General features: G+C 41.8%; 2 protein-coding genes and 2 long non-coding RNA genes across 8 annotated transcripts; all 4 read right to left on the bottom strand.

Annotated features, from left to right (window-relative positions):
• Positions 1-2,546: 2,546 nt before the first annotated feature.
• LOC120760555 (uncharacterized) lies at positions 2,547-11,949 on the bottom strand. 2 transcript variants are annotated; one of them, XR_005703393.2, is made up of 3 exons: positions 11,651-11,949; positions 8,673-8,793; positions 2,547-2,685 (listed from the first exon to the last, which is right to left on the bottom strand). It is a non-coding gene; the product is annotated as an uncharacterized LOC120760555 (long non-coding RNA). The 2 variants fall into 2 exon arrangements; XR_005703394.2 differs by lacking the exon at positions 11,651-11,949 and adding an exon at positions 11,506-11,590.
• Positions 11,950-17,608: 5,659 nt separating this feature from the next.
• On the bottom strand, positions 17,609-20,938 carry LOC120760669 (uncharacterized). The gene is made up of 3 exons (XR_005703440.2): positions 20,677-20,938; positions 18,729-18,921; positions 17,609-18,244 (listed from the first exon to the last, which is right to left on the bottom strand). It is a non-coding gene; the product is annotated as an uncharacterized LOC120760669 (long non-coding RNA).
• A 1,398-nt stretch (positions 20,939-22,336) lies between these two features.
• Positions 22,337-71,625, bottom strand: MMP17 (matrix metallopeptidase 17). The gene is made up of 10 exons (XM_040081234.2): positions 71,546-71,625; positions 43,279-43,411; positions 41,460-41,586; positions 35,520-35,803; positions 32,442-32,618; positions 32,224-32,323; positions 30,582-30,664; positions 26,936-27,088; positions 24,433-24,690; positions 22,337-23,287 (listed from the first exon to the last, which is right to left on the bottom strand). The coding sequence occupies exons 2-10, from the start codon at positions 43,316-43,318 to the stop codon at positions 22,962-22,964; spliced, it is 1,548 nt and encodes a 515-aa protein (XP_039937168.2). The 5' UTR covers positions 43,319-43,411; positions 71,546-71,625; the 3' UTR covers positions 22,337-22,961.
• A 28,181-nt stretch (positions 71,626-99,806) lies between these two features.
• On the bottom strand, positions 99,807-136,727 carry SFSWAP (splicing factor SWAP). 4 transcript variants are annotated; one of them, XM_040080496.2, is made up of 19 exons: positions 136,340-136,727; positions 133,703-133,872; positions 133,045-133,182; positions 131,493-131,578; positions 128,708-128,933; positions 128,148-128,269; positions 127,484-127,619; positions 125,258-125,495; positions 124,862-124,993; positions 124,416-124,509; positions 122,040-122,214; positions 119,910-120,143; positions 118,189-118,379; positions 110,299-110,564; positions 106,047-106,202; positions 105,077-105,202; positions 102,190-102,360; positions 101,543-101,615; positions 99,807-100,222 (listed from the first exon to the last, which is right to left on the bottom strand). In XM_040080496.2, the coding sequence occupies exons 1-19, from the start codon at positions 136,591-136,593 to the stop codon at positions 100,157-100,159; spliced, it is 3,054 nt and encodes a 1,017-aa protein (XP_039936430.1). In that variant the 5' UTR covers positions 136,594-136,727; the 3' UTR covers positions 99,807-100,156. The 4 variants fall into 4 exon arrangements, with proteins under 4 accessions (XP_039936430.1, XP_039936427.1, XP_039936429.1 ...); XM_040080493.2 differs by lacking the exon at positions 106,047-106,202; XM_040080495.2 differs by lacking the exon at positions 106,047-106,202 and having other exon boundaries at positions 133,750-133,872; positions 134,265-136,483.
• Between the last annotated feature and the right edge of the window lie 151,631 nt (positions 136,728-288,358).

Genomic DNA, 288,358 nt, shown 5'->3' on the forward strand with positions numbered 1-288,358 from the left:
TGATGGAGCTAGGCCTGTCACAAAAACCAAAATGGGCTCAACAGCACACAACATAGCTGCAGACTTCCTGCTCAAAGGACCCATTCAATACACAAAACTCTAAGCTCTAACATGGGTCACAAATGCACTGAAAAGGTAGAAAGGTCAGGATCAGGAAGATTCATCTTCCTCATTTTGAGGGACACCTCCTCAACATAGACCCAGCGCTCATTTTAGGACACAAACTACACATGCTCCAGAGCCTTTTTGGCAAGGAGCATACAAAGGGAGGAATGGGAGCTGACGGGGAGGAAGATGCATTGGGATCTGGGGTGTTCAACAGGTCTCTAAATACAAGGCTTTGATACGACCTGTGAATGTCACAGTGCATAGGATGGAAAGAGGCTGTATACTGCCTGGCCATCATAAACATACGGTTGGTAACTTTTCTGTAAGGAAAACCAAAGCAGAGTAACCCGTAACAACAGTCTTGCAAAACTACTTAGGGATAGAGGCTTCAGAGCCCAAGAACTAAACCAAAAAGCAATGAGAAAAACCACACACCAGGAGGGAGACTGAGAGCACGCGTCAAGGCCTTTTCAAAACAAAAGAGTGGATTGCACAGAAATTCCTCCACTGCAGAGGTACCACGACCTACTTATGAGAGTGGATCGCTGCACCCGTGGGCTACAAACTTTCCCTACAACAAAAGGAACAGCACAAGTGGTAAAAATAAGATGACAACACATCACCCCCCAGTACAGGTTTATAAAAAACAGGTTCAGACCGTGCCCCCCGTGGCATCACAAAACAGCATCTTAGCATAAAAACTTTAGGGATGCTGTGGCAGTGACATACGCCCTGGCACACCCAAAGTTCAGGGGGGAGAGGATGAATAAAAAGACTCAAATGGATGGAGGAAAGAAAGGAATGACAAAAGAGGAAGGAATGGGCTTCAGGGTATACCCCCTAGCCCTATGAACAATCAGATTCTAACAGAAGAGGTATGACATATGGGCTTTACCATAGGAAATGATGGAGGGACTCCCCTTCTCACAAACCCCATATGCCACTGGGAATGGAGGCCAAGCACAGGCAGGGACACAATATCCATAGGCAATTGTAAAAAAAAACAGTAGCTCTTAAGAGGCTCTCTGACTCAAACCTCACCCTTACATACGTACAAAAACGTGCACCTCAGGAAGCCGGATGGTAGCTTTGAATTAAATCTCGACATGTTTCACATACACCTACACTCAAAAGGCCCTCCAAGGTCTTGCAAACAATTCACACCACAGTGGGAACTCCAGATAAAGGGCTCAACACATAGGACCACACTCAGAGGGCCATGACCACCCCCCCTAGTCAGCTGTCAGCTTCACACGCTGCAAGACCCACACACACTTCTTCCAAACAAATGACCACTCAGGATCCACACACCCATCAAGGAACTTTCAGAAACCAACCAAACACAGCTCAAGGACAGGGAAAAAAATACAAAGGGAGGACTACTGGGAGGTAAAATACAGATTCATAACAAGTTAAAACCATGTTCAGGACTTACACTAGAAGGAAAAGGCACATGGCTTGGGGGGAAAAAAAGGTCGCGTCCTTGGCACGTTTTTGGATTGGGGGGGTTCACTAAATACAACTGGAAGGAATAGAGGGGAGTTGACAAGTGCCATGACCCAAGGCAAGAAAGGAGTTGCAGCACTTGTTTGTACCAGACACCTTAGACTGAATATTTTTTGAAGACCACACAGCGGTCATGTCGTGGTAGGGACAGCAGGAGGCAGCAAAGCTTTAAAAAAGGAAAGGAGAAATGCGGGGAAATGCCCCACACTTACCCCTTCTAAACGCAGAAAACTAATTTCAACTCCATGCACATGTTAATCAGGGTCATTGCAAAGGAATTTTACCAAAAGACCATTGGGGGGGGGGGGGCAAAACAGGCCTGGTGCTTGTTTTTCCAAAGCCTTACACCCACAGGCCAGGGCTTGGCCCTAGCCTCTGCAAAACTCAGTGCCTGATCTGCACTCAGTTCTTACACAATGATTCCTGCTTCATGAAACAGGAGCATTTCAGTTTTAAAATGGCCACAGGCTTGAAACCATACTCCTGTTCAAACAGCCCTGAAGAGGAAGGGGGGCAGGGAGGGAGGAAGGAACCCAGGACTGCATTCAGCTACATCTCCACACCAGGGCTGCAAAAGAGGCAGCACACATGCCAGGGCCTGAGGGACAAAAGCTGGCCATGGATGGCCCTGCAAAGCTGCTACAAGGGAAACAATGGACAGCATCCTGTATCATAAATGAAATGCAACAAAAGGAAGGCGGGGAGAAGGGGGAAGGGGACCCTCCACCTGCTCAACTCAGAGGCCACAAGGAGAGGCACTCCTCACAGCCTGTCTAGGACACCACAATCAGACAGAGAATTTTTTTTTTTACTGACTCAAAGGAGGCAGATGGGGTGATCCAGGCATTCCATAACTCTGCATCTCTCACCTACTGGACGTGCTGATGGATCTTAGCAAAAAGGCGAGCCGTGACATATGGGAAATAAAAAGACACATACCCATCAGGAGACTCGGAGGAGGAAGCCGTAGGAAACCGATGGGCTGACAAGCTCCAAAAGATCCACGGTGGCCCAGAAGCTCAAACATTCTCCCCTTCCTTCAAGGAATGGCATCACAGGCAGGCAAACTCTCTTTTGCACACAATGAAAAAAAAAGTGGGGTTAGACACAGGAAAAACAACGGTCTTTGCTTTAAAAAGGATGGTAAGCTGTAGATGCAAAAAGCTCTGGCCTTACACTTCCTAAAACAACCCCATCCAGGGACTCGCTGGAGCTCCCCACGACACCCACAAGCCTCCCTCCAAATGCCTGCTGCTCTGGCTCTCTTCACCCTGGCAAAGCAAACTATGGAACAGGCTTAGACAGCTGCTAAAACCAGGAACACAGGGACAACTGGCCAGGGAACTAGAGGCAGGCCTTGGCCTACACGTGCCTTCTGGACGTGCCGGGTGCATTGTACCAAAAGGCTGCCAGTGACAAAGTTAAAACACCTTCTGGTCCTAGCATGTCGGGCCACAGGGTGGAGAGGCATGGCCAGACCTTTCGGCACCAAACACATGACGGATCAAAGTAGTTCTGCAACAAATAAGCCAAGCTAGGGGATCATACAAGCCATACACAGAGGTACAGGTACTCGTGGCACGAGAAAAATTCTACAAGGACTTGGGATAGCTCTAGGAAAAAGACACTACCTGCCTAGCCCCTGACATCCCCAGAGTTACAGCCAGGGGCACAGGAGGAAGGGAGAAATCAAGAAACACCTTTGCAAGGGGCTTCTAGAAAGTAAGGGGCCGTGCGTACGGCTCTTGCCCCTGGCTTCGGCAAGGACAAGGGCTACACCCAGGGGACAGATGGAAGGATCTCCCTTGCAACAAAGGCTTGTAGTTCCTTACCCTTATATTAGCCAGCCTATTAGGGGGGGGAGAAGCAAGGGATGTCTCTTTCAAACCACAGCTAACCACTGTACTGTCTCTTCTCAAATCTCTTCCACAGCAACCTCAGCTGCCACACGTGCTACATTGGCACCTTGCTCTTCAGCATCTCCAGCCACAACGTGGGGTCCTACTCGAGGCACTGCAAAGAACCACCGCTCCTGCTCAAGTGCCCTGCACCTGTCCAAGCGTGGCGGACCGCGGAAATAGGCGTCGCCACGTCTGCACCCGCCACCCTCGGCGCCAGGCCTCAGAAGCCCCGCAGACTGGGACGCCTCTGCTGAAAGGACAAGGGTGGTAAGCTGTGACTGCCGCTCCGCAGGAGTGGGCGGCATGACAAAACCTTCAAAAACGTAGCCTTGAAAAACACAACACACCGACACCAATACTCCATTCAAAACCAACCTCATCGACAGACAAACAAACACAAAAGAAAGAAAAAAATAAACTTTATCCCTTCTCACGCACCCCTTACAAAGATAGGCAACACAAGGATTAAAAACCACCTCCAAACCGCTCCATAGAAAATACATAGAAAACATGAAAAAACCTGAAACAAAAAAAAAGGGGAAACCTCCAGCAGCCACCCACACTGGCCCCAATTCAAACAGAAACACCTCCCAAGGATGCACAACGATGAAAGACATACTGCCGTCCAACAAACCAAACAAAGAAAACCCTAGCGTATCGTAGACAACAATCTAAGGACAAATAGGACAAAACCTGAAAAAATGAAACGCATCCTACCTCAAACACCACGTGCTCACCAGAATAAAAAAAATAAAACAACAAAAACTCTCATGCGCCTCACGCAACAGCCCGTTGCACCTTGCTAAACCTTAGAAAACATTCTTTGAAACAGAACACACCACCAAAAAAAAATTTTATATATAATTAAAAAAATCTCACCAGCAAAACTCAATTCAGTAACAACCTGATCGACATGCAAACTAAGAAACACAACAATGAAGTAAATCAATAAATAAATTTTATCCCTTCTCACATACCACTTACAATCAAAATAAAGAGACACAACGACAACAAATGAATGACATCACACCACCTCAAACACAAGAAAACACAACACAACGTACCAAACTGAATAAAAGGGACCGCTCCGTGAATAAAAACCTCTTACGCTTTAAGCAACGGCCCTTTACACTGTTATAAACCTCAGAAAACAGCCTTGACAAACACCTGACACCACCAAAAAAAATTCAACAAAAAACTCAAAACCGACCTGACCGACATGGAACTTAAGAAAGGCAACGGGACGTACGCAAATAAACCCTATCCTTTCTCACACGCTGCTTGCAAACAAAATAAAGCAACACCCTTACTAAAGAACACAAAAAAGAGAAAACTTCCCATTTAAAAAACATCACACTCCAGCGGCCAACGGGGATAGCCTCCCCCATGCAGCCCTAAAAAAGAGCTCCTAAAGCATCCATGCCAATAAAATACACACTGCAATCCAACAAAACAAAGAAATAAACACATCTCCTATCACAAACAAGAATACTATTCTAAATATTAGAAAACACGGCCAAATAAATGACAGGACACAACCTCAAACCCAATAAAACAAACGCGACAGACTCAGCACAATAAAAGGGATCACCGAATAAAGAACCACCTCTCCTAGACATCAACACGTAGACCGTGCCACAGCAGTAAACCTTAGAAAATACGGCCCTTAAAAACAGAATACGCCACCAAAAAAAAAATCCAACACCAAAACAACCACAAAACCCACCTCCTTAAAAACAGAATACGCCACCAAAAAAAAAATCCAACACCAAAACAACCACAAAACCCACCTCCTTAAAAACAGAATACGCCACCAAAAAAAAATCCAACACCAAAACAACCACAAAACCCACCTCATTCACGTGGAACACGAGAAACACGACATGAAAGAAATAAATCCCATCTCACTAAACATTTAAAACCACCTTCAAACCACTCAAGGGAAAAATTTAGACATTTAGAAAAAAGCCATCTAACACGACACGCAAGCCTCCACCGGCCAGCAACGCTGGCCCCGCTAGAAACAAACAGCTAGCCACCAAATTCTCCACAAGGATAAAATAGACACTGAAATCCAACAAGCCAAAGAAAGTAACCCCTATCACACGATAAACATCACGCTACCTCAAACCCACTAACACAAATGCTACATGCTCACCACGAGAAAAACGATCCATAAACACCTCTCCTACACCTCAAGTGACAGCCCCCTGCAGCACAGTAAACCTTAGAAAACACATCCTCTAAAAACACAACACCCCACCAAAAAACCAGAAAGTTAACACCACCAAAACTCAACTCAAAACCAACCGGATCAACAGGAAACATAAGAAATGCAACATGAAATAAACAAATAAATGAATAAGCCATCCCTTATCACACACCATCCACACAACATCATTTCAAAACCACCCTAACACCCCTCAACAAAACAAAAAAACAATTAAAAAAAAAAAAAAAAACAAAAAACACCACCACACAAACACCCACAACACACTGCATCTAACAAAACACCCTAGCTTCCACCAGACAGCCACACTGGGGCCCTACCCCATCTCAATGCTCACATCCAAGAAACAAAAACAAAATCACAACAACACATGCCAGACGCCTATTCAAAATAAGACTGAAATCCACTCCACCTCCAATACAAACACACCCACCCATCAAGTGATCCTCACTTTAGAAAAAAAAAAAAATTGGACACAAGAAACAACATCAAAACACAACATACACCACCAAACAAGATCCTAGGGAATAGAAACCTTTCCCATGCTGGACAAGCTGGCCTTTCTTGCAATTTCAGCCCTCCAAGGAAAGGAAGCGGCAACAACGGGCATGAGCCCCACCTGAAACCCATCCCGTGGCAAAGGTACGTACGCTCCCCTTCTATTTACTCCCTGAGAACAACAAAAAAATAAACCAAAGCTCTCAAACAACGACAAAAGACAGCTTGACATCTTTTTATACAGACAATAACACAAGAGGTCTTCCTTCTCTCCAGTCAAGCCACTTGGATCCTCAAAACCTCATTTTTTCTTTCCAGGGCCATTGGGGAGGGAGGAATGACACAAAAATGCAAAGGAAAACACTCCCAAAAACCCACCCTTGCTGCTGCTGCTACCTGGCACAAAGGTTTGCGGCTTAGCACCTCCTTGAAGCCGTGCTAGGCGTGCAAGTGCATCCAGGGGCCCCCCCAGAACACTGGATATCGTCTCACAGCTATTCTGTGACACGTGCCGTGGACACCCAAAAAGCCCCTCTCCTCCGGCAGCCCCACGCCAAAGGGAGCGGCCCTGGCACCGGCCACCCCTTCATCACCCACACGCTTCTCACCTGCCTCTGCTCTGGACCCGGGCTCTGACACCTCATGGTCGTGCTGAGGCCTCACACCAGGCAGCTGGGAGGGCAGGGGCACGGCGGACCTGCTGCTCATGCCAGGGACAGCTCCTTGCCTACACCTGACACACTGGGCCACCAGCCTTCCCTTGCTAGCCACAAGAACCCCGCTTCCCCTGCATGTGCCCGAGGCTGAAATGGGGAGGCCACCTCCAAAAGGACACAGGCCTCAGGTTCACAACTCCAAAAATTCCCCAAACATCATTTCCCTTCATTTGCAATTCTGCCTTTGCCATCGTGAAGACCTTGACTTTCTCTGCAACGATTTCAAACATCCCTTGACTGGGATGTTCATGAGCTGGCCTGCTGTGCTGTGCCTAGGGCTTAGTGGACAAGCCCGGCCTAAATCCAAACCCCCCGCAAGTCTTGGGAAATACACACACGCTTTACAAATACTCCCCTTCCTTCAACACCCCCGCACACATGCGCACCCTCCTTTTTTGCCCACACCGTCTCCCCGCCACAAATCCCACATCTCACAAAACCAAACACAAATCCAATACCAGCGTTCGCTTCCAAAGGAAAATTATTGACACGTCGGCCGACATCTGTAGGGCCTCGGGGACCCTGCCGCTTGTGAGCCCAAAGCTGATTTGAAAAGGGGCTGCAAGGAGCGGCTGCCTGAGGGGCTCCCTGGGAAGCTCTCCTGATCGGGGGTGTGCAGCTTCTCTAGCCTGTTTCGCTGCAGGGACAACGTGTTCGTGGATGCCTGGGAGCTGTAGCATGTGGGACTATGGAGGTGTCCGGAACGTGGGACATGTGGACGGCACAACCTCTGCTGCAGCTGCAAGGCACCTGTTCTGGGACACTCACAGTGGGTCTCACAATGCCAAAGCCTTTTCCTACCTGGGGTGGCGTGGCGTGGGGGAGCTTTTGCCTTCACACATTCTTTTACACATCACAGTGATGCTGGGCCCTGGTGCTTTTGGAGGGGGGAGACACCAGGCACTCTCGTGCAAAGTACACAGCCTTTCCTACCTTCATTCTTCCCCCTTTCATCTCTTCTGCTGTAGGTCTGCTTGGGACAGGACTGACTGGAGCACTTGTGCTCCACAGACATAAGCTGTTCCTGGCCTGGCACCTCTGGCCAGGGGGGATAGGGAGGCACCCGGGGGCTTTGGCATCATTTCAACTCCCGTGGACGGAGGCCACTGAAAAACTCTTGGCGGGAAAGCTGCCTCACCTTTCAAACCTGCTTACGTGATGCGAGTGTGGGATAGGGCCGGGGACCTGGGCTGCATAGAACACGGAAAAGGACGGGTCCCCTTCAGCTTGCAAAAACCCGGGGCGGGAAGAACCGACGGGTGTCCTTTGTGCTCTTGGCAGATGGAGGAACACATTTCAAGAGGAAAATCTACAGGGAACTGGCCAGCAACTTGCTGAGACTTACTTATTGCACAAACACACCGTTTTTCACCAAGGTCTATCACTTAGGCAACATCAAGCTCTCCTTTTCAAAGCATGCACAACTCCTAACACCGGGCCACACGCATGCTGCAGAAAGGGAAGGGAAGCAGGCTTACAGGGCTGGCAAAAGCGGGCAGACGCCTCACTACCACATCCAACTGGAACGCCCAAATGCCCCCTACTAAGGGGGGCAGGGGAAGCAGACTTTATTGGCCCACCAGAAAGGGCCGCTCTTCATCTCTAAGACCTCGTGCACCAGGAAACACATTTCTGACAGATGAAATTTAAAACACAAACCATCGGCTGCTGAGACAAGTTCGGCATCTTGGCAGGAGATTGCTTAAAACGCACCGTCCTGGAGGCTTAGACTGGCACCACCGAGTCAGACTTCAGCGACAGCAACGGCTTCTGGCTAGCGCTCACGGCTCACCGGGCACACGTCACCTCCAACGTCGACATCCAGCTTCACCTCCTGAAAGGAAACACAAACAAGGCTGTCATAGACAAATCATGCACACCACCCTGACAAATACATACACCCTCCCATCTCTAATAGTTCTCTGACTTCCTCCTCCCTCACCAGTGCAGCCTTAGCCTTAAACATCAAACACCACAAACAAAAAAAAACCACCAAACAAACTCCGAGCAAATGGAACTCTCTCTTAGCAACAGCAGGCTTCCAGAGCTTAACCCTTCTCTAAAAAAGTAAAAAAAGACAGACGAAACAAAAACCAACAGCATCGAATCAGGACCAAAAGTAAAAAAACAGATTAAAACAGAGCGTTAAAAAATGAGTGGTTCTATGCTTACTTAAGCCATGAAAATAAACTCTACGTTTACATCATGCCTTTCAATCATAAGAAAGAGAGGCATTTTAAAAAAGAATGGTTTTCATGGGTGTGTAAATTGAAGCAAAAAGGTTGATGAGAAACCAAGTCATAGCCTATAAAATGCTGAAACAGAGAGAAAGAGGAGAAGCCCCCTGCGACGGTAAAAAACGAAAAAGACATCTCTGGACCTTAAAGTAAAAAATACCTTCCTTTAAAGTGATGCACCTTTAAAAACGAACACCTCGGGATGCTACAGTCTAAAACCCATCACCCATAAGCGGCTTAAAAAACTCCTCCTAACAAAGTCACAAAAGCAAGCTTATCCAAGCGCTTCTTTTGAAAACACTTGAAAACCCACAAAAAAACTCTGCTAAGTGAGCCTTAAAATCCACAACGCTAAAAAATACTCTTCCCCTAATAAATGACAAAAAGACTAGGCTCAAACAATAAAAGGGACTAAAAACGACAAGTTTGGGCTCTTGATGCTCTTTTGGAAAAAAGTCTTCTTCACATCCCCCATCAAACAAGGTTCAAATCCTTCCTGCTTCTCAAGTAAACCTTCCAAAAAATAAAACTCAATTCAAAAACCAAAGGCAGGCAAAGACACAAATTGGCAACGCTCAACCCGGCGCCGCCAACACCAACGCCCTCATTTGCAACACAAAACAGACAAAAGACTGCCTTCCAACCGACCGGGGCTGGGCGCCCACCGGGGACCGCTCCGGCACCGCCCCGACCACCAGCACGAGCACCCGATAAGCACTCCAGGAGAAAGGGACACGACACAGCCATTTTTATCTCTGACCACAAACTCTTTCCTCAAGTCCACAGAAATCAAAACTGGCTGCGTCAAAAGCCCCAGGGAGCGAAAAACGAGCCTGACAAGGCACAAAAAAAACCCCACTGCTACATCCCTCACACCAAGCACAATAAAATCAAGCCTCGGCAAGAAAATACCACTAAAGCCAAGCGCACGGCTTCCTTTCCTGCAGCCCGCCCTGGGAAAAACCTGCCTACCCCTACATCTGAAAGACAACAGGGTGCAACAGCCAACACACAAGGGAATAGGGTCTAAAGAAATCTCAGAGCAAAAAAAAAAAAAAATAGATATATATATACACACACACATTAATAAATTCAACACCAAAACTCAATTCAAAACCGAAAACATCGACCTGGAACCTAAGGAACGCAGGATTAAGAAAGAAATAAACCCGATCCCTTAGCACACAACATCGACAAACAAAACAAAGCCACACGTTTCTTCAAAACCACCTGAAAACCGCTCGGCACAAAAAAAAAAAAAATTTGGAAAAATTAAAAAAAAAAAAAAAAAAAAAAAAAAAAAAAAAAGGGCAGCGAACAAGCACCCCAGCCTTCACCACACAGCCAGGCTGCTCCCCGTGAAATCCTAAAGCTCCCAAAACATTCCACAACCAGAAAATACACACTGCAATCCAACAAAACGAACAAAGAAACCCCTAGCCTACGAGAAACAAGGATACAATTCCAAAGATCACAAAATCCGAACACATCAACGACATCGCGCCACCTCAAAACCACCAAAAACAAACGCCACGAAGTCACCACCATCAAAGCCGCTACTGAATAAAGAAAAACCTCTCCACATACCTCAAGCGACAGGCACTTACACGGCGGCAAATCGGACAAAACAACCTTGCCGAAACGGCGCCTCTTTCGAAAAATTCCGAACGCCGCTCCTCCACCAGACAGGAGGGACGGGGGAGCCGAGCACTTTCCACCCTCGGTCACGACTCGCTCCGCCCTGCCCTTTCAGTCCCGGGGACACCACGCCACCGAACACACCGGCGCTGCCCGGCTGGCCCCGGCTCCCCTGCCCCCCGCAAAGGGACCGCGACTCCCGGGGGCAGAGCCGCCCCGCCTCCCTCCTCCACACAGCGCCGGGGAACCGACGAGCCATGAGCACCATGCGTACATACTGAGCATTCAGCGCCGGCTTGCCGCTCTTCCTACGCACCGCGGCAAAGAGAAAACCACCCCCCACCACCCTTCCCAGCGCCGGGAAACCCGCCCGAAAAGAGCCATGGGCACCACGTACCCACGGCGCCGGCCTACCTCGCTTCCTTCTCGCCAACACCACGCCAACACGAGCCGCCGCACCGCCGCGCCGCCAGTCCCCAAAGGCATCCTCACTGCCGGCGCCAGACCCGCCCCCCCCCCCGCCAACCTTCCCCGCCCGTGCGCCATGCGGCCGGGGCAACCCGTAGCTCCTGCCGCACATTCACCGCCGCGGCGCCGCGCTTTAGCGCTAAAATGGCAACTGGAAAAACACCCCCCCCGCCCTCTTCCCAGCGCGCGGAAACCCACCCGACCTCGCCCTGCGCCTGCACGACCGGGGAGCCCCGCCGCTGCCCGGCCTCTGTCCCCGGAACGCACGCGGCTGCCGGGACACGCACGGACCTCCTCCGGAATAACGAAACGAAAACACGCCCTCCCCACGAACCCACGATCACTCACCCGCGATGCTGCTGCTGCCTCACACAAAGCTCTGGACCTTCGGCCCGCGCCCGCTGCCTGCTCCAGCCCGGCCGCGGAGCCTCTTCGGGTGCTGAGACCATCCGGGAGCCGGTCGCCTTCAAAAAGGCGCCCTATGCTCCGAAGGCTCAACAACACCCTCAGTGATCGCTCTTTTAAGAGAGTTGCAGGGGCAGCTGAGCCACGAGGCTCTCCGTGCGCCTGCAGACACGGCCGCTCCATCGGCTCGGCGCTGCTGCTTCTCCACGGCGAGGTCTCTTCAGGCGGCGCACACCGCTGCGCGCTCCTGGAACCCCCACCCGACTGACCTCCCACACTCCCTTTTCACAGCGAACGAGGTGGCGGGCTTTGACTCTCGGACCAATGGAGTGAATGAATTTCAAAACGACCAATCGGAGCAAGGATCCAAAACGGACCAATGGGGAAACGGCAAAACGACCAACCGCAGAATGCCCCGAGCTCACAGCCTGGACTCAGGGAGCGGCACAGAATGGAGGCAAAAAAGAACGGGCCCAAAAATACCCGCCCAAAATTCCTCCAAAAGAAATGCCCCAAAAGACCCCCAAGCGCAACTACCACAACCCTGCCACTCGCCACGTTCAAACCAAAAAAGTCTTCATGCTAGGCTATATTTTAAATTTTAGTCTTTATTATATTTATATTTATCATTATCGTTTCTGTTTTATATCTGTACCTATGTATATTATAGATATCATAATACACACAGCATGTAATAATAGAGATTGTATTTATTTATATTGCTGATATTATTTTTCATATTTTATACTGCTATTTTTATTAATTATACTTTCCTATTTTTGTATTGATTTTTAAAATTTTCTGTTTGTTTATATGGTAAACGATGTTTTAAACTATACAAATTCATTAACCTGACACATCAATTAGAATTAAATGAGCCTGCTTTTCTAAAGGGTAAAGATTTCATTCTCATTATTCTCAGCATTCTCAGCAACTGCTTTTTAGCTTCACTCAGAACAAGAGGTTTGGGAGAAGATTTTCACAGTTTGCCTGCCAAAAACAAAAAACAAAAACAAAACAAAACAAAACAAAAACAAAAAAAAACCAAAACACCCCCCCAAAAAAAACAAACAAACAAAAACAAACAAAAAAAACAAACAAAAAAAAAAAAAAAAAACCACCAAGGCAAAGATTATTAGGATCCCCCAAAAGAAAAACCAGCACAACAGGGTGAACTCTTTGTTTTTTCCCAGCACGGAGATGGCCACAGGAATAAACATTTCTGCATTCCTCCAGAACTTCTGTGGGATCCAAATTCTCCCTTCCCCTCATCACACAAACATCTGTCACCTCTGAGCTGTTCCTTCTGGAAAAAACACCACGAATATTGAGCCAAAGATATCCTGGGCTGCAGCGGTTCTAGCAGGTGAACCCCAGCCCACAAATACTCCGTATTTTATTCTCTCTGCTGCGCTGAAGAGCATTAAAAAAAACGCTCCCAGCAACAGCAAAGATGGAAAAGAGGAAGAATTCCTCCCTACTCTTCCCAGGGATTCTTCTTCCCAGGAAAGGCTGGAGCAGAAGGGGACAGGTGGCTCTAAGAGCTCCCAATTAGGACTGTAGCTGTTAATTACATTTGTGCCCCTCTCCTGCAACAGCTATGACAGCAGTGCCCTGACTGCTCCTGGCACTTGGGGCCTTTTCCATGACTCTTTTCAGCTGGAAAATGCTTCCTGAGCCATTCAGGATTCCTTAAAAGTCATTTAGAATTCCTCAAAAGCCACTTAAGAATTCCTCGGCCGTTTAGAATTCCTTAAAAGCCATTCGGAATTCCTTAAAAGTAGTTTAAAACCCCCGAGCCGGGGTTTTAAAACCTCCGAGCCCGGAGTGCACACTCCGAGCCATCTAGAATTCCTTGAAGGCCATTCAGAACTTCTGAGCCCATCAGTATTCGTTGAAAGCCATTCAGAATTCCATAGAAGTAATTCAGAATTCCTTAAAAGAAAAGCCACTTAAGAATTCCTGAGCCTTTTACAATCCCATAAAAGCCTTATAGAATTCCTTGAAAGTCATTTAAAATCCCTGAGCCATGTAAGTGCCCAAACTGACATGGCAGGGCCAAAAAAATGACACAGCAGGCACAGGCAAAAATGGCACATCAGAGACAAACAGTGACCTGTGAGAGCCCAAAAATGGCATGTCAGTGCCCAAAAATGACATTTTAGAGCCCAAAAATGGCATGACACAGCCAAGAACATCAGAGCCCAACCAGAGCCCAAAGGAGAAAAAGCCACCATCAGGAGGTGTCCCCTGAGTGTCCACTCCCCTGAGTGCTCTCTACCCCGAGTGCTCTCTCTCCCCCCCCCCGAGTACTCTCCCCCCCCCGAGTGCCCACTCCCCGGAGTGTGCACTCCCCGGAGTGGACACTCCCCGGAGTGTGCACTCCCCGGAGTGTGCACTCCCCGGAGTGGACACTCCCCGGAGTGTGCACTCCCCGGAGTGTGCACTCCCCGGAGTGGACACTCCCCGGAGTGGACACTCCCCGGAGTGTGCACTCCCCGGAGTGGACACTCCCCGGAGTGGACACTCCCCGGAGTGTGCACTCCCCGGAGTGTGCACTCCCCGGAGTGGACACTCCCCGGAGTGTGCACTCCCCGGAGTGGACACTCCCCGGAGTGGACACTCCCCGGAGTGTGCACTCCCCGGAGTGGACACTCCCCGGAGTGGACACTCCCCGGAGTGTGCACTCCCCGGAGTGTGCACTCCCCGGAGTGGGCACTCCCCGGAGTGTGCACTCCCCGGAGTGGGCACTCCCCGGAGTGAGCACTCCCCGGAGTGGACACTCCCCGGAGTGGGCACTCCCCGGAGTGGACACTCCCCGGAGTGCGCACTCCCCGGAGTGTGCACTCCCCGGAGTGGGCACTCCCCGGAGTGTGCACTCCCCGGAGTGCGCACTCCCCGGAGTGCGCACTCCCCGCCGTGCCCTGGCTCGCACCGCCGCGCCTCTGGAATAACGAAACGAAAACACGCCCTCCCCACGAACCCACGATCACTCACCCGCGGTGCTGCTGCTGCCTCACACAAAGCTCTGGACCTACGGCCCACACTCCCTTTTCACAGCGAACGAGGTGGGGGGCTTTGACACTCGGACCAATGGGGTGAATGAATTTCAAAACGACCAATCGGAGCAAGGATCCAAAATGGACCAATGGGGAAACGGGAAAACGACCAACCGCGGAATGCCCCGAGCTCACAGCCCGGACTCGGAGACGGGCAGAGAACGGAGGCAAAAAAGAGCCTGCCCAAAAATACCCGCCCAAAAATCCTCTCAAAGAAATGCCCCAAAAGACCCCCAAGCGCAACTACCACAACCCTGCCACTCACGAAATTCAAACCAAAAAAGCCTTCATGCTAGGCTGTATTTTAATTTTTTAGTATTTATTATGTTTATATTTATATTTATCATTACCATTTCTGTTTTATATACATATCTAAGTATATTATAAATATTATAATACACATAGCGTGTCATAATACAGATTGTATTTACTTACATTGCTGATTTTTTTCATATTTTACATTTCTCTTTTTATTAATTATACTTTCCTATTTTTGTATTGATTTTTAAAATTTTCTGTTTGTTTGTATGTTAAACAATATTTTAAACTATACCAATTCATTAACCTAACACATCAGAAAAACAATTAATTAGAATCAAATTAGCCTGCTTTTCTAAAGGGTAAAGATTCCATTCTCATTAATATAATTCCTGTGTTTTTTTCAGGGAGGGAGGGTTGTTTGTGTGAGGTTTTGTTATGCTTTTGGGTTTTTTGTTTGCTTTGTTTTGGATTTCTTTGTTACTAAACAATGAGGTTTGGAGAGTTACAGATTAAAAAATCTATTTTCTTTTATTGCTGCCTCTGAAATACACCCCGACATCAAGTTACTGCTGCTAACACTGTACATGGGTAGAATGAGACCTGTTAGGGGATAAAAAGGAAAAAACAGCTCTGCGGCGTTTACAGCTTTTTCCGTTCAGGTTCTTCAACTGAGGAGAAAATACAGAGGTTTTGCTTTCACTCCCGATTATAGCCAGACCTTCAGGGGCCATGGACGTAATTTTCCAACTACTTGGTTGCCAACAGCCAACCTGCCACATACTCAGGGTAAGAAAGGGTAAGGGGGGGGGGGGGGGGGGGTGGGGAAGGAACATAGAAAACATGAAAAAAATAGAAATAAAATGTAAATTTAAAAATAAAATAAAAATAACACAAAATAAAAAACAAAGTAAAAGAAAAATAAACGAAATAAAATTGTATTAAAAAAATAACATAAAAATAAAAACAAAAAATACAAAATAAAAAATAAAATAACATCAAAATAAAAATTAAATCATGTTTTTTGAATTCAAAGTCATTAAAATAATGAAAAAATAAGAAAAAGTAAAAGAAAAAATATAAATACTAAAGAAATAAAATATAAAACTTTTTTAAAAATACAAAGCAAACAATAAAATAACAACAAAGAAAACCTCAATAAAATAACATAGAATGAACAAAAATTACAAAAAATAAAATATAAAATTAAAAAAAAAAAAAATACAGCTCACCCCTCCTGCCACTGCCCAACACAGCTCCGGAACTATGCAGGGATAGGGAAAACAAACCCAATGCCTCCTAGAAAATAAGGTTTTTAGACAATTCCCAGTTTTGCTTGGAAAGAAATTCTATTTTAGCTGGTTTTTGCCAGGCTGAGCTGAGCCTCTTAAGGAGCCGGGAGCGGATTTGGGCCCGAAGCGGCGCCGAAGGCGGGAGCAGCCACTGCCGGGAGCGCCGCGGGCACGGCGGCGAGCGGCGCTCTCCGCACGCGGTGCTGCCCTCCTGCGGGCAGCGCCTGGTACTGCAGCTCCGGCGGCGGGCGGGGCCCCGGGGAGCGATTGCGCCGCAGAGAACGAATCACCTGTACGCTACAAATAAACATGTTAGAGGTGCACAAACCAGAGATACCTTTTCGCTGAAGGGTTCGGTGGCTGGAGGCCGGGCAATGCCAGTCCAGCACCTCCTGTACAACGTGGCCACCGTGGGTCTGCAGCCTCAGGCACGCACCAGTCAGCAGCTAGGAGGGCACGGGCACACACTCCTGCAGGACAGCACTGCTGCCTCCTCAGTGGCACAGCGACCTGCTGGAGGAGGTGGCAAGCTGACAACAAGCCCAGGTTCTGGCAAATGGATTGCTGCAAGCAGATCCCTGAATGCACTGGGTGCCTGGATGGGGTTTGTGTACCTGGTTGGGTCTGCAAGACTAAGTGACAAGGGAATCAGCAGCTCCTTTTAGGGATTTTTTTTGTTTTGTTTTTCTTTTTTTTAATGCAACTTTTGAATCTTTCCTCTTGATATGGGAGAATAGATGCCACATTTGATTTCTGCTTAGTCTGGTTGCAATGACAGCCCTAGATCATGTGTTAAGATATGTCAAAAACATAAGTATTTTATGCTGTAATACACAGTATTACTGAAACTAACAATATTATTTGCATATTTATAACAAGGTATAATGAAATCCCTATAATAAAACCAAAAGTTATGCTATAGGTTTATTTACAGGGAGTCCAGCAAAGAAGTATAAATACTTCTACATTTAAGGTGTGTTTTCCAGGCTTCCCTCACTACAGCCCATCTACCACATCTTGGAGGTAAATGTTACAGTGAGCTGAAATTGCTCTCTAAACATCTTTTCCATCACTGGCCACAGGAGGTCGAAATGATGGGAGCAGGAAGATGTATCCCAACCAAGTCACAGAGGAAGTCTCATAAGGCAGAGTGCTGAATCCACAGCTCACAAGGCCCAAATCAGCATTTAACCACAAAACCATCCTGCCCCAGCTCCACAGTTTGTTCTCAACCCAACCACTTCTGCTGTACTCAGCCAGCACTTCCTCCCTGACCCAAACACCAGCTCCCTGCCAGCTTGCACCCACCTCCCACTTGTGTGTGCTTGAATTTGGGGCCAGCTGGCGGCTGCTGTGATGGACTCAGGATGGAGAGCACCTTATCAGTGAGCTGTGCCTGTCAGGAGAGTAGGGGGATGCAGTTCTGCAGCAACAGTCTTTAGGTGCAAGCCGCTGCAAAGGGAAGTGACAATTGAGCTGATGTTTAAGGACCAACACACCCAGCCAGGAGAGTAACACACCGCTCGGGCTATTTATAATCCCTGATTCTCGAGTCTTAAAATAACACTGCTTTTATTTTTATATTTTTAGGCACGCTGGCATGTTTAAGCAACTCCATTCACAGGCTCCAACATCAAACACATCACAGGCGGTATCGGAAATGACACTCGGGACTCTCTACCTCTCCATGGAAAGCAGAGGTGAATTTCCCTCTCCCCACCACCCCTATCCCCTTGGCAAAGGTGGCTAAGCCTATTTCCGTCTATTTACATACACACTGCCTCTTCCAAAAGCACAAAGGAGGGGGGGATGCAGGTTCTGTCTGCAAACACCCAAGGAAAGCAGAGCAGCAGAGGTATTCCAGGCTGCCACACGTGTGCTGCTCTCACCAACAGGCACCACGGAGCTTCTGACGGAATTCATGGCTCCTATAAGAAAGCAATATTGTTTGTATTTTCCTTAAAAAACAAAGGTCAATATACAGAACTAGTCAAACAAACCAGGACTGCAGGTCTGAAAGGAGCTCTCCCTCCAGCTGCAGCACGGCCCTAGCTATTTGTTCTCTGCTCCCTGGTGCCACAATGTACCTTGGCTGGCATTTCTTAATGACTGGAGTACCCATGTGCACTTTCTAGAACAATTATAAAATATTCAGGGCAGGAGAAAAAAAATTCTTTGCACAGCCAAGGCTCCAGCAGACTGCATAGGTGTCGAATGGTAAATTGTTAGGTGTTTTAATTGCAGACTACCCTGGAACTCCTTATTAACGTAGGAAAAAACCCCAGAACCTATTGTTACCCATCATTAAAGGGATTATTATGGGACTGCAAAAGCATGGATAGCCCCAGCCAGACCACCTGTCTTTTGGCAATGGTGGCTGCCATGGGGAGGAACATTAAACAGAGGCCCAACCTTAAGGTGCTTCAGCCGAGAAGTTCAGAGGGGTGGCCCCAACCCAGCACCCAGCTTTCATCCCCTCCGTGGCTCGAGCCCTCCACTTATCTTCTGGGATGTCTGGGAATCAGAATCCACATCGGGTGCAAAGGAAGGCCGCCTCACTCTCTAGGAAAGACCTGCCGTCACCGGGCTGTTGTCTCTTTATCAGCTACAACAAAGAAAACCAAACATCAAAGCATGATCTTCCCAGCACATCAGCCAAAAACCTGCAATCCTGGTGCTCACCCTCGCTTAAGAATGCCCAGGTCCTTGGGCAGCTCGCTTTGGCTTTGCACACAGGCTGACACCTGCAGAGCCAAAGTCTTTGTGGTGTTCTTGATGCTGAGCCCAGCCACCATGGCCTCCACCAAGGGTGTGAGTGTCACCACTTGCAGCAGGACAGGGATCCTGGGGTGGGCATCCCACACTGAACCGCAATCCAGTGGACTCTGCCCCCACCCCCCACTGTCACTTACTGCCTAGCCCTACCCTTAGGGTTTCTGCCTGCCCCATCAGGTGTTCTGGCACTGGCCTGCGTTAGCTTTGCTGCCCGCACCTGCTCTCAGGGAAACAGGAGGGTTGTTAGGGCTGATATACCTGTATTCTAACAACTCTCCTAGCCTGTACTCCTTATTGCCACTATACTTTCTGGCCCTTGAGTCCTTTACGTCTCAAGTCCTCCCTCAGCCTCTGTGTGTTGCTGTCAAGTGCCCCTGCTGGACCCTAACTTCTTTACAGCCCTACACCTTGCAACTAGGGATGTTCCTGGCACAGGGATCCCAGGCTTGGCTGGGAATCCTCTGGTGCACCCTAACCCTGTGAACTCTCAAAGACTCAAAGAAAGCCGAAGATGTGAAGCTTGCTAGAACACTGAGATAGGTCGGAATTGCCCTGCCTGGCGAAGACTCTGGTGATGTTGAGGAGAAGCCCTCCCTTTACTTCCGAGGGGTCTGTCCCACTAGGGCCCTCTCCTCTAAGCTAATTTGAAATTGCCTCCTGGCACTGAAAAGGGTTTTCCCCTTCTCATGACCCCTGTCCCCAACACTTAGCTTTCAGAAGATGAGCGGACAAAGTCCACCCTCGACAGAAAAGAACGCGTCGCCACTGTGGACGTCGAGACGTTCTGTGTCTGCTTCGGTGCTGCCATATGCAAACCTGAAATTGAGACCTGAGCAATAACAACTGCTTCTGTCCACCAGTCATCGCTCACCTCACTCCACTGACCTTTCCACTAAGAAACATAACCTTAAATAAATAGGCCATATCCCTTAGCATACACTATCTACAAACAAAACAAAACTACACAATAAATTGTTAAAAACCACCTCAAAACCACTAAAGAGAAGAAAACCTTATAAATGATATCTAACAAAATACCCAAACCTCCACCGGCCAAGTCAGCCTTACCTTAAACCAATATAAATGGCAAATAAATGTATTCTCCCCTTCAATTAAATCCCCAACAGTAACAGAAAAGGAGGCGTCTTCCTCAAATTAAATCCCTCAAATTATGGGAAAAGAGACATTTTTACCTCTATGCAAACACTTTAAAAGTAGCAACAACAGAGCTTCTACCCCACTTTGAACCTTAACATGATGAAAATGGGGGTTACCTTCAATTCAAGCCCCTAATACAACAGTATTTTCCCCTTTCCATTTAAAACAGAACGCAGGGATTCCCTGTCAACTGATACCCTTCACACCCTGGAAAAGCCAAGTTTTCCTTCAATCAATACCTTTAAAATCCCTGGTGAAGGGAGATTCCCCCCAGTTTAAACACAAACAATAACAGAAGTTTCTCCCCTCAATTTAAACTTCTTTTGTCCTTATAACCCCTATTCTTTCTTTTGTTTTTTTTCTGGGGGCACCAGAGAGGGATTGGCAAGATGAAATTGAAGAGGGAAAGGAGATAAGTCCCCCCTACCAAGTCACACCAGCTCACACGTTCAGCTGCTGCTGCTGCATGGCACAAAGGTTTCTCCCTCAGCACCTCCATTAAGCAATGCTCCGCATCCAAGTGCATCCAGCTGTTCCCCTAGACCCTGTGAGAGGATCACACAACTGTTCCATGAGACACCTCTCAAAGCCCACCACAAACCTCTCTCCTCCAGCAGCTCCACACCAAAACAAGCTGATGCTCCCGTCTTAAAGCAGCTGCTAGCAGGAGCTGCCCCCTCATCACCCTAACAGCTCACACCGGCAGCTGATGCCACTCTAAGTGGCAGAGGGGACTTGCTTCTCATTCCCTAGACAGCTTGTTGGCTGCACCTGACACCTTGGGGCACCGGGATTCCTTGCTGGGGATAAGGACCCCTCTTCTCCTGCACAGGCCCAAGGCTGAAACTGGGATTCCACCTCCAAAATTTCATACGCCTAAAGTTCAGAACTCCAAAGCAAATTCACCAGCCATTGTTAGCTTTCATGGAAATTTTTTCCTTTGCCGTCATTACTAGCTTGTCTTTCTGCACAAGTGTTTCAAAGATTCATTGAGAGTTCAGGAGCTGTGTTGGCTTGTTTATGATTTAGCTGACAAGCCCAGGCTAAATTCCCAACACCCAGAATTACAGGGAAATATGCAGAATACTCCCTTTCCCTGCACATCCCCAGAGCAGATTTACTCCATCCTTTCTTCCCAACAGCACCTCTCTCATGTGCTATAAGACATGTAAGTGCATCTGCTGTGCTTGTGAAAAGCCTTGGGGGGCCCTCAAATGGACACCGCTTCTTGCGGTGTTGCCTTCAAACCCGCCCCCCCCCCCCACCGTCCTGAAAACAGCCGCAACCTGTGAATGCTTGGGATTATTTAAAAAGGCAAGCAGCAGAGGGAAACTCACGATGACCCCCTTTTCTCTCAGAATGCAACTGTGCACTTTTTTGCCTTTCCTGTTGTGCCACAGAGGGCTTGGTGTTACACCCTGACACCGGAACAGCCTCGGGTCCTGCAGTGACACTGTCTGCTGCCATGTGTCCCCAAGAAGCTGGCCCTGGCAGGACAGCAAAAGACATTTGTGCAGAGGCAGGGCAGTGAAGAAGAGTATGTGGCAGTGGCCTCTCCCCATGTAACACCCCTTGACAACAGCAGACTCAAGCACCCCGGCTTCTTTGACATCTCATCCAAGTTCTCACTCACCATTATCAAGGACTCTCAAATGCCCAAATCATACCACAGAAGATTGATAAACAGTGAGGAATAAACCCAAACAGGAACATCCTATTGCAGTGCTTGACCTTGGCTTCTGCCACACCAATCTCCTGTCAAAGACATCAAAAGGAGTTTGAGCTGACCGTGCAGCGTCTTCCCTGCTGCAGCCCATCCTCTGCAGCACAGCCAGGTATGGCAGAGACACAAACAAACGCAGTACATCTTGATTCCTCCCAAAATATAAGCCAACCCGACACAGGAATTCTAAGACCAGGAGTTTGTGTGCACAGATTAGTCTAGGGCAGTGGCTGTAACTGCATCTCATCTGGCTGCCATGCTACTCATCCAGAGGTGAGGCTGCTAAGAGCATCAGCAGCCAGTACCTTGCTGCAGGTGATAGGCTTGATCTGACACATGACTAGTAGATCTCTGTGTACGCGGTCAAGGTTTATTAGAGGAATTGTTAATTTACAATTACTCGTATACAAAGATAAGCTGCAGTGCCTTCTGAAAGGCAAAGGTGTTTCTGACCCATAGAAACTGATACAGATTACCCAGATGCCAGTGACTACAGCAGGCTTGACAGTAAAACAACGATCACAGTTAATCTTAGTGTTGTCACCATTTCTTCTACCTAGTACATCCAATGGGATGTGTACTTTGTTTCAGCACATAACTACTACCTCCTGCTGGCTGCCTTTCTGTTGCTGTCTATCTCAGCAGCATCTCTTCTTTCCCCACTCCATCCCAGGAGCTCTCCCCTCGTTTGCTGTGTTTAAACATCCAGAGCAACACATCTTTATGGAGCTTTTCTAAATTCAGCATGAGGCTGCTCTCATCTTTAACTGGATGGGGGAATAAGAACTCAACCCTGTTATTAGACCTTTAAACAAAAATGAAAAAAAAAAGAAAACTCCAAAACAAGATCACTGTTCATTTCTCATGGAGAATTCAAACCCTTCACTGGCATGTTCCTAGGAATGTTTCTTTTTCTGCTTGCAACAGTTAGCAATCATGGAGCAGTATTCCGAAGCACCGTGGTGTTGTCCCGGTGGTGCGATGAGCTGTCATAGGGCTGCACAGACCAGTGCTGCTGTCCACACAGCCAGCACGAGGCTGGCTGTCAGTCTAGGTATGGCATGGGGGCGCAGAGATGGGGTGCCCGAGGTGCAGGAGCAGACCTCATAGCCATTCTTTGAGCGGCTCTCGTCGTGCTGCCCCAGCCTGGAGCGCGCCCCAGTCCTCCTGTTCCCGGCTGCCTCGGGGGCGTCAGCCTGCATGTCACTGCACACCAGCCAGTCCCTGGCGATGGACTGTGGGTACCCGGGCTGCACCTCCAGCTCGCTGTCCAGCACCTTCCAGTACTCCTTGCCCTTGAAGAAGTAACTTGCGCCTGCAAAGAGACCAAAACCCAAACACAAGGTCAGTGGCGGTGGGTGCTGTCCCAGAGGAAGGTCAAAAGAGCACTTGGAACAGCAGAGGAACGTTCCCACCCCAGCTGAACCCCAGGGACTGGAGGCACATGACATATCACTGCTTGTTGTCAATATCTGCTCTTGCTGCAGGAGGGATCCTCCAGAGGGTAAGTTAATGCTGTGCCTGGCCAGGATTTCTGTGCTGAGTTCTAGAGCAGATGTACCTCCTGGTACTGTGGGTGTGTAGGGTCAAGGCCCTGTGAACCCACCGCTGGACACACCATACACAACTCTCCTTCTTGTAACAGGGCATGGTAAAGCTGGAGATTATCCATCAATGACCTGGGGTACGTGCTGCTGACCATGGGCTCATGAAAAATAACACGAGCCCTGGGTAACCAGGGCCCTGGGAACCTTCTGCTCTCAGGTGCGGGTTTTCCACTCTGAAGTGGGAGGTTGTGAATTCTCTAAGCAGGCCCCATGCTCAGGAGGACTCCTACCTATGGGAATGTCACTCTCAATAGCTTTGGAAATTTAGCTTGAAAAGTCTGGAAGTGGTCTTCCCCTCTGCCTGGTTTAACGACTGCTAATCAGGTCACCAGTAAATAAACCCTGGAAGTACCACTTCGTTGTGAGTCAATAGCTGATTGTAAATATCTCCTGTGACAAAATCTTTGTGGTCTTTTCAGGGGCAAGAAACCACGGAGAAATCTCATTCTCAGAAAATAAATTGCAACTCTGGGAAAACATCTTTAAAAGTACTTTCTGTCTGCATCCTCATACATCCAGCTAAAAATCCAGTGACAACAAAACCGGTGAGGAGCAAATTGGCCCATTCTAGGATAAAAATCACTGCAAAACAGCATCAACTGTGTTCTTTTAATAGAGAGCAATAATTATGTCCCCACAGCATTTTTGTGGCCTGTTTAAAATTTCAAAGTCTTCTAGTGAGTAGTGTGGGGAACTCTGGCTGGAATCACACCTCTCTCTTCAGCTTCCAGTCACCAGGAACATCCCATCAGGGGCTCAGCGTTTATGTTGGCAGGCAGGGTAGAAGGGGCTACAGTTCGATAGAGCATTGATTTACTTTGCTGTGCTTATTTAAACTGCCATATGGACTCACCATCTGACCACCTCATGGCATCATCTAAGGGGCTGGGTATTCCCTTCCACAGGATGGCCTCTGAAGGATACCCAGAATCCATCCTCCGCTCCTGATCATCGTAGCGCCAGTAGAGATTGTCCTTAAAGAAATAGGTCTTGTCATTGTGAGCCCAGGAGAAAGCAGCGTCGATTCCTCCCAGGGGCAAGCCAAAGTCTGAAATGGGCCGTGGGTACCCTTCCTCCACGTTGTTGTCTTTGAAGACCCAGTATCTGTCTCCTGTGGAAAGGAAACAAGCACAGGATAAAATCACATCTGTTTCACAGCCTAAACCAGTATTTCCCCACAGATGAGCTGAGCTAATGTTTTACCTACTGTTGTGACAATGCTTTGAGGCTGAGCTCTGAGCATTTAAGGGTGGGAATAGGAGGGGGTCAGCCCATAGGGGAACCTCTGGCTTTGAATAGCTGCTTTTTTGTGTCAGGCTGTCCATGGACACAGCCCCGCTTTGCTGCTGAAAGCATGACTGTCCCAGGACATGAGCACACTGACAGCGTCAGTACAGCTGTCACTTTTATGTGTTTGATGGAGGCATTTGGTTTTCTGCCCCTTGTATTTCTGCCTGATATCCAAAGAAACAAAGTTACAGGCAGCTTCTGCGTGCAAACTGGGCACTTTCTGTGGGTTAATTTGGCTCCTGAGAAGCCAAGTGCAGTCCACTTGGGAAGAGAACTCACCACTTTCTAGAGCCAGGTGGATAAAGAGAGAGACCTGTGGATTATGAAGATGTACAGGGACTGGATAAATCCCATATGAGCAGCTCACTGCTCTTCAAGGGTCTTACACAGCCACCTCTTGGTCTGACCTTGAGCACTAGGGAACATCAATGTGGGGATTTTTTGCAATAAAAAAGAAGCATGATGGGACTGGGCCCTGGTCTGTGTGAGAACAAGCAAACAAACCCAGATGTCTCAGTTTCTTCATAATTCTCTAACCACTGTGACAGTCTTTCTTCTTTTACAAGATCTATTTGGGAACCTGAAGTGTCTGTTTAGGTATTGCACGGCGTATTTTAAGGATCAGACCTTTTCCTCCCTGGGTTTTCTAGAATATCTGAAGAGGCCATTAAATGCATTCCTATGTATCAGCAGCAGGACCTTACAGGCCAAGGTAATTTGTGGTTTTTTGTTTCTGTCCAAGGATCAATGAAACAGCTCTGGAGGGAGAGAATGAGTCGTATTTTATAGCTGGAAAGATTCTGATTTAATGTTGGGAGCTAGGCAGGACTAACACACACAGAGAATGCATGTCTTGGAACAAGATGCCAGCTGTGGCACCTCTGGAATTCCAGCCTCCTGAGCAGCTGGGAGGAGCCCCTGGACCTGAGCTCCTGGTTGGTTGTTCATCCCCAGCAGGGAGAGAAGGGAGGGAATGAGGGCTGCTGTGGTCTGCAGACCTGACTGGGAGGGTCTAGAGCCAGGCATAAAAGGTGGCATGCTCCAGCTGGCCCCATTCCCTCTGGAAAAGCAGGGCAGGGCAGGCTGCCTGAGGCAGCTGAACGCACATGGCAGAGCTTTCCACATGCTGTTCCACGGGGAGATGCAGGGCTTGGTGTGGCTCTGCGGGGCTCAGCGTGCCTGCAGTCCAGGAGGGCTTCATCTGCACTTGGAATGGCCTTCTGCAAGCTTAGGGGCTTGTGTGGGGGCATGAGCCATCCCTCTGTCCCGAGCGGGGGAAATGAAACCAAATTATTGCTTCCAGAAGTGCTTGATTCAGCAATTCTGAAACCAATAATTGCACCATGTTTCAAGCAGAATGGTCAGGAGACAAAAAGCAATTTCCACACAGGAAGAATGGAGGGCTGGGGTGTATTTAGTACTTCAAGTGCACAACCTCGGTGAATCAAGAGTCAGTGCCTGCCAGGATCTTGGGTGACATTGAGAGCATGGGTGGCGTATAACCAGCACGGGTAAATGGTCTGTGGGGGACTCGGACATTTGTATAGAAACAAAGAGCTAAATTGTTCCTCCAACACGTCTGGGAAAAAAAAAAAAAAAAAAAGCTTTCAAGTTTTTAAATAAAAAGAGAGCATTATACCACTTTTTTTAAGGAAAAAAAAATACACAGCAACAGAAGTATAATTATTAAAACTGAAAGTCTTCAGTTTCACTTTTATTTCCTCTCTGACTTATTTTTTTCTCAGCAACAAATACTAAAAGAGAAAAGGTCAAAGGAGGAGCACACCACCTGTGAGTGTGTGTAGGGGTGGTTCCTGCTTGTGTTTCATTTTTGAAAAACTCAGATTTTCGTTACATTTGGCTGAACTTTATCTTCAATGACATTTCTCTCATTTTCTGTGGAACATGACCATTGCCTTTTGCTTGCCTTCCCTGCCAGTTTGTTTCTCCTGGCCTTGCTCTTGGACGACAGGTTTCAGACTGGCCCTCGAGGTGCTTAACATGTGGCACTGGCATCTCCTGCCTAGCACCACGTTCTATACATCCAGAATTGTGTTTGCTCTCACCTTTAAAGAAGACAATCTTGTGGTCGCTGGTTCTCTCGTAGACTGCGTCCAAGCTGTCCAGGTTGAGTGGCAAGCCCCGCCAGAAACGGTGAATCTGAGCCGGCTGGAGGGAGACCAAGTGCTTATTGCGAGTCAGTCTCCAGAAGTACTTGCCTGGAGGGACAGACTGGACATTACTGAACCACACTCAACCCATCTTCGCTGGAGGGTAACTGCCGGGTGGGCGGCAGTAGCAGGAAGCAAAGCACGTGAGATGGGAGCTATGATTTTAGAGCCATCCTGCTTTCCAGCAGCAGCTGCGACTGCTTTCTATTTCTGGCAATCATTAGAAGAACCCCCTTTTTTTTTTTTTTTTTTAAATTAAAATAATCCTCTGGGCGTTGTACTGGAGTTGTTAGGCTCCTGGCCCACAGTGTGAGGCTGTGCCGCTGAGACAGGGCAGGAGAGAGCAGCCTTTTATCTCCTCCCTCCCTCTCTGCATGGGACCTCCTGCGAGCTAGTGGGACCAGGCACAAACAAGAGCATCCAAAAACCATCCCTGTTCCTCCTCTCCTGGAGCAGCTACAGCTTCCTGCACACAGGATGTCCAGCTGCTTTCATGTTTGGAAATGTCTAGGATGTTACAATTAAACACAGAAATACCAGAGGGTTTGTTTTTTGATGAAGGAATGGAATGAGAAAAAAAAGGAGGAGGAAAACATCTGAGTAGATCTGGAAGAGTTGAGGTGGGGAAGGAAGCACAGTTAAGGACTTTGGTACCATTTAGAGGTGCAGGATAATAAGCAGAGACTGCAGTCCTGTGGAACTTGCAGGACGAATGTATTGGTGGTGCCAGCAAACACACGACAACACCTGCAGCAGCACTGCCCCAGCTAGGAAAAGTGCATTTGGGGGGATTTCTGAAATATTTTAGACAATGTAAAAGGAAACAGATTTATCCGTTGTGGGAAGGATGGCAAATTCTTCCTGATAAAAGAGCCTTATATGGGATTTCCTGAGGCACCTTAATCGTTTCAGGGACAACTCCAAAGCCAAGTCTGTGTTGGCTCTGGGATTCTCACTCGCACAACATTTCGTGCTGTGTTTTCTCCAGAGAGCTCCACAGAGTGATGTGAGCCAGAGCAAGATGTTTAGGAGGCAACTCTCAACTTTCTCTTGCATTTGTTATTGCCTGTTAGAAATTATTGCACATTATTTGCATCTGGTCTTGCACAAATTTCTGAGGAGAGATAAGCAATAGAAACCAAAGATGCATCTTCAGATTTGTATAGCCCACACACTCTGCTCTGTCTCCAGAGCTGGCAGATCATGACGCCAGCTTTTAAAATTTCATGAAAATTGGATCTTAGCCTAATAATGCAGGACGCAAAACTGTAACGCTTTAACATCTGCAGAGAGGGAGTTTTATTCTAATTATAAGGATTTATATCATATTCTTTTTCTTCTGCTCCAGTTTGCGTATTTGCTCTATCTTACTGAAACATAAATGAATAATACATTCCAATATGGTAGGAAATTGCCATAATTACAGTTGCTTTTTAAGAATATAAAAAAACCCGAGCATTCAAATTTGGTGGCCATTTTACATCAGTGGAAACATATGTAATTGAATAAAGATGATCTCTGCATCTGTAATTAGCAAGGCACTAGACAAGGTCAGATTTTCACTTTTTCAGCAAGAAATACAGCTCAGCTTAATTCCTTCTTTAGCAGATCAGTATCTGAACTTTGAAGTGCCCTAGACTCATCGGAGACATAAAGGGAAGCCTCAATACTTTTGACATTCCATCCCTTTGCAAGTGATGGCCTCAGTGGGTGAGCAGCTGCAGCAGGGAAACCTTAAATCTGTCCCTAAAGTCAGGAATAGTCTGAGCTGTTAGTTACTTTGGTTGGGTTTTTATAAGCTATCAGGAAGAAGAAAGAAAATAAAGCACTTAAGTAGCAAGGAATTCTGAATGTGACGGTCCCAGTCTGCCTGGGCTCATGATTTGTCACAGCCCAGGCTGCTCACCAAAGTGCTGCTGTTGCATGGAGGGTCATCAGCCAAAGCCAGATCCATGGAGGAACTGATGCCATTATCATGCACAAATAATTTAAAAAAACAAAACCCCCACCCCATATTTGTTTAAAAAGCTCAGTTTAAACCCTCCTCTGAGCTGGCAAACTAAACACGATGAAAGACAAGTGTGAGGTCCTGCTGCACCAAGATGTGGATGATGGGTTGAGGCAACCGCTTTCTTTAATTCCAGGTAATTTTGATGCCAACTGTCTTCCACGCTGTCCAGACTTTGGCTGCCTTTGGCAAGACCGCTGCACACACCATGCAGACACGCACACATGGGCCAAAGGCGTTTAAAACCTTGGGAGTCTGTGGTGAAGCACCTACATCAAAGCAAGCAGTGATTCCAAAAAGCAGAGAATCCACCGTTGCCTTCAATACAACAAGCCTGTGAGGTCTGGGGAGCTCCAGTCCTGGTGCCTTCTCAGTGGCTTCTTTCCATCTAGGGAACCAGCAGGACCAGATCAGAACAAAATGCCTCTCGAGGGATAAAGCTCAGCACTACAGATCATTTAAATCCTGCCCCACAGGTGACATCCCCGCTCCTTGGGGTGCAGGATGGGCAACAATGGGGTCTGCAAGGAAATTGCTGGGGTCTGGAGGCAGACATGCAGCTGGCATCCAGTGACCCTGTGCTCTTTACATCTGCTTTTTGGCCTGCAATAAATGTATCCAAAAATAGACACTGAGATGGATTTCTCCTTACTTCATCAATTTTTCCCCTCTGAGAACAGACAGCCATTTATCCTGACATCAGTTCATGTCTCTGAGTTTCCCTTTTTTACTGGGGCTTTTTGGAGCTGGCATCTGAACAAATAGTGCTGTGGAACAGTCTCAGTATTGTGTTTCCCTCAGAGCACAGGCAACACCAAATTCTCTGGAACCCTTTTGCTGTTTTTGCCTGTGACCCAAGGCTCACACTGTGATACTCAGATGCTGGGACGCTGCTGCTCATTCCTGGGGCAAATTCTTCTGCTTCCGCGGTGGATGGCTTTTGGGAGGCCAAATGGTGGCCAGGGATGCAAAAAAATGCCCATGGGCATTTTTGCAACTTGGAAAGATGAGAAAGCAAGCCCAGAGAGTCCAGCCTAAACAGACTCTCCTCAGCTGAAAAGGCACTGATAGGATCCTCATCAACAGCTGGGCACCCTGGGAACACACAGCCAGCAAGTGTTTGCTGGCAGAAAATCAGATGGTCCTCAATTGTGTACGCGCTGTCTTTGAGAGATGCATGGCAAGCATCATTAGAGAGGGCGACGCGTGGGAAGGAAGGAAGGCTGGAAGTATCCAGGAAGAAAGCAGTGGAGTGCTGTTGCTGCTCTGCTCATCCTTGGTTTGACCTCAGTTTTGACTCTGGTAGTACAAATACCAGATTTTAGCTCTTCATCTGGACAGTCCAGTGTGATGGATCAGAGTAAAAACTGATGTGCTGGATTGTCACCAGTCCGGCCACACAGTTATGTGAGGTGCCTCCCTGGGTCTGTGGGAGCAGCCCAGAAACCCCACATCTCATCCTTACCAACCACCCCAGCCTGTCCACACCAAAACCACCACAGAGTGACACAGGCACAGACCCATGGCACTCACCTTTGAAGAAGAAAGCCTCTCCCCGGATCTGGGCCACTGCATCGAAGTGTGTTTTACACCTGTTGGGCACATCCCGCCTGAGCCTGTGGAGAGATGCTCAGGTGAGCAGGGCCAGGCAGGCAGTGAGGGGCTATGTCCCCCCAATGCCTCCTATCCCACAGACTGAATCACCCCTCCTCCTGGAGAAGACTACAGGCTGTGCCCATCTGTCACTCATGATGCTGAAGCCCAGCCACATCCACGGGGATTTCCAAGGCAAACCTCAGCCTGGAGACAGCTTGGGCTGACAACCCTGAGCGACCAGGTGCCATTGCTGGGAGTCAAGCGAGGACATGCTCTAAATCCACCAGCTCATGTAGCTGGTGAGGGCTGAGCTGGCTTCCCACTCCCAGTGGCACAGTGTGGCTTGGCCAGCTGCCCCAGTGCAGCAGGACCTGGAAAACAGCCAAGCAGCCTCTCACTCCAGCAGCTCAGGGTGCTGCGGCTCCAGGGCTGAGCTCCAAAGTGCCAGTGAGAGGTGACAGAGCTGCAAAGCAGAAAGTAGCTGAGCCTAAACAGAGGGACCTAGAGGATAGGTACCCAGTATCCAGTAAAAGATACCTGGTGAAAGCCACCTGGCAAGTGGCAGCTGACATACTGAGCTGCTTTAACAAGGCGCATCGGGAAGGCACAGAGTACGAAGGTCTGACAGCCACAAAGCCCACATAAGAAATGATGACTGACGAAGGAACAAGGAGTGGATGCTGGGAACATGCACAGAAAAGCTGCTGTGGGTGACAGGGAAGCATAAATCTATTCTGCTGATAGAAAAAAATTGTACTGGGCTCCTAGCACCAGCTTCACTGGCCTCTTTGGCCGTAAAATGACAGATGTGGAGGCAAACCCCACCCACCCTCCCAGCATACAAGGTAGGAACAAGGGGATGGCAGATGCAAGTTTCCTGCTGCTCCCGCTGCTGGTGTGAGATGGTGGCATTCCACACCAGCAGGGAGAAAGACTCTCATGTTTCCAGGTCTGAACATGGCTATAAGGAGCCTGGTGGACAAGTGCCTTTAGAAGCTACATGTGGAAACGTAACTAATGGCATTCAGCATGCTCAAACAAAAGGAGCATGAGGTGAAGGTGACCTGCTCCGTCTCTGCTCCTCTTACCTGGGGTGCCCATGGTGTCTGGCAAAAATGTGTGTGACCATCACCTCCTGCTGTTTTTGTTCAGTGTCCCCTCTTCTCTTAACTGCCCTGATGCCCTGATCAACGTTTAATGAGGCCATGGTTGTTTGATGACACTCAGTGTAAGCAGTCCTTTGCTAATGCTAACCTGCATTCGAGTCAGGCCATCAGTCCAACTTGTTCCAATATTCACTCCCTCAGGTACATTAGGCAGTTGCTCACTGTGGAATGATTTAGGTAAGTTATGCTTATGCAATTCAGGATACTGCTGAGGAAGTTTGATTAAAATTCCAACAAGGATGAATTTACCTAAGGATGATGGTGACAACTTTCCACTAATATGAGTAAAAAAATTGAGTTTTTACAAAATATCCAGAGAAATATACCAAAGCTGGAGTGAGCAGGCAAGATACTGATGAAGCAGGCCTTCACTACTACACATTGTTTGCAGGAATGGAAGAAATTTGACTTACGGGACAGTGGAGCGGTTCTCTGGCAGCTCTGGCAGGATTGGATGGTCATCTGTTTTGCTTAGTTCAGACTTGGCTGTGGGGGACACTGATTCCCTGACTCCTGTGTAGAAAAGAAGCAGTAATGAGGAACACCGTCCTCCCCACCAGCTCCACTCGCCTCAAAAAACAGCTATTCCAGTGTGTCCTGCCATGGCAGGAACAGCCGGACGCAAACTCACCATAGAGTTGCCAGATCCGGACTTTGTCCTCGTAAGGCAGGTCATACTTCAGAGGATCGCCCACTGGACCTTGGTAGTAGGGTCTCATGATAGACTCTATGGCAGAGATGTGGGTCAGGCCAATGGCATGGCCGAACTCATGGACAGCTACAGCAAATAGGTCCATCCCATGAGTGTCTGGAGATAAGGACAACATTGAAATAAAAGTCACTAAGTGCTGATTGTAATTGAGGGATTTGGGTAGGCTGCAAGGGCTGTAAGAGAAAGAGTAGAGTTATGCTAGATAAATTGCAAAGAAGAGCTTTGGAATAGGTAAAGTTTGAAAAAGACATTTTTTTCCAGTTGGAGACTGGAATGTATCATATGAAAATGTTTGGAAGCAACCCAGACTTCAGCCTACACCAGCCTGGATATCACACCTCTTATTGCCAGATCACTATGGCCACCTGAGAAAGAGCTGGACAAAGGGCTGAAACAGCAACGACATCACAACCATCTGCTGAGCGGCACTGCAGAAGCTGGGCCAGAGTAGTCACTCCCTACATCTCATGCCTCCTGCAGCTGCTGACACAGCTTTTGCATTGACCAGAATACTAGATTTCTGCAGCCACCAGCCAGGCGCTCATCACATCCTGTGATGATGAGCCAAGTCATGTGCCACGGAGGCAGGGACTGCCCGTCCACGGCGCTCTGCAGGGCTTTCCCTGCCTGGCCTGGCATGCTGCTGCCCTGGCCAAATCATCCCTCCACCTTCCTCTATGCACACAAACACCGGAATGTTCATCTGTTTATTGGCCACCAACCTGCTCATCTCACTGCTGCCCTGACACAAGTAGGTGACCATGTCCAACTTGTTTTCAGAGGATTTACCATCTTCTCCTGTTACACACCTTGTGCTGAGAGGGCTGCCTGCAGCTCTTGTGTCTGTTGCCTTTAGCAAACACTTTGATCCTCACACACCACAATGGGCATTAGGGAGACACTGTGGAACATCAATACCTCCTTTAATGACTTTTTTCCTTCAGTCTGGACTATCTCCACTACATTGTCTTTCCCCAAATTTTCTTGTTGTCAATCCAATCCCCAGTGCCTCACACCACACCCATATACAGAACAATCCTATCCTCTCCAGAGCCTGAGACACTCATGTAAGGGGTTAATGCTCATTTCCAAACATACGCCACTGCTACCAAAGCAAAGGAGGAGCTGTTCCCAGGAGCTGTACAGGACTGAGCCTGCTTGGTGCATTTCCACCACTCAGCTCCAGACAGGCTGGGCCACATGTCCGTGCAATTTCTGCCCCTCTCTGCAGAGTAATGTCCTGCAGAGCAGTACCAGAGAGCAGCAGTGATTTTAAGTTGGTTCTTATAAAGATCTCAACGTCAAGTACTGCAATAAAGAGGCAGCGAGGTTGGAAAGATCCCTGCAGAGCTCAGGGGAGTGTCACGTTCCCTTAGAATGATTGGAGATGAAGGAGCTGGCTTCTTTACCATCTGAGATGGCTACTTTTTTGCACAAAAGTAGCCATGGCTGATCCTGCCCCATCCTTAGGGCTCCTCACCAACCGTGGGGTGTTAGAGCAGGGGGATAGCCTTGCTGAATTTAACCTTTTCCTTTTTGACTATTATTTACAGTGCCTGTAACCAGGCGAGAGTTTTATAACCTGTACTGTTTTCTCTGGCACTAGGAGAGAACAAGACATATTCTTTTTGATATTTTAATGCCAGACTGATAACCTTGGGGATATTTCTATATCGCCTACCACGAAGTTGTTTTTGAATCAGTAGAGAGAACAAAATAAATACAAGATGAAGCTTGGATAGCTCCAAGATCTTCAAAATAAAGGGCAGTTCTTTGCTGGCAGGCTCATCCCCTCATCCCTCGATGGTGCTGGGAGGGGCACTCCCTGCGGGAATGCTGCCTCTGAGCTCACTCCTTCACAGGAGTTTGTTTCACACTGAGCACGACCAACCACTAGCTGCAGAACTGACTCCACCACTAGCGCATTTGCTGTGGCAAGCTACTGACCACAGCACTTGCCTCTGCCCTGTATGTCTGCAGATCAAAACTGCTACTTTAATGTTCCTTCCGGATAAGAGCCATCAGTTAGGGCTGCACACCAGCATGAAACAAGGAGCTGGTGCAATTCTGAAGGATCAGCCTGTCCAGACCTTTAACCTTCACCTCAAGACCTCGTCCAGCACCCCTGGTGAGCACTCCTGTGCACAAACACTCAGGGGGATGAATGGAAGTCAACCGATGGGCAAGAAGAAGGTATTAGCTTGTTTCAGAGACGACAGCTAGCTTTCAACAAAGTCATTAAACTGAGGCAGCAGGATCCCACTAGGAGGCTGGTGGAGGAGGTGGCGTGACAAGTAAATTAGCAGCTGGTGGCTGCAGAGAAGATATTCTGTCAAAACACGCCTTACACGAAGGCTGGGGACCTGATCCCCACAGACGGTTTTGGAACTGAGGAACACTTGCTTCTGATACTCCCTCTGCCTATTAAAACGCTGCTTTAGCTAGATGAAATGAAGATAAAAAAACAATAGAACTGCAACTTGTAACCATCTTGATGTCAGGTAATAGACAGGAGACGGAAGGAAAAAACTAGGCTTTTTTCCCAGCACAACACAGAGCCCTTTATAGGTAGGTCAGCTAATAGTACACTTTAAGAATAGGAAACTAGGACACGTGGAAGTGAAGGCACCCAAAAATGTTGAAGTCAGAGAATGCAGTCCCCATCCAAGAGCTCCAGCAGCCACATACCCAACCTGCAACCTTCCGGGTCTCAGAAGAGATGGGGATGGCAGTTGGGTGATGGGGAGCTCTGCAATTGCTGGCAGGATAAGGAGAAACATGGAGGTGCCATTGAGGCTTCCAGGAACCTAAGAGTGTCCTCAACACTGCCTGGGTTGATTTTGCTAGCAAGGCTGAGAGAGGAATCAGAAGAAGATTGCAAGGATCCTGAAGCCTGGGGTAAAGATGTGACAGAAGCTAAACCACTCCAGCTACCAGAGCAGAAGTGGGAAATTGTGAGCCCTTGTGCTTGGCTGCAGCTCTCCCACCCTGACCTACCTGATGATCGGAAGGTCCAATATTCGTCATCATCAAAATGAGTGTCCCCTGCTGTGTGATGGTCTCCAGGGAAGAAAGCATGTGCCACTGTCCCACCAGGCCCATCAAAGGGATAGCCATCATTGTGATCTGCCTTGGAGAAGTCTATCTGGATGTCAGCATTGTTTCCTGCCACTTCATGGAAATTCAGCGGGGTGATGTCACTCCAGACCTTCAGGGCATAGTACATCAGGGCTCGGACAGTGTCATGGCCCAGCTGGGACTCTTTTGGGAAAGCGCGAACTCTGGAATAAAGAGGGCAAAAAAGAGGACGCATCAGTAACATGAAAGATCTCCAAGAGTCACCAGAACTGGTTCTGCCGGTGCCTGGTGCATCAGAGTGAGGCCTTCAGAGCTTTTTGTGGTTTTGGGCTGAGCTGGAGTGGAAGAAAAGTCACTGTCTCTTGTATAACCCAACTCTGAAAAAGAATTCCAAATACTGTTGATTTAATAGAGAAGATAAAAAGACAAAGATGCAACAAGGCACCTTGGCTTCTAAAGGAATATATCTAGATACTATTTTGTTGACAATTTTGACAAAAATATACATGCTTTCCAAGCAAATATACTGTTGACTAACTATTGACAAAAGCTTGATCTGATAGATAACTTCTGGCCAGCTCTAGCCCAGTAATAACAGGTACTTTATTTTTTGTGCATCAGCACACCAGCCAAAGTATTTCCATGGTTTGACAAATTTTTAAAGGCTAAAGCAACAATTATGATCACGTCACTTACCCTCCTGCATAATACGGCTGTGACAGCATTATTCAGTACCACACCACTTCCCATCACCAACATGCTGTGATGACCTAACTAAACTTCAAGAGGTAATTGCAGGCATCAGAAGAGGGTGTCACACCACTCAAGCTCTTCCCGAGCAGCAGTCTGAGTGCTGGCAGGCATCATGGGTGTGAAAAGAGGAGTAGGAACGACTCGCTTACGGAGGATGGGAACACATCTCACACCCTCAAGAGACAGGCAGCCCAAAGTAGGCACCACCTTTGGGCCAGGGCAAAACTAGTCAGGGTCAAATCTTGGACAGAGCAAAAAAGGATTCATGAGAATAAGCAGAAATCTCAGTAATAGTTCCTCCAAAGCAGTTAGGAAACTCATCCTAGTGATGGTGGGAATGAGTGGGTGAATCAGGCAAAACACATCACAGCCAAACGAGCAAAAACCATCCATACCTTTGCCTTTGCTATCCCCTGACTTTTCGGGCAAAGAAAAACCTTATTGACTAATCTAAATGGGTTACGTGCATGTGACACCAGATGATTGTAGGACTTCAAAGAAAACACATTTGTAAAGGAGACAGCGCAGAAGTACAAACAGTATGAACATGGGATTAGAAAAGACAATTTTCAGGCAATTCTTAATTTATAGAAGAGACTGTGTCTGGAAGTAATCCTTTACAGTACAGAGAAAAAGGCCACCTGGATTCCAGATATTCATTAACTAGCTGTCTGCATCTTTTGTAACTCTCCCTGGGACTTAGGTAAACTCTTTACTGCTTTAACTTCTACTGAGTAAGTCATTATACGTGTAACATACACCATATTTAGCCCAGGAGTTATGATCTTTCTCCAGGATCATGGTGCCTAAGGTACAGAGTCACATTTGGGGACCCTATCTGCTCTTTCCTCCTCAAACCATGAGAGCTGTTTTCCTTTTCTTTCCAGCTGTAGAATGAGGATAATAAATCAGATCTCCCCTGTACAAGGATGGTGGATAAAAAGCCCTGTCTAAAGAAATAAATATTATTAATATTCATCTTCAGATCTGACTCTAGAAACATTAGATTAAGACAGAAACAGTACTAATGCCCTATTTTACTTCTTATAAAATGTCCTACACCTCTGAGCTGTCCCACATTTTATTAATATGCTGCAGGTGTAAGTGAAAAGTCCCTTATCCTTTAGTCATTATCACTGTAATTTTTCAAGAGAATCCCATCAGGGTTTTTCAATTCAGCACCTGATTTGATTTCAGGAGCTCTGCTAATTGTTTTCAATGAGATTAGGAAAAGACTATTATGCTGATAGGATGTTTGTTTACCTTGCATCACCCAATTCCACTGAAAAGGAGCATGCAGATAAATAAACTTCTTCTTACCTTAATTTATTAATATTAGTAGTAGTAGTAGTAATAAATAGTGCTTAGATTTCCAGTGGAGAGAAACACTCCTCCTTCTTGGATGTAAATCCCTTCTGAGAAGCCTCTTACAGAACTGGGATCTTGGGCAAAAGTCTGATGTGAGTAATTGGAGAGAGATCTCTGCTTCAGACAGCTTCTGCCAGCCAGAGGGAGGGTGATGAAGACTGGACTGCTCAGTCCCTCCAGCCACCCCACCAACACCGCCCTAAGCTGTAGGGTCAGTCACATCTCTCTGCAAATCACACTCTGGGACATCTGGAGGAGTATCCATCCCTGTGGGGCTGCAGGAAGGACCATCAGCGAACAACTGGAACTTGCAGCTGCTGAGCAGGATGTGGTGTTGAGGGGCACAACTGGATTCCAAGGAGAAAATCTCCCCTCTGTGTTTAGAGCTCAGCCAGGCAGCAGCATTGCCGTGCAGACAAATGAATGCTGACTCTCACACAGCGCTGCCAGTCCTTCACGTGTCCTGAGTCACTTCCTTTGCTTGACCCATCCCAAACAGACTTTGTATCTAGGATGGCTAATAAGTAGAGACTAGAGAGGACTGATCTGCCCCTGTCTGCCATTGAGAGGCACCCACACCTATTTTAATTCCTGGGTTCCTTATTGGTTTTTGTCCTCCCAAAGCCAAAAGTGGGAGAGTATCAGTGATGGATGAGAAATCAATAGCTCATTAAAGTACTCTTTCGCTTTCCCAGGCCTGAAACCACAGACAAATAAAATAAATTCAGAGAACTACCAAACATGACAGGATAAGGACTGCTTGATAAACCCACCCTGATTTTTCTTGGAAGGGCAATGAAGAGGGGATAGTTGAAATGGTAGACGCTTGCTGCCTTGGCAAAGATGCTTTTCCAGCTGCCCAAAGCCATCCATGGCACAGCAGCCCTGATCCTGTGCTACCCTGGCAGTGCTGCAATATTGCATCGTCTGCAGGAGGAAAGCCACATGTGTTTGGACCCTCTATCACCCCTCTCCTAGACTATCACCCCCAAATGTTCAGTTCTTTCATTCTCCTGCCCTTTAATACACACAGAACACTGGTCACCCCTGAGGCACTGTGCCGCCAACACACCTGCCTGCTCTCTGCTTCAGCTCCATGGGGATTTTCCTAGGAGGGTCCCAGTTGCCTGTGATGGGGGCATTACAATAACCTATGGCAGCTTGACACTGAGAGGTGACAGTCTGCCCCCCTTGGGTACCTGTCAGCCCCAGACATGGGGGACAAAGCAGTCTGCCCTTTGGATGGGTGGTCCCCATGGCAGGACGCCACAGATTAAAGGAGGAAAGCAGGACAGTCAGGACCATTGTGGGGGTGGGAACTCAGAACTGGGGGTTGCAGACCCTTTCTCTTGACTGCCACCCGTCCATGCCTGAGTAAATCCACACCTGGTCTCAGGCAATGGCACCTCTCTTCGGGGGATGGCCCAGGACACCCACAGCAATGGTGGACACTGACTGACTGGAGTCACTGCTACTCTGCCAGTAGAGTCTGCTCCTGCTCTGGCAGCCCATGGTCTGAGCATCAGTGTCAAAGACTGCAGCTCTGATGCGATGACACAAATGAGTAGTCCTTAACCACAGACAGATGAAAGTCAGCTCAGTTCAGCACTCAAAGGAAAAAAAAAAAGGGAAATTTTAAAAGCTGAGCTTCCATGGCTTCCTCCATGGCTTCCTCTGCCCCAGGGAGCTCCAAGTGTGCAGAGACAGGGCATGGCCCTGCTGCTGCACTTCCTAGGACTGCGGGGAGACAGCAAGCACTGGGAAGAAATGGAGATGGCCAGCTATGAACTCCCCTTCTGTGAGGTGTTACCAGAAGCAATAAAGCAAAATCAGCAAGTGAAAAATAAGGCTGCAAACATGAGGCGGAAGTGGCCGCAGTCAGCTCCAGTGCTGATGCCAGCAGAGGGCATCCACAGCATGCCACTTTCTCAGCAGCTGCCTTGCAGGGAAAATAAAATAATAACAAAAACAATCCCGTGAAAAGAAAATTTATATGCTGCAATATCCTGGAAATTCTACATGGAGATGAGACACAGAAAACCATCTATTTTTGATGCTGTAATGGGATGCTACAAGGCTGTACCAGGATGCTATGAGGCTGTATTGTAAGCTGTGCAGGATGCAGCCTGTATTGTTTTGCTCCCTGAGCCCTCCAGTCCCACAGGTTGGTTGTCCTCAAAGGTAAAAAGAAGAAACCTGGATGACCTGTATACCTTTAAAATTTTGTTTGCCCAAAACAGCCTTCTCAACCAGTGAATGAGCCTATTTCAAGGCCCTCCTTCCCCACAGCTCTGCTTGCCTGTTTATTTCAGCCTTGTAATTGCTCAGGTTTTTCTTCAACTTTTAAATCCATGTCAGAGTAGCATTTAGTTTTGTTTTTCTCTTTAAAAATCTTCAAACAATGTGTAAAAGGTAACCCAGTAAAACTTTTACGTCTCTATTGGCTGATTTTCATGGCAATTTCCAAAGAAGCCAGTTTAATCTCAAGTGCTGGATGTAAATACTACATTGGAGTTTCTATAATGCTATAGTGTTCAGCTGTCTACAACCCACAGTTGTAAAATACAGCCCTTTCTTGGACAAAAGCCAAAATTTTGGAAAGGATCAAAGAATAAAAAGCAGGAATTACTTTGTCAGGAGATGGATTTTTTTTTTATGCCTTACATTTAATATTGTCTCAGACCTAAACCCCTTTTTATGGGAACCCTTGCTGCAGCATCACAGGTTCCAAGAGAATAGGAATGAAGTTTATTCCTCTTTCCCCAACAAGTCAGGGCTGGGCAGAGGGGAGACAGGTTGAGTTTTAGTAACACAGGTCACTTCACGACATGAAGCCATCTATGAACGAAAATTTTTTCTTACTGAAGTTGAATTATGTTTATCTTTTCTCAAAATAAAGTGTCAAAGGAATCTGCTGGAACATAGACCAAATCTCTTTTAAGGCCATCCTTTCAACATGCGTTGACAGCAACAGCCAAGCTGAGATTTGTTACTGCAGTGGGAAGAGGACTCTCTCTACAGGCCATGCCAGGATCAAAGAGAGACTTATTATTAATAAGAAGAGCTCTCCATCAGAGCCACATGTGTTTTGAGAACAGTGCACCTCATGCTGCACACTATTCTTAGAGGAAAAATCACTGCAGGACATGGTATTTGAGGGAGGAAAAATGAGTCCCAAAAAGCACAAAATCTTGGTGGGACAGGGATCAGTTTGCTTGCCAACCCTAATCTGCAGTATATTTCTGAAAGCTGGACCTGAACTTCCGTGTATCACATGTGCAGAGGGTCCCACATGTGTCACTTCCTGACACTGAGGGAAACATATGAGCCTGTGGCAAAATTAGGAGAAAAAAAGTGACTTCATTACCCAGAAAATGTTCCTACCCTTGGACTTCGGTGGGGCAAGAGAAGAAGCTCCAGGCCTGGCAGCTGCCTGAGAAAGCACAGAGTTCTAATGCACTCAAGAAAAAAGATGCTCTAACAACCATTGCAACTCAGCAAAAATCTCCCAGCTAATTCACCAGCCAAATCTGCACCATTCTCAGGGACTGCCAAGTGGGTCCAAGAAGTCACTGCTGAGACTGTCAGGAGAAGAGTTAAAATAAATAGTCTGTGGGGTCCTGGAAACACAGAGGGACATGCTTTAACCATCACCCTGAAACTCATCTCAAAGCCATAGTTAACAAAGGTGACTGGTCTTTTGCTGCAAGATTTCAGCAGAGATGGATGAATTATTACCTCCATGACAAGTTCCTTTTGCTCCACTTGGTGACAGCCTGGGCAAATCGCTTCCTCCGGGTCTCTTCAATGGTGAGGTCAGGCAGAGAGCAGCGAGGGGTCTTCATCAGCTCCAGGGTGGCTTCATCTAGGTTAGAGAAAAAAACAAGAAATCATGGGAATGATGGGTTAAGAAATCCCAGGGGGACAAAGAGATGCAAAATGAAGCGCTGAGAATGAACCAGAAGAGCAAAAGTTGATACTCAGGAGCCCACTGGGGCTAGGCACCAGCCCCGGCATGTCGTGGTGACACCCACAGAACTCTGAGCCTCCTACATCCCACTGCTGCTCCCACCACTGGACAGCAATTCCTGCTGGAAGCCCACCTGTGGCCAGCTTTGATTATTTTTTAAAACATATTTTTTAAAATACTCTGTTCCGTTCTCTCTGGATGAGTTTCCCAGTATTCCTCTGTCAAGAAGAAACATTCACATGTAAATAAACCCATCTGTGTTCAGCTAGGAGCTCGTTTGAAGAATGCCCACATTCCTTCTTATATTTTTTTTTTTAAACGAATGGAAGCTTGAAGTGTCTCTTCTCACCAGCTGAACTGCAGAAAAGTTGTTTCATTCACTCATTTCCCTGCTGACTTTACCTCTTAAACTCTCTTTTCATGAACAAACCCAGAACCATGACCTGCTCAGGGCAGCCATTCCTCTCACCCCAGCCCATTTTGAACACCCCGTCCGAAAATGCAATTTGAATGGCCACTCTTGTTCTGGGGTCACCTGCAGCTTGTGATGCAGTGGAAGAGAAACTATTGCATGTGCTCAGTTAAGACTAGAGAAAGGGAGTCCCAGTGTTTAGATGCAGCCACGGCTTCAGGAGAACAACAGAGGGATGCTGGGGTGTTGGGATGGATAGAGACCCACCTGCTAATTAGCTGCTTCTCCTTAATTGTGTCCCAAGCAGCAGCAGCACGCTGGACCCATAGTGGGAGGGTCATGGAGGGAAGGAAAGCAGAGAGGAGCCCTTCTGCAGGCCGGGATAATGCTGGCTTTCTCCTTCCCTCAATGAAGGCATTGAGAGGAATGACCCCAACCATGCTGGTGCCCTCTGCTGCTTCAGCCTGCCCTTGGACTGCTCCCTCCCAGGCAGATATGCCTGGCACACAGATGCCACTGCCAGCCCGTGCTGGCCAACGAAGCTCCTGGAGCAGATGATGGGCTCCTGGCTGGCTGGGCATGACTGGGGAGTACCTGGAGCTGCTGTGGATCAGTGAAATCCCAGGAAAGCCCCAAGGAGCATCCTGACTCTTATGCACTGTGGGCAGGGCAAACAGAGTTGGGGTGATGTAACACCATCCTTCTCCCTTTCCTGCCTGTGCCCCAGCGGCAAAGAACCCTAAATATCTACGTATACAAATTGGGAGGCTTAATCAGGATTTTTGTTCAATTCAATTTGATGCTGCAAGTAAGGCTTTGAACAGGACAACTTCCTCCCTTTTTTCCTTTGTCTTTTTAAATTCTTTTTGTTAGTTTATGTTTTTTTGGAACACATCAAGAGCTATTTCAAGCACACTGAGAACCCCAACGGTCTGTGGGTCTGTTGAAATAATTGCTTGCCACAGGTTCTTGAAAACATGAGACAACAGAGCACCTGAGCCATGTAATTACTCTTACAGCTGCAAACTGGGCCATATGCTCCACCCATGTGATCTTGTGGAGCTTTTCCTCACGCTGCTCCAGAACACAATACTACGTCCCTTCTCCCCCATGGACCTACAAGAAGATATCCCTGCCTTGCTCTGCACCGAGAGGAGGGGTCATGAACCACTGACCTAGGACTCCCGTGGCCTCAAGCCCCCCGAACCTCTGCATGGCAGTGATGGCCTTGGTGAGCTCCTCCTGCGTCTGCAGCTGCCCTGTGACAGGATCCGGAGGAGGCAGATACCCAAATTTTGTCAGCCAGTCCTGTGAAACAAGGTGAAGGGAAAATGAGAAAAGAAAAGGAAGGAAATATAGACACAAGGAAAGACACTGAAGGTCTTCTCTCTTCAATGCACCCTGATGGTTTGAGGGCATTAGCTTAATGGTTGGACTTGATGATCTCAAGGGTCTTTTCCAACTAAAATGATTCTATGGAGGTGTCTTGTTTCACTTTGACCTTCACAACACCAGGATTTTGTTTGGAAATAGACTCAGCCATGAAGTCTCTGAGCCCACTTTGTGCCACACAGTCATCCAAGACCTGAGGCAGATGACCTCAAAACTGACACAAAACTGAGACCTCCTCTCCAGCATTTCCACACTCCCTGGTTTAATCATCTTCCTGCCAGTTGCCATAAAGTATTTACAGCCAGATGTGGGTCTCTCTCTACCACCAGAAAGCAACAGGGATGTGTGGAACCCCTGGACATCCCTCTTTCCCAAAGCCTGGGCAAGCACAGCCATGTGCCATTGATCCCCTTGCCACAGGCATCTCATCAAACCCAAACCCACTGTTCAACTGGAATTTGTCTCTCAAAGAACAATATAACTTTACAAAGGTTTTTCTCTTTCTCTCTTCAGGCTAAAACTGATGGAAAAAATGCTATAAATCTCTTTCTTACAACTGCTTTTTAAATGTCTCATGAATTACCTTTCTAAATCCTTTCTTACCTTCCCTCTCTCTCCCTCCCTTCCCTTGGCAGAAGGATGAACAAGGAATAATAATACCAGATGCAGGGGATGCCATAAACACCTGCCCTCTATTTTCTTTATCTGTATCAAACATTGATCTGTCGAGCCTCTTGAAGACATATTGATCCAAACTTCCACTGCAGTCAATACACCACAAATTTATGGTAGCCAGATTAGTGCCACTAGCCAGTAGCTGCTTATTGCTACATTCTGAATTTCTCATAGTTTGGTGTCACCTGCAGCTGCCACACTGAATGCCCCAGGACCCCCAGCACCTCTCTGCAAAGTCCAATTAAACAGATTCACACTTACAGAGCTTTATGACAGATCTCCCTAGGCTTGGTGTGATTCTCCTTTGGGGAACATAGCCTGCTGCGCTGGGTTTCTTATCGGAAACTGACCTCTCTCCCCATCCTCCTTCACAGCTGCCTTATTTCAGTGGGATGGTGTGCTCGGGAACCAGCTTATCTGGCCACTTCTTGCTGCTTAATGCAACTCCGTCAGCCATCACCTTGCTGGGAATGTGTGAGCATCGTCACAGCCCTTCCTTGCCATCGGGCTGATGGTCAGGGCCAGAGCCATCCCCTCTTCTCCCCAGCTACTATTTGTCTCTTTTCATAGCCAAGCCATTTGTGACAGAAATTAGAGATACAATTCATCTTTGATTCTTCGTGAGAAATTGGCTGTGATGTGGAGATCAGCAGCTGGCCCATCAATTGCTGAGGATGGTGGAGTTTAAAGTGGTTTCTTCCCTGGCCATGGAGACAGTGTCATTTATCTTCTAATGACAGTGGAGACCCTGCCAAACCGGAGACAGACACAACTCGGCTGTCCTTGGGGGCTCCCGGGGATGGAGGAGGCAGCAAAAGGCTGGGGAAAGAAACAGCAGAGGGATATCCGACAAAAGTTGTGCGGGTCTTCTTCCCTTCCTAACCCAAAGGGACAGAGAAAGCACAAATACAAATGGACACCACAAAGCAAAGCAGGGGCTCTCTTCATAAAAGATTGAATGAGTGGTCGGAGATCATGAATCCTTCACCTGATCTATCTTACAAGCACCGATTTCCCTTCATGTGATTTTTCATCTAGACCATCAAGTTTATCCTGCTTTATTCATATCCTCCTTAGTTTTATAGATCTCTCATTCAGCTCTTTTCCATGTAAGGGTTCTGGCTCGTCTCCTATCTCCTTGTAAGCAAAGCTGATTCATGACATTGAACTTTAACATTCCACCTTCGCTATGGCAGAAAATTTCATGAGATCAAAGCTGGCTTGGAGATGACAAAGAACAGCAGAACTTGTCTGGCTAATTATCTGTGTGCCCCATGAAAGCTTCTCAGATATTTTCTTGTCCTCAATAACGACAAAGGCTAAACTTACATACTTCCATACATAAGAATATGAAAACATTTTCCATTGAGATAACTTCAACACATCCCCTTCTTATTTCCACCTTAATAAAAAAAGCATCTTTTTTGCCAGCTCTCATTAGCTTAAAATGTTTAAATGAAATAGTGATTTCAGCTGAATGCTAAAATTCTATGCGTATTTCTTGCCTGAGCTGGCACGATAAAAACTTTTCCTTAAAAGTGTATATTGTGCTAAATAAATTGACCTAATCTCATGAGAAGATTCAGCTTCAACAACTACTTCAAAAGTAAAAAAATTGCTTCATCACAAAAACCAGATTAAACCAATGTCTAAACATCTTCTGGCTCTGAGAAGAGCTGGGAACAAATCGGGCTGCACTACATGACCCATGCCACACACCATGGTAGGTACCTTGGTCTGGGACTCACATGATCCCGGCTCAATTTTTTTGTGGAAGTCACCACAAGCAAAGATGGATCTGAGAACCAAGTCCAAAATGAATCTTCTGATCCAGTTCCACCACTGAGCAATACAGAATGAAAGGCTCTGCACTGGCTCAGGTCCAGGAAAAAAACCAACAAAAAACCCAAAAAACCAAAACCAAAACCCCACCAACAAACAAACAAAAAACAAAACAAAACCAAAACAACAACAACAACAACAAAATCACAAAACCAACCAACAAACAAAAAAAGCAAAAAGGAAAACTGTATGCCTGGCAGAAAGGTCCAAAACCACCCACTCATCTGCCCCTCCTCTCTGCCAGCTAAACACAGATGTCAGAAAGACACCTGGTGCAGCTCAGCGCAGAGCAGCAGCACACACATCGCCTACAAACCACAGCTGGGATATTTATGGGCAAAACAGTGCCCCTTCTGGGGGCTGGAGGGCCCCCTTGCCCCATTCCAGATAGTAAGACTTGAACCGTGTCCTCAGCACGGTGGGAAAAAGCCATTGCAACTGTCTCAGGACAGTGGCACTAGGAAAAGTGAAAAAAAAAAAAGAAAAAAATTTTTTTTTTTTTTCCATTTCTCCCTGCCTCTACAATCTTCAAATGGTTTTATTTTACCATCCTACCATGGGCAGTACTCAATAAAAGATTTACAAAGTCTTAAGCCAGCTGCTCCAAAGCACTTCGCAAAGGGACCCTGTTAGCAATGCCACAGTGTTGTTCCTTCACATAGCAGCTTCACACGTGTTTTTGGAGACAGATTACTCACTTGGCTAGCTAAAAATAAACTGTATTTTTTTTTTTTTTTCCTCATCTAGGTTCTGACCCATAATGGGGGAAAGCCTGCTTCTTGCTTTAAAAAAATGTTTAACAAAATCCAAAATTACAGATTATTTCTAATCCTTCTTCTTTGGAGAAGGACAAAGTTAAGAAAAATGCTAATGTAGTCCTCCCCTCTGCAAACAAGCTCTGCTTCAGTTTTGGACTTTTTTTGCTCCTAAAACCACTTGAATGAAAACCAAGGAGCAGCCAGGGACTGGAGCTTTCTAGAGTCAAGTGATCACCCACAGCAAAGCGTTGGCTCCTGCAGTAGCGAGACCTCTGGTATTACTTAGGCAGTGACAATTTTTGGATTAAAATGGCAATTTCATTTCTTTCATCTCTCCATTTTCTTTGTATCAATATCCTTTTTTCCTAGAACTTACTTACCTGCTTCATTTTAAAATAGACGTAGATATTGCCCCCCTTTTATGGAAGATTTATGAGCTCTGTAGGTCTGCTTTTACAAATATTAATATTATATAAAATGATGGGCTTATTCAACTGCCACAGGCAAAGGAAAGACTCAGTCAGCAAGTTTTCTTCCTGATGATTTCTTTTTAAGGGTGTAGGTTGGCATTTACAAGAAGACAAACTAGTTCAGGATAATAAGGAGAGGATAAACAGGATAAACAGCAAAACAGAAATCAGGATAAGCAGGAAAATTATACTAAAGCTGACTCCACTCTTCTGCCTGCTTTTGTAGTATTAAAATGACCATCTATCTAAAGCTTAGGCACAAACAATCAGGGTATTTTTTCTCTTGCAGAAAAGCAGCATTAATCCTGTAGAGGTTGTAACATTCCCTTTGCTCAGGGATGGAGATTGTTATCCTCCATGTACCCAGCCTGTTGCCAAGCCAAGAGAAGAGCAGAGCCTTACCACAGTCCCTGGCTCCTTGGCAGATTCATGGACCAGCCCCTGAGCTTTGCCCCACTATCCCAGACAGTCTCCATACCCATCCCATCGAAACTGAATGAAGAAACTGGGGTTAAATTGAGGACTCTGCTGGCAGGGGTACAAGCAGCATCCCCAGTGCCCTGCCTGAGGGTGTTGGTGGTGATACCCGTGGGCTCTTCTCCCTGGTCCGCGTAATGGCCACCAACATTTCTCCAGGCACCTCCTTGCAGCCAGTGACTAACACACCTCCAGAGACAATCTGGATGTGCAACATGCGCTGCGAAGATCCTAGGATTTTCCAATGTCCAAATCTTTGGGGCAGTCCAAGGCTTGAGTAGAAGCAAGTTGTTTTCCATTGAAAAGATCCCTTTCATTAGTAGTCTTTGAAAAGCTCTACCAAACTGCACCTTTTCTCAATAATCAAGTGACAAGTTGCTTTTATTCATTTAAAAAGGCTGGGAGGTTAAACCCTTACCCTGACCTGAAACTGGCCCTTGGCTTTCTGGCAGGGGCACCACGGTCCCTACCCACCATGCCCCATGCCCTGGGCTGCAGCAGGAGCACAAATCACCCCACCACCCTTCTCCACGGCTTGTCTCCTGCTTCCATGCTGGATAACTGCACAGAAACAGGCCTTGTTTTGGTGGAGCTGCCCAGGGGCAAGAGGCTTTTGAAAGCTCCCTTTCCTGCTGGAAGTCCCATTATGCCCTGCAGCCATACACCCAAGGGAAGAAAATCCAAACATACTATTCAACAAAATTAATGACCCAGATTAGTAAAATAAAGCAACAACTCGAACATCTGGAACTAATTTCCAAATTACACTTTGCTTTATCTCTGCAGCTACCATTAAATAGGGTGAAAGATTTTAAAATAATAATAATAATAATAAAAAATCCCCAACACCACAAGCTAGATTAAAGGAAATTGCTTTGAGCTGTTTGAGGTTTTATTTCAAGTTATCGAAGGTTGACAATACTAAAAATTTTACAGCCATTTTCTTGAGATCAAAAGACCCCAAGAACAACACCCGTTAATTAGAGCATCACATATGGTGCTGTAATACTCAGAGGAGCATGTTCCTACAATGGAACGGCCTCCAGGCCCCACAGAGCCAGCACTTCCCTTCCAAAGGTTGCCACGCACCTCTCTAATGAGCTATCGCATGCATGCAATCAGCTGATTAATTCATTAGGAGAAGAAAACTGCAGTTTGGATTACAACCAGGATTTTGGCTGATGCCACTGCTGAACTGTGGGACTGGTTTCATTAGCTGCCACCAGAGGAGTTGCTTGAATCCAAACAGCTCTTTAATTTGAGCAAATGTTGTGCACAGAATCCAGGGTGGAAGTTAATGCAGCTGCTAATGACTTCCTCTCCCTAACCCTTGCTTTAAATGTTCCATTGGTGGAACATACAGCAAATGGATGCCAGTTGCGCTGCCTGTGGGTCCTGTCAGACATGGTAAGGTCTAGATTGTAACTTAATGCTCATTTGAACAGCTCTGCTCACTTTTCCACTCTCCGGGGCATTGGGGGGAGGACGTCCTTTTCCCAGCAAGGTAGGCACAGAAGAGGGCTGTAGTGATTTGGAGACAAGCTTCATCCACCATGCAAGAGATGTTACACAACGTGTAAGGAACTCTTTGCTTGGATGGATACCCAGGGCCTTCCCGGAAACACAGACTCAATCAAGAGATGTTGCAGAAGCAAAAGGAAATTCTCTGCAGACCACAGAAACAGCCTTATCAACCCCTTTGAACTGAAGATCAAAGAACCAATTCCCACCCATAGAAGGCAGCAGAGAAGTGCAGCACAGCACAGTGTTTACTACAGATGGCTTGGATTTCTTTTCAGAGTGCCAAAGAGTGACAAAACATATAAAGAAGATACAGTTTATGCTGCATTTTCAACATAAATGTGTATTTTTCTTGGTGGAGATTTAATACACCAGGGCTTTAGGGAGTCCTTCAATCACTGGATTTTTTCCAGCACATCCTAAAAATTTCTGCTTGAAGTAAATGAACAACACAAAACCAAAACAAAACAAGACAAACAAACAAACAAACAAACCCCAAAAAACACCAAACAAACAAACCCCCCAAACCTGCGTGTAACTGGAATTCCACATGAACATCAAAAAGCAGTTTCAACAGTAACAGTTATGGTGAAGCATCCTTTGTCAACACTGAGTTATCTAGGAAGGAAAAGAAGAAATGCCTGGTGTATAATGGTCTCTTGATTATTGTATAATAGTCCCTCTGATTGTAAGTTAGGTAAATGACCAAATTAGCATCCTTTTATCTTGCTACAGAAACAGCTCTAAACCATGTAACCCTTGGCTGGGTTTATGAAAATAGCCCTGCTACACTGTGCAGGTGCAGTTGGAGGCTGCTTGTGGCAGGCACAGGAGGCTCTCACCTGGCAGTGCCATGTCTCAGTGACGGATGCCTGTGGTCAGATCCTATGCTGAACAGCAACCTTAGGACCTTGGCTCTCCCCAAGTACCCTCATCACAACTTACCACAAAGGAAAATGCCAGAACTTGCATGGAAAATAAAACCACAATGAGTACTAGTCCTCTGGCGGACACAGAGGGCAGTAACGTTACTGGAGGGGAGCTAAACAACCCCTGTGCTCTATACCACTGAGAAGCACAATAAGTAACTACCATTGCAACATATGGCTCATAAATACTGGAATCAGTTTGGATGTGCTTTCAAACCCACTTTAGAGCATGTGTGCTGCTGGTGCCAAGGCTGTGCCTGGCTTTGCATCCTTCAGTGTGGTAGCTGTTGGATTAATTCAAAGGCTTGGTCCAGCTCCATTTATACAGGACGAATCATGAGTATGGTACTGATTGGTGTAATCAGCAGGATGTAATCCAGGTAGGATGGACACTGGCTAAGCAGAGTAGAGGAAAACTCCACTCCAGTGTTAAGAGATAGAGCAACAGGAATCTACAAGACCTGTCACCACTCTTGAAGCGGCCGCAAATGATGATCTGTGATGTTTACAGCTCACACAAAACCCCAGGCCAGGCAGTTCTGGATGCTGGCTTCTTCTGTGCTGGAGACCAGCAGCCAGCATGTGCCCAGACCCGGGAACTCCTTTCCCCTGGCATCCCCCCTTCTGTACCAGCATCACCCACTCTTGCGCTCTGAGCAGGTATGACAGGATCAAATCTAATCTGCTGTGACAAGGCTAAATCAAATGTTACCAGATCCAGTTATGACAGCATTTGTAAGCCCAGAACTTCTCTCGCCATGTGCCCAGCTGCAATCCACATACAGCCAGGGAAGAGGTTACCCTGCCTGACATGGCACAATAAATCACAGTGAGTGATTGCTTCATCCATGAAATCACATCCTCTCTGTATGACAAAAAGTGAAAGCCAGGACTTTGTAAATTCAGGATTTTCTGGGCAAAGGACAGAACGACCCGTGTTTTCTTGGAGGATTTTGTACAAGGGTCATCAGAGTCCAAAGCTGCCTGGGGACTGCTGTGCACAGAGCCAGCTGGACAGTGCTCCTCAGGAAACATCTGCTGGAGATGGACTGAGGGAACAGAATGTGCCTCGACCTTCCTTTCCCCATGCTCCTCCACCTTGTCCCATACAGCAGGGAGGGCAGCTGCTGTGGCCCATGTCCAAGGGAATTCCAGCACCAGGAGGCTCCCTGAGCCCTCTCAGTCACTGGAGTGTTGACCCCTGCTCTGTACACAGTGGGGAGGCTCTGTCAGCACACAGATGTTTGGACTTTTACTTAAAATCTCCAAGCCTCCCAAGTATCTGACACAGGGCTACTGACATCACCCAAAAAGACTGTGCAGGGACTAGCCCTCAGGTGAAAATACCAGGAACTCTGCAGAAGTACTTCAGGAGCAACCCCACAGGCTGCATGACCTGCAAGAAGTTACTCACGGATAGAAATAAGAGCCCTGCATCACCACAGTGTGTTGAACAATTTTCAAAATATGACCAATAAAATCTTTAATTACTAAAACAAACGAACTGAAATTAATAATTTAACCTGTTATGACCAGTCCAGACCATTTTCCTGTGGCTACCAGATGATTCTACTTTCAGTGAGAAAGTAGAATCTTGACCATAACCTGGGACCAAAGTTGCTTGCAGAAAATAACCATAACGGAGCAGAGACGAAACAAATCCTCAGATTACGCTCCTCCCCAGAGGGATTCAAATTATACAGTGCCTGACTTTGGCAAATGAGCTGAAACATTCAATACACAACTTGCTTTTGCTAGTACTTCCCTCGCCCCAAATGCTAATTTAAGGAATAATAAATCTGCCCATCTGTAAACAGTGTTATTTCATTAGGTATTACAAGTCCTGCCAAACTATGCAGCACCAGTCGTGTATGTACCAGACCGCTATAGCTGGGCAAACTGCAACAGCCATTCCTGCATGAGAGTTAGAGCCAAGGACGCAGGCCCCAGCCCCTCGCTCCTCACCAAGGACCTGGGAATCCCTCCAGTTGTGAAAGTGTCTGTTCTGGCAGTCAGGTAAAAGGATGCCACTTGACTGCCCCAGCACTGCTGGTCTTCCGAACCCATCCTTGGCTTGGTTTGACTTTTGTATCACAACCCCTATAGCACAAACAGTAAAGGAGGATGAATGTTTTTATTTTGCTGAATCTTTGCGACGAGTACCTCTGTAAGGGCTATGTGTGTTGGTGGTGACGACAGGATGAGGCAGATGGCTGTAGTTATGGCCAGCCACTACTCTGTGCTGGCAAGATGTATGCAAAAATTCAAACCCTGGTCCTCTCCCAAGATCCACTCCAGCAGGAACAATTCTAGACTATCTTTTGATACCAATCAAACCCATTAAATGGAGAGAACTCACATTCCTACATGAGCAGAATACAAAATGCAGAGAAACTCCTAGAAGAGAGCATCCTGCACAGCAGAGCAGAAATCCATCTGGTAAATTGGATACACTTAATTGCTAGGTTTGCTTTGCCCTTTGTCTTTTTTTTTTTTTTTTTTTTTAAAGGACCATATATTTTTACTTCTACAGCTTCATGACACAAGGTCTGTCAACACATTTGATTGAAAATGTCAGTGGCCATCTGTATCACGTCACAAGCAGACTCCTTCTCCTTACGACATGAGGAACAGCTCTTCATCAGGAGCAGAGACATGCCCTGGCATGTTGAGTGGGCCACTGCTCTCCTTGGCTATATCTATCAAGTACCAGTTGCTAACTATATGGAAGCCAACTGTCCAGACCTGCTGTCTCCTGCCCTAAATACCACAAGAGCAATCTCATCTCCTACTAAACCTTGTTCAGAAACACAATCAGCATCACCCTGCCACCGCAGAGTCTATAGGTACTTCCAGTTCGACTACACAAACTGCCCACAATTTGCTGACGTACCTATTTCCAAAGGGTTGAGGACCCATGTGTGGCGATGGCTGCAGCACCCTGGGGCTCAAGGACTTGGAATGGTGATACTACAACAGAAAGACCAGCAAAATCTGCCAGAAAGGTTGAAGGCAACATCATGTGCATGTCCTTGGAGGCACACCAAGGCAAAGCACCAGGTTCTGCTGACTGCATAGGGTTTTGCCTTGACCACCAACAACCTTGTTCAGAAATGCAGGTAATTAGTGTCTTCCCCCTAAAGAGCAGGGTGAATCCCGTCCTTCCTGCTTTGCTTGCAAAAAGAAGGATGCTGCTGTGCTCAAATGGTAGCTGGCAGAGGAGAGCCATAAAAATATCAGTAAGTGTTCCTCTCCTCTTTAACTCAGGAATGAGACAATTTGATATTTACAGGCACCTGCCACTTTCTACAACTCCAGCCCTGCCTTTTAGAAGATGTTTTGGGGCATAGCCAGCAAGGGTACCACAGAGAGCTTTCAAACAGCTTTAAGCAGGTTAGATTATGAGACCTGTCTAGCTGTGATAATCAATTAGCTTTGTTTTGTTCAGTGTTTGTTATTTTGTTGTTTGTTTTTTTTTTCCTGCATGCTACAGCCACTGGTGTTGACCTTATCCTTTATTTTCTTCCATACCCCACAGGAGCAGGACATTGTGTTTTCCGTTACAGGTACAGGATACTCCAGAGTAGTGTTTAGGGAGGTTTTTGGTCCAGCTTCTTTCAACAGCCACTGCTCATCAACTACATGCCTGCGGGGAGAGCTGCCTATCCTAAGGAAATTACTCGCAGTCTAGCCTCCTGCAGTTCAGTGTCTGAGCTCTACATCATGCCAAGAAATAGACAAGGAGAAAAGATTTACTGCTTCTTGTAATGGGATGTCTGAAATGCTTAGTGCACCCTCAGAAGGCTCTGAGCACCTTGACACCTGAAATAGGAACACACTAATGAAGGGATATGAAAAAAAAAAAGCTTACTGAGCAAATTGAAGACTTTGTCTTTCTGCCTTGTCATATGAGGTCCCACTCGCCAAGCCCAGAAATCGGGGAAAAGGGGGAAAATGGGACCACTGTCCCCAGGGCACCAGCCAGGGCCCTACACAGTGCAGATCTACAGCATCTTTAGCAACAGCAGGAGACAAACTCAGACAGGGGGAGGATTCAGGGGCTGCTACTCAGCCTAATAAGTTAGTTGAGATGCTGAAGCAGCTACATAAAGAAGACAGAGTTACGTATCATTTTAATTATGCATATAATGGCTTTATCTTTTTGTTACCTTATTTCATTATTGAAAACCTTTTCCCCACATATACATTTTAATTCACAAATCCAGTCACCAACAGAACAATTTATAAATAATTTAATGCACAACAAGGCACCGATTCTTCCAAAAGCAGCAGTCTTGGAATGAGGCCACTGAAAACTCTCTCAGCATCTGATACTTTAATGCCGTACCACCAGTACTGCACCCAGAGGGCAGCAATATACAGCTCCTCCAAGCTGTACAGGTTCATTTAGTAGCTGCAGCTGAGGAGCTTGTGCAAGAAAAACATCTCTTGATGATCATCAAAATACAAGAAAAGCCTTTTGCATGCACCAAGGCAAGGAGAGCCTGCCACTGACTTTGTAACACCAGTTTGTGAGCTGCACAGAGAGAAAGGAAAGAAACTTCCAGCTGCAGAGTCCTCTCTACCCTGGAGACCCATAACCAGCTACACAGATTGGGCTGGGCAGGAACATTGTCCTCTCAAAGCTCTCTGGCACCAAAACACTTAGGATAGAGAAGGTGTTACAGCATGGCAAACGACACCAACCAAAGAAGTCGTTCTTGAGCACTGAGAACAGCTGCTGAATACCAGCATCCCTGCAAAATAAGCCCAGGAGAGCTGAAGCGGGACCCTCACCTCCCAGCTGTTCCTGGAGGAAACACTGCTAGCTATCCTCAACCACAATCAGCGTTTGCTTAACAGACACATTTTTCTAATTATGTTTGTCAGCTTTGCTAATTACACAAGATATGAAGCACAACACCTTAATTTTTCATGTATCTGCCTCTGTTTTTTTCCTTCCAATAGAATGAAATTGAAAACATATTCATCCATACAGCCTCTACCTCAGTGGAAGTCAGACTTTCACCACAGGTATCCATGCAGCCGGGCTTTTACATTTCACTTTTTCATTGCATTTATTCCCCCCAGTGAAGCTGCATTAAAAATGTAATACTTAAAACAACAGATACCTGGAGATGGAACACTATGCTGTGTTTTGTTGGGTTATTTTCCTCTCTCTTGGTCCTGCTACAGTGAGCATTTGTGTCTAAAGGCCAGTGAGGTCACTGGGACAAGCAGGTGCTTAAGCAGGTGCTTAAGTTTTATGCATGTGAATAAATTAGCTGTTATCAAAGAGAATGCATATTTTACTGACTGCTGAATCAGTGCTTTCAAGCTACCAAATTGGATCAGCTCAATTGCTACCACAGAGAACCTTTTTGCTCTAGGCGCTGTGAGCAGGCTCTGCCCCTACCTGCTGAAAACCTCCTGGCCCCCCAAAACAAAGCACCGGCTGGTTTTGCCAAGGATATCCCAAATCACAGCCCCCATCTTTCCAGCCCCCATCTTTCCAGCCCCATTTCTACCCAACTAGCACGTGCTGCTGCAGGCTGGGCTAACTCCTGGTTTTGGAATCCTCAGGACTTTCAGGCAAAGGGTCCCATGGGTGGCAAGCATCACTCTCTCCTCCTCTCCCTGCTTTTATCTGGTGTGGGAGCAAACAGGAGCAAACAACCTCTGCAAAGGGGCTTCATCTTTGCTGGTAGGAAACCGTGAAGGTTAGAAGGCAGTGAGGGAAATTTGTGCTGTCAAAATCAAAGCAGCAATAATTAAACAGGCTTTTCTTATGTCCCAGGGAGGTGGTTGCCAGAGCAGTAGTTGTGAGCAGGGACACTAGGGACAGCACACGTGTAACAGGAAATCTCATCCCACTCCACAGTACTCCATCCCAGCCTCGGGGCTGTGGCTGGTGCCCAGAGCAGGCTGCTGAGCTCTGTTCCACTCCTAAATACTAGTGCAGTCTGAGAACCCTCACCCTGCTGTTCAAAGTTCATCTTCACCCTGCGACTCTAAACTCACCCTTTGTTTCTTCAAACCTAAAAAAATATCCCAGAAAGAAGAAGAGAGGGAAGAAAAGGAGCAGCTTGTAGAGCACTTCTCAGTCTGATGTGCAAAAGCCAATTACCCAAAACAGAGGTGAATCAATGGAAAAGGCCCTTGGGTGTGGGGAAAGGCAGCAGCTGGCCTTTCCCACAGCCTGGATCGATGCTGCTCTGCGCTGGCATCTGCTCACCAGATTTCTATTTGTTCCAGTGATGGGTTGCCAAGGTGTTAGTCAAATCATTCAAATTGCTCGCAGAGTGAAAGATACTCAAGATTCAAAATTACACCTTGACCCACTTGGGTCATTTTGCAGCAATTATCACCGATTTCTGCAATGGAAGATTGTAAGAGTTCAAAGGAGGAGAAAAAAAAGTCTTGTCCTTTCCTTTCTTCACCTCGCATACAAATGAAAAACAAAAGTGATCTTCTTGCTCTTGACATAACCATGCTTTAAAGAGCTTCACAAACAACCATTTCCTCATTTGAGCTCACACAGAAGACATATGATTGCTTTTAAATATGACTTCTCCTTGGCAGTGCACAACCTGTTCTCTATCTGTAACACTTTAAGAAGCCAACAAGTGGTTATTTGCAAAACTGATGGTAGGAGATGGATGTAATCTATCTTAAACCTCAGCAAAATTGCCTAATTTCATGAGGTTTGAACATACGGCTGAATTAATCAAGTCACACAGATTATGAAATGTGAAATATAGCCCCTCGAGCTCTCCACCTGCATGGGAATGATTTGGAAAACGCCCAACCATTATCAAGAAACAGCGAGAGGAAAAAAAAAAAAAGAGAATAGTTTCCAACATACAATGATTTCCAAAGCAGTGATGCTTTCCCTATCAGAGCTTCTCTGTCTCATGACTTCACCTCAGCTTGGCTTTCTGTCATTGCCATGCTCTGCTCTTCCAGTAATGAAGCCCCCCAAAATTGGGAGTGATGTCTTGGGGCCCTGGACCCACTCACTTCTGCCTCTTTTGCAGTGAAGCTGGATCCAACCTTTTCTTTCCCGATGCTTTTGGCTACCTTCTGCCTTTCCCTGCTGCCTTCTGCGCAGGTACTTGCACCACAGGTTCTGGTCTCCAGGAAAGCAGGCCCTGTGCTGTTTGGAAACAACTTCACCCGTTACAGGAAAAATAAATCCAGGAAAAGGCATTTACTTCAACATCAAAATTACGCATTCCTCTGAGTTACTTGATCTTGTTTGTGAGGTCTTGCTATTCAGTAATTTGGAAACTTTATTGCTTCATTTTTCCCTTTTTTAAAATGGCTGATATCTGTTTTAACGGAGAATGAGGAAAAATTATCCATTCCCAGCCAAAACTGATTGGAGCTGGCTGTGGCTTCCACCTTTTGCTAAAGATAGGGCATCACACACTGAATGTGCCTTCCGGTGTTGATCACTGGATTGGGTCAGGGACACCAGCAGAGCAAGGCCATCTTGTACTGGTGTTATTGAGGGAAGCGCTCACTGTAACTGGAGGCACTGTTTTTGAGGGTGCAGACAGCAACGTCTCTCCTAGGGACACCTCTCAAGTGTCTGCACTCAGAAGGGATTTTCAACAGTGACAAATACAGCACACATGGAGCTGGATTGAGCATTTCCTTGCTCCTGGGACAGGCAGCATCTGCCAGGTGCCAGTGGCTGTGCGAATCCAGGGAAGGTTGGATGTGGCAGGAATACAAACTGAGGCTGAAGATAAGAAGAAAAATGGTCCTGGGGGAAGTACAATGACCTCCCTAGCAGTGTCAGGAAAATTTTCTCAAAGGGAAGAAGTCATTTCTACACTCGCCTATCAGGAATGTCACCTGCCTGGTGACAGTTTCTTCATGCAGGCCTGACAGGGCTGCTTCTACTGGGGTCGAGGCCAGCTCCCTTCTCTGGGTGGCAACAGCCAGCTTTTCCTGACACAGGCTTAGCCACTGGTCCAGGCACCCCTGACTCTGCCCCTGCCTTGCTGATGGGCACAGCAAATCGAGCCATGCCAGGAAAAACTACCTGGCTCCTGAAGTAACCCCCAGTGCTCACTCCTCTATAAAATCCTAAGATTTTGCTAGAGGCGGAAGGCTACTGCAAGCGTGTCGCAATGGGTGGGAAGCCAAAGACCTGAGCAGGTAAAGGACTTTCTTAAACTCTATGAACAGTCAATGCATGTGCATTGGTTAACACAAATACTTAAATATACATTCACTCAATGCAATTTAGTACATTGCAAATAACACTCCACCACATCTCAATCAGGGCACCAATTACTTTCCAATGCTGTCAGCAGCTCCCCAAGGTCCTGAATTAGCAGCTCCAGCACAGGGGGTATGGCCCAGCAGGGTGTTCGAGTGCTGTGGCCAAGCACTCTCATGAGGGGCTTTTGCGCTGCAATTGCCTTAGAATAAGGGGAAAGGTTCAAATAAGTGCGCACTCATCACCTGTCAATGGAATGTTACCATCAAGGATCTTATTGGGACAGTCAGTCAGACCTCCTCTCCTCTCTTAGGCAAAATGGCACAGATACCTGAATGAAAAAGAGTGGAGTGAGAAATGAAGGAGGCCAATCCAAACCTGGGTGTCACCAAGGAATGCTGAGACGAAAAATGAACAAATGAACTCATGCATGAACTCACCCCACCAAGGTGAGCTTTACATTTAGCATGACTGAATCAAGATGTGTTCAAGCTAAAACAACTTTCTGCATTCTTTCTTAATTATGAAGAGGAGGTGGTACCCCCAGGAAGGGCAGCCATGCCCAGTGGAGGTGAACTAGAGATGTGCAGCAGCATCAGGCTGCTGCTGAACCTCCTCCTTCAGTGGGATCACCAGGATACCCTGTGCAAGTGGAAAGTGTTCTCCAGCCATCACTCCACAAACTGGCTGGTTTTGGTTCTCTCATCCGCTCAGAACTGTCCCTGAAGACAAGGACAGCGCCAGGGAAGTCCTGCGAGAGCCTCTCAGCCAGGGCATGTCTGTGCATGCCATGCTGGGCACCCGCCTTCCCCCTTTCCTTCCCCCTCCCCGGCGCAGGGCTGGCATACTACCAGGGAAATTAAGCAGGCAATTTCTAAAGCTGAGAGAAAAGCAGCCATCTGGACCCTAACAGCCAGGTTGCTTAATGACCAAAAGGAATTTTCAAGTGAAGCCACAGAAATGCAATAGTGAATAAAAGAAACTAACGGCTCCAATGCATCCAGAGGTTTCTGTAAGAGACAAACTTTCAGGGACCTCTGAATACTGGGTAATGCCCAGTCCCGTCTAATTAAAAGATGAAGCAGAAGATGGCTGGAGCAGCGGGAAGCAGGAAGCAGCAGGGTGGGCTGGGGCTGAAATTCAAGGTTCTCTGTGCCACAAACAGCCAGGACAGCTGCCCGTGATGGCAGGAACAGCCCTCCTGCCCAGGCACCTACTGCTGCACCTCTGGGGATGGCATTTACGTCACCAAGTCTCCCAGGAGACTTTGTATCTTAATTCATGGCACATTCTCCTACACAAAACGATCACTGCTCGTATGACAAAGTGAAAGCACAGGTGGCTTCCCCAGGTCACAGCTCCAAAGTTCATAATGCAAACCTGGCACCCTTGCCCTCACCCTTTCACACCCACCATCAGCAACAGACACCACCTCCCCTTTCTGCTCTTTCTCACAGGAAAACCATCATCACTCATAATTCAATTTGTGAGTATTTTCACAGTGTATGGCTTCCTGCTCTCCCACATTTCATAACCTCCTTTGCGTGCTTGCAGGCAGCACTCCCCTTCTCCTGGGGCTGGTAAGCAGGTTTCTTCTGAAGCTCTTCCGGGTCATTGAACTACTTTGTTAATGTAGCTTATTTCCCATCAGTTGAGGGCAGAGTGCCGGGGACATAATTTATTTTCCATGTTTATTTATGTCAGGAGAGTCCTTAAAGGAATTGTTTGCAGCTGCCTTGGTTGCTGCTTGTGCTGAGGTTACTGCTTGCCCTGCTGCATTGCCAGCAAATTAGGCTTGGGGAAACTGGAGTCCACCAGCTTCCCCCCACTGTTTTGATGTTATGGAAACAACTAATTTCCCTCATGCTTCTTAATTAGGAGCAGGATCACCCTTTTCACTGGTCAATACGCCCTTATGCCCTATGAAAATAAGGTAAGTTGAGAACCAGCAGTGGTTCCTCAGCTAAGCAGCTCTTTCTGCACATTCACCAAAGATAGGCCAGTTCTGGTCACCACCTTTTAGGATGGTTTGAGCATGTCCTGTCTGGACGGTGATAATACAGTGAGAGCAGAAAGTGCTGTTGCTCCCACAGTGGAGTGCCCCAGGAATGCATTCCTCCTGTAGAACAATGTGGGCAGAGACTTAAAGCCCTTGAAAAATTGAAGTATTTGGATTTTCTCAACAGAGCAATTTCCCCTGCCCTCATCCTCATAGCGGAACCACCTGGGTCATGTTTTACTCCAGCTGCCACCGACTTTACTACAACAATTCCTCCAGGCTCAGTCATGGCTGCAGCAGTCACTTTTTTTTTTTTTTCCGCCCCCCCCCCCCCCCCCCCCCCCCCCCCCCCCCCCCAACAATCTATGGTCAGTTTGCAAACTGAGATGTCCTCCTCTGCACCAACCCATACTCGGCTCCCCACCAGTCCAGCTTCATCACCAACAGATGCCAGTGAGACCCTGAAACCTTCCCCAGGTTGTCCAAGCCAATACCCCACCCCACTCCCAGCTGCTACCCAGCAACTTCCAGTTCTTTGGAACATCCCAAGGTGCTGTGCTGGAGACTTGGCTGCCAATCAGTTTGCCCTTCAGGGTTTCAAGGCTATCTTGGGGAGGGAGAGCATGCTCTATGGATTTTCTCCGGTTGTTGTTCTGGCAACCATCCAGGTAAAGAAACATTTGTTATTCTGTAACAGATCCCTGCAGAGGTTGTTCATGCACCCTACCTGCTGCACAGCAGAGCTGGCAATTTTGCCAGAAACTCTACTTTGAAGGGGTTTGCAATGTTAATTAAACTTCTGCAGTTGTATCTCTTGGCTCTGAATAAGAGCCAAGCCTCTCTGGGCATGAGAGCTCAGCTCCATGTCCCCGTCCAAGCTTGGCTCTGAACAAGTCTGGCTCCCAACACTGAATTCCCTTAACACAGCATCAGAATTATATTATTGTTCCTCCACAAAAGGAAATGAATCCAGAACTGTCAGGGTTCAGACACAGTATTAGTCTACATAACCTACAGGCTGAGAGACGATGACAGAGCAACAGAAAAAAAAAAAGCAGATGTCCTTGTCCAAAGAACTGATTCCTCTAAATACACAAGCAGAAACGAGTATCTGTGATCACACAGACAGGCATGATGCAGGAGGGCCAGCAAGTCACCACAAGGACTCTGGATGAATTCCACTCAATTCCACATTCTGGCTCCCTTTCACCTCTGATGATGCACAGTCCCTTCCTGGGCTGGCACTCGTGACCTGCCCAACACAGATGGGCTTTTATAGACACTGCTTTCCAGGAAAGCATGGAAGTGAGAGGAGCTGCCAAGTCTGGAAAATGCAGGAGACAGGTTGGTTTTAACAGGTAAAATTCTTTAGGCATTTAAATAGCCAGCTTTTAAAAGATATTTTTAGGTTGTTAATAAATTAAATAGAAGAGAAAAATAATAGAAGAGAAAAGATAAGGAGAACTTGAACTCTGGAGAGCTGTGGGAATGGGACTCCTGGGCAGCAGGGCCAGATCTACTGCCAGGGCTGCTCCGCAGCAGCAATGGGAGATGGGCATGTGGCTCACCACAGGGCCTGGAAACCAGAACAGAGGATGGAAAACAGACTGATGGTGCTGGGCTGATGTTTCCTACACCCAGCACAGCACCATTTCTGCCAACTCTTACAAAGAAGCTTGGGAGTGAGGTGGGTGGCAGTCAGAAGCCACTTGACACCTGCAGGTTTGCTCCAGAGCTGTTGTTCATCACCACCCTTTGCAGTCAGAGCTGCTGCTTATGACTCAGGGCTGGGGTCTGTGAAGGCAAGAGCCAGCACACTGGCCTCTGATATCCCCTGGGCACATTCACCCACTGGCATTTTCAGAAGACGATCAAAGCAGTGTGATGTCTTCTCAAGAACAGCAGCAGAGCTGTTGCAATTGGGATCTGTGCCTGCCCTGCAGCTACAGGGGACACCTGGCAGGCTCAGTGCTTGTTCAAGAAGGAAGTTTGTACTGCTGTTGATAAAGGTGTTTGCTACGAGGGAAATGGGAATTACTGCAGAACAACAGCAAGGAGGTGCAGAGGCACTTGGGGAATTTTACCCATTTTAAGTGCAGACAACTGTCACCACACAGGGATTCAGCCACCAAAGGTGTGCACAAGGTGCAGGATTTGAGACCTGGTTTCCCCTGCCGCTGGGGGCTCAGTTAACAGCATCCCCTACTGTGTCAAAACCATTGACAGAAGTGACAAAGGCTCCCGGGCTGCAGCTGGAGGGGGCACGGTGCAGCCCCAGGGGAGCACCCAGCACTTCTCTCTGCTCCCACGGGTGGGCTTCTAACCACCTCTCCCAGCCCAGCACCAGTATCTTTTCTCGGATATTTTCCCAGTTTCCACAAGAGGGCACCGGCACGACACCGACGAGAGGCTCCTATGCCCCGAGAGCGGCGCCGCCCGGTGCCGTCCCCGCCGCGGCGGGAGCGGCTGGAGCCGGGGCCGGGCTCTCGCCCAGGGTTTTGTCTGCAGGAGGAAAGCGGTTGATGCACCTCTCCCAGGAGATCTCGACTCTGGAGCCGTGAGTCACCACGACGTCGGCTATTGCAGAAATAAACTCCTTTTGCTCAAAAAAGCGATTTTCTGGAATAGCTCTGCCAATACCACGGGGCTGCAGGGAGGGAACAGGCATTCCTCGGGGGTTGCGAAGAGGCTCCCATAGGCACCTGTTTTCTCCAACCTCCACAGCCCCGTGCACAGACCAGGCAGGGAACATGAACCCTCAGGAGCTATTCCTCTGGGGAAAGAACTTTGTCTGAAAGCTGTGCTGAGCTCCTGGCAAACCCTGATGCATGGAAAGACTTTGCTGGGAAGAGATAAAGCAGTGAAAGTAACCCCCTGTTCCCTCCCCCAGTAATAGAAGTGTGAATGAGAAACTTTCACAAAAGCTAGTTAACTCCAGTCTGGACTGGATGCCCTTCACAAAGGAAGCTTTTGACTCTGAGACCTGGAGCTCAGAGCTCTTCACCTTCCAGGGAGTGATGAAGATGCTTGTTCAGGAACTACACCTCACGCCACAGAATCTGACAGACTGGGAACTTGATGCTGCGGACTTTAGGCAGAGAAAGAAAATTTCAGTATCTTCTTGGGTGAGTTTTTAACCCAGGTGGGCATGTTGAAGGCTGCTCAAATCAGTGTTGGCCTCTTCACTGCCCATACAGGACTCTGGGAGCATGACAGTTTATTTTCTCTAGATTATCTTGATCTTTCTGGACACTGAGTGTGTACCAAAGCATGAGGTGTATCAGAAATGCCAAATCAGCAACAGATTGTCTGACAGGCCGGTCGTTCTGTCATGAAATGTGACATGCATCTCGCCCAGGAGGAAAGACAGAATTGCTGTACACTTCAGTGCTGGCTGAGGCCAGGCAAGATTCCTCATTTCAGAGTCTCATTGATCAGACCTGGAGGATACATTACTGCAGCATAAAAAAATTGTGGCAAAAGTCCCAAACCACCTACCTCTCTTTAGCCGTGCCTTCATATAAAACATATTGCCGTTTCACAGGTGTGTCTGTGAGGAATTTCCCTTTTGTGAACCCAATTTCCTCTAACCTTCGAGCAAAAATGCATCTCTGATGTGAAAGATGCAAAGGTAGAGACAGCATGGCTCAGTACAGAGCAACCGGGAATTTGCCAAGCAGCATCAAAATGGAGAACAAACAAGAAAAATAAAAGCCAGCTTAATGCAGAGAGTTTATCAAAGGAGAAAAATGCTTTTGAGCATAATCACTGATTGTCCTACTGTGGCAGATGTGCCAGAGGGACACCGTGAGCATGACAGAGGGACAGAAATGACAAAGTAAACACAAGCAACAAACCTAAGAGCTGGTGGGAGCTCTCATGCTCCCCCACCACAAGCCTCATCAAAGACAGCCTTGATCAAGCACCAGCCAGAACATGACTAATGTGGAATGGATGTAGTATCTCCAGAGGAGATGGCATGTGGTGGACTCAGGAAAAACATGAGAGACTGTTGTTTTTTTCTCAGTGACAAATGAGACCTGACACCCTTTCCCAAAGACCAAATACCTCTACTCCAGTGCTGCTGGTAATTAGATCTGGAGTCATGGTGGGATTGTCTCTAGCAGTCATGATATCATTTTGCTCCTTGCGCTTTTGTTGGGAACCTGTAACTAAAGTTCCCAGTAGCTACAGAAAGACCAAAGGAGCATTTTCTTGTGTTACATCTTTAATCCCAGCAGTCATCCAAGTTTTTGGTAATTACAGCTGTGGAGGAGCCCAGCAGAGTCCCCCAGAAGCTTAGAGAAGTCACGGTTTCCATTTTGAGGAAAACACAACTACACTATCAGCAGTAGCACTTCTGCATGACAGCATCTCACTGAGAAAAGCAAATCTTCATGAAGGGTCGACTGATACGTAGACAGTCAAGAAAAAGCACTATAATTAGAACTTGCAGTGTTTTGGAAAGTCTACAGCTGCCAACCAAGTGGATGCTTGCTCAGAAGAGTGTTTCCAGGTTTTCCTCTCAAAAGAGATCCTGTGGGAACCCTTTCCTCACACACTGGTCTTTTTCATCTTTTTATCCCATTTGGGCCCCTTCCAGGGTTCAGCTGCTCCCTTGGTCCTAACACTGTCCTCTGGCCTTGGAGAGTGAAATCCCTCAAGTCTGCAAAACAGCCCCTGAAGTTCCTGTTGATCTCTTTGCCGTCTGTCATCTCCAGCCAGAGGCATTTGGTGGAAAGTGAAAAAATCCAGAGCCAGGTGGTTTTGGATGTGGGCCCTGGGGAAGATACGTGGGGTTAAATGCCCCCACCATGGTACATGACAGGCAACCTCCACAAACAAAGACAAATGTGTAGGTAAAGCAGTCCACTTATCTCCCACTTCTGTTTCGAATGAGGAAGACTTTTGTCCTGTATCCTTAAAGAAGGATGTGTGTAGCAGGCTGTGTAGAACACACTTGGATTTCAGAGCAAACTCAGGTTGTAACAGCAGCACCAGAGCTGTTGGATGATTTTGGGCAGCTGGGAGCTGAATCACAGAGCTGCCAGTTGGGGTTTGTTAAATGACAGGACAATATAATCTAAACACGTACATCACCTTTGAGCAAGGGCCTTGTGACACAAGTAAAATTGCTTTCACTCACTTGAAAGACCAATATTGTCAGGATGAAATAGTATGTGAGTCGGTGTGAAGAACTCTGATTGACCGCTGACCATCAGAAACAGGCAGAAACTCCCTCTTGTAAAAACAATATGAAAAAAAATCCTGAATATACTGCCACTTTGCAAGTCACTGTATTTCAGCTGTTGACACCAGGAACTGTAGGTCATCTCTAGATTTCTTGGAAGAACAATTTTCTGTGCACATGGTGTATTCTGATGCAGGAAGCTCCTCAGATTTAATTTGGTTCTTTCTATTAAATCATTATGAGTAATTAAAAAGCCAGACTTCCATCTGAAGACCACACTCCTCTGTGAATGTCGGCATTTACTCCATGTCAGGTCTTTCCTCACAGCAACCCATTGTCAAAGGCAGTTTCTCATTCCGATCTAAAACCCTCTGGTCCTTCAGCAGCTCCTTCCCCTCTCCCCTGCATGTCTGCTTTGTTTTGCTCTGGATTTAACTTTGCATATGTGGTTTGTGTGGGTTTTTTTAATTTAACATCAAATCTCTTAATTCTCTGACCCAGAAAACAGAGACAATCCTCATAAAAATCTGGGACAAAGAAGATGCAGCTGGCACGTGTGCAGCAGCAAGAGATTCAGAAACTACCAAATGTACCCATTTTAAGTGACTTTGATTAAAGAAAGAATTTTGAGAACTGCTGCTGTCAGATCTCAGGTTACTTTGAAAGCAAATCCTAAGCTTTCAAGTGGTGCCCTAGTCTGAGCAAGACGCTTTAAGAAGTGACAATGTGGTGGCCCGTGCCCATCATCAGCAGAGATGTGATGGCTTTTCCCTTTCATGTTGTCACCTCCACAGGGCCAGCCGGGACACGAGACTCATACAGGGAACACAGCTGCTCCCACAGCGTCCAGAAATAAAGGTTCCCTCAAACACAGCATGACCTTTCCCGGAGCCACAGAGCCCCATTCCTACAGCACTTTTGCCAATGAGCAAATAATGAGAAATTAGTGCATGGCCCTGATGATGAATCACAGTGAGGGGCCACTGGCAGTTATGAATCTGCCAGGACAAACAGGGTGTCACAGACAGCCAAGTCCTCCAGTCTCATGACTACCTCACCTATGTCACACCCATGTCACTCCCTGTCCTCTGCACAGCCAACACACATGGTCCCACTGGTGAGTCACACCCAACACCAAACCCTGGACAATGCTGGGCAGGGATGGGAATGCATTGCATTTAGTGCTGCCTCTTTGCACACTTAATTTAATGAGGAGGAATAATGAAATATCCAGGCTGAGACACACAGGCGGCAATCTCCCTTTGCCCCGGGAGATTTTAGGGGCAGAAGGAGAGGATAGAGGTACAGCCCCACAACTTGCTGCCACCAGGGAAGGGGCGGCCTGCTAGTCAGGAACTTCTACCCGCAACACAGCACCAGGGATGAAGAGTGAGGCCAGTGCAGGAGCGCACTGCTCCACCCCCAGCACCAACTGTGGGGACAGCAGGGTTTCACCCACTGGCTCTGAACACTTCCCAAAGACAGAATTTCATTAAAGCGGGTAATTTGGCCTGACTACTCTGGTTAGTTCCCGTGCCTGGGAGCACAATAGCAGCCAAGCCCAGGAAGAAATTGCATTACTGTACATGAAGGTCTCAAATCTGAAAGGGAAGGAGCGGTTCACACCAACCAGGGCTTTAATACCAGATTAAATGCTTTCACAGCAGCCTGGCTGTTTGAAAGCTTCCAGACAGCCTTTTGTCAATTTAGTTTGCATTGTACTTTGGCTTCAAGAGGTACTTTAAAATGTAAGCAACTTTATTTTATTATTATTTTTTTAATACGGTAGCTTAGCTTTCTTGAAGGGAACTCATGGACCTGGGATGGGCACTGCTCCATATGGGAAGGCATGAAGTGTTTTAATGGCAGAGGGGCCAAGCAAAGCTCCTCTCTCCAAGGCTGTTCAGGGACTCTATTAAGCATTCCCTCCTTAAACACTCGCCATTTTAGAAGGCTGAATGAAGCTTCAATGGGAATCATCAATTTTTAGTTTCCCCATTAGAAGAAACAAAAGAAGTAGGGTACTTTCTCCTGATACAGGGAACAGCCTACACTTGTACAAGGATTTTATTTTAAGAGGCTGATTACCCCAAGCCTTGAACCAGGAGCTAAGCCATGTCTCAGGGACATGCCTCACTGGGTACTTAAGTGAAGAAGTTTAGGGGAGTTCTTGTCTGACTCTGGGCAGGTGGGAGCAGGAGGGCAGCTGGACCAGGATGTGGCACGTGGGCAGCCAGCAGCGATGGCAGCAGCATGGTCCTACCCTACTCAGGACTGGGAAAGCACCTCAGAAACAGCAAGGTTGAGTCTTGGGCTGGTTTCTATTCTGAAATTTGGCACTTGGGAGATGCAGGGTACACAGTTATAGGAAACTGCTGTCCCTCCTGTCCCTCTGCTCCGTGAAGTGGGGACACAGAGGAACCTCTGTCTCTCCTCTGGCCCACCACAGCCCAGCCGGGAGGAAGGATGGGGGATGTGTCGGGGAGACACAGCCTCAAAGGGCTCTGTGCCACCTCGCTCTGCCCACAAATGCATCCTTGTCATTCAAATGAGAAGGAGCCACAATGGGGGGGGGTGTGGGTGGGGGGGGGAGGGGGGGGGCGGCCCGCTGCCCTAAACAAAGAGCCACTTGGGATAAAGGCAGAGAGGGAGGAGGGTCCCTGGTTTCCACCGATGAATGCAAATGCCTCCAACCCCTGGGAGCAACTTCTCTGGGAACAGCACAGACAGGGCTTTGTGAGCAGGACGCTGTGCATAGCAAGCCCCCAGGAATGCCCAGCAATCCTCAGCTGGAGAAATGCCCCGGAGGCATACACAGACGTTTCCTCTCACCCCTGGCCACAAAGTCAAGAAAAAGCCGCTCACAGTCTTCTTTTTTTCACCCATGCTCTTGTAACCAAACTAAAACTTTCCTGGCACTCCTGCATCCCTCAGCCGCTGATGCCAGAGCCCTTGTCCACACAAGATGATCTCAGTGATGCCACCACCACCACGCCACCACTGTCAACTCCTGTCTGGCAACCTCTGTGCCAGGCAAAGCATCCCCCTTGGGGCAAGCTTGCCCAGCCTCAGGCATCAGTCCCTCCCCAAGGTTTTGCTCTTCATAACCATGTCTCCTCAACAGCAGCAACGCAGCCCAGTGGGCAGGAGCTGCCTGCAGGAACAGCTGGCTCCCTTATAAACCAACCAGTCTCCAGGTCAACACCTTCGGTGTTCAGAGTCCACATGCCAGCTGTTCTGAAAAGCACAGCTTGAAGGTAGACCTCCCCCACGACCTGGTACAAAGCCCAGTGAAGAGAGAGCTATCATTACCAAGTCACTACTAGAGTATAGGAAGTTTTGCTGCACCCCTGAGACGTCCAAGCTCAACAGCCATAAAAAGATGCAATTTGTGAATGCTGTGGTGAGGAGGGGTTGGGAGTTTACTGTAAAGGCAGGAGTACAAAATGCAAAGTCATAAATCTCAAAAGCAGTGTACTAAAATTCAATGGAATCACTCAAGTCAAGCTCTCTTCTCTCTGCTATTTTATGTTCTCTTTGTCAGGGCAGCTAATGGAGAACAATAAAAACATTAATAATCAAGTTAAATTTATAAACTGGGCAGGATATTCCACTAGTAATGAAATCTGGAGAATCATTCCATGTTATATTGCTTTGGGCAGCATGCTAACAAGCACTGCCTTTGAATTATAGCCCTCTTCCATTTTTCCATTTTACTGAACTTTAATTTGGCCCAGCACCACTGTTTCATTTAAAACAAACTTCAGGCAGGAGTGGAGCAGAGGACAGAGCTCAGAGGCACAGTCCAGCTCCCCACTGAAAATCTCTAGGTTGCAAGGGGCGAGCATTTTGGAAATAAAAGCTCTGTTGACATTGTGCTATTTACTGTACAGAATTGCTGGATATAATTTTCCAAGGTCAGCAGAACTTTCATTGCCATGGTGTCATGCTTCCTAGATTTCAAATATTTGATTGAAATGCCTCACAGTTCTTTAATTTCATAGTTGCTTTTTAAAGTGGATGTCAAATAATTCCTGAGCTCTCACCTCCCAGAGAGTGGTAGTTTTCTAACAAAACCTCTGAAAATATTTGGTTCTCTGCTTCCTGCTGCTCAGTAGAGGGCATAAGCATAAACCTGATTTACATTCAACGCCTTTGAAAACCCACCAATGCTGTCTCAAGCTGGAGAGATTCTTTGCCCCAGCAAGCACATCCACAGGAGGGAGACAGTACCCTGACACCAATCATAAATCCTTAATGTCAGTTTCCCAGCCTAAGTTAAGTCTTGGTTTAATGTAACTCCCCTCTCTTGCAGTTCACTTCTGCTCTATTACCATCATCCCCAGCACCTTCCGCTTTGCCAGACAGCCCCAGCTCTTCAGCAGGGTTTGGAGAGAGTGCTCAAATCTACTCCAGGACTAAAAAGGTACCTTAATGCCTGAAAGTTGCCATCACTAACTAATAAGCCCCTAGAGTATTAACATTTGCCCTGTAAAAGTTGAGTGCAGCATATTCAGTAGTGAGGGTAAAAGCAGGTCAAAGACAAAGTTTGAGTTTAATTGATTGGGTCAGAATACATCAATTCATGTGCTGTTTGCATTAAATATTAATTCCAGCTTTAACATCTGGTTACAGGGGAAAGTGAATGCAATATAATGATGCAGGTATACTTTATATTCACCACATTTTCTATTCTCCTAGGAACAGATGGGGAACGATAGGCTTTGTCCTCCCTGGCAGGTGTCTGAGCCGGAGCCTGTGAGCCGAAGCACAAGCTTGGAGCCAGGGTGGAGAAGGCAGCGTCCTGACGCACTGCTCCGAGCGAGCCCTACTCATTAGATAACCCTGCTGTGCTGCAAACCCTTCCTCCCTCCCACCTTCACAGTGGTGCACTGGCAGCATTTTGAAATTCACCGAGTTTCAGGGAATTTCTCCAAACTGGCAGGTCCAGCCCCAGGACTGGGGCCATCCACACCCAGCCACACCTGGCTTTTTGACACCCAGGTTTGACATAGTCACAGGGCGTCTCTGAGATACAGCTGGTATAAGCTACAAGAAACTTTTCCTCCTCCAGGAGAAAACCCTGAATTTCTTCCCTCTCAGAGGGGTGAAGCTGTTTAGACCTGCTGGCACCATGACCTGGCAGAGACATGACCTCTCCGTGCCTGCTAAAACCTGTTATATCCCTGCAGACTAAGCAGGCACCTGTGAGGGGAGAAGCAGGACTACAGGGATGCCCACACTGTGCAGACCCCTGCCATGAAGGCAACCCTCCACCTGCTGCAGACACAGAGTAGCCCTTAACACATCCCCGAGGCACGTCTCAGTCCCACGGGATCGCTCTGACTCCAAACGTGCCGTTTTACCCTGCTTGCTGTTGGAGTTTGTGTGGCTCCGCGGCAGGCAGGGAGCCCTGGAGACAGGCCAGCCCTTTCCTAGCGCCTGAGAAATCACCATCCATGTGTGAAAGCTGGTGAGGCCATTGCCCCACGAAGCAGGGCTGGGGGAAAGTTGTGTCACCAGGCTGGGGTACAGGAGAGGTACCATGCACTGGGGGGGGATGCACTGGATGCTAGGGAGGGGGGAACTGGATGCTAGGGAGGGGGCTTCCAAGGGGCTCGGTGCAGAGGGTATGGGGTGGGGAGAACTGGGTGCGGGGGGGAGGGGGGTAAACAGACCCTTCCATCTGCGCGGGGAGGCACCAGCTGCAACGAGCGGCACCACGTAGCGACTGCTGGAGGGGACACCGACTGTAAAAGGGCCTGATCAGCGGGAGCAGGATGGAGGACGCTGGTGGCAAAGGGGGTACCGGGCAGCGGGGCGCGCCAGGGAGCGTTTCCAGCCGCCGAAGCTCGGCCAGCGCCGCGTGGGCCGCGGAAGGTGGGAGAGTACCCGGCGAGGCGGGTGGCAGGGAAAGGGGGTGCAGAGAGGAGCCGGGGGCCGCGGGTAACTCACAACTCCGCGGGTGATGTCCTCCGCCGTGGGGGTCGGCGCCGCGGGCGCTTCTTGCCACGCCAGCCACAGAGCGAGCACGAGGAGCATTTCCCGGCGGCGGGCGCGGTGCCGGGCGGCGGGGCTCAGCATCCCCCCGCTCTTCGCGGCGCCCGGCCCCAGCCCCGGCCCCGCGATGGGCTCCGCCGGGCTCCGCGCCGCATCCGCGCTCCCGTCCCGGGTGCGGCCGCTGCCGGGGAGGGAAGGAGGCAGGGAAGGAGGAAGAGAGGCGGGGGGCTCCACTCGGTTCCGCGCTGCTCCGCCGAGGATGAAGGAAAGGGGGATTCCGTTCCGCTCTGCTTCGCTGCCGGGGAGACTCCGCCGCCGGGTGCACCGTCACATCGCCCCGCTTCCGCAGCCTGCGGAGCGGCAAAGTTGTTGCAGGCGCTGGTGCGGAGCAGAGCGCGGCTCGACAGCAGCAGCTGCTGCCGGGAGCCACCGCGGCTCCGGCGCTGCTGCCATGCACCCTTCCGCGGCCGGCCGGCGGAGGCGGATGATGATGATGAGGAGGAGGAGGCGGATGATGAGGAGGAGGAGGAAGGGATGCTAATGAGAGAGGCGGTGTCAGGGCTCCGCCGGTGAGGGGGCGGCTCGCAAGCGCGCTCTGCCCGCGGCGCAGCGCCGAGCGCCGGTAGCGATCCCTCTGCTCCGCGTGGGCAGGAGAGGGTCAGTCCCCTCCCGTTTTGGTGTCTGTGTCTGGCTGAAATCCCTCAAGGTTCCGACGCTGTTTTTTATCTAAACGTCAACATTTCTGTAAGTACCAGCTTCATCTTCGAGTTTTTAAGGGGCTATGGAAAAGACCGCGTGGTAGTAGCATCCCCGACTGACTCCCGTCTCAGCGAGACAAATGTCTGGCTTGTCCCCATAAACAGCATGATGGGATCCTATGGCCTCTGCAGCGAGTCCTCTCTCGAGAGCTGTGAATCTGCCACATGCTCCGACAGGCCAGATGGCAAGGGAGACCCTGACAGCTCTAGCTCCTGCTAGTTCAGGATGAACCTGTACTTCCTACTCAGCATCTGCCTTCCCAGTTCCTACTGGCATGTTAATACATTCAACAGCTTTGCAAATGATTTTTAAATTTGGGGGTTTATTTTGGGTTTGTTTGTTTGTTTTGTGTGTGTGTTTTTAAAATAAAATTCGAGTTTCTGTTTTAAAAAAAATAATAAGTGGAGATAATGAAGAATGGACAGAGATGAAAAATTGCTACTAGGTGCTGCTCAGGCAAAATTGTAATGGTCATTGATATGACATCTTCTGCACAAATAGATTAATCCAGCAATGAACTGTAGCTGCCTCTGGAGATATTTAATATCAGACAGAACTGGAGAAAACCAGTGGATAAGGGAAGAAGAAATCTTTGTCCATAAGAATTGGTTAAAGAAAATTGGCAGGGAAACCTCACTTCCAGGGGGTGAGTTTGCTCTACCCTGTGTCCCTGCGAGCTGGACTAAAGTTACTGCTCCAGCACCAGAGAAATCAGAGGGAAAACACCTGAATTATACAGTTCAGAGCCTCACCAACAGCTGCCTGTTATAGCTTGAGAACTGTTGTCTCGAGAGCCTTGCTCCATACTAAAACGAAGTTCAGCTTCTTAAACAGACCAGCAAAGCCCAGCCTTTCTGGTTCCACAGGCACAGAGAGAGGGTTTCCAAACTGTGGGGCTGATAGCTCCCACTCACAATGTCACCAAAACTGTGGGAAAGACAAAAACTCTCCAGCAACATTTTTAGTGTTAGAGAAATAAGGTATTACTTTAGTCTGGCCAGGATGTGCAACAGAAATAATTTCATCCATACATTATCCGGGTTGTGAAGAGAAAATCATTCCATCACGCATGATCTTTACTAGATTTTTCACATACTTATACAGTCAAAACCCAGAGAAATTAATTGGTTCAGTGTTCATTGGTCCCAAGTTACACAGTTCTTACTAACTGGTTTCCTACTGGTTATTGATGCCTTTGCCTTCAATCTCTCCTTCTTTCTTCTCTTATCTCTTTTTTCCCAGAACAGGTGTCTTTGTCCATGCCAGGGATGATGTTTGGAGTGGATGTTCGTTAATGGTCATTATCTTTTGTGCATCTTCTGTGCTATTCCCAGTCTTGTTGAAATGTTAAGGTCATCAGGCCTTGACTGGTGAAACAGTCCTTTGAAAAGAAACTTCCATTTCTTTCCCCCTGGGCAAAGGCGAACAAAACACTTGACTAAAATTATATTTAAAATGTTGAACTTGGTATCATTTCCAACAACCATTTAAATTCACCGTGGAAGGACGTTCACGGCCACTTTTCTGTACATCCCCCTCCAGCGTGCAGGACTCGCTCCAAGCTGTGCATCATCTGCTGCCTCCTCCCTTCCATCCCGCAGCTGCTGCTGCTCTCGAAGGACAGCTCTTTCTCACTTTCAATAACCGTCACACTAGCCCATAGGCCCTAACTAGGGCTGTTATTTGTTCTGCTCTGAACAGAAAGCAGCAGCCACTGACCACCCCTCAACTTTTTCCGAGTTTTCCAACAAAGAAGCATTCTTCCAGGCAGTCAACCCCGTCTGAGATTGCTTGGCAACACCACACGTAGTAGTTTCCTGATAAGCAGCTCTGGAATGTCTTCTTATTAGGAATAATTTCTTTTGACAGTTGACATGACTGTGGGCAGATCAGAGCCATCCTCGGGAGGAAGGCAGAGGGAGCACAGCCGGGCAGGACTGGGAGGAGTGCGCAGCGATGTGTCAGAATCCCCGAGTTTGGGACAAACTTGCAGCCCTCCCCTCGGGATGAGCAGTTTCTGTGCTGGCAGTCTTGGCAGGATGAAAACTGACAGCACAAGTTCACTGACATGTCATGGGCTAGAGTTTATCACTGACAAAGGCTTCAGCAGCACCTTAAAATGCTTTCCAGGGATTTTGGGTCCTCTGAGAACTGCTCAGCACAGACTCAGCACACTGCCCCTCTGCAGGGCATAGTTTGTCTGGCAGACAGGCCCTTGTGCTGGGCAGCCTGGAGCTCCAGGGCTTGGCCCTATCCCACATCCACAGTTCTCCCTCTCCTGTGCTGGCTACATCAGGCTGTAGCAGGGGGGTTACCCCAGCTGCCTTCGTTGCAGTCCTGAAAGATGCTGCACAATCCACACTGACCTTTCCTCCCGTTTTTCAAAAGTGAGCAATAAAGAATGAGCGTCCATCATGGGCAGCCGTTGAGCTGATGAACAAAGATAAAGGTTTGAGCCTACTCCAGCTAAAAGTTTTGCTCTTAATTTCAAGAGGTCAAGATTTTAGGGCACTTGCTATGATTTTATATTCCCTTCCTAGGTCATCCTCTCCCAGCAGCACATCAGGGACAAAAATCTTCACAGTTTCTGTCAGAGAAGGTGTTTTAAGCAAATTGACAGCAGACCAAATGGAAGATGTTGGTCCATGTCAAATGTGCTTTAATCTTTTTAGATTCCTTCCTGTGGCACTAAATGTAAGAGCATACTCATTTTCACCAAATGCAGAATGTGCTAAACTTGTATATTGACAGAGAATATTTTTTCCACAGTTGTTTCTCACCCCACAAAAGCCTCAGAGTTTTTAGGGGGCCAAATGTCACTGAATTTCCCGACCTCTGTAGATCTCAATGCGCTGTTTCCCTGGCTGCTGAGGTATTAGTTATTATCACCTGTGCTGTGTGAGCACATCAATCTGAGTTGCACCACGAGAACCTGCAATGTGAATGATTACTTTCACTGGATGAGTAGGTGCTTTGTCCATACTCTGTTGAAAGTAATTCCCGACATATTTATAAACTTTTTTAGCAAGCACTTACAAGAGACAAGATGGCAGATTTCTGCCATAAATTACAAGACCAAAAGAGTCCACACCCATGTCAGATGCAAAGAGCCCAGAGAAAATCTTTAGTAGTTTAATTTTACTGCATGAGTCTTCCTCCTTTAATAAAACACAGCTTGATGATCAAGGCCCAAAGAAATATCAGAGAGGCTCTAAGCCCTGTATTTGTATATATGTAGTATATGTACTCAAATTTAAGCACATGAATAATCACACTAAGTTCACTTTACCATAATGAATGTAGTCGAAGAGCAGCTCTTCCAGGGAAAGTGGAAGCCCAGAATAATGAGGCAGATCGTGTGGATGCCATCAGCTCTTTACAGCTACAGAGAGCAGACCTGGGCAGTAAAAAGGAACTGGTTATAACAAACTGAAATGTGAATACTTTTTCCTCTATTTTCTTTTCAGTAAACAAAAATGCCCCGCTTCAATGGCACAGGTTTAACTCTGTGCTCATGTCATAAGAACTGTGTGAGGGTAGATGGAGTTTTCCTGCCATTCGTTAGTGAGTTGTTGAGTAGAATTTATTTAAGGAAGAAACAGAGTAATTGTTTTAATTCTGTTAATTCTGTTAATACTTCATTTATTGCAAATGAATGACTCAGTTAAAGCAGCATTTCAACACATTTTAACAAAAAATTACTTCACATAACAATAAAATAGAGATAAGTGCAAGAAGCTGTAAGTCAGGACAAGCAAATGGACACCCAGAGCAGAGAGCTATTTGTGGTGATGCTTATGGTCTGTTTTAGCACAAAACTTCTGTGCTAAACAAGAAACGTTAGTAAAGCTGATTTGCAAGTTCGTATTTCCCTGATCTGCCCATTATTGTCAGTGTTTGGAAAAATCTGTAAACAAGTCTTGTTTTCCATCTTCTTCTCTTTATTCTAGCTTTATGATGCACCCAACACGATGTCATCTCAGTCTGCTGCAGGAATCCCTTGGCACTTCAGGAACATTGGTGGCACTCCAACAACACCCACAGACTCAGCTCCAGGCCACGTTGTTACTGAGCAGACATCAGCACAGACCGTCTGGAACAACACTGGCCACTTCTACCTCCCTGCTGCATTATGTTCTTCTCACAGAACAGCGATTAAGGCATTAACACCCATGAATTATAAAACAATACAAAAGAAGCTCATGTTCTGCAAGCTTAGCTTTGCTGCAGTGTCCCCAATACAGAAAAACCTCCATCAGGATCTTGTAATAATGAGCCAGGCAGAAGGATCAGTCAGAACTGCCATGTTAATGCAAACCAAAGTGTAATTTTCTCTTCACTAGCAGCAGTCTTATCCTTGTTCCCATCACTTTTCAGTAACAGTCCATGAAAGGATGTTGATGTCTTGTTTAAGCAATGATGAGAAGTTCAGAGGTTAATTAACGAGAAGTAGAACACAGTCACTTTACTGAGAAAAATCCAAGAAAAAGAAAAACAACCTAGCAATTTTTAAAGCTATAAGGTATCATTAGATTGCCATTCCCAGCGGAAAACAGTACTAATTTAACACTACTTAGACACTACAGACTATCCTTTGGCCAGGGAGAACCACAAGCCCTCTGACCTGTTTTTTATAAAGCTTTAATATGTCCTTGTGCTTTCTGTCAGCCAGAAAGACACCAAATTTTGTGGCCTACCTCAAAAGCCAGCCATCTGTTATATGGACACACACTGTGTGCCCTACAGAGGCAGATACCCACTTTAGCAATGTCAGAATGGCACATCAGTTAAATCTGGCCATATATCATCTTTCAGCTTGTGACATGTTGATTGACAACCTATCTAGAGGCCTGGCTCAGACAACTGGGGGATTTTGCTAGCAAGGTCAGGAAAGCTTCTCCTGCAATGCAATTTCCATCATGGAGCCCTTGGGGACACGTTTACAGACCTCCCCTGCACTGTGTGCTGTGGGAACCTCCTGCAAACAGAACACCTCTGACCTTGGCTCCTTGCTCTGCTGTTCCTGCTTTACCTCCAAAGTCTTCCTCTGCCCAGCCCTTCTTACATATATCCTACCAGTTCTGTGAAGTCCCTCTTAAATGGTTTTTGACCATACCCTGCTCTCCACTGAGTTCAAGTTTTTTTGGAGGGCAACAACTCTTTAGGGTGCTGAGGACCCTGGGTTTGAGCTCTGGATAAATTCTGGTGTCCTTCACCTTCCAGTCTGTGAATCTCTCTGAGCCAAGGATTACTTGGTGTTAACAGGGAGCAACAAGAAGACATTTTATGGGAAAGTACTTCAAACTGACCATACGCAGCTTTCTTAGGGAAAATGTTACCAGAAAAGGGGTAGAAATCATTAAAGAAGATGGGAAGCAGAAAGGAGATTAAAACAGATGTGAGATAAATGTTATGGAAAACTGTAAAGATAGTAAAATATTTAACCAAATTGCCTGGAAAGGCTGTGGGATCCCTACCACTAGATCAAGAGGCTCTCAGGACCAGCTCGGGAAAATCTGGTACAGGAGGATGAAGAAGAGTCTCCTGATGGCTCTCCTAATCTTGTTTTACATTTAATTTCTTCTGTTCCTCATCTGACCTGGATCTTCTTGCCTTTAAGATCTTCATGAAGAAGTTCAAAGGGTAAGGAAAATCAGCCATTAGCCTAAAGCCATTGTTGCACTCATACAGATACAGTCCAAGCTGCTTCCCCCATATAATGGGATTTTGGAGCCAGAGTTTACAAATTCAACTTTTTCTTCAGTAGGCAAACAACCTTTAATATATGTTTGAGCCATAAGTCTGGATTCAGAGCTAAACACTTACCAAATTACATGTCCAGGTGTTTTTCCCAGACCAGCTGCTTACAAAGCCCTCTTGGCAACCATGGAACCTGTTTTGAAACATCAGCAAAACCCAGGGACATTTTGGAGCTAGTGTTGCAAATTCAGGGGCTTTTTCTTGCTATGAACAATTCATGTATTGGAAATACAGTGCCCACAAAGTTAATGTGGCCCTTAGCGGAGCTAAGCACAGCCTAAGGACAACTGCCAGTGCTGCTCAGCTTCTCTGCTAATGCCCTAATGGGAAAACCCTGCATTTCTCAAGCAAAGATATTTCAATGCCTCAAATCCAGACAAATCATTACCTGTAAGACTTCTTGCTCCACAACTTTTTCTAGAACTTCTAGAAAGCAAATTTACAAGCAAAGGAAAGTTTCACACCCTTGGTCAGTCCTGCCTGCTTTAAGCGTGAAGGAAGAATATCAGTTAATAAGGCTGAAAGCTGTTCTTGGTGGCAAAACTCATTTTGCCTTTGCAGCTATTCTCTCCCATGGCAGTTTCCACTAAGCTTGAAGGTTAAGTGGATTTTCTTGGAAGAGGAAGGATTCACTGCTGGAAATTTGAGACTAAGTCCTGGAAAGAACATTATTCCCTTACTTTGCTCTCCTGTGGACTAATGAATGTGAGGGATGAAAGCTCCATTTGGACTGGAAGGTTTATGCTTCTGTATGTCAAAGCCATGTGAAATAAACAGCACAATTTGTGGAGCAACCATGGGAACTTAATTATGACTCCTCTCTACTCCATGGATCTTAAGCAGCTACTGGTGTCATGTTGCTTTGGATGCTGAAGCTGCAGCAGGCAGAATGGCAGGACAAGAGAAAAAAGAAAATAAACCTCTGAATGGTTTTCCCAAGAACATGCAGTAGCACGGTGCTTTGGAAGTAAATTGCTCATGGACCTTCTGGCTTGAAGCTACCAGTAAATATCCCTGTTTGCAATGATGTCCAGTTATATACAGTACAAAATCTCACTGCTCTATTAAAGGTCTTACTGAAAAGTTTCCCTGTTTTACAGAAAAGCTCTTATTTGCTCCTTGTACCCTAAGAACAGCAGATTACCACAGCTCCTGTCACTCACAGCACACCTCAGCTCAGCTTTGTGTCTGCATCACAGACTAAAGTGCATCGTATACATTAAAAGCTGTTACATAAACTGATCTTTTATTATGGACGTAATAAAATACCCTCTGCCACAGAGCAGCAGATGATGAACTCCATCATGATCCCTGAACTTCCAGCCCCAGTTGCACAGGTAGGGCAAGAGCATACAAACTCTGAGACACTGAGCACATTTATATTTCACTTTTTTTTAATTTTTCAAAATTGAGCTTTATCACTTTTCTTCTAAAGTTTAGCTTTCAAAATTATTTCATTTGGGAGAGGAAAGAAGCACCTCCCAAGCAGGGGAAGGCTGGAGAGGTCAGCACCTGGGGCATCAGCTGTGATGGGACCCCATCCATCAGGTGCAGAGCAACCAGCAGCGGAGGCAGATGGGAAAAAGGTTGAATATCTCAAAAGCAAAGACCAATTCAAGAGCCACTTCATGTCCAGCACTGCTGAAAGATAGGAAATGCTTCCGAGGACATCTCAGCCCTAGTGTTCCAGTTGGTGTAGGGCTGTGCCAGCTCTTTCCTGGGGTAATTGTTCCCAGTGAGAGTCCCAAGCTGGGGTTAACCTGCTAGGTCTGATCCTGAAAATGACAGATTGAATGAAATCTTGTGTTTTGAGCTAAAATGCATAAAAGGAGCTGAGGAAAATGAACTATGGGAGTAAGTGATAAGGTGAGAAATCTGCTCAGCAAAACCAACTGCCTAGGGGCTTCCTGCACATGAAAGGACTTGAAATGGGGCCATAGTGATGGAGAAACAGTGGAGTTCCAGGAGAAATCCCAGAGAAACCTTGATTAAACTTGGACTAGTTAAAAAAGCAATGGGAAAAGTGGCACAGAGAGCTTTGTGCACTGGGCCCGCTGTCCCCTCCCAGGGTCCTGCTGCTCCCATGGGGGTTGTGTGTGCGTAAACATGTGAAAGGCCTGTGCTAGGATTGGACTGCTGTGATCTCTAAAAATGCTCAGGAACTGCTTGAAACCTACTGGAAAGCTCCTGTCTCCATTTTGCATGCAGTTGTGCAGTGTGTGCCTGTCTGTGTTACAAAGGTTAAATGCACCTGTGGAAACTGGTGCCAGGTGTGTGCCAGTTTTTGTGCAGTTGTGTGGGAGGAGACATCTAGGCCTATTCTTCCTGCTGCTGTCTGCAGTATCCTCAGGCTGGTGGCAAGGCTGGGCCCTGGGCTGTGGGAAACTGCCAGTCCGGTGGCTGTGGGAAGGGGCCCCCCTGGCTGGGCTGTCCCAGTTCCTGCTGAGCAGGGGCTATGCCTTTCTTTCCCATGTGCAAAGTCAGTGATGCCAATGCATCCAGCTGCTGTTTGGGTTTCCCACAGGATGCATGCTGAGTCTTCAACGCGGTGTTCACATCACAATAATCTGAGCAAGAGGTGTTCAGGGGTCTTGGAACTGCAGCTCAGACATGCTGGGGCTGCATTTTCCTGTCTGCAGAGTAGGCAGGGAGTCAAATGTCAGTACTTGTAAGTCTCCCTTGGCAAGCATCCAGACCTTTCGGCACATGGATACCCACCTGTTCATCCCAAAGCTGGACACTGCAGTCCCCATGCTTAGGAAGGAGGAGGTGACCTGAAGTTTCCAGGATGCTGGAAGTACCTGGACAGTCACTCTAGGCTTCTTGGCTCTGTAAGCAGCTCAAATCTAGCTGACGTGCCTGAGCGTTTTGTAAAGGTTTGTCCTGCAAGGCATGTGCCTTGGACTTTGAGGAGCAAACCCCTGCCATGGGAAAGGCAGTTCCAAGGAAGTGAGGGATGGCAGGCACATCATGCTGGTACTTGGCCCTTCACCACCCGCTCAGCATCCTTCTGTGTCCCATTGAAACCAGTCCCCAGCTGCCCTGACCATCACTTTAAGTCTACCAGAGGTTCATGAGGATGGGAACAAGCCTTGATGGAGCATGGGATGCTGGAGCATGGAATGCCAGATCCTGGAGGATTGTGCAGCAAATGTCCAAACCCCCAGTCGACAGCAGCACTGCCTCCCCAGGCAGGGGCTGTGCAGAGCTCAGCATGTTCTAAGAAGCCTCAGCTTTGTGTGGAATACCGGGCTAGAGGTCTGAGGATCACGTCTTCCGACAGCTCATCCTCCTGCAGGGGGGAGATCGAGGTGAACGCAAGGAAAGGCGCCTGATCCCCATTATAATGCTAATCTCCTCCAACTCCCAGTAGGAGCCGAATAGCATCCTGTTAATGAAATTATAACCATGGCTCACACGGTGCATTTCTGCTGAACGCATCTGAAATCTCTTTCCCTCAGAGGCTACATAACCAACGCCTGGGAGTTATCTTGCTGCTGTTATAGAGGCAACACGATTAGAGGGCTGAAGCTAATTTAAATCCTGTTGAATGCTATTGTAATGCAGTGAGTAAAGCTGGTATGTGACATATTGAGACATCCTTAGAGTGGGCACATCAGGCTGATCCCAAAAAGTTTAAGGGCTACATTCAGAGATTTCAACATAAATTGCAAATCCTTTGTGAGCAGGTTCTCTTTGATGAGACTTTCAGGTGCTTAAGGTGCAAGTCTCATCTAATCGTGTGATAGCTCCAGGACTCTTAGCTGGCCCCTTACTGAAGTACCTTCTTCTATTTTCAGTTATCCTGAGCATCTTCCAGGTACTGCAACTTCCAATGTGAGCAATGGTTGTGGAGCTGTGGGAAACAATTGTGCTGAACTTGAGCACAGGCAGGGAAGCAGAAGTGGAGCTTAACAGTATTGGTCAGTTGTGCTGGGTGTTCTTCTAGTCTGCTTTTTGAGCTTGGTACAGATTTGGGGTGATTGTATGGATTTTTAAGAGCTGGGTTTTGTACATCTGAAAAAAATGTGTCAGCCTCTGCCCTGTCAAATAGCAATGCAGCTCCCGTGCACAGGCAGGACATCATCCTGGGAGTTACACAGAGGCCCTCATGATGCAGGGCAACCCTGGCAGCCTAGGTAGTGGCAAGCAAACCAAACACAGGGCCGAGAGAATTTGTCTTGACCTTTGCAAGCTGCCTCAGCAATTGCCCAGAGCTCCAGTAATTGCCACCTTGCAGAGCCTGAGCAAACAACTCTCCAGTGCAGCAGGGAGTGGAATCGGTCCCTATCCCAGCATGACAGCAGACTGCAGCATCCAGCTGCTCTCCTAAGCCTGACATTGGGAGTAGTGTTCCTGACAGGCATTTTATCACTGTTCCAGTGATATGGAGCAGGATTGAATTGTGCCTTTTCTCCTGTGTTCTCCAGCACACCTGAGGGCAGATCACAGTGAAGTAGCAGAGCAGAGGGCTCCTGATTTTATGGCCCCCCAGACAGCCACAGAGCACTTTGTCCCAGTTCAAGTCAGCCCCATCTCTGGCTCTTGGCCATGCCTAGCATGGATTTCACATCCCACTCCATTCTCTCTCCTCACCTGATGCTGTCAGGATGTTCTCCTAAGGCCAGCAGGCAGCATTACACTGGTTTCAGCTCCTTTGTGGGAGCTTTGTCCCGATGTCACTGCCCCTGATCCAGCCACATCATGATTTTCTTCTCATAACTTAGCATCTGACCCCACAAAAATATAAGTATGGGGAGGGGAAGAGAAAACAGAAATGTCTATGAGGAGCGGTAAGGAAGGGATCCCAAACTCTGTGAGAAGATCATCTGTCACCTGTGTTTATGGCAGTAGAAGAACAAGCTACATCTTTATCAGGGTAAAGCAGCTCAGGTCTTTGCACTACCACAGGTGTCCTGTAGCCTTTGCAGCCCCAGACTTGTCTTGGCTGCCCACTCAGCAGGGTCAGCCCTGGGAGTGTCTGTGTTCCCCTGAGCCAGATGTTCCCTGCCTGGGACCATTGCTTGCTGAACACAAGACTCCTCCAAACTGAGGTATCAGCTCAGGGTTTTGTGGCAGAGCTGGAAACTGAGTTCTGATCTTTAGAGGCTCTCCACTGCTCTTCATCTTGGCCATCAACATCACCCTGCTCTCTGAGACTTGCTGGCGACAAATGTACCTGCTGTGACTAGAAATAAATAGTGAAGTATTTTAGTAGGGGAGGTAACATTTCCAAAATGAACTCATCCTTTCCATTCGTGTCCTAGCAGCACAGGCTGTCACAGCTTTATTTTTAAATGGCCTTTCCCTTTATCACCAGAAAAAATTCTTCCTATTGACTTGACCAGCACTAGCAAAGACAAGTGGAATATATATATTCTTTCCTACCCACTGAACATGGTCATTGATAATCTGAGCATGTTAAAACGAAAAGGAACAAGACATGTAAGGTATTTAGCTTGAGGGGAGCAAAGGGGAAAGGGTGAAAACCAACCTTGTTGAAGGTAGAATTAGATGTTTAAAATAGAAGTGAAGTGAGTACCTGTGTTAGGCATGTGGTACCTGCCTCCATCTCTCCGAACACAACTGCAGCACGATGACTCTTGACTGAGAGTACATGGACTGGTGGAGTTAACAGCAGTCTGAGAAGCATGGTAACATGTTCACACCGGTGAAACCGGGAGATTCAGAGTCAAAAAAAACAGCAAAAGCAGCTTGCACAGTTCCGTCAGGTCACTGGGAAAACTCTTTGTAGCCACTTTGAAAACCATGAGCCAAGATATCAGTCATTCAGGACTTCAAGGATAAATTCAAGGCCAGGGGAAGGCAATGCAGTTTTAATAAGCAATGACTTATTTTGGTCAGGTTAGAATCAATAAACAACCATTAGCTATGCAAAGGCAGATTTGTATAAGCAGCATTTGAGGGTCAGGTTATGACAGGACTGTCTCAAGTGAAGGTGAAGGGAGGACCAGCCCCGAATGCAGAAGTTCTCAGCCTGATGCTGATGTCAAGGTGCTTGAGACAAACAAATTCACCTGAAGCCCCTGCTCTGAAGTGTGCTGGAAATGATCCTACAGTGTCCTACATTTGGGAAGCAATTCTGTTAACTTTAGTAGCTCTCCTTTTCCAAGGAGAGGGGGAAGAAAACCCCAGAGAAAGAGCTGGAGCATGCCGCAAACAGAGGCAAGAGTGTTTGAGTAGGTGAGAGAGGACAAGCACACTGTTCTTTCCATCCTGAGTGTTTTATAGGGGTGAAATGTGTTTGTATAATGCACCCAAGGCTGGGCAGCACTTACATCAGTCTCTGGTAACAACTAGGAGGGATTAGGAACTTTCTGCAGGGCCCAGAAGACAGGTGAGTCCTCCCCAGTATCAGTCACCACCAGTCTCCTCCTAATTGTGTTTATGTGGGAAAAATCAAAAGCAGGGGCTAAGGTTGTGCCTTAGAATGATTTCTAACACGGCAAATTCCAATTTTAATAATGAACTTCATCTACAGGGAAGAAAAAAAGAAAAAACAAGTGCCAAAACACACCAATCCATCAGTCAAAATTGTCTTTGTGTCTCTCTCATTCACACAGCACTAGAGATTTATAGCAGGACAGAAAATATCATGTGGAGGTTTTTTTTGTGTGGTTTTTTTTTTTTTTTTTAATAGTATTTTAACTATACTACAAAATGCGAGTCTAATTAATCCCTGAAACTGGTGACATTACACTTGAGATGAGCCTGCCTGCTAAGTCTGAGGAGGTGGGAATGCAAAGAATAAAAATATCCATATTCTTCAATTTGATTCCAATTCAGCCAAAGACCCAGCAAACACTGTGGTCTAAAAGTTGCTTATTAGAGATAAGTCTTCATTTAAAAGTTAATTATAACTACTGAAAAACATAGGGGCTGAAGATGTTAGAAGTGAACTTTAATGAAGGTTTAATCACTAGAATGACTGTGAAGTTCTTTGTCTGCATGACCTCTGCAGCAGCAGGGACATCTCTCCATCTCTGGTTACCACAGCCGAGACATTAGAAAGAGAGTAGAACGTGACAAGGAACATCCAGTTTTGGAAGTCCTCAGCAGAAAGGTCTTTGTACAAAACCACCCACAATGCAGAATGGAACCAGCTGTGTTTCACACGTGGGATGATCGCTGCTCTGTCGTGAGTGGGTTTTAAACATAGAAAGCCAAAGCATCCCTATTTCTGACAGCTGTGAGCCAAGGTCCATTTGGCCTCTAATGACAGTTGGGTGCAACAGTGCCTGCACCTTATCTTTAAAAATGTGTGTTATTGGCCTACAACAAAGAAAAAAAAAAATAGATATAGATATAGATATAGATATAGATATAGATATAGATATAGATATAGATATAGATATATTCCTTATTTCATTAGTAAGAAAAAAGTTTTATTTTTCTTAGATCCATCCTGCCCTGGAGCAGTCTGTGGCTCTGTGATTCCTGCCCCATCAGCTCTGTTTTGCCAAGAAGTCTCTCTGTCCCCAGTTCAGCTGGCTCTGCCTTATCTCTTGCCGAGGAGCAGACAGGCTCAGGACTGTGCAGAGCTTGGGGGTTCTTATGGGATGAGTACAGAATGCCATAGGACTGCTGCTACTTCCCAGGCCCACAGCCAACTCTGTGTCTGAGAGCAAGTCTGACCTTGACCCTGCCTCCTGCTCCCAGAGAGAGTTCCTTTCCCTCTGGGCACCGCTCTTCCAGAAGGAGACTGGGAGGTGTTTTAGTGCATTTTCTATCTGCCACCCCAAAACAGAGCACACTCGTGTTTCTTTCAGAGTTCATTTTTTCAAGGATTTCAGCTTATCCATCACAGGTTATGTAGCGAGCAGCAGTCAGCTGGGCCCCTGTGCCTCCACAGTCCTGTGCCTCCACAGTCCTGTGCCTGTGGATGCTGCCCAGCCCCACAGGTCCAGCCACCTCCCAGCACAGCTTCAGCACCCAGCTACATCTGGAAGACACCTACTTACCTGCTCTGCCAGCTAAGCTGCCTTTGACTGTCACTACCCCAATCAGGTACCCCTAATGATTTTAAAAACATGTTTATATGATGGCAAGAAATACCAGTAACCCAAACACTGATGTAGCCTGTTTTTGTCCCAGTCTTGAGACTCCTGCTTGGAGCAGATGCCTCATTAAGCCATTTAATTCTCAGCTTCATGGCAAGGCACTGAAATGAGAGGAAATATAAAATCAACAAGGCAGCTGCAAACTAGCTTCATGTTCTTTCTCAAATTAGATAGAGATTCACGAGGCTTTACACTAATGCGCTGAGAGAAAAGGAGTACAGGCTTCATGCACCTCGCTTGGGTGTAAGGGAAGCAAATACCAGCAATCAGGACACAGATGATAAAATGTCTGGCAGAAGTTATTCCAAGACCCAACAGTGTTAATATCAAACAAGGCACTTCAACTCATGTGGTGTTTCCAGTCCAGGCCAAAACCGTGAGCCCAGAGGCAAAGAAGCAGATCCGTAACAGGACAGTGGCATCTGCTCCCTCCAGACAGTGCAGGATCCAGGTTGGTTCTTGTTCCACCATGAGGCTTTCAGCCCTTAGGCACTGGTGTCCCTATGCTCTGAAGCTACTGTGCTGGCAGGCTGCTCCTGTGCCTCTGCCTCTGCCTCCCTGTCCCCTGTACATCAGCACAGGGCTCAGGGCAGTGTCCCCAGGGACATGATCAGACCCATGTTTCTTCCCCTCCCCTTGCCCCAGCACCCAGCTGATGGCTCCAGTCATGCTCAAAAACCACTGACACAGCTGATTTCACTGTGCCAGTACCACTCACTCATAGTCACCACTCGGTTCCCTTAACTCCCATCTCTTGGGTATTTCATGCAAGACAAAAAGCAGCTGAGCATTAATCCTGTGGCTGCTGGACTGTGATACTGAGCCCTCCACCTTCCATGTGCCCTCCCCCTCTTCTCCTCCTCTCTCCAAATGTGTTTTCCCTTGGGGGTCCCAGGGTCCCATCCAGGCCCTGCCAGCAGCATTGCTGCCTGGTGGGAGCAGGAGCAGCTCAGGGTGTGCTGGGCACATTAACGAGGTCGGGTTGCTGAACTGCAAGTCTGAGTCAGTGGGCTGTCAGCCCTGGCAGTGGCACAGCAGCTGATGAGAGTCCCCTCATGCTACAAAACACACCCTCTCTGGGAGGTGAAGCTTCCGGAACAGGGTCCCCAGGTAAGTGGTCAAAGCACCCAGCCTGAGTTCAGGAAGCATTTGGACAATGTCCTTAGGTACATGGCGGGGATTTTAGAATGGCCTGTGTAAGCTCAGGAGTAGGTCTCAATGATCCTGATGGGTCCCTTCCAACTCAGATGTTCTCTGATTCTCTGTGCTTTCCAGCACATAAGGAAAATTGACAAGCTTTTTACTTCAAAATGCAGTGCACTCTGATGAAAATGGATGTACCTTAAGAAAGACTTGCCACCTTGCATTCTATCTGCAGCCTCACTAAGTCATAAAACTTGCTGCTATATATTTTTCTTTACCAGGCAGGGAACCTTGGCTGCCATTCAGGAATGTGACTGGGGTATAACGGTAGCATCCAGCCCCAAACAGACCTGGACTGTACTCACTGGTACAAAAACAGCCCTTAAAGGGCTTGACTGAGACCAGACTGTACTGTAGCAGTTACAGGGCAGCTACTAAGAGAGAATCCTGACCCTAAAAACTTTAATCAGGCAGCAGGCAGGAGACAGGAGTTATTTTTGCTCTGGTTTATTGGTGTGGAAGCTGTTTGACAAAGGATGACATCAATTGCATAAACCTTGGGCTGAGCCAAGAGAGGAGCCTGAGGAATGATGTCGATTTACTGCCATACCTGCGATTTTCTGCAGTGTGAGTGGGTCAGGGCCACTGGCCACGCTGCAGGTGGAGACACTTGTTAAACATGGGGACATCTGTTACATGAGCATCCAGGATTGGGATGTTATTTCAGCACTGTTTTGCTCATGTCAAAGCTACCAACCTGCTCATGCTCTGCACATCTCTAACTGAAAATAACAGAGCAGATTTCACCTCACCGGTGTCTCTCCACAGAGCCAGCCTCTGTGCCCCCAGTGGATGATAGTAGCTGCCGTGCCGTCGTCATTCCCATGCAGTAAAGCATGTTGGAAGCTGTTCCCTCCTGTTTGTTCTCCAACATAGATCATTGCTCCTTCCAGCGCTGCAAGAACCAGACCAAAAGAAAAGCCAGGGGTTTCCCAGCAGAGGTGTTTCATAAATTTACCACTCTGCTGTGAGGAGACGCAGGCACAAACTGGCATGGAGGGCTCTCAAAGGCTCCAGGGCTTCCCGTTGCTAGTGTACAACAGATCCCCAGCAAGAAGAGGCCACCCCAGTTAGCAACAGGGAAAGCACAGAACATTGGGCATGTTCAGTGCCAGCCAGGGCCGAGGGCACAGCAAAAGCTTCTCTTCACTTACTTCTCTGATTTATCAGAGAAAGAAGGGCTGTGTTGCTGGTTTTGTACATCTGAGGTACTGTCAGCTTTAAGCCAACAAGATACAGTGCAAGAATTATTTTGAGCAATTTAAAGTTAGTTTTTGTTGCTTTTTTCTTTAACTTTCCAGCAGCAATCCATTTTCATTTTGCACATTCAATAGTGCAGGCATAGAGCGCTCTTAGGCAAAGTACAGGCAAGAATTCAAATAAAGGAAAAAAAAAAACCAAACCAAAACAATCTGGGTTTTTGTCCAGTCTTTCAATTAACTTTGTTGGCAATCTGTAACAAAGAATTCATAAAAATCTTGAGGCACTTTTTACAAGCAAGATGGAAAGTATTTTTTTTTCTTGCAGGAAATTTCCTTTTCTTTCTCTGAAGCAAAAGAAAACACATCAATAAAGAACGAATTTCCAAAAACTTTCTTTGACTTACAGGCAACCTGAAATTATACAGCCTAATTCACTTCAAGCACTCCTGTCTCAGCCGTGCAAGTATGCCATTCCTAGAGGCAAATATTGCCTTTCTGAAGGACAATCCATTAGGGACCAGCACAGTTCCCCTCCCTGCCTTCACACACTGGGCTATACTGCACATCCACTCGGTGTCCTTGCCCCCTTGCCATTCCAAGTCCCTTAGCTCAGCTCTGACTGCTGGCATGAGCAGCAGTTGCCTATGAGCATCACCTTCCCTTGATGTCTCTCCTACACACCCAAAATCTCATAATACAGAAAGAAACCCAACTGTTCCTGCTGCAAAATACCTGCAGAAAAAGAGCTAGGAACTTTGCTCCCTCCCTGCCGTCAGTGTCTCTCTCTCTGGGCCTCAACATAAATGTTGTGATGGATGTTACAGGGGAGCTCACAGAGGCTGCAGCCACACCACCACCAGTCTCCACTCTCCAAGCATTTCAGCCTCATGAAAACATTCATTTCAGTGAATCCCTGAAGTCCTGGAGGGGATTTTGTTACTGAGAAAGAGTCAGATATCATCTCCTTTACAAGAAAAGGAAGTGTCTTAAAAAGGCACTTGAACTGCTCAGGTTGCCTCCAGCAGCCAGGAATGTGCCGGGTGTCCCAGGTCACAGCAAGCACCGAGAGGGGCACTGGTTTTGTCTCTGGCTTTGCTCAGACAGAAGCATTTGGAGAATGCTTAAGCCACTGAATCACGCTCCTGTCCTGGCACACTGCTCTCAGATCATCAGCCTATGTGAATTTACCAGCAGCTAGAGAAGTATTTGTACGGGGGGGTGGGTGGATTTCTCCAGAGTCACTTGTGTGTTATCTCTCCCAGAAAAATTTTGTATATTGCTTCAATTCTAAAGACACATTGAAAGATGTGAAGGTCACCAGATCTGCTGTTAATATCACACGTGTGGAGATGAAGGTGACAGCCATTTGTCACTCACTGAAAGCTGTCAGGAATGTGACAGAACAACAGGATCCTGAGAACATCAGATTCTGAACACTGGCACCTACTGATAGCTTTTTGTCAATGGAGGAGAGGGAAACCCAAAACTTTGTTTTGGACCTGGTAAATAGATGCCCCTGGAGTGTTCCAGTATGATCTGCAAGAGTAAAATAAGCACAGACTCCTGGATTTACACAAATTATGTATATAAAGGGTTTTGTCAGAAAACAGTTAAATTTTTAGAAGAGTAAGAACAGGCAGGCAGTGAGCTTTTGAAGGTTGTAACAATGGTATAAAGTGCTATAGGGATAGTCATAACTAACTTTATTTTCCTGTTTATATGTATCCACTCTTGCACCCATGAAAATTTATACAGGCTTTTCCCTAGCAATGCTTTTTTCTCCTTTGACATCTCATGTTTCCCTATTCCTGATCCCACTGTCCCTGCAATTTTCCTCATCGCTGCACCCATCTGTGTTCGCTGTTAAAAATTCTTCCCTCCTTTTGATCTCTTTCCCTGTCTGCTCTGGGCTGTCCTAGCAAGTGTAGGATTTTCCCTTCAAGAAGGTTATAGAACTGGTACCTCCTTAGTGCTACTTGATCAACAAAATTCAAACTGAGTAGCCAAGAACAGAGCTTGGACACACAAATTCATTGCTCAAAAGGTGTCTCAAGCACACGACCACCTCCTTCTATAACGAGTTAGGGCCAGCACCTCCCAGTATATCAGCTTTCTGGATGTTAACAGGCTTCTTATGACTCAAGAGTCTGCAAAAACAGCACTGTTGCTCATGTTGACTTTCCTGGTGGCCCCATAGCTTGGGGTACAAGCAGAGATATAGTGCTGATGTTCATAAAAATGGCTAAACACTGAGCCATATTCCAACAAGCTCCAGCACTAACCAGTTTACTACCAAGGAGACGGAGATTCCATCATACCATCCATATGCAGCTGTGTCTCTCCAGAGAAAGCCATGGAAATAGCTTTTGTGTTCCTCAGTGAGTAGCTCAGAATAAAAAGAAAACCGCATGTTTAAAGCCCAGCACGCTGATTATCAAATTCATTGCTGGTTTGAGAGAACACAAGTTGAACAGAATTAATGAATTGTGCCAGCTGCAAAACTTCTGGCAGGTGGAGTAGAAAAACAGCAGCCCGGGAGGCTGGGAATGTTCTTTACCACTTTTGAGGGAGATGTTTCTATAATGAATATATTTAGGTGATGAAAAAACTCTGTGCAAAGATGATCTTGCTTTTTCTTCTATCTTCCTTTGAAATAATTATTTCAAACACAACAGCTCCTCAGAAGATCAAGAGGTAGGATCATAAAAATATCCCAGCACAGACTGATTGCTGCTGAAGGACGAATGATTACTAAGGGTCAGCTTTTTTTTTTTTTTTTTTATTAAATAGACACTATTTACAGCCCAGAAAACTCCATGTTTCAAGATCTGAGATGTCATTTTTAGCTATGCATTCATCTTTTTGGTTCACATCAACCACAATCATCTGTTAAGTCAATAGTTATCTTCCCTACCAATCTCTGAGGTGTCCTGAATGATCCCATCAGTCAAGGAAGCCTTCAGCATGCACGGTGTTGGGGAGAAGAAAAGCACACACCGATCAGAAGGAATCAGGCAGGAAAAGTTTCATCATCCATCATCACTGAGCTTGTTTTGTGAAACAAAGTATAAACTTCTTTATCTATGTGAAGCTATTTAAGATGCAGAGCCAAAGAAAACTGCTGTGCCATATTATGTGCATTTGCTGTTCAGATTTCAACAGACAAGAATTTAATCTATTTAAAAATAAGCCCAAAGGCAATTTTAGTGTTGGATACAGCTGAAAATTGGGTAAGCTAAGCTCTAGAAAAAGTAAGAGAAACCTTACACAGAATCTCTGGCACTGGGAAACTTCAGTCCACATCTGCACTAAGTGCAGGAAGTGCATTTCTTATCAAATGCTGTGTTAGCAGAATGTTGTGATCACACAACGGGTGCAGACACCTCGATGTAGGATTGTACTTACATTCCAGTGCAGTCCACAGTTTTTAATTTTATTGCACAGTAAAACAAATATATGGCCTCAGAGTTGAGAGTAGCAATCTGCAACCATACATTACACCCCAGCATCACACTCTACAATCTCTCTTGATCTCGGTCTAAGCTTTTCTTTCTTGTCACCTCTGAGCTATGCTTTGTCTCAGAAACAACACACTGGCCTTAAGCCCTTGTTTCTGCACCAATGAACAAAGAGAAGAAATTAAATTACCTTGATTTTTCTTACATAGAACTAAAGTGATCCATACATCACATAAGGACACAGCTGGAGAGCTGAGATCTGAACACACTCACACCCAGAGCCAGCCCAGTGATCTGGCTATGCCATGGCTTTACTTCCAGAGTTCTAAAATACTCAGTTTCATTTTTCTTACTTTCAGTTGCCCTGCTTGGCATGTTTATGAGCTGTTATAAGGAATAACACTTCAACCTCCTGGTCAGGAAACGTGCAATCTGAGAGGACAGTGACAGATGACAAGCATATTTTGTGAACAGTTGCTAATTATCCAAATAAACTAACACAGAGGTAGAATGTTCAATGCAATTAATACAAGTGCCCAAGGCCTAATGCTGTGCACTTGGACAGAGTTTAATTAGTGAAACAGCAACATTTTTGTACAAATCCTGACAATTAAAGCCAGCAGCTAATAACATTTACAATGCTAGGCTAAACTATGGCCAGATAAAAATTGTAATGAACATAGATTAAAACTTAAACTATAACACAGATTTCTAAAGGCACTTGCAAATCTCTCTGACCAGCAACATTGGTGGACAGCAGAGCTGTGTGCTGACATAGTTCAGGTTATATGTTGGTTGTGGGAGGATTGCTTTGTTATTTTTCTTTTTGCTTTAACTCAGAAAGCTGAAATACTTCTAAATTTTCTAGCAGTGAACACAGAAGCAACAGCACACCAATAAACAACCCTTCTTTGTGCCTTTACTTGTAATTTCTGCATTCCTGTTTTCACCTGTGGCCTCACAAGAATCCTTCCAGCCAGGAGCAGCACACTCACAAGGACACACTGACTTCATGTCTTCCATCATCCATGGAGAATGTAGGCTTGAAGGACACAGACAGCTGAACTCCTCGCTCTCTGCAAGCCAACAAGGCAGTGACAGTCTGCAGGAATGGGAGGTGGGGGGAACCACTCACAGGACTCTCCAGTTCTCCACAGCAGCAACTCCCTTGAGCCTGCAGGTGGGAATCTGTGTCCCCCTCCAATCAAGCTTTTTTTATGAACATGGGTCAATAAAGATAACAGTAGATTCTGAAATTTGGAGCTCTTCTTTCTCACCAAGTTTTGTAATGAAAACTCCAAGCAATATAATTTATAATACCACATAGAAAAGGCAAATCCATCCACTTTTTCTGCAGCAGCAGAGAGCTTTTGCCTTCCCTTTGGTGAGGGTAAGCATTTCTGCAGAACATCTTTCAGTGCTACTCCAAGGGAATGAGATGATTATTTTTGCTGACAGCACCAGCCCCCTCCCTGGTTTCTCACTCCATGCAGCATGTCATGAGCTTCACATGTAAAAATAAAAATGAACATTTTTACAGCAAGAAATGAGCCTGTTATGGTTTCTGTTGATAGGGAGAATCAAAAGGGCAGACTGGCACCATGCTACAAATTAGCTGCTTAATATATTAATTTCCTCCTTTTTGAGTTTTCATGGGCACCTCGAGACACTGCAGATGCTCATCCTTTAGACAGCCCAATTAAAAAGAAAGTTAGAGTCAGTGATTCAGTGTTTCAATACAGCACTGTTTATAGCATTTTTCCTTGTTATTTCAGGACATCAATGGTTGATAAAAAAAAAAGAAAAAAACCACAATCAATTTGATTTGCTAGTTATGGGTCTCACTTCCTCTCCATTTGCAGGGTGCTGACTTTCTTGAGAGAAAAACCTTCATATCACAATATGTCACAATTTCTTCCTAAAATCAGGGTTCCAGGTAGCTGTGGTTACAGTTGCACTTGAACCAGACCTATGCACTTTAAGATTTAACCCATAGCTGTCCCTCCTCTCTTAAAATAATTAAAATCTCCTGAATCTTTCACGTGTCAGCACTGCTTTCTGAAAGTGGTCCTGAAGTTATTTGTCCCATGAATCAGTAAGAGTTCCTTGCCAGTGTGAAGAGCAGATGTGCCAGAGCACTGCAGCAAAGAGGCAATATCTTGTACTATTTATCTTCACAGTAGGACAGTACCACATCCTCTCCTCCCCAGCCCTGGGCAGGCATCATCCCCAATGGGCCATACTTAACCTTTATTTTCATGCTGCTTTGACTGGTAAATAAGGAACGCTTCCATTTTTTTCCTGCCATTGTCTGAAGCCATGCCTAACAAACTCACATATGGAACTCAGATTACAGTTGCCTTCCAGCAAGCAGCCACCTCTACACAACATCATTTGACACGTTGAGAAATCATCCAGAATGCTTTCCAGAGAGTCCAGCTACGTGCTGAACACTGAAATACCCCTCTAAGAAGGTGGAGAAAAGAAAGTGTGATTCACATGTCATTATTATTTATTGCCAGATCATTCACAGTCCTGGGCTCTGTGGTATGGACAGAAGGATTTGGAAGGCTTTTTTAAAGACACCATTTTGAAAGAGCCCAATGCAAAGATCAGGCATTTTCAAGGAGGTTCTGCACAACCTCCCCATTTCTGCTGAGGCAATAGACAGTGTATGGAGAGATTTTTGTAACAGAGTGAACAAGATTTTGGCTGAACTCAAACTATGTGATATAGGTAGAACAGTAACTATGTAAGAACAAGTAATGGGAAGTTGTTTCTTAAGGTAACAGGTCATTTATAGAAGACTGTTGAGAAGACGCTTTTGTGCTGCTGACAATGCCCAAATGAAATCAGAGACTCTTCAGTGACTTCACAGAAACTGCAGATAGAACCTACATTGCTGAAGCTTTTATTAAGGTATAAAACTTAGCAAAGGGCTAAAGGTTTTAAAACTTTGGTCTTGAAAGTTCTAGTGTTCAGGTGATGAAAGACCTTGAAGAACTGCATTTTGAATGAGCTTTCTGTTCAGAGTTAGAACTAAGCTTTGAGGCACTCATTAGAAACACAGAAATTCAGGATAGGGTACTAGTTTAAATGGAACAAGCTGGACCAGTCATAAGTGAGTCAGTAGCCAAGCAAAATGCACATACCACAAGTAAAAATGTACTTAGAGGCCTCTGGGGACTTGCTGCCTTCATCCATCAGAGCTCCACTCACCAACAGAACAACAAATCAGAGACTGTATGGAGATAACTTGGCCATCAGCGTGTTAAAGGACCAAGAATGTATTTCCTTCAGCATCAAATCAATTGGTGGCTGCCCAAACTTGTTGCTTTTTCCAGACTTGGCAAGATGTTTTTGAGAATCTTCAGCAAGGTGAAATGGGAAGGGACAAATTCAATGCATGATAAACAGAGCCAAGTGCATTACCTTGAGGTACAGCTACAGAACACCGGCAAACAGGACCCATGCAGACAGGCCACTTATGGAAGGAAATTTTCCACAATATAAATCTTATTTATGGATAAATAGTACTATTTGCTGTATGCATATTCTTGAAGCATAAAGGCAAAGAATATTCTTTCTTTATAAAATAGTTCATATCTTGTGTTTGCTTGTGGCTTGAATAAGACCATCACATTAGTGTTCTTCTGCAGTCACAAGGGAATACCGAGGTTAGCAAGATACAAAGCCTAAATTTAAGGGACATTTCAGCACACTGGATGCAGTTAAGAAAGCAAATTGAAACTGTGCAGCTGGGGAATCTAAGTATTGCCCTGTCTCCTGGTGAGCAGCCAGTCCAGAGAGGAGGTTTCTCACCCATGCACATTGCCAATAGCTGTTTCTATTTCTGTCTCTCTGTGAGATGTCACCACTTACCCATAGCAAGACTAAACTTCTTGCTTCAACTAGGAACATAGACAATTGAACCAACCCCCTGCCTACTAAATGGCATTCAAATGATTTGCCCTTGCCAAAAAAGGACCTAATAACTCAGATGTTACAGAAAGCGTATTCCTACCTTTCCTAAATCAGAACCTCTGCCTTAGACTGGGAGGATTGTCAGGAAGAGGAAGCAAGGGTAATGACTCTGAAGGCCAGTAGTTCCATGATTTCTGTAAAGAAAGTCTGATTGCATACTGCCTATTATCCACAGCTCCATGTAAATTAGTCATTATCCTGGGAAGAAAACACAGAATTACTTCTGCCTCTGAAGGTATAAGACTTCATTTGCTGGCAAAGTTGCACTGGCCTTATAATCCAGCAAATTTTCACTGTCACAGTATGACAACAACAGCTTTTCAGCACTCCTTATTGTGCCCAAGCTCAAAAAACTCACGGTGTTATCAAAATCATTAGGTTGTCAGACTTGAGTGAGTGACTTTTTGCCAGTGAAGAAACACTGGACAACCTCCATCAGATTTGCCAGCATAGCTCACTCATTTTTACTGTATTCTCTTAAATTCAACACGTAATATCGCTCTTTGTCTGCTTTGTCTCCCTATCTACAACACTTTAAAACAGAAATAGCTTTAGGAAAGGATGAAAGATGTGTTTAATTTTTGCCAAGTGTGATACCATTAAAGTCATTAGCCAATATTGGTTCCAACAGGAGATTATGAACAGTGGGAATTTAATGTGCTCCTTCTGCAGAATTAATAGATACATGTCTCAGTGTTTCTGTGTGCAGTGACAGCTTGAGGCTGTCAATTTATACCATTTCCTGATTAAAAAATGTCAGGCAAGCTTACACCTATTTCAGAAGTACAAATAGAAGACGCAACTGAAGACAAATTGTTACGCGATGTACAAAGGTTTAAAGTATAGGAAATTTTCTGCAGTGGGATATGTGGATTCAGGGAGTGTTTTAACTGGATCACAAAGCTGCAGTGCTCAGCTAAGAGATTTCCCAGATCACACTGGATATTATTTTTAAATATAACTTTTATGAAGGGGAATGAGTTCAATAAAAGGTACTTAACTTACTGGTTTTGTCCAGACAATTTCTATTGCCTGTTGTGGTAAGACACAGGGCATTCAGCTTGGGACTTAACACATCTCTGCAAAGCTAGCCCAAAGATGTGGGGACAGCTTCACCGAGGATACGCAAGCGGAGGCAAACAGACCCTCAGTGGACAGTGACAGCAGCCAGTGACTTGGACTCAAGCAACAAGGGTCATGGAGCATGAGGTCCCTGGAGGACAGAGCTGGCAGCTCAGCACAGCCAGGCAGGCGGCAGGGACCTCTCCAGCCTGGGCACAGAGCTGTGAACCCGGGAATTGCCCCTGGGATCACTGGCTGAACACATTTGTATTTAAATCACAAATGGAAAAAAATAATTGGAAAACCAAAACTAGTTGCTGACAACTCAAGAGCTGCCACAGTGCTTTCCTCATGGCTACTCAGAGCCCACTTTCCTCCAGCTGAAGTGCTCCTGATTTTTCAACTCCCTCTTGCAGTAATCTTGAGTATTTCTCACCAGAAAAAAAATTCTGGCAATACAGCCAGGTGACCCAGGGCCCTTTTGGGCCCATTGGTACATGGAAACATGGCAGGGAATTGAGTACCTACAGTTTTGTGGATGGAAGTTGGGCTGTGAGGTGCCATCTGATCCAGAACCAGACCCGTGGTCCCCCACATGCTACGGGATTGCACTGGCAAGTCCATACCTGGAAAACAGACATTTGAAAATTTCCCAATTTGAAGTTTTTAAGGCACTTTTCTGATACTGGTCACACATTCTCCTGATTATACCAGACACCTGGTATTGCACTCACTGTATCACAAGCTCCATGCTGTATTTACAAGTAGTAACAACACAGCCAGTGCCTGTAAGAGACCAAAAAGAGCAGCATCGATTACCAAATGTGAAATTATTCTGGTAAAGCAGTTCAAGCCCTTTTAAAATGCTAAAAATGTCTATTCTGGCTGGAAAGAGAAAAAAAAAAATAGCATAATGAAAACACGACTGCTTTTTAGAGAATACAGCTCCCCATGACAGAGTGCTAAATGCAAACAAACCTCAAAAAAACCCAAAGACTGTATAAAAACGCAGTTTAATCTAATTTTTTCTGGAGCTAAACACTCCATGTCCCTACATATCACAAAAGGGAGTAAGGAAAAGCAAAAAGAGAGGACTGGAAGACTTGTTCATAGGAAGAGAAAATATTTTAAGTAGTCATTAAAGCAACAAACTTCCCAAAGAGAATAAATCAGCACAGCAGCAGCCAAACAAGCTGCCCAGTCTGTTTTATCAAAGAGCTGGGGTTTTTTATCCTATAACTTGAAAAACAACTGACTTCCAAGCCGCCAATTATTTAACCATGGTGGGACTTTTAACTCCATTTAGGAGAGAAAAATATAGGTGCTGTAAATTCCAATGCTGCACAACAATCTATAACAGCTGTCTTGAAATCTACTTTATACCCTTTTTTATCTGTCTCTACTAGTACTGTTTCACCAACTGGTGCAGAGGAAATAGTGCCTCTAGGGTACTGGTTGAAAGTTATTTTTGTCCTAGTCAAACACAGCAAATAACTTTGAAATAATTAGGTTAAGTAGTGAATAACATAATTCTACATGACCATTTAGATGACTCTGTTTCACCACGTTACGTGCAGATTGGAATTTCTTTGCATCAGACCCAGCACTTCATATTGTTTGTATGAGTGTGAATTCTGCTAATTATTAATCAAAAATTGAAAAGAAACCTATCAATTACCATTTCCAATGGTTTAAATACCGTGCTTGCATCCCAAGGGAGCAAGTGGCATGCAAGGGAACATTTTGACAATCATGTTTCTTAAAGTTTAAATTATATCAATACCGTTTCTCCTCCCCTTGCTTTGAACAAGATTTTTGCATTGGGGTTTTTATCTGTGTCATTCTATAGAAATAATGTACCAACTGGTCTGTGAGGAAGTGTGAACTTTAATTCCTCTAATCCATTTCCAACCTCCACCTACTCTTCAACAAATCTGAGAAAATCAGGACCATCAGTCATTAAACCCACCATCTTTCTGACTACAGATCAGAGACTTTTTCAGGGATCAGTAAAAGCCATGATCCCATTCTTTATGGAATTAGGTAATTGCCAATAAGGACACCTTTTGAATATAATCATTACAAAGCCCTCTCATTATCAAAGCAGGCTTTGGTAAAAATCCACACACTTTTTGTACTCATTTTAAGAGCATTTAAATTAAACCATTAAAATAGTCTCAGTGTGGAACAAAGAATGCATAATAAATAAATGTGCAATTTTACTGAGGCCACAAGCTTTCTGAAAAAAGTTAATAGGTCTATTTCAGTAAAATACAAGTTGATAAGTATCTGTTTCAAAGATGTTAAATCAGAAAAATGCTGGATTTCTGTACAGGATGACTGATGAATGTCCAAAAATATCCTCTTTTCTGTACCTAAGTAGAGAGAACAAGGTACATTAAGACAATGGGGCTACTGATCATTAGTTACTGACTTCAAAGGGTCGACCCTTCACATGAAGGCTCATCTTTCTAACTCATGAACAGAAAATCACATTCCTTGTTCAAAAACTGTCTACTACTGACATCCAAGTATTCTTCTGAGATCATCCTGTGCATGAAGGAAGACTAACAGTGTTTCTCAGCTTAAGGTGGTCAGCAGGCAAGACAGTTGTCAAATTAAAATGCAGAAAATAATAAACAAAAAACCCACTAATTTGTAACAAAACCCAACGGCAAACAATTAAGAACTCCACAAAAACTCTGGCTAATGAAAGATGTTTCCGTCTTTATTATTGTGTAATACTTTTCACAGAAACATAGTATTTACAAATATACACATATAGACTGCTGATCATAAAATGTTATTGAAGAATTAGTCAAAAAAAATCAATTTACAAAACCCAAAAACTTTTCAAAGATATTCTGGCTGAAAAAAATTAATGAAATTTCAAGGAGATGCTTCTGTACAGAAAGATAGGTTTTAGCTTCTGGAGTTCTGGTAAATTAGGCGAATTGTGAACCAAGTGACCCAAGCTCAGCTGTACATTTGAGATGAGGCAGTTCTTTTCCAATTGTTCTTTTCACACGATTTCTTGATGGTCAGTTCCAACAGGTCTCAGGAGGCACTAGTTTGGATGTTTTTGGAAGCTGCAAGCATTGCTCTCACTTTGGCCATAAGATCCTGTAGAAAATAAAAGATAAATGATCAGACACGTCTGAGCTTTGAATAGAGCTAAAACACATGACTGCAAAAACCTGCATGAAAAGGTTACTGGGTATTCCGGTCACAAGGGACACCTGGAGTCATGACCATCAAATGTTTAGTTCCTAGGTTAAATGAGTCTAATAATTAGGAGAAAGTTCCTATGACAGCAACTGAAGCCTGGTTTTACCAAAATGCAACACAGTGCTCTGCATAAATATTTCAAGCAGTTTCTATACAACAAAGTACAGAAACCACATCAATTGAAAAGGAAAAAACAATGACTATATCTTCAAAGAAATCCTGTAATGAATACACAATTTCTAACCACTGGAGGTTTAAAATACGAAAAAGAAAAATAGGGAAAAGAGAAAAACAGAAATGGTAAGAAAAGAACGTAACAATTACTCTAAAACAGAAAGGGTTTTTTCTTGCTTTGTAAATCTGAACCAAAAATTTACACAGCAGAGGTATTTTCTCATATGACAGAGTGACTGTGAAACCAAACAGGCTCTCAGTCGTGTCTGAGCATCCAGTTGGAACAGCATTACAAAAAGAAACAAAATTTCATGTAAACCGCATTGAATAACTGGATTGCAAAAAATGATGACAAATAAAAAGCGGTGTATCCGTAATGCATCAGAGTTATTTAAACATTTGTTCACAAATGCAACACAAAAAAATTCCTTAGTACTTTTAAAGCATTTTGCATCTTAAGTTCTCAAAACACCCCAGAGGGGAATTTAGCATCATAATTCCTTCTGCTTTACAGATGGAAGGATCTGAATGAGAAAATACACTGAACTTGCTTAGGGTCAGCCAGCACAAAGGCAGCGCAACAATCTAATAATTCATTAAATTCCATTTTTGGGAGCTCTTAATATAAAGAGATGCTAAACTTATCTGTGTTGGGAAATACCTTGCAGATTCATGTACATTTCATTCCTACTTTTTACAAATAGCCACCAAGAACTGTATTTTGATGCAGTAATCATTCCTTCTCTTACAGCTGCACTTCAAACAAGCAGTCTCATATTAAAGTAGGAAATGCTATGTCATTAGCAACATTTAACCCAAAAATACATAAACCGATGACCTAACCTGGCTTGATTAAAATTGAAAGGACAGTACCCAAGAAGCAACAAAATTGTTGTTCCCATAAGCAACAGATTAAGAAAGACAGTGAACATGTCTCTACATCATATGTGAAGTTTAGAACGGCCCAAGGTGGTAAGAGAAGAAAACAGTATGTTGGACATAGTTAACTACGCAACATACTCTGAATTTGCCTATTTGTACCTGAGTGATTTTACTCTGCACTGATGAAACAATTGCTGAAGAGATTTGGCCATCTTTTTCCTGAGAAACTCCCCTAAAAAATAAAAGTAGAAATTTATAGTAAAAATTTGGAAAATGCATTTCACTTACCATCTTGATTTGGGTTTTATTGTACATGTCTCTCATATGTTAGCCAACAGTTCTCTCAGTAAGCTAGAGGATGTTAGTCAGGGTCAGAAAAACCACTTGTACAACTGCTAAGATAAATCTGAACAGCAGAGAATTTTTAACAGGATTGCTCTATATTCTAGAAATAATTTAATCATGAATCTTGACACATGTTAAAATTCAAACCACGCTATTAAAGCTCTACTTCAGAGTTATCCCATTTCATGAAAGCTTCCAATTTCCAACTTAGAAATAGGTTGCAGAATTTTCTGCACCAGTTGTCCTGTTAAGAGTAGGTCGAGATGTTTACTCCAGAAAGCAAAACAGATCCAACACCTTCATCAGATGGATACAGATAGTGCTCTGCTCCCAGTGACTTTTACTTTTGATAAGCACACATTGCACACACACAGAGGTCCTCACCCTATGACTCTGATCACAGACACTCTGACAGTCAAGAGACAGCAGCACTGCAGTACAACAGTAACAGAGCATGGTACCTGGAGCGTTCCTGGCTGGATTCCCTGCTCTCCACAGGAGAGACACTAGTTGAATGTACAGAATTTTTGTGTGTGGATGGTTTGCCTGGTGACACAGATGGTGAGGGAGACCTAGCTCTGGATTTAGTACGTGATCTAGACCGCCTCTTCTTCTTCTTTTCATGGGGACTTCTGTGAGAAGAAAATATTTTATTGAAGAATATTTCAAACAATATTACACTAGCTAAGTTGAAGTTACTTCTCACACTTCTGAAAGCTTATGTACCCTCTTCCACAGGATGTTTCTTTTGCATTCAGCACGCACTAGTCTTACCCAATACAGCACGTTTACGGTTGTAGAAAATACTTTCTCAGAAGCTCTTTTTAACAATTAAATTAGGCAAATACTGGCTCCTGAGGTTCTCACCTGGAATGCTGCTTCATGGGCACACAGCAATTACTGGCCAGTGTTTGACCATTTGCAGGACAACAACAAAAAGCCTTTCACTGAAGATTTGCAGAATAACTTTGCTAGAGGGAAGTTTCTTCCCAAACAACATCACACCCATAGAATGCAATAAGAAATATAAGAGTTTATATCCCTGACAATTTCCTAGCTCATAAAATAAACAAAACATGGAATTATGTCTATGTAAAATATCTACAAGGCAAATCTACTGTTTGTTTGGTTTTTAAAAGAAAAAAACTTTCTTTGTGATCCAGCCTGCAATGCAACAAACCATGGGATCAAAATTTTAAATGAGTTGTATTGCACTCAGACTAATCTGGACCTAGCAGTGTACTTAAGTGCAAACTCTTACTAACCTGGATATTAGACCCACAAATGTCTGTCAGTATGAAAGTTGAAACAAAGGACTTATAGGTACTCGATGTGTTCATTACTGACAGAAGGGAACAGAGACAGTCACCTCATAGGCAATATTAACCTCAAAGAGAATTCAATTAGTAATATATTAAAGATGGAACTACCAAATTTTTTTTTACCTGGTTATGAACTTATGTCTGTAGGATTTACATACTAGTATTGATATTACTATAATTAGAATAACTAGAGTGATGCCCTAATTAGAGGTAGGCAATACCACATTGTAGACATCCCTCTCTAGAATGCACTCCTGGAAGGCTATTCAGAAGAATGTGGTTGAAGCTTCTAGAACATCTTAAAACATTAAAACTTCTAGCCGCATTTTAAATATCACATTATTCATTCCTTTACTTTGATTGTTCATGGGATTTTTCCACTTTAAAGGGCGCTATTCTGTAACACATTGAATTTCAATATAAACAGCATACAACTCTGATGCTTAGAGTTTACCCCACATTTTTTATATAGAATTTAACATAAAAGACTTAAAATTGCAGAACTTCCTCGCACTTCTCTTGCATAAATAATGAATAAGTGGCAGACAAAAAACCCCACAGCCTCTAACATTGTCATGACTATACAAAACCATCAGCTACAAAGTCAGTTATTCCTTGATTAGCTACGCACTTTAATTGCTTAGTTTCTTAAAACATCATTATGAAACCAAGTGTGAACAGATTTCATATTTAAATCTTGAAAATCTTGGCAAATATTTGTCATGCAAGAAAAGTATTTTACTCTAAGTTTTTTCACTGTTTTTCATCTCAGATTATGAAGAACAAATAGAACAGCTGAATGTTGAAGAATCTTTTCCATAATTGAACATGGAAACTGGTCCATCACATTTTTGCTTGAAAATTTAACATGTCAGGGCTGAAACAGTTTTTTACTTAATTTCTGCAATGGGAGCTGCAAAATATCCTTATCAACACTCCTCCTTCAGTCAACATCTTCTGTACTTACTGCCATATTTTATTGTGCCACTTCTGCTTTGCTGTTTGAGGCATAAGAGTTTAAAATTTTGACCTATATAAGCAATATTATTCACAGAGGAATGTAGTTTGTTTCAAAATTGCCATTATAATTTACAACTTGGAGTGGCACAATTTTAAAAATACTTTATAGTTTAAAATGCTGAATGGTGAAGCAGCAGACACACCAACACAACATTAAAAAAAGCATGGGGATGTGAAAAACTACTCATTTATAGGAAAACAAACATTTTAAGCTTCCATATCTTTTCTGCTTAACCAAATTCGCATGAATTCCATAGAAGCCTCTATTATCTTCGTTTGACAAATGTTAAAAACTCAGCTGAGGTATAAATCAGTTGAAATATACTTAGGAAATTCTCAATTATACCTACCACACATTAATTAAATACAGGCTATCAAGAGATGTTGTCTTAAGAAACAATAGAATTTTTTTAATTAACGTGATCTCTTTCTTTCTTATTCCACAAAACATATGGAGAAAGTTGAATACTAAATGCCATCTTGATTATAATAGTTTAAGAGACTATACACAGGGTGCTCTCAAAATGACACCTCGATTCATACCTCACGTTCCAGTCTGCCAGTAAAATAACTGCAAAATACCTGTTTGCTAAATCAGAGTTGCCCATATTTATGCTTGACATGATGCGATGTCAAGCAACTTGACATCACAGTTGCACTATGACCTGTACAGAAGTTATACAGCTTGCACAAGCACAGCATAAGAAAACGACCCAACAAGAGGGAAATATGAAACTCCCAGTGAAATCTGAACTCTCATGGCCAGCAGACAGCAGTGTATTAACATCCACCAATTTCAATGGACAGCTGCTGTTCAAACATATGCAAAATCAGGGAAGAACAACAAGTGCATCCATTTTTTTTCCCCTGAAAAAAATATTTTCCCATCAAGATAAATCTCCAGGATATACAAAGGTTAAGTTCTAGCTAAGGAGTCTACAAGACATCAGGCATTAAGTCTTGATAGGATGCCAGGACCGCGTTGCCCAGTACCAGGAGCCCTTACTTGGAGCGGGGCCGTTTCCTGCTGTTGCCAGGACTATTGCTGATGCGATATGCTGTGGGAACGCTTCTCTCGTCTCTCCGCCGTTCTGGTGTGTGAGCCCTTCTCCTGGGCGACCTTGATCGTGACCTGAGCAGAGAAAATACATTCAAAAGTTTACTTTTTGTTACTTATTTCAAAACTTTTACTTTAGTGGAATTGTACTTCACCAAATACAAACACAACATTTTCCAAACACCTATTTTACACCAACATGGTGCATTTAGGCTCCAAGACTTGTCAGCTACCTAAAAATTTCTTGCCTATCCAAGACATTTGAGATGAAATTTTCCATTGCTTTTCACTCCCAAGAGGGAGCTAAGAAAAGGGATTACTTTTTGGTCTTGTCTGCTATGACAACTTCTGTATTATTTGATGGAATAATTTTCTTTTAGTCCAGCTGCCTTTTGTGGCAACATAGTTTACTAAACTTGGTATGCAGAAATACAATTTGCGTGTAGCCTAGGATTTGCAGGCCTGACCTAGTCTTCCCAAATTAGTGGTAGAACTGCTACCTCAGAGAGACAAATACACGTTCTTGATGCAGTGCTTATCTGACAAGTCCAGGAAATGTACTGGATGGTGCAGAATAATCCTAGCACAGCCAATATTTTCACCAGTGTAAGTGACCCAACAACCCATTATCAGTGCTGTTTGGCACTACACTTTTTTTCCTAGATAAGTGAGAAGGAGATCAAGAAGGGAAAATAGAAAGCATGCCCAGTTAAGATCAGAGATCTTCAGGTTCATACAATATAGATAATATATACACACCTACAAAGTCCTGAGCCATTTCTGTTACACCTACAACAAAAAAAACCCAACTGAAAAGAAAGTATCACAATGGCAAATAACTGTTGCAAATTAACTGCTTTGACCAAAAACGAACGAAAAAAAAACGAACAGATTATAAAACTTGGGTTTAGTCAGACACTTTGATATTTTACCAGGATTTCCCTCAAAAGAGCTCCAGCAGTCAAATCTTTTCATTGCCCAAGCTGCCTGATAATTTTTCCACTCTGTTGCTGTTGCCACTGATGAGCTGTTCAGACTCTGCTCCATGCTCAGTGTCGCTGTGGATGCTGTGAGTCTGTGATATGGAGGCACACACTTCACATTCAAACTAAAATGTCCTAATTTTGATATTAACTAGAATCCTGAAAAGACTTAGTCTTTAACCAAAAAGCTGAACCTTAGTGAAACATGCCTGTATGGGCCAGCCTAAAAGAAGTCCAAACAATCAGAAAGTAAAAAACATTAGCTTCATTTTTATGAACTGATATTTATTGTTCTACAGCATTTTTCCAATCACCAAATATTAAGAATTTTGGCCATTTGCTTCAAGCGATTAAAAAACAGCTAATCAGTTCTACTGCAATATATAAATTATAACTTTCATTAGACTGCAATTCCAGAAGGCACTTTATTCCTTTATGACTTATGCTTAGAAAGGTCCCAAAAGTTCAAAGGGTTATGAAGCTTGGAATGTCTCATTACAAAACTGGAATTAAAATTACGTGACTAGACACTGCCTCAGCACTAATAAAAACAATTTCAGAGGTGAAAAAAACCCACCTCCAAACAATCTTTTTTAGCAAAGAACAGCTACTGCCAGGTCTACTAAATTCCTAATAGAGAGGCAAAAATTATCACACAAACTCTCACACAGGTGCATCCTAACCAAACTTACTGCAGAGTAACCTGTTAATAAAATATACCACTAATTACTGCTAATAATCCACTAACTGGATAAATTATGTGCCTTAGTACTACTCTATTACTAAACAGTATAAAGTAAAGCAGCAATACTGAAAAGAAGCTTAGACTTTCCATCTCTAGCTCAAAATGAACATCCAAACTTCTCCCAATCAAATGACTAAGTCATTTGGTACAAAACAAGTGCTTCTGCTTCCCTCTGTCTCCTCTCACACTCACAAACAAGTAGATTTATCTATGGATAGGAAATAGAGATTGAGGTGAACATCACTGATCTTTACAGTTAAGCACTCGAGCTGGAAGAGCCTATTGCCCACCCCAAGTCTGACACCCAGCACCACTGCCAGAAACAGCTCAGACCCAATTCTTTAACAGTGCTTTGAAGTCCACGAGAAATAAAAACAGTGATTCAGCACTTACTGCATTTACTACTAACATATCAAAAACTTTTTTTCCCAAGACAGATTTATTAAATATGCCCCATCTTTTATATTAAGTACTTACTTGTAGTAACTAATTATCTCTCTGGGACTGACAGGTCTGTTCTGCAGTACCTTACAGAACTTTGGGACACTGTTTACTACGTACATGGCTTGTTTAATCTGTTGTGTAGGTCTAGAATTAAAATTGTATGATACCAGGAGCTTTATAGGAGTAATTTTGTTCCAGAAAATAACACACATTTATACAGAGAGCTGCTGTTAGCACACCACATGACACACTTAAGCCAATATTATCTGGGTTCTCTATATAGCTATGGTTTTTAAAACCTGTTTCTGTAAAACAGGTTTGGTTGTTAACCAGAGATATGAATATGCAAAACATGCTCTGAATCAACTTCATGTGGAATAGAATTTTTCAACTTTATTACTGTTGAAGATGCGTAAGAAAATATAAAAAATGCAACAGTATCAAAATTGTATCTTATCACCAAAGACTACTCTTAAAGGCAGCAGAGGCTCTAAAACTCTAACCATGCAAAAATAAATGATAAGCAAGTGATGTAAAATGATAATACAGAGAAGTACACCGCAAAGTTCATTTGCGGGATTTCTAAGAACAATATGCATTTTGGAAAAAAAATAGTAAGATAACACACCAAAAAAGAAGAGCTTGCAAAGTATCCTGAACATTCCTTGAATAAAGAACAAAGAATGCTACTGCAAATTTTCATGTTTATCTACACTTCCCACATTTTATTCCCCAGTAACTTGTCACAATAAGTTATATGGTAAAGGTGATTTTTAATCTACATTTTGAACAGATTTAAGAAACAGAAATAAGGCAACAATATACCATTAGACTGGGGCATTCAAATAGTGCACAGACACTCAAAATAGGGCTGTTCCAAAGAAATTTAGCATCACTGCCCACAAAGTAGCGACTGTCTCTAAGTGCCATCCACTTAATACAAGATGAACACATTAACATTCACAAACAGTTTACACTTTATTTCAGGAGGGTATGGCTCTTTACGTAACTATCCACTCAGCTGGAAGCTGTAATATCCAGTGCTTTGGGAAGCTAGGAAAAAACACTGTTCTAGGTGAAGCTGAAGAATACTGTTCTAGGGAACTGATGAGCAAAGAGACGTGAAACATGCCAAGCTTTGAATGAAGCAACGCAATGCACTGAAATGATTCTATCTGAAACAACGCTAATAATAATAATAATAATAATAATAATAATAATAATAATAATAATAATAATAAACAACCCAGTACTACCTTCTAGCTAGGCAACAACACTTGCCCTTTTTTGGCAATTACAAAGGCAAGGTACTATTTTTGCCTAAATATTTGAGAATCAAAACACATCAGTATCTGTCAGGGTTATGAATCAGCCTCTTGCTCTTGATTATTCTACAATTTTTCTGTTTCAGAAGCAAGAGTTCTAACTTTGCAAATACAGTATGGCAAGGCATAGCAAGCACCTTCAATAAAGCACGCCTTCAATCCACCATTTCTTGTACAAAGGCCTGTTCGGCTTTAACTTTTGGGGAGCTAAACCATGGAAAATGTTTTCAGTGCAGAATCTGGTGCCGTTTTTCTGCATAATTTTAAAATTCAGCCAGCCAGTATCAAGCTTATTGGACTTCTGAGGTTTTAAAATGCAACAGCTCATCAAGGAAATATCTAATCAGATTTAATCAGGTGTTGTGGTGATTCATGATTTTCACGCCGTTATGTGCTTGTCATTTGATTTGTGCCAGGAGGCAAACTCAAGACAGCGAACACAGATTAGCTCCTGTAAATTAGCTATGCTTGATGACTTTTGGTCATGACACCGCATGTCATGACAACTTAGCATCAAAGGTCGTCAAATAAGCAGAGTGTCAGACCCATTGTTTCAGTCCAAATTGAGCTCATTTAATTCCTGGCAACTCTGAATAGCAGAGATTTCTGCAGCAAAGTATTGTTCTTAAACTCAAAAATCAAGTATAAACCAGTAAGTTGTACCACGTTAACACTCCTGTTACTGCAGTTAAGACATTTCATTAAACAAAAAAGCACAAGAAAACTGAAAGTTTTGGCACACTGTCATCAAGTGCTAGAAGCTCTTTGCAGGCATGAGCCATAGGCAGAGACACAAAGAGGAAGTAGTGTATGGTTTTACATACATCACATACTTCTACAGCTGTGGCAGTATTTATATGCATAATTTGCTTAAACTACAAGCTATTTACTACACTGTTCTGTAGCCTGATTTACAGAACGTACCCTCAAAGCCCTTCCTACTGACCACAGTAGCGTCACTGCAGTAAAGCATTCAGATAAGACAAATTTTACAGACAGTAAACTTTGAAGGTGCCTAGGCCCAAATATCTTTGATGGAATTAACAGTATCAGTAAAATATAATATACATCATCTTATTGCTGGATAATTTGTATAGTGTATTTATTTAATCTCATTAATAATTAAATACAGAGTTAACAGCACTGGGCTACATTCTTATATGGCCTCTCTTTCATCTCTGTTTTCACTCTTCTTGGATTCCTGTCATATTTCTACTGCATTTCATCCATCATATTTTTTCACCTGTCACTCAACTGCTTTGTTTTCTTCTAAGCTTTGCTGCTCAACCACATAGCTCTCTACTTCTATTTCTTATCTGAATATTGCCTAAGTTACTTTGCTCCAGTAACAGCCACAGATTTATTAGAAAGTTCTCTTCCTGCTATCACCACATTCCTACATATTATCACTAGATATTTCAAAGAACATCAGGAAAAAGCATTTACTGTTAAAAGTTTTGCACTAGTAATCAGAAATTAATGACTCATTATTTCACTAAAATTATTTTCAAAAGACCTGCCACATTTGATCTGTATGTGCTACATACTGCCTTCAAGGTGACTGTAACCTTTGCAATGAGTATAAAACCACCTATGTAATGGAGGAAGTGCAAAGTTGTTTTACATGTTAACCCACACAGAATGCTAAAGGATATGTTTGGTTTCCAAACCCACCTTGAATGCCTGACAGTCCTATAGGCAGTGGGAAGTGAGTGTTTTGCTTTTGAATGTGATCTAGACCTGGACTTAGATGATGAATGATACTTGAATGGTGATCGAGATCTTGACCGAGATCTTTTCTTGTGTTTTTTCCTTTTCTTTTCCTTTTCTTCATCCCTAGGAGGATCCCTGCTTCTGCTTGAAGGCCTTTCTGTTTGTTTAACTTCTAAGGTGGGTAAAGTTCTGACTGCAGTCACAGGACATGGTATACTACTGACACTCTGAAATCAAAGATAAACAAAGAACAGTGTTCAGTTTCCAAAGTTAGTCACAGTTACTGCTGCACTGAGATTACATACATAAAGTGTGCAAAAGTAAGGCTGACGTCGTCAAACACAGGCATCCAGCAAAATTTATTAGAGACCTATACAGTTCCCCAAAGATACACACACAAGTTGGTATATGCATGCTAAGATTGTCAGCTTAACCAGGAGATAGTCCTGAAGTTTTCATCTTTAGTTCTTAGAAGAAATGGGTACTATCGGGCATCTTTTATCCTATTTACATGATTTACTTAAAACCTGGAAATACAATCAGGAAATACTGACATTCAAAGCTAAGTTTTAGTATCACTTTCCTCCGTGAACTGCGCTGTTTGGACGACAACTTCAAGAAAAACAGCAAAATGAACCAGTGCTGGTAGAAATTATGTCTGAACTTTGCAAAATAAATGCTTTAAATGTAAAGGATTGGGAAGATCCCAAAATTTATTACACAAGACAGAAAGGTCACAAAGAACAGATCCATGCACAGGTAATGTTCAGTGAATAATTCCACATGAAGGAGATTCAGCAAAATCATACCACAACATTTTCAAATTATCAGCTTGAGTTCCAGAGAATTCTGCCCAATGCCTTCTTTAGAACAATTCAAGTCAGGCACTATAGATAAGCTCCTCATTTTAAAGCCTGTCATTCCTCCAGCTGCCATTTCAAGGCAACTGGAGAAATCAGTTTCCCTATCATAATTTCTGCTCCACCTCCTCTGACACTTTCACTGTTTGATACCAGGATACTTATCATGACAGGAATAAAAATTAATACATTAAAACCTGAAATAACCAAATTAGAAACAGGTGATATTTTCCTTTCTTTTCACCCTTCTCCTACCGTGAATACATAAAGACAGTAACTGATCACATTTGAATAATCAGAAAGGCAGCTCTGTGTCAAGTTAGAGACATGATACTTTTTCATGTTTTAACTGAATCTGCTATCTGCTATCACAATATTTTAAAAACCTTCAACAAAGCAGTACTAAAGTAGCTTGCTTCAAAGACTACAGACATTTTACAGCATGATCATTTGAGTGACTGGTTTGCCAGAGGCCCATTTCCAATTTCACAAATTCCACGTCTAACTGCAGACACCTCACAGACACTGCATCTCCAGTTTCCTAAGAGGCCACCAGAGTTGACTTTTGTTCCTTTGACAACATTATTCATCTCTTTATACAGTATCCGAGCCTTTGCTTTGAACACTACTGAATATGGAATAGCCCAGTCTGCCTTGAAGTACACACCTCTAATAGCCTGAAACGAAAAAGTTGTAGGCAAAGTAGTGTTACGAGGAAAACAAGAGGGAGATGAAAAACCCAATGGTTTTCACTGCTCAGGTTCGTTCGGCCACATAAAACACAAACTCTCCTATCACTGTCAAGAAGGAAGTTAATAAATGAATGACACTTTTAGCTCACGCGTCGAGATTCTCTTAGCCACCTAAACAAAGAACCACACAATGTTAAGCCCAACCATGTTTCCACCAAAAGCATCCACTGCTGACACTGGGCTCTCCTTGACTTTCGAGAAGCTGACACTAAGGAGTCACAGCGCTGTCCAGTTCTCTGGGAAGCACAAATGCAGGCTGGCAGCCTGGAGGACTGAAACACCACTGCTTCAGGCTACTGATGAATCCCATCTGGAGAGCCACAGAGAAGTAACTTTAGCTACCCCCAGGTGAAACATGCAGGTTCTTTAATGAAATACAACAGGTAACACACAGGGGGAAGTCACCCATCCGTCCACCACCGTGCCCAGGTGCTCTGGTGACAGATGTCATGTCCTTATGACAATCACCTGAAATAAATGGGCCATTTCCCTCAGTGGCAACTCCAGTTGCCTTTAAGAAAAACAGCACCAGCAAAATGACATGATTCACCACTACAGCTGAACACAGAGCTCAGTGAAAGCAGTCAGCAAATTACTAGGCCACAAATAAAATTTCTAGGTGTATAAATATTTGGAAACAAATAAACTGTCTTGGAAAGTAAGGTAATGGGAACTGAAATTGGAGGCATGAATGCAGAAAATAATAATTAGAAACAATAAATTAAAAAAAAAAAATCACAGTAAGCACACTGGGAGATTCCAAAGCACTCTTCTTCAACTGATAAGGCTCTGTCAATACGCAAGCCAGTAGAACAGTTTTGGGAAGCATGGAAACAAACCTGTTACCTGATGAATTTTATTATGCATCTCAAGGGATGAGAGATTTACATTGTCTGAGAGCTCTTCTAAAAAGTTAAACCGCAAACATTCAGATAGCATTCACTGAATCTCACCTCTTTGTCTGTTTTGGGTAACAGCACATTTTTTGGCCTTTACTAAATGCTACACTGTCAGACAAATTCTCTGGCAGAGCTGTTCTTCAGCATTTTATTTGCATGATTGAAGCAAATCTAATGCCAAAACATGATTCAACAACTCTTGTTTAGCAGGAATGGATTAGGAAAGAGCTCTGTAAATAGGGAGAATTTATAGCCATATGAGAACAGAAATGAGTACTTCATTTAATTTGCATATTTGCAGTATTCATAAGCCCAGAATACACATTAGTTATTCTGGGCTTACGCTACTTACTAAATACACAAAGTCAAAATTAGAAATTAACCAGAACGTGCTTATTGGAACAGAACAAAACACTAGCACTGTGTCTGGCTCAAACAAAATCAAATGGCGAAGGACATTATCAACAATATTACAAACAGCTTACAGTGCTTTTACAGCAATTGGAATCCTGTGTTAGATTAAAACTGCAAAGAGTAAAGAATGTTAGAATGGTAAAGAGTTAATCAACAATTCTTTTACTTCACTAAAACACAAAAATACTTCAGATTCTTTTCTACCACTGTATCTTTTTTACTCCAGGTTTCCCAAAGTGGTGAAGTATTCAATGACTGAGAATTAATAAGCAACTATCTACCAGCAATGGAAGTGTATTATTTGCGTATTCATCACTCTGTGGAACAAAACAAGCAGTTACTTCTAATTAGAAGTTTTTCAGTCCTAGTATTCATAAACTGGCCCAAAACATTAATTTTAAGAGATAAGATCCTACAGAATTTGTTCTATAGGGACTCAAAGACTCAACAACTCCATCAGGGTTACTCTGCTGCACAGCTATTAACAGTACACTGACCACAGTAAGGTCTTCAAAAACAGACAAAATTTTGACAGGGCCAACTGCAAAGAAATCAGTGGCTGCAAATCTGTCTGCTGTGTGGATCAATACGCCTTTTTACTTTGAGCGCTCTGAAGACTAAAGATTAATCATAAACATTCTTACCTCCTCACCTATCTTAATTAAAATATCAGTTCCTGATTTACTTTTTCCCCCCCTGTTAAATAAGGACTAAAGTATTTATGCTATAAGGAATTACAACTCTCATGTAGTTTTTGATAGCAGGGTTATTGCAATCAAAAAACATGTTACAAATGCCAGCAAGTTATCCACCCTCTAAATTAGTATGTGACACACTGCCACATTAGCCTGTGACATTTGTGTTTTTCCTTTATCTTGCTTTTTCAAAAGGAAGTTAAATTTACAAACCCAACCTCCCCTCCCATGTTAACCAGATGATGTAGATACCTATAGTCTAAAAAAAATAGTAAAGAAATAAGTAAATGGCTCCAAAATAGTCTAAAGAATTTTCCCTTTAAATACTTACGGGATGGTTTTTATCAGACAATTACACTTTGCTCAAAAATTAACAAAGAAAATATGCAAACATAAAATGATGCTATACATTATTATTAGTCCAAAGAGACATGCAGGAATATCTACAGTCCATTGCTAAAAAAGTAGGACAAACTACAGCAGTGTGAAAGACATACACTACAGCTGTTGATAACCCTGTTATGTTTGATAAAACTAGAAGAGCATCTCATTTTTAAAACATAGTACACTCCTATTTCACTTGTAAATAAGTATACTTTCCACAAGAAAAAAATAATTGTTACATACAGGACAAAAGTAAGGACAAGCCATCTAATGAAACAAATGACAAGACAGGGCTTCAAAATCTGGGAAGATGAAAGAGCCAAAAGAAGGGAAGTTTTGCTTTGTGCCACAGAATCTTTATATTCAGTGGCATAACAGCAGATGACATTCAGGACAAGCCATTAAAAGCGCATCACTTTTAAATCATGTGCTTGTCTGGTTTTGCAACATAAAGACTGGATTTCTCTTCTGTTTAAATCAGATACTAAGGTTTATACAGGTAACAGTTTGGGTATAACCAAATGGCTTTTACATGCCGATCAAACCACTAGCACCACTAAAACATTTTTGACAAGGAGTAAAATACAACATTTGCAGAGTAATTCATGCCAAGTCCCACTGCTGAAGATACATAACCGTATTTCGAAATATCTGAATTAATTTAAATAATTCTGGAATGAGATTTGCATTTCAGATCATGGAGTAAAAAAGGCAGTTCAGTGAAGCACTCCATATAACCTGGCGTATTCCAGCACAGCACAGAAGAACTGCAGTTCTTAAAACTACTGTTTGCTGCTCCAGGACAAGGAACCTACACTCACTGCAGAATGAAGGCAACTTCTCAGTGACACTGATAGATGTGCCAAAGAGTCTATACAAAGTCTATGTCTACCAAGAGTCTATATGAATGTATACATGTAAACAGAAGTGAAACATCATTCAGTTGCAGTTAGTCCATATCCTGAACAAGGCACAGGCTTCACTGGGCAGCAGCATCGCCGGAAGCTCACCGGTTTTGGAAACTGAGATAAGCTCCATGCCTTCCAAGTACTCGTTTGAGGAAATAATATGCAAAACTGTACTGTTGTAATGCATGCAAGAATGGTAAGGAGCCATTTGTGAAAAGGTGTGCTGCTTCATCGCTCAAGTTTTTTCAGTCTTTTGTTTCTCTTGCTTGATTTCACTTTAAAGAAAAACAGGAAGCTGTATAAAATAAATAATTCAGCTATGGAAAACACAGAACTGACTATTTCTAAGATTCAGCTGAAGCCAAAACAGCTTAGAAGTGCTCTGTTCTGTGGTATTGACTGTCCTTCACCTACAGTTAGCAGACTCGACTTCATTCACGGATGTAATGTACATTCAGCATCAGCAATCCTTTCAAGAAATACAAGGCATCAGGAAAATCTGACAGAGGTCACAAAAGCTTTGTGCATTTAATGTATTTCTGCACATTGTGATAAGCAGGTTTTCAGCACAAACATACGCTATATGTACACATAAACAGCATTACTGCTTGTTATACACTCACTAGATTGGGGCAATGTAATGGAGACTATGCATCATCCACAGATATTCTCAACTCCTCTTCATGCTTTATTTATACAATCATTATTTAATTTTACATTTATACATTTTTACATTTATACAATCAGTCATTAGCCCATTTTTGAGAAAAATTTTAAGCTACAAAAATAATGTCACTACATTAACTCTGACCAGTGTATATCAGTCTTTGTTTCCTTGCCTCCTCATTGGATGCTCCTACCACCAAACCAAGAAATGAAATACATTTAGTGACATTTTTGGTGGACACAAATATTTAATTTTTTTCTTTACTTTCTGATTAATTAGTTTTCCGATTTAATTACCCCCAACTAGTTCCACTGACCAAACTACAAAATTAATTTTATTATCTTTCTCTCTCAACTTTTTAACATACTTTATTTTTATTACAGCCACTGTAGATATCTCCTGTTACTCTTGCTACTTTTGCAATCAGTATTTTTAAATGCATCTTTAATCTGAAACATGACTGAAAAAGCTTAAAAAAAACCCAAACCAGTGCTACATACTTATTTTACAAGCTGATTTAGACATCATAATGCAGCATACTGGGTTCTCAGGATATAGAGAACAGAGGTTAACAAAGCTGCAATATGATTTCACTCATCTTTCTCTAATACAATTTCTTGATTCAAATCGGCTGTTAAAAATAGGCAAAACAGGCAAAGGAGAGTAAAAGGCAGATTATTTGGAATGAATGGAAATGGATGCTTTTTTGAATATGGCAAATGGAACAACAGCTTGAAAAGCATTCATGTTTCAAAACATGCTTTTATCTCCCAAAGTCTACATGTATGTATCTATATACGTGTGTCACTAAGCAAACCACACTTAGCAGGAATATTGCTTCCAAAGACATGATGGCATTTTTGAGTGTTCATTAAAACAGTACAAGCACTCCCAATACAATAGACAATTTTAGTTTTGAAAAGCAAAGTCACATCAGAAAACATTTAAATATATATTTGAAATTCTAAATAAACCTTTTAATAATGAAAGGACCTCCAAACCATTTCTATTGGTAAGAAACAGTGAAACCGGTTACTTAAAAATTCTCAAATACACTGGAATTCTTTGTGTAAGAAAAAATAGATGCCTCCTCTAAAACTGTACTTCTGTGGAAGAAGAAAAAGGAGTTTCTAGAAAATCAGTTTACTGAGAAGTGGGATAGGGTATGGTTTTTTGTTGAGAAGTTCACTAGCAAGCTCAACTTTAGTAAGTTCAGATGTGAGTGAGAATATTCATCTGCTCTTCTGAAAAAGAGTCAGCTGTCACTGGTTATTTCAGGCATTCTCTTAAAGAAAAATATCAAAGGAACCTTAGCTTAGAAATATCTCTGTCCTTGACAAATTCCCTAGAGAAAAAGAGCAGAACTGCAAATGTGGGGAGTTTTGCATTGTCATCATCTCTTTGCATTCACCCTTCAATACATAACTGAAAAGAGAAGTCCTGAACACTGGTGTCAGGGAAAATTTGTTAGCAGTGGCAATGAAAAACCCAAACAGGATCTCTTTGGGGATGTTACCACACTTAATTCACATATCTGACACTCTTTGCTGATATGAATCACCTAAACCGCAGGTATGTCTCTTCCAACTGTTCTCTTTAAAGTCTTTCGAGGGGTAATCCATTATTTATTTGGAAAATCAAAAACTGAGCAATTAACTACTTGCTGGGTACTGGAATTCTTTCTGAGGGAAAGGAAACAGTGGAAAGCCAAGTCATTCTTTCTTGTAGCCAGTCTGTCACAATCAATATCTTAAACTTTCCATCAGTATCCAGAGATTACATTTTGCTTGACTAGTGCAACCAAGAGTGATTTTACTGGCTTTTCTGAAAGCAATGTATTCCAAACTCAGGACACCAAGATTCTACTTCCCAACAATATTTGTACTTGTAATGTACAGCAAAACCATCAACATACACATCAAATAAGAAACTATCACACTTAAGTAAGCCATCCCAATACTCTTGTAAGGTGAGTGTTCCAACACTTGGATCATGAGTACAGAGTTAACACATGGAAGCTCCTTTTCCTTTCTGTACCTGTCTAACTGACCTAAGAATTGTGCAGCCTACTTCTCTAACAGTTCTTTAATGACAGATGAGAGACATATATAAGATAATAGAAAAAGATTAACAGCATCTAAAATTCAAATTTCTCCCCATTTAGAAAAGCTTCTATCTCTTCAGTCAAGTTCATAACACAATGTCATATTCACATTCTAGAGCTAAGTCTTCTGCCAGCTTTAGGAGAAAGAGAAATTTATTTCTTGCTCACCTCACTACTGAAGGAATTCTCTTCCATTTTTTCAGTTTCTGCCTCTGCCAGAGGGTTTTTCAGGGTCTGCAAGAACAAGGCAGCTTTCCTTTTGCGTTCTGCTTGTAACTGCTTCTCCTTTGATTCTTTGGAGGCCTGTGCAAGCTTCTCCCTTGCTGCAGCTGCTAATCTATCCTCCAGTTTCTGCTTTGCTAAGAAAGACAATTAAGCATTAAGTTTAGAGTGAACTAAAGGCTTCCTTAAAACAAACACCCCTTCCATCACAAACAAGCAAACACCCCCTCCAGCCATTCTCAAGCCTTTCCAATATAGCCATTTAATGACATGATAAGGACATCAGCTTGAAATTAAGAAATTCCAAGCATCTTAATTCATAGATACATCATTTGCTAAATGTACAGCAAATGTAAAGCAGTACAGGTGAAGTAAAAATTTCTAACTTAAAATGACAAGAAAATCCAATCCTGATTATTCAGGATACTTGTCCTTTTCTATTTATAAAAGCTACCTAAAGAAAGTAGCTCTGTAAATTCAGAAACATTTTCTTTCAAGGCTTAAAGTCATGTAAACTCTCCAGTTTGCTCTTTCCACTGATGAGATCTTCAGTTTCCAGCATTATTTAAATGTTATTTTTTTTATAGAAAGAGTTGCTCCAGAATTTTTCAGAAACTGTTTCATCATTGTTAGAACCAGCAGACTGTTGTGCGTGATTACATGTTGTATGTGATTACATAGAGAGAATAAGGCAACTGATTTAATTATGCACCTAACAGCTACTTTGTGTAATGCTTTCCATCTTACACTTTCATTTTTATGTTCTGTATGTGTACAAAACAACTGGATTTTTTTGTTCAGTTTCACAGGTTTTTCAACACACAGTTTTTTCTAAGTGTGCTTTACACTTCATTTTTATTATCATACAAAATGCTTCATATTTGGTTTAGATATGTAATGCCATAGCATACTTTGTGCTACTGCAGTTTACAAAGCAATTGCTACTTAGAAACAAAACCCCACCATTTTGAAAGTGAAAAACTAAATTCCTGTGGCATACTCATAGTTGTGAGAAATACTGAATTTTTAAGCTGGTATATACTGACAGAACATTCGCTTTAATAAGCACACTCTGCTGCGAAACAGCCTTGGGGAGGAACGGGTGAAACTGGATACTTTAAAAACATAATTTCATTCAAATTCATACAGCATGCCCTTCTGCCCTTATGCACATTAACACAGTAACAGGAAAAACCCATACAAAGATTTAATGGTATTGCAGTATAAGAGCAAGAAAACATCAACAAGGCGATATGAGTCTATATGGGAGTGCTATATAAATGAAAAATAGCTTGAAGCAATTCACTGTTCGCTGAAGAAAATGACAAACAGGTATGTCCTTGCTGGGCTTTGTTAACGCAATCTGGAAACTACAAAGGCAGTACTTTACTGGAAGGCTGTAATGGAAAACCAAAATAAAATTCAGAAAGATCAGGCATTAGCAAAGCACTCAACCACCCCAGTATATTAGAAGTCTCATTTTGTCTGAGCAATCAGTGAAGATTTCATTCTTAAAAATAAGGAGGGAACACTGGGAAAAGAATTCTGATTCTTGTTAACATGACACAGAAAATATTCAAAACACCTAAAATGTCACACATGTCAGTTTTGCAGTTTCTGTGAAGAACTCAGTCCTTTAATATTGTTTTCAGCACCACATGGAATACCTTGTTTAGCTTCCAACTCCTCCTGTGTAAGCTGAGGCTTTTTCTCTTCAGGAGCAGTACAAGGAATGGTAATTGCTGGAGTATGGTTTGATGCACTGTTAGTACTCTCTTGGCCTTCCTTTCCCTCCTCTTCCTCCTCATCACTGTCATCATCTAATTTAACTCGATTTTTCTCCAAAGGAAGAAGGTCGTTTTCTTTGGCCTTGATTGCAAAGCTTATTGGAGCAAAGGATGCTGTGAATGAATGGGTAAGATTTCACACCATCATTAGACTACAGTAGAAGGCAGGTTCCATTTTTCCATTTCCTGACTTGACCCATTACTCCTGCAGACTACACCACAAAAAAAGGGCACTTGCATTGTCCTATTATGCTAATTATTTTGGTGAAAAGGACAACATAATCCTTTTTTTCTCTCTTTCCCTGTTTTTAAACAAACATTAGAAACTTCATTTGCTGTGTAAAGTTCTCAAAAAAAAAAAAAAAAAAAAAAAAAAAAAAAAAAAAAAAAAAAAAAAAAAACCAACCAAAAAAACAACACAAAAACACACCAGCATTAATCTCCAACCCGCTTATCCAAAATGACACTTCTAAGAAAAAAGAGTGTAAGAATGGAATTTCTCACTACCTAGTACCATACGGTCTGCTGCGATACTTCTCTTCCTCAGGATGCCTTTTGCATATATGTCCTATGAGATTGCAATTTGGGAAATTTAAATACAGTAATTAAATTACATACCAAGGTTTATAAAAGATCAGCTTTGATTCTGGTAATCCTGGGGTAAGGAAATCCAAGAGAGGAGGTAACAGCGATTTTCCAACTGTTTCATGGGATAAAACAAATACTAAAATGGGATTTTATTTCCTCGGAGGCAGAAGAAAATCTAGTATGGATGTTATGTCTGTCTTGGAGGCAAGTACTGTATTCAGGTTATAATAAAGTGCGATTTGCACCACACTAAAGGAAATGAAGAAGTTTATAGGAATCAGATTGCCATGAAATGACTCATTGGTTATAGTCCATTATGTAAATTTGAGCAGATTACTATTAAAGTATGGGCTCCAGTTTGCCACTTACTAATAGCAGAACAACAGAAACAATGTATAATTCTTGGTGTACATTGCATCTCTTAATAAGGTATCTTTGAAGGCAGGGAAGATTGTCCCTTCTTCAGGGAAGCTATTCAGGCTGCCCAGAGAAGAAACTGCAGAGTCTGGAGAGTCAGACAGACACAGCAAAGAGCCCAGTGTTTGCTGGCTGTGGAGGAAATGGGACTGCAGTGAGAAGCGGGAAGAGAGAATTCCAAGGAACCACAGGGAGTAGATAAACTTATCAGTAATTAAGTAAGTCACTATGCAGGCAGGCAGGAAGTTTCCGTCCATGGAAGCAGAGTTAAAGACTGCTTTTTCTGTTTGGGTTTGTTGGTTTTTTTTTTTTTTTTTTTCCCCCGGTGGCTTTTGATTCTAGTTAAAAGATGCACATTTTTAGTTTTTACTGAAAATAAGAATTTTTAACATATCTTTTCTTGACAGGCCAATAAATCAGCTCTCAGATATAAACAATCATTTCTCCAACTCAGTACACTAACAGTGTGCTAGCGGGCTTTGAGTGACTTCCAGAGATATTTCCATTCTGTCCCTCTGCTGTTATGACTGCAGGAGTGAAAACATTTCATTTAGACATGGAAGGGGTCTTTTGCCCCAGCATGACTAATATCCAACACGGGAAGAATCGAGCAACTAGCCTAGAGTACTTCCTCTATGTATATCCTTTCAAATAAGGCCACTGCTTTTCTTCAGAATGAATGATTTTTCTCCTGCACAAAGCTTGTAACTGTCAAGTTGAAAACAACAAAAATAAGATTTTACTGGTATCACTGATGAAAGCCTTCAACTTTGCACCAAACTGAAGTAAAACAATTTATTGTGTCAGACTGTAAATACCTGATAGTCTGATAAGAAAGAAATATGAAAGCAATCAAATTACTTATTGCAGACATTTTTGATGCCTTCAGTGAAAATATATTTTTCGCATGATGAAATTCTTTTCCCTACTTTCCCCTGCCTTCTTTTTTTTCTTTATGTAGACGTTATCGAATATTTTTATGCCCAATAAATCATGTTACCATACCTTTCACCAGTTTACCATCACTGATAGCTTTAGGAGGAGGAACATCCTTTTTAGTTCCTGGAACTCCCTTAGCACTTGGCTCAGATGCATCTTCAGGTGCATGTTCATCTGCAAATGTCTCACTCGGTGTATCATTGGCAGTGTCTGCTGGAACATCTTCAGAGGAAGATACTCCCTTTTCAAAAGAAATGAGCAGAATTACTAACAGGATACTTATGAAATCATTAGTACAATGTCTGTGGAGCTGCAATTTTGTCAGCCATTTGAAAAATCACATTATCCGCTAATCACACAAGAGCTAATTTTATATCACTCAGCACTCATGACCATAATTCTGCCTCATGTAAACCCACAGGCCATAAAACCTACAGACCTACAGTAAGAACATGTTCTTCAGCTAATAGTCTTTTGCCAAAATCTGCTTTAAATTTTTAAAATTAGACCCTAAAAGCATGTATGTACTTCTTTTGTATATTTATTTAGATCTTGACTTCCAGAGTCCCAAACCAAATACATGAAGTCAATTCCCAGGGAGAGGGTGAAAGCTTATGACACTTTTTCCTCATGACCAACTGCACATAAATTCTTTGCAGAATCAGATTTCACAGGGATCAACACAGGCTAATGTTTGATTTGTTCCAACATTCTGCTGAAGAACACTGGGCCTGGCAGTGTTTTTTGATACAACAGATGTGCTGATATTTTCAAGAAAGTAAAGAAATACTGGTTCTACCATTACATGACTGTATCATCCAGCATGATCTCTGAACCCACAGCAAAAAAAAAAGATCAAGAAAGATATTACAGAACATTCAAAGTATTTACACAGTGAGCCGTGTGATAACAATAAGTAATTTAACATAGTCAATTAAGAGTTTGGTTGCTCTGGCTGTTGTTAAGCGTATGTGACGTTGAAATTGAGGCACTGAGCAGATCTCCCCTGCAGCCATTCCCTGACCAACAGAACTGATTTCTGAAAGTCCTCGAAGGGGAAAAACACAATTAAATCAAGCACTTCATCCTGTATTTACTAAGCCAATAGTACAGTTTCTTATTAATTTTAATGGCCAAAAGGAAAAGCATCAGTTGCATTAGTTGCCTATACTTTTAGTACTAGAGCATAAAGATAATATCAAAATCATTATTTTAAAAAATTGAAGAGAATGGCATTATCTACAAAGCCATGCAGTACAAAAATATGCATCACTGAACTTGACCTCAAGGGACTTAAACCAGCTTCAGTTCCTTTTTAGCTGTACTTATTTGAACATTTAAAATGAATCCTTTATTATTATGCTTTGGTTAGTGTAAAACTTCCCCCCAACTACATGGTAACAAGTCCTTATTAATTATGTAAGTATCATGAATTCAACCCACTGGTTTACAAATAAGACATTCTAGAACAACAGTCAGCATTGTGGCAGAGGACAATTTTGGTTGTAATTTATCAGCTGAGTAAGATTGTATTTACCACAGCTTATCTTTAAAAATAGTGTTTTCAAAACATTTTTTCACTATTAAAACAAAACATCAGACACAAGTGTTCCAAAAAGCAACCATTATTGAATTTCTTCATTTTCCACAAAGCAATTCCGAGGAGTTTACCCACAGGCCTACCTTCTTCAGTTTAAGGCTCCCCAATCTAAGCCTTGAGATGACAAATGACATAGGGCCTAAAAAAAAAATAGCTCTTTCCCATGAAAAGTTAACATCAGATAATGTAGTTCTGATATTACTTGCAATTTTCTTTTCAGAAAGAGAACAATCTAACTAGCTAACATGAGAACAGTTAATAACATGGATGCCAGGTCTGGCTACCACTTTCTAATAACATGGACTTAAGAATCAAAGCAAGTAGGAAACTGCTGTGAGATTCTGAAGCTCCAGTATTGTTGTAGTCATGACTGGACTCTAACAAAACCTACCTCAGGGAAAAGCATGTCAGAAAGCTCCTCCAGCCTCTGTGCTACCATTGTTCAAAGAACGACCAGGCATATGGGAAGGTATGGGTGTTAAAAGCCATAGCTAACCTTTCTGACAGCAGAACACCAATCACAGTCCTACAAATCTCTAAACCTACAAAACACATATATTCCCAGAAAGCCAGAAGATTTTCAGGCTGTCATTTTATATTACAGCCATGGTGGAATGGATTATAGTAAAAAGCAAGAATTAAATATCACACCATCTCATAGATCCTTACTCTAAAGCTGTACAAAACTAAAAAATGCCAAAAACAGCATTCACATCCTTTGCTGATCAATTTCTCCCTAATTCAGCATTCCATTTTTAAAATGTCTCATGGTAATACAACTGGTAGTCCTTTTCTCACATTTACTGCATTTTTAATAGAAGTGTATACAAACATACATGTACCTGGCAATTGTCACTGCCCTCTTTTTGAAGGAAGAACTGTTTTTTAAATTCATAATAAGCATTATACTGGTGCCATGGTTGCAGGAATTCAAACCTGTTAAAAGAAAACTGAGTATGTGAAGATGCACATGAACAGCTAATAGTAACAATCCCTTATCATCTAGTCTTCTCTAGCAAATGGAATGTTATTTGATGCTTGGAAGTACCCTTACTTAAGCATAAACTTCAGAGGATACACATTAAGAGTATGGTTACCAGAGATATTTTTGATAGGTTGGCCGTTTGAGCCATTATGCTTTCCCATTGCCGTTAAGCAGGTTCCTAAATTTCAATTAATCACACAAACAATAGTACTTCATGTTTACCTGCATGTCCTGTAATTTAATATCTTAAAAAATTAAAACCTTAACTTTTGAAATAGCAGTTTAAATAACATTTTTTCTTACCTGAGATCATTCTTGGCACGAACGCTAGTTTCAAATTTTACCCCATTCCTAGCAACGTACTCAGCTAGCTTGTCAATGACAGGTTGGATATCTGGAGGTGGAGGTATTATGGCAACCACTGGAGCAATTGTGCTGAAAACAGCAAGAGTAAATGGTTTTTAAAAATAGAATATAAAAATCTTTCAGATCTTGCTTTAACCAAAAAAAAAACCCCAAACCAAACAACAAACAAAAAAACCCCACAAATAAACAAACAAAAATACAGAGAGGTTTGTTCACTGTGTTCACCATGCAGTTCAAACAGCTTGATTCAATAATAGAACCCATACTACACATTCCCTACTGAAGTGCAGAAACAAGACTCCTCCAATCAAGAAGCAAATCTGTCTGGGGTACCTTGTAGATGTTGTGGTAGAAGTCAACCCACTGGTGCTGTCAGTTGTGTCTGGGGGAGGTGGGGGTGTGGTACCAGGAGGGGGAGGAACCGTTGCTACACTTGTAGTGCTGGACACAGTCACCCCTGCAGGCAGGGCGTTGTAGTAGGCAGCAACATCGATTCCCGGAGGTGGAGGCGCCAGGCAATAGGTTCCATCAGGGAGCATGTAGTAGCTGTAATACATGGCTGCCACAGTCGCTACAAAAAGACACATAAGACCAAACTTCTAATTAGAAGAAAACCAAAGAAAACCACCCAATGAAATACATTATTCTATCAATACAAACACATTGAGAATCCAGATTCACACAACACACTAGGAAATGACATCTCATTTCTTGTGTAAAAAAAAAAAAACAAACCAAAAACCAAAACCAAACACACACACACACACACAAAACAACAACAAAAAAAACCAACCACCACCACAAACAAACCCACAAAAACCAAAAAACCAAAAAAAACCCAAAACCCCACAAAAACAGCAAAGCAAAAAAGGAAAGGCTCATATTAACAGATTTAGGATGAGTAAGAAATATGTAGATTAAGAGACAATATGCAAATGCAAATGAACTGAAGGTCATAGATGTGAACAAAGAAGTGAGCTAGAGCAGGTATATTTAAAAAGGAGCTAGCATGAAATCACACTTCCTAATCTAATTCACCTCTGGCAATTTAACTCCCTTAAAACTATGTTTTCATTATGAAAGAAATATGCATATATTCAAAATTAGCAATAACAAATTAAACCACTAGAATCACTATATACATATTGAACCCTTATATTACCATATATAGACACACACCTACTTACTTAAACCTCAAAAAGTAGGCAGGTTTTGCAAATCAACAGCAGCACAATGAACCATGCATCTGAACACATTTTCCACACTAAAAGCTTCTCTGATTCTAAATATTTCTTGAGAGTGCAAAGGCTTATTATGTCTTTCTTTCTTTAAGGACAATATTTTACAATGTTCTAATTAGCTTTACAATTAGATTTACAAGAAGTATCCACCATATAAATGTGTTTTCTGCAGAAAGACTATGCATAAACAGAAAATATTAATGTAAATATTTCAAATTAATTACAGTAAGAGTTTGCATTTCTGGAAGCAAGGTTTAATCAATGCATTAAATTACAATGAGTTATCCTCTTAAAGTTTCATAAACATTCCCATGTGGCAGTATTTACTTTCTTCAAAGAATAAGCTGCCTGTAACAAGAACAGAATAAACTCGTGTAATGTTTTAAAAGCAGGGAGAGGAGTTGCAAACTGACCTTGTTTTGGTACTAAATTATAATCTCCCAGTTTTCATCACCATACATTCCGGTTCAAGCCTGACATGAAAGTACTCAAAAAATTGACTAACTCTATTCTATGGAGATACTTATTCTGATTTTAGTCTGTCCTGAAATGACCAGCAATTTTCAATTTCTTCACAGAAATAGTATTTCAGTTTTATTAAGATTCCCTTATGGTACAGTTTTAAATACAAATTACTTCCATGCATATTTCTCCACATACTACACTGACAACACCTGTAATCCTTTCGGGGTTCTGAACCTATAAAGCATAAAAATCAACTCAGATTATTATGATGATAACTGACCCACAGCAACATTACCGAAAAACCAAGAACTCAGTGAGCACCACCGTGAAGTGACACTACTCATTATTTACAAATGTATAGTAACACAAAACCCTACTGTAGTGAAGGCTTCACTACAAATTTTCTTATATCTCAGCAGCATTACATGGTCAGTCCCATAAATGAAAGTGTAAGTTGTATTTCCATATTTAAGGAATCAAAGACTTTCAGAATTCTGAAAGCTGAAAAGAATTAAGAGGCACATAAACTCATTTAACTTGACTTTACCTTCTTGAGTATCAGAATTTACAAAATCTGCAGGAACAAAATAATATAATAATAAGGGTACTGTCCTAAACTTACTCACAGACTGGAGACTTGGCCTCCTGCCTGCCCACCCCATCCATCATCCCATTCCTAGTTTTCCTAAGCAGCAATTCAACAGATACTCAGACTGGACCTTCAAAGACTCAGGAGATTGCAAAAGAATAAATACACAGGATGAAGCATGAAGCCAACATATTCTCTTCCCACCACCATCCACGCACAATTCATCAAAACACACCACCAGCTGCCTCCTCACAAAGCACTTACAATCAGAGGAATATTCTGCCTGTGATGTCTGCACAGCTGCCCCATCTGTTGACTGTGGTGTAGATGAATTATTATCTGATTGTGCTTTGCGCACCAGTGCTGCAAGGGGATGATCAGGGTCTACTACCTTCAAAGGCTGAAAATATTTTGAAAATAGAAAAGAAGATTAAAACTGGAAGTACATATTTAAAGAACAGTAGCACCAACATTTTTGGGAAAGCAAATTTATCTATGTTAATAGACATTATTATTATTATTATTATTATTATTATTATTATTATTAGCTGGAACTGTTACTTCATGTCAACATTTCATCTACTAAAACCTAAGAAGAAAAAAATTTCTCTCTCAGCTTACACACAGAAGGCACTAAATACCTCAATCTCTGCTTCTACACAGATTCTGTAGGATAAATCCTTGAGTGGCCCTCCATAGCAGAGGGCATCAGAAACTGAAATATAATTCCTTGGAAAAGGAAAAGTATTAATTTGTGTACTAGAGAAAAGGTAACTGAAAAGTTTACCAAAAAAGACTTAAATCACAGCCTAAAAAGAACACCAGACCTTTGTCAATAAAAGACCTCAGCACCTGCATATTAGAATTTTTGTGTCCATGAATCAGGTGTTTTACAAGATAAAAAGGTAATTTTAATAGTGTCAAGTACCTTCATGAGCTCTTCAAGCCTACTGCATTTTTTAGATGCAAAAAGACTTGGATGAAGATAATTTCCATCATTGTCATCATCATCATCATCATCATCATCTTCCTCAGATTTGACTCTCGAATCTAAACAAAAGCAATGTCTGAATTTTATTTGGGTTTGCTATGAATTTGCTATGGGAGAGAGTGATGACACAGGACAAGCATGAATTCTTAGGAAAGTGACATTCATATAAATCAGCATAGTCACAAAAGCATAGACCCAAGATGTTGCCCAACATCAATAAAACTAAACTCTAAATGGATAGGCCAACCCTCTGTTGAACATGAGCTATATGACTGTTTCTAAAACTTCCACATCATAGCAGCTCCTGTAGCAGAAAGCTCCCACAAACTATTTAAAAAAAAAAAAAAATCTCAAATTTAAACAAAATTTTGAATCGTCACATCAATCTCAGCTGCAGTGGAATCCCAGAAAAATGTGGCTATTTTAACAAAAAGACCAGATTTATTTGTTTCATTGATTCCCATCCTGAAGCCACCATTTGCCAAGCAACAACTCACGTTTTTTCTCATCAGCTTTACTTTCCGAAGGAGCCGCGTAGCGTCCTTCTTTCATGGCCTTCTGGATGAACTTGTAGTAGGGATTGAGGTAGTGATCAAACCGCAGAAAGTCAAACTGGGAGTTGCGTGCTTGCTTGGCTTTCAGCATGATCTCAAACTGGGCTCCCTGCTTGCACACAAAGTTTGCAGTTCGCTCAATGATTGCATGCATTTTTGCCGTTGGTGGCTGTGGGAGTAAAATAACATATATTTGTATTTTCCTAAGCAGCTTCTACAGTCTTAGAACTCCAAAGAGAATCAGAAAGAACAGTAGTTCCTTGTTCTTCTTGGCTTACTTTAGCAACTTAAGTTTCATAATCACTTAAAACAAGTGAAATCACATCAGCCCTAAAAAATAACCAAAACAGGCCCAGTCCTCCTCAGCTGCTCATTCAGTTCCTTCTCCAAGATCCTCTTCTCCTACCAGCACAGCTGTTTCTGCATTGACCACCAAGCTGAAGAGTGCAACAGATCCCGGATGACCTTGGTGTTACAATATCTCAAGGTGCTCTGAAGAGTCAGCACATATGGTTTCCTTCCCAAAAGTTGTTCTTAATTCCGTTATCTCTGAATATGCAAATATTGTTCCCTAACTAGAATTTTCTTACTTTGTATTTGCTTAGGAAGAATATGTTGCCTTTCGAGACCAAGATACAAACAACAATTCCCATGTCCATTCCCCTGAAGAGTCATTGAACACCTCAGCAATGCAACAAAAGATAAAATTAATAAAGTTCAGCAGCATCCATGCATTTTCACTCCTGAAATCCCTAGGGAGCAGTGCAATATCAAATTCAAGATGTGAAGAGAATAAGAGTACAGTTAAAGAATGAATGAACTTCATTATTCACTGCTTTTAATTTCATACTCAGCTGTTTTGTCTCATGCTCAGTACACTGTAAAAACACATAATACGTGTGTCTATAAGGACTGAAGTACCACATTAATGATTTGGTTTAGCTCTGTATTTTTTCTGCATAGATACAGAGCTATGTTGCAAACCTGAAAAAATGTTTCTCAGAAGATTGAAAGCACTTAAGACAGTAGTGCTCCACATAGGGGAAAAAAGTCTGAATATTATCAAACAGCCCAATTTTAAAAGCTGTTTTCCGCTAATTGGACCCCTTACCAGGACATGTTCAATATGGAAAATAATGCTGCTTCAAGTTTTATTTGTCTTTCTAAAACCCCAGCAAACATTATTTTAATGAGAGGCAATAAGGTAGTTAACAAACTTGTAAGATTTTGTGCATTACCAGTATCAAGTTTTTCTATTTCTATCTCTCCTCACAAGTTATTAAGCAAAAATCTACTCTAACAGCCCACTTCAAGAGCATCCACAGATTTCTTTAAGTGCCCCAGTGAGGAACAATTACCTTTGCCCATAATCAGTTTTAAGCAGTGGAAGACCCCTTTGGCCTGCTTGTCACAGTTCTTCTATTCTAGGTTCCAGAATGACATTACCACTGCAATTGGGCTGCCCTACACTGAACATTCCATAGTTCTGGAGTTTTATTTTTTTTACTGCTTGACTTGTCTTCATCGAGTATTTCCACTTTGCATTGCTCTGTATTACAGGAGATATAAAATATCTGTTTTCATTGAACTGCACCTTGCAGACTGGGAGCAAAGTCCGATGTCAGTAAGCAGATTCTCAAATTTCTTAAATTTAAACAGAATAAGTATCTTCCATGGTAAAGCTGAATGACTTGAATAGAACAGCAACAACAAATCAAGGCTTAAAAAAAAAAAATTCTCACAATCCAAGGTTAAGTATACATTACTTTCAGAGCTGCTGTCTAGACATTTTGATGTTTGTGGGGTTTATTTTTTTTTTTTAAATCAAAACCAAATACACCTACATTTGCTTTCTATTCATGTGAATATACTGAGTTCAACAGCTGACTGAGAAATTACATCAGTAAGCCCCACACTGCACTATGCAATGTAAACAGGAAGCATATCCTAAATTTCAGAAAAAACTCAAGCCTAGCAGCTATCTAAACCGTCACCAGCAGTTACATAAGGAAACAGTATCAAAACACAAAATAGGAAGCTTTTCCCTGAAAACTCAAGATTCTTTAAATAAAAGCTAATGAAGAAGAAAAACAGTTACTGTTTTTAGTGTTGTTTACTGTTTTTTGTGCTCTTTAGTGAGCACAAATACTCCATGCTCACTATTACTCAAACACAGTGTTCTGAATCTTCACTGGCCAAGGTTATCCAGTTGAGAATATCAAGTTGAGCCCTCATATAAATCAACATTTTCATGACCCCAGCTATAGAAGAAAGAATATTATCTGATTTTCCGGCATCTTTTATGAAACTTGAAATACATTGAAAATCCTTATAGTTAGACCTGAACTCAAGCAGGTGTCTGTTCAGCTCCCTTCAAGAAAAATACACAAGTCAAAATAAGTCTACAGAACACAGCAAATACCTTACATCTCAGCAAGTATCCATTCCAAGAACAACGGCCTTTTCTCTGCATTAGCTAAAATAATATCACAAGTGATACTAAATGCAGTTAGCATAAGCAAAGCAATCATGTCAGTGTGAAAAAGAAGATTCAAGGGTGTTCAAGAGTTCAAGGCAGAACATTTGAAATTAAGTTACTATTTTAGAATAATTTAAAATGCACCACACTAAAGTGAATGGAAAAAAAACATAATCCAACCACCAAACAGGGCACCATCAACTGGTCAAAAGCTGGCAGAAGGGTAGGTTGCATTACATGTACACATACCAGTTCCACATCAGAAGGTACATTCAGTCCTGGAGGGGCAACAAAAGGTTCTTCATTTTCCTCTGTACTTTCTGTCTGAGCTGTTTCTACAAGAGATGACACAATGAAGTATTTAGGAAAAAAACCCAAAGTACACAAATGTTTTAAAAAAATTGAAATAAAGTACTTCTAAAAGGATATGCAATCAAGGAATTTGTCAAATATAGCTGTATAAGCAGCATTTAGATGGAACATTTAATATGGTTAGAAAGAATAATTTGTATTACATGCCATTATTTGCTATAGCAGAAATGTTACTCTGAAAATACTTTGCTTTATAGATTTTTATAATAATTGAAGTAAAAAGTTTACTTTTAAAAGTAACTTAAAGTATTATGTATTCTACTAGCTTTAAGGGAAATCGTACTCCCCTTTTCCCCTGACAGATTAGATGGTACCAGGTGCGGGAACACCTGACCACAGGAGCTGTGGAAACAGCAGAACAACCTCATCACGAATGAGATGTCGCAGTGATTACTGAGGACAAACCATATGACAAAGGGAATTCACTTGTTTGGTTACTTTCTGGTGAGATGGTTTTTGTTTTGTTTTTTTAAATGAACTCAAATAGTTTAACTCCACAAAGGCACAGAGAAATTTTAGCAGCAAAGAAAGAAGGAAAGAGCAGCAGACAAAGAAGAATAGAGTGTTTCTTTTGGCAGCAGCTCCAGCTAACAATATTTGGTTATAGAGTTTCAAACAAATGAATTAAACCCCAGAAAAGATAAATAATTCTGCTTCAGTACAAAAGAGCAGAGGGAAAACCCTTTGTAGAGTGCAAGTAGCACAGACACTGAATGCCCTTACACAATCTCTCAGACACATCAAAAAACACTAAATAAGCTTTAGCACCTAAAATGATCTTGCATTGCAACACAACAACTTGCAGAAAAAAGCACATTTCATACCTCAGTAACCCACCAAGATGTAGTTAGGCAGTTAAATTAAACAATTCTCACTTTACTAAGACGTAGTTCAACAACATCTGAAACCTTCCTTAAGAATGTATGATAAAAATATGAAGTTACTGGAATTATAGATAAGAACACAACAACTGAATTCTGTATTTTTTAGGTCACGGAGCAGGGCACACTATGTTGAAGACAAACTCATTTATAATAATTAAGATAACAAAATCTAAACTTGAAAATATACATTCTTATTAACTACTATTTTATGTTTACAATGATATTTTCCATCTTGACTGAGAAACCCAGTGTTAGCAGATAGCCAAATTACGGAATTACTAGTTTTTTCTGAATAAGAATCTGCCTGACAGCAGATTCCCTGACTACTGCAGTATTGATTGTGCCATAGCAGGAAAACATTTTTAAGCTCATCAAGAACAAACCCTGCAAAAAGTCAGTAACAGAGTCCCATAAAGACTTTGATGAAATGTTTTCAGAATTTTTAAGTGCATTTTACTAACACATATATTTTAAATACTCAACTGCAAGACAGAGAAAAGCGATGTCTTCCCTCTCAATTAATCCCTCTTATTTTTACTCCTTACCTCTTTGCTTTGCAGGTTGATGTTCCTCCTCTTCAGTGGGTTCTGAAGGGTCATAATAATCACTTCCATAACGGAATCCCACTGCATTATAGGTACCATCCTCTGCCAAAGCTTCACTGAGTCTTTTATATTCCTCCTCTTGAACAAAAAAATGCAATTACCAACATTAGAACATATTCAGGAGTTAATTTATTTTAAAAAAGTAATATTTCTTACTTTATTTTTTAAATAAGAAGTTTTCTCCTGATCATTTTAGCTTTCATTAAAAACTGAATAGAAAAACACAGCATGTACACGTGCTGACCATTTATTTCTTCTTGAAAAGATACAGGCTGTGGATTAAGACATTCTAATGCAATTATGTGTACAAAAGCACAGAATTTCCTTTAAACAACACTAAAACCGAAGCAGAATGTGTTTATTTTGGGGGGTCTGAAATCCCAGTCTGCCCTCAGAATCTGGGCAATTTCTGTGTGGATCTACAGTTAAACTATCCTGAGGTCCTCTCACATACGCAAAGACTCCCGCTTTTCGAATCCACTGGGTACTGTCAAGATAACATCAGAAAAAGAGAGTATAAAATTAGGAGTAAATTTAGTTTCATAATGATTTATTTAAATGTGCTTTTTTAATAACCATGTTATTCCTTGAGCAATACCTTGCCTTGCCTCCTCCTCAAGCAAGTCCGTATGCAAGGCTAAATACCTCTCTTCATCACAGAGGGCTTCTATTCTAGCCTCCTCTTCAGACAGTTGATAGTCTCTGTTCCAGGTGGAATATTCAGCATCATATTCAGAAAGGTCATGCAGGTGACCACGCCCATCATACCTGCAGGATGAAACAGCTGGTCAATGCAAAGAACTTAGGGCTTGGGTTTATGCGACTACTTAAATACTTACCCAATAAAAATGAAAAAAAAAAACAAAACAAAACCAAACTTATACGTTAATGCATACTCCCTTTTAGAAGTTACAATTAATTTTGCTAATCATTTGTCACCAACTATCGAAAATTTGTTTAATTGTCTAAATTCCTCTCAAGAAACTAATAAATTATTACAATTAAAGGCAAAAGGTATCCTTTAATAGTTTAAGTGGGATCCATTTCCCTAACAGCTCTTACCGTACGTGCTTCAACCAACCAATCAATGTCACTTGCAAAATATGTTTTTCTGGAAAGTCAAATATCTTACATTCACACAAACCCGAGTACATAAATACCTATCCGTAAGAACCAAACGGTCGAAATTTCCTCGCTTCTTTCTGCTAGTCCCGAACTCTCAGGAGAAATCTTCACCATAGAAACTTGCGTCCATTGGAGGTAAAATCATGGCTAGGCTCGGCCCCTAGCCATTTGGCTGAGGAAATAAGTTCTGGGTTATGTGATAGAGAGACACACATACATAGGAACAGTAACATAAACATGCAATTTAAGGAGGTTCACCGCAAAATCGGCAAAGATCAATGATGTACAGCTCCTTTCTACTAAGAAATCACTTTATTTGCAGGAAAAGCACTGCATTGGGATAATATTTATGCATCAGTAAGAGAAACTGATTGGAAAATAAAGCAACAGTAAACTCGACTCCGCTGAGGTGTCTTCCCACACACAACTCTTGACTTGTGCCAACTTGCTAGACCAAAAACAAAGAAAGTAAATATTCTTACAGCAAAAAGCAAATTAAACATAGGTCTGGTTAATCAAGCTCTGTCCACAGGCAAACTTGAACCCAAGTCTTCTCATAGTAACATGCTTTTTTCAAAATGGTGAAAATGAAGACTTCCTGCTCCTGGAGATAAAAGGAATCTAAGCTTCCAAAGAAGTTCATAAGATTAGCAATTGCAAGCTGCCTTAACTCACAAATGTACATTTTTGGTAATTCCGTATGTGTGCACAGATATGCACATAGTGTTTGCTCCCTACAATTTCTGTAACACCTGTGAAAGGGGGTCTGCTGCACAGCACCCCAAAAACAGCCTCTACCTACAAATGAGATCAGTCACAGAAATTATTTGGATTAGAAGTGTGCAACACAACACTTCTATTGTTGTGTAAGTGAGAAATGAAACATAGCTAAAAATATTTAGGGCTGTTTTGTCTTGCCTTCGTGTCTATTCCAATTTAACAAATTTATTTCAATGATAACCATCCTTAATGGTGTAAGCACCAAAACAGCACGAGGGCATGTCTTTTTTCTCCAGTCCTATGGAAGGAAATCAAAAGACCTTCCCCTACCAACGTTTTTCCAAGACAAATACAGCTTTAAGGTTAAAATAAGAAAATCCTGTCCAGCACCAAAGCAGTGATGAAACTGAGAGAACAAATATATAGAGCACGTTATGTGACCCTTTTCAAACCAAAATCCTTCCATCTTTCCCACTGAGGTTTTCAGGGTCAACCATAACTCTTAAATTATTCTTTCAGTGCTCCATTCAGCCATAACCAACCTGATCTTTCATCATCCCTCTGTCCAACAAAATATTCAGGTAACCCTTTCTGAATGTATTTCCAAATCCCACCCTGCAGTGCTGAAACAACTCAAGAGACCAAAAGGAACATCAAAGCAGATTGTACTACTCTCTCTGACCACGAACCTGGACCTACGGCACAACAACCAAAGAAGCCAGCCCTGACATAAAATCTCAAGACCAAGCACCCAAAATCAAATCCATTCTGTCTAATACAGTAAATCATGGCACCAGGAAAAGTAAAGAGGCCAAGAACTGCTTTTGGGGTGTCCCATCAACAGCCTGCAGCCAGATTATGAAGGAGAAAGCAGAAATCCCCATTTACTTCAAGGTGGATAAATGCCTTTGCACTCCCCACACTGCCCCATTCTCATCTACAGAACATTTAATATACCTAATTAGTACTTCCACACAATCAGGCTCCCTTGGATTCCAAGTGACAAAAAGAAGATGTTTGTGGTTTGCACTGAAAAGGAACAGATCATTCCCACTCTCCACCTTGCCGACCCTGCCTTGACAAGTGGAGCAGACAGACCCATCACACGCTGACTGCCAAGAGGAGAGGAACCTCCAGCGCTGCCAGAGCGGGAAACCCCAAGTTCACGCAGACAGGGGTGGGGACAGCCCTGCGGCGTTACCAGAGCACTCTCGGAGCGCTGTGCCGGGAGGAGCAGCCTCCAGCCCCACCACGGAAGGTCCCGACGTGCCTGCCAGAGCGAGCCCTCTGCTCAACCCCCGCCCTCACTGCCCACAGCACAAGGGGGGGAACAGAAAGAGGCTATCACAGGAGATCTCGCAGCACAGTCTAGGGGTTGTGTTACACCGACCTATCGATCATGATCTTGGGGTCTCCCATCCAAGGAATAAGGTGTCGCCCCTGCTCCTGGTACTGAGCCTTCTCATCATCCCGAAACAGCTTGCAGGCATAGCCGAACACCAGCAGCTCCACACGGCTACTCCCGCCTCCACCTCCACCTCCTCCGGGGGGCCCGGGCACCGTTCCCCCGCCTGACAACAACATTAGGGGCGGCGGGCCTGCTTCTTCTGCAGTCCGTCGAGACCCTCCGAGCCCTCCGTACATCACCGGGGGGCGCACCGAGGCGGAGGCAGCTCGCAGGAGCACCGACTGTCCAAGCAGCGAGTCCCCGCACGGCCAGGCCCGCGCTAAAGCCCCCGGCCCCAGAGCACCACAGCCGCCATCACCCGAAACAAAATGGCAATGCTTCCGCTTCCGCTGGCGACGAAGGGGCAGGGACGGGCTGGCTTTTGGCGACAGCAGATTCGAGTCAGGCTGCAACAGCCCGAGTGGTAACTCCGAAGATAACGCGACTCCGCGGTACCGTCGAGGACACTGCGCGTTCGGTGACAATGGCCGAGGCCCGGCGGGGCGGTGGAGCCCCGGGCCGTGACGAATGTGCGACACAGTGGAGGGCGGGACGGTGTCGCCGAGCGCTCTGTGGTGGCCCGAGGCGGGCGGGGAGCGGTATGCGGGAAGCATCCTTCTCGGCCGAAACGGGCTCGAGGGGCTTATAAAGAAAACCGAAACGTGGACCCGCGTATACCGGTGTCCGCCACGCTGCCTGGGAGCCCCCAAGGGGAGCGAGAGGCTGAGGGGCCTCAAGGCAGTGCAGGGAGGTGCGGCACAAAGCGGGGATCCACCTCAGGCTGCACCGTTCAAGCTCGAGGGGAAAGCCTAGGAGCCAGGGTGGGAGTCACGGAATCAATTCGGTTGGGAAAAGACCTCTGAGACCATCGACTCCAATTTATGACCGAATACCACCCTGTCAACCAGACCAGGGCACGGAATGGCAAGTCCAGTCTTTCCTTGAAATGGAAAAGAGAGGACTTGGGGCACTGAGTAAAAATTTTCAAAGAAAGTTATAAACCAGCGAATTTTTTTGCTAAGATTGTGTGATCTGGGCTGAGATTTTCAATGTTGTGTACTTCGGGGTAATTACTTTCATTACTTCTGAAGAATCATGAAGAAATGCGTTGTTTTGCATATTTTATAATAAATGTCTGTAAGGAAGCACGTGGTATTTTGTGATTCACAGTGGGAATTATTCCATATCCTTAGATTCTGAGTGCTTATAAATGCTGTCAGAGCTTCTGGAATGTGTGAAAACCTCTTGGCATCACTGTACTGAAAGGACTAAAGCATGTAAAATAGTGAGGGAGGAAATGCAGGAGCACTGTAAGAGAGGTGGATAGTTTGTATCAGCATTTATAAATACATCCTACCATGTTAACTCATCAAAGGACACCAAATGTACAGGTGGGAACATGATCATTGTGGAACAATTTTAATTTCAGACTATTTTCTCGCGATATCAGTCCTTGAGACAAGGACTGAACCGTGTGCAAGTCAGGTAAAGGACAAAAATGGAAGACTTAGTTAAAAGGATGTAATTACAGAAAGATGGACAGAGTATTTTATCCAGACAGCTGAGCCATTTCTAGAAGAACCAAGAGGCTACCAGAACACCCAGGACCAATAAAGCACTAGGTGTTGATAATATTCCCACTGAATTATTCAGAACAGAAGGGGATAATGCCTTAAAAATTATTTTGTGTTAATTTGGTAGCTTGAAAACAACATAAAGAAATGGAAAGGGGGAATCTTGTGTCTTTTTCAGAAAAGTGGCAAAATTAAACTTGAGGTCTGGGGCAGTATCTTTCTGTTTATTCCAGCACATGGTGTTCTGGGCTGTTTGTTCACATGTCATTAGCCTGTCAAAAGAGGGATTCAGAGAGGTTTGTGAAACAACAGGATGACTGCACCACAGTTCTTTTCAGATTATTGTGTGTGTGAGGGTAAGAAGAGAAACATAAGCAGGATGCATACAGATCTTCAATATATTAAAGAAAGTTTGTCGTAGTCATCATAATAAAAAAGCACCCATCCCTTTCTTTTTTCCCAGAATAAGTTAAAAAAAAAAATCAAACTTTTTCCCTCTTTTTCTTACTCAACACTGGGAAGGAAATACGGTGCTGATCATAGCATATGGTATGCTTTTTACCACATTTAACAATACATCCAGTTTTAATATCTACGAGTAAGAAAAAATATGCTGAGCTTTCTATAGACTTTTTAAGTCTTTATATGAGAGGGTGACCATGTTATTTCACTCAGACCATTGATTCATCCCAGCTGTTCTGATTGTGTGGAAGAGAGGGAAGGTGTAATGAGGAAAATTTACAAAATTAATCTCTATCCCACTTGTATCTATTTTCATTTTGCTATGGCTAGGAAAACATGGACAATGCAAGTAAAAATAAGCTGTACTTTCCTAGGCTGATAACAGTCCATTTTCCTCTATCATAATGGAAGTGTATTCATTTAGTATAATTTTGCCGTTTAGCTAAAAGTGGATAATAACATTTATTCTTTAGTTTGGAAGTTTGAAAGAAAAGTGTGTTGTGCTGATTCTGAATAAAAGTCCCATTTCTATCACATTTAATCTATATAAAAGAATTTTCAGTGTACCAAAAGAGTGCATCAAATGTTATGCCAAGCATATGGGGGAGATATATTCTCCTGGTCTGGGCAGCAAGCTGAGATTTTATTTATAGCGTTTGGACAAATCACTTGTCAGAACTCAAGCTGAATTAATATATACCTTTTCACTCCTCTTTTCAGAGTAAAGAAGGGCAGAAGTCAGATATTTGGGAAGAAGGAAAAGCATACAGAATTTGAAAACTAATCTGTAAGCTTGAGTCTCTAAGGTGCCTCTCAAAATTTCCCTGTATTTAGCACAATGCAATGCATCCTCCTTTTTAAAATTCACTGTGAATCTGCTCAGAAATTTGGGGGGGGGAAAAAAAAAGTTTAAACTTCCATATTTCACATTTCCCATCAGAAACAAATCCTCAGTTTTGCTTCTGCTTAGCATAGAAATCCTAGGATTATTTCTATTTGTATTCTAGCATGATCGCTATAATCCCCTGTATTGGGGGGAGGAAAGCTTGGCTGTTTTTCCTGAAAAATGGGAAGCTGTGTACAGTAGCTGCCAACTGTTACAGATTTTTTTTCCCCCTTAAACCATTATGTTACAGAAACACTGCTCTAATTTAGTACTACTTTTTGTGGGGCTGTTTACAGAAGAAGTCAGTATTTCTTCGTTTTGGCCGTGGTCAAAGAGAATAAAATTGTTTACTAAACTCCACAATTTGAGAAGAATATTCAACCTGTTATCATTTTTTGATAATGTTCCATGCTACATCTAAATTGTTCCCCTCAGCTGCCTTTGCCAAAAGCCAAGGTCTGTAAAGTGTTCTGTCAGATTCAGTAGAAGACTCCAGATACATTTTGCTTTCCATCTCAGAAGACAAAAGCCATAGCCAAGATTAAACACTAGGGTTCCTCCCCCAGCCTTTCTTTGTTTCCTACATGAATGTTATTCGGGTTTTTTAACAGCCACAGTTTCTGTGCAATGAAGGGTAACATTGTAGCCTCGAGTATAAAGAAATTACTTCTCACAGAGGGTTTTCTCTGTACCAACCAATCCTAATTGCCTAAATTTCTTTTTAGCTGTAAAGAAAATAAAGCCCTTAAGCAGAAGCCATTCTCTTTTCTACAATTTGTTGGTAACTTTTACTCCAGGAGAAGGAAAGCCATTAAAGAAGCACCTTTTCTGTGTCACAAGGTTAGGTATTAAGAGCTTGCTGGTGCCTTTCTGCTTTGGTGGTGTTTTGAGCAACCTGCTGATTTCTGGGCTAGGTAGACTCTTTATGCCCTTTTCACTAGACCTCGGACACCTAGAAATGTCTAAAACCTTGAGAGTTGGAGAAAGCTGCTAACTTAGAGGGTTAATTTAGCCTGCCTGGACTGTTGGCTGGTCATTGCTTAAGAGGTCAAAAAAAGCACTGGTTTGATCCAACATCCCCATGCCTGGAGCATGCATCTATTGCCTCAAAAGTTAAATAAAGGAACACACCAAATAAAAACTTCCCAGAACAGACACCCTTCCCCAAACAAACAAACAAAAAAACAACCCAGGAAATGTACAGAAAATACTGGGAAATTAACCCAAATTGCAAAATTTTATTGTTCATTTAAAGGATCCTGTGTCTCTCTGCAGAGCTCTGTTAGCTATTTGGGTAGATCCTGTATGAACATATGTCCCTATAGTTAATTACTTCATTCTTTGATTTTTTTTTTTTCCATTAAATGTAAATGTAAGGACAGAATCTACTGTGTTTTCAACTAAATTAACATTTGTATAGTGAATGTTTTCATGATTATGCTTCTATGTATGCATACGTAGAGTCAAATTTCAGCTTAAAATTTTTAAAACTCCAGATGAAAGTTCTCAGCTAGGAAGAAGTATCTTCTTAGTCAGGCGTGGCTCTTTTGGTTTGGATGAATAGAAGTGAATTTCATCCTTAACATGCTATTTTAGTAATGTCCTGTAATTAAATGCTTCTTCATGTTTGAGCAATAAAAAACCTTTGCTAAAACGACAGAATCTCTTTCTTGACAATGTAAAGTAAAAAGCTTCGGTTGTTGAGGAACAGTTCCTTTTAAAAGTAATATGTGAAAATTATTCTTCCTTGTCTCTCTGAAAGCCTCCTTTTTACTGTTAGCTGGCTGTGGGAATGGTGGTCATTACGCACCAACCCACAAAACAGAGCTTTTGGACAGAAGTGGGAGGAGTGGCTGATACCCCTGGGTGTTGGGCAGCCCTTCAGAAGGATCTCAACAGGGCAGAGAGGAACAAGCTGGAATTCTACAAATGCAGAGGCACAGTCCTGCATCTAGGGAGGAACAACCCCAGGCACCAGCACAGACTGGGGATGACCTGCTGGAGAGGAACTCTGCAGAATAGGACCTGATCCCTTCCAATGGAGTCCATTCTGTGGTTCTGTGATTAGGGGTTCATATGTCCCATGGTGGACCAGGTTCTTATGGTTTGGGACCTGACCTCATGCAAATGCCCGTGCCCAGCACATACCATGTTGCTGAAAGTGGCCCTGTCTGTCCAGTGGTCTACAATAATCTACCAGCTTCTCTCCATGGGAATCTGTAGGCCAAAATACCTTTCTTCAAAATACTTTTGATGTTCTCTTACTGTCCCTGGGTGTTTGCCACTGAAAAAGAGTGGAATACTCAGTAGCTATTTTGCAACAACTCTGTCTCTGGGTAGCTTTAAATATATGAAATCGAAGGTTTCCCTGAAATTTCCAGCAGTGTCTGCCAGAGGGGTGAATGCTGCCAAGCAGCACCATCCCTGTCATGATCTGTAAAGATCCAGGCAGGACCTGGTCGGTCAGACGCTCCCTGAATCACAAGATTACCTGTTGCAGGGTCACTGTGAATGCTGTCAGGCATCAGTTGGAAACTTGCTGTTTGAGCGAATTAAAGCAAAACAAAATGTATTTGCATATTCTCAGTTTGGATCAGGAGTAAAGTTTGGGAATGTGCACAGCCAGGTTTGCAAGTGTGACATGAAATGGGCTGAGCTTTTTGAGCTTTTAGTGTATGTACTTACTAAAAATACTGAAAGAGGTTTCAATTGCAATGAAGTAGTGTTTTCATGGAAAAAGAAGTATTGTGTCCCAAACAGTATTTTTGTAAGGATCAGCAGATGGAAACTGAAGCAAGACATATGCCAGTTTAGAAGGATGGAACACACATAAAAGCTGCTGCAATAAATCTATATTTCTATGCCCTTAAATTCCTTTGAGCTAAGCTTAAGTATCTTTTTGGAAGATTAATTTTGGCAAAGTATGTGTTAAGCTTTAGTCAAATGTAAATAATTGCAGTGAGTCAGAGTGATACTTATCCATTAAGCCATTTGATTAGACTTTCTGGGTAGCTGGCTCAGGAAGGTGTGTGTCTGCCTCCAAGAAAGCCAGAGAGAGGTGTTAGGCAGCTGTGCCATTCTGAATGGAAAGCATGTTTCATATTAGAACTGAATAAAGTGTGAGTGGAAATTATGATGGGCCCCAAGACAATATTGTGTGTATGGAAGTAGCTAATCAATGAGGATTTTAGGGTGGCTGAACAATGTACATATTGCACACCATGCAGAAATGGTGTGAGCACAGCTACCAGGCTAATAACTTGCTGTGAAAACATCATCTTGAAGATGATGGGAACATTGCAGCTTCACACTCGTGTAAGCTAATGAGTCTCCAAACAGGATACTTCCCCCTCAGACTCCTTTTCCGTTTATTAGTGGCATTAATTGAATGGCAGGCATTCAGAAGACACAGAAGGAATTTTTACAGGTTTATATGTGATCCAGAGCATTTGTTCAGCTCTTAACTTCTGCTGGTGGTGTGCTGAGGCTGGCTCAGAGTATACAGACGACTCAGATTTGAAACAGGGCGTAACCTCTGCTGCCTCCTCACAGCCTTGGATTTAACTTTCATGTCCATGGATCCGAACACATCAAATATATCACTGAACACCATTCACTGATGATTTATTGGGCTGCATTCTCAAAGATGTACTCAAGAAGACAACAATGTCAATGTAATAAAGGATCTTAAGGTGTCTAGTGGGCAATCCAAATGCTTCCATACTCACACAGAGTAGATAAGGTGCTGTACTAACACCCATGGTTTCATTTTTATAAAAATGTATTTTTGTGCTCTGAGCTACTCTCTTTTGGCTTCAGTGGTGATAGCACAGGGACAGAATTGCACATTTCCTATAAATTGGCACATGGTTCTGGGTTTCTGTTGGAAGAAATATTGTTCATTAGAGGAACAGTTGGCCACACTTACTGGCAACTTTTCTCATCTGTTTAAGTGATAGATAGAAGCAGCCTTACTACATGGACAGATGCATCTATGGTTGTGTGCTGTTTTGTTCTTCATGTAGGAATAATGAGTCACTTATGAATGTGCTGTGGCCATCTACAAACCCCAGATTTCCCAGTAGCTGAGGCATATAATTTCTTTTAAGATTTGTTTCACTGATACTGCACAACTTGTGGAAATTAGGCCCTTGTAAAAATGTACTGATGACTTCTACAGAGAAATCTGATTGTACTATGAAAATACAAGGCAAATGTATTACTTCAGATGACTCCTACTTTCTTTGTAGGAGAAGAAGAAAAAGGGCAGGATGTAATAAGGACAAAGGGGACTTTTGTTGTCCTCCGTAATTAGATGATTATGTTCAGTAAGTCATGAAGTGTGTAGTAGAGGAGTTACATATTTTAAGCCCTAGTCTAGTCTTTCGAGCCCAGGCACAAATTTTTAAGCTACTTAAAGCTAGTTGTCCCTCTGTGAGGTCCACATAAAGGTTTTACCCTAGGAAGATTTTGAAACTCAGCTATACTGATTTCTACTACTGAGACTAAGTTTAAGAATATGTCAAACACTGGATTTTCTGAAGAAAGACCACAGAAAGTATTAATGTAGCTGTGAACTGAAGCTGAGTGATAAAACTTGGCTCCTGGTCAAAGTTAAATTATACAAAAATACAGAAATATTTTGTCATCATTTTGTCTTGATCCTTTTTTGCAGTGAAAAGCTAATGCCACTTGAAAATGGGAGATTTCTTGACACCTAGTACTTAATTTGTGTGTCAACACTGAGGTATCAAATTATCTCCTATTTGCTCTGCTGCCTTAGCTAAAACAAGAACACAAAACCAGCTCTTGACTGCAGCAAGTGTAGTGTCATAAGAAAAAAAGCACAGAAATTTGCATCAAACCAGAATAAAATTTTACTTAAACAAGGTAAAAAATAAGAAGGAAGGTTACTATTCTTCCACTGAGCAACTGCTGTGATTGCTAATTAGGGAAAGAAATGAAAAGCTGTCAGTTCATTTTGGCACTTTGTTTCTAATGCACCAGCAGAGGAGTAGACGCACTAGAGCTTGTGAGAGATTTTTCATTTGAACTTCAAAGAGCAGGGGAGTTCTCCACTGAACGAGATAATGCTGTTTCTAGTAACAGGTGTGAACCATACAAATCTATTGATAGATACATATCTATTGATATTTTTTAATTATCTAATTTTAGAATAGCAAAACAAATAAATCTAAAAGTTAATCTTCTCTAGACTCCTTAATTCTTGCAACACGTGTGAGCATCAGGCATGCCTGGCATTACTGTGAGGTTACTTAAAATGAAGCACACATCAGTGATTTGTAGGACTGCGTTTATAAGGCTCTTCTGATTAACACAGTAATAACCTCTGTAGCCACAAATGCAAGCACAGATACCCACTTCTGTTAGTCTGTACTGCTAAGGAGCTCTATAGATGCTTGCATGGTCAATAAAAGGATAGCCTGATCTGTGACTAAATCACAGGACTGGAGCTCAAAACCTGGTGATGTCACCCGCTTGTGCCATTGCTGCTGTGTGTGACTGTGCCTTGCTGTACCTCTGCCAGTCGCAGCAGCACAGTGGCTGCTGGAGGTGTCCTTGGCTGAATGACACTGGCATCACAGGCTTGCCTGCAGAACCTCCAGCTTAGCAGGGTTTCAGCAGAGGCTGAAATGTTTGAGCTGTGGGAAACAGAATGAACTGAGGAGGTTAGAGTCTGCATCAGCCACACACAACTCATTGCAAAGAGGAGCTTGAGAGTCTCTGCTGGCTGGTGGAATCTTTTCAGAGGAAGAAGCTAATATTGGACATTGACTTGCTTACTAGCTCTGGATTTTTCTTTAAAATGATGCTTTATTTGTGCCTCTTTTACACCCTCCGAGCCAGACAAATTATGATCATGTCAAAGTCTCAATCATAAGCATTATAGAAATAGAGGACTAGCAGAAATTTGCATAATTGTTTTATGCAGTGGATGAGGAAAAGATTTCATTATTTGAAGTACCAGTTGAGGTACAGAATTTTATGCTATCTTAGAGAAAACTTTTACAATAGGTATAATCTGTTTCTATGTATACATTACAGATTCATATAACAGTGACATTTCTTATGCCTGAATTGCCTGAATATATGCTGATTATAGCAGTACGTTTGCCTGTGGGTAACATATTAAATTACTTTAATTTGAGAAGATGGATTAATCTGAGAACTCAGGCAGATTTACACCACAAAATGGGTGACACAGTGTTTACATGTGTGGTGCTGCTGTGACACTCTTCCTCAATTCTAGTCTCCCTTTCTCTGTTGCTACTTTTACACTTCCAGCCTAATTATTGCTTTTGCAATTCTACAGCAGGAACAGAAGACAGTGATAATTCATGCCAGCATTTTAGAGTAGTTTGAGGCTGAGTTATATATAGTAGGAACAAAATCCCGATTTCATTAAAGTTAATGGCAAAATTCTCATTGAATAAAGTGAAATCTGAATTCTGATTCCAAGTAGGAAATGAGTTGTCCTAAGTGGGCATATTATAGGCACTTCCGGATAACTAAAATTGCACAGGATTGCAAATAAAATTCCTCTTTAATACCTCACAAAAATTATTTGAGTAATATGCTTCCTAAATTACATCAGTTGATGACCTCTCTTTCAGAAGTATATGGGTTGATTTTTGACTTGTTCTGTATATTAGGTTAAATAACCTTGATGTGGTAACAATACAATCACAGTCCCTTCCAAATAAATGGCTTGAAAATCCAAAGTGTATTTAATCACATCAAGGGTAACCACAAGGAAAAAAACTATCATCCCTTGTAATGAAGCTGTCAGTGATGTCATATGGAGGGAGAATACTGCAAAACAATGAAAGTTGTTCCTGTCAACACTCAGGAAACAAGAATGTTAAAATTTGGCAGTGAAATCTTAAAATAATAGACAGAAATTAATTGAACTTTTAAACTATAAATTTATTTGTCTTATAGTAACTCGGTTTAGCCAGATTTGTACCAAGCCTATTACTAACTGCAGTGGAGGAAGCTACTGAACAGGCACAGAATATCACAGACTAACATGAGTAGGAACAAATCTGAAATTTCATTAAGGCACTTGAACTTCACAGTTCCCCACTTCTTCGCTGCAGTGTTTGTAGCAGAATTCCCACAAACAAAATATGCAGGCAAGTTCCAGTTGTTGCTGTATTAATGCCAAGAGATGGAGATGTGTTGTGACTGTACACTGACGCCTACATAAACTTACAAACTGGTAGAACAGACTTAGAAAAAGCACTGCCCTCATTACTGCTAGGTGGATAAATCTTTCACAGGCCTTGTGCTCTGTACCAGCCTGTTTTCTTCCTGAGGATTTGCAAAACACTGTGCACTTTAAGAATATGGTGGTGATGACAGACATGAAACTGCTGTCACCTGTTAAGCAAAGCTTGACAGCTGCTAAGTTGCTATTAGCAGTACTATAAAAGTGCAGAAGTGTAGAAGCCAGAACAGCTGCTTTTACACAAAGGAAAAGTGGGCAGATAAATAGCAGATAATTCTTAGTTCGAAATTTAAGGTCTTGTTGGAATGCAGTTGTACATTATGATAAACTTCGGTGTATGAGCTGTTGCATAGAACTATTTAAATCTTTTCACGGAGTACTCGGCTTGATAGATCTACTATTTTTAAAAGTAATTTAAGATCTTTAATGGGCATCTAAAATATCTCATTCAATGGGAAACAGCATCATTACCACAACATGCAGAAACATGCAAATAGCCAGTGAGTTAACAGTTCCAGAAAGTGCTTTACACATAGTAGATGAGTCTCCTACTCACTCAGTGGTATTGTCTAACTGCTCAGTGAGTGTCTGAGTGATTTGTTACCCTCAGCAGTAGGCTTCACAGTTTAGATAGGTTAGTCCCTGGCTTTTGGAGAGGATTCTGCCTGTCTGTTTCTATATCTTTTAAAATGGCCACATTTGTAGCCAGGCAATTATAATTTTGTCATTGTGGTTAAATGGAAAAAAGTATTGTATTCAAATGACAGCAGTAAGTACATTTCAGTATTGCTGAACCTAAACAATATGCTTTTCATCTCATATCCATATCCACCTTTAATATTCCCTTCTCTCCCCTGTCGCTGGAGCAGCACCACGGAGCAGCTGCTTGCTCAGATGTGGAGATCATATTTTAAGTTATCTAACTTGTATTCAAAAAATCACATCCCTGTTTCTGTCATGTCCTAGGCAGCTGGCAGAGCTTGGGACGGACCCAGATTTCCTAATGCCAAGTGTGGTATTCTCCTTGCTGTGCTGCATCGTAGGATGTGGTGGGAACAGGCCCTTGGTTTACTCCACACAGTTGTTGACTCTGCAATCAGCTCAGGGAATGGAACACACTTGCTGAATTTGCGTATATGCTTTTTTAAGTCTTCTGTAGATATGACTGTGTAATAAAAACTCAATAAAATTTTAATGCTTAGAAAAACCCCACGACAACAAACCAACCCTTTCATCATTGTCTCATTGCAGGCAGGTCACGCCAAGTAGTCACTAACTCAGAATCTAAACACCATCTAACCAGCAGAAAGTTATTCTTCAAACATGAATCCCAGAATGAGCCACTGCATTATGTAACATTTATGAATTATTCATTAGCTCTAGTTTAGCATTCGTCCTGCCACTTAAGCCAAAGCCAGCCCTGTATTTGCAGGTAAAAAATAACACTTTTCATTACAGCGGATAATAGTGCAAATTGTTACTTTATTCTTAGCTGGCAATATTGTTACCATGAAAAAGTTATAAACAGATAGAAATTGCATCAATTCATACTTTGAAGTCCTCTGGCACCCAATATCCATTCTTGCAAAGTTATTTTAGGTATGTACAAGTATGTGAGCTTTTATATGTACTTACAGAGTCATACAGAGCAAAAACTCTAACTTTGGGCTTTGAGTAATACCAGAGAGGCAAAATAAAAGGACTGTGCAAATAACAATATATTCAAGTAGTCAGTATCACGTTATACTTTGGGCTGTGCGCTAAGCAATCCTTCATGTCTGCTTCTGCTTCTTTCTCCATTAATTTTTCAGCATGGCTTTTCCTTGTGCAGTACATACAATGCATTTAGCATCTCCTTTTTTCAGCTGCAAATGTTATAAATTATATTCTTTGACTTTTCCCTTTGTTTGTGCACGGCAGTTGAATACATTGATTCCCAAGGATAATAACCTATAGTGGTTACCTCTGTCTGGAACACTGACTGTATAAATCAATATAATTAGCTGGTTATATTAATTATTTCAGCATCTTTTCAAGCCTAGTGTTGCAGCTTTCATTCAATTACAAATTATTTAGTCCCCCATAGTTATATAAGACAGCAGGAACATGGGCTATGTAACCTAAAGGACAAGTTCTTTTTACTTTCAAAGTAATTACAGCTTTCTTCCTGCAGCGAAAGGGTCAAATCCTCCCCAGGCCCATTCGGCTGACTACAGAAGTCATGAAAGATTAGAGTGCAGTTGGATGACAGCTCTCTGAATGTTGATCCACTGACTTGAACAGAGATTTTCCAATTTTGGTGTGTTTCATCAGTCTATGGGACCAAAGGACAATAAAATTAACTCTCTGCAGTTTGCCCATCTTGCCTGTGTAGCACATGTCCCTGTCCACCGACCTCCAGAAAACTTTTAAAAGTCCTTGAAAAAAGGTTTGAGAGCAGGCTTGAGGTATTAGATCTCTTTGAGTCTAGGACCAGATATTCCCAGGGCCTATGCAGGCTATCCAAATCCAAGATTTCTGAAGAGAGCTGGAAAATGGTGAAGATTGGGCAGTGTCATGCATGCATGAGACGTAAAATTTAACATTAAAGAGTCTTGATGTATGAAACAGCAGGAACATCCTTTCATGAAAATTCAGCTCTGTGCTGTTCATTTTGAAGTACCTGCTGCTACTGCTTATATACTGTACATATCCAGTGATTAATTGTTTTCATTCTCTCCACAATTTCTTATACCTTTATCTTTTCTCTCCTTTCTTTTTCTTCTTGATCCTTTATCATTGTGCTAAGTCTAACATTAAAATGGGAAAACTACAGAGAAGTCACAGATGTATTACTGTAAATTCAGTCCTATACTTTGCACTTCAGATTAAATCTGTGTTACTTAAGTACATTGCAGATGAAGTTCCTGTCCCAGAGGACTCAGAGTTACTGTACAGGAAATAAACAAAGGGTTGTGATGGGGCAGTTGGCTTGATACCATGCTGTAATTTGTTGTTTCAGCCCTGGGTTTTGTGTGCAGCTCTTGAAGACACCATTTATCTTCAGTGCTTTCAACAAAGTAGAAAAAAATCTTGAATTTTCCACTCTGTTATTCTATGCATATTCTATGCAATTCTATGCAATTCTTGTGTTAGGAATATAACTCTTGCTAATTAAAATGGGTACTAGCAATTAAATCAATGTCTTATAATGCCCAGCTTCACATGATACTCAACAATGGCTGTTTCTGCAGAAAATACTTTTTCAAGATATGATTATGACATGGTTTCCTCTGTTTCAGAGCCAAAAATTCTTCTAGGGCTTAACTGGAACCTCAATCTTCTAATGAGAATGAGAAGGAGAAGGGGAGAAGGGAAGGAAAGAGTCAGCAAGCTGAACAGCTTGGAAAACAAAACTTAGAAGATCATACCCTCAAATAATTGATAACCACCTAAATTCAGTTTTTATTAAGCCCAATTGATCTATGAGTCAAGGATATATGGGGCATTTTTCTTGATCTCAGTACTTTATCGTTAGTAAATTGGCAAATATTTTCTCCATTATTTTTCTATTATTATGCTGAGGTATAAAGCAGCAGAACATTAGATAGTGAGTGTATCAGTATATTCAGAAGTGTTGTGATAGTCTTTATGTTATTTCAGATTACTATCCAGGTACCTGCTGCTGAAACATATTTCAGCCATCAAAATTGAAGTCTATGCAAGTACTCACCGCAGTTTCCCTTTCTCAGTTCTTCCAGGAGTTGCCCCCCCCAAAAATTGGTTTTCAATAACTGAGTAAAATTGCATTCTTCTCACCTCTTCAAAACACAAAAGGAAACATAGACTTAGATGTAAAATAAGTTTCATTTGAAAACTCAGCTTACAAATGAATCATCTATACCTACAGCTGTTTTTTTTCTGATTGCCAGTCTTCCAACATTAAGACTAGGCAGCCACGGTGGGCTAGTTGTTCCAGGTGTCTACCAATGACAGACAGTTCAGTGGCCAAATTCTGCTCTTTAATCTCCTAGAATTTCTCACTAACTATTGAATATGTATATTTAGATTGACTTTTATGGTTTAATTCAAGAATTCCACTAACATAGGAAACAAAACTGCAGTTTAAGTCAAGTTCTCATGTGATTTTGTATGACTGTCAGTCATAGTTACAGGTCAGAAGACACTGTGTGAAATTTCAACTGAATTTTTGGAAGATAAAAGGAAATTCAAGACTGTCCATTTTTTTCAGTATAACTTTCTAGTCTAGACTACCATCATAAGATAGAGTGAAATTACTTGTTGCTGGGCCTCCACGAACTAAATTGGAATTGTAAATATAGAGATGTCAGATTCACATCCGCATTTAGCTTCCAGTTGTATTGTTCCCTCCTTCCTTTCCAGTTGCATTTACCCTATAATATGCTGTGTTATGCCTTCTGGTTCACTGCCATGTGGAACTTACTCCTGATTTAATTTTCCATATTGCTTTCTAAACAGTCAGATGCTGTGGAATCCACAGAGAACAACTTGGATGTTGGAATGCTCAGCAAAAAGAAACAGTTATTGTGGGCTTTTGTGAACTCCATTTTAAGGATCTTGTTTTGGTTCTCTTCTAAATGGTACCACAAGTATGTACATGGGAAAGAAGTTTATGCTAATATATGCAGTTATAACCTCCTGGGACTTAGTATTTCTCTCTTTGGAGACCTGTCCTGAGAGACAACTGCCCAGCTGGAGTCTCCACTCTCCTACTCAAATATGGTTTCAGCTTCTGCTCTGAATGCTATTTCAGGAAGGAAAGGACAAAGTTGATCTTTAGTTTTTCTAGATTTGTCTGACAGTGACCCCTCTCTTGATTTAAATCACACCGATGAATTCACAGACATAGCTCCATTTTGCAGATCTTATCTGAGGAAGCTGTTGAAGAGCAAAACCCATCCTTCTGAAGTGTCTTTGCCTTTTGCAATTTGAGATTTTTCCAATGGCTTTCTTGTGCTGTCACTTGCCTAGATTTTTCACCTCTGTGCTCGCTTTTGCACAAATGTAATCAAAAGCATAACATTCATCAACTTCACCAAATTGTAAGATCAGGCCCAGGGAGCTCCTGTCACTCTGGGGAAGAGTGCACTCACACACAGTAATTGGGCTTGTGCTGAACCAAGTGCTGGGCTCAGTCCCTTTAATCCCAGGTGTATGGTGCTGGGAGAGAACGAGGCAGAAGTGTAAAACACACCAGCCTGGGAGTCCTCATTTCATTTGCAGCTCCAGCATGGGAAATGCCAAATGGATTGCAGTGGGGGCAGGTTTCTAGCAGCAGTAATCAGCAAGTGACTGATTTTGTGGCTGGCATCTTCTTGGCTCCTCTGTATATTCCACTTTTGCACAGTTGCTGGAGAGCTGTGAAGCTGTCTATAGGTGAGAGAGTGTGAATTTACTGCTACGCCATTACCATTTATTTTTTGGATATGTCTTTCTTTAATGTTCTATGCCACAAGAACTTGCATCACCCTGTCTAGGAATGCTTTATGCTAAAAGCAGCCAATTCTTCCTCTACTTACAGTTATATCTTTTATAAAAGTGCATTTATTATGCCATAAATGCCTCTAAGCTGCTGAAAATGGTACCTCTTTCATTGCATGGTGAGGGCTCATTACTGCATATTTCGGGAGATGATTTTACTCTGTTTTGCTTCTCTGTTTTTTATCACCAGATGAGAACACAGCTTCTCAAAGGGAAACATGAATATTAACTCCACACATTTGTGCCCTAAATCCCTGGGCAAGCAGCCAGTTGAAAGTTGTGTGTGCTGAGCAGGGGGTCTGGCACTGCCTGACAGGATAGGGATGGGGCAGAAGTATAGTTTCCTTTCCTTCAGTGGAGGCTGTTGTTTGGGTCTTAGCTGCCAGATTTTGTTAGACATAGAGGCACTCACTTAGAAGACTTTTCTTTCACCAATTTATTTTTTTTTGAAACCAGCCAACAAGCTGGATTAGAAAGGAGGTGAAAGGAATATTAACAGCAGATTAATAGGCAGATGGCAGAACTTTATGTGTTTCATTTCCTGTGGGAAACCAGACACAGTTTTCTATCAGAAACTTGCAGTTTTGAAACATTTAATGGGAAGTCATCTGAAGCACACCTCTGTAAGTTGCAGGAACTTAAATGTGATGTCCTAGTCTTTGTGCACAGGTTAGTCCTGTGTGAATAATCACATATTGAAACCCCCCTGTATCTTAAGTGACTCATCTTTTCTTCTATTTATCGTTTCCTCTGTGCTGGCATTCCGTCTGCGGAATGGGAATAGCCCTATCTCTTTCTGCCTGTCAGCACTGTAGATTGAAACTCATAAAAATCCTGTAAGAAGTGCTACTGAAAAGCTGACAAGGAAAGAAAATTTTGTTTTCAGACTAGGATTTACCTATGATGCAGGAAGAAGGGCCAAATTCTCAGCAATAAAACAAAGACTCCCTCTCAGTAAAACAGTCTGTTGCTGCCAGTCTGTGTGTGAAAGAGGCTGCAGTCCTAGGGATAACTGTTGTGCAGTCCCATGCTTCATGGCACTGCCATAGTGCATTTGTACAGGATGTTTTAACAAGGGTTGGACAGATAGGATTGTCTCTGACATTTCCCAATGCTTGGCTTTTGTACTTTGCTAACACCTCTGTGAGCTCCTTGGCATATATGGATGTATAATAGCGGACTTCCTCCCATAGAGAACTGTCCCTCCACACAGGAAATACAGGGATGTTCTCTAGTAATGAAAGAGCTCAGTGCAAACCATCTGGTTTTAACCCATCTGTGAAATACCTGACCATAAGGAAGTTCCAAATCCAAAATTTCACTGGAACAGTCATGTAAGAATCTCTGCAAAAGTACCAAGAACACCAGCTGTCTTCTGCTTTCTTATATCAAACACACTAGAAGCAGAAGCAGTGAAGCTGTGAGCAGTTCTCTTGCATTTGATGGTTGGAAGTGGTTTGACACTGCATTGATATGATAAAAATATCTGAGGAACCCCATGTCACAGATATACAGCAGATTTCAGGGATGAGTAACTCGGTATCCCACCTGCTATCTTTTTTGTCAACAGTTTGTTCAAATACCAAAACAAGTATTCCAAAATGCAGTGAAAAGATCAGTCTTTGGTAACATTCCCCTAACTGACTTTGACAAATGGTGTGTCATCCTGAAAACATGCTTGACAATTCCTATGTGCATCCAGAGGGCTACCAAATATGTCTGCTCTTCCATGGGAGCTTAGATCTCCCGGGTGCCAGGAAGCCTCATCAACTTTTTAAATCTGAGTTTTGGAGACCAGTTTGACATGAGAGGCATGATAAATAAGGTCTGATGCAGGAAGGAGTTCTGTGTTCCTGTTCTCATTTGGCTGTCAACATGTGATGAGGATACCTTGGGAATGCAGGAGTTCTTGCAAATCAAATAACTCACTTGTGGCCGGGGCCTGGATGGATTATCAGAGGACAACATTCATGTCACTGTATGTATATGAAAACATGTAAGAAAGTTTTCTAGATGTTGTCTAGAACATGAGAGTTAAAACCTTTCTTACTTATTCAATAGTCAGTTCTTCTGCACTTTTAACTGCCAGTGTAGAAGTGTTCTTTGTTTACAGCCTTCACATGTTACATGCTATGCTTCAAAATCTGACATTGGATTGCTGATACCTTCTGGAAACAAAGAAAAGATTAATGACTTCTACGGTGTCTTGGAAACTCTGCTTGAGTTTGTTGGCAGTTTTGCTATGTGACAAAGTCTGAAAATGTTGGTTCATAGGAACTTTCTAAAATTCGTCACTATTTATGTACCTGAAAATATGACTGCTGTCTTGCCCTTAAAACAACAGAGAGGCTTAGTTATTAACTAGAGCTTTTATTTATAGGGGGAGGAGGGAAAGTAGACACCTTAAGAGTGCTCTGTTCTCAGTACTGGAGTAGTGTGTCCTTTGTTTTTGAAATCGTTATTAGAGTAAAAGGTGCAGCTCCTTGATAAGAAGCAGTATCTAGTTAAAGATGCACCATTGCTTCTGCCTTTCCAGGGAATTGTTTCAACTGAGGATGCAATGTCTGTCAGCTTTCTGTGAAGAGAGGTCAAGGCATCAGCCACCCTGCTTATCTTGTGCCAGCCAAATGAATGACGAACAGGCTGCTGCCGCCTCATAAGTTCCTTGAACATTTTTCAGCTTCTTCTGTCAATGAGGCCCCCAAACATTAGGGCCCCCAAGCTGCTGATTGCTCTTCACATGGGGCTGTATGTTACAATAGCTATTTTTTCCTCTCTGGTGATTCTCTGTCCCTATGTCTGATGTGCATTCTTACATGCACTGAAGGAATACTTTGTGGAATGAAATTATCCTGCAGAATCCAGGATCCAATTAAATTATCCTGCAGGGATGTGCTCGTGACCACTGTTTTCATTAAGTATTTGTATTTCTAAAGAAACCTAGCAGTATATTAGAAGCTTTTGCTGTATTTTGGAAAGGTTAATTTGGACCATGTTCCTATCAACTGGAGTGGGTTTTATCTCATTGTTATATTTCGAAACTAAAGCACAGAGGTGTGAGAGCATGAGGTGATTTGTTTAAGATCACACAGAGTATAACTCTCCCTAACACGGACATGGTCCTTGGTTAAAGTGTCTAAATAACTTTTTGGTGCTGATTACATCAAGGAAGGAAAGAAAGCCCTGACCCTACGACACTGCAGGGAACAGAGCTGGTTGTTGACATCACACCCAAGGGGTTTTCTTTAAGTAGGAGTGATCATAATGGGTTGCTGCTTGTATTATAGCCAAGACTAGAGATTTAAATATCGGTTGAAATTACACTGTGGGACATTTGGTGTGAACTAAGCAAAAGTCAGCTGCTTGTCCTAAAGGTCTTATCTATACCATCGAAAAATAGAAGCAATGGCTTCCTCCTCCTAAGAGGGTTTACTGTGCAATACCATGAACTGCATCTTTGTTGGGATGTGGGTTTTCAGTGAGTGTAGAGCAGTAAGGATTTGCTTATTCAATCTGTCATGTAACATTTTGTGATAGACAGAGCTCTCTTCAAACCAGTGAAGAGAGGTCTGTCTGCCCTGTAGGGGACTGGAACTCATTGCATTATCATTTTCCTAGGAACACCAGCACCTAGCAGTGCCAACTAATACCTGGGGTGATAGAGACATTGATATCAGAGTTGTATCTGCTTCTATACTGTCTAATGACTCATCTGTTTGAGATAAATTGTGCACAAAGAGAGAAGACTGTTAGTGTCCTTCAGAAAAGTGCTCCAGTGAACTCCCAAAGTGTGAAAATGATTTTGTATTTCAGTAATTCCCTTATTGAGAATGAGCAGAACCTAAATAATGCAGAATCTTTTGACTGCTCTGTTTAAATTTGTTCCTCTTTTGTTTGCATTCATTTGTTCAACCACAGCACTCTGTGCCAGCCATTGACTGCATAAAAGCAAGTGATGGCAAGTTTTCTTTATATGCTTAATCCATTTATTGAAATGCTTGCTTTAGGTTTTCTTTTTTTCTAAAAGTACTAAAGGATTAAGAGCCCAACTCCATTTGAAATTCAGTGGGTGATGGACATCAATTTCCTTAGGCCTCTTCAAAAGTCCATTTGCTTTCTCTAGTGACAATTATCAAATATCTGTGTTTCAGCTAATAGATAAAGCTTGACAGAAACCAACCTGTTTGTTCTGTGACATGAAGGAAATTGCTTCTATCCATGCAAATGTGGGAAAATTGTGTGGGCAGATCTAAGAGTAAACAATTAGTCAAAAATGCATATATCTTTTTATATTAATCGTTGCACCTTTCTTACACACACAAAAGATGTTTGCATATGCATTGAGCTCCTTCTGTTTAAATTTAATAGAAAGAGTGTGCTGGAGTGTTAGCATCTCTAATAGAGTGGTATGTACAGTGCTTGGCAAAATATTTGTGGATTTGGCTTTATGCCTAAGTGTAAGGAATTAATGTCATAGTCATAATTGATCCAAGGAGGATTTGGTGGCCACATATAGGAAAAGCCAGAAAATATGACAGAATCATGAAAATATGAAAAGTTTTGAATGTTTTGACCTTGTTTTGGACATTAGACAACAGCGTGTGGTTTCTTTCCCCTGTCCCTAAAAGTCTGTGCTCGAGTGTAACACAGATGTTTATTGCAAGTGACATCAAAGAATGGGTCACAGCATATCAAGGAGAGATAATGATTTGTGAGAGAGCAGCTAATCTGCTTTCACACAAAAATGAGAGATATGAGAAGCACTGTAAAAAGAGTAAGGGATGTTTCGTATGGGTGCTTAATAAACTCTGCCTTTTCTTTGTTGAGAAGGTCAAATGAGAAACTCACCTCCATCTCCTCACTTCAGTCTCTCTCAGGGGCTGAGATATAATTAATTTGGATCAGTTCAATGGTTTTATCTGGAAGACAACAGAGAAAAAAAAATTCCACTTTTTGATGTTGTCTTTGCTCCTTTCAGTCCTGCATTCAGAAGTTTCCCAGTAAACTCTTGTCCATCAGCTTTCTGAGTTTTGTACTTTCTCATTGTTTGTGTACTAATAATGTGCGGAGTTCCCAGAAACTATGAACACACGAAAGAGAAATGTATTTCTTCAATCACTGTATTTGAATTATATTGGTAATGTTAATAATTAGCCATAATATGAGGTTGCCTTTCAAATGAGTTTAGTCTTTCTTGGAAAGGATGATGTCTGTTTCTAACAAATGCAAGCAAGAGACTGTGGAAGGCCTGAATCAGACCAATTTTCACCAATTAGTTTATGTGGTTCAGAGCCACAAACCAACCTTAACTTTCGGTAATGGAGCATAACACTAGCCAGGGGTGGGAGGATTGGTTGGCATATGCCACAGTAATTACAGAATTCATAATTAGCTGTACAGTCTATAGGAAATAGATGACAAACTATCTGCATAATTTATTACTGTTTCTGTTAATTTGATTCTGTCATGCATGAAGTTCAACTCATATCTTGCCTACCAGTCACTGAAAATATGTTTATACTGATGCATTTTTGAAAGGCCAGAACGATGAAGGATAAGGATATTGTACACTGTGACAGAAGTGAGATGAGCAAATTGTTCTTAAACAATTGTGCAATGTCTCCCTGTTTCAAATCATGGACAAAAGAGATACTGTGTGCATAGGCTATTGCCTTCATGATGTTATCAGTCTTGATTTGACCACAGAATTCTCATAGAATTTAATGACATGATCGAATGTTGCATCCCACTCTGAAATACTTCCTTGCTACTGACATGCCTTTTATGCAACTTTGGTAAGCGTAAAAAGGAAAACTTATTACTGTTTATGACTGCAAATGAAAAGGACGTGAGAAAGGAGGCAGAGCACCCTCAGAAATGCTTTTTTCTCCTGTCATTTCAGCATTCCTCAGACTTTTAGACTAACATCTAGTCAAACCTCTCCACCCCACCCATCTCCTTTGCACACCATTTCAACCCTTATCTCAACATCAGTTCCCATAGAGAGAAACATATTACATTTCTGGAAGTGTTAATTCTTCAATTTTTAATTTATAGGGAAATTTTAAAATAATAATTAACCCCCCCATATTATTTTACTGTGAGATGCTGAGGTAAGTCTTGTTCCTCACCCATAGTACGGACATTTTCAGTAATGTGTTTTTGTTTTGGTAACACCACAGAGGCCCTTAGAATCTGCAGGTTTGGCTTAGTGCAGCTCCCTACAATTCTCCTGCAGCTTTTTGCTTCAGGTTTCCTCCCATGATTTTCCAAAGGCAGTGAAAGTAATTACATCCATCTCTTGGCACATGATGAAGCTGTAGCAAACGCCCTCACAGCTTTGGTCTGGCCTGTTTCTCCATGGTGTAGAGCACACATCCCCACAGGGACAGGAATGAAGAAAGGCTCTGAAGGGAACAGATGTTGACTACTCATGGAAATTCATCTTCAGTTTCTCTTCCTCCACCTCAGCCCCCTTCTAGCTCCACCTCTGCTTTAAAAGGCAGTTTGAAATGCAAATACTTTAATGTTACCCTTTGATCTAATTTCATCTCAGTTATTTCTCATGTTATAAACCACTCAGAGTGAATAAACCAGTAATTAGACATTATGGCTGAGTTAGATGTAATTAGCTACTTAAAGGAGGGCTAATTATGCTGTTAATGGGATTTCCCATTTTGGGGAGGGAAGAGGGATAATGTTAAAATACGTCTATATGACTGTCTTTAATCCATGGAGTAAGAAGTGTACTGATTTTCTGTTTTGCTCTCTAACTCTTCAGCTAAAAATGCTCCATTTTACTGGCAAGTCCTGCTGTCTCTGTTTTAGTGCCTTCTCTGTATGGGGGTATCTCTGCTGACCACAACAATGGATAGAAAGTAGGAGACTGAACGGGAGGGCAAAGTCCACCCTTTCCTTTGGGCACCAAGTGTGCATGAAAGATTCAGCCTGTCATGGTCTGGATGGAGCACATCAGGAATCCTGGACAGCGACTTGCCCATCTTCCCCTGACCCCCTGGCCAGCTTTGGGGACATGTCACCAGGGTGTGCAAGTGGGAAGGCAGCCAGCTGGGGACTGTATGGCAGGTGTCACTTTATCAGGTTTATTTTCATGTTGCAGTGTGAATCATCAGCTCCTGTTTTTACTGTGGATGTTATGTCAAAACACCATAAAGCACCCCAAGGAGAGAGAAGGAGATTTTGGACAACTGCATATGCAGAACTTCCCACATTCATCCTCAACGTGACACAGGGAGCTGTGCCCATCTCAGACACTTGATTCACTGTGACTGTGGACCCTGGAATGAAAGTCAGTGTAGCCACTTTCACTTCTCTAGAAGCTTTTTTCTGCATTCAGCTGCTTCTGATCTTTCAAAAAGCAGTGCCAATAATGGAGTGATAGAAGGGATGTTGTGCTGCTCTAACCTCATCATGAAAACAAATGCTAATTAATTCTGCATGAATGAGAGGGATATTGTCTATCTATTTAAGATCAATCGCCAAAGTCAAGGAGATATTTTCAGAATCAGGGTGAGCTGGATTGGTTCTGGAAGGTTAGGAGGTGTTTTTTAAATTCCAGGAAATACCTCCAGGCTTCTAATTTGGATTAATTGGGGAATAATTCTTTTCCTTTCTGTTACATTAATGATTTAATCACTATGATACATATTTATATCATATAATGATATAAATCATTAATATCACATGGAAATCCATTTAGTTTCACAGTGAAGAAAGCTTGTTCACGGCTCTCAGTGGTCTAGTCCCAGAAGAAAGGATAAAAACTGGTTACTTCCTATCTCACATTAAAGATATGTGCTTGTTACAGGTTTTGTTTGACCTGTGAAGTCTTACCTGTAATCCAACTGCTGCCAGCTCTATTAGTGCATGTTGTATTTTCCTGGGGGGGAGGTATCTCTCTTCCTTGTCCTTTGTGCTCTGAAACAACAGCTGTTTTGTCCTTGTGGATCTTCTTTCTCTTTGCTAATGATTCCTTGAGGATTCATAGGTGGAAAGGTATACCACAAAACTGCTAACAGGTCAGGAGAGCCAAATTTGGCCTGGAACTTCTTCAGGAGAATCCCTGCTCCACATCTGGGATAATTTAATGGCAGCTCTTGCTAGTCAGAAGTCTCTGGTGTAAAAGAGAATTAACCAAACTTGCAGGCTTCATCCCAGTTGTAGACCCTGAAGACTGAGCTACTAGGAAATTACTACAGCTTCAGATTCCCCAGCTTACTGAAGCTGAGTTTAAGAGAAGGGATTCCAAAGATACACTGATGGTCACGGAATTTTTAAGATTGAAGAGATGCCACACAACACATTTTTTTTTTACATTAAAACTTAATTTAATTTCTAATGAAAATGTGAACATAATAAATGGCAGACCAGGAATTTGAACCAATTTTTGTAAGTATAGAGCCGGGGGTATATTAGAACAAAGCAAAGGAAGCTGGGTCCTGGGCAGAAGTTATTTAGTAGCTTAATCATACATAGAGACGGGATCTAGTTCCAAGTGAAAGCTACATCAAATCTAAACTCCTAATCCCTTAAAAACAAAGTCCCTGAACATTAACCAGAAAATGACTGAACCTCTTCTGTTCATGCTGGAAAAAAAAAAAAAAAATCAATTTAGATACCATCTGTTTGACTTTGTGGAGCAGTGAAGAAGAACAGCTACAAAAACACCAGTCAGTGCTTTGCACACCTTCCGAAAGGCCTATAGCTCCAGGGAAAATGTACTGCCATTCTCACCCTCATATGAGGTGGTATATACTTCCATGAATGTTGCCCAGCAATGCTTCTGCCTTCTGTCCAGAGCCACACTGTGGTGAGGCTTGGCACAGCCCACTGAGTAAAGCGTGTCTGAGTCCCTCCTGTCCATCAGGGGAGCAGTGAAGATCTGCGGCATCCCAGATAAACATTTCTACAAATTCTTGAGGGGACTAGATGCAGTGAAGGTGGCAAGTTCCATTTTATTCACCCTGGACTTTTCATGCTTTAACTGCTTCAAAATAAAATTTTTGTTCCCTTTGATGTTTACTTTCAATTTGATAAATCTTTTAGCCCATCAGTGCTACTTTCAATTTACTTACAATTTTTCTCCACTTCTGTGGTAAAGAAAGATAGTAATGATGATAATGAAACTGAGGGCTTATAGCAAGCTAGGGAGAGAGGGAACTGTGATTGAAATCCCACTCTGTGGCCCTAAATTCTTCCAGTATTTTCCATTTCTGTACAACAGAATGCTGTACCTAATTTGCTGTCTTTTTATGGTTTTGCATTTCTTTCACTGAAACAGTTTTCCCTGCATTTCTTCATTGAGTTTTACATTTGATGTGGTTTTCCTGGGTGAACTGCAGGCTTTTCCGATCTTACTTAACCTCCTTCCTGCGTTTCTGACAATATCAACCACATTTCTTTAGGGCACTCCTATAACTGGTTTTATTTTGGTTTCTGTGTGAGGATAACCTGTCAGCTAGTAAAGCATTTTATAGATGGTATTTGTTTTCTGCTGTAAGAACACTTCTTACGCCCCATGGTGAGGCATTTTACTCCAGGGGATATGATGCTGCCACCAGCCTTGATGAGGTTCCATGCTGAATCCACCCCATACAAAGTGAGCCTGGAAACATTAATTCCATCTCTTTTAAAGTCACTTAAATTACCTATGTCTTCTGTTTTCTCAATTAAGATCTACAACAACACCAACAGACTAAATACGAGTCTCTGCAAATCTTTAATCCCTCCTTCAACTGCCAGACATGTTAAACATATTTTGAACGATCACAGGGCAACTGCAGCAGCCATTCAAGCTTCTCTTTCTAATTACCATAGGTAATTAATCGCTACCCAGGAGCAAGATTCAGATTAATTAATTCCCAGCAAAGTTGTCCTCCAAAGTACTCCTTTGACCAAATGTTCAAGGTAATTCCTTGTAAGTTGAAAGTAAACTAGGAAAGTGTTATTAGCTGCAGTACAAATTCAGACGAGCTTGGTAGCTTTGCTGAATTTTGTTCTGCCATTTTCCTGTGCTTTTGGTGTTGCGCTGGAAAAGGGCAATTAAAACTTTCCCACTAAGGTTGTATTGGTTTATATCTCTTACATTATTCTGATGACTATTTCAAAATGGTGTAGCCGTATCTTCATTCATATCTTAATATACAAAGGAAATTAATTGAGTTCCTTTATCTAGGCCATTCATATGGACAAACTCTAAGTTATTTGCCAGCCAATAAATTATTTTCACAAATGTGGACAGTGAAAAAGCGGAAGAAGACCTAAGAATTCTTTGCTATTGACCTTGTTGGGACAGCAGTGATTTTTTCAGAAGTATGATTTATTCTGCAGTCCATACTGTGACATATAGAATACACATACAGATTGATAGAGATAAGCAGTATTTCCTAAGGCAGTCAAGAAATTTAGTAATAAAGCACTAAATTCACTGTCTCCAAAAGGGGAAGTTCTTCCAATTCACACTATTCCCAGAGTGTGAGTCCATGTTCCTTTTCTGCTTTGCAATACACGGATTTTCTGTGCATTTTATTCCAAGGATACCAGTTCTTCTTGTTTGAGTTTTGAAACATCAATTAATTGTGAAAAATCTTAAACAAGAGACCAGAGAGTGATACTGGTATTGATTATTTGCTAGGAAGAGCCAGATCAACATAGAGGTCTTTGGATTTATCAAGTCTTCAAAGCTGCACTGGTGATAAACCCTTGAAAACTCTTTCCCAAATCTTTTGTTTTAGGTGTCCAGCATTCACCCTGTCTGTCAAGCAAGGCAGATGAGTATGGTCCCAAATCCTCCATAAAGATTGCATCACTGCAAATGATGAGACTTTGGGGAGACGGTGTCTGACCTTACCCCCTAAAACCTATCTTGTGAGGATTTTCATAATCTCTCTGAAATCCTGGATTTCCAGAGCTCTTCACAGAACTATCTAAAACATCTCTTTGTTGAGAGCTGTGCAAGGAGGCAGACGTTGCTCTGCTGCAATCTGGCTTGGTGCTGTTAATACTTTCTCTACAATTCCTTACATCATCATGCATATTTTAGAAGTATTTTTAAAGACTGAGTGATTACATGAAGTAAATACATTGAAAATCTACTTTGAAGAATCTGGAGTCTGATTTTCAGGCTTTCATTTATTGATGTCTCTCAGCTGGGGTGTTTTTTGTTGTTGCTGTTTTTGGGTTTTGTTGTTGTTGTTTTGTTTTGTTTTTGTGTGTGTGTGTTTTGTTTTGTTTTGTTTATATATTGTGGCATAGCAAGGAAAAAAATGAGGGTTACCCAAAAATGTTTCTTGGACCCCCCTTGGGAGAAGAAACAGACTTTGTGTGCCAGGTAGGACCAATCCCTTCTCAAGTCCTCCAAACCCTTCTGCAAATATTTCCCCCTCATGTGTATATCACTGTAGAAAAATAACTAACCCTTATCATGTACAATACTTATATTTCCCACCTTTAGAAAGTTGTAAATACCTCTACAGTAACTTACCATAAATGTGTCTACAACACATAAAACATATTGCTGAGGAGGAATATACTTCTACCTTTCTTTTATGCCAGTCATTAGAAAATCAGTTACATATTGCAGCACAATGGATCAATTTCATTGTGTATCATTGATAAATTTAATATATTCTGTACATGAAAATCCCATTATTGTGATTTTATATGTAATATATAAATATATTGGTTCTAGTAAAGCCAAAAGAAACAGTAGCACTAATTGAACTCCTTTAAAAAGCACTTACCAAAAAGAGTAACATGATCATTAGTAAATTCTTTCAACTTAATTTTCCTTTTCACTGTCCATTTTTATAATGCAAACTTTACTGCATTAAGCCATCAGATAAAAAAGTGCTAACAGCCTGGCCACATTTTCATCTAACAAAGGCTACATTTAGCAGGCTCAATTATGAGTGGAAGACTTAGATAGAAATAGAAATTAAAAAAGAAGGACGACAATTTATTGCAATTTATTTTTAGAATAAAACTCTTAAATCTTGCACCCTTGCCACCTTACAATGTTCTGATGCTTGACACTACATTAACGAGGCACTTTTAATATAATTACAGTTGTTTTTGTTCCAGCTCTTCCTGATTTTCAGATGTGGCCTTAGAATTAACTGTCCTTGGCCAGAGTGAGATGTTCCCTTTAACAGGGCTGCGATAGTCATCTTTAAAAAATTTCCCAAAACATCTTTTGCTATTTTTAGGATTCCATTCAGATTTAGGGAGAAGAAAGAGAAAACATAACTTCATGATGCTCCTCTCTTTGGGTAATTTAACCATCACAGAATTTGTAGCATCTTTGCTGGAGTTTTCACATTCTGAGGCTCATCATATGGCCACCAAACTGTTTTTCTTTGTAATCTTTAGATACATTATAACTTATTTTCTTTTGCAGCAGTCTGAACTATATGGAATCTAACTCCTAATACAAGTAATTCATTAGGAAATGACTATGTTGATTCTGGAACCAAATATAGTAATTATCCTAAAGGTCTTTAAAATGTCTCTCAAACAATGCTTTGAAGGAGCGGGTTATTTACATAGCCAGTAACAAACTGTGGAGGATTTAATCTTCCAGTTGCTGGTCTGCCCCTCCGTTAGGGTTGCGCTGGCTCTTATTTGTTTGTGCTCTGTGACTGAGTGGTGGAGGCTGCACACAGACAGCTAGTTTGCAGTCTCAGAAGCATGGAGGAATAAATGGACCATAGCAGCTGAAATGGCAGCGTGAATTACATCTCTCTCTGGGTGTAGGAAATTTGGTAGAAGAGGACAACAGAGACTTTCTTTATGTCCCTCCCAACCCCTGGAGACTGCTCAGGCCTCGGAAAAAATCACAAGGAACTCTTCTGCTTCAATACCTAAGGCCATGCACTTTGGTTCCTCTGGGGTGCAGATTAATATTTAATGACCAATGACTTTGAAACTGAAGCAAAAAATTAATGGTCAACTTCGGCATACTCTGTTCAGGGTTTAGGAGTGTGTAATTCTTTATAAGAAGAAATCTTTGCCAGATATTTAAATCTGGCTTTGTCCAATGAATCACTCACTAATAAAAAATTCTGGATCCATTGTAATTTAAAAAAACAAAGTATGCATTAGACTTTTGCATCACTTAATGTAGCAAATAAGGCACTGTTTAAATATTACTGGATTCATTAACTGAAACTAAATTATTGTTCACAAGCAAATGCATCAATCTCGTCCTGAGAGATATCTGACCTGTTTTTATTTCTGCTACTGAAATAAAGTGTGCTCTCATTGTTAATTTTGGCCTTGCTGTCAGGAAAACTTGTCATGCTCACTGTCTGTTGTCCTGAGGGACGGGAGAGGTTTGGAGCTGTGCTAGCAATGAGGGAGAGATTTGCTGAGTATTTAATGGGCATTTTCATGGACGGCTTTTATAAATATGCAGCCACCAGGAAACCCAGCTCTGCACAGTACTAAAGGATAGTCTAGATCCATATAAATAAGTAAGCACCCATACTCACTCTACTTAATCCTGCATATTATATAATCATTTTTCTTGATAAGGTGAGAATCTGGTGATATAATAGGCCTTTTAAATCTACGTACTCTTTGGAAGTAAGGACTCCAACAAGAATATATTTATTATTCTTCCTTTTTCTTTTGCAGGTTGTCTGTTTTTATACTACTTTTGAGTAACTTAACTGTAATGTGACAGAATTATACACTGCTATACACAGTTGCGAATGTCGTACATAAAAGCTTGTTTTCCCTTACAGAAAAGCAATGATGAGATTCTATTTTAAATGAGGTCATGTGAGTGCAGTTGGTGACAGTTACTTCTTCAGATGTGTCCATACTGTTGTAAGATCAATACTTCATTGATTCAAATGATAAGAGAGCTACTATTATATTTCATGAAGTTGCTAATTAGCAAAGTACCGGTAGTGTTTACTGAATCACTAGGGGTTTATTGCTTAATTATATGCCTAACTAAGCATATCCTCTGTTCTAATTAGTGGAAAATGAGTTAAAAATATACACAAAATGGCCTACTTCTGTACACAGTCAGAGTTTAACTAATTTTCTTTAATTTCCAGATATTATATCAACATTATAAAATATTCAACACATGTATTTCATAGATCTGCTACCATTAGTGTCAAATTTGTTGATGCAGCTTAACTAATCTAGAAGTAAGTTTAGAAATTAATGTTAATACACGGTTTATGAAGGTTGCCAGCACTTTAACAGTAAATAAGGCATATTAATTTCAAGTGCTCAAATACAATTAAATGCCAATGTGAGACATATTCAACAAGACTTGAGGTACAGAACGCCCTCTTAGTAAAAGCATGATTCTTCAACTATAGAAATATGGGCAGCATGCACAAAGGATCCAGAAGTCTCCCACTAGCAAGAGCTGTGCTTGGTTTGAAATCATACCTGTGAGTTAAAAAATAGATTTGTTTTTCATGAACAGGCCTGATTAGCTGGTGATTAGCTTTGAGTAGCATCTAACTCTCTGTCAGCCTCAGCACACGGTGTGAAGGAAGCTGAAACCTGAAATCTGCCCACTCTGTGTTGGCCATGGCTTGGGTTTTTTTTTCTAGTTTTATTTGGTTTGTTTCGTGAACAGTAGGATTTTCAGCTGACCATAGTTATGAAATTCAAGCTCTCTTCCTGATTGTGCTTCATTTACTGACCTGTTAAATCAGAGCATCCATCCCAGAGGATACTTAGGTAGTTCAGGCAATAGTCTGGGTACCTTTGGCAGCTGTCTAGAAGTTATATAAGAATTGTTAAGTGTAATCAATGAATGAGGAAAAAATACAGGGAAGAAAGGGTTCATCTGTGGCTGTTCAAACCAAAGACACCACCCCTGGCTTGGAAACTGCCTGAGCTGCAGATCACTGAAGGCTGAGATGAGCATCACAAGATACATGCCTTGTTCTCATAGAATTCCTTAGGCATTTGCTGCTGGAGACAAAATCCCAGGCATCACAGTGTAATTAATGCACATCAGTTCTGCTGCTGGATGTGGGTGATAATGTGCCCACGTTTCCCTGTCAGCACCAGAGAAGGGCGGCTGTCAGTCCAGGTGAGGGACGGGCTCCTCGCCGCGTCTGCGGGAGGGAAGCTGGAGCCCCTTGCTCTGGGGAGTGCATCTGCAGGTTGTTTTCCAGTCTCCAGCTCTTGAGCATTCTCTGGGGTCCCTTCTACTCTTCACTTCCAAGATTTTCCCAGATGGCTGCTCTGCAACCCAGATGTTGTTTATTTATTCATTTGTCACTTTAAAAGCAGCAATACTGAAAAGGGAATCAAACGAGACGAGTGTCTTCTCCATACAAGGAAAACGAAAGGGACCTGTCAGTTTCCAGCATGTGCTTTTTTGAGGTTCAGAAGGTTGTCACAAAGCGTTGCTCCTCTCCTAAAAGCATCTCCCCATTCTTTTACAGCCAGAAGGCTTCTGTTTAGTGAGAAGCCGAGCTTTAGAATTGTCATTTCTAAAGAGGTGTCAGCGCTATATGGCTCAGCAGGAGCTATTTACATGTTGCATCTGGCACACTTCTCTTTGCTAATGGTTAACAACAGCTCCGTAGCAGCCTGTGGTAGAAATCCATGAAAGTCTCTGGAGATCCTCTGTGAGGTATGACTCTGCTCTGGGTGGCTCTTCCCCGGGGTTAAAATGCATGTATTGAGTAGACATGCCAAAGTCACTACTAAATTTATATTTTAATTTATGTCACACCAAATCTATATACAAAACTGAAGAGTGTTGTAATTTCATTTCTGGGAACCTCTTTCAAAGGCATAGTTATCAATCCCATACTGACAGTCCCGTCAGAATACAGAAACCAGTATTTATGAGATCAGCCTTTTGCAAAGGTTCAAATAATAGTGAGTGAAAAAAACTTGGGTGAAAAAATTCAAGCATCAACATCCTTCCCACTGGGGCATTCCGGGACATTCAGTTCTCTAGGGCATTAAAAATATTTTCCACCACACTGCTACGCTGAATAATGAGACTCTCAGAACTGCACAGTTCCTTCAAAGTGCTGCTAAAGAGATGGAGGAGGACTTGGGCTGCAATCATTCTCTTTAATGATATTACCATAAAAGTTGTATCTCTTGTCCTTTCTTCATCAGAAAACATTTCTACAGCAGATACATTTGTCACCCAAGATCAAATACAATAGAAAACCTGGTACTTCACATGCAACACACATTGGATGGAGGGTTCAAGCAGAGACTGTGGTCCGTGACATTGTTGTCTGGCTGCTGTGGCTCGTTTCCTAGACTGGAAATAGATGTGTTACTACCTGAATGAGCACATATCAGAGCGATGGTCGAGTCTTCCGTTCCATCGGCTCCTGTGGCACCTGTAACAGCCACACTTCCTGCTTTGCTTACACGTGCCAGGCCTGATGTGTCTGTATTCTCCCTCCCACCCATCTTAGAAGCAGCTGGAGTAAATTTCTAATTTTTTAAAATTTTTTTTCCCCCCCTGCAAGATTATTAATATTCATTTGTTGAAGTATCTTCTAGGAAAGCTCACAGGCATTTTCAGGCTTTGATAGGATGGAGCTCATTAATTTCCACCCAAGCTAAATGTCAGTTTACACAGTAATGTCAGTTTCCTTTTGCCTTTCTGTGCCCAGTCCCATCTTCTAGAAAATCAAATGCTCAAAGTAATTTTCAATCCATGAAATCACAACAGCTAAGAATTCGGCCCCAGATGTATTTCTCCAGTAGGAGCCATTATATAAGGCACTGCAAATTGTGGGCTGTTCTCTTACTACCTCAGAGGAAAAAGGGGCTCTTTAAGGAATTATGGTAGAATTTAAACATTTAAATGTAGTAAAAAATAATTAAATATGAGAAAATTCTGGAGAGCATTGAATTTTTTTAACTTTAGATTTTCAGAGCAAATCCATTTAATTGTTAATTAAAAAGAATGATAGCAACGGTGAAGGAGGCAATGAATAACAGTACCAAAAAAGAAAGGATATTTCTTCTTTTGCATGCACATAGGAGGTGGAAATTTTTTGCATCCATATAATAAATACACTCAACTTTCCCACACATGACATATTTAACAGAAGTTGGTTTTCATTAATTTAAATGTTCCACTCCTTTGGGCAGAGATTTTTTTGGTTTCACAAAGACTTGCAATGAGCTAAGCAACAACTGAAAGGGGAATATAAGAAAGGATTTAAAAAATATTTTCCATTGCTCTGTTTTTTATGTTTTCGACATCTTTCTTTGTGATGTTTGTGATGGTTTTTCTTTCTAGGAAGGCTTTGTTACTCTTATGTGCACTTTAGAAATAAATTTTCTCACATCTGTGGTTTCTGTTCTTTTTGAAAAGAATAATTCTGCTGCATTATCCTGGTTCTTGGAAAAGTCAAAGCAACATGTTTCCAGGATTAGGAATAATATGTGTGCAGAGCATCTGAATCAGAGGAGAATCAGCGCTCATATGAACAGGAAACAAGAAATGTACCAATTCTTTGGCCTCCAACAGTAACCCAATAAGCCTTGGAAAATGATTGCTTTATAAAGATACTAATGTTTTTTTAGTTTACACAGTGCAGCAAGGAGTACTGTTTAGACCAAGTCTGCAGCAGGAGGTGGTAATTTTTCCTTTTAATGAAAATTTCTAAAATGGAAAATATTTATGTAAGTATAACACTAGAATCATTTTGCATGGATGTGTTTCCGATCCCATGTAAATCACCAGGGATTTACTGTGACTCTGAAATTGTTGGTCTTTGAAACCTTCCTCTCAAATGTGGAAGGTGGAATTTGTTGCCTTTATTAGTGCTCTCCTTCCAGAGGACACAAGAGTTTGTGTTTGCAGAGTTTGCAGGGTAGTGGGTGCTCCTGAAGCGGTAAATGCATGAACTCAGCCAGGCAATATTTGCAAGGCTGCCATTTCTGGGCATTGCTTCACATATTCTCTGTACACATGCCAAGAGTTAAGAGGAAGTTTTCCTTACCACAGAGCAGATTCTTAAAGGTGAGGTGAGAGGGGAGGTAAAGTGGCAGGACTAAACTTTTCCATTTCTGCTGGTAATAACTTCTAGTCTTGGTCCAGTACCCTGTGATCCAATTTCTAGGTTATGGTGTGTGTGTGATATATATTTTTGTCATCTCAGAAGTGTGAAAATACTTATGAAGGCGCTGAAGAACTTCATGGTGACTGGAAAGTCATTTTTTGTAGTGATGAGCACCCTGAGGTTTATAGACCTAAGCACGGTAGAAGCTACAGGTGAAATAGCTGCATATGCAGATTAGGACAGTTATTAAACTTGCTGATTGTCCCAGTAGGAAATAACCTTGTATTCAGGTCACTGTAGTGACATGATAAGGCTCATCTCCTGAGCTGCTCTCAGCATCATTCAAGACTTCAAAACGTCAGTGACTTTTTGAATAGCCAATCTGGAAGCGTTCAGCAAACCCTTCATGTTGGGTTTGCTGTAGGTGCATTTAAAAATCCTTGTTGTACTCTGTGTCTGCATGAGTGTTTCAATGTTAACATAAGAATATATTTTGCAGACCATCTTCTGCAAATAAAAATTACACATAGGAGAGGCAAAAAATGAGCATTGGGTAAAATGTGTTCAGAAAAGTGAACTCCACAAAAATGAGAAGGTAGTGGAGAAATATTAAAACACACTTTATTTTTCAGAAATACCTGCAAAACTGGTGCTAGTGCCATCAAGTGATGGTAGGTGATAGACTTAGCTGCTTTATGTCAGGAATGAGAGCAATTATATTCCCAGAAGACAATTTCAGGCTGATCTCTGCAACAGATAGGGTTTGGCCAGCCTCCAAATCAATCTCTTTTTAAAAAATGCTCCTTGCATACAATGTCAGAAAAAAGTCTAGCAAATCTCATTTTCCCTTTTAATTTGTTCCTCAAAGGGTATGGTAACGGAGGACACAGGGGAGAAGTCCACAGCCCTGTACAAATGTGAGTGCCTTATACATCCATAATTTATACTGCAGACTGAGGTGGAATTTTGGTCTGTTGGGCACTGAATTTTTACAGTCAAGTGTAGAGAAATTATTCAAACCAGGTGTTTCTGTAATTGCAGTGCACTTGGGACAACACTGCGAGCAGAACAGATCCCAGATTCACCCTCTCAGTCGAATGATACTGTGGTTTAGTGTTAGTACACAAGGCGATAAAATAAATTGCAATGGAAAACAAGGCAGACTGGCTGCTTCAAACTGCTGAGTTTTGATTGCACTTTGTGCCTTTAGATTTTGTTTGCTTATGTTCAGGCCTTTATACCAGGATAATCATGTGAGGACATGAATCTGCTCATTAAAACGGAGAGAAAACTCCTTGCAATGGCTAAAATTCAGCACAAGTACATGTCCTCTGCCCTGATCACTGCTCTAATGCATGGTGATACACTGGCACCCCGGAGCAGGGTTATTCACCTCCCTACTCTGCACAGGGAGAAAGGATAGGAAGAAGAAAGGAAAATCTGAAGAACCAAGTGCTCCTTCATAAATTTTGAGACATCAAGTACCACTCCCATTTTAATAGATTTTAATGCATTGCCACAGAGCATACTTGAGCATAGGCAGGGCTGTTTAGTGCGAGTCTGATCTCCACTAGAGAGATAAAGCAGGCACTTTCTATGATACCAAAGTCCTATTGAGTGTGGGTGTACTGGTTTTTTTAAAGAAAATATTTGCATATGACCCGCAGCATTGCTATGCCAATGATGTCTTGGACTTTTTAATAACGTATTTATGAATCCCTTTAGTGACAATATTATCTCTTGGTAGAGTTTTTCATTTGATGCCACACCTGTGTCTTCCTGAGAGAATAGAAAATCTCTGACTTTTGCCATCTGTTTCAGACATTCAGCCTGTGCTTATAAACTCTAAGTAATATTTGAAAGGGCAGAAAAACAGAAAGCAAGAAATCCATGCAAATATGTCTCTGGAATACAAGAAAAGAGCATTAACCCTTCCTAAGTTCAGCTGATTCAATTCCAGATCTTACAAGTTAGCTGCCCAGATAGGTCACCGTGCCTAAAATGCATAAAAAATAAAGTTAAGCCTAATTTAGCTGCTGCTGTTAATATGTTTTTGGCTTACATTAGAGATCCTTCTTGAATATCCTTTAATTATTTAAATGCTATAATTTATTTTGAAATTAAATTATATATTTTTTCTATTTCAGAAAGAGTTAATATAGAAAAGAATATTAACCTTTAATACTAGGGTGAAACCTGTGTTTAGGAAACATCCACAGAACATGCAGAAAGTGCAAATGAGGAAACTCTTACAGCAGTCACAGCATTCCAAATGTAGGGAGGCTACTGTTTGGGCCATCTTCTACAATCTGCACCTGTCAGGTATCCAGAATCAATAAAGAGAGGCAAATATAATGAGCCTGAGGCATTTAACAAACAAAATTTATATACTGAAGCTTAGGAGCTAAGGGCCTGGCACAGCGTAAATTTTTACATTGTCTTTTCTTCATCTTGCTCTCTGGAAAAGCAGGGTGGAGGAATAAGTGAAGAATATGGCAGGAATATATAAAGGAGAGCATATAAGTAGAGAGGAGAGCAGATAAGTAGCAAGAGTATGTGAATATTAAAGAAAACCAACCCAAACGCAACAACAACAACAAACCCCTAAAGGGAATGGAATAAAAGCAGGAATAAAGGCTGCAAGGTATAAAAATACTTGGAGTGACAACTGTATTTCAGAAACTGTGTAACACTGAAAGCAAATAATGTTTTCTAAATGAAAAGTATATCTCTTTTCTACTCTAAATCCAATTACATATTTTTTCCCTTTGTCTCACTGACCCTTTTATGAGGAAGAAATCGTTCATTTGTCTCAGTGGGTTCTAGGACACTGATTGGAGCATTGCTTCCAGAATGTTGTATGTTTTTTTGGAAAGGAAAGTAAAACTCCAAACTCTAAACAAAATTTAACAGGCATAGAGAAGGATAAGAGAGATAATTTGTGCACAGCAGAATTAAAGATTTTCTGATTTTTATTACTGTTGGGACTTGGTTCTCACTATGGTAAGTATGATCTTTTTCCTTTATTTGATTTGAATTTGAAAATTTTGGAAAAGCTTGTGTACTTTCACCGTAATTGGTTATGTGTTTGTCCAAGGCAAATGGTGTGAACTATTCTGTGCATGTGAAGACTTGAATTTTTTAAAACATACATTTATTTTAGAAGCATGATGATATCATGCTTCTAAAAGCATTGCACCAATACCACATAGGTGTCCTTCCCACTTTTAAATGAACTTCTAATTAATAGACAAACTTCTCTTCGGGTGATTTAGGGTTCTCCCACCTGCAGGCTTACCCAAGTGTCCATATAGTTTTCTTATTGTTTACTGAAAGCTTGGCTTGCCAACAGCTGATATGAAATGTCCACTGTATAGCCCTGCATGGAGATAATAGCTAGAAAAACTTTTTAAATGGAGTAACAGCAATAAGAAACAAATGCACAGGAGCTCAGGGAGGAAGAACATAGAAAGATCCTTTCATAATGTAGCAAAAACCTTTTAAAAATCAGTTTCTCTAATCTAAGAAATGCAATCTAAGCTTAATTCTCACCAAGGATTTGTTAAGCAACTTGGCAAGGAAATACGGATTTTTTTCAGACACTTTCTTTCAATTTTATGTGCAAAGGGCATTTGGCAGGAATAACTGAAATAAAAGCTTTCTCAGTTATTTCTGTTTGTTATATTGGTTTCTTGTCAACAGCTTTGGCGCTTTTGGCTTTGCTTGAGAACTTTTTTATAGCATGTTAACTCTTCAGTTGTCTCCAATAACTTCCCTGACTTATGGGAATGTTAATCCCAGTGCATATGCTTTAATTAATAAAATGTGAAACCTTAAGAAAATAAAAGTGGTTTTCATCAGATTCCTATTTGATGTCAATGGAAAAATTCATAGAAATTCAATTTTAATATGTATAATATTATTCTTTTAAAAACTTTTAATTTTAATTTGAGTAACATTAATATTTACCTTTTTCTTTAATCTAAGCCAAATAAGAACTATGATTGAATATCATGAAGTTATAAGTGCTTCCTGGGTGAGGATTAGCAAGAGTAGCCCAGCTTGCCTCCACCCCAGAAATTGAAAAGCCAAGGTTTTTCCTGTAATCAGTGACTTAGAAAATCAAGAGGAAATTGAAGCCAGAATTTTGGCAGACAGAGTCTAGACAGGTCTCATGTATCAATAGAAAGATGAGATAAATATTAGAGAAATATTATTCATCCTAAAACAAGATCCAGTTGCAGCTGTTGGAAGAAGTGATTTTATTCAGATGCTTGTGGAAGAGTTGTGTAGTGAAGATATGATTCATTTCACTAGGAACCCCAAGTGCCAGGTATTTTATTGCCTTCTACAAGCAGTTGCTTCCAGAGGTAGTAAATTTTTCATTTAAGCTTCCTTTGTTGGCTATCATCCCTTTGATTTCTTTCTTTAATTAAATCATACAAATTTTCTGGCTATTTTTCCTTTGTTCTATTTAACCACCCTCAATATTTTAATGTTGATGAACAGAGAACAAATAAATCTCTGAAAAATATACCTTGGCTGGAAAACCACCTGCAGTAAATCCTGTGACAGAAGTCCCAAGTTGTACTCTGAAGGATATTTATTGCATTTACCCACCCCACAAGACAGCTCTGAGAACTCTAATCTCCTAAGAATCCTAGATTAGATACAGTAATATGATAGGAGAGAGAAAGCATCCAGGAGTGGATTTTCTTCTGTATTCTGGACCTTTGGTAAGCAATCTCTCTGGCAGCTACTACGCTTTAAATGTGCCAGCAATATTTCTGTAATTAGAATCTCTGGCTGTGAGTTCTATCTCATGTTCTATCTGGTGTTGCTATCTATTAATAAGAGAGCCTGTGTCCATTTTTCTGATTGCTTCCCTTTCAGTAATGCAATGTTTCTTTAATGCTGCTTCTCTTCTTGCTTACGCCAAATTTCTGGTCATTTTAGCAGGAACAAGGAAAAAGATAGTTAATCTCACAGAACTTAGGAGACCGCTAATTAGTTAACTATAATTAAAAATAAAATTTGTATTTGGTATTGAACTTAAATAGCAAGGACTTCCCTCGTTATGTATCACCAGTCAGTGATGCATATTCTCTGTGAATAAAGTATCTATCAGGACACAGATGGCGAAATTCTGAATTGTGCATTTTGAATAATTTGTAGAAGCTTTGACATTTATTTTGGCAGAAAGCAGTTACTTAGAGTCAAGTTTTAAATCAATAAGTGTTCTCATGAAGTGTTTTAGAGGAATTAAAGGCATTTTGAGTGAATTGTTTACATTTCAGTTATGTTCTAGAATAAATGATCTTTTGAATGACTCATTTACTAGATAGAGTATTTTTAAGATTTGTATTTGTAGAAATTTTTGATGGACATTTCAACAAGGCAGGGAATGGGAATCTTCAATGAAATCTCAGTATGCTTTTCATATCTGGTTCAAAAAAAATTGATTTTATATTCCCAAATTGCATTTTCTCTAATAATCTGGCAACCTAGAATCTGACTGTAGAGCTGAACATTGAGCTAAGCGTAAAGTTGTGCTACAGCTGTAGTTCTGTCTGTTCTCTGGGTCATGTTTTCTGTCCCCTGTGATTTCACCTGTCACAGGAATGTGCTTTGACACGGGGTCTGCTCTTTAGAAGGCCATAAGTAACTCAGTGATGTGTAAGAACAATGTGACAATTTTGATACAGTGCTTTGTAATTAGATTTTGGTTCAATTTTCAGTTCAATTCAAGCAACATTCTACCCTCCACAAATCTTATAGAAACGCATGAGCTAAAGACTCTGTTAAATGAGAGCTCACTTTCCTGACAGTCAGGTGAAATTCAGGAGTTCAAGTTGGATCTGTGTCACTGTAATTGATAACTCTTTAGGGTCTGACATCTTGTTATAGCTGACCTACCCTACTGAAAAATTACGGTTGTGGGAAGGGGACTTAATGATTTCCTCTTGTGAACCGCTCATTTTCTCCTAGGTGGCAGAATTAGGGTGGAAATGAAGATTAAATAAGTGAAATCTAACCCAGTCTTGCAGTGAGAGAATATTTAGGTTGTCTTTAACCCTTTCTACAGTATGAGGTGCATGATCTTTGTTTTGCTCCAGGTATACCTGTTGGGGTGTGTGTGATGCTCAGGTACAGTGATACTGATTTCCTGAGCGCATTTAAATATGATAAAAATTAATTTCTGCTTTAGCTCTACATTTAAAAGGAGGCAACTTCATGTTGTCCAAATCGCTTTGAGCTGAAGAGTTGTGGTGAGATGCTCTTTCTCATCCATTTTCCTGCAAGGAAAAATGGGCCCATCACGTATTTACAGGTAAAGTTATTGCCTGTGAAGTATCACTGGTCGCATAAGTAGAGCTCTGTGGTACTTCCAGACCAGTAGAAATACTTAGTGGTCCTTGATGTCCCAAGATACCTGGATATTGCCTGGAGAAAGGAGCAGAGCTTGCCTGTTGTTATTACTTTAAACTTCAAGGATTATTTTCTGACTGACTCTGATTCTGACACATCATTATTAAATTCACTGGATATCTAAGTCATCATCTCTGGCATGTCATATTGGGGCTGTATTTATTCAATTCACATACATTATTCCTCTACTTCACATCTGCCAAGTCAAATACATAATAGGAATAGTTCTCCAAAAATAGTGAAAAAATGGCTTTTTACAGTGCTTAATGGCTAGCCTAGGAACAAAAATAGTCAAATTTTCAGTTTACCAGTCTCAAGCACTGACCTTGGGCAAATGATTTAATCTTGCAGGGACAATTTTCCAGCTTTAAAATGAGTATCTGGTTTCCATCCCCTTCCTTTTATCTGGTCTAAGTTTTATTTCTTATATATACAGCATCACTTTTACAGTCTTTGATGCCTGAGGAGGTCTCCAAGCACCACTCCAATGCAAGTGATGACCCCTGCTTTCTAAAGCCTGTTTTCTTTAGGTTGGAGGGTTTGCAGACAGCACTTAGGGCAAGTCAGAAAGGATCAGAGAGGAAGGCAATGGTAGATTTCTATCAGAAGTTTGCAGCAGGTGTCACTGGTATGGAAACCCTTCTACCCTTTTCCTTCCCTTTAGCAGGACTTGCTACAGGCAGTTACAACCAAGCCATGACCTTCTACAGCGCTGCTCCCCAGGGTGAGCATGGAGTCAGGAGAGAGAGTTGAAATAGTTAACTCTCACAGCTGAGACAGATGAGCTAATTATCATAGGAGATAGAAAAATGTCCAGGTGAAATATTAAGCTCTTAGTTTTTTCTCGTGGAAAAACAGCTTTGTTATCAATTCTGTTTGAGAGAGTAAGTGAATTGAAATAAAGTTGATGTCCTGGACCTGTACTAAATTAATAAATGAAGAGGAAAAAAGCTATTTTATGTTATGTAAACATACATTACATCTTTGCTGTCACTGCTGGTTGTGAAGCTGTTAAGGAAAAGCAATGTTCCTTGACAACACACAACAAGCCTAGAGTTAAAGGATTCTGGGAGCTCAGATAAGTTTACCTTAAGAATTCTACAAAGGAATCTATCGAGGAAAGCAAAACCTGAAAATATTACAGCCTTAATTCCAGAAAATTCCTTACATGCAAGGAAACCTCAGTGTCCCCTGGCTCTACTCTCTACTGCATGAATAGTGTTGAATTAGTTTTATAGACTCTGTACCACTGCATGTCTATGACTCTGTAGATTTGTGTAAAGTTGTAAATAATATCATCAGAATTGTTACCAATTATCTATAGAATGCTCTGGAAGCTGTACACACAGAAATCTAAATGCAATATATATAAGCAGCGAGAGTCGATTTAGGTCTATGCATTTACCAAGGTTCCTGGTCAAAGGCTGAGCCGGAGGTAGTTTAAGATATCTGTAGTAATTTCCATTTTCATTCTGTTACATTCTACTTGTTGGGCCATTTTGTCTGCGCCTCTATAATGCTAAGGGTTTTGATTTCAGCTTTTCACTGGAAAAACTGCAATTTTTTTCCTGATAAAAATTTCAAAGCCGAACTTTCAAGAAGCCTCTGAGGTTTTTACTCTCTGCCTTAATTGCCTCATCTGTAACACAAAGGTCAAAAAAATACTTCATGAGCTGCTTTGAAGACTAGGGGTGAAAAGATATTTAAATTCTGATTGCTAGTACTGTTTGGGAAATTATGCTCTCATTCAACACTTTCACAATGCATTTCCATTCATTGTTGGTTTAAATCTTATTGACAACAATCTTAATTGGTCTTAAATTAATTCTCTCCCCTGGTTGTGAGATGAAAGAAAAGCCCAAGGATTATAAATTTTAGATTTCTATCTTTATTTGCATCTGAAATTGTAATGAAGTAAAGGATTCAGAGATGCTTATTTGTCGTGTTTGATAAAACTACATGAGAGATATTTTCTCCTTCCAAGACAGTCTACTGCTTTTGTTATGTATAATAAACCAAATGCCCTCAAAACAAACAGTTTTCAAGACTAATGTCTGACATACAATAATTCCCAATGGCATCCCTTCACTAATGGCAATAAAAGGTGGTGCCCCAGAGACAGCCCAGTGGAGAGCAGGCAGCCTCCACAATAGATGTATTCAAAGAGGTTTGCTTTGTAGTGCAGCGAGTGAGACACCACCCACCCAGCTACTCAGATAAGAGCAGACAGCGTTTTAGAAATGCTTTTACTAGAAGTGCAAACCCTTGGGAATTTGTGCCCTTGTTTTCCTCTGCACCAGTCGAAATAATTTCAAGAAGGGATTAAATGGGTCGTGATTTCCATACATTTGATTGCGTGAAGTCCTTCGGGTCACCTCTAGGGATAAAGGGGTGGAATACACACTAAATAAAAGTAAGTAATGTAAAGGGCATTTTGGCCTGAAGCTGTATGAAGTCATCCTTGGTGGGGAGAACTGCTTGTAGAGGAATTCTCATCCTTGGTGGATCCTCCCTGCAGAGGGATTTGCATCTGCTCTGCAAATGCACACGGCTTCTTCAGGCTGGCTCTAAAAACTTAAAAGAGCAAGATTACCAGAGCACAAGAAAACTTATTTGTTAAAGCTGCATATTTATATGATGATAGAACTTTTACAATAACAATCAAAGCAAAGTTAAGCAGGAAAATTTGAGGTAATTTATTTATGATTCAGTTTAATGATGGAACTGCTGCTCTGTGCAGTTTCTAAAAGGAGAAACACCATTACTGCTGAACAAGTGCTGGCTGATTTTAAGGCAAGTTGCTGGAAGCAAAATTTGTTTTAAATTGGTGAATAGTTTGCAGTATCTTTAAATACTGTTTAAGGTAAAGAATATATATTCAGCCTGTTAATCACTGCACCACTGTGGTACTTCAGGTGTAGAGTTGTGAAGTTTACTTCAGTAATCCTAAATACACCTTGTGTAATATGGATTATCTGTTCCTCATCCAAACTGTGCTACTGTACTTCCCACTATGGTGTTCTGTTTTCATAATGAGTCTGAAAGGAATTTAGAAAAAATCTTATTTGAAAAGTGGGTGTTCAGAAAATACACAAAGGGTATTCTTGCATCTCCAGTGTTTCAGTTATTTTTTTGGTGAATATGCGAACTGTAAAGGTTTTCTGCAAATTAAGGAGTAGAAGTAGTGAGTGAGATTTTGCATCTCTTGTCATGATTAGAAAATATAATTAAGCAACATGCTGTAAATGCAGTGAAAGGTGGGAATGCAAATGAAGTTCTTTAATTAAACAGGGTGCTATTTGATTCAAATTTTGATTTAGGAAAGCACTTCAATGTAGGCTTTGGTCCTGCTGATTTTGAACATTATCATCTGTACTTTTAAGATTTTTGTTCACGTACGCTTTACTATCTTGAGGGCAAAAGGATTGAGACCACGATCAAACTGCATTTTGGACGGTATTGACTGTTTCTACAGTTAATTAAAGGTCCATTTTAGATTTTCAATTAGAATAATTTTGAAAAGCACTAATTTCCATAGGCTGGAATAGACTCTTCCCCCAAAGGGAAGTGTTTGGGGCTGGCTGTGCTGCTCTGCGGGGTTCGGCACAAGCCCCGCGCGGGTTCTGCCCTCGCCGAGGCGCCCGGCCCGGCCGGGAGAGGAGAACACGGGGCGCTGGGAGCCACGGGAGAGATGCCGCTCCGGAAACCTTTTACGCAGGTAGCCCGGGAAATTCTGCGAGGGCTGTGAGGATAATGGTCCTTTCGAGATCAGAAGGGAATGGTGAAGGCCGGAGTGCCCGGGGCTGCCCGGTGGCTGGGAGCGCTTCCCTACCGCTCCGGCACGGACCGGAGCATCCAGGCATTTGCCGCAAAAGGATGCTCTCAGTACTGAGCCCCAGGCCTGATGCAGCCACTTCACTAACACGGATCTGCTTCCAAAGTGATTTTAGCATTAGTAACATGAATATGTTCTTGGACTGGGTCTTGGATCCTACATCATATCTGAGGCTATAAAGGTAAAAATACTGCTTCTGCCTGGTTTTATTTGAGATAAAGGTCTTCCAGAAAACAAAGCCTAGAGAAGGATTAATCAAGATAATGAGCTCTGTTTACATCAGAGAAAGCTGAAAATCAATTCTGTTTGCATTCAGTTTTGTTAATGGAAATATACATTATTTTATTAGTCAAATGACACAATTAATTACAGAGATGATTTTCTCTCTGGGGCTGCTTTATGACTATTACACTGCTTACAATTAATCCTAATGGAAAGATCCAACTGAAATTCATGGTCACTTGTAAATTTTTATAACCTGATTATTGCTTCTGAGTGCCCAACGCAATGGCATTTGTTTTAGAAAACAAGCTTTGTGATTGTTGGAGGAGCACAGCCCAAAGCCGTGGTTTTCCTGTGGCTCTGATCAGAGCATGCTCTGCCGGGGTGTTCCAGCCCTCCTGGGTGCTGGTGCTTGCTGCTGCATCCTGTTTGCTGCCGAGGGAGCAGGGAGCACCGCACGGTGCGAGGCTGGACCACGGCTGTGTCTGCCCAGCCTGGGCCAGGTGCCTGCTCAGATCTCAGAAACTCTGTGTGGCTGCTGGCGCACAAATCATTGCTTCGTGTAGTAGATCTTATGTATTGGAGATCTGACTGTAAAATGGAATTGAAGACCACTAAAATTCTGTTAAAGACAAGCTGCTAAACTCAACTTTAAGTGATCTTGACACGCAAACAGGCAGCTACTGGCAGAGAAGGAGCAGAGAAGAAATGGAAGGCTAATGCTGTATTCCCTTCATCCTGGTGTTAAATGGCCCTTCATGTGTCTTTCCAGTTTATTGAAATTGTGGTCACTCTTGTAGACATGAAGGCTGGCATTTCTGGAATATCATAATTCAGCTGTGACACAGTTGTGCTTCTAGCAAAAGTCTTGCAATAAGTAAAATGCTTATGATAATGTCTATCTGCTCTTTCCCAAATGAGGTGGGAGGATTTTTATGAATCTTTCAATATTTTGATCTAATTTCAATAGTGAATATATTATTTATTCCTTTAATGGGCAATGTAATGAGTTGGGATGGCTATTTTACTAGGACATCTGACAGGGAATGGCTTTAGCTTAATGTGAACAGTAGTGGCTGCAGCTTATTGCGGACAGTGTTATCAAATGCTCTACTTAGTAGAGATTTCCTTAACCAGTACCAAGAGATTCAGCGGTGATTAGTCAGACCTGAGAAGCTAAATGAGTCAGCCAGAGAAGTGAGATTGTAAACTCATATGTACTATTATACTAAAAAAACATTGAATGCAGCAAATCTTCCCATGCATTATTCACTGTGGAATTTTATTTTCTAAAACCTTGTCTAGGTTTCCTTCACTAATTTTTAAATATCCTTTTAAATTCCTTGGTCCCAAAATCTTCAGTCTCCTGAAGGGATTAGGTCCAGAGCACATTATCTATCACCATTATTTTAACAATTTTAATAACTTTTCCAAGTATTTCCTGTGTGACTATTTCAATTTTTGTTATAGTGCATGGGGAGATTCGTTTCAATAAATAAATAAAATGGATTGTCACTGACAAATCAGGCAACGTGACTTTGGCTTTTTCTTAAGTTGATGCTGTGCTCATAATTGTATTTTATGAAATATTTTCAGTCAGTGCAGCTGTCATGCAGATTGAGGCTGTCTAGTGGAGTCTACCCCAAGTTTGTCTTGGTCTGTGTCACCACATTTCCCTGCCACAGAAATGGGGGGATGAATCTGTGTTTGGGCAGCGGGCAGCAGGGAGAAGGACTTCTGTGTTTAGGAGGCAGTCAGTGCTGGAAAATGTTTGCCAGTCCTACGTTACAGCTAAATCTTGAGAGGTTTTGGGTGTCTCATTTACTATACAGATTGAATAAAGAATTTTTAATTAGAAGAGTTTCAGCTTGTGGGCATAAAGATACATGGAACAAAGCTGAAGTCTTTTAAGATACATCACGTTGTCTGCAGAACTGTGGTGGTCTCTTTTGAATGTGAAAGTAACAGGAAACTTGAAAAGCATGGATCAAAAGTGCATTGAAATATCCTGCTGGATGTATCAATTCTTGATTGATCTTGAAATTGTAACTCTTACAAAGGATATAAAAGTTGATCAAATGAAATTACCATTTCATTTATCCCTAGCAGGGCTATTTTACATGACTGTGACTGATTTCCTGCATTGTGACTGTCTATGATTATGGCATGAGTAAAGGTGTGTTGTCTGTCAGATTTTCCTTTCACAATGCCATGCTTCATAATTATTCCAATGTGTATACAAAGATGTGTGAGGAGCAGGCAGTTGGTACAGCCAGCAGGCTGCATGCTGGCATCTGTCACACCTAGAGCCACACCCACCTAAGGATGATGAAAAAGTGGAGGCTTTCAGTTCTTGCTTTGGCTCGGTCTTTAGGAATGTGGGTAGGACTGGGCTGCCGGGTCCCCTGAGTCAGAGGATCTTGAGTGCAAGCCTTTCTGTCTGTGGACATTGAAATTATAAGGGTCAATATTCACAAGTCTCTGGAGTCTGATGGAGCTCACCCCAGAGCTAGTGGATGTCATGGCAGGACCCCTCTTCACCACTCACCAAAGGCGTTGGGAGCTTGCAGAGGTTCCTGCTGGCTGGAAGGTGGCCAGTGGTATTCTACTTTACAAGAAGAGTGTGAGGAAAGACCTAGGAAATCACAGACCTCTTAGGGTAACCTCAGCGCCTGGAACAGTTACAGAGGAGATTGTACTGGGTGCTGTCAAAAGGCATTTAAAGGACAGTGAAATTATCAGGCACTGGCGCTTATTCCTCTTGTGGTGTCGGTGTTGGGCCTGAATGTGAGATTCATCTCACCCTGGGATAGACACAAGGGATGGGATGGGGCAGGGGCTGAAGGAAAGCGGCATTTAAAAGGGTCCTTCCCTATAAGGTCGGCATGGATTTCAGTCTCTTTTGGGTTGCTATTTGGGTTGTGCTTTGGAAACTGCAATTTTGGGCTGGTGTTATCAGTGGCTTTAAAGTTTTAAACATCACAAACACTGACCAAATTCAAGTGCTGAGGGTGGGTCCCCCTTGGCTGGGTAACCTCAGCCTTTGGCCCCACACGCGCTGTGGGTCAGGGCTCTCTGCAGCTCAGGGGCTCCCCACAGTGAGGATCTCAGACAAAGCCTTAGGGTGTGAAACACCCGACAGCGTTCCCTCCATCCCAGCTGGGAACAGGCTTGGCAACCCTTGGTTATCTTAAAATATGAGATGAGACTTCATTTTTTTTCTTTCATTTTGACTGTCTCTCGCCTTCAGTAAGATAGAAGAGGAAAAGAGGCCTCTCTTTAAATGATGGATGTAGCTGTGCCTCTTATTCATGATGTTATTACTTTTCTTATGATCTTAAATAAGATGATACCATACAAAAAAAGCCGAAGATTAGAAGAATCATTAGCTTTCATTTGTAATTATAGTGCACTAGCTGGGTCTCACACATTGTGAGAGCTGTAATTTGTAATAATGCTGTACCTATTAAGGAAGGAATGAGTCATAACTGAGGGTATCTTTTCTAAGAATCCTTGCCTACAAATACATGATAGAATAGTATTCCTACAGTGGCTTCCCAGCTGCTTGGCAGTGGGCATGTGCAAATCCTCTGCGCAGCCTGAAGCAACAGCAGCTGGTAGTGCAATTCTTAGAAATATCACCATAAAAAAAGCCAGAAAAATAATGAGAAAGCTTTTGAGAAAAAGGATAATGGAGGTCCTTTACTACTATCCCTCCAGGACAATATAATAATGTGTATAATACTTATCTGGAAATTCTGCAGCTAAGATAAAGTCAGATGCTGAATCCTGGACACATCAGTGTGTGAATTCAAAGGCCGAGACAACTTTCCTTATTCTAAACATCCCTTACTCCCTGACATTTTGCCTTCAGCTTCAACATATCACAACCTCAGTGTCCAACTTTTATTCTTGTCTTTCTTCTAAGTATATACTTTCAGCAAAATAATTATTCAATGCTATTTTGTATTTGTAACTAAGATTTTATATAAATTTTTTTGCAAGTAAGTGGTTTTTACATCCATGTTGTATATCAGCTCCTAAAGCCAACAGATGCAAGGACAGCTACTTGTAGAATTAGTTTGGCAACGAATATGGCTATAGAAGGAGCCCTTACTTGCTCTGCTCACTGCTGATTTACTAAATGCAGCAAACTTTAGAGCAAAAAATGTCTGAGCAGCATTTTTGCCCAGTTTTCCTGAGAGTATTAGGAAACACAACATCCTCTTACGTAACAGGTTTAAATTATTAAGTGTGAACTTAATAGTAAACTATGAAGTGTGAACTCTAAAAGACAGGGTTGGCTGGTTTAGTGACAAAGTCTGAAGAATATAATGCTTGTTTTGCACGCAGCGTGGTTATAAGGAGTCTGTGGGGAAAAAAGATTTGCTCATTGGCTGATTCTGAATAGAGTGTTTAAATCTTCTTGGATTATAACAGTCAAATACAGTACTTTTCAGGTAGGACCTATAGAGATTTTGTATCCCTATTCCCTAATCAAGTTGATGACTGCACTAAAATGCAAATAAATGTAATCTCATAGAAAGGTTGATTATTTCATCACACATGCAGTTCTAGGAAAGCTTCTTTGGGAGAATGGGAAGGAGCATCACATTTAATGATACCAAAAAAACCCAACAACAACAACAACAACAGCAACAACACAACCAAAAAAACCCAACCAAACAAAAAAAGAGATGTTGATTGGCCTAGTCATGTGATTTGGTTGCAGATTTTAAGTGGTAGCTGTGTTAGGAACTTCTCCCAGAACAGTGCTAGCACCAGTCAGAACATAAATATGTGGTTTTAAATACAGTAAAGATTACATGCCCACCAAGAACTCCTGGTTTAGACAATAAACCAGATATAGTACTTATGTGAAGTGCTTTCTTGTCAGGAAGTATTTTGATCTCTTGCTGAAAAAGCTGCATTACCAAGAAAGACAACAGACTTCCTTGCATTTTATACTTCAGATGACTTAACTAAATTTCTTTCACTATGCATATGTAAGTATAAGCAAACCTGTAGGGTTTAGCTTTCCTTAGTGCTTTTTGTAGGGGGAGAAAGGAGGTGCCAGCTTCATTTTACTTTGGGTATGAATGCAAAGTCATCTAAATGTTTGTCTGGTCCAATATCCTTCCTGTGATAGCAGTAGGCATAAGAATGAAGTTCAGATACAGTGATGCCAGCTTGGGTGGACCTTCTCTGCCAGACAGTCAGAATTTGAAGGATTTCAAGTTCACAAACAACTCATAAAAATACTCATCACTGAATAGTTTTTGTCTATTTTGGAATGGGAAGCAAAATATTGCTGCTGTCAACTTTTTTTCTTCCACTTTTCCCCTTCTCAAATTGTTAAAATGGGTTTGATTGTCATGATGACATGAAAAAAAGCCCTTTTTTCCAAGTGTTATACATTGTTTTGAGGAAGGGCTAAAAGATTTGTGAAAAAAGTGCCTCAAAGCACACTGACTTTTTTTTTTCTGGAGGTTCAGTGTCATAAATTAACAACTCACACTTCTTGATGTAAGTTACTCTCCTGAAGTGTTTTCTGTTCAAGTCTTTCACATTCATAGTTCTGATGTGACAAGAATTCCCATCTTTATTTCCTGTTGAAATCAGTAACTCCGTGCTAGGAAAATGGATTACTGTGGGGTTTTGTTTTGCTTCACTGTCAATAAAAGGTGTTCTACAGATGCTGTTGGGAGTGGTCAAAGGCAATACTTGCATTTGTCCTAGGAGTGCTGGCACACCGTGTTCTCAGAAAACAGTCTGACCTTTTGTAAGCCTAGTGAGACAACCCAAATTGTTCTTCCAAAATAAGCTGTGTCACAGTCTCTGCTAATTCTGCTGCCCCTCCTCCTGGCAGTAATTAGATCATTTTTCTCATCTGGAAAGCTCAGCCTATTGTACTTCATACAGTGGTTGTGCTGAGTCCCACAGCTCGTGTTTGAATGGAGCTGACAGAGCGTAAACAAGGAAGGGATGGCAGGATCCTTGTTCTGGGCTTTCTCCTTAGCCTTAAACATTTCTATTCCTTCATGAACTTTCAGCCTTTCCAAATCTGCGGGGTACAGCCAGGAGGGAGCGAACGGCTGCGAGGAATCGTGAGCTGCATGCTGATCCTGGTCCTTTGCGCAGTAGATGTGTGTGACATCCTCTGCAGGCAGGAGGGAGCTCCCCCTGCGCCCAGGCTTCCCAAAACCCTGCGGGGCCACAGCTGGGGCTGAGCTTGGACAAGCCAAAGCTGGAGAGGAGCAGCTGCTGCCAGGCTGTGAGCTGTCCCCACAGGACGTGCGTGTGGCTTCCAGCTCAACTCCTCCCCGCTAGCACAAGGGTGCGTGTGGCAAAGGCTCGTATATGCTTGTATATTTGTGTATCCACAAATGCTCCCTCGTCCCCCTCGTGCTCTGAGCTGAGGGTACAGATGGAGCCACATAAAGGACCAGGCTTCAATTTTCCAGGCTGCTATCCGCGTTTGCCAAAAGCATGTTGGAATTGAGCAATGATTCCAATTAGGTATCTGTTAAATCTTTAAAACTGTTATATTAAAACTTAGTATCATGCTGACTAGCTTGTTTATGTTGTGTTTCTGAAAAAAAATCTGCTTTTTGACTTGCTGTGTGAATATTGGTAGCTGGCTGCTTTGAAGAGCACAGACAGTTAAAAGGGCATTGCACAAAAATTGCTGAATGTTTTCTAATATCTGAGAAATTGGAAATAGATAGCAGATATGTAAAAAGTACAGAAATGCAGTGAACAAGTTATTTTAATTGAAACAAAAGCAAATTATGACTAAAGAGCAAGGTCAGACAGGATTTATGAAATTTCCTGAATAATGTAAGCTGCAAAGAATCTTTTCTCAAAAGCAGAGCAAGCTGGAATAGTTGCATGATGAGTAATGAGCTGAGTGAGTGATGTGAGACAGCAGAGGTTTATTTTGAGTTGATGTAATACCGTGTATTCATCGCAACCTTCCTGAACCATAAATGTCTTGTGATGCTTTGCTATATAGAGCATTTCTCTAGCTATCCAACCTGATATTTTTCATCAGCTGCTCTTACACAAAGTATAAAAAATGGAGAAAGTGATGGAGAAGTTAATAGAATCAGCTTCTTTAGTTTGTAAAGGCTAAACCAACATGGAAGTGGGTGTTAGAGAATTTCAGAGTATGGTCCAAGAAATTGGAATCTAAATGTTGATATTTAATACTGTATTACAGAATTTTTAGTGGATTTCTTAGGTGTATTCTTACTAACTCCAAATGCTAACATACATTAAATATTTATGATGCATTTAGTGCAGAGATCCACTCTTGATTCAGGGAATGATCACAAGATGAATCTGTCCTGTTTGTGCTGGAAACTTGATGTGTGAGGTGGGCAGCCTACAAGTCATTAATACTGAGGCATGACTTTGTCTTTGGGTCTTAAAGCAGATGTTCTCTCAGAGAACCTGGGGGCAGCCAGCCTATGGATTGAAAAGACTCTGTCTGATAGAATAACTTCCATGGATAATGATGTGACACAGTTTACAAAGGCATTGCACAACCCTGGTGTTATGCAGGAGGTTGGAGAAGCAATGGCAACTCTTGTGTTAAGCTGTGTTCTTCATTTAACTGAAGATAATTATGCAAATAGCTTGTATCACTCTTCCTTGGTGCTAAGGAAGAACTGTAATGCATTAGAAGATATTCTAATCATTACATCTAATTACACTGGAATGAGAATTACTGGAAATCTTCAAGTGGCAATTACTCTTTCTATTATATATAAGGCAATCAAAACGAGAAATGCTGTGTTCACAGGTTAGTACAAAAAGTCAGATGTAAGAACTATCTAAGAACTTGGAACCTACTGAAGCCCTAGCGCTCTTATATTTTTATCTTCTTCCTTTTGCCCAAAACCATATAGGGCAAGAATTTCAACTTAACCACTGGTTGTTTAAAAACACACACTTCCACACAAGGCTTTCATATTTTGCTAAAATTAGATCTGTATTTTCTCATCTTGGTTTTACATGGCTTTGTGCTGTTTGTTTTTTAGCTATGCATGGTCCGGGTAATTGCTTACTCTTTGTTGCTGTAGTTGTAGCCCAGAAAATGTGGATGTGGCTCTTACAGAAGAGGTCCTGTCTGAAATGAGGACTCTGCTGGGCTGAACATTCTGTGCACAGAGTTATGTGCAATGATTGCCTGAAAAAGCCATCTAATTATAATTAGTGCCTTTGCCAAGCATTGCTCTAAACTGTTCAAGCTACTATAAAATCACAATCTAATCCAAGTTAAGTACCCCCTACACTGATGGAAAGCTGTTGTGTTGGATTCTAAAGTAAAACTCTGCAAACATTGATCTGAACATCTGAAACAGGTAAATGCTGAAGCTGAGGCCCTGAATGGAACAACCCTCCCTGTGTTATCAAACTTCTCAGAAGAGATCTTGCATGAAAGACTTTCCCTGTCATTTGATTTTAAAGAAAGAAAAATGCTTGAAGAGGTAACTGGGAATTCTAACCTGATGTTTTCCAGAATCCCTGTGTGTAGTATGGAGGCTTTCAGAAGGCAGCATATCTAGTTCTGTTGGAAACAGAAAACTGCTCTCTATGGACATTTTCATCAGCCTGTTACTGAGTGAGGGGTGGCTGAAGGACCATACTCGAGCACTATCAGGGAATTGGAACCTGGAACATGGAGCTCCTCTCATGGGCCACTACTGATGTTGCCTACACCCCTGAATACTTGTCAGACCATAGGTTTTGAATTTTATTTTGGTTATCCTGGAAGTTCAGAGGTTTTGGGGTTTTTTTTAACTAGCTCTTCATCCTATTCTGCCTGAGACCCTAGAAGGAAAACTTCCCAAAGAAATTGCCTAATCTTACCTCTTTGTTCCTCTCACAGTAACCCTGATCTCACCAAATGGCATATTATATCTATCTATACCTACCTATGTATATGTATTTAATTTGTTCTTGAAATTGAAGCTGGATCTACATACCTTAAAACAGTCATATCTGTAATTGAAACAGATTCCTTAAACTGCTGATTTTTCTTTTTTTTTGCTTTGTCTCCTGTGTCTTTTAAGCACAGCTTTCAAAGAAAAATTTCTTAATGAAGCACCATGTGCTATTCCCTCTTCATCTTGTATTGGGAGATTAGTACACGAATAATGGTGCTTTTCTTGGTTTTTCAGCATCTCTTTTCCAAGTTCAGTTGTCATGTGCAAGACAGGTTTTAGTTTCTTGGTAGTATAATTATAAATATAATAATCAACTCTCTGCCTAGATTTTGATGAGCCAGGTATTTAGTTCCTTTTGGTTTGTACTGATTAAAATCTGGAAACTCTACTGCACCTCGTTTGGGTCCTCTCTTTCCCATGGTTTTCCTGTGGCAGTTTGAGTTCTCTGTTCTCTTGCTCAACACTGCTTGCTTTAGTCATTTTATCAGATCAAAAACGGAATTAGAGCACTCAGTTTCACTCTGCCATCTGTCATTAAATTCTATTCCCCGTGTACTTCTCATTAATTCCCCCCGGAACACACGGATCCTGAGGCTGTTCTGGGATCTTTAAATTCAGGGGAAGGGAAGTATTGTAGAGGACTTACTCGGAGAACCACTGAGAAAATTAAGGGATAATAAAGGTTGCCTTATCTGTGGTTGTAAAATGATAATTTGCTCCAGGAAGGAAGACTAGCCCTATAAATCTGACTTATTCTGGCTCAGCTGGTGAGTGAGCACGGCTGTGTGTTGTGGAGACCTTGCTTTCCTTTCTCCCCTTCAGGGAGAACTTCTGTCCTTTCCTGTCCTTTGGGCCACTCTTTCACTTGATTGTTTCAGCCCACTGTGCCACAAGAAACTTCACCACATTCTTTTGTCAGAGTGCCCAGCAGCTCCTCTTAATTTAGTGCTAATTTGTATGCTCTGCAGCGCTTTGTTTTTGAGATTTAAAATTCTCAGTACTTTTTTGTTAATTTCCTATGTAATAGGATTTTAATACATAGAAAGCAAATGATCTCTTTGGAATGCTTAAAGTCCTAATCTAGCTGCGTAAATCTCCCTTATTTTGTATTTCCTACTGTTGATAGCTACTTTTAAAGCATTAACTTTTATTGTGGCTTTCACGGGAGTCTTTATTTGCATTTGGTGATGAATTAGACGGGTATGTGTTTGGAACTGTTACAGTATATTGTATCAGTGCTCATTAGCATGAGTCTTTTTAGTCTGGAAGATAAGACTGGTGCTGTGTGTAAAATATGAAAATACGGAGCTGACTAGAGGTTTTACCAGCTGAGATTTTTAGTCTAGAGAGTTTATGTTAGCATGACCACCTCTTCTGAAGCTGGGACAAGTATTGGTTGGGGGGATTTCTTTTAATATCAGTGGAAGGAAGGTGACCAAATAAAAAAACAAAATCAATTTCACTGTGAGTCTTGCTGTTACCAATAGGATTCCAGCTTGATTAAAATTAGTTTTTAGTGACTTTAAACAGAAATTTGTACTGATGCAGTGAACATTTTCTTCCATCTTCTCTGTCAAGTTTCTTTTCTCAGTCACAATCTCTCTTTGGACTCTGTACGTAATAAGAATGATTTATCGTTATAATAATTGCTACTGCTGCAGGAAAAGACAGAAAATTGCAAAAAACAGTGAGACATGGTAGAGTAGGACCGTGCCTAGATCTGAGCATGGTGCTGCTAATTTCTCGAGGAGGCCCAAGTTTTTTCTGCGTTGCTGGACTGATTGAGTCTCACCGTGCAGTGATGAACCCTGGTGCAGCGCTGGGCAGAGAAAAGATGCCAGCGAGGTAAAATATTAAAACTGGAGATGAGAATTTGTTAGGTTAACCCATAGTACAAATATGGGACCATTAAAGCATTATTTCTTCATATTTAATAGCACATTAAACACCTCAAAAACTTTTTTAATCGCCCTTTGCCTACTGAATAATAATCAAAGAAATTTAAATAACCTGTAAACAAATGACAAATGTTTTTATGCAGAGCTCAATGTCAAGATTCCATTGATGGAGTATTTGGCTGAAGTGCTTTACTTAAGCACTAAAACCACTTTTGCTAAATCTAATATTAAGGAAGACTTTGTCTAGTATGTAACCATTATGTCTTTGATGTACAGCCATGACAATGATCTTCATGAAGGATTGTGGCATAGAATTAAGCAGAGGAGAAAGCTACCTTAAAACCACAGTATTAACCCACCTCAGTGATCTCTGGAGCACCACAACTCTTTTAACACATTAGGGACAAATTCTGGTTATTAAGCCTAATTAAATCTATTTTAACAGGATTTAGCAGCATCTATCTAGAGGTTACCAGTCTTGATTTAAATCTGTCTAGAGCCTGTGCCAGTGCCACATAAGTCACTGAGAAGATTACTGTGCTCTTTGGTGGCCTTTGGATCAGACAGAACTGCAGACAGATGCTCACAGAGACATCAGTGTTGCAAATGGCAGAATGCATATTTCTGCAGCCACCCTTTTATCTGACAGCTGTTCCATTAACACATTTCTGAACCTACAAGTCTTCTCCCAAGTTAATGGCTCATAATGCAAATAGATATTTGTTGACTATTTCCTGCTAAGCAAAACAATCCCTATGCTTTTTTTAAAGAGTTTTTTAACTCTTTATTTTGCACTTCTGGAATACTGTTCAGAGCCCAAATAGGAGGGCTCAGCATCTTCCTTTTATTCAGAGTTAATCTCCTGCCTGCTGAAATGCATATTTATAATCCCTCTAAGCTGTTTTAGAGATAATTATTTTTGATCTGTCTGAAATGTTTGGGATGCTTTTTACTGTACTTTAATTTGTGCTGATGTTCAATTGGTCAATGTTTCCTTCTATTTTAAATCAGTGTAAAAAAAAAGATATACTATATTTTTCCTATATTGATAACTGATACTGAAGTGTCAAAAAGCTAGAGACAACAAAATCCTCAAGAGTGTCAAATGGTTTCTCAGGACATAGAAACACAAAGCATACTGTCTCTGGTGTTTTTATTATCTGTGAAATTTCCAATGTAAGTTACTCTGTAATTTCCTGTCAGAATGTAGACCATAGGCATCTTTTTTTGTCTAGAAAAATCGTGTTTGAAAACATTATAGTGGTTCTTCAGAAACAGAGTCATCTCAATAACTTTGGAAGAGGAAATACAGCAGTCCTCAAAGAAGCTGGAGTCCAGTGCAGACAGTTCAGTTCAGTTCAGTTCAGTCCTGCCTGCCTTCGCTCTGCTCTGCAAGCTCTGACTCTGTCCCTTGAACTTCCCTGTCAGGGAGCTCCTCTGTCAGGAAGAACTTCTGAAATTAAGATCACATCCCTGCGGGAACTCCACAGGAAGCAGTATAGCCCCTGGATTTGCTGGCACAGAGCATTGGGAGTAGAAATACAGAAGAGCCCTGGTGGTCTCTGTAATTTGCTGTTTATATAAACTGGAATTTGATCACTAAGGAATGGAAGTGTGGCGTTCGAAGTGTGTAGTATATCACAGGTATAACAAGAAATAGCATTTTAAATTGGAGAGCTGTAGCTATTTTAAGCCATAAATTAAACATTTCCATTAAATCTTTGTGAAATATAATGTTACTTTAAATCAGAACAAGTTTCTTATGTCATAATTTTAGTTAGGTTGGAGAATCTCAACCTATCCTTAATATTCCTCATTGAGTTATTAAAGGTAGATATATCATTAGAGTTAGCAGCTTTTCAATAAAAAGGTAGTTAATTCAGTGTACAGAATCTGAATGACTTCTCACTTTGAATTACAGTCATTGATAAAACCCTGGTTTGATATTAAATGCAAATACAGTTCCTACTCCAAAAAAGCTATTATGGAAGATATCACCTCTCTGTCCAGAAATGTCTGCTACACTTCAATGGAAAAAAGAATTGTTTCACTTAGTCATATCAATTAAAATATTCATGTTTAGAAATTTGAGTCTCTGTAATACTGGTGGTTTTCCCACAGAAAACCAAAGATGTAATGCTGTACATACAATTTTTGTGTTAGTTCTGATTACCATGTGTAAATTGGATGAATGATTTAAATAGCATCTCCTGTTGAGAGGAAAAATAAATAGACCAACACACACATTCCTTTCCTTTTTTACTGTGCATAAGTGGATCAGCCATTGATGAGATTTGCTTTAGTGAACAGAGAAGAATATGTTGTATTTCAGAATGGTGATTGCATGGATGTCACCGAGACACACAAAGAAATCACACGCAGACAAGAGATTTTCGCAGAGGTTCTTCTGATCCAGCTCCCAGCTGAAAGAGCGGAGAGAAGAGACCCCTTTGTTTATTTTTTACTTTTTATACATTTGTGTGTCTAGCAGAAGATTGGCTTTTTGGGGTTTCCACCCCTCAGCCTCAGTGGCCAGACCAATTGTCAGTTACAATTGTTTTCAGGTTAGAAATATGCAAACAAAGGACAGAGAATGAAAAACAAAGTATTTGTTTATATTACTTCTGTGGGAAAGGTAGAAAACTGCTCTAACATTTTACAGTAACTAAAAGATCTGACTCCATTTATGAAAATCAAAAGGCTAATAAAGAAACTCAGAAAAACCAGGGTAACACATGGGTTGCTGGTAGATATTTGAATTGGATCATGGGTTAGCTGTGTGACTGTTCTGTGAGGAGCCAGATGACGTTCGTAGTGCACGTGTCTTGTGGCTGATACCTTAGAGTATTCCAGAAGACAAATTGCACTGTTTAGCTGAAGAACTCCCTTGCCTGCCCATGGGATTCGATTCCCAGCTCTGCGCTCGTTCCACGTTTGGAATCCCTGAGGAGCTGCTGTTTGGTTTGGACTTGGTTTAGCTGCCATCGAGCTGGGTTCCAAGATGTTGTGAGGAATGTTTGCTGCAGGGGTGCCCATTGGTACTTTGGGATTTATAACACAATGTTTGCACTGTCCCTCCTCTCCCAGCTCCACCAATAAAAGGCTTTTTGGGCTCTGAGCTTGCTGCGTGCGTCAGCCGTAGTTTTGTTATTGTGATTAAATGAACAGCGGAATAGGGTGTAGGATGGATATTGACAGGATAGGATGGATGCTCTCATTGCAGACCTTGGCAGGGGAGCCAGGGGGGTGCTCTGTGGGAGTTCCTGCACCACTCCACCGACAGAGAGCTCTTGTGGAGCCTCTGCACCCTCTCAGTGATCACAGCACCGGTTCAAGGCAAAGCATCCTACACTATTCCAAAGGACAGCCCTGAATGCATCACTTTGTTTCACTCGTTATCTCCGGGATGAATCTGAGTGCAACTGCTGCAGTATTCAATTGTGCAGCTAAGCGCGGCCCTGAAGAAAGAAATAAGCTGTGGCATAAATATTTAAGCAGTTGTACAGGTGCTATGCTATTTTTTTCAGCTAAATTTCTCTTCCTAAATATCTGAGCTCTGTAACAGAAGCAGGCTCAGTAGAAGAAGCAGTTCTTTAAATTCCTCATCAGTTGCACTTGTCTAGAAGGCACCACAGAGACAGAATTCTGAGACAGAACCATGTCTTAACTGAATTGAAAAAATCCTCCACTTTCCTCCTATCTACTTCTCTGTTGAGCAACTGATCTTACTCAAGTAATTTTTTTCCACGTGGCTTTGGTAAATCTATCAGTCTCTTAAAAAGCAGCAGTTTATCTTGTTTGGCTTTAAAGGTTATAAAATTTAAAATCTATTTTGGTTCATGCAGGAGCCACACTTGATATGTCTGTTTAATTTTCATTATTTGCTGTTGTGAAGCTTGTGACTGGTGAAACATGAGGAAAGGAAGAAAAGTCATAATTTTTTTTCTTTAGGGCTGAGGATGTGGAGGAAAAAAGCTGCTTGCATTGTCTTGAATAACATTTGGGAACAAAAAATTCAGTTCTGAAATTTCAGCTTGATACGCATGAAGCAGACACATAACTAAAAATCAGATGTGGATTTTATGAGTTAACATGAACTATGCATTTATGTTTTAACTGGTATTTTTCCCCCTATCTGACATATGATTTTCAGAATAGTGACATTTCTCTTTGAGCTGAGGCTGTCTCTTCTGTGTGCCTTGGCTGCGTCGGTGTCCCAGAAAAGCACTGAGGGGCCCCTGCATGGCTGCAGGACCTTTCTGAGAAAGATGCATGATGAGCTCATTGCCCACGGCTTTCTACAAGAGCAGGAGACATCTGGAGCTCTGGTCCCACTCTGTGCATTGCTTTCAGCCAGTGGATATTTTTCACAGAATGTCAGTGGTATTCCAAGAGTGCAGTGCAGGAGAGAATTATTGCTGTGTCTTGCTTTATCTTGATGCTTTCAAGGATAAAAAATGTCTCTTCTCTACACTTTTCTTTCAGGCTTTTTGCTTTCTAGCAGTAAAGAGACCACAATATCTCTATTTTCAAGGGATGTCTATGTTGTACTTGCTTGCTTGAATCATTCCTTGAGGCTCCAGCAGCCCTTACCTAGACCACAGCTATTTCAGCCCCTAAGCACCTCTGAGGTCCAGGCATCCAGTGTACTGAAATCCACCCAGACTGCACTCCTGCAAGGCCAGCAAATTTTCCCCACTCTCAGAGCAATAGAGAGACACGTAATGTTAAAAATAAAATGCAAATGCCTGAGTTATTTGAATATAATCACTTTATTAATTTAGCTGTCTAACAGATACTGATGACAGTCTAATAATAAGGTCCAAAATGTTCTTTCTCATTAACGGAGTTAATGAACTCACACATCTTAAGAATTTCATTTTAATTATTAGCAATAATTTATACGAGAGAGAGAAGTGCCAAAAAATATTCCAATTGAGGAGTGGAAAATTTGTAAATCTTTTAAAGAGAGATGCTGAGTGCCATGATTGAAAATTGTAAAAAAAGATTCCTACAGTTCTGATTTGTGTCTATGAAGTTGCTCTGTGGCTGGATATTTTCCAAAGCTCAGCACCCTCAGTGTTCCCATTACAGTGTCATTGTACGTGCCTTTGGCAGGCACAAGAAATATTAGTTTCAAGACAAAAAATTTCTGTGCCAATATATAGGTTGGGTATTATAAAATGATAAGGATGTATTCAGTAATAATATATTTTTATATTTCTCCTTAATTAAAAAAAAATGCAAATATTATCCTTGAATTGAAAAGTGTGGTTCATCTTTTAAACTCCAGCTCCTTGAAAAATTAAATTTCAAAAGTTGCAGTTTAGAAGAACTCATTTTCTATCTAGTCATGGTCTCCATTTCTGTAAAACAAAGATGCTTTTTGCCATTACACCACGTTATGCTGGTTTTTTCATCTCTCAGGACAATGGAAGCAGTAAGCCTGTTGTTTAAAGGAAGTAATTTTGGTTCTAAAAGTTTTCTGTTATTTTACACCTGTAATGGACATTCATGACTGACTTAAAATGAGTAAACAATATCTTTTTGTCATATGCTTCACTGGCTTAAATTCCTTTACTCTCATGCTCAGATTTCAGCATGTCTTGATTTCAGAACCTTATTGATGTCAAAAATAACTAACTTGAAAGTTCAGAAACCGTGATCAATATGCATGAAAGATAAGCCATAAACCTGCAGGAAATACTGAAAGAGGGAAGTTCGGAGTGAGTGGAGGCAGCAGATGTTTTCTAGAATTGGAATCAGTATGCAAAGTTGATTTAAGCACATTAACATAGTTAGTAGAGTACCTAAGGAATCTTTATTGTTATTACAATGTTTTTTATATTGCACCCTGTAGGTACACTTCAGGAAATACAATTCCAGCTGGAATTTGGATAACTGGGAGAGAGAAAGGACTACTGGCTTTCCTAAGATCAACCAGTGGCTTGCCAACTCAGGTAGGAGCAGCATTTAGACCCTTTGCTTTGCACTCCTGCACTCGGAGGGAGGTACCACACAAGTTCCAGATCTGTTTCATTTTGAGCAATAGCTGGAAGCTCAGGTCTGCAAAGTTTCTTGAAATTCAGATTGCAATTGTGAGATTTTATCGATGTTTTGTCAGACTTCTTTCATTAACTTGATGGATCATATGCTTTGTTTTGTTGGGGTTTTTTTGGTGGTTTTTTTTTTCAATGAATATGTGATCTGAAGAGAGCAAAACTGTGATGTAAAATTACATTACAAATTGTAGTGTTGTTTGTAGTGTGACATTTGCACTTGGAAACAGATCAAAGCTCTTTGATGCACCGAGTTGCCCTCTGGACTTTGGCTGTGGAGGAAGATAGAAGTGACTGCTTTAATTTCTCAGATAGGTGGAATGAATCCAGCCAGAGTGTGGGATATTTGAAATTGTGTACTTATACTACTAATACATTTCGAACTATACACGTCAAATAGTGGAAATAGTGCCTCACATATCAAATGCAGAGGAAACGAAGTTGCTCAGACCTGTGTGTAATTGTTGGGTGATAACATTCATGTGATAATGTAATAGGGCTGGCAGAATGACACATTCTACTCTTTTCGAATCCCAAGGAAACAAGACAAACTGGAAATGCTGATAAAAGACTGTCAATGTGTTTGTTTCACCCGCAGCAGGGGAACTTCTCTCTCATCTCAGCAGTGGTTAAGGACTCTCTCATACTGATGGGTGTCAGCTCTCCAGCAGTGCAGCTCTAGTTCTCTGGGTATTCCTTTTTCTATTTCCCCTTTTCCAATTAGTGGGAACTTTACTGGACTGCTATGACTTCTCATATGGCTTGATTTATTGAAACTCATTTTTTGTTCTTATGACCTTTATAATTCACTTTTTCACCCCATTTGCATTCATCAGAGCTCTCTAGTCAAAGTACAAAGTGAAAACTGCCGCACTAATCAAAAGTGATCAGATAAAATAGATGAGTATTAGATGAGTAAATAGACCAAATGAAAGACTCCTCCATCCTGCCTTGAGTGCCAGAGCCCTGCACCCCCCAAGAGTCATCCTCCTTCCCTCTGCAGACAGCCCAGGGTGTGCTCATGCCACACAGCTCCAGGTCTTCAGTAAATGACGAATTACAGACCGTTATCCCTTCGAAAAATCAACTTGACTTCTTTTCATCTTGCAGTTGGTTTATATTTTTGAGGATTTTGATATTACCTGAAGAGTTGTATCTACCTCGTATTACAAAATTCTACTGGAATAGCTCCATTAATAGATGGGCTGTATCAATGAAATCATCTTACGTGTCTGAAAGATGAAGAAGTGTAATGTGTGTCATTGAAAGTAGTTTGGCAAATTCAGGGCTTTGTTTATAGCATTTGTGCTTCCAGGCTTTGCTGAAAAATAGTTACAAGTACAGTCCTTAAGTGAATTATAATATAACATCTATAATATATAATAATAACACAGGTTTTTTGGGTTTTTTTTCAAGTGGAATCAAGAATTCCAGAGTCTAAAACCATGGACAGGATCAGCAAACCACTTGAGCTGATATTGGACTCTGAACTCCAACTCCAGGGCACATTTTGTAACAGTTAAATGCTAATGAGAGTGGACACGTTATCTTTTATTGTTCCAACATCTTTTCATTCTCTGCTACACTAGTGCCTGACTCGGAGCCTTTGTGTTTGTATTTAATATGGATTAAAACTGTTCCTTAGGAAATACTTGGAGCATGAAAGCTGCTGTATTAAATTAGTTCATTACAGCTTTACATGCATAACTGCATAAACATTCATTTGCTTCCTATGTTGATCACCTCTGATCTTGGCTATTAATGCTACTGACTGCTACAAGCCTTTTTTCCCCTTGACTGTTTTTTAATTCTAACTTGAAGTTGTCAAGACTGGATTCTGTTTATTTCCCATGATAAGGACTTGTATTTATTTCAAGTAGTTTTTACTTAGGTCAGTTCTGCTGGGGTATTTTTTCATCCATGTTGAGAAAGCATTGAGGTACCGGCACTGTTTTGCTTTTGCTGTGTTTCACCTGACAAAGCACCTTGCTCTGTCACTGAAGGGCACTGCACAAATGTAATGTAGTATTATTTATTTATTATCATAGCACCACGCCTACAAGCTGCCTCCCAAATGCATCAGAGAGCACATTTGTCATTACAATTTTCCTTGTACTCTTGCTGTGTATTTTCTTCTCTTATGGCTTCTTGGAACATTTCTGTGGTCTTTTTCTTTGCTTAGACACTAGGAGCTTACACCAAATTTATTTGTTCCAGCTCTTTGCATCAGTGATCTATTAATTACTTATTCTCAGTGCTTAGTGTAGTGCTCAAGCACCACAGAGCTGCTCCCTCACCTACACCCCTACCCAGCCTGTGGCTCAGGAGAGGAGGAAAGGAAAAGTAGAAGTAAGGAATGTTGGGGGTGAAAAAAACCACCAAAAAACTGTTTAGTAAGCGAAGGACAAGTGGAAAAAGAGGTAAGAATGCAACAAAATAAATGATGAAAAGATAGTCATTCCTCCCTCCTATGGGTAAACCAATACCCATTCAGTTCCTGAGGAAAAGACAGGCCAATCCCTCTAAAATTCCTTGCTTTCCATTCTGTTGCTGAGCACCATTGATGTCCCATGCTGTGGAATATTTCTTTAGTAATTTGGGTTGTCTGCCTGGTTGCGTCCCTCCCAGTTTATTCTGCCTCTCAGCCTGTTTGGTGGGGGCAGAGCGAGAAGCAGAGGAGCCATTCCTGCTGAGCAGGCACTGCTCAGCAAAGACTGAACATTAGGGTGTTATTGCTTTGGTACTGCAGTAAGTCCAAACTTTTCAAAATGGCACGGACTTTAAAGGAGACATCTTGTTTTCTGTTATGTTTTCCTGTTACGTGGTAGAGGATGCTGCCATTGCAACGCACGGCTGAGTCAATGCACTCACTGTGTTACTGCTTTACAAAAACCTTTCATGCTGGATAATGTGATATGCATTTTTAGAGGATTTACATCCGACTTTTCTAACTGCTGTGCCATGGTGCCCAGAGTACGAGTACAAATTTCCATTGGATTTCATTTGGCAAAGCTGAGTGGGAAAAGAAACCTAAAATAGTCACGAAACAAGCTAATGAGATGAATGGCTTTAATACTTTTGTGAACCGTTCTAAATCTACTCATACTGGAAATGCATGCAATTATCCATAAAATAAATTGCCTTTATCTCATAATTGTCTTTGCTAACTACCTTTTTAACAAATTAAAAGGTGAGAGGGCTGAATGCTTAAATCTATGATTTTCAGTAGTGCATATTTATACTGTGCCTTTGTTTACATTGATATACCCCTCTAGTGTAAAAATGTTACATTTCCACTTTGCCCTAGTACCTGGAGCAAAGCCTTACTGTGCAATCAGAGCTACCTGGGAATAAGAATGCTCTATAATTGATGCGATCCACAGGCCTGTTCCTCACTGCAGTACTTTTTCCAAATGGGAGAAAATGTTCCAAATAAGAACTGCCTGCAATTAAAATTGTAGCACATCATTACAGTGGTGTAGTGTGTCCTTGTAATGTCCTGGGGCTTGTTTTCTTGTTTTCTACCACAGCTGAAGACTGAAAGGATGGAAAAGAAAATACATTTTATAGAACTAGAAAGAAACATAGAGAAAGCTGGTTTTATCACTGAGTGAAGCATACGAAAATGTCTGCAGAGTTACCTTGGTCCTCCTGCCTTGATTGTTAAATCTTTCATGGTCCAGAATTTCCCCAGGTTCTGATCTATGAAGAGGGAGAAATTTAACAGAAATTTAACAATCTACACTGCTGAGAGTAATTTCATCTTATTTGTTTAAGATTTATCATAATGGCATCCCAGCTGTAAGGCAGGACCATTAGAGAGCTTCCACTATTCTTGTTTTCTGCTCGTCTGACTGATCCCCTACACAGGTAATGAAGGAGCTAGAAAATAACATGAATTTAGAAATGTGGCTTTACTTTCTGCCTATGACATGGTGCACTATGCAAGTGATATTCTAAAATATATAAAATATAGTTTGGTATGTCTGTATTTTAACAATTCAGTTGAGCTACACCAGGGAATCTGAGTGTCAGCAAACGTTCTGCCATCATCTTGGTAACAAAAATTTATATTGGCAGACCTTGCACAAGTCTTGCTCTACTGATCAGCAATACCTTGAAATTTAATTTTATCAAAATCCCCCAAATTTTCACCACACAAAGGTGAATTAGGGAGCTTTTCTTATGCAGCCTGCAGAGTTTAAAACTTGACCAGCAGAACTATGAATATAGAAAAGAGTTTTCAACCCTGCCCCAGGGCATTGTCCTGTTGCTCTGATGGTCCATGTGGGAAGCAGAGCTTCCTACTACTCACTGTTCAAAAAATCTTGCTTGGAAAAGAAATCAGCATCCAGGTTAACTCAGCTCTGCTGTGATTATCCCTGCTTCAGAGCTGTACTGAGTCATTTGCTCTGTACTCTTATCAGATATATCCTCCTTGGTTTCTGGAAGCAAATGCAATAAGTCAGAAAGTATCAGCTTTGATCCTTTCCCACTGGATTACAGGATAATTTGTTTGGCCTCTGAACATGTGATGAATTATAGGGAAGGCACATGATAAGGATTTGCACTGAGAAAACTCCTCTAAACTATGCCCTGGAATGAAAGCAGCACTCAGGTTTTCATTCCTGTCCCCAGACCGCTCAGATCGTGTACTTTGAGCTCAGTTAAGAGGTTTGTGTGCCTGAGGGGCAGAGGAGGCAGAGGAGACAGAGGTTACCTGAGTGGGAGCCTAGGTCAGAGCTAAAGTTCAGACTGTTGAGGCAATATGGAAGGTGTAAGATGCCATAATGAATGAACACTCTGTTCTGCAGAGGGCAATTATACAGTCCTTTCTTTCTTATGGGATTTCAGACAGATTTCGGCACAGTTTCTGTCAGATTGGCACTTATGCTTTGAGGGTTTTTTCCTCCCTACCGTGTTTGCTGAGAAAAAACAAAATTCAGTTAATCCAAGGCTTGAGATAAGGCATCAGGGTACCCATATGAAGCACAATCCACTACAGAATCCAGATAATAAACCCAAACACATAACAATATTGAGAATATTCAGTGCCCTGATAGACTCCTTCTGCTAAAATTGTTAAAGTTGGCAGAGCTTGGAGAAAAAAAATCTGCTCCTTCTTTGTGTTCCTATTCCCATTCTTTATTCAAGGAACTTTGAGCCAGTGAGCCTAGAGGAGACAAGTTAATTAAAATTGGTAGGGGATTGAAAACATAAAGGTGATGGAAACAATACAATTAGAGACCTAATTCTCAGATGGTCTGAATTAATGTATGTCAGTGACTTCCACTGAGCAACGCTAGTTTCCTTAACAGCAAAGTATTTGGCTCCAGATTTTTTTTTTTTTTTTAATTTTCCCGCAGATGTTATATCTAGGATTGTAATAGGAGAGGCAGTCTGCTCAGTGCCTTTGTTTTGTCATAAAAGCATTTAGCTTATCTTGAAAGCCTAACCATTTCTGTACAGCTAATGAAACAAAACTTGGCAATCCTAATTTTTTGTGTATACATGTATGTGAAGGGTTTTATTCCAGATTTGGAATAATTTCCTAGCCATATCTGGGGTTTGAGTTCTCTTTACAGCTATTCTGTCTTGCTAATTGTTGCCTGGAGGGGTTGTGCAAAGACTGCTTCGGAGATCTCTCTCCTGTGCTGGATTTCCCTGCTCTGAGCTGGCTTTGGCTGCTCCTTCTCTCGCTGTCAAACGCAATCAGCATCTGCGCTGCAGTGCTGGGAGCAGCAGCTGCCTGGCTGAGAAAAGCGTCCCCTTGCAGCTCAGCGATACCCAGTCTTGCTGGGGCTTGTGGGGTTCCCCCTGCACGCCCCTGGGGAGGGCAGAGCTGCGATATTTGGGCAGCAGCTGTAGCATAAATGATGTGTTAAAGATTGGTACTTGCAAGATTGGAGAGTTCTTCTGAGGCTTCAGGTGCGCGATTATCTTCCTGATCAGTTAATTTCTTTGTTGTTTTCTCTACTGCACATGTCAAAAGAGAGAGATAGATGCAGGGGACAACCAAGGAAACTTTTGTTGGTCTGTCAGACTTCTCCTTTTCTTCATTTGTTGTCATCCTTCCTACCAGAGTGCCGTGAGAAAGCAATGCTGAATTATAGTTGTGGAAGAAAGGGGTCTAGGTAACAATTTTAGTCTGTAAAAACATGTACTTGTCCCATCTCAGTGTGATTTTTGTAAGAATGCCTGCAGTCAGGAAATCGGGCACCTCTCTGCTGTCAGTTTGCTGTCTGCTGTGAGATACATGCCCAGGTGTCCACCAGCAAACAGATGTACAAGCTACAAAGCCAGATAAAACAGCTACAATATTCAGTGTATAAGGAAATCCTACTGCATACCATCCCCTCCATGCATCAAAAAATAGCTGCTTCTTTTCACTCAGGAACTTCAGAACAATGATATGCTGGGGTTTTTTTGTAGGTTTTGAAATCTCCCTAATTTCATTGCCTAAAAAATTCCCACTTGTTTGAGGAGCATTGGTGTATCCTCCTGTACAGAAACCATCTGTTTGTTTAGACACAGAAATATCCTATACTGTCACTTCTTGTTAGCTTTATTTGCTATTTCAGTTTCTTTTATTTATAGCAGTGAAATGCATATCATTTTAAAGTGTAATTTCTTCATTTCTTGCTGACCTAAGATTATTACTAAAGGAAGGTTTTCAACCTTTAAGTGTGACAAAGAGGAGGCACCGTGTATTTTAAATGTCCATAGAAAGAAATTATTTCAGAAGGTGACATAAAGGGAGTGACAAACACTGCCTGACTCAAATGCCAACAATAAGGAATATTCTTGTCAAGGCTAATGAAAATTCAATCAGAACATCAAATTAGTTTACAGGGTACAGATGAGGAGAGTAGCCAGCAGGAGAAATCTCAGACAGCAAAGGGTCGAGTGAAACAGAAATCTGATGTTCTTGTCCTCAGCTTCATCTTAGGGATGCTTGGATTCCAAGAGGTCTTGGTATGAAAAAGAGTTGATTTCAAGTTTGGTTGGTTTGTTTGTTTTGTTTGGTGTTTTAGTTTGTTTTCTTTGGGGATTTTTTTTTTTGTTTTGTTTTGTTTTTGTTTTATGTTTGTTTGGGGGGCTTTGTTTTTGTTTTTTTGTTTTATTTTAATTTTTTTTGTTGTTTGGGTTTGGTTTGGTTTGGTTTTTTTGGGGTTGAGTTTGGTTGGTTGGTTGGTTTTATTGCTAGTTTGGGTCTGGTTGTGGTTTTTTGGGGGGCTTTGGGGTGTTAAGGTTTTTTTTTTAAGAATTAGTCTTCTCTTTACAACAAGGCTGTAGCTGGGGCTAAATTTTGGATAGGTGGTGCTGGATCCTGTGTGCATGGGTTTGAGAAAGGTACTGCTTGCTTTTTGGGGTGTGACATATATTTATTATCCTGTTTCTTAGTGGTTTGGCTGGGCCCCAGAGTATTTAATCTGTTGTTGTGCCATTATCCTTATTATCTAAACGGCCCTATTTCCTGACTGCATTGCTTTTAGGTCATAAGTATTACCAGAATTCTGAGGTAAAGGTATTTCTCAAAGTTCCTTAACTCCCTCCTTATCTTCTTGGTAAATAAGAGTGATAACTCTATCGCAGCCCATGGTCAGAAATTTGCATGCCCTGATATTACAGTTCCTCTGCCTCCGTGAGCAAAGGATCCATTCGGGAGTGCAGAATGTAAAAGAACCTCTCAGACTCTAATGAGACCTTATCTTTCTGTGGTTAACTTAACTCTGATTCACTGCTGGCCTGCCAGGGTTTTTATTTTTGTACAGGAGAGTTTGAGACAAGTGTATTTTCTGCCTTTGATTGTTAGTATTAACTTCTTCTGTGTCTAAGAGAGAATTAACTCATGAAAATGTTGAATGAGACTGACAGATAGTAAAAGTAGAGAGAGTATTTTGTGGCCCTTCCCTACTGCTCCTCTCCTCCCAAAAGAGACTGCAATTTTCCCAGGCTGGCTCAGTTACCTGTCCCCAGTGCATTATCAGTTTACGCAGAAGCGCTCACTGACGTGACCCAAACTTCCTCTCCTCTGCCGCCGCCTGATGGAATTGTAGCTGTGCTCAGTTCCTGCAGCACTGGCTGTTGTTGTTTCGACTATTTGCCCACCCCGACCCCCAGGCTTAAAGTCTTGAATAGCCCAGTAGATGGTCAAGTGTACAATGACAACAAAGAGTTTGTTTGAAAATTCTGCACCACAAAGAAAAGCTTATCTTTTCAAGATACTCTGCTGGATCACTTATGATCACGTTATATGGCCTGCTGCTCATTTCTCCAATAGTTTAAAAGTTTTCACTCAAATGTCCTTGTAGAAAATTTGTGAGATCTTGGAGTGAGATAGAAAACAAATTGCTCTATTTTAGAAATGAGGAGTTGAGGCACAGTCAGACTATGGCATTCTTTCAAGCTATTTTTAACCATCTAAAGACTACAGGGAGTATTCAATGGGAGAATGTTCTTTAATTTTTGTCTGACAATAACATCCCCTAGTTTATAAACCAAGATGGCGAAATGTTATATGGAAGTGGAATTTTTATTGAGGGGAAAGTGGAAGAGTCAAATTATGGTAAGGTGATAATAGTGTATATTCCCCTGTCACACCTGCAACTATGAGTTAGGTGTGTTTTATTGAGAGCGAGTCAAAGATGCAAGAAATTATACACTAAATTCAATATTTTGAATTTAAGGAACAGTTATTTGGCAAAATCCTGAAATCTAGAAAATATGTAATAGTTCTAGTAGATTACTACAATGCCATAGGAATGATGAAAGTTTGGAATTCATGTGAGGAATGGCTGAGCTCACTTGGTCTGTTCAGTGGAGGGAAGAGAAGAAAGACAGGAGATCTCATTGCAGATCCCCCTTGTAAGGGAAAGAGTAATTTTAAAAATTGGGGATCTAAAATCTTCAAAAATGTGAACTGTTATGAATAAGCAGAGTGATGAATCATAAAGTTCAAATGAGCAGAGTGAAAAATTTTTATACAGCTTTGTAATATCTTGATATTCCATAAAGGACTCTGTATTGATTTTCAACAAAACAAATATGTCTTTTTATGAGAAGAATAGCTAAAATAGTTGCAATTCATGGTCTGGATTTGAAGATTTTTGTTGTTTCCTATGCTTTTTGCAGAACTGAAAACTTTCAATAATATAAATTGTTGAATATTGATTGATGCCTTGGATTGTCAGTGTCTGTGTTTTCTGCTCATCATTTTCATGCCATGCTGTTCTTCTTCAGCTTTCTCTGAAGTGGGATTTGGCATTTTCACATTTTCAGATGGAAAGTCAGTGATGAGATCTGTAGTTACAAGATGTTGTCAAAGAGCTCTCTGCTCCTGGAGCCATCAGCGTGTGTGGTTCTGTTTCAGAAAGAAAACAAGCAGCTGCTGATGGCAAGGAGCATAGGGGAGCAACAGGGGGCTTCATTATGCTCAAACTGCTCAATGTTTCAGTGCACCTGGCACCCTTAGGTAGCTTGCACAGGTTTTTACTTCAAAAATGTTTGTAAAAAGAGCTCTCTAGTCTTCAGTGATAAAAGGTTTTATTCCTAGAAACGGTAATTCAGAGTCCGATGAGATCCCATTTTTGAAGAGTACCCTCGGTGTGTCACATGGCACTTCTAGAAATGAAGTTTCAGTGTTAAGGAAAAAGCAATGTGTATTAAGGAAAAGTTACCTGCAGGAGTTACCTGCGCTGTTCTTGTACAACCCATTGTTATAAATGAAAAACCCTCTAATTTATTAATTGAAGCAAATTTATTTTTTAAAAAAGGTCCAAATAGAATTTTAGAGAGCAACAACAACAACAACAACAAAAAGGGTCAGTGCCGAGCCCGGGTGTCGGCGCTGGGTGAGACACAGGTTTGTCCGCTGCAGCAGAGGGTCCCCTGTGCTCCACACCGACTGTCCTGTCTGAGCGATTTTTGTAAGTTTTGTTCGCCCGAGGCTGAGTCCCTTTTCTTCTGTTTCGGACTACACGTATTCATGAGGAGTTCTTTCTCTGTGGCAAGTTGAACAAAACATGTCCGGGAAGTGATGAACACCTGTGATCGTGTTCCCGGAATCTGGCATTGAGATGTAGCTCTCTGATGGCCCTGGTTAACTCAGTCTCCGGATATTTATCACATATTCATCGCCCGGGCGTTCCTCGGATCACCTTGATGGCGATCCATCTCCGAGCTGGCCAGACTTATTTTATTGTAAATGAAGTCCTCCCTCCTTTGTCCAGCTGGTTTTGACATTATGTTGCAGTCTCTGGCCTGTGAGTTTTAAAACTTATAAGAGCCTATTTTAACAGTACATAAAAATATATGAGAATTTTATTTGCACGAATTATCATATACACATTTAACACCATCGGGCAGGACACGTGGGGCTCAGTGCACAGCCCTAGAAATGGGAGTGGGAAGGAGAAATCCCCTGCCTGGTGCATGCGGCATTCCCAGAGAGCCAGGGTCCCCTCGCTGTGCCGGAGCTCTGCGCCTCGGGCGCCTGGGCATCTGGCGGGGGCTCCGGAGGCTTCCCAGGGCTAAGGATGGGCTTTTGCTCCTTGGCGGCGGCCGAGTCCTTGTCTGCCCTTTGTGTCCTGAACCATCCGCGCTCAGACTAAGCAGATCTTTTGTCCTGCTGCTGATGCTGTCGTTTCCTAATCCAAAACCTCTGAGTCAGTGGACAGACTGAATTCCCTGGCTTTTAGCAATTCTGTCATGAGGAATGAGTGGAATGGGATTGTTTTCAGCTGTCTCTCAGTTTTGGATTAAACAAGAAATATTCTGTGGGGTTTTTAAAAATACATGTTCACAGATAGACCCGTGTATGTATTTGTAATTTATTTTCTATCCCACTGAAGAGCAAAAAAAAAATTCTTTAAAAATCCCCAAACCTGGATGGTCTCGCCCATCATATTGCTGTCTCAGTAAAATTTGAGCATTTCAAAATGGAAGTGTTTCATCAGGAAGATGAAGTTTAAGTCAGAATTTAGTTAGGCCCAATCAGCATTTATATAAAAGTTGTCTCTCCGTGGGTTAGAAAATAAGTTGGCTAATTGTATAAAATACAACCTAGCAGTTACACTGGAAAACATGGGTGGGATGACTGGCAGATGTGGTAGAGTTAGAATTCTATTTCCTTTGTTCGAGTATGGTCTTAACCTATCTAAAAGGATTTATGATAATGTCAGTATTCATTGAGAGGACCATCAGTGTCCATAAACTATTTTTGGCATTTTTGTGGTATTCCTCTAAAGGTGAATTTCATTTTGGATTTTCTCATAATAACATCAACATCCCCAAAGCCTGAGATATTTTCTGTTTATTTAGCCTCTTTAAATGGCTGACAATGAGACTTATGCTGTGTTAAAACTCTGATTTTTATTTCCTGTGGCATAAGGCGTAAAATTTTAAGGGAGGTATTAATGTTTAAGTAAATTTCTTAGTACATCCTTATCTTCCAAACCCTTGAGAACTGGGGAAAACCAATGATTTTTTTCCCCCCCATAGCTTTCTTATTTTGAGGAAGTAATGACATTGTGAGACGTTTTCATATTAGCCGAGAAATCTGTATAAAGTTAACAGAAAGTAAAATACTATGCAAGTTACCATTAAGCTGAGGAAATAGGTAGATTGACAGAAAGATAGATTAAAAACATATTTTCATAGAAATAAAATAGATCTTGCATTAATTGAAGGTTCTTCTTTCTTTTTTAGTATGTTAAACAGAACCATTTCAGTTGTGAGCTGGTAACCATTGCTCCAGTATTCCCTAGTGTTCTCCTAGCATTTCTCTGGAGACTCTCAGCACTCAGAAAAGACGATTATGACAGAATTCTAACACAGTAAAATGTATCAAAGTGAGAGTTTTGCATCTTTAAAATAATCAAGAAATTTTGAGGTGAGCAGTTAATAACTTCAGGGTTTTATTAATATATTCCTCCATGTACCATTTTTTTACATATGACATTCCTGTCAACAGAATGGTTTAATTTATTGAGTACTAGGAAAACATCTTGCTATACATCACAGTTTAAAGTTCTTAATTTATTGTTGGAACAGTGTCTGAGGCTTTAGGGACACACATGAGCTAAACTTCGGGTTTATTTTTTTAATAGCTTAGAAAACTGACATAATTTCCATAGCATAAGCCCAAAGTATCTTATTAGTTTTTGTTAAATGACATTATCTAGAATAAATTATTTTCCCTTCATTTCAAGCTAAATCTTGGACTGTTGGTCCTTATAGTCACGTTGTACCTTGCACGATTTTGACACAATATCCAACTGCACTAAATTTTAAATGGAGCTGAAGCATGTTTAATTTAGGAATTTTACATATAATCAAGGAAACACAACAGGGAACTATTTATTAGCAATGCAGTCAGCGCTGTAATTGATATTGGAAATCTTTCTAGGAGGACACAGTTAGTTTAGCAAAGCAGTTATGGCCTCATATATTGCACACGGAGGATACCAACAAATTGCACTGCATATTTATTTACCACCTTCATCAGTATATAATTGTGTGAAGGGTGTTTTTATTTCTTCAGTAAATTTGCTTTGTCATGACTCAGCAGATTAAGCTGCATTTTGTGCTTGATCCTCTTTTCAGGATTTATATTTGGGGGAGAGAAACTCGGTCAGAAAAACAACAATCCCAAAACAATTAAAAAAAACAACAAAAAACCCCAGGAGAACTCAAAAAAATCAGAAGTGTCTGAATGTTTGGGGTGATAATATAAATGATGTATGCACAAAGACTTCCCAGAAAAGAGGAGTCACACTTTTAACCAAGTGCAGTAGTGTGTGGATTGCACATATTACAGCGCGTTATGTACTACTGGTGCTTCAAACTTTATTGATTTTTAGAACGCACAGCCTCAGCCTTTCCCTGAACAAATTCCAAGAAATCACTCTAGTCACTGACTATGATCCATGATATCCTCTCGTGGTTGTGAATAACCATGGGAGTTTTGTGGGGAAGAACTGCTCTGGGTTTGCCCTCTGTCCTGCTGGCAGTGCTGGGGGCTCACAGGTTTGCTGTCAGGTGGGCAGGGTGATGGAAAGGGAGGCAGTGGAGAGGGGTCAGCGCTGGTTCTCTCCGGGATCCCTGCGGAAGGCATTGCTTCCTTCTCTCCCCACCATTGCTTCCTTCTGTCCCCACCATTGCCTCCTTCTGCCCCCACCATTGCCTCCTTCTGTCCCCACCGTTGCCTCCTTCTGTCCCCACCATTGCCTCCTTCTGCCCCCACCATTGCCTCCTTCTGTCCCCACCGTTGCCTCCTTCTGCCCCGCTTTCTCGCAGACACCCAGCAGCAGCAGCAGCAGAGGACACCCTCAGCTGCGTGAGCCCTGTGCCGGTGACCAGAGACCCCAGGCTTGGCAGAGCAGCACTGTCCACCTTGAAAGGCTGAGACTCAGTTTGGGCAGAATTCACTTTCTATCAACAGGAATATATGACTGTAGCCCTGGCCTCTCTTCTCCCTTAGTTCCTGTGCTGAATTGGCACGTGGAATTATGGCAAGTATAATTTTCTTTTCAGTCTGTGTAGTTTCATTGATACACAAATATTGAGGAAGTTAATTTGCTTGTGGGCAACGTTTTATTAAATACATTTCTGTCATCCAGCAGTGTTCTAGCTCTTGGCTAGGAGCCCCACTTTTACGTGCAGTATCCTGGCGCTGGCTGTTCTGATGTGTGAGGAGCGCATCGCCATTTATTGAATCTGGCTGTGAAAACAATAGATACTGCTCCAGGCTTGAGTGTGCAGGCAGCTGATTTCCATTTGGGTTTAGATATCTTCCTTTCCTCAAGCACACAAGTATCTAATGTCTACCAGAGGAAATGGGTTGTAAATCAAAATCTGGCTCCTTCTGTTTATATTTTGTGTTCTTTTCAGTTTAAATATTGATGCATTTCTTGACCCAATTGCTAAAAGTTCCCTTTGTGTAACTTAGTGACAGCCTGAGTAACTGTGTCAGGATACAGAATAATACAGTATTTATTTTCATTTTCATTGCTATGGTTGTGTGAGTTTAATATTAAGTTGCTAATTTGTTGGAGGTGAAGGCAATCAGCATCAGAGTAAAAAAGCTATGAATTTTAATATTGATCTGAACAGGAAATGTAATATTTAATACTTACTGCTCTAGTGAGACATTGAACAAAACACAAAATGATGATAAAGGAATAAGAATATTCTGAAATGTGTTAGAAGATTGTGGGATGCTGCTTGTCTAGAAATACCTCAGGAGCTATGAATCGAGACAGAAGAGACACTTGTTCACCAGCAGCTCATGAGAAATGCCTGTAACAAGGGTTAGAGTGTTTAAATCCCTGATTTAAAGTCTGAGAGATGTCATCCAGACTGCTTTGGGAAGGTGTAACATATTTCTGTAGAAATTGCAGGGAAAATTTAAAATACCATGTTTATACTTTTTATTGTATTCAGATGAAATTTACCAATGTTTTCAATAGAATGGTTTAAAACAAGTATAACCGTGCTGTTTTCAGGGTTTTTTAATATGAACTTTTATATGAAAGGGGTAATTTTAAAATTATGACAAAAGTCACTTTTGCAGAGCCATAACAAATGAACTGAGTTAAATAAATCATTGAATTGACCTGGATATCTTTTGAAAAATCATTCTGAGTCAACATCAACACGAGAATGAAAGAAGAATAATTTGCTTGAAGAAAGCAAATATAATTACAAAATAATTGGCTTTGTTATTCTATAATTCAGCTAAGGTTGTTTGCATGTTTTAAACACAGTCCTGGACCACAGTTCACAATGGGACCTTGCCAGGAAATGTCAGCAGCTTGAGCAAGGAAGGCCACAGCTTCACATATTCCTTGCCATATAAGATCCTGCTATTTTAGGAGACAAGAAATTAAGGTACAGCAGGAAATTAAAAGGCAATACAATTCCCAGGCTGCCAATGAAGGCATAGGTTAGTAATTAAATTTTTAGTAGCATTATTAAGCAGAAACTTGCATCACTAAAGCTATGTTCATGTAAGGACATACCATCCTTCTGATGCATCCCATTCATAAGAGAGTCCTTTTTTGGACCCAAGACCATTTAAAATTTCCAGAGAAAAAGGTATTTGTAACTTTATTTTTTTATTTTTAATGGTGTGAAATGGTCTACTGGTGCTTGTTTGTTTGTTTGTTCGTTTGTTTTTGGTGGGAGTTTTTTGAGAAGCTCAGATTTCCTTAGCTAAATACTTTTTGCTTTATTGCAAAATGCAGTAGTAGGGTCATATAATTTTTGGTTTACTTGATACAAGAGTACTGCAGTAATCTCAAAATGTTAGTTGCACTACTCTTGGCCCATAATAGAAATTTCCTTTCTTTGCTTCTCAGAAACTGGAGTTTTTATTATTTGATCCATTGTGCATAGCAATTACTATTGTAATTCTAAATATTTTTGGGGGCATGAAAAAAATTACAAGTTTCTGGAATCTTTAAAATCCACATGATTTATGTGCCCAGTTCCTGAGACTTTGTTGACTGATTTATTTATTTTGCTGGTAGACGCATTATATATAAGTTTTCTTCATAGTTAGGAGCTCATCCTGCTACTATGGGGACATTTGCTGAGTGTGACATGGAGAATGAAGTCAGAATTCCAGTTACATCTTTGTGTTCAGCGGTGCTCAGACTGTAGATATTGGGTTTATCTCAGCATCTCACTTGGAACCATGATGTTCTCAGCCAGGACGGAAGGGCTAAGAAGGAAAAAAATTTCCTTTTTATTGTGCAGATCTAATTTAGATGAATTACAGAAAGGTCACAGTTTTTCAATACAGATAATCAGTTTTATTAAATCACAGGCACCATTGTTTCTTTCTTCATACATATTGAGAGCCAGACTGGAAGTAATCCAAGCAGCTGAATTTTGGCCTGCAAGTAACAAGAGAAAGGAGAAATTGCATCTCCTTCCCTTATTTCAAGCCACTGTTGTTCAAGGTTCCTATGGAAAATAGAGACTGCAGAGAGTTAATAAATTATTCTAATAATCTAAGTGATACAATTATATATTTAATGGCATTTCCTAATATCTAATACTAATACCTAAGGAATAATTAGTTCTTTAGAAACATATTGAATATATTATCTTTCTTGCTCTAGAATAGTCACTTGTCATGTCTGTCTGTCCCCTCTGGAAGACAATACTTCACCAGTTTCTACCAACTGTTCCTTTGTTATACCACTCAGGAGAAAGTCTTACAAGAATCTCTCTCAAATCCTAGAGTAAGATTCCTTCCACCTCTTCACTTCCTTTCCATTTCACTTGTCTCACATCTAATTTGTCAATTTTTTCCATGCTTTGATTGGAAATACGATTATTTTGTTGTGGAACTATGTGGAGGCGTGTATTTTCACTGACTTTACTGACTGTGAAATCATAGGGTTTTTTGAATTACAGTGAAGGGTTTTATTTAATATGTGTATATAGGGAAAGAGTTTGAAAAATTTCTAACATGCTTTAGAGAAAAACTATGAAGAAGTGAGAACAGTACTGTGAAAGTCCTGTGACTTCTATTTTTCTCACAAAAGTCTCTTCCTCTAGCTTCTAACATTGTGAAACCTGAGCAACCAAACACAACGATTATAGTAGCAGAGTCAGGATGAGTGTTTTATGAATCCAGGTGGATAAGAAACAAGAATTGATCTAATTCTATAAAGTCTCCTTCTGACCATGTTACATGCTGTAACTCAAACTTCTGTTTATTCTCTTTGAACTCAATATGGGGAAAAAAATCCATACAATGAAATGCAACAATAAATACAGAACATTAGCGCTTGGGTGAAACATCAAAACTGTCAGTACTTGTAAAAGTGTTACTTTGTAAAAACACAGTCTAGCTTTATGTCTCTTTCATCTCTGTGCTTCTTACTGTCAATTCCAGGTCTGGAAGTGAGGGAAACTTCCTATTTATGCCTTCAATGGAATGCATATTATTTTCTGTTTGTATCCTCTCGGTTTTTCAGCAATAGCCCACTGCCTGAACAAAGGGAGATTTCTGTAGTAAATTACTGCAAAATTATATAGCAACGTGGGCAACAGGAGCTTCTGCAGCAGCGAGCATCCTTTGAAATATTTTAGTATTTCGTGTCATTAAAATTGTGATAGAAGTGGGCATTAAAGTACTGTATTTTATATTTTTTTGAAAATGAACAACAAATTATTGTTTATTCACTGAGCTTCTGTAGTTCCTATGCACTTCAAAAGCACAGCCTTGTGTTTTTCATGCATCAAGGAAATACAGGCAGAAAGGTCTCTGTGGTCCAGGAGAGTAACGTGGCTTTGCTTCCTGCATTTCAAATTAATTTAGCCAGATTTATTGGCTAAAAGTAAAAGCCAGCGCTGAAGTAGAAAGATGGCTCAGCCACTGAGAGGTGTAAATGAAATACCCAGATCATGCCACAGGCCCTAAATCATACGTAGGAAATCACAGAGTTTTGAGATGATTTAGTCTAAACATGCCTATAAATTGGTGTAGTGAGTATGAGGTTACCAGAGACCTGGAAAATTTTGAAATATATGGAATATAATTACTCATAGGAATCCTACTGAAGACAAGTTTGTTTAGTTTTGGTACTGAAATGAACAAACTGCTTCCTTCTTCTACTAAAGTTAGAAAGTAACTTTTTATTTCTTTGAACGCTAAGGTAGGTAGGGACTGGAATTTCAGATTCAGATTTAAAAAGCGATTTTAGGAGAGGTCAGATGAGGGTGAAGACTGAGAAGCATTCAGGTCCATAAGAAACCAAATGAAGCTTATAATTTGCTGTCAAAAGTTAATAATACATATTTGGGTCAAACCTACCTTGCTTGTGCTCATGTAGAAAGTCAGTACCTCCAGTTCTGGGTCAGGAGTTGTTGAATGGCTGCATCAGAAGGTCAGTTATGCTCTGACCTGGAACATTTTGCTGTTCTAGCCATGAAGCCTTGTTTTTCTCATCTAGAAAGCATCCTCTGGTTGAGATGTCTGCTTCTCTGTGAGGTTTGATCAAACCCAACTAAGAATTAGTAAAAGTGTTGTTAATGAGGATTAACCTGGAATGCCCAGTAGATTGTTAAAGGGATGAGCAGAAGCAACCTTTATCCCCAGCAGAGCAACTTCAAACCTTTAATGTTCAGTTTTGGATTTAGTTTTAGCAGTCAAAGCTCTTGTATGGATTGCAATTCAAATCCTGACATTTCCCTCTGTTATAGCTTTTTGTTGCTATTGCTGTATAGTTTATGACTTTCTCCCCTGCACTGAGGGAAAGATGTGGCAACTCTCAAGCAGAATCTTGACAGAGGCTCAGGTGGGAAGCGCTCCTGCACAGCACACACAAGTGTTCCATGACTTTTGGGGTTGAGTCTTATCTGGAATCCTAAAAAAGTGGCAGCTTAGAGCTTTTTGTGTTTCTACCAGTGGGGCGCAGAGTTTACAAAGGTTTTGTGCCTCTGAGACTCTTTGGAAAGGGACAAGAGTCAGTGTTGACCAAAGGTGTGCAGAGCATTGTGCCACATTCTGGACTGAACTGATTGAAGGAGCGAACAGTTTCTGCTGACTTCCAGTTCTGCTGAAAGTTCAGATGTTTCAGGCAACTGAAAATTATTCACTCATATAAAACTAGTAGAAATGAAAGAGAAATTGAAAGATATCCTTTGGATTTGAAAGTCCAAGTTTTAGCCAGATCCATCAATACAATAAACCTGCTACAACCAACCTTAAAACATTGATTTTATGAAAACTCCATGGGAATCCAGAGAAAAATGAAAGATAAAATCAGAACTAACAGCATTGTACAATAATTGAACTCTGTAAGATACGTTTCTTGTTAGATATACATGTGTAGATAAAAGTCTGAATCCTCATGAATATTAATCCTTAAACATCAAAGTAAGACTACAATGTGTTACAGCAAGCTAATCTCCAAATTCAATAAACACAGTATACTTTTAATTTAGATAATGAAAGGCTTAGGCTTTAAACTAGAATAAATTTTGCATAGTGGTAAAAGGATTGATAGTTTGACTGATTTCCTCTGATGGCAGTGCTGCAGCACCAAGTTCTAAAACCTCTGAATCTTCTAACACCATCTATTTCATAATAGGTCACTGATGCTTCTAGGTTAATATTTTAGGGTACCACTATCAGTTGTATCTCTTCTGGAAATTTTGCTTAATTCAGTGCACGTTTTACTTAAGGAGGACAGGTTGAAACTGTCATGTCTTGAGCCATATTAGAAAACCTGAATGCTTCACGGTCTTACGGTGTTAGAAACTAGGAACCCAGCCTAGTTCTAGGAACTAGGAACCCAGACCTCTCAGCAAGGCCAGTTCTTCAAGAAGCAGAGTCCTTAAAGATGCTTCTAACTTGGCTTCTTTGCAAGTCTTTTCACTGGACACGAAGGGAAGCTGAGTGCCACCTTGGGGAAGTTTGTTTGCTTTGGCACCGTTACTCAAACCTTGGCTGATTTTGTCAATGTTTTGCTCTGAGCTCAATGTGCTCCCAGAGATCTTGGACTTTTCCAAGTTGAAAACCAGACAAATATCCCAGGCCAGGGGTCGAGGAACCCTGGATTTTGTTGCTGTAATTAGCTTAAGTAATGAAGAAAACAAAACTTAGACAAAGTAAATCAAATACTTCAGTGAAACATTACAGAAGCTGAGTTTATATTTGATAGATGCTACAGTTAGGCATTTTCTTTCAAATAACATATGGGGATGGGGTGTGATTTTGTTGTTTTAAATGTACTATCATGGTACACTAGTAAAAAAAAGGAAATTAAATGTAAATAAGGAAAAGAGTGTTAAGAGAGAGTAATAACAATCCCCTGGAAACTCATAAAATATGTTTTTTCCTTTAAAGGGGTGTAAATTTAAAAAAATATCTCTAAGTGTTGAATAAAATTGGGCTGAAATAGCATGAAGGCATTGCACAAGTGGCTGGAAGTAAAGATTTTAATAATGGTCTCTGTAGACAAAGGAACAGTACATCATAGCTGTTGACTAACTCAGTTTTTAGAATGGAAACTAGAAGTAAGTTGAACTCAGTGCTGTGATGGACACACTAATGAACTGCTGAGGTAATTAAGTTGAGAGAGACGTATGGAGAGTGAAAGAGATACAAAAATTTCAACCCTTTTCCAACAACTTAGACAAAACAAGGTTGGGCTCACTGCCTGTCAGAATAAGTTGACATAATTTAAGCAGCTTCTGAATGGCAATAATAGAACTGCTATTACTTTAAGCAAAACTCTGGCCTCTGTTATCTTGTTTATAAAGTGGTAAGAGTCATTTCAGGGTGTAATTCTGCAGGATGCTGCCAGTTTTCACGCAAAAAGCTTTCAAAATAAAAGAAGTGGAATAAATTCTTTATTCAAAATTAAAGAAATTAAGACATTTGCTATACTCTGTGTGCAAGGGTACCAGAAATATGCCAAGAAAGCTCTGCTTCATCACTGCATGATTTTCCATTCCTTTATAAGTGGCTTCATGTAAAGTAAATGATCTCTAGGAAACAACAGTCAGACAGGAGAGACTCTTGCACCTTTTTTTATGACGGCAGCTGAAGTGGCAGAGGTACATTTTTTGGTAGTGCAGATACTCAGATGGTTCCCAAACCTTGGAAGCAAATGTATATTTCCTGGATATTGAGTTATGATGTGCTACTGGAATCTTGTCATTGATGTCTGACAAAATTCCCTTTCAAAGTTTAAAGGGTGGGAAGGGCCAGCTGGAAAAGGATGATGTGATCGCTTAGTGAGGGATCTGAAAACTGCCAGGTGGTGCTGAACACCTCCTGCTTTACTGCCCTCCGTGGGTGGCAAATATTTCTGCTACCTCCCAAGATCAAACTTAATTTAATCTCTTTATAACTTCTTAAAGTGTGGCAGGATTAAGAAATGCTAGGACATGGTTTATTACGCAGTTGGCTCTTAAATAACAGATGTTCCATAATGATAACAAAGCCTACACATTATAAATTGTCCAACTATTAACATCTTTTAAAACCTTTACAATTATGCAGTGTCACTAATTATTGTCTCTGAAATATCTTTAGCCAAGAGCCTCTGTATGCAGAGAAAAGGAGTCAGGGCAGTGGTAAATTGCAATCTCAGAGGCTTTCAGTTTTTCTACATAACATGACAGCAATTGTTCTCCAGTATCACCCCTCTGCAATAATTTTGTGTCTCCTCGTAGAACAAAAAGACAAGTTTCTAAAGCCAAAATTATCTCTTTTTGTTTCTCTGGCCCTTTTGGCTATTGTGAAACCTGCTTTTCTCTGAGCCTAAAACAAATTGAAGGGAGAGCCAGCAGAAGACTATTCTGGAATTCATAACCCAAGTTATATCATGAAAAGTAATTTGTTGGTAGCAAGCCATTAACCTTGAAGAGGGGAAGGTCATCAAACTGGCAGCATTTTATTAAAAAAGCTGTGTGGGAAGAGAAGAACAATATCTCAAACTCATCACAAACGTGAAATGCCTTGATCCCTTTATAACTCAGCAAGCAGAGCTTAAAAAATTCACCTTATGAAATAAATTAGATTGAATAATATGGGAATATACCAAAGACAGTAGGAAACCTCTTCTAGCAGTATTTTAAATCCTTATGTGCATATAAACAAGGCTGTGTGTAAGCATTTTTGACTAATTGAAAGTAGAGCACATGGGCAATGCTGCTTAGCTGCTGCCAGAAAGGTTTTTGCCAGTTTTCCTTTGATTACAGCCAACTTGTTACTGGCTCTGCAGGAATTTGATTATTTATAATGATCTGCTTACAGACATTTAAAGTAAAACTTCCCTGAGTCCTACTCATCTCTATGGCTCTTAAAGACAAATTTTATATATTCTACTAAATCATACCATTGGCTTCTCGGCCTTTCGGCATCTATTAGATCACTACATGGGATAGGAACTCCGTAATGTTTGTAAATCCTCTGTAGGAGAGGCCAAATGTTTCACTTAACAATTGTATTTTCTATTTAGGTAGTTCATAATCTGGTACTGATTTTGCTTCCTGGTTAGAGACAGCGGAGAGAGGATTACAGCATGAGAGTGCAAACTCCTTTCGAGATACTCAGCTTTAAGAAACACAGGACACTGGCAATATCTCTTGCTTGCTCTTTTTCTGAAGCACATACCGTATTTTGAGGGGTTTTGTCTTTAGTGTGTAAGTGGTTTAGTGTCGTGGGTTTTCCTGTGGCTTGCAATGAGTGGGCAAGCGCTGCCTGGATGTAATGTCATTTCAGGGACAGCTGTGATTGCAGAGGTTTGACACAGTGACCCAGACATCTCTTATGCTGTTATGCTTTAAGTCAGTAGCACTGCACTGACATTTTCAGCATCATATGATTTGAACCAACTAACAATGTAGCTGATGAATGTCACCTTTTTACACAACAACGTTTCCAAGCAGAAAGGTACCAAACCACAGAAGGTGTGAACAAATAGACAAATAGTTGCCATCAATCTCCATTTATTCTGGATGACAAGAGCATTGAAAAGCAAAGGCAGTGACACTAATCCAGTGCAGATAATAGACATAGCTACTGTTTAGAACGTCACCTTTTGTTCTTAACTATCTCAGTTGATTGCCCATTACATAATCAATGCTTCCTCCTCTTTATAAATAGTAGAAACTCTCGATATTCCATAGTGCATCGTTCGGAGGTAGCAGTCATTGGTACAGTCATGCTCTAGCTGCTAAATATATAACTTGGGGAAAAAAACCCCGTTATTTAGTGTCCCATTTATCTTGAACTGACACATCCCCAAATACCGTAACGGAGTCTGTGACAGGCAATGTCTATATATTGCATAGGGGTCAGCACTAACAACAACACAAATACTGTGACAGATGTTGCTCTTTAATATCAGCATACACACCTCATTTTTTTTTATGATCTGCTTAGGAATAAATCATTTCATTATGCTATATGATTGATAAGCATGCAAAAATAATTGCAGTAGTTGATGATTAGTTGAAAATGGATAAATGTTCAGCACATACAGGCTGCAGGAAATGAACATCTGAGAGATCTGAGGTAGAACAAGAATGTGAATCATGACATATATCTAACAGTAATCTCAGTGTACTGATTTAAACATGAGAGAGTTCTCATCCTCAGAGGGGAAAAGTGTGAGTTCAATAGACAAATGATTATTGCCGATCAACTTCTACATCATTTCCTTGCTTTTTCTAAGGCAAAGAAAGAGGAAAATGATCTATTGAAAGCTTTTCAAAGCCCTGAATACTGGAAGTTGCACTCCGGGGCAGGGGAGCTCTCTCTAATGGATGTGACAGAGCTGCTGCTGCTGTTCCGCTGGATCCTGGTGAGGATGTTCCAGACAGCACAGAGGCTTTGGGATGCACGGAAAGGCAAAGGCATGAGGTGTGAGCGGCAGAGGGATCGCTGCAGTCCGTATCCCTGCAACAGCAGCGATGAGCGTGTCATGCAGGCAGAGGGAAACCCCCAGACAAGAGTGCCATGCTCCTCTGGCTCTCCTCCAGCCTCCTGGTAGCATTTTCCTGAAAGAGAATCTGCTTTCTTGGGCTTTCAGTTGATTGTCAGACTGAAATTATCTGTGTTTTGTTCTACTGTTTCTTGACAGAGCAATTGTCTTCTCAAAATTATATTGCAAATAAGATTTTGGGGGGGTTTAAACGGTCTCCCTCAGCTAATCTTCAATTTAAAGCACAGCTGATTTTTTTTTCTTTTTTTTTTCTTTTTTTTTTTCTTTTACTGTCACCTATCTCATTTCTGTTTGTAATTTCACAGATGCTCTGAATTCCCTCTTGTGTTGTGCAGTCTGCAGGCTTGGGCTTCTGAAAATGGTTCTTTCAGAACCCCTGCCTCCTTCAGAATAACATTCTTTTTCTTTCACCTGCTGTCTCTTGTTTTCCATGTTTTAAGAACATCTGTTCATTCAGAAAAGGATTTGGAAAAAGCTATAATCACATAATTTGCTGAAATTAATTTAGGTAAAAAAAAAATACACAAGCCTGCATTAAGAGATTAAGGAAATAAATTTTTATCCTTTTAAGCTGAAGTGACACAGAGTTTAGAACCATTTCAGTATTGCACACATTGCTTTGAAAGACTCTTGAAGTGTGTCTATATAGTAGAAAAGCAGGATATTTAATTGAAAAAAAAAATCATGTAATTTGTTAGAACTACGCATTTCCTTCTGACTGACTTGAATGCTTCTTGATAATGTGGCTTGATTTCTGGGCTGACAAAATTCTAAATGTTTGAGAAATTTATTTGGACATTTTATTTCACTTTTAATTCCAAGACCTTTGTTACTCATGTGAAACAATTTGTGAGTTCTTTTCTGGTTGTGGTTTTTTTTCTTTTAAATCTTAAACAACATTCCACTTATCATCTTTTTTTTTCTTAATTGCTTGAAATGAAGAATTCGGCAGTTGGGATGAACTGCAAAGTAGATCCCAGGGTTTTCTTCTCCCAGCTGCATGTAGAGCTACCCTCATAAAAATGAGGTACCTGTCTCTGAAGACTATTCCAGTGCAAAAAAAGTCAATAAATATTAAGAAAGAAGGGAGGTTTGGCGACATGACTGCTGGTGTCAAAACTTTCTGATTCATTCCCGAAGAGAATGCCAATAGTACATCTCTCAGTACGTTGAAGCTGGTCACAGCTGCTTGCTCATTCTTAGATTTGCAGCCCCCGAGCCCGGGAGCTGGGCAGGGATGGGTTTCTTTCCTTGTTTGTTTACTCTCTGTGCCCTGGTATACGCCAGCCTTCGGAAAAGTTTCAAATGAAGTGATAGTCATTTGAAAAGAAATCTGAGATTATAATTAAGATCAAGGGAGTGTGACTAGCAGGATTATGCCTCATTAAATATTACCTTAGACATTTTAATTTAGTGAGTATAAAATTCTATTAAAATGTCATTTCTCTCTTACTGAGAAAGTGGTGAAAAGCAATGAAAATAAGGGTTCAAGATTCACAGGAGGAGAGAATTTTTGCTGATTACAAATATGATAGATCAAATATTAATCAGTGCAGTGTGTGTGAGACAGTTCTCCTGGTATTGACTTTGTCTACAGGATAACATAAAAGTGCTGCTTTCAGGATAATGAGCTTTTTACAGTTCAGACAAGGGAAACGAGCAATGAAGGATTCCTGCTCCCACGTGGCTGTAAGCAAAGGTGGCTGTCACTTCTCCAGACGATGGGCTCTGGCCTAGAGAGGGACACTTGGGGTCCAGTTTGGGTTCCTGCTGGCTCACCTCACTCACGGGACAGGGCTGGGCTCACAGGAGGAACAGAAATACTTTGTGCTGCAATTTTCAGTGTCACCGAGGCATTTTATCAAACTAGCTGAAACTTCTAATTCTTTACTAAGATCGGTATCAGAGATCATGTTTACTTGATGATAGGAAAGATCCCTTGGTGTTTTTTTTTCCTTCTGTAGATGTGATCTGAAATATTTGTACTGTGGGGTGTCCCCAACATCATGCCCCCAGTTTCTTTCTCCTGCTTAAGGGTTATATATTTTTCATACTAAAATATTTTCCTTGTTCATTTTCAGTTTTTATAAGGTGGTATAAGTGTTAAAAATTCAGAGGAGAACTTAATTGTCTAATGTTTAAAGTAAAAGCTTAATATTTAAGATTCTCATTCCTGATTGTTATCCTTCATTAAATCATGTCAGGAACTATTTACTGTGGGGGACAGAAACTTTGATGGTTTTAAGTATTTTATAATAACACTGTGTAGATATAACTGCCGAGCAAAAGTTAAGTCTGCAAAAAGAAGATAAGAGAGCAGAGGAGTATGAGAGATGCAAAAAAAAAAAGAGGCAGGGAAACAAATGGAGTTCTCTTTTCTCCTTTAAAAAGCTTTTGTTCTTAAATCAGATTGATTAGTGTTCAGTCTCTGAAAGCCTGAAACTTTGTGAAAGGGTAACCTGCCTTCCCATGAGAAGTTTATTTTTTCTCTGTTGTGGATAGCTTTGCCATTGTTGACTTTGTGTTACTGCATTTTCAATCTGATCCTTCGAAAGGAAAATCATCAGTGGACTTGTTGAATGGCTTTAGCCTCTAACAAAATTCAAAAGATCTCCATTCCTCAGGTCAGTAACTGCATTTTCCACACAAAGGTCAGCACAAGTGTCAGGGAATGTACTCCTCCCTTTTCTGTATTTGTAATGCAGATTTCTTGACGACGCTGAAATTTCAGAGATTATTCCAGTCATGTTACAGAGATGAGATAAATGTGTTTGAGAGGTTCTCTTTAAAACTGATCTTCAGTTACTCTTTGACTTCCCGACCCGAAGTGCTCCTTGTCAGTATTTGCTAAACGTTTGGGTCGTGCTGGCAATCAAAATGGAAAGCATGGCTCCAAATACTTATCATTTTTTAGAACAGTCCCCAAAGCTGAAATACTTTTGTGTTTAATAACAAGATGAACTCAATTGAAAATCTAGATTTAATGTCTCAGTGTGGAAAAAAACCAACCAACCAACCAAAAAACCTTAAATAGAATATCTCTGGTGCATAGATTTTTATGTAATTTTATTTGCCTTCCAGGAGAAAGTGTGTTCATCAAAACCGTGCTGGAAGGCAAATACATTTTGAAGAGATTTATTTTAGTTTTGATATGTTCTATAATGAAAGTTATAGCTGATATTTCATATGAGTATAATTGGTGATAGAGAAGATGTACTGCTGACTATACCTGTTGACAGACTTGAACCTACGCCTGTACTAAATACATATTTACCTACTCCACAGATAACACCTAGATAATACGTGTATTTTCAGCACCCTTAGCTCCACGGCGTTTCCCACAGCTCTCAGGGAGGCTGTGCTTATCTCGGAACCCCACGGTTCAGATAATCCAGTGAGCACAAACCTGCCCAGCCGCCTGCTGTGCCTCGAGCCCAACCACAAAAACCCCTCTGGGCTGGAGCCAAGGCAATTAGAGCTGCTCCCCCAAAAAGGTGATTAGCCCAAGCACGAGGCCGAGGCAGCCCGGTGGGATCCCCTGTGGCCCTGGGGATCGCAGCCACAGCTCAGCCCTGGGGATCGCAGCCACAGCTCTGGGGATCACAGCCACAGCTCTGGGAATCACAGCCACAGCCCTGGGGATCACAGCTCAGCCCTGGGGATCACAGCCAGAGCTCAGCGCCGCTGGCTCTGCAGGCTGCTGCTCTTCCCAGCCCAGGTACAGGCAGGTTTGTCCCCGCAGCACTGGGATGGCTTTGCCTCCTCTGCATTGCTGCATTATTTACCTGTTTCTCTTTCTAATCTGAAATAAATGAAGCAGCTTGATGGTACTTTTAGTGTGGAATGTTGCCTTTGTAGTACTTATACTACATCTTATAAAGATGCCATGGCTGACCAGAGGACAGTCACGAAAAATCTGTGTATTCCAGGACATACTGCCCCACATCAACTCCTGCGTGCAGTTCGGGGGATCACAATAAAAGAAGTGTTAAGATATTAGGGAGTGTCCAAAGGTAATTGACCATTCAATTGAACAGGTAATCCCCCTCTGGGGAAAGAATCTTTCCCCAATATCCAACTAATCCTCCCCTGTCACAGCTCCACAGCTGTTCTCTCTCTGAGCCAAGTAATTCTTCTGTTTGAGATCATAGAGGCTGATCTGATAAAGTCAGAAAACGTTGGATGTTTTTTGTGTAAATGTAATGACAGTTCTGGGTTTATAATCTGATCACTGGCTGAGCAGGTATTACCATGTACCTGCTGGTACCACCAGGTAACCTGAATAATTAATTCAATTACCTTACGTATCAGCTCTTGGAAAATACAGCAGACAAAACTTGAAAATCACCCATCTTACCACTGATGTCCCAAGTTAAAGATAAGGTCAAGATTCGGCTACTGATTTCCCATTCTGTTATACATTTCAGAATAATTCCTAATCAATACTGAAAAGTATCCAAAAATAGATTTTTCTGTAAGCTTGTGGCTTGGCTAGATAGAAATTAATAGGAACAAAAGAATCAGTGTACTGGATAAGATTAGACCCATTTATCTTGTTGCTGACAGGTTAATATCAGCTATTTCAGAGAATAACTTCAGAAAGCTAACTTTATTTAAGCATGCTGGGAGATAATTGTTTCCTTAGGAGGGAACTGTCTACTTTCCTAGCACAGTACATCTCAGGAAAGGTGGATATAAGACCACAGAAATTTTCTGTGCTGCTGAAATCCTTTGTATGGTACTGACAACCTTTCCTCATTCACGCCGCTCATGTCTTGCTCCTTCTTTCTGCTTTTACTTCTTGATTCTTTAGTTTTTATAAAAGCAATGTAAGGACAGTAAGCCGTGTGCTTCCAGAACTGTGCACTGCAATTTGCAAACAAAGCTCTGCTTCATCTTCCCTCTGTCTGGGAGCTGCGTGTTTTTTCTTTGCAGGGCAAAGGAAAAAAATGAGTCTTGGGATAATTACAGAATTATCCAAATCCTGATCATGCCATAAGCAACCGTGTTTCCATCTCCTGTTTTGCTCGATAAAGTAACAACAGGGCATTGCTGTCAGCATTATCTCCACAGCATCTTTTGAAATTAAAGTTGTGTATAAAATGCATTTTCAGTACAACACAATTTGTCACTCAGCTGAATGTGCAAATTGATGTATCCGGAAGAGGAGGCATTTCAATTTTGCACAAACTGCTGACAGACTGAGTGATCCCTGTCTTGCAGAGGAGCTGAAATGAGTGGGCACTGCACAATCAGCTGTGGGAAGCACGATTAACCTCGACCTTTTAAGGGGTGCAAGGCAGTTTGGTAGAGTATTAGTATTTTCCTGATCTCCTGATTCAGCCAGAGATGTAGCACAGCTTCAGTGGTGTCTAAATTGACTTTTGTAAAAGTCTGCAGTGGTACACAGAGGTAAAAGCATGCATCTTAGCAACCCTTTCCAGACTAGATGAATAACCACGTTTTTAGTTAGCTTTAATCTTGAAATTTGTGCTAAGAATCATCACAAGTCCTAATTTGCTGAAGTTACCTCTCCAAAATTATTTTTCTAAAAATAAGGTGACTTACAGAGAATGCTCCAGACATTTGTATGATGCAAAAATAATATTTTAAGAATTCTGCATAAAAATGTATATGATGAGCAGATCAGGATTGCTTAAAATCCCATTCTCTAACCAAATAACCTGTCTGATGTAACATGAAGGTTATCCTGCTGTAAGTTGACCCTTTAAAAAAAAATACACTGTTCAGAAGCCAAAATATTATTTTTGAAATATAAACTATATTTTGCTTTATTTCAGCATTGCAAATACAACAGCTTTATAAGGAGATGTAATTGTTGGAGGCATATAAATTGGAGTCCTTTTGGATTAAATGGGCATGGGGCCTTGCACTCCTTATTCTTACATATATTCACCTCCTTTGCCAGTTTTGCTAGGACTGGGAGAAACACGTCTGTGTTTGGTGAAATTGTAGCCTCTAGAACAGAGTTCATTAAAATAACACACGATAGGGTTTTATGGCGGATAAGCTGTTTTGCTAAAACTGGAAAGACTTTGCAGAAGTCTGTTAAGGTGAATAGAAATGCTAATAGGTGGAGTATGGCTGAGGAGAACAGGACACATGCTCCCAGGCTCTACCAAGGCCCCCGTGCACTCCAAGGGAATTGGGGATTTAGGGTCAGGTTCCTGTTGTGCTTCTTTCCCAGGCACTTCGCAGAACTCTCCTTTGGGACCCCCAGCACTGGGAAGTTGGGACCCCCAACACTGGGAAGTTGGGACCCACAGGACTGGGAAGTTGGGACCCCCATGACTGGGAGGTTGGGACCCCCAACACTGGGAGGTTGGGACCCCCAGCACTGGGAAGCTGGGACCCCCAGCACTGGGAAGTTGGAACCCACAGGACTGCTGGGCTGAGCTCCTGCCCAGCACCTCGGAGGCAGCAGGGCTGCACATCATCCAGGAGAGGTTTTCTGCAAACTGCTGACCCTTTATCAGATCAGTCCAGTGTATTCACACAGGCCCTGGCTGACACTGCGCAGGAGGAGCAGGGAGAATGTGCAGGTATGGCAGAGGGCAGTTCTGTACCATCACAAATACATTTACTTTTTCATACACTAAAGTATCTCTGGTTTCACTTACACCTAATTGAGTGCAATTGGAGAAATCATGATTGTTTTTTTATGTCAGATTAATAGCAAATTTCTTAAATAAGTTTCATTTTAATCTATGTTAACCAAAGCCACTTTTCCCTTCCTTTTCTTAGGGAGATACAGCAGGTTCTTGGCAACGCTTGTTATGCAATAACCAATTTCATGCAGGATGCATTCTTCTGCCAGGATGTTGGAAAAACAATGTCTAAGATTGATTTGGGCATTTTGGGGTACATGTAAATCATAAAAAATAAAGTGCATGAGATTCGACATGTACTCCCCAATATGAAAAACAATATTTCTGAGGTTAGCTACCATAAATCAAGTTGTCATTCTTTACTGGCTTGTAGTGCTGCACTTACATGTCACAAAGCATAACTTTATTTTACAAGTTTGTATTAATGCATGTTGTGAAAGGCTTAGAAAAACATGATGGCAACTGCTGGGAGCACAGAAGCTGAAGAGAAGGGAAGGACTGGGTTTTAAGCCTTGTTCCTCTAAGCTTACCTAACTTTTTAATTTCAAAATCTCTTTCCACTTACTCATACTTACCTCATGAATGACACACACGGTGCTAACAGTTTGACCATATTTCTTCCAGCATTCTGGAAATGGAAATTCTGGAAAAAATACAAAATGCTCATTTTTTTCCTGCTGTAATTTGAGAGACTTTCGGCATTGGAGAATGTTTTTAAGAGTGAACTCTGTTAGTAGTTCTAGTTTTGAAACAGTTCCCACTTAGTGCTAGACCCAGCACATTCTTATCAAGGTTAAAATACTTCACAAAAATAGAAGTTATTTCCTCTCTAGGAGAAATGTGATCAGATGCAGTTCCAACAGACAAGAGGCTTTTGTGAATCATCCTTATTTCATCAAGCATGAACAATTCCCATTGAAATCAAAAGGATTTTACCCCTGGTGTCTTTGGATGTGCTGGGACTTCTGCTATGCCTGTGATCTAAAAATACACTTTTGCTCTGCACAATTGACAAGGTGTTCTGAACAGTTAAGAATTGGCAGCCATCAGTGTCATTTGACACAGTTTTGTCGGTGAGAAAATTGAGGCACAGAGAGGTTAAGGCATCTGATGCTGATGTGGGAAGGATAATCCAGAGGTGAAATTACTGTTCCTCTGAATGGGAACATCTCCTGATGTCAGCTGAGCTAACAGTGTCGCTGCAGGCTGTGACCTTGGAGCTCATTTTTGACACTCCCGTGGCCTCTACAAATGATAAAGAAAGAAGAATTCACTTAACTCCCTGAATTACAAAAGTAACGTCTCTTCTCCCTCTACAAGAAAGGACAGAGCTTCTTTTTTACTATTAGGTAGTAGAAACAATGCTTTCCAAAAACCCCAATTCTACAGATTTGTGGTTTTAAGGGATATAAGGACAACAATAATACTGCACTTTAACTCCTTTAGAGGATCATTAAGAATGGTGAAATAATCCAACTTTCAAAAAAAAAATAACAGCATGCATGAGATACCCAGGGAAGACAAATGTTCAAACTGTTGAAGTAGCACACTGACAATACTGAAACAAACAATGCCTTTTTCTCTAAAAGAATGAAAGTAAGAACATGGTCTGATAGTCACAGTGTAAAGGTGGAAATGAGAAGACCCTGGAACTGAAGACTTTTGAGTTTCTGTTATTGTTTAATGTTAGACTGGAAATGATGCTCAAGAAACATAAGCCATATCCTGGCATGACTTTCCCCTCTCTGTAGATACACATTTATTTTCAGGTGAGACTCCCCAATGTCTTTGAAGAGGCGAAACTTTCCATTTCCATGCCTGAATTCTTTTATGCTTCAGCAGTTTATTTGACTATAGCTATCATTTACACTGATGTATATTAGATAGCAAAAATATCCATTATGGAAGGGGTGGCTGTTTCAGTTCCTCTCATCATTTCCAGCTGAAAGGAAATGCATGTGTAAAACAGCAATGAAATATTTCTGCCTTTCTCTCCTGTGCCTCATGCTGGAAGCCTTAGGCACGCTGGAAGATGATGAAGAACCTCTTTTTCTTGCCCAAAGTCATACTGTCAATTTTGTCAGCATTCCTCATGGCTGAGGTCTGTATCCTTGGTCAGTGATTTTTCCTTCCTCAGATCCTTTTGAGGTAAATGCAATTGCAGCACCCACAGCTTTTATTTGTAAACAGTGCTCTGCTGTTCTGAGCGATGGGTCTAGGCCATCCTGCTGGTAGAAGTGGGAACACTTAGACCTAGACCACAAATGTGCCCAGGTGATGGATTGCAATTCCTCTAGGAGAATTTGAAATGGAATTGTGGAACATGGCTTTGCCTCCTTTTTTTTTGTGTCTATGTATGGGACAGACAGCTGGCATTCAGACCTCCCTCTGCTTAAACTGAGGGGCACAGGAAACGTTCCCAAAGATCCTGCTCCTGTCTCTCCCAAGCCTTGCCGGGAGTTAAAGTGCTGTAGAATGCTTTTGCCTATAGAGGTGGTGTTCATCCGAAGCTGCCAAAAAACCTGTTGCAAACAGGAATTAAATTTTATTGTAGTGTTGGGATAGTATTATTAAACCTGATGTATTACTACTGATGAAAAACCCCAGGCAGAGAACGTATTAATTTTTCCAGTTCCTCTATTTTGAGAACTAGATCCATAAATATTACATAGATCTGTGGCCACTGTTCCTCTCCTCAAGCCTTTTTTTTTTTTTTTTTCCAAATGTGTCATTCCTTTAAAGGTTATTAGGATAACATCACAAAAGAAACCGTATAGCCTTAGGAAATATAATTGAAATTATTTCTAAATTGTTGTGACCTTGTGACTGCAGTTTCTGCTGATAGCTATTTTTCTGAAGATCTTGAGTGAAATATCACTCTCATGCTGTTAAAGAAACCTCCGTTATTTCTAACAGTGTGTGGAGAAGTAAGGCACAAGTTGTTTTGGATGCCTGCTAGCACCCTTCAGAGGAATTCCGAGAGGTGTTTGGCAGTGGGACGTTGCTGGTGCTGAGCAGGGCCCCGGGCACTCCCCGGGAGCTGCCAACACCGAAACTGAAATTCTGCTCCTGAAAAGGGAGTGGGGAGGCAACTTTGGTACTGGGGTCCCTCAGGCACCCGTCCTGCCCGTTCTCAGTCTCACTTCACTTCTCCCCAGCAGAACAATTCACTGCCAAGCAGAGCAGGAAAAGGCTGCAATCCCTGCAGTGGGTTCATTCCAGGAAATGGATGTGAAAGGGTTTGAAAGGATTCTTGGAGTTGATGTGCCTCTGTCCTCAGAAAGATGATTTCCTGCTCTATGCCATTGTTACCAAAACCCAATTTTGAATTTAATTTCTGTCAGTCTCTACAGTGATTTTCTGTTTTTTGAGATGGATAAGGCAGAAATTCTTTTATAACTTGGATAAAATTTTCACTGAGTTTTCAGCATTATGACTCACCATCATTTTCCTTATGAACATTAGTCAGAACTTGATATAGAATGAGATAACAGGTCATTTCTGAAACTTCAGTTTATGGGATGGATTTTCTAAGAGAAGTGGAAGATGTTGTTTTGCCGTTCAGATTGATTACTCTTTTGGTAATTAGTCTGATGAGTATGTGGAGAGGGGCAGCGGAATGATAAATGTTCATGGCTACAAAGTTAACGCCTTGACTGATAAAACACCAGAGCCCAGAAGCAATTTCTAAAAACCATGGGTAAGAGTCAATAGTGCTGACTGGCTGCAAATTGCCCGTGCACAATCCAAGTGATTAATTACTAATGAGTATGTGCTAGAACTTGGCATGGGAACCTCAGGTAAGCACACCGGAGGTTGTTCTGTGTCCATCGTTGCTGGAAGAGTGAATATTTTTCGTACATGACTCTAAAAAATTCTGTCTCTTTTCCCTTACATTTTAGAAAATTTAAAATTCTCTTGTTTATCTGTGGGATGTAACTTGCTGTGCTTTTTTTCATAATATGCATTGGAATACTTTTCCTTTCCAATAAACTCTGATTTACAAGTCATAGTCAGTTTAAGAGAGGTGTTGAGCACAAGGTTTCATAGACAAGATGAAGCAAACCATATTTTATTTAGCTCAGTGTCAACACTTACGAAGTAAAAAAAAAAAACCAAAAACAACAACAACCCCACAAAACCACACACACACACACACACACAAAAAAAACCCAAAACCCAAAACCAACCAACCAACCAAAAAAAACCCCAACCCAAAACAAACCCCAAAAAACTATGACAAGCCAGTCTAAAAATTAATACTTAAAATTCCATTTGGATGTGTCAAAAGTTCAGAAAAAATTATTTAATTTTTTTTCTCTAATGACATTCTATCTTCACCAGGAATTTTGTCTGAACTTGCAGGAATTGTCTCTTCACATGAAATACGTGTATGATTATAACTAGTTCAGAAAAATAACAAACAGAACAATTCCAGACTGCTCGGCATTAATTAACTCATTCTCACCTACACACATAGGAAATGAGATATCACATACAATTTTTCACTGGGAAATTAAAAATCATATATAATAATAAGTAATTTGTTCTTCACAAGCATTTGACAGAGGAGGTGCACATCACCTGAAAAGGAAGCTTCTATAACAACAATTTGTCCACTTCATTTCCAGAACCAATATGCTTTTCATGTTGGATGAAAGAGAATTTATTTATTGCTGGGATGATTTATTTGCCTCTGGTTATTTATGCAGCTATTTATTTGAATATCGACTTGAGAGTTCAAACAAATGCTCACTGTCCATCACAGAGTTATTTTAGAAGGATTTATCGGTATCACAAATAATTATAAATTTATTTTTTTTCCCCCCAAACTGTTGCTTTTGAATGAGTCACATTCCAGACAATCAGCTCAACACCTGATCAGGGTGAGTTGGGAGGGGGTAATTATTAGGAGCTTTCTGGAAATCAGGCCTTTAAGAATTGGGTGTTCAGATGGTCAGAAGCTTTTAAAGCCGTGTCCTTTTTCCTTCAGTGGCTTTGTCTGAAGTTAAATACAGGAGAGTCACTGCAGCATCCACCCTTCAGGCAAGCAGTGATGATTTGTGGGGAAATTAGTACAAACGAGTTAGGTAAATAGGTATTTGAAGGAGGAAGGACATTCTTGATATATGGAAAGTGATAAGCCTCAGTAGGGGTAAAGGATGGCAATGAATTCCCACAGGGAAGTAAAGACTTACTGATTAGGATGCAAATACCTGTAAGAGAACTTAAATCAGTCTTAAATCTGATTTAAATGCCAAGAACAGTTCCCAGGACACGGTCAGGTATCTCAACAAGGCTGTATAAATGAGATGTCAGTCCAAAAAGAAATTTAAATTGATCTGTCAGAAGCAGCAACCTGTTAAGGTCTTTTATATACAACACAAAATGATAGATCAGAACAGAAGCAGTACAGAAAAAACTGGTACGGGATTCATTGGAGCATTAGTGATGTGACAGGGACTAAACATGGAGTATTTAATTGCATGTGAGCTGCCTTTCCAGATTAAAATGCTGGGAAAAGGAAGGGCAAATTTTTCATCTCTATGTTTTCTAAGCATAGAGGAGGTTGAAATTTGTCACATTTACACTGAGAGATGTGTAATTCGGAAAAGCCTTGCAAAAAATCAGACTTGTTAAAAGATGATGCCTGGTCTGATTGGGTGAAGGACTGGATAGCAGAAAACAGACTGCATGATATTTTTGACCCCCTTTTAGCTCGCATTTCAGCAACATTGTACCCTGAAAATCCTGAGGTTCTAATTGAGCACAATTTGTACATTCAATGTTCATTTTCTTCTGTATTGTCTGGAAGAGGCCTGTTTTGCAATCTATATATTTTCTTTCCAATGCAGACATGTGTCTTTCCTTTCTTATAGTTTACTATTTTTTCATCAGGGAGCAATTACTTCTTCAGTCCATGATTGATAAAATTATATATATATACACACAAAAAAGTACAGAAGGAAATACGTACCTACAAGAAAAATCTTTTTTATATAAATAAGCAATTTGCACAATCAACTCAGAATTTTCAAGATGTAAAATTTAATAGAATTGGGCTTATTTCCCCAGAAAAAGATAAATTAATTGTCAAAGTATAACAGAAATAGCTTGATTCTATTACAGTTGAGAAGTAGAGCCGTCCTTTAATAGAAATATCTGATCTCGCTACAGAAGAAAGAACCAGAGGTAATAAATGTGTTTGTGACCTTATTTGTTTGCTGTGACAAAGAAAAGCCAGTGTCCTTAAAAAAATGCATTTTCTTTCTGGTTTAATTTAACATTAAAATTACATGGCTCAAGACAAATACACTTAGTATGTCAGTTTAATAATTGTATTGATCGGGCAGTGCTGCCAGACAACATATTTGTCTTGTACTGCTGCCTCTTAGTGCTTTGATAATTTTCTACCCTCTCTATTTGCAAACAATGTTAACTTTAAAATATACTTAAAATACTCAACTCTCAAGCAATTTGAAACACCAAGAATAATCAATAACCTCAGCAACAATTAGATCTCCAGTGATGTAGGAAGTCTAAAAATAGTCAGTTTTGGAGGGCACACTGCTGTTGTGCTGCGGTACCTCTCAATGGAGTACCTGGTTTGGTGCTGCTAGTTCTTACTTTTGAACAAGGACCAATCAGCAGAAAAATGTAAGAATGCTTCTTAGATAACCAGTAGGAAAAAGCCCTTGTGCACGCACTTCACCTGTGCGTTCAGAGCAGCACACTTTGCTGGAGCATTTCTTCATACTTGTAGAATATTTGAGACAAAAAGCACTCCACAGAGTTCTACTGACAATAATCACAAGCACAGAGCTCACTGTAACCATGGCAAACCTCCCTGTGTGGGGGGGATACTTGTGCTGCCTCATTTTCTGCACATAAAGCACTACGGTTTCTTCAGCTTCAAAGGCTTAGTCACAAATTACTTTCTGTGAAGCTCCTCTCTCACTACATTTAAAGTAATACAATTTTATCTTTTTTTTAATGTATGTGGCCTTGGTTCTTCAGAGTATCTGTATTAAATCTGGTTTTGTCTTCTGTTTAAATGTGATATTCCACCATTCAAGTTCTCAAAGCCAAAAATAATTGGTACTGAAATTCAAGCACAGTCTAAGCAGCCTGCCTCCACTGCATTAAGATTCATATAAGACAGCCCTGTTATACCATTCTGAGCTCCGAATGTGCACCCCAAATAAATTCAATCCAACATGAAATATTTTTTCATCTCATAATGGGCCACTAGTGAGCTGTCTATGGCAGCTGAAAGCAAAGAGCTAGAACGTGCTAAGGGTGAAGGCATCACACTTGGATCAGACAGCAGGCAGAGTTTTGGCTGTCTGCACACCCACTTTATTCTCTGGCTTCTAGGGAGCAATTCTGCAACACTTACCAACCTAGGGGAGAAGAAAAACAGACTCAGCTGTCAGTGAAATGTACTTATCCCTATAATTTCTCATCTTTAGCCTTTTCTTGCTGTACTTGCAACAGGCTGGAAATCAACAAAGCCTTGAATTTCATGGATGTTTATTTAGAGGAAAGAAACATTTATGTAAATCGAACTATAAAAAGATCAAGAAGCTTGGTGACTGCGAAATCTTGAGAGGATCTCTAAAAATATCAAACAAGTCAGCACGTTGAGAGTGCAGCTTTGCAGACACTCAACCTTTCCTTTTCAGGCTATCAAACAAGTCAGCACTCATGGAGTTAATGATAAATGAAACTCTCTCTCTGGGGAAGTAGGATAAATGCTGACAGGGTGTGTGCTTCAGTTCAGATCTTTTTATCTGTATAAAGAGAAAAGGGCTTGTCAGGGGTTTCCGGAGTTCTGGAGGCTGGCTGAACCCTGGATTGTGGACGCTGACACTGCAGGAGGCTCCGGCCATCCCAACACATCCAGAACACTTTTAGCTTATCACACATGTGGAGAACATGTTTTTGAAGAAAACTGTCACAGTAGTCTGACTCTGAATAGAACTATTTTAAATTATTTCCACTTTTCTCTTTCACAAGGAAACCAGAATTTTAAAAATTCCACTCATTCCCTAATTTCTTAATATAGCCATAAAGTCTTAGATCTTCAATTACTGCTAGAAACAAGTTCTAATATATCTCCACAAAAAATGTTCTCCTTGAGAACATCCCAGCAGCTTCTGTGCTGGCTCTGACCCTGTGCTGCTCCTCTGAACTTTCACTGATCTCTGTACGGGACCTGGGGTTTGGAGCGGGGAGAAGAATGACCCCTGCAACACTGGCAGTCACTGTAAAACTTTAGGAAATGAACTTCAACAGCAAATATTTTATCCTCTAGACAAGTAAACACTTCAGAGTTCCTTTCAAAGGTTAATAAAAATGAAGTGGCTTAAAGAAAAGAGGAAAAGTAAAAGGACATATTTTGTGTTTCAGAGGTTTGCTGTCGGGTCCTGAGCAGGTGTAAATCAAACTCTGCTCCATTCAAGTCGGGAGACGTGTGGTGATTTACACCAGCCAGGAACTTTACCTTTAACTGCAGTCTGCCCACGCAAGGAATGCATTACATGGAGGTGTTTAATTGCTAAAAAAGTGGAGCAAATTTTGACCAAATGTGAAACAGAATAATGAACTAAAGAAATATGAAAATGCAAATATACATTTGCATTAGGGGAAAGATGATGCTGTGCTCTGCTGGTCAGGTGCAGCTGCACCTGCAGTGCTTTCCATTCAGCTGCTGCACAGGGAGCCCCAGTTAATTAAAAAACTTTTTTCCTCTGTTAAAGAAAAAGCGCGTTAATTTCCAGTTTCATTATGATGGGATGACAAAATCAATGTCTGGCTGGGATCAGTGAGAGGTTACTGTTCTAACAGAGCTCTGTGGAGGGAGGGGGTGAATTCCAGCGCCTGGAGTTGCAGTCCCGTGGAGTTCTCTGCCGAGGAAGAGGATGTCTGAGGGAATCCTGCCGCCGGCAGCGGTCGGGTGCCGCGGGCCCGGGCCGGTCCCGCAGGGCACGGGGGATGCGCGACCCTCGGGCGCTCCAGGAGGGAACTCAACACTTCAGGCTTGGGGTGGGATTTGGAGAGGGAGGCAGATTGTCTCTGGGGGACAGAGGCTCCCCCTAGGACCAGCACATCTAGCATCATTTTTAGAATTATCAGAACAGACGTAATTATTAAAGCAAGGATATGGATGTGAGGTTTGAGAGATGGACATGCAAGCCTGCTGTGCTCTTGAGCATCTGTATGTGTGACACCTGGTCCTCAAACACCCTCAGTAGATGCCAGACTTTCATCAGGCCTTGATCTTTCACTTATTGTCACTGCTGAGCAAAAAATACAAGAGAAGAAAAAAACCTAAATTGTTGTTTCTCATTAATTATTATGAGGAATCAGATATGTCTGTGACCGTGGCCTTTTGGTAGTGGAACAATAGGGAATCCTGAATGACAGTGTGAGAGATGACAATTTCTCTCATATTAAATGCCCAAAATACTGAATTAATTTGGATTCCAATCTCCTTGAGGACTTTAATGAAGCATCAAACATGCCAGATTACTCTGTATTTTCCAAAGCACTCAGACTCACCTGTGCTTGGTACCTATGCCAGTTTTCCCTTTTTGCTCACTATTCTTATTTTAATGCTCGTCTACAAGACCAGAGTTCTTTCTTGTAGACAGATCTTTCATTTTGCTCTCTCAGGCTGCAGTCTCCCAAGGTAACTGGAATGTATCCTAATTAAGTTTTGTTAATTTGAAGAGGCCATTATATACCTTGGATGGGAAATACTGTACAAGGGTCGATAATTATCATCGTCTGGTTATTAAGCATTTCAGACTGTCTATCTGCTTTATAGACAACTTATTTGCAATCATCATTTTTAGATGAATATTCATAATGACTGTAGAAATATAAAATATGATACTTGGCAACATTTATGCAATTAAATAGACAATTAAATTCTGCTGGTAGCAGTGGAAATTAAAATCTTGAGACTGATTAGAAGGTTAAGCTCTATTAATTTTCACCCTCTATACATCCATCCCTGTAGCTCTCCGTCCTCTTTAGGTGTTCCAAAGGTGTTCATCTGTGCCCTTGAATTATAGACTAATTCAAAATATTTTATCATAGTGCAAAATGGCACATCTTTAAAAATGAGTATGTGTTAATAAATCTTATTTACATAAATATCCACATAGATTTCTTAATTTCTCAAATGGAGAAACGTAATTTTTTGTGCAATCACAAAATTCAACAACTTTTCAGTGTGAAGAAAAGTATCCCTTTTGAACAAACTAAAAGGAGTAAGGAGAGATTAGGCCTACGCTTGTTTTATGGGTAGAAGTTTCATTGGAATAAGATCCATAATTATTCCTCAGTTTGTGAAAGTGCCAGAGGCTGGGCTTCTCCTGGATCACTGGAGCATTCCTCCCTTCCCACCTTTGCTCAGGGCCTCAGTGAGAGTTTGCTGTTGTTTGTCTTTTGCAAAAAGTAATTAGAATCCAGCTTCAGTTCCGTGTCAGTCTGCTGTTGTCATGAAAATTCCTCAGGCTGTTTGCTCTGCTTCTGAGTCTTTCTCACTTTATTTCAGAGAAATGGGAGACTTGCAGTAGATTTTTTTCCCAAATGAAATACTTTATCTGTTGAATTTTTGTTTGGGTTTTACAGCCATTGTCAGGAAAGAGAAAGAAGGGCAGTGGTAAAAGGTTCCTTAAAACGTTCCTGTCTGTTGTATCTCGACAGAGAGTACTGCTGGCTTCGCTTGGAGGTTTGGAGCATCCTTCAGAGTGGCTGCTCACCCTTTACATAGCCCTGAGAGTCCATTTATTTCACACATCAATTACACACTTGACATTTTAACACCGTGTCTCTGATTTTAATGGGTTTTAGGAACTGCATTATGATTAGAGAGGAATGCTTCATTCAGGAAGGGAGACACGAATAACTTACATAAAGAATAGAAACACAAATTGCAAAATGTTAAAATTAATGTAACGGGAACTCCTGAAAAAATATAAAATACCTGTAGAATTTCCATCTCCTCAGCTATTTCTCCTGTGCAAGACCAGAAAATACTCTACTGCTCTGATATTTGAATCTTTTTTTTAGCTATTAAGAATAGGATTTCCCCCATGGTTATTACACGCCACAGCCTTTAATATTAATTGAAGGACAGTTCAGTGGAATTAGAAGGGTTCTGTGATCACTGTAAACGTTGTTCTGAGTTAAAGAGATTCTCAAGTGTTAATTTGATGCTTTCAGCTTTCCCCTTTGCAAGACCCATCCTTTATTTAGAAAGCCAACTGCATGTGGCTAATGCCCGAGATCACCCTCTTAGCTCTTCCCTCTAAGAGAGTTGTACTGTTTGTTTGCTTATTTCAAAAACATATTTCCACGGCAAAGATACTTTTCTAGTGCAACAAGAAATTGTTGAGTGCTATTTAAATTGCCTCAGTTACAGAATCAAATGACCTGCAAGTAATTTTACAACAAATTTGCTGGTATTTGATTAGCAGCTGCATTTCAAAACCTTGTATTAATGGAACATGATAACTGGATTTTCATCCTCTGCTGAATTTATTAATTAAGTGTTTGAACTTCACAGAGGATTCCTCCTTTTGTAGAAACTGGAGAAGAGACTATCTGACAAACACAAACTCTTCCACTTGGTTGTTTTCTAAGAATAAAGAACAAACAAATGTGTACAAAAAAGAGAAACAGAAGAGAAATAGAAGTCAGACGCTACCTATTCATTCTTATTTCTTCAGGTGGTGCTTTAAGAAGTTCTTGATCGGAGAGATTTGTCAGCCCTATGAGCATTGGTATCAGGAATACTTAACTCCTGTTTAAAAAGCTAGATTCTTCTCAGAAAAATGAGATAAAAAGCAACCTACCCAGTCTGAGGCTGAGTCCAGCCAAGTATTTTCTCTTTGCCATTAATAAGAAAAACAGCGTATATGCAAATTTAATTTTAAGTGAACTGAATGTACACATGCAAGTGAGGAAAAATTCATCTTCTGGGAAGTCTGTCTCTATGGCATGAGCCCGTATGCCTGAAATCTCTGTGTCAGTGGCTCTGGGCAGAAGGGAATGAGTTCCTGTTGAATAATTCCATTTAACCTGTGTGCATGTTCATCTCTTATTTAGGGTATTTCACACATTCCTCTCGAGGTGTCTGTAGAAAATAAGAACCAATTATCATTTCAATGCAGGGAAATTATAACTCGATTACCAAGAGTGACTTGTGCAGGGCTGGAAGTCACAATGTTCTAGTGGATGAAATCAACTTAATGACACCAGTGGGGCACTTAGGGCTTCACAGCCTGCCCTGGCAGTGCCCTGAAGGTGTCTGAGAACCTCAGGCAAATAAATTCCTGGGGAAGAGGAAAAACACCAGGACAAAGTTGTGAGGGTGTAGCAGGATGGGGAGATGGCAGAGCAAGGCTCCAGCCTGAGCCATTGTCACTGGGAAACTGCTCAGGAAGCAGCTCCCAGTCACAATCCATCGCCCAGCACCCCAGCTCTGACTGGAGCTGCCTGGCTGCCTGATCCTGGCACTGCCCAGGGTGTAGGGCCTGCCTGCTGATCATTTAAATTATTTAAATTAATTTAAATTAATCTGCCTGGCTGAGAGCTAACAGGAGTGCCCAGACAGCCAGTGAGCTGGTCTCAGCAGAAAACGTGTTCTGATCACTGCAGACGTGGTACCATCTCATTGCCCACAGTGCTAATTAATGGTGTTACCAGGGTTTTAGGACAGGATGCACACACAGGGCCGTGTATTGCTTCCTGGGCACCTATCAGTGTCTGCAGCTACAGGATCAGAGGGGTCTATGGGATATCACCCTTGAGACTTTCAACAGAAAAAAATGTCTTGGAAGATGAGAATCTCTTTCTGATGTGAATTTTTATTTTTTCTTTCTCCTGCTGGAATTACTTCTGACTTACGAATGAAAATGAGAAGTTTTGTGGTGTTGCTGTTTAATGTACTTAAATTCTGACATGACAGACTATACTATCACTACAGGAAGTAAATTAAATCCTCATCAAAGTATTATGCAGAGCCTCTGGGCTGGGCTATGTAGGACATAGTGCATAAATTGTACCGCTTGGCCCAAGGCACTATAAATCATCTGCACTTCTGGGTGCAATTTCCTCTGTATTTTCCCTAGCTCCAATGTGAAAATACAGGAGATGAGCAGAAAGTTACTGGTTTATGCAGCATTGGCCTCAAGACCCAAACCAGCATGTGATCTACTTAGAGGTCACAAGGAATTTTACAAATAAATTTGGAGCTCATTCTGGTGGCTATCCAGTTTCTGAGTGCTTAAGATATATTCAAATCTGATTTTCCGTGCTTAGAAATTTATTGAAAATGGAAGTGGTAGTTGTCTAAAATTCATTTGCAGGTGTGGGATCATCCAGGGAATTAGTTTACTGGATTTCAGCGGAGATGTGGCTACAGGTGCCTGTTAGAGGTGGCTCAGGGAGCAGAATGCAGCAGCCAAACATTCACTGCCCTCCTGCCACAGCCTCCCACGGGGCACAGAGCCCATGGACGGGGATGAGGGCACAGCAATTGCTGCTCGGTGTACCTCTGCAATGCGATATTTGCATAGAATTCTGAATTATTTATACATTCTCTTCCAAGTTGCAGTGTAAGTACGAAAGTTAAATTATGTCTAGGACCATATATACCAATATTGGGGATGTCTTGGTGGCTGTAAATTCATAGGGTCACATATTGATCTTTTGACTTAATTATATAGTGTTTTATCGAGTAAATGCCACAGGCAGAAGTTAAGGGAATAAACTACTATCTTTATTAAGAGTATCTTGGTGACAGCTTGCAAAGGGAACTGTGTTGTTAAACCATTTTTTCCATTTTTTTTTTCCCCAGAGGAAGAGTGCTGAGTTGTAATAAAACACTAAGTGTCCTTAAAAAATCCTAAGGGCAACCCCTCATCTTGTCCCACAAAGTGGGAAGACTTGGGGCCGTTAATATGTTCAGATATTCATACAGAGCAAATTTTTCCCAGTAAATCTAGGTAATTATCCTCCCTTGTGATGCATCTAATTGATGTTACATTTACAGTAATAAACACCAAGCACACATTCTATTGCACTGATATTTAGAAAATCTACCAAGGTGCTGTGCCTGACGGTTTACAGAGAGAACTGAAAATACAAGACAAGCAGGAGAAAGAAAATAATAAAATATTCTTGGTGAAATTTACTTTCTGGTAATTTTCAGCTCCAAGGAGCTGCTTCATCAGTGATGAGTGAAGCTGTTGTGTCCATGGCTGAGAATTAAGACACAGACCCTCTCCACACTGCTGTGATTTCTGTAATAATCTGGAGGGGACATCGTTTTGAGGACCATAGGATATGTCCTCGGAGATGATTTAAAATGCAAGGTGTGATTGATTAACTCTCTGTACTGATAGGTTTTTGTAATTGTTTGTAAAGTGCCAGACTAGAGCTGCAGTTAGGATTTATTAACTGATAACTGTCCAATTATTAGAATATAGACAATGAAGGAGAGAAATGGCTCTGTTGATATCATTTCATGTAATTACACAACTTCCTGGTGCGTGTTGCTTTCCCTAAATGGCTGTAAAGCTGACAAAGACACACTTTGTTGCTTGTAGCAGGAATTATTCCCTTGGACAGTATTTTGAAGGAACCAGTACACCACAGAATTACTGAATTTTCAGCACATTGAGCCTGAACAACGGCCACTGCCAAGCACTCTCCTGAGTATTACAGAGGATAAACCACGAAGAGAACAAGAATTTGATTGTTATATGTAGGAAGTACCAGTTTAATATAGTGAACACTTAGCAGTTTAAGCATTTTAAATCCTGCTGTCTTAAGACACTGAGTCATCACATATAATTATTGCTGCTCCTAATATTGCTCTAACCAGTTTCTTTAAGGATAGACTCCTTCAGGTAGTCCATGTATCTGAACATGTAATATGTTCCTGGTTCTGGTCTTCAGGCTGCTTTTCTGTTGAAATGAGTACAAAAACACCGGGATCTTTGTGGGAAACTGGGATAGACAATTACTTGAATTCTTCAGTCCTTTCTGCTGCCTCACATTCGCTCACAGTTCCCTCAGATAATCTCTACCTTTTCTATCTCATGGCACTGAAAGAACTATTTTGCTGTTACCTCTGATATTCCTTGCCAGCAGTAACTCCCTTTTAACCGTTGTTTTTCTGATTGTGTACCTGTCTAGTCCTATAATCTCTTTCCATTTCTCCTTTATGTTGCACTCTTTTCAGATGTGTAAGTACTTTAAAGGGTTGTGCCAAGTGTTTTCCCTCTGTGGCACACTCTTTTGCCTTTGTGTTTTTAATAGAGTCTGTTTTAATATCTGCCAGTTTTTCTGCACTTCTTTTTTCCTTAGAATGTCTTCCCAAAAGACCCAGCCTACTGTGTCTGTGAATCTGCTGAATTTCAGTATTCTCATGCGATAGAGAACTCAGACATTTCTTGATTCCCCTCCCAAATTTCTTTCTACTTTCAAATTCTTACTTGATTTCTCCTTATGAGTTAAGATCAAATCCATGCCCCCAGTAACTTCCTGTGCCATGTGGGCAAGACTATCCTTGAAATACAGCAAATGCCTTCTGGACAGCCTGAATTTTCCAAACATTTTTCAAGAGATGGTTTGGGAATAAAATATGCCTTTACAATTTTGTCCTTTAGATTTATCTGTTAATTGTAATTTGGTGTGATTTTCCTCTTTACGTGCTCGTAACTCGCAGTATACAAGACCTTTTCAATGGTATTCTTTAACTTTTTGGAGAAAGAGGAAACGCTTGAGGCTCAATTTACAAAGAAGGAGTCACCTTTCACTCAGTGTTCTTACAATTAAGCAGACAAGACAGCCTCAGAGTAAAAGAGTCAGTATAATTGCCATTATTCCCTATTTCATAACGGGGATTTCAAACACAGTGACTGTCCAAGGGTCAGTCTTTATATCGGTGGATGACTGAGAATTGCATTAAATCTCCTTAATTCTAGTCCAGTAGCTCAGTGACATGTACTTTTTTCTTGTACTAACCTAGTTCTAGTTCACTTTTTAACAGTTACTCAAGTTCTTTGAGTATATATAATTTTTGATATAATTTCGTTAATTGCCTCACATTTAAGGGGTTTTAAGCCTTATTGAAGAATAAATTGGCTTCTTTAAGGTTGTCTTCAGAAAGACAGATCATGCATGGAAAGGTAAAAAAATGTGCATGAGATTTAAGGGAACCAGAAATGGTATTTTTGCTTCAAATGTTTATATAGCTGATTTACCTGTCCCCAGACATGTTATAGATACATATGTGTGCATGTATGTATGAATGGATGTGTTAACCTTACATCCGTAACTCTTGGTTTCCTAGCCAGTTTAGATAATAGTGATAGATGTAATTTATGCAGATACTGTGTAGTCTTAGATGTAAATAATGCACTCTAAGCCTCGCTTCTCACAGTCACCAAGTGGAAAAAGAGAGAACAGGGCAGACTGCAGGGCCACAGCTCTCAGGGTCAGGGTGCCATCCCTGCAGGAAGAAGGGAGGGAGAGAAATATTCACAGCCAAATGCTGCTCAGCTCCCTGGTGGCTGCGTCTTGTGCTCCTGCATTTCCTCCAGAAGGAGCTACCCTGCACTCAGGCACTGGGATGAGGGTTCTCTACAGCTGCACTCCAGATCTTTTGGCTACAGGACATCAAACCTGCACCCATTTTGCCACGCACTACGCGTCTGTTTTCAGATCAGGAATTAAGAAATGTTAGAATGGCATGCAGCAGTATTTTTATATATGAGGATTTTTTTATGTGTGCTGGACATTTGAGGTTCTCATCTATGGTTTTGTAATTTGGATTCTGCTCTCTGATTGCCTTTGGAGTATCTGCAGGGTTTTCTTGCATTTGCAGGGAATTTACATTTAAAATTGCCTGTGATGTGCTCTCTTTCCACTGTTCTAATTTCTCAATGTCATTTTGATTATTAGCATTTTTTTGATAGAAGTTAAAGTACTTTGCTCCTTTCTAACTACACAGCTTTCACATTCCCCAAGCATCTATTTACTTTCCAGTAAGCTTTAGTATGCCTTTTTTTAGGCAGATATCTAATTTCCGGTTGTTCCCTTCACTTGCAGACTAGCTTATTTTTATAATTTTTCTAATTATTTCTCCTTTTTAATATTTATATTTCAAGGGAAATGGGATGACACATTTTATCTGAATTTCTCTCATTATGAATTTATTTTAATTGACACAGCTCTTCACTGAAGGACAGATGATGTTTCCAGCTCTTGCTCTTCTCCAAGGTGAGCTGGAGGGGATGGCAGCAGCAGCTGGAGCCTGCAGCAGCCTGGCCTCTGCAGGGAGCCCCTCTCAGCACCAGCCTCCAGCCCAGCTCTTCCATCCTCTTTGGCTTCCCCAATTCCAGTTTCTGTACAATGTTTATTCCTGCCCACCACTGCCCACAGGCACTCCCGTCCTGGCAAAAGCTGCTGGGGAAGCAGCAAAGCACAGAACACCATCACAGCCACTGTCTCTGCTTCTCAGTGACATCAAACAGCTTCTCTAAAATTAAACAAGTGGCTTGCACAATTTAGTTCCAGACAAGGCTTCAGAAAAGGGTTTATGTCAGGCACTCTCGCCTTGTAGCCACCAACCTAGATAATGTCACATTCTTCCCATTGTTTGAGCACTTGTTTAGGGTTTAAGTTACATGAAACAAAATACAGAACTTTTGGACAAATACTCTTGGAGGAATTGGAGTGTTTTTCCCTTTACCCAAGTAAGCACTAATGCAGGTTCACAGGTGTGGCATTATTGAGGTTGGTATCTACTCCGTTAGCTGTGAGCCTTTGTGACTGCTAACTGTGTTCTGAGGAAATAACTTGTGATTGCACCTTTGGGAACAATCCCTGTTTTGGAGGACTTTAAAACACAGACTGAAACAAATGGAGTTTTTTTACTGTTTCAGAATGTTTCTGTTAATGACGGTCTGGAGATGTGAATTTTCACTCTCGGTGGATTACAGAAATTTACAGAAGAAAATGTTTTTTGTGTTGGAGAAAGAGAGGCAAGGAAGACATAAAGACATGTCAAGTCTTTGTCCTGAAAAATTCAGATTTATGCCATTTATGAACATAGCTTTTACACTGACTATTTCTCTTCTACTGAATTTAATTAATCCCCCCAGTATGGATAAAAGAGCACCATTTTATAGCTGTGAACAAAAGCCCATTCTGTGCACAAACCTGCATTTGTGGCTGAGGCAGCTCTAATATATATTTGTTATTTCTTTGTTGGATGTCAGCAAGAACCAGTTTGTAAGAATGACTTTTATTATCCCTAGCAGTTTACAGATGCATAATTTTGCTGACATGCTCACACAAATGAAGGCAATACCTGTTTCCATTACAAATGAGAGCGAGAAGAGGCTTATAGAAGTGTTCTTGTGTCCTAAATTTCATTTTAACTGAGTTCTAGAATTGTAAAGATGGCTAGATAAAGAATTTAGATTTATATCTGTATATCTAGGTTTTAACTCTTACACACAGCTGTTGGTTTTCCTCGTGTCTTCTCCATAAGGCAGTGCTCAGTGGACAGTGAGTTTCAGTGACTGGTTTCTGGGGTCAAAAGAAATTCCTTTTAGTCGTGTGGATGAGGAAATTGAGAGCTGTGAGCTCTTGTTAAACACAGATGAGGTTAAGGGCACTGGTTGTTTACACAATGTACAAGTGTGCAATGTTTCAGCAGACACCACAAGTGTTTGATTAACAGTTCCTCTGATTTTCCACACCTTTGGGGGTCCTTGTGTCATGTCTGTCATCACTGGTCACTGCCAAGGGAGAAAGGGACAATGACTTCATGCATTTTGATTTATTTCAGAGAGAGTGAGAATATTTCATGCTTCTCATGAGCATCGAGCACCTAATACAGCTGATATAATATATATCCCATATGGCTATAACTGCCCAGGGCATGCAGGTATTCCAAAGTTCACGTTTGTTTCATTTGTGAGGTCTCTACCTTCTTCCTTTGAGCTTGTAACTCAAATCCCAGATGATATTGAAGAATAGTCTCCTCTATTAAAGTACAGTACCTGCAATTATCATTAATACTGCTGATTTTGTCTTTCCTCAGAGCAGCTGCTCTGCAGAGCTGGTGCTGTCCTGGAAGCTGCTCTCTAACACCCTCTCTTGTGAAATCTTGGAATGGAGCACTTGGCTCAAACTTCTTCTCATCTGGGCTTTCTTTATTCTGTCACCAGGTCATGCATTGGAAGCTGCCTCACTCCTGCTTTCAGGAATGCTGGCAAGGGTTGGTGTCACGGGTCTGTTTTTCATTAGTGATTAATTTTAATGTGTGTTTTTGTCCTCATCCTTTTATTTTCTTTTTATTTTTTGAGAGTCTGGCAGGACAAATGCCTATGATCATCTGGTACAAACAGCCATTGCGGAGATTTCACTAAGAAACATACAGAAATAGGAAATAGTAAACTCAAAGGAGTTATCTTACTCTATTAATATGCATGACAGGAGCTACTTCCTGAGGCATGTCTTTATTTTAATAGAGTAATTTAGAGTATTTTTGAAAACATATGCAATTAGCATTGATTTTTTTTCACCATGACACAAGGTGCATAAATGAGAGCCTGAGATGTACTTTTCTTGTACTGTTTGAGATAGTGCTCCAAGACCTGCAACTCACCTTCCCTCAGGTGGAAGATGCTTTGTTTGACACCTCTTTGAGCTTTGCAAGCTCACATGAACATCTCCTTTCTCTCACGTTACCCCAGTGGTGATTAATGTACTTTCTGAATCAGTGAGATACTCACATTCTTACTACTCCTTTCTACCCCTGCTACTTCTGTTAGATATCTGTGCCGCTCTGTGCTGAACATTGCATTAAAGTCTCAAGTCACTTAGAGCTGGTGTTCATATGTAAAATTAGCTTGGACTGTCCCCAGATTTGCAGAGGTTCCCAATCAGTGCCTGAGGTTTGGATCTCAGGGTTGTGCCTGGCTCCTTTCCAGAACAGCAGCAAATCACAGGAGCGCTGCCCTGGCTGCTCCTGTCCCGTGTCCTTTGTCTCTGAGCGAGTGATGTTCCCCCCAGAGCTGCTCCTGTCCCGTGTCCTTTGTGAGTGTCTGAGCCAGCGATGTTCACTTCAGAGCTGCTCCTGTCCTGTGTCCTTTGTCTGTTTTTCAGCCAGTGATGTTCCCCCCAGAGCTGCTCCCCGGGGGTTTCTCCCCAGAAAGGGGACAAAGCCCTCTCCTCCTGGTGACACTGGAGAGCAGCAGGGACAAGCAGCCACACGGAGGAGCTGGACACACCCCAGCCCCTGTTTCGGCCACAAGGGACAATCTCAGCTGCCCAAAATGTTCTGTACAAGGGGCCCAGGTCACTCTGAAACCGAGCAGTGCGGGTCCCACACTGTGGCACTGTGTAGAGAGCATCCTGGTGACCATGTAGTGTCACCTTGGAGTGACGCTCCAGGCAGTGACACCCACTGCTGCTCTGGCTTTCCCAGTGACTCCAGAGATCCCTCTTGCAAGCAGAAATTTATTGCAGATGTGTGATGTAGCTCTCTTATTTTTCCCCCACATCAACACCTGAAACAGATGTTGCCATAAACTGATATGTCATTTGATCCTGAACTTTTCTTAATGATTGCTGTGGCATTTCTAATATTTCTTAGAGGCAAGTGCAGCAGCTGCCAAATGTAATTTTTTCTAAGGCAATGAAATACATTTTAACACAAAACCAGTACAACCATGATTTCATGATTGTTGCTCCTGTTGTTCCACTGCAGAGCTGGAGAGTTGGTCTGGTTAGTTCTAGACACAGACACAGTTCCAGAATATCTCTGGATATTCCCCATTCCTAATCCCAGGGTCCTACAAACCCCATTGCTGTGTGATTTTTGTTATTCATGTTGAACAAATGTCTCACAAATATGGACAACTCTGCTACACTAACTTGTCAGGAGATATTTTTACTTCACTTTTTGGCCTGTTTTAAATTCTCCTCCTTGACTGGCCCTTTTGCAGACCCACGATGCTTAACCCAGATGAATTTTGTATGAGGCTATTTGGGCTTTCTTTCTGGTCTAGCTCACCGAGGGTGAGATCTGCCGTTCTGCTTTATCCCATGAGGCTTTTTCTTTTTTAACAGATTCATAGGAGAAGGATTCAGAGAAATTCCCCAGTTACTTTGTACTGTATTTGGGCTTTATTTTCCTTGGTTTTCTGCTGAAGAAGTGAAAAGATGTCGAAGTGTCTTGCACATGCTTTCTACTATAGACAAAGATCAAGTAAGATGTAAGACAGTCCAGACATTCTTTGACTTTAGTCCCACCCTCTCTTCCCCATGACATTTATTTAAATGCTGAACCCCAAGCCAAATCTGACTTTCTTTTAGTATTCAAAACACCAGGTGATGGAGTTTATTTGTGCTATCACAACATAGCTTCCCAGTAATTTTCCTTATGCTTTTGAAAAATTTCCACTGTTCATATCAATCACTCTGTGCTTTTATACAATTGGTTGTGAAAGTATTTTTAGTCATCTGTTTTAAAGATCAAAATGACAACTCTGTCTCTGCAGAGCATTCGTAGATAGCATCCTGATTCTGCCACGACCTGCTGCACTGCTCACGGTTCATTACGTCGTGTTTTGAGGAGTTGCAGATGTTTGGACACGGACTCCTAATTTGATCCATTGTAGTAATTTAGGCCAGCTACGAAACTACAGCCTGTATCCATATCTAAATGCAAAAAAGGTTTCATTTCCATCAGCGCTACAGTTATTAGAAGATACCAAATTTTGTATATTAGGGATTGCTCTTTCCTCCACTGCCAGTCACGACTACAAAGCATTGATGGCAGGACCCCTTTCCTGTTATAAAATAAATGCAGCTGTGAGCATCACTCCAGTGAGCATCACCGTGCAGAGCTCAGCCATGATGTGTTTAACTGTAAATACTAATTAACACAAAAGCATTGCTGGAATTATGGCTGTTGCTAAGCCAGCTCCTAGCAGCTGTGCAGGTTAAACTCTTGATTCCAGTCACCCTAGCAGTAGGAAAAAAAAGTGGTAACTAAAATTGTTCCAATTTGTAGAATGGGCCTTTGAGACTGAGAGACAAGACTGATACATGCGGGAAAAAGTAATTACAATGAACAAAGATTCCAGTTTTGTTTTAGCTTACATGCTTGTGAGACATTTAATGTGTACAACCATCTATATTTTTCCAAATTCAATCAGACTCTAAAATGTCTGCAGTCAGAAGAGGCTATTGCTTATTACATTGTCTCTGGGGAAAGGAGTGTCTGGTAAAGATTCGTACTTCATCTGGCTGCTGTTGACTCATCCAGCTGATGTTATTTGAATTTCCACTAGACTTGAACCTGGTACTGAAACAATGAAATGTTTGTTCATAAAAAAGGAGAAAGAGTATGTGGAAAAATTCATTTTATGACAGTAAGACAAATACCAGTAGATTGAAATTGTGGCAAAAATTGTAGTTTTCTTAGGGAAAAAAAAAAAAAAAGACGAAGAGACACTGAATTGGATCTTGAATTTTCTAGGCTTAATATTGTAAACACAAAGCCCTGAGAATTTATGTCTGTATCATTTTGCATATCTGAAACCAGAATTGCCTTTTCCACAAACAGAGACCTTCTCCTGAGATTGAATTGGTTTTTTTTCTATTTCTCAGTGACTCAGATTCCTTGTTTACATCTCTATCTATCTAGCTGTCTCAGGACATGAGGTTTCATTTCTGAAAGAGCAGACATGTTTTCCTGCAAATATCACAGTGGAATTTAAAAAGTTATGTTTGCCCATGTCAGCCAGGTAAAATCACTCAGAAATGCCTATCTTGCTGTTCAGTGAAGTTCGTGGTAAAAAAAAACCCCACAAAATACTCCCTATAAGGTATATAATTTGCTTTCATGATGAATTTATGGATGAGAGAAAATTTGGATAAACTTAGACATATAATTTATCCAATAAGTAGCTAATCCATGCTAAGTGCAACAGGCCCCAGGAGAGGACACTGTAAAACATTTCCCATGCTAATAAACGGGCAATATTATTTTCCCTTTTCAATTTCTTCAATTATTTTGATTTACTTTTGACAATTCACTTAATTGATGAAAATTGCCCCTTTCAAATTTTCTTTTTAGCCTACTATTCACTGATGAGATTAAACAGAAACTAAGTGTATTAACTGCAGCAGTCAATTTTCAAAATTAAGAGTATTAGTGTGTTTGTTTGTTTTTGATCAAAGTTGGGCCAGGCTATTTCCCCTGGATTTTTTGTACTCTGAGGAATGAAAGTGTTATGGCAACTTTTCATCAGGAAAGTCTTTGTTCTTACCTCTATCTAAATATCTAAATTTTACATAGTAAAATGGATAAATGTGGGGGTTTGTGCCCCTTTTCCGTGTTGAGCCTGGAGAGAAGTGCCGAGCTCTGACCTCCCCCAGCCCAGCCCAGGGTCTTTGGAGCTTCCCCCAAAATCTGAGCTCTGTCCTCCCCTGTGGGCTTTTGTACTGTCAGACTTGATTCAGTTTTTCCTGATCGTTCACATGACTGTTCAGATTATTCAGGCAACCTAAAAAAACACATACCAGCAATTTGGACTGCTTTCATCCCTTTTTTGAGAGGTCTTAGAGGACTACTCAGAAAAATGGGTCAAATCTCAGAAGACAATTAATGAGTCAGAAAGTGACCCAGTTCAGAGCAAAGGAAAACAGTAATGAGCCCAAAGAAGCCATCCAAAAGAGAACATTTTCCTGTACACCATTCCTTACACCAACTATTTCAGAGTCCTTCCTTCAGATTAAATATTGAACTGGTAATTAGCACCGGTGGCTCAATTTTAGAGATATAAAGAAGTCCATACATCCAAAGTGCTCTAATACACGGGTGGTATAAAAAATTGAAAAGAAAACAAATTATTTCCCCAAAATTAATTCCTATGTTACCCTGGTTTTTCTGAGTTTCTTTATTAGACTTTTGATTTTCATAAATGGAGTCAGCTCTTTTAGTTACTGTAGAATATTAGAGCAGTTTTCTACCTTTCTCACAGATGTAATATAAACAAATCCTTTGTTTTTCATTCTCTGTCCTTTGTTTGCATATTTCTAACCTGAAAACAATTGTAACTGACAATTGGTCTGGCCACTGAGGCTGAGGGGTGGAAACCCCAAAAAGCCAATCTTCTGCTAGACCCACAAATGTATAAAAAGTAAGAAATAAAACAAAGGGGCTTCTCTTCTTCTCTCAGCCCTCTCAGCTGGGAGCTGGTTCGGAAGGACCGCTGCGAAAATCTCTTGTCTGTGTGTGACTGCTTTGTGTGTCTCGGTGACAATTCCTATATTACATTAAAGAGAAAACCTCCTCAGTTTTTAAATCTTCTGTTGGTCAGGAGGCAATAGTGATTAATTGGGGGTTTTAATTGATGTGTATGGGCAGGCAGTGAGGGAGAGGGGTTTCTGCACTGATGCCTGGGAGAAATGAAAAGTAAACCTTTTAAAAGCCACATAGGGAGTAATTTTCATTTGAATAATTGCTCCTGAGGCTGGCGCTCTGGAGAAGCAAGAGTTTCATCCCATTCTCCATGATCTGAGAGTGTGTGATCATACATCAGCCTTTGCATCATCACCTGTTTCCCAGATAACAACTGTTTACAAATTGATCCATCTCTTCCTGGAAATACTTTCATTTAAATGATTCATAGGAACATATTTATTAGAAGGAAATGTTTCTATGAATTTGTACAATTCATTTTGATTCATTGACTTTCAACTGAACTGAGAATGAAAAGAAATTGTGGAAGGAGTTATGGAGAGGTTCCATTTTCTGGCCAGCTCTGGGGTGGACAGCAATAATTCTCAACCATGCTTCAGAGTTTCTGGTAAATTCTTCTCACAGCAGCACTGCAGGCTGGATTCAGGTATCTGTAATAACCAGGAGGAAGCAGACAGGGTGTGTGCTGCGTGCTTTGCTCAGGAGCTGCAAACAGAGCTGAGGGGACACCTGACACGCCCCCAGTGAGACGTGACAGCTAACGGAGATTTATTGCTGAAAGGATAAGTCCTGGTCCCTCCAAAGGGGCAGCTGTAGGGTTGAAGTGTTGGTAATGATAACATCCTGCAGTAATCCATGGTCTGGGAGGGGATGTGGCGTGTTTGGCCGATGCTCTCAGGAACACAGGCTGATTGTTGGGGTGGTGCAGGAGGTGGAATATAACAATCCTTGTGGATGGATCCCTTCCAACTCAGGGTAATCTAGGATTCTCTCTCCTCACTTATTCAAACATATCCTTGGACTGTGTCTTTTCAAACTGGGGCCAAATACAGAGAAAGACATAAAGCAATTAGTGAAAAGGACACACGCACATTACCTCACAGAATAAACATGACTAGTTTCATTGTTCTGACAACATCACAGTCCTTGAAACTGAATTATCAGAATGAGCGCCATGTGGGAGATTTAAAGGCATTTAGGCACTTTTATTGAGTTAGCTACCTGAATATCCTAAAAAGCTGACCCTCTCTTCAAAAAAGGTCTTTATTAACCTCTAAATGCAACACCAAATTACCTCTATAACCTCTTCCTTTTTTACTGTTTGCTTTTGCATAATGTAACAGCAGGGCTTTCGGGCTCATGCTGTGCTCTGTTTCTGCCCTGTGGGCAGCCCACATTTTTACAGAACTGTGGTAAAGCTTTTTCTTTCCCCATGTGAGACAAGATAATTTTAACAGCAGCTGTCTTTCTTGTGGGGGAGAAAGTACTTATAATTTTGAATAACTACCTACTCAGGTCGTTCTTTCCATCCACTGAAAGCTACTAGAATGCATCAAGGAAAAGAGTCTATAGAGAGAAAGTTAATAGTCATTTTGTCACAAAATTGTGTTTGAAATGAAATGAAGTTTACAAAAACCCGCAGTTTATTTTAACTGAAAGATTTTGAAATAAACTGCTTGCAAATAAATGACACTTTGGTTGAGATTCATTTTAAGGAGCCTTTCTAGTCTCTGAAAACAAATGAACTGCTGCTAATAAGGACTAAAAGACATCAATAAAAAGTCATTACATATTCCATCTCAGGCTTTTGAAAGTCTGTGGAAGCCAGTGGGGAGCTGCTCCCCTACTCCACTGAGCAGAATTTCAGACCTGAAGAGACAGCAGATTTGAGAAGGGTTCCCTGTTTTTTCTCCAAGTGGGACCAATTTAACCCCCCTCCCCACCCTTCTTGCCTTATTGAGGCCAGCAGAGCTGATCCTCAAGCAGATTTGTCTCCACTGGGGCAGGCTGCAGAGCGATGTATGAACTACTCCTGAGAGACAGATAGTCAGGTTTAAAGAAGAGTTTTCTGCTCATTTGCAGGGATCCTCTTGGTGCATTCTGGCTCCTCTCTTCACCTAGCTCATGTTCAGGTGGCAGCTCCCATCTCCAGGGCAGTTCTGACACACAGTTGGGCTAAGGTGAATTAAATCAGTGCATTTCCTAATATTGGTGATCTCAGCTCAGTACAAAGATAATAATTTCTGTGTATCATTTACATCAGCTGTCCCATATTTTAGAGAAATGGAAAATAAATGTTTGAGGTTAGTGCCGTGTGGTTGTCACTGTATTTCCTTAGAGCACAGCCAGGTGAGCAGCAGGTGCATTGTGCAGAGCAGCCTCCACCAGAATAAAGCCATAATTGAAATGGACATTGATGTCACTGAACAATTTATCTTCCTTAAAAGGGTTTTGCTTTACAGAAGAAGCTAATTTAGTCTGGGAATTAAATTGATGGCCATGTGGGAACATTTGTCTAATTCACTTAGAGTTGTATCATTAGCCATGATTGTTTGATCAATATTTACAAAACAGTGGAATTTACTCAGTTGACAGATGTCAGAGTTCCGCTCCTCATTACTGAAAGTAGATTCTTTGTGGGTAACCTGCAACAACATCTACTTCCTCAGAGACTCAAAATGCTAATATGCAGTTAATAATGGATTTTTGAATACATGATACAGTCTTCTACAATCTTTTAGGAAGCAGCTAAAACCAGGAACTGCTCTTCCTAAATACATAATATTAATATGCACCACATGCAGAAGGTTTTAGTGGCCTTACAGGATTGGGTAAAACCTGGGGGATGCCAAACATGATACATCTAGCAGCTAAAAATAGAATTACTTGTATTCTCAGTTTACGTGTGGGCACTAGCAGAGTGCTTCAGGGAAGGAGACACTGCTGCAATTGAACGTGTACTGCTGGGGTTGTCTATTCTTCCTCTTTAATTGTGCCATATTATTATCTTTTATCAGTTTCACTCTACCTGTGGAAGCTGAATCCCTGACAAATGTATTTTAGACCAGTATGAGAAATTATTCAGGTCAAAAACCTTCCTACATGTTCATACTTAACAAAATACAGAAAATAAATTCATCTTCAGAACTTTCATTCTTCTCATTAAAACTTTTCTTCATCCTTACAATTTAAATCATCACATATTCAGCTTGCATTCTGTGAACTGTGACTATGACCACTTAAAATGGTTTATCTAATCTCAGTTTGGCACTGATGAAGACTGTTTCTACCAAGTGGCAAAATTATATCTCCTCCTCCCTTCTCAAACAAAATTCACTTAATGTCTCATTTTAACTTTTGGAATGTCTCAACTTTTGGAAGTTCTTTGTGATATTTATCACTATCAACACTGCAAAGCAATGTGATACGTTGCATATTCAAAACGAATCATCACAGCATAATTTGTGAAATTATATAAAGAAATTTGGAATACTTCCCACTAAAAATGTGTGTATTCATGTTAGAATCCAAGCCTAGATCTGGATTTGGATGTGTGAATTCAGGGGGAGGAATTGAACTGAACTTGGTTCAGCTCTGTTACAGACAGGAAGGCTCCCTCTGCCCTTCTTGATAAAAGTCAGTGTTGTTCCACTGCAGAGCTCAGAACAGAGTCGATTTTGGGCAGTGATTACCAGAAATACCTGATTATCAAACAGTGAAAAGGAGAGAGAGGCCTGGTTAAACATGAGTTTATTCTTCTGCGAATGTTGACTGTTTTCATTGCTTTCATTTTTTTTGACTCTCATGCCTGTGGCACAGATTATCACTGAAGTATTCTGGGTGTAAAATTGGAGAAGTTTATGGAAATCATTCCTAATTTTCCCTGGCTACTCTTTATTTTGGTTCTTTGTTGATTCTTAGAGATTTTGATGCCTCCTTTCTTTCTCTTCCCTTTCCTTTCTCCCTCCCTTCCCCACTCTTTTTATTTTAATAATGGATTGCTATCTCGTAAGCTTTTCTGCCTCTTAGCCTGTTTAAAAGAAATATGCAGTTACTTCCTAATGACAAGTAACACGGGAGTAACTTCCCCCTTATTCTTTTTCTTCCCTTGCTTGACTTGCCCTCTGCAGTTAAAATGATATATTTTCCACTTGTGTAGTTTTATGATCTTCTTAAACCAACATGCACAAATACATAAAACACAAGTAACTTGGGTAGCTCTCACTGACATTTAAAACCAGAAGCGTGACCACATTAGGTAAAATATGTCTTTCTTTTCACTACATTTCTCATTTTACTGCGTTTCTCCCATTGTAAATACTTTTTTAGAAGTATGTGCTAATCCGTGAACTGAACATGATGCACTGAGGTGCTCACCTGCCAGCGGAGGATGAGCGCATCCGTGTCTCCTGGAAGGAAGCAGCGCGCCGGGTCCGTGTCAGCGCCCAGTGGGTGTCTGTCACGCAGAGGGCGAATGCCGGGGCTGTGGCAGCCCTGGCTGGGAGCAGGGTGTGGGCTGGGCACCGGGGCACTCACACAGCTCTCTGGGGGTGGAGGGCGAGGCAGAGCCCGCTGTCACGGACACCTCCGGGCTCGCCTGTCCCAGCCCGGGAGTGGAACCATCTCTCCCCTCAGGAACCTCTTCCAGTTAAGGTCAGGATGCCATGAGGGTGATTCTTTAATTCTCTCGAGTAAGAAGCCAGCCCCAGCTGAAATCCAGTCTTCCACATGTTTTGGTTTAAGTAATTTCTTGTTGGTAGTTATGTAAGAACACAAATGGCTTGTGTGCTCTTGTATTGAAATTCAATCTCTTTAAGTCAGTGTAGAACGAAGAATCAACTCTAGGATTTCCAGGTAATGGATTATTCCCATATGCTCCAATTTATGTCATTAATTAAAATTGTTAAATTGGTGCTTTTGAGAAGTGAATTTCCTTGAATTCCTTATGTTCTCTTTGGGCTTGGCTTGGCAGTAGGAAAACAGAGACAGACGTGGTGATAGATTTGACAGCTGACCTATTACTCTCCAAGAAAATGATACCGTGATGGACCTCCTCAAATAAGAATTCAGAAGGGATTAATGCCACTTTCAGTCTAATAAATGTTTGACCTTTATTATGGTTTTACAGAAATGATAGCTGCTCATACTCTTCAATTTTAAATGCATGCTGAAAAACCTTTAAATGTGGAAACCCCACTGATTCAAGGCAAGCTCAAGAAATTGCTCCTGACTTCAGGCATTTTAACCAATTTATGAACAACAGGATAAGCTGGCTCATATTGAAGGTGGCAATCTAAGGAACTAAAAAATCTGTTCCATAAAGCCACATATAAGGCTTTCCCTCCTTTAGGAAGCTCTGGTTTATGATTCTGCAGATTTTCATTGGTGTACTTTCATTTCAGGTTCTGGGAAGAAAGCCAGAAGTTTAATCCCATTTTATAAGCGACTGGGGCCAAATTCTATTCCCAGAAAATTAAATGAGGGTTCTGTGATGGAGTTCAAAAGAATTGGGAATTGACCTCTATGCAATATCTTTCAGAATAATTTATTAAAACTATTTCACTTTTTTTGCCATTGCATTACCAATGCAAATTTGTGCATTGGGTTTAAGACTTGGGCAAAGGGGAAAAGCAGCTAAATAATGATTGACATTCCAGTTATTTTATCTTTATGCCTAGTGCATATTACTCCTCAAACCAATGCAACGCATGATTTCATGACATTACAGAAAAGCATTACGGAAAGGGCCATATGCGCTAAATAAAAGAAATGGTGTGAAGAATACAATACCCCGACCTCAGTAAGCTGAAATATGAGATTCGATCCAGACAAACCATGAAGGATCAGGAGGTGAAACAATTTCTATAATACACTGCATAAGTGATTCATCCTCCACTGTGCATTTCCACCTTGCTCTCCTGTTCAAACGCTCCTGGTGCAACTTCCGTTGTTAGAGCTTGTGGCTTCACCCAGCTTCTGTGCTAAAGCACTTCAGGCTTTTCCCTTTTTGTCTGGAATGCTCCCCATGGTAATGCAGAGCTGGTCTATCCAGCAGCTTTGCCATGACACTCACTTGAAAACCTCCTTGATGTTTGTCATTCACACCTGCCAGGTGCTTAAAAAGTTCCAGTTGAAGGTGAGTGTGTGAATTAAGTAATTACACAATCAATATTGTTATAATGAATGGCTCCTTTAATGAACAGGCAACTCTCATTCTTTTGGGTCGGGATTTTCAAAGTTGTTTTCAGGAATTAACATTGAATTTCACCAGCGTTTTTAAGATAACAGCGCCCAGCTTCCTTGTGTACATATAATAAATTCTCATTGAATTTTGTCTTGGATTAATATTCAAGGAAGAGGGAAAAGGAATGTTTTTTTCCAAGCTTTTCTTCATTATTTTGGAGAATTGCCAACCCTAAGTCAATTAAATTGTATTAGCTGCTTTAGCTGTCTCGGCTTGTCAGTTAAGGAGAAGTACAAAGCCACATGGTTTAGGAGGAAAGTAGAATTTCAATCACAGCATTTTCTAACTCTTTGGAAAGCTTCTGTCAATAAATACAGGGTTCAGGCTTCTCTTGGAAAAAGGATAGACACTGTGACTTGATGGCATTTCCAGACCAATTTTCTATGATATTTTATTAATATATTCTATAATATTTCCATTTCTAAATCTAATACATTGATGGAAATGCATTCACTTTTGCAGTCAGAATCTGGGGAAAAGCTGGCACTGGACAGTGAACTGATTTCTGAGAACAGATGAAAACGTGGCATGGCAGTCTCTATCTCTGTTTTTGACTACAGAGGAATAGCAGATGAAAGAAATCTGCTTCCAATGGCACTGCATCTTTCAAGTACACCAATAACCTTTCTCAGTTTTGGCAGTAATGCTTAGGATGGAAATGGGCCCAATTTTGGAGCTTATGGAAGAAATTTTGGTATTTGATTCAATCATTGATTGAAGTTTTTAAAGAGGGAGTTATTTCTTGTCCTAACAGCCACATAAAAATTGAAGAATAAAGCCTAGTAGGGCTTTTAAAATAACAAGGGAAGCCAAGGAGAAAGTTTTGAAAACTGGTGCTTTTCTTCACAGGTTTTATTCCTGAGCTTGACAAAGTTAGTGTACTAATATTGCATTTTTGGGGGTTACTTTAACACAAGCAAGTGCCATTTCATGACTATATTTAATTAAACACTCTCAACGGTCTTGGACAAAGTTCCTGAGATTTTGAAACTTGTGTTATTTTGTTGTTTATTCCCCAGAGAAGATGGTGACGTTATTGTTTGGTTTTCTGTCATTTGAGCACCAGCTGTGTGTAAAACACAGATGCTATACTCAGTCCAGGATTCATCCTAATGATTATGTTCCTTAAATCAGCTTGTGCTGATTTATGGCAGTGCCACATATCACTTAAGTGAGTCCATGTCATCCTGTGTTAATTTAATTTACTGCTTCGCTGTCTGCTTCTGCAGTGTTTCTTGCAGCCTTCCTCACTTTAAAAGCTTGATTGGGAAGTTTTTAGTTTCTCCTGGGAACACAGTTATTTTCTGAAAATTTAGATTCAAAGAGGCCTCTCTGTTCAGGGATGGGATTTCTGGAGAAAGCCAGATAGATCTGTGCCAGCTTGATAGAAAATTGGAGGGTGATGCGCAGAGCCTCTGTTTGAGGAAAGCCGTTTGAGTCACAGGCAGCCTAACCTCAAACCCTGAGCACTCATTTCTCAGGCTGGATTCTCCTTCTGTTTATCCTTTCATCTACACAGTCACAAAAACCCTTGAAAGACCTTGCCTTTGCCGTAATGTGCAAAACAGACCTTTGCAAAACCTTCATTTTGTGCAAGTGGAAGCCCACGCCAATTAACTTTGCTCATTCCCAGTAATGAGGCTCCGACTGGAGGCTGTGCAGAGCTCAGGGGAGCACACACCACCGCTGGGCACAATGCTCAGCTCCAGAGCTCACGCTCCCACTTGTTGGAACCCTGGGCACTGAGGATTTTAGACTTTCTGTGCTGACAAGAACAAAAACAAATACAGCACCCACTGACGCTGGTGGTGTCACTGACAGGACTCTCTTCAGTCACACTTAATTGCCTTGCTATATCACAGTTTTAGGCACATCAAATAATTGAAGATAACAATTTTGACCTATTTCAGCCTCGGGAAAAGGTTTTGGAAATGTTGAAAAATACAGTGGAGGTTGGGGACTGAATTTTGAGAAAGTCTTTTGTCTATTTTGCTTCATCCCCCTGTAACCACAAAAAGCATATATTTACACTCTCAAATAGTTCTGTGTGAGTTACAACAGTCCCAAAGCAGGATGCATTTCATTTTTGTCACTATTCCAAGTGTGTTCATTAAAGGAGATCCACATGGAGATGGGCTTTGACTCTATCCAGTTGGAATAAGCAATCAAATAGCAGAGGCATAATTTTTTTTCAAAAGCAGGTTTCAGCAATATCTGATTTTCTTAATGCAGAATAAAATATTTATATTGCTGAAAAATAAACTGTATTTCAAACTAAACATATATTTGAATTTTTCAAAACATACCTCTAGTACCTCAATAATAAGTATCTAGAGGAATTTAAGTAGGTTTGAGTTAAACCTTTCTGTAATTCCCATGTTCTCCTCAAAAAGAACTGTATCATACCTCTCCCTCTTTGTTCTGAGGGGAGAGCAGTTTCTGGTCAAGGTGCTTCTGAAATCTGTAGTGTTCTGCTGTCTCTACATGACTGTTGGTGACCATGTATGAATTGATTCTTAATACACTCTGGTTATAATTTTCAATTTCTGGATATATTGTGCTGTAGCAAAAAGCTTTAAGCTTCTCATCATAGCTCAGTATATATTATGAGCATAAACAATCTTCAAAATTGTATTAGAAGTGAGAAATTATTTGTCCTTCATTGCTTAAATTAGCTTACTTAGACTGCTTAATGTCCTCTGCCTTCATAAACTTTTCTTAGATGAAAAATCTTCTTATTTCCTTAGGAATACTTGGAATGGGGCAGTTAATGTGACATACCGTGTCATTTATTATAAATTGTGGGTGACACTTCATGGAGGAATTGCTTTGTCCTTCCATTTTCAAGAGTATATCCACTCTCTTGTGTCCGTTCATCTGTTTGTCTATATATTGATATATTTAGAGAGAAAACTTTTTAAAAGCTACTTAATTTAACATCAGCAAAAAGCAAATCAGAATGGAATTTTGATGTGATACTAAACACAGTGTGTGAAACCCAGATTGCGTCAAGTGCAGATGATTTTCTCCAGAAAACCTGGCAGCTTTCATCTTCCCAGGTGAACACCAATGCAAAAGCACAAGCTCCCTCAGCCACGCTGCAGCCTGGAGACTGATTGATATCCATCAATATTGCTCGGGACCCCAACAGCAGAGTCCTTTTCCAGCAGACCGTGACAGCTGGGTGCTCCCATCCACGAGAGCCCCACGTGCCACTGAGGCTCAGCAGGGAAGAGACACCAGACGCTGCTGGTTCTGTATCCAGCTCTGCAAGGGAGGTCACCCACTCCTGATCAGACAAGAAAAAATCAGTTTGCCTGGCATTAGCTTCTCCCCACTGAGCACAGGCCTGCAGGATCACAGTGGTGTAAATGTGCACCCTGCCTTGGCAGCTGAGGATGCAGCAGCACTGAACCAGACTAACCCCCAGGCGCTGGGCGCACAGCTGGCGCAGCTGGCAGCGACACCCCGGTTCATTTCTGTTCACACAGGAATGACACCCCAGTTCAGGGCAGCTGGCACAGCGGTGGCACCCCGTTTCATTCCAGCTGGGGCTCCCGACTGACGCTGCCCCAGTGCTCCGAGTGTTTCCCCCGGGGGAAGCTGCTGCGCCGCACCGAGTGACAGCAGCACGGTCAGCTGGAGGCCCAAGAGCCCTTTGGGGATCCGGGTCTCCAAATTCTGAGGTCATTCAGATCCTGCAGATGTTGTTATAGTGATCCCAACCAAAACATAAACGGATGAGCACAAGCAGAGAAAAGGCAGGGGTAATTGTGTATTTGTTGTGCATGCAGATTTGATGCAGATCAGATGGAAAGTGAATGCAAAGCAACAGAAAGATTCTCTGCTAACTTTGCCAGCAATATAAAATGCTCTGTGACTTTTGTGTGAATGCCAGTTGCCTTCTCAAAATTACTTTCATGGCTTTGTTTAGTACCTCCACGCTCAGCAGGAAAAGAAATCTGAATATTTATACATTGAGTGAGAGGAAATGACCCTTACAAGTGACATAACTTCAACACAACTGCAAAGATTACAAATAATAATGTGAAATAGTTTGTCTTTGATAATCTAAAAGACTTGTGTGATTTCAGCACTACTCTGTGCTATGAAACTTCTCTGTAAAATTTAGATTGGTAGCCAGGATCATCTGTAGAAGAAAACCGAGTGTATTAAAATATGCTAGAGTAGGGCACAGTCAGATGAGTAAATGACATATCTGAACCATAGTGAGCTCCAAGTACTTGTTCATTTAACCAGTAAAATTGCATTCACACTAGAAAGATTTCACAGCTTTAATTATGTTTTTGGATTAATTAAGGCAGTAAAACTGCAATGCAGATGAGCCCTTGCTCATCTCATTTCTTTGCTTCCAGCACGCAGTCTATCAGACTTGCAGAGCTGTTTGGACACCCTCATTTTGTCATTTTGCAGAGAGCTCAGTGTGCTCTAACAGCCTCCCCTGGTCTGTGTTAATGTGGCCTTGTCCTTTCCACCTCACGGCTGCCCATCCATGGTGAACCTCCTGCAGCAGCGCCTGGAAACACATTCCAGCCTCTGTGGCTGTCAGGCGTGGGGGTTTTATTGGCAAATTTGGGACAGGACAATCAGTAGCACACCTGGACTGGTTTTATTTATCTCCTGGTTATGGCCCCCGTGTCCCTGCTGCACAAACAGGCACCTCTTGTGCCGTGACCCCAGGGGCACCCCGGGCACACCAGCATCTCCACCCAGGCGGTGGGTGACACGGGGGCCAGGGCTACCAGCACGTCCACGATGGCTTCCGCCCTTTCAGCCCTTCCCTCTTCTTTTGGCTCAGCCAGGGAGGTTTCGAAAGAGCCGATGAGGGCCAGGGGGGTGGGTAAGGGATGAGAGTGCAAGACAGAAATGCGCGGCGCATGTGAGGAGCTGCATGAAGGGGGGACGCGCTGTGAATTTCCTCATCTTCAGGGTACCACTGGTTTCCACATCTGCCAGTCAGGAGCACTCCAATTAACATTCTGCTGCACCCCATTGCATGAGTGGAGTAGCTAAAATCATTTTTCATGTCATGGCTTGGTACTGAAGTGGTCTCTGTGCTTCCCCAGCTTCTATAAAAGTTAAGATATTGGGGTAGAAATGGCAACCCCAAGAGTTCTAAGTTTATTATTATGGTCTGCACATCATAAATCTGGATTAATATCAGAAAAATTTAAAATTAATCATTTTCAAGATCGTGAAAATTTTTACCTTTCTTTCCTTTAATTTCTTTAAAATTAATTATTCTCACAAAATGCTCTGGAAAAAATAAATAACAATAGGCTTCATCTTAAGTCACAAAACTGTACAAAAATGCTGAAGTATTAAAAAACACTCTTCAAAAATTTTAACAGTAGAATTTATACTACGCAGTAACACCAATCAGAATAAAAATTTCTACAATTTAATGGTACCAAATGAGCTAGTTTGAAATGCAAAATTACTGAAGACTCAAACAGAACTCTGCCCTCTGGTATCCTGTGGACAATTTGGTAATGAGTTATAAAGCTTGTGCATGTGCTGGTGTATGGTTCAGTTCCTAGGGCTGTGCTAGGTCACTGAAGTGTTTAATGTATGCATATGTTTGTCCAATTTAATAACAATCTGCTGATAAATAAATTTCAATTTGAGGCCCTGAATTGTTATGCACCTTCACATGGCAAACAGTTTGTTGTTTTCAGTTTAGTTGCAGATGTAGGTTTTGTGATTATCACAGTGAAAATGCAAGGGAAAATAGAATTTAAATCATGTATTGGTTATTCAAAAAGCTAGAAACAAACACCATCACTACTGCCAGCTGCAAAGAAAAAAAAAAAAAAACAAAAAAAAAGCCCCAGACTCTGGCAAATATAATTGGATGTAAATACAGGGCATTAATTATTCATGCATCTCTGCCTCACCAGACCCAGGAGAATCAGAACTGATTTGCAGGATGGAGCCAGAGAGGCCTCCTGGCTCCCTGGGGAGCACCCCAGATTTCTCCCTGGGAAAGATGCAATCACAGAAAGCACTCAGGGGCAAAGCTGATCCTGTGGGCAGCACGGTGAGCCCAACCTCTGGCCAGGTTTCCATCACACATGGGTTTCCTCAGTCAGAAACACGTGCCTGGCATTGCTGGCAGGAGTGAAAGGCACCACAATATTGCAGTTTCAGGCAACAAAAATGAAGAGTGGCTTCAGCCAAGTCACTTCTACAAGATCTGCAATAGCTATTTATTAAAAATAAATAGTTTTATTTTTTAATAGCAGAGTCACAAGATTGAAGACACACAGAGTGAAAGATGGGATATCTCTGACCACGAGAGGTGGACAGTCTTATAGCAACATTAAATGGACTTCAGATATAACTGTTTTAAGGCTCGAGTTCCTAAATAGAATGTGACAAAAGGTCAGCCTGGCACACATGGCTCATTTACTGTTCAGCTGCACAAAGAACCTTGTAATAGCTGGGGTTTATAATAACTAAAAACCCAATGGATGAGTGGGTACAGCAAATTAACTTCATAATCTAAATGTTGCATTTGAACGTTATTGAAAACAATTACAATTATTTGAATGACTGAACTATATTTACATGTTTTGAGTTTTCCCTTTGGGATAGTTCTCTGCCTTTCTATCACACACCACTGGCTGGTAGATAGTAGGCTGCAGTTAATAGCTCTGGTTTACATGGCAATATTATTTCAAGTACTTGAATGTAATAGCAGCAAAACACATCATGGGTTGTAGCTGTGGTCAAATCAATACATTCATACCAAATGAGGAGAAAATTAATGTTGTAATGTGAATGGCTCCAGCTAGAAAAATGTCTTTTGTAATAACGAGCAGACTTAATAGTCTCTAGCACAAACACAGGAGAGCAACACGACCCTTCAAGGAACTCAAGGGAGCTTTGTGCCATCAAAATCCCCTGTATCCCTCCAAAGAGAAACAGGATTTCCCCCATGATGTGCTCTTCCTGAGGAAATAGAGTAACAGCTAGAGACAGATAAATATCCAGGTGACAGGCAGTCAGCCTAGAGACTCTGGGCTGGAGTCAGCAGCCACTTGTCACCATCACTGCCGCCGGCTGGGAGCGGAGCCTGCTGGGGAAAAACAGGGGGGAGAGGAACCCCAGCTCCAGGGACTGACCCCCAGCTCCAGGGACTGACCCCCGGCTCCAGGGACTGACCCCTGGCTCCAGGGACTGACCCCTGGCTCCAGGAGCTGCTGAAGGCTGGCACAACTCTGAGCCTCTGTGCAAGGGACAGCTTGTGGACATCACCTTCAGCACACGTGGATTTGTGATTAATGGGCTCGTGATCCCAGATGGAAGCGATGTGGCTACAGGACAGACAGAGCGCCTGGTGGGGACAGACTGACTTTGCACAGCAGACTGAGAAGTGACCTGAGGGAAAAGCCCCGGCTGGTTGAGGGCAGAGCCCTCAGCTCTCTGCAAAGTGAACTTTTCTTCACGTGCAGGTGGAGGCTCTGGGAACGTGAGACTGCAATACAAACAGCTCTGTGGGAAGACACCTGGGCTTTGCTGCTTCCCTTACTGGATTAAACCCAAGAAACAGAAGCAGCAGCTGAAATACTGAGGGCTGAAGTGACACTTCAGTATCAAACCCAGCATGAGCTGAAAGATGAAACACCCTGCAGCAGTGCTCGCTGTGAGGGGACACACTGCTACCAGTGCCTTCATCGGTACCTTGCCTTTCTTTCGCTGACATGTATCACCAGAATGCCTTTTGACATAAACTTGTTGCTTGATACAGTTTTCATACAGTTTCATACAGCTTTCTTCTAGCTTGGAGCAGAATTTCTCTTGCTGCAAACAGATAGAAGTGCTGAGCTCAGGAGTGGTACCAGGCTGCTGTTTCTGGCAGGGCGAGACTTGAGCATCTTTTTGTGATGCTTTAGCATTGATTTAGCAGTGCAAACCTTGCAGCTGTAGTACGAAACATCATTGGTTTCATGAAATCTGTGATCCCTGTAAACCAAGAGAACTGTTCACACAATCACCAGAGGTAGGACTCTACTGCCTTAATTTAGATATCCACTGTAAAGACATCCTGAGCTGAGCTGAGTCTTCAGAGTACTTTTATAGCCCACGGAGAGAAATACAGAATGATTTGTCTTATTCTACAGTAAATGCCTAAAGTGCCATGTAAGTCATGCTTTAGAAATGTCTGTGTCTCTCTGAGGACTGCTCAGGAGCTGCAGGTACCTGGTTGAAGACCTCTGAATTCACAGTCAGTGAGGTGAGACCCGAGGCTGGTGCTGCAGAACAGCCAGAGACCTGCTCAGGGCTGGCACCGCAGACAGGACAAAGCCACGGGCGCCAGCCCTGCCCTGCCCTGCCCTGCCCCTGCAGGTCCTGTCCTGCCCTCTGTGCCCTCTGTGCCCGGCAGGTGTGTCCCTCACAGAGGCGTGCTGCCACTCTGGGGCTCTCTGGGACCCCTGCACTGCTCTGTCCCCTCTGTGCCCCTGCTTGCCCGCCGTAACCCCGCAGTTTGCACTCCACACCCGCAGACCGCGGCTCTCATGGTGCTCAGTGCAGTCATCTACCAGCTTTTCAATGTACCCACGGTATTACCTCAAGTCCAAAGCTAGCAGAAAAGGGCATCCTCCTTCTCACGGCCTAGCCTTGGGCTGCTCTGCTTTCATCTCAGTCCCAAGGTGATTCTCAAGTTTATTTATAGAGGACGCAAGTGCTGAGCTTGGTTTTCTGTTTCCTTGCACCACAGAGTCATTTACAGTAATGAGAACAGGATTCCAGCTGCTTCACAGTCCAAACGAGGACTTGAGGCCAATATTATGGGCCAGATTAAGTTCTAATTGCATTTAATTCTGGATGAAGTAGCTCTCCTTCTCTTTTCGCTCATACCAGATCTGCTCGAATGTGGCTTTAAGGTTTCCTTTGTCCGGCTTTTTTGTCGTGGATTTGTTCCTTGATTGCAGTGTGATTTCAGTAATTGCTGAAGTTTCAGTAGCTAACTATGTTAATTGAGGAGCTGGACAGATGGCTCCGGCATCTGATATTAAGTTTATTGTGCTGAAAGGATGTAGCCATCAGGATTTGAAGTGTTACCATGGGAATGCTCTTCCAGTGCTGGAAGCTCTGCACAGTGACACTCTGCCAGGGCTGTAGTGACTTCAGCTTTTAGAAGATGAAAAGAGGCAATAAAGGGTCAGTTTAAAAACCCTTGGAGAGGTAGTGTGACCTATTGGTATCCTCAAATTAGCTGCTGTGTAGTCAAGGAAAGGTTCTTTTTGCACGCGATGATGAGGAGCATCAGAGCTGTGATTAGCTTTAAAGCAGGTCTATCATTTTGTAACTTTCATTGTGGACTTCAAATTGATACAAAAACTTTCCGGTCTTTTGCATCCTCTGTTCATTTCACTGAAAAGAATTTTCAGTGACCTTCAGAAAAGGAGGATGGTTTGATAGCTAAGAATTGGGATGTCATTTCAGTAAGATCCACAATTGTTTGGGTTTCTGTAGGACTCAAACATCTCACATGAAACTTACAGAGTTGAAATAATGTAGACTTTGGCTCGGAGCAGCTTAAAATCCCTTTGGGCAATTAGTTTCATTCCTTCATAGCAGAACAATTGAAATTTAGGCCAACATATTTCTTTGGAGCTGCTGTATTTCTGAAACCATTTACTCTGTGTTGAAAGGCTGGATTGTACGGCGTAAGGTGTACCCTTGATGCCCCTGTTCCTGTTTTTCAACAACAGAAGAAAGGCTGTCCAAGGAGGTCACTCACAAATAAATCTGTTTCTGTTTGACAGACACCCACTGGCAGTAAAAACACAAGTTACAGGAAAGGAATAAAGAACCAGTTTAACAATCTCCTATTTGGTATTTTTCCATCACTGAGCACTTTTTCGGAATCTGTACATTTGTTTTGGAATTTAGAGCATATCTGAGATCTCTAGAAAATCTCTCCCTAGAGTATAATCTGCAAAGTAATTGGTCATAGAAAAAGCCATGAGAGGAAAAGGTCTGTCTGTCTGTCTGTCTGGGGCCTCATCAGATCTCTCCCTTGGCCAGAGCAATCTGTGTTGCTGTGATTTCAAACACTGGGTCTGGGTGGTTTTAGGCAAGAGGGCCAAATGTGCTGGCCATTTTTATCCTTTCTAAGTAGCAGTCCCTGTGCAGGATTTGGAGCTGAAAGGAAATTCTGAAACTGTAAAATGAATCACAGGTAGAAAAGGAAAATGAGGCAACACTGCTGGAGACAGGGGCTGGAACACACGAGCTTCATTTCCCAGAGAAAAAAAAAGTCCTTTGGTGGCTAAATGCATTTGTGAGTCAGGGTTGTTCAGCCCTGCTGAAATGAGAGTGATTCCTGGCTTGTGCAATGCGAACTGAGGCCACGATGTTGCATTGTTTTCATTGTGATTTTCCGCTGCTTTTAAAGCACTGCCCTTCATTCCTGACTATGAAAATTAGCAGCAAAAACCAGTCCTGATGAAACGAACCCAAACCCATCACAGGCTGTCCTGTTCTTTAGGCCATTTAGAGCACCATGTTCTTTTATTCATTTTCTTTAAGAGCTTTGTGTGTTGCTGATGCGAATTTCTGACTGTTCAAAAGCCTCCTTCACTGCCGTGCACCCAGACAAGAGGATGAGAAGTGCCCCTGTTTCAGATCTCATGCCTTGTCTGAAGAGCAGTTGCAGTCAAAACGTAATTATACAGAAATGACAAGCAATTATTTCACAGAACAGCTCGTCGGTAAACTTTGAAGATCATCTCCTTTTGCCTAGCAGCCAGGACGGGTGATTTTGTGCCTCTGCTGTTATCAGGGAGAAGCTCTGCAGTGCATGTGCCTCTTCCCCAGAGCTTCCAGCGTTGTTCCAGCGGCACAATATCCACAGGGGAGAAGTGGACACTGCTTTTTGCATGGTCCAGGTCAAAGCCTTGTCTTTCCTCATAATGTCGTGCATTAAATATTGTTTATTTGCAGAAATACAATAATATGGATGTGAGAGGACGGAGGCGTGGATCACGGAGGTGGGGGAGATCTCCGGCTCATCAAACAGAATGCCAACATTGGCTCAAGGCTGTAGGCAAGGCCAATCTATTGTCCCAAATTCCGTGATAAATTCACACGGTGGCCTTTACTGCGGTGTAGAAAGGCTGTTCAGCTGTGTCTGAAAAATGCCCAGTGAAAATGCTGTCCCAGAACACAGAAAACCAAGTTTCTTGAGTTTTCTAAACATTACAGTGTTGGAAATGATAATGCAGCTGGATCATTAACTTCAACAATGTCAGCAGGTTCTCACCATGGTATTTACATTAATTAGTCTGCATGTTATTTAACAGCACACTTCTCTTAGATGGATTCACTAATGTACTTTTTGGCTCCCACTATGTGGAGTGCCTCTGCTTCAAAAGCGAGCTATTAAATGCTAGAAAAGGTAGGAAGATTTGTGGAAATGCCCAGCAATGTGTTCACATTTGAGGAGAATCACATAAAGACACTGAGTGATAACTTTCCCGAAGGAATCTCTTGCTGCTTACTACGCAAAAGTCTTTTTTCTACCTCATGTGCAGGCAGGAGAGAAAACAAAAACCAGAATATCAAATCCAGAGGAGGAGCAAATATTTATGAACCTGAAAAGTGAGATGAATGCATGGTTCCAGCATTGAATTGTTTTAGCGTAAATCAAGACTGTTCACAGTCCAGAAAAGGAACACGAAAATATAATGAGAATCATATATTCACAGATTCATACACAGCTGCTCCCTGTGCACGGAGGGCTCAGCTCGAGCTGCAACCTCCCTGGATTAAAGTGCAGTTTGTGTGTGGGTTTTATTTTAAATCTCTTTTCATAAACCTCAGAACTGAGAGGAGCCTCTCAGCTTGGTCAGATCAAATGTGAAATATGATTCTTTCGTTTTGCCTGATCTCGGTGCTGTTACCTGCTGCTGAACTCGGCCTGGCAGGTTAATTAATCAATTAACTGGGATGGGAGGGAACTGGGAATAGAGGGAGCTGGAATGGATGGGAGCTGGGATGAGGAAGAAAGGCTGAGCTGCAGAGCTTCTCCCAGTGAAATGGCTGAGGCAGCTCTAGAACAGAGCTGCTCAAACTGAACCAATATTTGAGAAGCACAATAGGCACACACAAAGATTTCTTTCTTTCCAGTTTTTTTTCCTTTCTCGTCCTTAGGCTGTGTCTCTCCTGCTCCAGATCTTGAGATGCACAGCAGCCTGGGAGCACGGATCACAACCTCGTCCTTTGTGTGGTGGCTGCTCTCCTCTGCCACGTCATCGTAGTGTCTGGAAATGAATTTAAATAATAAATTTAAATCATCGTCAATTACTAATCTGTGCCACTGGTATCTCCACTGAAGTGAATAAAATGCTATAAAAATTTATAAGTCTAATTTCTCTACATGTTGATTCTTTCTATATTCCCAGCTCCTGTGAGGTCTTGTACATATGTAAATTATGTGTGATCCGTTTTTGGAAGTAAGTTTTAATTATTAATATTTTTAAAAAACCAATTAGAATAATTTTTGGAGTTGTTAGATATTTTAAGTTGTTAGATATTTTAGATATTTAGATATTTAGTTGTTAGATATTTTAAGTTAGTGTCATTTTCCTATCTGTACCTCTGGGTACAAATAAAAACGGTGACTGCAGTCCCCTGACTTAATGGGAGTAACCTGGCAAGCAGCAGCTCTCCAAGGCTTTCTTCCAATCTTTTCTTTTTTGCCATCGCCTGAGCAAAGATGGATTTTTCCACAGTATCATTATAAAACATTCATAAACAAGAATGTTTTCCTGATTGTAATGGTATGTTTTAAGTTACATTTAAAGCATCTGAAGCAATTTAATCCAGAGCTACATGGTGTCACCTGAGAGAAGAAATTCAGAATAGCTTTTGAATTTGTTGTGACTTCAGAAGTGCTTGTAACGGCAGCTGAAGCTGCTGCTCGGAGAAGCGGTCCCTGAGCATCCTGAGGGGGGAGATGTGTCTGTGTGTGGAATTTCCCGGCTTCAGGAGTACTTTAAAGCTTCTGTGCCTCATTCAGGTGTCTCTGATTCCCTCGACCTTGTGAGAACTTGAACTTGGTAATTCCAAAAATTACCTTTGCAGCTGCAATTGAACATTTTAATTTGTTTGGAGTGCTGTTTTGCAGTGGGTAATGCTATAAAGCCAAATTAGAAAAATTACAATGTATGTTCATACAAATTAATTATTCCTAATGATTTCCTGCCCAAATATATATTCCTTTCTGTGAATGAAATGGAAAGATGATTCTTTACTCTGGGAAAATGTCCATATGTTTATGCAGATCCTAATTTACAACCTCATTATAGTTCTGAATTATACTAAAATGTATTTCTATTATAATCTTGAGGGTTTTTTTTCTTCTTGACTCTTGTCCTCTCCCTGTTGCCTGCAGGTGGTTTGAAAAGCTGGTTTATAGTTCTGCTCAAGGCTGCTTTGGTACTGTAGGAAATAATTTGGTTTTTCTTGTGGCCATGAGGAGTCTGTTGGCTGTCCTCAATGGAATTCCTGTCCTTAAATCTCCACTGTGCGTGACATTTGCATCCACAGCTCCAGGGAGACGTTACTTTTCAGCTCATGAATTGCTGCAGGTCCTGGGCAGGCAGGGAGCTCCAGTACAAAACATCTCTTCTGCATCAGGACACAATAAAATATTGTGAGTATGGCTCTATTAAAATAGAGATCCTGTCATTTTTGTAGTGATGTTTTTTGGGTAATATAAGGTGTTCCCACATTCTGATAATCACTGAAATCATCAGCTTGCTCCCCTTCTTCAGGGTTCATTTGTTAAAGGAATTTTTTTTTGTTTGGTGGTCTTTTTGTTTTTTCTCTTTCTCTCTCTGCAGGCGCTCTGTGATGGGGACAGGTAACATTTCTCCCTCCCCATTTGAATTCCAGCCAGGAAGCACCACTCCTCCAGTGCCACTAACAGTGGACTCTGTTCAAGTTCAAGAAGATTTCCTGATCTATGGCATTGAAACAGGATCATTTCTCACGCTCAAACCAGCAGTTATCAGCAGTTTTGGTGATGTGTTGGAATCTACGTGGCTATAAAAGGCTCTTTCCAGTTAAATAAGTTCTGAAGATAAGTTGAGGCATTTGCTATTGCAAAAATCATTTTATTAAACTGTTCCATAGCTATTCCATTCCAGCATAAACCCACTTGACTTTATTAAAGAAAATTCTGTTTCTCGATGGTTTTAAGTCATTGATGGTTTTTGTGGCCATAACTTGCCCCAAGTGTCAGTCCAGAAAGATAATGTTTATGCATCCCATTTTTCCTTTCCTAGAAGGATGTCCAAGGGCTGGTGGGAAATGTCTGCCTACAGCAGGGGCTTGGAAGTCGACGGTCCTTGGGGTCCTTCCAACCCAAGCATTTCTGTGATTGAATTGGCATGGAAAGGGGAAGAACCACACACTCTGTAATATCTAGAGCTAAAGAAAACGTGCCATAAGATATGAGATTCCAGGTAAAAAGAAGGAATTTTTTTTCCTATCTGTGGTGTTTCACGTGCTTGCTGTGCTGCTGTTGCTATGGTAACGACAGCAATCCTCTGTCTCTGTATTGTCCTCTCTTCTGTCACTTACATCTCCTTGCATGTGCTCACTTCTACTCAACAGATGAATTGCCCATCTACATAAGCTTTTTTTTTTTTCATCTTGCTTTACAGCCTCATACAAGAAACATATTTCAAGTCTACACAGAACCTAAAAACAGATATATGCTTAAAGGCTTTGCTGGGCTGGTTCCAGTGCTCATTTCTCACAGGATCAGCCACTGCAGAAGTGAGGGGAGCTCTCTCTTACTCTCCACAGACTATTTCAAGGACCTCTTAAATTGAGGCAAACATTGTCTCTTGAGCTGCTTTAGCAAATTGGCGCTAGAGAGACTGAAATTCAGTCCGTGCTCTTTTAGCAACTCTAAACTTTCCTCATCCTGTGTGATGTTACATTTAGAACTTGTTTGAAAGGGAGAGGGTTGCGAGGGGCTGCTGAGCATTATTCATTGTTGATGGTGCAGCCCAGGAAGCAGCGTGGGTTTGGGACACAGGACTTCGTTTGGAAGGCTGTTTGCAGAGTTTCACAAATTCCACTGTTCACTGACAGTGGGTAGACAATTCCAGCAGTAATATAACAACACAGAGTAGAGGCATTGACATTTCTCAAGCATAATGGGCACTTCACTTTCATCTTTTAGAAAATCAGAACTATTTGCTTTGTAGGGAAAAAAAGGATAATGTAGTGCAAACCTTTAAGGTGGAGAAGTTTTGTTACAAAAATGGTTTGTCGCTGATTATCCAGGTTAATCCTACTTGCAGTGGGTTCCTCCATAGCAGAGCCATGCAGTAGCATAAGAAGAGCAACCTGAGGGTGTAATTTGTGCAAAAGAAATAAAAATGGCATGAATGCTACATGAGGGAGAAAAAGAGCCCAGTGTTTCCTGGATGACAGAACCCCTTCTGGTTGTTTCTCTCCATTTAAATTGTGATCTTGGGAACTAGTTCGGTTCAGCTCCCATTCTCTCTTCTGCACAATTGGAGAGATCCTGGTTAAATTATCGCTGTGGCTCTTGCTCCGAATGTGATCTCTGGGACCCTGAAATCACTCAGCAGAGCATCTGCTATTTTTACCATAGACTAAGATAACTTTGAATTAGAACTCTGAACTTTTCAGGATCAAAGCATCCAAAACTGGCCTCTGTTTCTGCATGATGTGTAGGAAAAAGCCAACAGTGGACAGATGGTGTGATGCTCTTCTTTCCAATATTACTTTTTCTCAGTCTCTTGCCCCAGTTTCTGCATCAGACTTTTATGTTCTTGGAGAAAACCACGAGCCTCAAAACATGAGAAAATGCAAACACTATAATAGGATAGACTAAGCTAGAAAACAAATAACGCTATTTTCTTCCCAATTTTCAGCGAAACATTAATCTTTTCTCATCTCATTCATCTGAAAAATACAGTTTTTCTATTTACAGTTGTTCAGTGGCAAGTTCCAACTTGTCTGGAGTCCAGCTTGTGTGGGGCTGGCAGCTGCACACGGTGTCTGTAATTTGTCTCCTGCCAGTTCTTTGGGGCTTTGGGTTTTCTCCAGCTGCTTTCCCACGAGGCTCTCCCAGGTTTTTAGGCATGGGCTGTGCCCAGCACCATTCCCTGCAGCAGCACTGGCCGTGGCATGGCCCCTGGGCCCGCAGGGGTGGAGGCAGCGCTGGCCAGGCTGACCCCCATGGGGGTGTCGTGTCTGCTCGGGGTGCCACAGTCCCCTCGAGGGGAGCAGAACATTGCTCTGAGTTTACATTGCGTAAAAAAAAAAAAAAAAAAAAAAAAAAAAAAAAGTGGTTCAGAGGTAGAAAGCTCTTGGAATTTACCCACAGATTTGTGTGAAGGTAGAAACAAGGCACACCCCATACCTGAAAGTTTCGTAAAGGAAGGAGAACCACTGTCAGCTCAATTAACTGCTAAAGCTGCATGGAAAGCTACAGAGAAGTGCTGAGGCAATCTTGGCTCTTTTCTGTCTTTGTATTATGCATTATAATGGCATTTATGTATATCCTGCCTTTTTGGTTTCACTCCAGGAAGGATTGAACCTCAAATCAAAGCAAATTCAAATTTTGCACTCACAAAGACCAGAACCTGATTGAATAATCAAATTTTTAAGGAAGTCGCTAAGGGAATTCAGGAGTTGAGAAGGTGATTTTTGGGAAGATAAGATGAACATTTTTATTGGTTTACCTGAGATGTCACTCTCTGAATTGACTTCTGATCTGTATTACAGGGATTTGTATTTGCATGTAAAAATTTTTTGTATTTGTTTTACAGGGATGATTACCAAGTCATATAGTTCTCGTAAGCTCTGGTTCAAGGTCTGCCATGTAAATCTGGCTAATTTTTCATTTACCTCATAATGGTATTTTAAACATGGATCTCGAAGTATACTTGAAAGGAAGATAGACTTTTATCCAATTTGCATGTCAGAAATTGACAATGAAAACTGACATGAAAAATCCTTGTGGTTCATCTACATACTTATATAAAAATCCAGCTTTGCAGTCCATAGCAGAAGGTTTAATTAAGCCTGCTCTGGTCCACAGTACAGCAGTAACAGGAAAACATTAATTACCCTGAACCATAACAGGATGTCTCGAGATCCTTCTGACAGCCTCTTTCTCTGAAGAGCCAGAGACCACCATCATATCAGCTGACATTATCTTTCAGATAGTAAAGGTTTGAATTGATTAGAACTTCTATTTTTCATTGTAAAGAAAAGTCATTAACAGTAATCAACACTGGTTAAAGAGGAAAGATACAAATTTAAATATGTATAATTTTTTTACAGGCATAAAGTGGATTTTTTTCCCTAAATTTGTCATATTTTGAGACCTCTGTAAGATGTGCTAAAGCTGTTTCTGTTGTGCAGACCCTGTATCAAAACTCTCTTCTGGCTGGGTGTCCTTGGTCTCTCCGAGTGAGGTTTTCTGTACGATGGAATTACGGGATTGAGATGGCGAAGAGTTTTCCCAAGGCTCTGCTGGGAGCTGTGCCTGCCCAGCACCGCCCTGAAGCACTGACAGCCAAAAGCAGAACAGGAGGGAGATTTGTTACCCCGGCTGCGCCACACTGCAGGGGTCTGCACTCGAGTTTCCTTCTGTGCACAGGTAAGCACGTGGCAGGGGGAGTGGGAGGGGATCTCAGCCCCCCCGAGGTGCTAAGATACAGCCCTGCCCTTCTTCATCTTAATTCATAATAAGTATTCCTTTTTAACACTGCTTTGGTATAAATCATTTGGTAATGATCCATCCTCCTGGAACCAAAGCTATAACAATAAGCTGGATATGGATAACTGGTGAAGCTAAAAGATAGGTAAAATCTCTTTCTGTAAAAAAATGTCTCCCTTTCTGAACCACTTCAGCATTTTCTTTCTCATTGAGAGGCAAGGATCTTTGGGCTACAAAAGGATAGAGGAAGAGCTTTGTTTTCATTAAAAATTCATTTTTTAAAGATCAGTAAGAAAAGCCCAATCCCTTCCCTTACACTGAGCATGTGAGGCAAAGGATTCTTCCAGAAATTCACACAACATCTGTCCCAAGCTGTCAGATGGCCTGGGGCCATTGTGGTGCCAGGCAGCTTTGGATTAGTTAATGTTACTGGCTGGAATACTTTTAATAATTATCCAGGTTCCTCTGGTGAGCAGTGGACAGTCTTTGTGACGGAAGCCACGTCTCAATTACACAGAAGGGAGGGAGCTGCTGCTCACAGAAGGTGCAGTAGGTACTTTGCACATCTGTTTTCTCTGGATGATTAACAAACCAAATGTCTCAGAGAGCTTTGTACTTTCTTTTCTCATCTCTTTGCACAAAAAGTTGATTTTGCTTATAGCTGCTTTAATTTAGTGACCCTTTGAATCTAATTTATAGCTGAAAAGCATGAAAACATCCAGTGATGACTTTTTTAAATGGAGGCAGTTGGTTTTTCCCTGGGTTGTTTTTTCCTCACTTCCCTCCAAATCCCTTGCTATCCAAGAGGCAACACCTTTATTTCCTCTCCTATATCATTTTAAGAAGGAACATTTTTGTAAACAGTCAAAAAATACTTTGTAGAGAAACTAAATGCAATGAGAAATGGAGATCAGGAACCCTTATTTTCAAGTTCTGTCAGCACATTTTAAAACTAATCACCAGTAAAGGCAAGGATCCTTAGAGAAACAGCCATAATTCTGCATTTGCTGGGAAAATGGGTCTCTGTGGGTGTGATGGAGCTTTCTCTTTTCATACAGCTTTAAGTCTCATCCCACATGGCAAAAAGTGACAGGGCACAAAGGTCTTACATTCACGATGAGTTTAATCCTGAAATCAAGGACAGTTTTGCTAGGAACTTCAATTGGGGCTGAGATTTCACCTTTGGTTTTTTGAAAAGCTGTTGGCTCCTTCCCAGTTTAATGCAATTTATTAATCTCTTCCTTTTAAGTTTATCCTCTGATTAGTTGAGTGAGTCTTGTGTGAGACCTTACTTAAAAGAAGGAACAAAGTGTGGATTAGAGAAGTTAAAAGAGCCAGACACACAAGGATGTTTATTAATGTTCTCTATTATTAAGTTTATTCTTTCATGTAGCCTTCCTACAAAAGGCAAAAATGTACAAATAGCTGACACGGAGAATAATCAGAAGGATGAATGGGTATGAGATGGATTATTGTGCTGTTAGAAAGGAAAAAAAGGTATAAGAGGAATTTAGAAAGAAATATTAAAATCATATGCTATGAAAGTGGAGCTGAAAAACCTGGACACAATAACAATTTCTGTGCTGCTCTTTGCTCCCGCCACACAAGCTCACACAGAGCTTTGCAACTAAAGAGCAGGAGATCTTTGCTAGAACTGAGTAGCTGGTACAAGATGCAGAGCCAAGGCCCTGCCTTCATTCTCGTGCAGACGCACAAGACCCTCAGCTCGGGGTGCCTTGCACAATTCCCTCGTTAATGCCCCATGCTGTGAGATCCAGGCTGGTGATCTGTGTCCTTGTGCACAGAGTCAGCATCAGAACCTGGAACAAGGGAACGCTCTGCTCCGTGAATTTCTGCTAGAAAATCACCGTGTGCAACCCAGCGATTCTGATTGTCTGCCACCTCGGCAGACACAGTCACTCTCTGTTGGTGCATTTGATAGCAGGGGTCAGAGTCCTGGCTCCTCCTTGCTGGCCACTGACAGGAACCCGCTGCCAGAAACTGCACCGGGCTCATTTCCACCTGTGTTTTACGGTCTAAGCAGGAAAACGGGGCTGTGAGCCTGGTGGCAGCGTGTAGGATCTGCGCTTGTATTAAAGGTGGGATAGGAAAGGTGTGATTGTGTAGGAAAGGTGTGATTGACGCCTGGCTGCTCTGTAATGGTCACAGATCACCTGTGACCTGCCCTGTGCGTCCCAGAGCAGCTCTGGGGCTCACAGCGGCTTTGGGCTCAGCAGAACCAGAACCAGTTTCTCCCCTCCTGCAGGGAAGTGCTGCCTCTGCCCCACCCAACCATGCCCAGGGAGTTCTGACATTTACTTCTGCCTGCAGAGCAATCACATCACACTTTTCTTCTCTAAATATAGAGCTGAGAAACACACCCAGTGGGCATTGCTGTAGGGTTGTTGGTTTTTAACAAGTACAACACAAAGTCTTTCAAGAAAAGTTTTATCCTGTTCTTTTTTCAGATAATGTGGATTATCTATAATATTTTTTTCTTCTCCCTGTTGCTTAGCAGCCTTTAGCAGCTGTTGATGTGTCACTGGATGTGCACAGATAGATCATGGTGCAGCCACAAGAGCTGGAAGTTCACATTTCCATCACATGATTTTTACATGTGCAGACCTCTACAGAGCTTCAAATGCAATTTGGCACATTTGCTGTCATGGAATTATGGAATTTCTTTTCCTGCTGTCAAAAAGCTGTGTACTATTACTTGGAAATCCACTTCAGATAGCCATTAATTTTGCCTAGTTAGTGTCAAAATAGTTTTCTCTTCTTTTTTTTTTTTTACCTAATAGCATGTTATCTTCTGGCAACCTAATCTTTGCTTTAATGAACAGTACCAACACATTAAAATGATGTGAAAATTATTACTTTAACTTCATAGGAAAAAAAAAAGAAACACATTAGTACAAGAAGCACATTCAATTCCTCAAGGATACCTCAAGTGCATACATTATGATGTTGATTAGAAACCTTTCTGCAGAAATTGTTATTTTAGGATGTTACCAACCATTTTTTCCCAATTTGCAATAAATTACCACTCTCTGTCATGGACTGAGGGTGTCGCGTACAGATAGGATCTTAATGCATTATAAGAACATCTCAGAGGGTAAAGCTAATTAGATAAAATACAAATAATCACAGTTTTTGATGGTTTTGGCTGGAAGTCTAGCGGGGAATTAACATAACATACCTGTGTCTAAACAGATTTGTGTGGAATAGTACCAGCATATGGACAGATGCTTTTTTTTTTATTGCACTGTCACTGTTATCTGTCTTTCCACTGAGACTTCACCTGCCTGTTGCAAAGGCTTTTGTGCTGCTCTAGATGCTGAACCGGTCTGTATCTCTGAAAACCTTTCAGGGACATCATACAACTCATTGGCTGCCATAAGTTTTACCAGATTTAGCTTCACTGCAGGATTATTTCAGGCTGCTGCTGTGACACAGAGCAGGTGTAGGTCTGGCACAGATCAAAATAACATGAAGCATCCAGCTCTGTGGTGAAATTCAGACAGTGTAAGGCTGTGAGATATCGTGGGCTTGGCTTCACGTCCCCCACCGCATTGACATGGGGGAGAGGCGCTGGCAAATCTCTCATGTCGTGTACCACACTGCTTTCTGCTCTAATTAATTGTCCTTGGGCTGAATCGTGCCAGGAAAGCCATTGTCTGACACATTGCTCATCCTCTGCTTCTCCACAGGAGGAGCAATGTCCCTCGATATTTCACTCTCTGGGAATCCTCTCCGAATTTCTGCAGTCTCAGATCGGCAGCTCTGTTCCCTCAGTTATCAGTCACTCTCATTATCTTGGTTAATTTTTCTGTGATTGGGTATTTAAATTTCTTTGATGTAAGAATTGTCCTGGACCTCGAGCCATGGCAGAGAAGCCTGTGATCCTGGGGTCTGGGGTTGTTTCTGGGTCTGACTGATGTGCCCCGACTCCCCGAGGAGCAGCTCAGGATCTCGTGGCTCACCGCAGTGTTGTGCGGGACTTGTGTCACACCTGGCAATGAGCCACGGGCACCGCTTTGTGCCCCTGGCACTGCCCTGGGGACAGCACAAAGGACACATTTAGAGTCTCCAGCAGCCTCTTCTTTTCACCTTTACATTTTTTCCCTGGTTATTTACGGTTTCTTTAACCTGCATTTCTCATACGTCCGTTCTACTTTTGAAGATGACTTTATCTCTTGTCTCTGGAGAAATCTCACCTACAATGTAATTCAATATATTGCTTCAAAGCACCCGGAATGCTGAGACCCTGCATCCCATGCCTTAATCTTAATTTCTGAGAGTGTGTGAAATGAAGCCTGCATATAGATAGATTTGTCACGCAGACTTGAATTCCATTTTGTGTTTTTTACCTTTCTGCCAATCCATGTTTTCACACACTGAGTTATTCTTGTTTATTTTCAGACCTTCTTTATCTGAGGGGGAAAAAAATATAAAGAGGTCTGTTTTGAACTCCCTGTCTGCTATATCTAGCGTGAATTTTTATACCAATAACCCCAGCAGATTGCCAGATGTACTTTTAACTTCTCTGTTTTGGAGATAAGATTGATATTAATCCCATCTTTCTCAGCAATCTCCTGAAGTATTTACCTGCCTGGAATGACCATATTTATTTATTTTTGGGTTCTAAATTCTTTTTTTTTTTAATATCCCTTCAATATGCTTTTCATTTCAAGTTGCTTGGATGACTCATTACTACTCTCAGGTAGAGAACGTATTTTCTGTGCCAGCCACTGAGTAACAACTTTAGATGGATTCTTTTCCATGGCTGATTTTTATGATTATTATTTTTAATCTTAGAAATGTCTCTTTTCATGATATGCTACTGGGTACTAGCAATAGATCTGACTGCAGTTTGCACTGAAACTCTTTTCTGACCATTTAAAGGAGCATTAAAGTGGAAGTAAATTATTTGTTGCTTTTTCCTGACCCTCTTAAACTGCCAACATAGTGAGAAAGGGATTTTGTATAAAAGACAGCTTTATTCTAAAAGTCTCTAAAGAAGCAATAGAGAGTTCAGCCTCCAATGGATAAAGGTGAGAAATTTGGTTGTATATTTGTAAATAAAGTTTTGTATGCTTGAAGGCCTCATTTAGAAGGGAATTGTTTGAGTCCTATTCTCCCAAAATTAATGCATGAGAAGTCAGTACAGAAGGGTGATCATTATCCCAGGCATTTTGCTGCTTTTGTCATACAAATCACAGAGCTCAAAATGCCAAGGTATCCAGGCTTATAATGAATTAAACTGGACTTCAGAGGTTTAAGATATGGACAAAATGCTGAAAATAATAGAAGATAGTAAGTAAACTGATTAAACAATGGTCAAAACAAAATTAAATTATTACAAAGTTGAATCAAATATATGAGAAAATATGAGGTATTAAGCCTCAGGAAACTTTCCATCCATTTCTCTCTACTGGAAGCTACAAAATGCAGTTTCCTGGCTGTTTTTAATGTAACTACATTTTAGGAGTACACCTGGGAACCCACCAGATTAATGGGGGCTGCAAATAATTTTGAAACCAAAATGAAACATTCTTCAAAATAAGGTAAGGCTGCAAGTAAGTCTTAGAATTTTCTTTCCCTAAGGCTAGAGCTAGAGGATAGTTGAAATTATATTTGAAATGGGTTTTGGTTTTTTCCCTTTATAATGCATACCAATTATCCTACAGCAGGTCTGGTTTCCTCAGCCTGATTTCAGAAGACATTACTTAGGTTGTAGATAAAGGCACAGCTCAATGGCCAGGCACGCATTAGCAAAGAAACAATTCCTGGCATTGGCTCTGCCGCCTGTGTGGCTCAGAGCGCCCGACGGGGACATTGGTGCTGGAGACGTCCCCAGCAAAAATCTCCCGTTCAAAAACCTCTTCTGGTTTCCTCAGGATTTCCACCTTAGTTTTCGTGAGCAACATTTCTCACCAAGGAACTCAGAAATGATTTATCACCTGCTGTGTTCAGAGACTGGGGCTTCCAGACTTTCCATCCTGTGGATTAAAAGCCCATTCATTTTCTGCGAGTGAAGTCAGGAGAATTGGGAGCAAGTGGGGAAAAGAAAAGGAGGGCCAGGCACAGAGACAGTGCAGAGAATGGATCTCCACAATTCCACTTAAAAAACAGTAGACAGACCTGATGCTAAAATGCAAATAACACAAATCCTTTATAGCTCCTTCTAAATTTGCTCTCAAAACAGCTGCTAGACTTTGAAGCATTCACTGATTAAGGGAATTGGGATTTATGACTCCCAAGGAATCAACTTCCTTTTGTCTTTCTGTTAGTACATGACAGGAACAAGAGCCTGTACAGAAATAAGCAACAGTTTGCTTTCTGGTTTTAATTAAGTTTGGCAAAATAAGGTCAGAAGAGGAGTATTTAAAGTTGCCTTGGGGTTTTTTCAGACTTTTTCAGTCAAAATAATGCAAAAATGTAAAGAAAAATATGAGATACATTTGGTTGATCATTGTCATGGCTGTAATTGCTTTAGAATCAGCCTTGTACTCGATAAAAGAAATGTGAAAAATTTCTGTTGACATGTTTGTAAAATGGATTGACCCAGCATTTACCCAGTAAAATAATTTGATGTAATCGTGATCCACAGCTGGTTTTTAGCATTTGCAGAAGCCAAGAGTTGAAGGGGAAAAAAAGAGAGCAAGCAAATGTTGGACATTTTGGAAGTGCTAGAAGCATTAAGGATATTAAATATTTATAGTAAATAATTGGTTTTGCATTTCGGTCTCCAAATTAGTGTGGCTCTCGTGTGTTGGGGACGTGCTTCATTTGTTCTCTGAAGTGTGCAGTCTGGAAGCTTTCTGGCCTGCTTGACACAGACATCTCGGAGGCCACGGGCTGCCAGGCTGGGTAGCCACAGAGAGGCTGACTGGACAGGAGAGCTGAGCTCCCACCTTGCCCTCCCACCGAGCCACGCCAGCTGGGCTCGGCAGCTGCTCACTCAGCGAGGAGCAGCCTCTGCTGAGATCCCAGTGTTGTTCCTATTAACATTAACGGGGGTCATCAGCCTCCGTGACTCTCCCTACAGCCTTTGTGTTAAATTTGCTGTACAGGAAACAAAAGCACTGATGAGTCCTGGAGAGGTTTGTCAGAGCTACAGGTGCCTTTCCTGATGGGAGTATAAAAACTAATCTCTATAAAATAAAGAGCTTCTGTTTATCTTGAAAGGTGGGGGTAGGATTATGGATAATTGAAGGTGGGAGACCAAAATTGCTAGATCTGAAACATAAACACATTGTCTTTCTGTCCATCAGAAAATCAATTTTCATTGCTCTTTTTAATCAGCTGATTTGCCTTGCGGGAAGTTCCTATTTTTGAGATTACAAACTTCTTCTTACCTTGGCAAACAGTTTGTAAAAATACAATTTTTCTTCTTTAACCACAGTACAATGCTGAGTGTTTAGTATCATGCTTTTCCTCGCCCTAATATCTTGTGGAGTATTGGGTTTGTTGCCTAATATACATCCAAGATCCTGGTAAGGCCCCTCCTTCCTCCATCCCACATCCAGCCCTGCATCTTCTCCATCCTGGGCACTTCCCCAGATCCTTCCCTCTCCCCCATTAAAGTCCTTTTCTTCTCTATTTAAAAACTCTTTGCTGATATGCGATACCTTGCTGATAATTGAGGTTAAAATGTGCATTTGTTGCATAGTTACCTACATGTGCAAACAGTTATGTTTTTAACTAACAAATGCATAGATTTAACTTATTAAAAAGCCAGGCACCAAATGAAAGAGTTTGATGCTTTGCATTTGGGTCTAATGCACCTGGGAATAATATTCCTTCCCTCTTTACAAGTACATTGCAAGTCTGTTTCCTGATAATAGTCAAATAAAATACATTTTATTACACTGTAATTACAGATGTAGAGACAGACGGGAACCCTTGTAACAGGGACAATTATATTCGGAAGAAAAATAGCTTTAGGACCAAAAACTAAAGAATATGGCTTAGAACAGCTGATAATGTTCTTTGTAGAAAGCTCTGAACAGATCAAAGTGGAACGCACTGAACGATGTTGGTTATAGTTAGCCCTTGGTTATTTGTCTAAAGTAAACTTGGAATTGGGTATGGATTTATTTGGTAATCACAGTAGTTCAAACAATTTATCCAATCAAGCACGCTGCAAGTCTTCATCCACCATCAGATTTTATTTCTTGCTTGGATCTTTCTGCCTTGTGTGACTTGAATAAAATTTTTCATAAAACCTCTAGATTTCTGTTCAAGAAATCCAAGAAAACTTGCTCTGTGAGCAAGTCCACAGGCAGGAGGGCAGAGTTCACGGCAGCAGCAGCACAGAATCTCGTGCAATCTACTTTGAACAGAAGCTGCAGCAGATTCTGTGCCTCAGTGAAATCCAGTTCAAAACTTTACAAAGTTTGAGTGGGGATTAACTTGGCCTCCAGTGTTGTACCGGCCTTCAGCAAAGATCTGAAATCTTGCCAGATTTTACACCTGGAATGGGCTTGTTATAGTAATTTAAATTAAGGCAAGATAATGTTTTGTACTCTCGGATGGCACAGAAGAATAAAAGGGGCTGATCTTGTACCAAAGAAATGAAAACAAAATGTTTGTTAAATTAGTTAGCGACAGAGCCCGAGCCAATGTGAGATGCTTCAGTGCATCTAAGACCCTGAGCTGTGAGGTAAAAGCAGGTTCAGGGACCACAGCAGCCCGTCTGCCTGCTGCTCTTTGCTCTCAGCAGCAGGCAGGATATGGCACCATTTACATCTAATCAGTCTGTTTTCTGCTCCGTGGATTCCCCAGTATTTATAATTCTTTTGATTAGATTTAGAGCCAGAAATGCTCATTAAAATAGCAGGTAATAATACACATTTTATTACTTTCTTCTTCAGAAACGCTCTGCTCTCTGAATTTGGCTACGACCCTGGATTTAGCCGCAGTCCTGAGGGTGAATATTGCAGAATGTGGACAGGCTGCTAGAGGTGTCCACAGACTTCTCCTGCTCCCTGGTAGCTGAAAGTCAAGAGATTTGTTCAGGTCAGAGAGAAACACGTCCCCACAGGCTGCAGAGCCCTGGGGCTGCCGCTGCTGCTCTGAATCCCAGACACACAAGGAGGTTATGCACCTGCTTTGGGAGATTCCTTGCTCCCCTGAGCTCCTGAAACCATGCAGTGAATGCTCACGGCAGCACTGAAATCCAAGGATAAGCTGGAAATGTCCAGAAGCCCCTGGCCCTGGCTGATGGCATCCTGAGAGTGCAGGGATCACACCTGGGGCTGGCTGGGGCAATCCCCGCGGCAGCAGGGTCGGGCTGCACTTCCCAGCACGGGGCAGGCTGTGGTGGGTAGGGGTTCAATTCCTGCTTCATTGCCCATTAGCCCAGACACACTTCTGAGTAGGCTCAGTTCTGGAGGTGTTTGCAAACCTTCCAGTGTGACCCCACACTGGTTCCTCAGCTCCTTCTCGGTGTGGAGCCATTCGGAAGCTTCATTTTTATGTGAAAATGGACCTTGCTGCCTGGAACACAACGGAAATATTTTTCATCCCATTTTTAACCCTTTTGATTTCTCAGTTTGTGGGGAATTGTAAATTCAAGTCAGTTCTGACTAAAGTGTACTCTAGTTCCCGAGGTTGGGACGCTGCCTCACAACAATAGTTTTACAGGTACCATTTAGCCTTTCTTTCATCTCTCACCTCATCTCTCATCAGCTCCTGAGGGAAATGGTTTTATCGTGTTTCCAGCCCTTCCCTTTCACACATCTAAAGCATTGTTTTTTTCTGTTCTGAAAACCCGGCGCCTGGTTATGCTCATGCTGAGCAGAATGAGATAATAGAGGCGAGGGCACACCAATTAGAGCTCTGCGGAAATCGCGGTGGTTCCCAGGAACACGCAGTACTGCTGCAGGATGATGCTGTGATTACCTTGCATTTGAAAGCGCTGCAAACTCTTTCAACAACTTCCGCGGGTGTTTGCCTCAAACGGAATGACTCCAGCTCAATTTAAATGTAAATGAAAAGTACATAACGTTTAAATGTTTAACAGACACACGGAGGATTTTGCACAGAGCAGAATTGTTCACGTGCTGCGTTCTGCAGTGGTTATTATTCTCTTATGCCACATCTAAAACCTTTAATCAGCTCCAGATGATTTTCTCCCTCCCTCCCTCTGCCATCCACGTAGAAGGTCTGTGGGAAGACTTCCCAAGAACCATGCCAGCTTGGCTTCTGCAAGATGCTGCTGCTCTCCTAAATCCTGCTGCAAAGCAGCTTTCATGATTGCAGAGCAGAACTAATGCCTTCTGATACCTGCTTTGCAATGAGCGGGTGTGGGCTCCTGCAGCAGTCCCAGGTCATGGCAGGCTCTCCTCAGGAGCTCCCGGCCTCTTTTCACTGCAGTACACCAAAGGTGCGAACGCAGGACAACAGGGAGTCTCTTTAACTTAAAGCTTGCGGGGGTTTTACAGAGACTCTTCTAAGGTCTGAGCTCACAAAAAGAAGCCTTGTCCATATCTTCAAAGCCTCCAGGACATTCTGCTTTCCGCAGAGAAATTCCCAGGAGTTCACTACACTGGAACAGTCTTTTCTACTGGTAATTTAGATATTATTCCATTAGTTTCACTATGGATTTTGATCTATTTCTTGTCTATATAGTCTCCAGACTGTTCTTTTGTAATTAGAAAACAGTATTTTTTTTTTTTTTAAAGGCACAAAAATCGGGTCAGGCCAATACTTCTATGCACACACCTGTAGTACAGCAGTGCTCTTCTCCCAGTGCTGGGTCTGAGGGATTCCAGGTGTGTGAGCAATAACAGTAACCTGGTCAAACCTCCTTCAGCAGGAGCAGTTCTGATAGGATTTTATTTCCTATGAAACAGCAACAATACTGGGATTGCAAACCAAGGTCTTCTCGGCTGTCTGAATCATTGCAGGTTCTAGTTCAGGATCTTGCTAGAGGCTTTTTAATTCATCTGCCCCCCAGAATTCTTTTCTTAATCACCTTCAGCCTTTGCCAGTATGGAGTTTTCCTTATTACATATATCTGCTCAAAGTAATAAGTGCAGAAATTGTTTTTAATGCCAAAATATTAAAAATAGATATACTGAACCCTGCTGAAAGTCACATTATTTTTACTTCTCTGACTTCTAGGGGATCATAGCTGGGGAACCTGTGAGTAGTATGGACCATTCATTCTTCACACTGTCCCAGAGCTAATCTGGGACTTAATCCTGCACGTGGCAGGTTTGTCAAATTAACAGATTCTCCAGTTTTGTTCTGGCTGCTGCCAGGGATAGGTAAATAAAGATGGAAAATCCTCTCATCTCACCAGGACCTGGCTCCAGCCTGGGACAGGTCCAGCCACAGAAGTTGGTGGTGATGGCTTTTACAGTGTAGGCTGTAAACCAGATTTTGTTCTGCACAAGATTTCTTGGTGTAACCCCCAGGTTTCTGTATGTACCAGTCCCGCTGGGCTCGTGCCCAGAGCAGCAGAATTCACATTAACAGGGGCTGGCTGACACTCGCTCAAAACTCTGTGCTGAGCACGAGAATACAAGAGACCGCTGTGCACGATGTGACAGCGCAGGTTCCCCAAGTACCCTCACACGCTGCATGTTAGCAAAAAGCGTTATTGAATTTACTCTGCAGAGCACTACGTGATAAATAATTTCAACCCTTTAGTTAGTCACTGTAAAGAAGCTCCATAAATAATTACTGATTTACTGACAGCAATTTAGTTGGTCTAAGAACCCAAGATTAATAATACACTCTGCTTGTTCTCTGGAATAATAGCTTAGGTGCCATTTCTAAACATTATATATCTTTATCTTGGACTCTGATAACTGTCAGCTAATCCTGACTAAAGGAGCTATGAAAGCGGAGCTAAAATGGAGATTTCTTTCATCTCAATAAATCTCTTTCCCTTAGTACCTATTTTTTGCCATAGTCAGGTTTCTAGTGAGGCAATCTTAATTTATTAGTTTAATCTGGGAAATTAGTTGCTGTAGGTTTTGGTTATATAGATCAATGGACAATAAAAAACATTTTGACTTGAGTGAGATTTCTTTTCCTTTTGCAGGGATGCAAAGAGAATACTGAAATATTTTAGACCATTATGGTTTCAGAGACTAAAATTCAAACACTAAAGAAATATTGCACTGAAATCTCTGGTTAAGGGAAGTCTGTTGCTGCCAGGCAATAACTGTCTGTAACTGTGTAAAGACATCACACATTAAAAGTTTAAATAAGTAACAGCTGTTAGAAGTGCCCCCCTCCCCCAATATTATTATAAACTGTGTCTTAAACAAAGAAAAAAAGGAGCATTTTTGAAAGCTTCTAGCTGATTTAGAAATCTAAACCACAGCATTGGTGCCATGGCACCGAAGACACGCAGCTGTATCATCAAAAGTGTTTGTTGAAAGTGATTGGGCCATCGCTGCTA

This window comes from Hirundo rustica, chromosome 17 (assembly GCF_015227805.2).
Source record: "Hirundo rustica isolate bHirRus1 chromosome 17, bHirRus1.pri.v3, whole genome shotgun sequence".
Classification (NCBI taxonomy): domain Eukaryota; kingdom Metazoa; phylum Chordata; class Aves; order Passeriformes; family Hirundinidae; genus Hirundo; species Hirundo rustica.

What these genes read in the sequence shown, in the direction of transcription:
- MMP17 (XM_040081234.2), bottom strand. Translation starts at nt 43,318, where the DNA reads ATGCAGAGGTTCGGGGGGCTTGAGGCCACGGGAGTCCTAG. An exon ending in TGAGGCCACGGGAGTCCTAG is followed by an intron (nt 41,587 to 43,278) that starts GTCAGTGGTTCA and finishes TCTCTAACCTAG; the next exon opens with ATGAAGCCACCCTGGAGCTG. An exon ending in AGAGGCTTTCTTCTTCAAAG is followed by an intron (nt 27,089 to 30,581) that starts GTGAGTGCCATG and finishes CTGTCCCTCCAG; the next exon opens with GCAAGTACTTCTGGAGACTG.
- SFSWAP (XM_040080496.2), bottom strand. Translation starts at nt 136,593, where the DNA reads ATGTACGGAGGGCTCGGAGGGTCTCGACGGACTGCAGAAGAAGCAGGC. An exon ending in TCAACCTGCAAAGCAAAGAG is followed by an intron (nt 131,579 to 133,044) that starts GTAAGGAGTAAA and finishes CATCTCTTGTAG; the next exon opens with AAACAGCTCAGACAGAAAGT. An exon ending in GGCTTGAAGAGCTCATGAAG is followed by an intron (nt 127,620 to 128,147) that starts GTACTTGACACT and finishes AAATATTTTCAG; the next exon opens with CCTTTGAAGGTAGTAGACCC.